At 42.0% G+C, this 264594-nt stretch overlaps 2 protein-coding genes across 13 annotated transcripts; both read left to right on the top strand.

Moving 5' to 3' along the window:
• The first annotated feature begins 22595 nt into the window (after nucleotides 1-22595).
• LOC121283974 (LIM domain only protein 7-like) lies at nucleotides 22596-245427 on the top strand. 12 transcript variants are annotated; one of them, XM_041198828.1, is made up of 31 exons: nucleotides 22597-22727; nucleotides 23325-23395; nucleotides 75815-75885; nucleotides 87583-87652; nucleotides 130089-130195; nucleotides 167463-167493; nucleotides 178671-178784; nucleotides 180788-180986; nucleotides 181540-181795; nucleotides 192148-192180; nucleotides 195802-195922; nucleotides 199842-199984; nucleotides 202987-203422; nucleotides 206252-206713; nucleotides 207222-207336; nucleotides 212163-212324; nucleotides 215265-215371; nucleotides 216046-216100; nucleotides 219637-219693; nucleotides 219862-219903; nucleotides 223207-223232; nucleotides 223528-223632; nucleotides 225223-225315; nucleotides 231603-232021; nucleotides 232627-232682; nucleotides 233976-234134; nucleotides 234915-235143; nucleotides 237793-238035; nucleotides 240370-240478; nucleotides 241816-241918; nucleotides 244614-245427. In XM_041198828.1, the coding sequence occupies exons 2-31, from the start codon at nucleotides 23327-23329 to the stop codon at nucleotides 244634-244636; spliced, it is 4215 nt and encodes a 1404-aa protein (XP_041054762.1). In that variant the 5' UTR covers nucleotides 22597-22727; nucleotides 23325-23326; the 3' UTR covers nucleotides 244637-245427. The 12 variants fall into 12 exon arrangements, with proteins under 12 accessions (XP_041054771.1, XP_041054766.1, XP_041054762.1 ...); XM_041198829.1 differs by lacking the exon at nucleotides 22597-22727 and adding an exon at nucleotides 23134-23164; XM_041198837.1 differs by lacking the exon at nucleotides 237793-238035 and having other exon boundaries at nucleotides 22596-22727.
• Nucleotides 185770-189087, top strand: LOC121283976 (LIM domain only protein 7-like). Its single transcript, XM_041198840.1, has 3 exons — nucleotides 185770-186483; nucleotides 186925-187110; nucleotides 187801-189087. Exons 1-3 carry the CDS (start codon nucleotides 186098-186100, stop codon nucleotides 188606-188608), a joined length of 1380 nt encoding a protein of 459 aa, XP_041054774.1. The 5' UTR covers nucleotides 185770-186097; the 3' UTR covers nucleotides 188609-189087.
• Nucleotides 245428-264594: the final 19167 nt, after the last annotated feature.

The following is a 264594-nucleotide window of genomic DNA, read 5'->3' as shown; positions in this document are numbered from 1 at the left end:
CGCTGTGGGAGATTTGGCGGCCCAGCGGGACCGGACAATCCCGGCCGGTGATGGGGGTGGAAAATCCCACCTTAAGTCTTTGTTGCTAATTGTGCAATGAGGGACACAACGCTTGATGCTATCAATGTCTATGAGTTGCTCTGAACCAATGTAGAATTGGGGAACCCAATTGTTGGAAAAGTTAAATACGAGTGAGGATTAACTCACTGAACGGCAACCATGTAAACTAAGCAACAATGGATGTGTAGAAATGGTGTGTATGGTGATAACATACATCCTAGAAATGTTTGTGCATATGGAGTTGGACCTCATTTATTTATGCTCCGCAATTGATTAACCATGATGTTGCTTGATAAATATTTCCTATTTTATTGTTGACAATTTTTTTTCATTCTACCTTTTCTGTGTACACAAAACCCTTGATAAATCCATATTTGTGAAAATGGACATGAAAGAAGAGATTTCAAAAGCAAAATAACAGGTGAACCCACATCAATGCTGCACAGTCCCAGATTGCTTGGGGGGGGGGGGGGGGTGGGGGGGGGCAGGGGAGGACTTTAAATAACTCTATGAAGAATAAACACTATCACAAATCCTTGATCTTACACTTCCCATTCAAACTAGAATTGGGTACTGACCAAGCTTGAGTCCATTTACTTTCAGATAAATGGGAATCAAAATATTGCATCATATCAAGGCAAGGTCAAAAGTGGAGCAATAGAACAGGGCAAGGCTGAGACCAAAAAGGTAAAAATCGACTGTGTCAACTGCACACGAGAAATGTATATGCTAAGTTTAGTAAATAGATTAACTTTAATTCATTAATTAGAGGATTGATAGGGACGGAGGTGCAGGTAACATGCGGCAACTGCAGCAAGTGAGAGCTTGTGGAGAGCATTGTGATCCTGGATAACTACGTCTATAGTAGGTGGCTGCTTCTCAAGGAATTTCGGCTCAGAGTTGGCAAGCTGGGGTCCAAGCTTCAGGAATTGCAGGAAATCAGGAAGAGGGAGAGTTACCTGGACACTTTGATCCAGGAGGCAGTCACATGCCTTAGGTTCGGAAGTGGTACAGGTGCGTTTAGTGGTCAGGGACAGGAGGGTGTGACTGCGAACTAGGAAGTCAAGCGGATCCCAGGTGTAAAGCTGAAGGAATGTTGGCCTTCACCCATGTCCAATGTGTAGAAAGTTCTTGCTGCCAGATCTTAACTCGGAAAATCAGGATATAGAATCAATCTGAGTGGAGTTACGAAACGACAAGGGGCAGGAAACACTGGTAGGAGTAATTAAGAGGCCCCACAGCAATAGTTGTACTGTCAGGCAGAGTATAAATCAGGCACTTTGAGGTGCATACAACAGGGTATCACAGCAACTATGGGGGACTTTAACCTTTGTAGAGACTGGAAAAAAAAACACATTTGCAGTCTTAGTTTGGTGGTTAAGTTCTTGGAATACATTCAAAATCGTCTTCTAGATCAGTATTTCAAGAAACCAACTGAGAAAAAGGTTATTTTAGATCTAATATTGGGCAGTGAGACAGAGTTAATAACAATCTTATAGTGAAGGAGCCTCTTGGGAAGAGTGATCAAATATGGTAGAATTTTGAGTGAGGGGGATTTGGTTAAATCTGAAACTAGAGTCTTCAATCTGCACAAATAAAATAACATAGATATGAGCGACAAGCTGACTAAGGTAAATTGGGAAACCAGATCATAAGGTACAAAAGCAACTAGTTAAAGAAATGATGAATAATTAGCAATGAATATACTTACCTTTAAGAAATTAAAAATCCCATGGAAAAAGTGTTACAACTGTGGCTAACAAAAGAAGTTAAAGATTGCATTAAATTAAAAGAAGATGCTTATAGTGTTGCCAAAATGAATAGTAAAGGCTGAGGGTTTAGAGAATTTTAGAATTCAGCAAAGGATGACCAATAAATTGATAAAGGGAAAATAGGACATGAGAGTAAACTAGCAGGATGAAGAAAAACAGACTATAACAGCTTCTATAGTTATGTCAAAAGGAAGAGATTAGCGAAAATAAACTTGGGTCTCTCACAAGAATGGATAAGTGGAGTTATAATGGGGAATAAGAAAATGGCAAAGACTCTATACAAATACTTTGTACCTGGCTTCGTGGTGGAAGACACAAAAAGACATTTCAGAAATATTGGCAAACTAAGGATCGAGTGCGAATGTGGAACTTAAAGAAATTAGTAATAGTGAATAACATAAGAACTAGGAGCAGTGGTAGGCCATCCAGCCCTTTGAGCCCACTCAGCCACTCAGTGAAATCATGGCTGATCTTCTACTTCAACATCATTTTCCTGCACGATCCCCATGTCCCTTGATGTTTTCAATATGTAGTTTTTCATTAAAGTAATAGTACTGTTGAAATTGTTGCTAATACTGTTGTAAAAGCTGACAAACTCCCTGGACCTGATGGCCTACGTCATAGGATCTTGAAGGAGGTGGCTACAGAAATAGCGGATCCATTGTTTTTGATCTTATAGAATTCACTAGATTTTAGAATGGTCCACATGGATTGGAAGGTAGCATTGGTATTCAAGAAAGGAGGGTGTGAGAAAATAAGGAACTGTAGATAAGATAGCTTGATAGTAGTAGGGAAAATGCTGGAATCTATTATTAGGGACATGGTAACTGGGCACCTAGAAAATCATGATATGGTTGGGTAGACTCAACATGGATATATGAAAGGGAAATCATGTTTGACAAATCTCTTGTGGTTTTTTGATGATGTAACTAAGGTGGAAACAGGATGTAATGTATTTGGATTTTGTTAAGGGACCACACAAGCGATTATTTCACATGATTAGGGCTCATTGAATTGAGGGTAATGTGGTAGCATAGATTCAGGATTAGCTAACGAACAGAAAACAGAAGGGAATAAAACAGGTCGTTTCAGATTGGCAGGTTGGAATCAGTGGAATACCACAAGGATCAGTGCTTGGGTGTCAGCTATTTATAAAGTATGTCAATGACCTATGTGAGGGGACGGAGCGTAATACTATATATCCAAGTTTGCTGATGATACAATGCTATTTGAGAATTAAGAAAGGAGGATGCAAAGAGGTTGTAAGTGGACAAGAATGTGGCAGATTTTTTTATATTCTTTCAGGGGATGTGGGCATTGTTGGCTAAGCCAGCATTTATTGCCCATCCCTAATTTCCCTTGAGGTGGTATTATATTGTGAGGAACTGTGAAGTTATCCACTTTGGGAGGAAAATAGAAAAGCAAAATATTTTTTAAATGGTGAGAGACTGGAAAACATGGAGGCTTATCTACCCTTTTACCTAAATCATAGAAAGTAGACCTGCAGGTAGAGCAAGCAATTAGGAAAGCAAATCACATGTTTGCCTTTACTTGTAAAGGATTGATGCATACAAAGAAATCTTACTGCAATCATATAGGGTCATGGTCGAATCACACCTGGATGGGTGTGTACAATGTTGGTCCCCTTATGTACGTAAGGGTATAGCTGCCTCAGAGAGAGTGCAATGAACGTTCATTTGATTGATAGCCAGGATGAAGTTATTGTCCTAAGAGGAGGGATTAAGTAGACTCTGTTTATATTCCCCTGAATTTAGAATAATGAGTTGTTCTCATTGAAGCATATAAAATTAAGAGGTTTGATAGGGTAGGTGACTGAAGTACATTCTCCCTGGCCAGTGGAGTCTAGAAATGGGGTCTCAGAATAAAGGGTTAGTCATTTAGGACTGGGAGGAGGGGTAATTCCTTCACTCAAAGGGTTATGAATCTTTGGAATTGTCCAACTGTGAGGGCTGTAGATGCTCAGGCTTTGAGTATATTCAAGACAGAGGCCTTGGGTACTAAAGGAATTGAGGGATATGGGGATAGTGCGGGGAGGTGTAGCTTAGGTTGAACATCGGTCATGACCTTATTGTATGGTGGAGCAGGCTCGTGGATCGAAATGGCCAACTCTTGCTCCTAATTCTTGTGTTCGTATCTGGTTGGTTATATTCCTGGAAATTGCATCTTATGATCTACAACCTCCAACCACCCAGCCAGGCCAAAAGACCTGTTTCTCTATCTCCAATTTTTTATTTTAATAACCAATAAAAATAAAAGTTCAAAGAAAATGAGGTAAAAACAAAACGTTTTCATGCCACAACCAATTTTCTCAGTTCGTTCACAGCAATGTCCAAGAGATTAATGTTTAACTCCTGAAGACTCCAGTACAATTCTGGAGCGGTAACAATCCAGATTTATGTACAAGGCATTTTAAACTTAAACAGTGAAGGTATCTACGTATAAGTGCTGTGACGTAGATACCTGTGAAAACAATATGAAAACGGAAGTTTTCTAAGGAAATCACAACAGATCAAGTAACAAAAGTGTCGCCTTGCTGCAGAGATAAGTAACTCTCAGGAGAGGGAGAGACTCATTTTCTGAAATACTTTGTTACCTTTTGTAGTTTTCTTTGTGTGTAAAGTTTAATAAAAGTATTTTACTGAATTTCATTTGCAATGAATCTTTAATAATAGAATTTTTCTTCACCTTTTCTGGTGTTGCGTGGTATGTTTTTTTTCAATTGTGAAGGAAACAAATAACCTCGGAAATCTTGACTAACAACCCTCTGCAAGAATGTCAATGGCCTTTGTGTTGGTAATTGTTAAACAGAAAGCCTTGAACAATGAATGATGGCAAAAGAGCCGGATAAAACTGCTTTGAAACAGACCACAAGAATGCAGGAATCTTTGAATGATTCATCCTATGTGAATGACCCAGAGTTTCCAGGTAAAACAGTATGCAAAGTTCTCTTTCAAAGCTCTGCAGTGCTACTCAGAAGGTTCATGTTAGCAAATCTAATGCACAGTCAGAGCTAGGAACACTGTGTTACTTGTTAAAAGGATAATATTCTATCCCCAGATGCTGCAGGCACAGTACTATGGTGAAATGTGATGAACAATGAAACTGTAAATAACTAAAAGAAATGTCGTTTTTAGGCACTGAGTTATTGTTGGCAATAAAATGAGGTAAAAATAAAATGAAAGTTTACTTGTCTACTATTTTAAAATATGTGTTAAACAGATTAACGTATTATTATAACAATGTTTAAAGCACCTTTAATGTAACAAAACACCTCAAAGGACTTTGCAGATTCCTAATCAAAAGATGGATTTTAATTAAAGAAGACAATATTATGAGTAGTCACCAAGTTATACCAGATAATTGGAGTCTGGCGGTGGGTAGCCTTAGAAGAGGAGAAAGAAATGGAGGCAGTTGGCAAGGGAATTCCAGACCATTGGGCATAAGCACCTGAAGGCACAACAATTCATGGTGGGATCAAAAGTGGAGGTGGGGAGGAGGGCAGGAATGCATGAGGCCAGAGTCATAGAAACAGAAAGGGCAAGGGACAAGATGGGAGGGAGAGAAGTTAGAGAGAAACGTGGGTTCAGAATTAGGGCTGAGTGATTAAGTGTAAATCCTGGGGGAGTTTTGGTTGCTGGACACTGCTTATTGGGCTCCCAGTAAAGAAACATCTTGATTTTAAAATTCTCAAATCCCTCCATGGCCTCACCCCTCCCTTTCTTTGTAAAGTCCTTCAGCGCCATAACCCTCCAAGATATCTGCACTCCTCCAAACCTGGCATCTTGTGCATCCCCAATTTTAACTGCTACGTCATTGGTGGGTGTGACTTCAGTTGCCTAGGCCACATGCTCTGGAATTTCCTCCCTACACCTTTCCGCCTCTCCACCTGGCTTTCCCCTTTATAGACCCAACTTCCTCTTTGACCAATCTTTTTATCGCCTGGCCGAATGTGTCATACTTTGTTTTATAAAGCTCCTGTGAAGCGGCCTTCATTAAGTTAAAAGCATTATATAAACATAAGTTGTTCTTATTTAATGGGCACTCCAGTCTGTCCTTGAGACAGTGAAAATGGGGCCCATACCAGGGAGAACAAGCAGAATGAGAAGAACTGAAGGCTTTGCTGGGAATCAAGGAATCAAAAGTGGAGGTTCAGCAAGTTGCACGTCTGTGGAAATGTATGGCAAATGAAGGACCGAATATTACGAGGTTGCAATTTGATTTCTCTGGGTAGTTGTGGAAGGAAGTGAGGTTGGAAGGAAGTAGGGGAATGGGGTTGGTGAAGGAGACAAAGAGGCAAACAAAGGGCCTTGTCAGAAATTGAAACTTTTGAACGGCTCACCGCATTTTTCCAGCCCCGCCCCCACCACGACAGGGCCATAAAACTCCACCCCTTAGAGTAGGGAGGCCGTTAGAGATAGCAAGGTTGAAGGAGGGATGGTCGGAATATGGGCAAGAGTGTTTATATATAGAGAGAGAGAGAGACAGGAAGGTAGTTGAGCAAAACAAAAACAAAAATAAAAATAGCTGAAAAAACTCAGCAGGCCTGACAGCATCTGCGGAGAGGAACACAGTTGACGTTTTGAGTCCGTATGACTCTTCATCAGAACTAAGTAAATAGAGAAATGGGGTGAAATATAAGCTGGTAGAGGGGGGTGGGACAGGTAGAGCTGGATTGAGGGCCAGTGATAGGTGGAGGCAAAGGGGAGATTGCCAAAGATGTCATAGACAAAAGGACAAAGGGATTGAGCAGATAGACATGTATATGGCAGCCATATCTCCTTTCTCAGTGACTGTCTCCGTCTCCGACTTATCCCATGTGATTTTCTACTGAAATTCCATCCTTCTTGTTTCGAACCCACCCAGGATTACAGGTATCTCCGGGACATAAAACGTTTCTCGGACTGCTGTTCCCGTCACATTCTGAGATCCACACAGTGCCATGCGCCGCCATATGAACACACTCGACCTCTCCCTCCAGCAGCACCTCTGTACCCTTTTTCAAAGCTGCGCATGCCCCCAGTTTCATTTTATTCTTCGTCTCATCCGACGCCTCAACAAGAAACTTTTTCTCTTTCTTTCAAGTGCTAAGGAACGCAAGCTCCAACAACTCATCGACACCAACACCCATCTAGGACCCTCCATCCCTGCCTGTCCCTCCGTCCCCACCCCATCTTCCAATCCCAGCCCCGGCCGTGTATTCACTATACCCCCTGACATTCCCCTCTCCAATGCTGAACGTTCAGTGCTCAGCAAAGGACTTAGTTTCATACTCTTACGCCCTCATTTCAATGAATTTTGGGCTCGGCACGATGCTGAACTCTTCTTCCACCGTCTTCGTCTCCGGGCTCACTTCTTTGGGCAGGAGTCCTCTCCCCGTTCAACGGATCCTTTTACCCATCTCCAATATTCTCCCTCCACCTGGACCCCTCCCTCTGGATTCTTACTTTCTCTTGATCTTTTCATTGAGAACTGTCAGCGCAATATTAGTCGTCTCAATTTCTCTGCTCCTCTCACCCATTCTAATCTGTCTCTCTCTGAACTTACTGCACTCTGTTCTGTCAGGTCCAACCCCAACATTGTCATCAAACCTGCTGACAAGGTGGTGCTGTTGTTGTCTGGCACACTGACCTCTACCTCACGGAGGCTGAGCATCAACTCACAGACACTTCCTCCTACCTCTCCCTGGACCATGATCCCACCACTGAGCATCAAGCCATTGTTTCCAGGACTGTCACTGACCTCATCGCCTCTGGAGTTCTTCCTCCCACAGCTTCCAACCTGATAGTTGCCCAACCTCGGATGGCCCGCTTCTACCTCCTACCCAAAATCCACAAACAGAACTGTCCCAGTAGACCAATTGTGTCAGCTTGCTCCTGCCCCACGGAACTCATTTCTCATTATCTTGACTCCCTTCTCTCTCTCCTTGTCCAGTCCCTTCCAACCTACATCCGTGATTCCTCTGACACCTTACGTCACATCAACAATTTCCAGTTCCCTGGCCCCAACCGCTTCCTCTTCACCATGGACATTCAATCCCTCTACACCTCCATCCCCCACCAGGATGGTCTGAGGGTCCTTAGCTTCTTCCTCGAACAGAGGCACGAACAATCCCGATCCACCACTACTCTCCTCCGTCTGGCTGAACTTGTTTTCACACTGAACAATTTCTCCCTAATCTCCTCTCACTTCCTCCAAATAAAAGATGTGGCTATGGGTACCCCCATGGGCCCCAGCTATGCTTGTCTCTTTATGGGGTATATGGAACATTCCTTGTTCCAGTCCTACTCCGGCCCCCTTCCACAACTTTTTCTCCGGTACATCGATGATTACTTCAGTGCTGCTTCATGCTCTCATCGGGACTTGGAAAAATTTATTAATTTTACTTCCAATCTCCACCCCTCCATGATTTTCAAGTGGTCCATCTCTGACACTTCCCTTCCCTTCCTTGACCTCTCTGTCTCAATCTCTGGTGATAGACTGTCCACCAATATCCATTACGAGCCTACCGACTCCCACGGCTACCTCGACTACAGCTCCTCACACCCCGCTTCCTGTATGGACTGCATCCCATTCTCTCAGTTCCTTTGCCTCCGTTGCATCTGTTCTGATGATGCTACCTTCAAAAACAGTTCCTCTGACATGTCCTCCTTCTTCCTTAACCGAGGTTTTCCACCCACGGTGGTTGACAGGGCCCTCAACCGTGTCTGGCCCATCTCCCACGCATCCGCCCTCACGCCTTCTCTTCCCTCCCAGAAACATGATAGGGTCCCCCTTGTCCTCACTTATCACCCCACCAGCCTCTGCATTCAAAGGATCATCCTCCGCCATTTCCGCCAACTCCAGCATGATGCCACCACCAAACACATCTTCCCTTCACCCCCCCCCCGGCTGCATTCCATAGGGATCGTTCCCTCCGGGACACCCTGATCCACTTCTCCATCATCCCCTACTCCTCAACACCTACAACCCCTGCACCTCTCCATGCCCACACAAAAGGTGCAACACCTGCTCCTTCACTTCCTCTCTCCTCACCGTCCAAGGGCCCAAACACTCCTTTCAAGTGAAGAAGCATTTCACTTGCATTTCCCCCAACTTAGTCTACTGCATTCGTTGCTCCCAATGTGGTCTCCTCTACATTGGAGAGACCAAACGTAAACTGGGCGACCGCTTTGCAGAACACCTGTGGTCTGTCTGCAAGAATGACCCAAACCTCCCTGTCGCTTGCCATTTTAACAATCCACCCTGCTCTCTTGCCCACATGTCTGTTCTTGGCTTGCTGCATTGTTCCAGTGAAGCCCAACGCAAACTGGAGGAACAGCACCTCATCTTCCGACTAGGCACTTTACAGCCTTCCGGACTGAATATTGAATTCAACAACTTTAGATCTTGAACTCCCTCCTCCATCCCCACCCCCTTTCTGTTTCTTCTCCCTTTCTTTTGTTTTTTTCCAATAATTTATATAGATTTTTCTTTTCCCACCTATTTCCATTACTTTTAAATCTTTTATGCCCCCTCCACCCCCACCAGACCTGTACCTTGAGTGCCCTACCATCCATTCTTAATTAGCACATTCGTTTAGATAATATCACCAACTTCAACACCTCTGTGTTCTTTTGTCTGTGACATCTTTTGATTATCTGCTCCTATCACTGCTTGCTTGTCCCTACAACCACACCACAACCCTCCACTTCTCTCCCCCCACCCAACACCACCCCCCCCACCCCCCACACACACACTTACACCTTAAACCAACTTATATTTCACCCCTCTCCTTGGATTCACCCAGTTCTGTTGAAGGGTCATGAGGACTCGAAAAGTCAACTCTTTTCTTCTCCACCGATGCTGCCAGATCTGCTGAGTTTTTCCAGGTAATTCTGTTTTTGTTTTGGATTTCCAGCACCCACAGTTTTTTGTTTTTATATGTATATGGCTTAATCATTTGTATGCTACTTTTGCCAGCAGCTTTATGCTTGAAACTTGGGACACAAGATAAATAACTTTGTTAGAATTACAACAGAATACCATTTGTTTTTTTTTTTATCAATGATAGTTTTCTTTTCCAGTAAAATAAATCTTGTATAGTGATTTATGTATTTGCATAGGATTATATTTAACAATCAGTGGGTGATGCTGAGGTCCCCATGTTAACTAGTAAAAGTAGTTAAGTAAAACATAGTGGGTGCCCATATAGTGGTTTCATTTTATGAACCCTAACATCAGGGACCTAAAAATAAATTTCATTATGCAACATATCTGCAATTCGTTGGCATTGCTTCATTGCTTAATTTTTTGGTAAAAACTGTAGAAGCATACAATGTACATGAAACAGAGTAGAAGTGCAACTGGTCAGTACTGTCTCCCATTGTTACAATTCAACAATAAAATCTGAGTGTGGTATAAATGATGAGTAAAGAGTCCCATTGATATTAAAACCAACCACAATTTAAGAGCAGCATAATGATTTGTTGAGCAGTTGAATTACATACTGACTAAAATTCTACTATGAATTCTTCCATTTACGCTAAGTTGTAGGCAGAGCAATGTGTTCTATTAAAAATATTATTATTCTCCCTCAAACTGTAGTGAACTCCAACGGTTCAAGAAGGCTGCTCACCATCACTTTCTCAAGGACAATTAGGGATGGGCAGCAAATGACACCCACATCCTAGGATAGAATATAAAAAACCTCTTTGATCATAATGCCGTTGGATTTCAGTTTGAGGTACTCATGCATTTAAAAGAGACCAAACAATGTTGCTCGACAAAAACATCCATTACGTTGTTCCTGGTCTCTCTCCCTGAAGATTAGAGTGGTGATAGACAGAGTTCCATTGTGTATAGTCATGGAAAATTTCACTCATCAGCTTGTCTGGGGTAACTTACTGTCAGAGTTAGTGAGTTGGTACCACACAGGGTTGTAAATTCTCCTGTTGTAGGCTACAGGTTTTATTTTGCTGGTGGTAAACCAGCCATAACCCAAAATACAGAGTTAAGTCCTCACAGTGGAATTAAAAATAAATAGCTATGATAACGTGACTAAAATAAGCATATGTTAGATTTTCTTTGGTACCTACAGAACCATATATAAAGACAGATTGTGTGGAGTTCTTGGATGATGTCATCCAGGGGAGGCTTTTCAGCACATTTATTATTTTGTAAATTATGTCCCATTGGCGATTTCATATAGAGTAGGACAAGTGGAATTTTGCTGCATTTTTTTAAAGTCTCTTCTGAGTATTAATATCCTCCAGTTAAAAAAGTCAGACAAAACATGCAGTTGGCAAAGAGTAATTCATGCCTTATGGCCCAATAATGTCAGGGAAGCTGCCTTTGGCTTAACTTTTATTCATTCTTTCATAGGATGTGGGTGTTGCTGGCAAGGCCAGCATTTGTTGCCCATCCCTAATTGCCCTTGAAGTGAGTGGCTTATTAAGCCATTTCAGAGGGCAGTTAAGAGTTAACCACGTTACTGTAGGTCTGGAGTCACATGTAGGCCAGACCAGGTAAGGACAGCAGACTTCCTTCCCTAAAGGACATGAGAGAACCAGATGGGTTTTTAGGACAATTGATGATAGTTTCATGGCCACCATCACTGAGACTAGAGCCGGGATTTTCCAGTCCCATCATGGTGGACCCGCTTCAGGAGATTCAGTGACCCAACCAAAAGTTCATTGAATTTCGGCTGGACCAGATGATCTTGGCAGCGGAAAGGACTGGAAAATCCCACCTTAGTTTTCAGTTCCAGGTTTTATTCATTGAATTTAAATTTCACCAGTTGCCATCGCTAAACGTATCTGATATCATTCAAAGAATGGTAGTAATAGCACCCTTGAGTGATATTAACCACAAAATGATTGTGTTTTGTATGATGTAGGACTGAATATGCCGATGGGCCTCTCAAGGGAAATTAGGGATGGTGATAAATACAGGCCTTGTCAGCAAGGCTTCAATCCCATGAAAAAGTTTTTTAAAAAGCTACTCTACCTCAAGTACACAATGTTAGAAAGTCTAATTCCATAGGTATGAGTGATTAACCAGTGGATTAGGGGAAGTTTCTGATTGCCTCACATAAGGATGAATGGAATGCCTTCGAAGTCATGCTGGAGGCAAGATAAATATATGCGTAGGAACAAGCATGATCTCCAATTGATAAACACTATCCAAATTGAGAACGAGAAAATGTATTTTGCAAAACATGCTTGGAGAAAGGTGAATGGATCCATGGGGAAGAATAAAGGTAGTTTCAGAAATCACAGCATCATAGAATGGTTGCAACACAGAAGGAGGCTATTCAGCCCAACAAGCCTCTGCCAGTTCTCTAAGAGCAATTCAGCAAGTCCCCTGCTCTTTTCTCAGAGCTCCACTGTCTTTTTAATTTCAAGTGTTTAAGCCAACACTCTTGCTGCCCATAACTGAACCTGGCTCCACCACAATCTTTCTCACAGTGGATTCCAGATCGTAACAACTCACTACATAAAAACCTTTCTCCTCATGTCGCCTTTGGTTCTTTTACAAATCACTTCAAACCTCTATCCTCTGGTTCTCCACCCTTCTGCCAATGGGAATGATTTCTCCCTATCTCCCACGTACAGACTCCTCACAATTCTGAACACCTCCATCAAAACTCCTTTCAACCTTCTCTCAGGAGAACAACCCCAGCTTGTCCAATCTGTCCTCATAACTGAAGTCCCTCATCCTTGGAACCATTCTTGTAAACCTTTTCTGCGGTCTCTGTAAAGCCTTCACATCCTTCCTAAGGTATGGTGCCAAGAACCGAACACATGCTCCAGTTGAGGCCAAATGAATGTTTTATAAAGGTTTATCATAAATCCCCTGCTTTTGTGCTCTATGTCTCAATTTATAAAGCTCAGGATCTCAAACGTCCTTGTAACCATTTTCTCCACCTTCAATGTTTTGTACAATTGTACCCCCAGGTCTTTCTGTTACTGCCAAAAGAAGGGTTGAAATTGCAAAGAGTGTGTACCATCTACAAGATGCACTGCAGGAACTCACCAAAGATCCTTAGATAGCATCTTCCAAACTCACAGCCACTATGACCTAGAAAGACAAGGGCAGCAGATACATGGGAACACCACCACCTGGAAGTTCTCCTCCAAGACACTTACCATCCTGATTTGCAAATATATCGCCGTTCCTTCACTGTCACTGGGTCAAAATCCTGGGACTCCCTCCCTAATAGCACCGTGGGTGCACCCATACCACATGGACTGCAGCGGTTCAAGAAAGCAATAAATGCTGGCCCAGCCAGCAACACTGACATCCCATGAATGAATAAAATAAAGAGATACCTGGAAACCGGAATACCTATAGCCAATAAGTTGCACAGCAAGTAGATCTTCCCGTACTAAACAGTAAGGAGATGGTCAGAGGAGACATAAGGAGCAGAGAGGATGTTAACATGGATGAGATGAAACTGTATCCATCCTAACCTACTAAGAGAAACAAAGGATGTGATTTGTAAACTGAAAAAGTCATTGATTGATGAAGAGGTCCTTCTAGATTGGAAACAGCTAACACATTTCGCAAAAAAAGTGACAAATTTAGTCTGGGAATCAGAGCCATTAATATTACATCAACAGCAGGTAAAATAATCAATTATACGGAAAAAACTGGAGGATCATTTGTAAAATAACAAGCGAAGGAACAGCAGCCAACACAGCTTCAGAGGGAGAGTTCCTGCTTGAAGAAAATCACTGACCTTTCCTCAGGACTTTTCATCTCATGTGGATGTGGCATGGCACATCTGAACTTCTATAAAAAAAATTGACATTCTTCATAAAATGCTGCTAATCAAGCTTTAACCAACTGGAATCCGGACTTAACATTGAGTTCAACAATTTCAGATCTCTCCTCCATCCCCACCCCCTTTCAGATTGCCCCCCCCACTTTATTCCCCGAATAATTTATATAGATTTTTCTTTTCCCACTTATTTCCATTATTTTTAAATGTATTTCCATCCAATGTTTTATCTCTACCTTTTAGTCTAATTAGATTCCTTCCCTTCACCCCACCCCCACTAGGGCTATCTGTTACTTGCTTGTCCTGCTTTCTACCCTTAATTAGCATATTCTTTAGATAATATCACCACCTTCAACACCTCTTTGTCCTTTTGTCTATGACATCTTTTGGCTATTTCCTCTATCCAGCCCTCTATCCTCTGGCCCTCTATCCAGCTCTACCCTCTCCCCTTAAACCAGCTTATTTTTCACCTCTTTTCTATTTTTACTTAGTTCTGTTGAAGTGTCATACAGACTCGAAACATTAACTGTGTTCCTCTCCGCAGATGCTGCCAGACCTGCTGAGTTTTTCCAGGTATTTTTATTTTTGTTTTGGAATTCAATCTAATTCAGTGTACAATTTGGTAATATGATAATGGATAAGGAACTATTACAGGCATGGAGACATGTTAGTGGAGTGGTACTTAGGAGGGGATTACTGATTGGAGTGGTTCAGGGTTGGGTGTTCAGAGCCTTACTGCTTGCAACTTATATTAGATTCTCAAAGCGGATGTTGTTATGGAAAGACTTTGAAGTCTTTTGCTTTTCTGGATACATGAGTTAAAATAGGTCAAATGGCTTTGTCCACCAGCACTCATCTGGTGATTTTGCATATGATAATACTTACAGAAGTATGATAATTATAGTTTTGGGAAACGTTGGACTGGAGCTTTAAGAATAATCCTGTGTTGTAAGATCACATGAGCTGTGTAAACCAATGTATTAGTAGGGCGGGGAACCTCACAAGGGAATTCTTCTTTAGTTATGGAGTTTGAGGCACATGTGTAGTTGCTGCTGCTGCCTTGTAAACAAAATTAAATGTTTCCACTAAAGAAAAGTTGTCTGAAGATCAATTCTATAACAAACTGGCAAAGAGAATAAGTCAGATTGTACCGAAACTTGCCCAGCGATTGTGAGTATCTAAGTTCGTTAAAAATAAAGGAGGTATACTCATCCAAAATGCCACAATTTGGCAGAATCAATCCCTTTGAGCCAGCCAGAGTTGATTGGTCTCAATACATAGAATGTCTTGCATTCTTCTTTCAACTGAACAAAATCATGGGGAGGAAAAAAGGAGAGCTATTCACCTGAGTATTTGTGGGAGCAAGATGTACAGTTTAATTCAAAGCTTTATGGCTGCCACTGCCCCAGATTCGAAGACTTTCAGTGAATTAGTAGACCTCATTGAGGGACGTTTACAACCTCAGTCACAATGCAGAGGATCAGGTTCAATTCATGGAATAGAGCCCTGGGGCAGACAATTGCTACCTATGTGGTGAAATTAAAACAACTAATGGAGTATTGTGATTTCGGTGAAACCCTGGATGACACGCTCAGAGATCATTTAGTACGTGGTGTGCAGGAAGACACTATTCAGCGAAGATTGCTGGCTGAAGTGAATCTTGATTTTAAGAAAGCGTTAGAAATAGCGCTGGTGACGGAAAGCGCTGTAAGGGATTCACAAACAATTCAAGGGGTGCAAAATGGCGCCGTTCTCCTAGTTGGACTGGAACAGTCAGCCAACAGGCACAAAAAGCTGGCACTCCGCTACGAAGCAGGAAACAGCCCCTGCTGACCGATAAATGAGAGGAAAGAGGTTAACAACTAATTCAAAAACTAATTTTCATCAACATGGAAACAATCAGTCTTCTAGCGATTGGCAATTTTAAAAAGTAGAATGTTATTTTTGTCACAGAAATGGACACATAATGAAACAGTGCAAAGTTAGATTTAAGCAGGCTTCCAAACAACAAATGAAGTCTATAGTGTAGAACAGCCAGAAACAACCGATTCTGACATTTAGTCATTATTCAACATAAAAGTTGGGAAGACAGAGCCAATAGTTGTTACAGTGCAAGTGAATGGTAAACCATTAAAAATGGAAGTAGACAAGAATGCTTCTACCACTGCAATGGGAGAACAATACTTACAGATATTTAAATAAAGGTGATCAACAATTAAAATTTGGAACAAACATCTGCCAAGTTGAAAACATAAACAGGAGAAGAAATCCAAGTAAAAGGTATCACCAGAGCAACTGTTCATTATATATACCAATCAGCACAGCTACCAGTGATGGTATTAGAAGGCAGAAGACCAAGCTTTCTAGGTTAAAATTGGTTGAGGGAAATTAACATTGATTGGCCAATGAGATTTCAAAAGGAAGCAGGAAGAGTTCCTGTCTTGAAAAAGGAACAGGGCAAGGTACTTCGGAAAGAGCCTGGAGAGTCCAAGGACCGCAACTGAATGAAAAAGGAGTGTGTAAGCATTCAGCAATCTGAAGAAATGAAGGTTGTCTTAACCACTAACTCGGAAGAACAGCAGAAGAAACCCAAAGAGACTCTGTTGAATGACAGAGTTCAAGATGAAGTGAGCAAACTTTGCAAAGACTGCTGAAAGACCTTCACATACTACAAGATTCCCTCAGGTCAAAGTTTGTGCCGCTGGAAAAGGACAAAGAGAAACAGGAAGAATTTAATATCTCTGAACAAACTTCAGAACCAGTTGGCAGAGTATACACAGCAATATTCAAGTTCCCAATGTTCAATGTTCATGTTCAAGGAGGAAGCCAACAGATACAAGGACGAGACAGAAGAACTGAAGAATCAGCTAAATGTAGATAAGGAGGATTTGAAAGCATGAGTTGTAGAACTTACCAAGGTGCGAGTAGATAATGGAGTCATGGGTAGATCAACTACTGAATAAGGCAAGTTGAGATTGCATCTGAGAGAAGTCTGGCTGACAATGAAGTCAAAAAGCAGGCTGTGGTAAACAGAAGACAAAGTAGGAAGAAGATGCAAAATTATTGATGAGGCACCATCTTCGGACAAGACAAAGCCTAATACTTCTCAATTTGGTGGGTAAGGTGAAGAAAAGTCAAGGGAACCAAAAAGCGCCTTAAGATTTGCATAGTCATGAGCGACAATTTATTAAAACAAAAATAAAAATACTTGGAAAAACTCAGCAGGTCTGGCAGCATCTGCAGAGAGGAACACAGTTAATGTTTTGAGTCCGTATGGCTCTTCAACAGAACTAAGTAAAAATAGAAAAGAGGTGAAATATAAGCTGGTTTTAAGGGGGGGTGGTGGTAGAGTTGGATGGAGGGCCACTGATAGGTGGAGATAGCCAAAAGATGTCATAGACAAAAGGACAAAGAGGTGTTGAAGGTGGTGATATTATCTAAGGAATGTGCTAATTAAGGGTAGAAAGCAGGACAAGTAAGGTACAGATAGCCCTAGTGGGGGTGGGATGGGGTGAAGGGATCGAAATAGGCTAAAAGGTAGAGATAAAACAATGGATGGAAATATATTTAAAAATAATGGAAATAGGTGGGAAAAGAAAAATCCATATAAATTATTGGAAAAAAAGGGGGGGGGGGGATCGGAAAGGGGGTGGGGTTTGGGGACAGAGCTTATGATTTAAAATTGTTGAACTCAATATTCAGTCCGGAAGGCTGTAAAGTGCCTAGTCGGAAGATGAGTTCTGTTCCTCCAGTTTGCGTTGAGCTTCACTGGAACAATGCAGCAGGCTAAGGACGGACATGTGGGCATGACAGCAGGGTGGAGTGTTGAAATGGCAAGCAACAGGGAGGTCTGGGTCATGCTTGCGGACAGACCGAAGGTGTTCTGCAAAGCGGTCACCCAGTCTGCATTTTGTCTCTCCAATGTAGAGGAAACCGCATTGGGAGCAACGAATGCAATAGACTAAATTGAGGGAAGTGCAAGTGAAATGCTGCTTTACTTGAAAGGAGTGTTTGGGCACTTGGACGGTGAGGAAAGGGGAAGTAAAGGGGCAGGTGTTGCACCTTCTGCGGTTGCATAGGAAGGTGCCGTGGCAGGGGGTTGAGGTGTAGGGGGTGATGGAGGAGTGGACCAGGGTGTCCCGGAGGGAACGACCCCTGTGGAATGCCACCAGAGGGAGTGAAGGGAAGATGTTTTTGGTGGTGGCATCATGCTGGAGTTGGCGGAAAAGGTCGGGGATGATCCTTTGAATGCGGAGGCTGGTGGGGTGATAAATGAGGACAAGGGAGACTCTATCATGGTTCTGGGAGGGAGAGGAAGGTGTGAGGGTGGATGAGGGGAGCGACAATTTACTGTTGGACAAGCAGAATATGGAAAGAATTTTGGTGGAGGACCAAATTGGTTATCTGGTAAAGTGAGCTCTGTGACCGGACCATTGTTGTACCATGAGGAAGTGGAGGGCCAGATTAACCGTAAGCATGTGGATCATTTAAGAAAAAGAGAGATACCCCAACAAAATTATGTTCCACCTGTAAGCATTACTGAACCTGTGGTTCCTGTTGAATTTGCCCATACAAGGACAGACATGCCCAATGCCTCTATCAGAGTGGAAGACATTGAACTGCATGTTTCTAATGAGGTACCTGATGTTAATGCAGTTCCAGAGAATGCGCTTCCTACAAAAGAATCTGAAGTCATGGAGCTGTGACATTCCACACAGATTGGGAAACGGCCTGAAAGACTGAACTTGTAATTTCATGACCTGTGTAAATATTGTAATGTCATGAGATAAATGTCCTTGTAAGTACAAACAGAAAAGTTAAAGGGGGAGAAATGTAGTAATTATAGTTTTGGGAAATGTTGGACTGCAGCTTTAAGAATAATCTTGTGTTGTAAGATCACAAGATCTGTGTAAACCAATGTATTAGTAGCACGGGGAACCTTTAGGGGAGAGTTCTTCTTTAGTTGTGGAGTTTGATGCAGATGTGTAATTATTGCTGCTGTTGTAAATAAAGTTAAATGTTTCCACTAAGAAAAGTTGTCTGAAGATCAATTCTATAGCAAGAAGCAAAAAAAAAACAAGGATATTTGGATGTTTACCGATACTAAACAAAATAACCCTGAGATGACCTACACAGAGCAAAATAAACTCAAAAATAGGTAACCATTTTCACTTCTGATTTTTCTCAACCAAATCCTAGGCCTGCATTTTCTGGCCCCATTGTGGTGGAACCCACTGCGGGAGTTTCAGCGGCCCAGCCAAAGGTCCATTGACTTTTGGCGGGACCAGACGATCCGGGTGGTGGGAGGGGCCGGAACATCCCAGTTGCTCAGAAGGTTGATCCAAAGAAGACAACAGTCATGAGAGGTTTTTGCATTGCTTAATGTTGTGCTTATAGCATGAACCAAGGAAATATAATGACTAATTTCCTGACCTGGTGAGAGTGGGGAATGGTGCTGATAGAGAATGCATCGATGGAAATCATAGTTATGCAGCTCGTGATTTTCCATTCTGGCTATGTGCAATTTTTTGAGATGCACTTGCTAGTGACAACACTGGGAGGCAGAATCACTTCTGATAATTGTCTCCATTATTTTACCGGAATTGTGGAATCATCCCTTTGTTTCAGGGAATCTGTTATCTGTAGTGCTGTAACAAATTGTACAGTATAGCACACAGACAAAAATGACGGAACCTGACATGGGACAATCAGCAATCCCTTTATTATATGTTGATATTATTCGGGGGAAAGGCGGTCCTGTTTACAGCTGTTGCAACGTTGGCTTCCTCATCAAGAGAATTCATAGGGAATGTCATAAGGAGGAAGATGTCATATTACCCATTCAGCATGCTGCACCCTCGTTTCAGCCATTTACCTCTGATCAAGACATGTCTTGGTAGCTACGGTTCCACTGAATACTATACCATTCCATTCTCTTACCTAGGCATGACATGCAGACTGGGCAAAGGGAGAAAGAACTTACCTCCCAGCACTGGGAATAGAACCAAATAAGGCTCATCACCTATCAAGAGAACAAAGGCATTCACTCAACTGTGTGAGGACAGTGGTGACAAGAAATATAGGCAAGTTGTCACTGTGGAAGTTTAAGGATGATAATGAGCATAATATCTATGGATAGTACTGCCACGGTAAAGACCTGCACCCATCAGTGTTGCACCATGTAAGTAACTGTACTATGCCCTGTGACCCACTCCAAATGACACCCAGCAAATATTAATGATAATTGTATCATTTCATGCTTTACCATGTAACAACGTAAGAATAGTAATTGCCTGAAGCTGCTTTTAAACCTATTTGATCCAACCAGAAGGTTGCCAGTAAAGAGGAACTAAGTGCCCCTTTCTGAAAAGGGCACTACTAATATACTGTAACAAAAAATAACCCCTAGAGCTTTAAAGAAATCTTATCTAACCTGATAAATATGACATTCACAGGGATGGTGATGCTCTCCAGTGCCCACCAGTCACTGAAAGCCTGAAGTGCACAGGCAGCACACCTGTTCAGGGACACTCAGGCGCAGACGTAGCTATGGAAGGGAGGCAGGCAGTTGGGCTGAGCGACACCTCTCCACTATGACTGCTCGCTGCCTGGCCCCCTTGATGGCCATCTTGACTAGGGCCAGGAATAATCCCATGAGGAGGTCCTCCGATCTGCATGCTTGCCTCTGCAGCGGGTGGCCAAAGATCAGGCGCGTGCAACTGAAGTCAGAAATTGAGGAGCAGCCCCCTCAGCTAATGGAAGAGGGGCTTTAGCATCCCACGCCCTACATAGGTGTGAAATGCAGGCTGTAGAAATTATGGCTGATGCTGCTTTTATACTAGCGCTTTGTTTGAATTAGATTACAGGAAACTAGTGCCTGATCTGGCTCCCAGTGGCAGAATGGTAGCCCCAATTTTGTCCCCCTCTTCAATCACCTCCACACTTGACTACTTATAATGGTCTGCTCCTCAGTTCTATGTTACATAAACTATGGTTTGTTCAAAACTCTATATCCTTTTCTGCACTAAGTCTCATTGCCCTATTTACCCACCCCTCACCAACCTCCAACAGTTCCTTTTGCCCAGTAAATCAAGTTCAAAATCCCTGTCTGTTCCTACATGTTGCTTAAAGGCCACACCTCTCCTACTTCTTCATCCTCCTTCTCTTATATGATCATGTACTCTCCACTTTTCCAACTTTGGTCCCCGTCATTCCACTTTTGTTCCACCTCCTCCTGCAAAGCTTTGAAAAATCTCACTGATTTTGATTCTCCATACATCGTCAAATCTCATTGAAGCAGACAAAATTCTTACAGGGCTACGGTTCTATGTTCCTTTCCATTGTCATGGCTCCTCTGTAACACTCTCCCTAAACTCTTTCAATTGGTTACCTCCTCTCCTTCAAAAACAACCTCGTGACATAAACCATTGACCCTGCCCTTTCTCAACTTCCTCAACTGTTCTCCCAGCACTACCTGGTGTCTAGTTTTGCCTCTCTGAAGCGCTGTGGGTAATATTAAGGGCATTATATAAATACAAACTGTCCTGGTTTGGAGAATATCTCCCCTTCGAAATAAATTTCAACCTCAAAACATTTTTGTGATTGTAGTTGAAACAAATATTGTCAAAGGTTGCATAAATTAAAGTTATATCTACAATTACACTCAGGCTGACAATTTTACTGTGGGCAGGTTGATTGAAAATGCTTTGGCTAGTTCTAATCTACCCCTATTCAACAACAGTAATTGTATTTCTCTTTATCTTAGATGCTTGCTCTATTCAAAAGCAGAGAAATGACAACTGGAGTACTCTACTTTCATATCAGTCACCAATGTAACCTGATGCAGTAATGGGGGAAGCACAGATCCCAAAAACCACTTCAAAGTTCTATTTACCAAGCTGACAAAAGATCAACTACTATAAAAAAAAATGCAAATAGCTGCATATGTATGAGACCTTTGCTGCTTGCTGTAATCTTTTTACTTGGTTTCCTGCCTCGTAACACTATGTCATTTCTACCCCCGCCTCCTTCCCTGGTCATTATGCAAGGAAATGGTGCAAAGGAGATCAGAAATAGCAGAGTGGGAGGGCATTTGCTGCCTCTTGGATGTTGTGAGCAAACCTCTAGTATCTTGCTAAGTGAACTTGATAGGGAGTTTTTTTAGCAGGCTATTCAGCCATGGATAGCATCACAGGAACTATGCTAATTATTGTTGTCACCTGTGATTAAATGTATTCCTGGAGGTTTCATCAAATGACTTGTCCCCACAGTTCAGCCATTTGTTGGCCAATACATCTATCCATGTGACACAGTGCCTTCCTAGGCCAATTGGAAAGCAAAAAGGCTCATTACCCAATTGGATGATACTTGATTGTCAGCCAAACAGCCTCCTCTTCCCCCGACCCCCACCATTTTCAATATTCTTATATCTGGTAAAGAGAAATGGTCAAAGCAAATTTTAAAACATCTTTTTAATGCCCCTATGGTTTCCCCCCCCCCCCCCCCAGGATTGCACACAACGGTGTCTTGGGGATTGCTCTTCAGTTTCTATGGTTCTTGGAGACTCCAGGTCAATTCTAGAGGGTTGGCAACCCTCGTGCTAATAGAAATAGCTGTGAATCGCCCCTTGAAACACGGCGCATCCGGAACATTAAATGGTGAGAACGGTCAGCGGTCTGATCCTCTGGGGTTCATGCATTGCCCAAATACTGAGCCTGTTTTGCATCTGATTCTCCGTAAACCTGTCCTCATTTCCATTAAAATACAAACAACAGAATTTCAGTTCGGACACAATGCAGCAATTTTAAAATAAGTGGGGCGGGAGCGAGTTGGTTTTCCGTGTTCTGCCCCCTGCCTATTTGATTGAGGCAGTGGAGTGTTTCTCGTTACTATACAGTGGGGGCGGGTGGAAGGTTTGAATGACGGGCTGGGCGGGTTAGCGGAACTGTTTAGCGGCTAATGGTTCTCCCCAGAGGCTCAGGTGAGATGTGACGCGACGCGACTGTAGCTGGGTGAGTGTGTGAGGAAGTGTTAACTCCCAGGACATGGGAGAAAGCCTGATAGCAGCTGAAACTACAGCAGAGCCCTCACAGGTGGAGGTGTTGCTAGACCAGGTGAGACAGACTGCAGGCTTGACAGAAGTTCCCAAAGCCTACCCACTGTAACATGCATCTTAAAGAGGGGGAATTGGCTGAATTTCTATGTGTGTGTGTATGTGTGTGTATATATATATATATATATATACAAAAATGCCTCCTTAAACTTGAGCCGACCTGGATGGTGGGGAGCAGGTGGCCGGAGTGGGATGAGTTGTACCCTGGAGAGGGGCAAAATGTGGACTCGTTGGGGTTTAATCAAGTGGACCTCGTAGTTTTTTTTGCACTTGGAAATTTCGCTCCAGTCACAGGCGGGGGGAGGGTGATTTTTTTTAAAAAAACAAAATAAAGTGGAGCTCCTCACTTCCGAGTGAAATTTGCCGTCGCTTCCACTCATTCGTGTAAAAGGTTTGCTCTGAAGCTAGTTACAGCGCCCGCTAGCTAGCCTGCTGGCTGTAAGTGCGCTACGAATGAGCTGCAAAATTCTCTTGACCTCTCTCCAACTTCATTTTTCATTGCAACTGCGTTCTTCGTCTGTTCTACCTTGTGCTTTAGCAAAGGTGTTGGTTAAAAAATAACTTTTGTGCGTGTGTTTTTTTTATATTCACTATCTAGCCATGGAGTGGAAAGTACAATCGGATCCCGATCATGTCTTAGCATTCAGTGAAGCTCAGCGATGGGTAGAGGTGAGTTCCATGAGTTTTTTTTTCAGATTTTTAAAAATAAAGCATTTGCGATTTTTTTTTTGTATCTGAAACAATTTCGTCATTTTTTTAACAAAAGTGTGATCAAATTTTGTGGATATTTCCTTCTGGCGCAGTTTTTTCCCCCAAGTGACAAGAGTTGTTTGATCCAAAGACAACCCTATAAACATAAAACTTATGAGTCTGCTACATTTTCTGTGAAGTGTTACTGTAGTTAAATCATTTATCCGTGAATGCATTTTTGAGGGTTTTAAAACTGCTACTGAAAGTTTTTTTTTACTTTTTAGTAATTATTGATTTTCCACTCAGGGAAATGATTGATGTAAGAGCAGTTCCCCCAGGGCTTAACTATTCCTGAAAGTATGCTTATCTCGTTAATCTTGCGACTTGATTTTTCTGAGAGAGAGAGAGAGGCCAAGTTTTAGTGGTTAGATGTGTTTCTTTCTGAAGCCGCCTTCTTTTTCATTGCTTGCAGTTTTGAACGCTGTAGAGTTCCACTTTGTTAGTTGGACTGGTAGATCAGTGGGATAGATTGCAATACTGTGTGACATGTGCAGTTGTTGGGGTTACAATATTGTGAACACCTAATTAAAGGAACCTTTCAAAATGTGTTTATCCCTTCGCACAACTGAAATCTCTTACAAGGGAGGAAATAACTATTTTAGAACCGTCACCATTACTCCTTGTGACTCGAATATAATACATCTAAATACACGGTTGATAAAGCTAATACAGTTCATTTCTTTGCGAGTCTTTCATTTTATTGACAGACTGTTCAAGTCAAAATTAATTGAAAGTTACAGAACTACAGGTGTGGAAACTGGATCCCGAACTGATGTCAATACCAGTTATTTTGGGAATTCTTTAATTGTGGAATTTCAAGGGAATGAGCAAAAGTGGGAATGCGGATTGTGTGGGAGCTGACTTTCTGCTGGAGGGTTGCTAACATTATATCACTATTCAAGAAAAGGGGAAGACGGATAAACCAGGAAATCTCAGGTCATTAGCTTAACATTTGATGGAGAAGTTATTGAAAACCACTTTGGGGGAAAATAAACCTTTATTTGGAAAGACATAGGTTAATCAAGGAGCGGCAGCATAGATTCGTTTATATACATTGTGTCTGACTAACTTGATTCACTTTAAGTTAATAGAGAAAGCTGATCAAGCTGGTGTGGTAAATGTATAAATGGACTTTCAGAAAACAATCAATGAAGTGGGACACAGCAACTTTCTTAAGATGAAAGCCCATGGAATTAGGGAGAAAGTTCTTGAAGGAGAACTGGTGGATGTGTTGTACTTAGATTTCCAGAAGGCATTTAATAAAGTGCCACATCAAAGGTTATTGTGGAACATAAAAGCTCATGGCATAGAGGGCAACATATTGGCCTGGATAAAACACTGGCTGGCTAACAGGAAACAGAGAGTAGGCATAAATGAGTCTTTTTCAGGTTGGCAAGATGTAATGAGTGGTGTGCCACAGGGAAGAGTGCTGGGACCTCAGCTGTTTACAATTTATATAAATGACTTGGATGAAGGGATGGATGGGGTGATTGCCAAATTTACTGATGACATAAAGATGGGTAGGAAATTAAGTTGTGAAGAGGGCATAAGGAGGCTTCAAAAAGATATAGAAAGGCTAAGTGAGTGGGCAAAGATCTGGCAAATGGAGTATAATGTGGGGAAAATGTGAAATTGTCCATTTTGACAGGAAGAATAAAAGAGAAGCATATTATCTAAATGGTGAGAAATTGAAGAGCTCTGAGATGCAGAGGGATCTGGGTGTCTTAGTACATATATCACAAAAGGCTGGTATGCAGGTACAGCAAATAATTAGGAAAGCTAGTAGAACATTATCATTTATTGTGAGGTGAATTGAATACAAAAGTAGGGAGGTTATGTTTCAGTTATACAGAGCTGGAGTGAGACTGTGTTTGGAGTACATTATTAGTCACCTTATTTAAGGAAGGTTGTAAATGCGTTGGAAGCAATTCAGGGAAGGTTTACCAAACTAATACCTGGAATGGGCAGGTTGTCCTATGAGGAAAGGTTGGACAGGCTAGGCTTGTATCTGCTGGAATTTAGAAGAGTAAGAGGCGACTTGATTGAAACATAAAGATCCTGAAGGGTCTTGACAGGGTGGTTGTGGAGAGGATGTTTCCTCCTGTGGGAGAATCTAGAACTAGGGGTCACTGTTTAAAAATAAGCGGTTGTCCATTTAAAACGGAGATGAGCCAAAATTTTTTCTGAGGATGTTGTGTCTTTGGAACTCTCTTCCTAAAAAAGCAGTGGAAGCAGAGCCTTTGAATATTTTTAAGGCAGAGGTGGATAGATTCTTGGTAAGCAAGGGGGTGAAAGATTATCAGGGGTAGGCGGGATGCAGACTTGAGGTTACTATCAAATCAGTCATGATCTTATTAAATGGCAGGGCAGGCTCGAGGGGCCAAGTGGCCTACTCCTGCTCCTCATTCGTATATTTGAATGGCTACAGAGTTGGTTCAGTGGCAGAAAGCAAAGGGTGGTGGTGGAAGTTTTCTGACTTTTATTCTCTAATAGACATGGGTGTCACTGTCTAGGTCAACGTTTTATTGCCTCTTGAGAAGGTGGTGGTGTGCTGCCTCCTTAAAGTGCTGCTATCCATATGGTGTAGGTACGGCCACAGTGCTGTCAGGGAGGGAGCTCCAGGATTTTGACCCAGTGACTGTGAAGGAACGATGAGATAGTTCAAAGTCAGGATGGTGTGTGACTTGGAGGGGAGCTTCCATGTGGTGGTGTTCCAGTCTATCTGTTGCCCTTGTCCTTCTAGATGGTGGAGGTTGGGGGACGATGCTGTAGAAGGAGCCTTGGTGAATTGCTGCAATGCACCTGGTAGACAGTACACGCTGGTAGGTGGCTTTTCCATGGGTCAGATTTGGCCCAATGAGGCTGAAACAGACTGTTTGCAAACTTGGTGTCATATTTGACCCCAAAATAAGCACCAGACCACATATCTATGCCTTTGCTGAGCCTTCCTATTTCCACCTCCATGATATTGCCTGACTCTGCCCCTAGCTGGGGTCATCAGCTGCTGAAACCCTCATCTGTGTCTTCGTTAGCTCTGGACTTGACTATTCTAACACACACCTGATCAATTTCCACGTTCTATCCTCTGTAATCTTGAAGTGATTGAAAACTCTGCTGCCCGTGTTCTAACCTGCACCAAGTCCCATTTGCCAATCCACCCTGTGCTTGTTGACCTACATTGACTCCTGATTAAGCAGTGTCACTGCATCAAAATTCTCATCTTTATTTTCAAATCCCTCCATGACCTTACCCTTCCCTATCTCTATAATATTCTCCAACCCCACAGCCCTCTGAGAAATCTGCAGTTCTGGCTTTGAGCATTGTGATTTTAATGATCCCATTGGAGGCTGTGCTTTCGCCTTAAGGCTGTAAGCTCTGTAATTCCCTCCCTGAATGTCCCTGCCTCTTTCTTTATCTTTTTTTTCCCTTCCTTTTAAGATGCTTCACCCTCTTTGACCAAGCTTTTGGTCATCTACCCTAATATCTCCTTCTATGGATCAGTGTCAATATTTTTTCGATTGCTCCTGTAAAACTCCATGGAACATTATAAAATATTAAAGGCACTCTAGAAATACAAGTTTCTGTTGTTGTTATCAGCATTGCTTTCCTGACTGGCTGCTGGAGTTGGAATTGTAGCCGGAAACTTGAGGTGGGAGGAAATGGAATGCAGAGACCGAGTGATTCCTTGTTCTCTGAGCAAACTAGATACAGTTTTTGTTCAGTAAGAGGACTGAAGGATTGAGTGTTGAATTGACGTGTTAATGCTGGGAGGTGTAATCCTAGTTGCTCAGGTGCTGCAGGAGTGAAAAAATGTACCATAAGAGTTGATCCTTGACACCCGGGTTGACCAGCAGATGCTAGTAGCAGCCAAGGCTTGGGAGCTCGGAATCCTTACAATAAAGTTTAAAACTTCACTAATTCAGTCTAACTTCATTTTGTAATGTTTTAGGTACATATCCTTCTATATGGACAATGACCTTTGCATTTTTATAGCATTTAGAAAAAAAATACCACTTGCAGTTTTTTCTGTTTAATTTAAGAGCAATTGTGGTACACTATAGTTACACATCTTAGTATTGTACAGTGTTGTATTAATACAGGCCTTTAATATTGCTGAAAAAGAGACATGCTATCGAAGCTTTTCACCTTGCACTCATCAGGACAGACACTAGAATGCCAAATTTCAAAGGGTGCAATGATTTATACTGCATGAGAAAATGAGGTGCTGCTTGCTTGGCAAGTCAACTCTGGTTGAGGTGTTGCTATGGAGAATGCTGTAGGGAAATATTGTCCCTTATGCTTTTCTTCAATTTAAAAAAAAAGGTGCAATGCCTGGGCATGTTTCTTTTGCCTGCAGAGGACAAATTCCTGCATATGAATATACGCAGCTTCTAGCAAGTGTAAGTGAGCCACATTGCAAGCTCAGCTGATACACTAACAGCCAATTTGATATTAATTCTTAGGAAACTCGGGCGGGGAGGAGTTGGGGGGGTGGGGGGGGGGGTGGGGGCGGGTGGGGATGAATGGTGTTGTTCAGCAAGTAGCAGTTTGATACTACTGAGTGCCTTGCTGGGCCCCTTCAGAGGGTACTTAAGAGTCACATGTCTCTGGATTACTAGTCCAGTAACATAATCACAGCGCTACCATTCCTGTACTTATTGTACTTACAAACAATTGTAAGGTTTTTAGCATTTAGGCATTTAAACTATAATTGTTTTATTAAATTCTAATAGTCATCTATTCCATATCTATATGCTTGATGAGGGTGCACATTTATTTTTCTTACCTAGCAGTGTTGTGTGAGGAACATGTATCCTCAGATCCACTCATATTGTGGAATGAAGTGATGAGTAAAGATGATTCAGTAATTTATGTCAGCCCTTTTGTGGGGAAAAAAAAACAACACCCATTATTTTGAAACTTGAGATGACAGTTTCTCTGTTTAATATGGAATGGTGATGCTGTTAGTCAACACACATAATCTAAATGATTATATTGTATGAGATTTAATGGATGAGTACTCTGCTACCTAACCATGTTTACTGGAACATGAAAGTTTGTCAAAAGCTTTCGAAAACCAGGTTCCAAACGTTGAGATTCAAACAGCGTCTCCTGTGAGCTCTTTAACCCTTTCCTACTCATGACTTTAGACACCTTTTACTGCTGTTGGGGTCCTCAGGTTGTCGTACTCTCCCTGGTTGCTTTGCGTTCTCCCATGTGTTTAGCTGATGTCACACTGTTGCATTGTATTGTGCTCCTATTTGCTGCTATGCTCCGAAGTCCCCACTTTTCCTTGGAGAAGCACAAAGAAAGGATTAGGAATTATTGTGCATCATGAGTTATGCAGTAATGAATACTCAGGTCTAGACATGTGAATCAGCATACCTTGACATAGTTGGGCATTATGATGCACTTGTTAAGGTGTGAAGACCTAGCCCCATGTGCCTTTGGAATTGTGGAAGGATTAGCATTCACACCAGGGCCCTTTACAACTTTCTGGACTCAAGATTGCATTCGACAATTTCGGAACATAACCGCTGCTGCCATTTTTGCTGGTAATGATGCTGCTATTGCCACTTCCAGCTCCTCTAGACCCATATTTTGTTTCTTTTACTTATCCTATTTCCCTTTACTTTGTGCTTTTTGTTTTTGTCATTGGATGGGGGCAGGAGAGATTCCAATCGCAGATCTTCTCTTTTTAAAAAAAATTCTTGGTCCCTCTGGTACCATCCGTCCCTTTCCCTGTCTCTAATTGACTAAAACCTGCTACGTCTGTAACATTCTGGTTCTGATGAAAGATCTCCAACCTGAGACATTGACCCTGCGCGTCTCTCTTTAGAGATTACCTGATTTGCTGAGTATTTCCAGCATTTTCTGTTCATATTTCATTCATACCAGTACAGCTTGCCTGGTCCATGTTGAAGGGAAGATTGGCCAGCCATCTTGCTCCCAATCTTTACTCTGTGTGCCCTACTCTGTCTGCATACAAGTAAGTGCTATCCCATATATTTGAATAGCCTGCCAATGTTCTTGAGCTCACATTGTAATAAGTAGGCACTTTGAGTGCGTTGAGGATGAATTTTGCACCTTAGTAGCAAGGCGACAATTTCAAGAAAGGAGAAAGAACCTGCCGTTGCTATCACTATTCCAAAATTTCCATATCAACTGTGTTCAGCCGGTAGCATAGTCACCTCTATTGGACGATCGTAGGTTCAAGTCCCACATCAGGACTTGAACACAAAAATCCATGTTGACGCTTCATTGCAGTACCGAAGGAGTGCTGCACTTTCAGAGCTGCCATTATTTGGATAACCTGTTAAATCGAGGCCCCATTTGCACATTCAAGCAGACATAAAAGATCCCATGACACACTTTAAAGAAGATCAGGGCGTTATCCCCATTTCCTGACCAATGTCTTTCCCTCAATCAAAATCACACAACCAGATTATCTGGTTATTATCATGTTGCTGTTTGTGGGAGCTTGCTATGTGCAAATTGGCTGCCATATTCCCTAAATAAAGTTAATGAGCTGTGAAGCATTTGGGATGTCCAGAGGTTGTGTAAGGTGCAATATAAATTCAAGTCTTTCTTTCGTAATGTTTGTTTCTAAAGCAAAGTGAAGTCAAAATAGCCCTAGGCTACTGAGTAAGTCTTGAGAGAACTTGGCATCTTAACGTTTTTCAACCTGTGATTGCTGTGTTTAAACTGGTACGCAAGTGCTTGCTAGGATTTGCAGTAAAAAAGGAAACCTAAGCATTACCAGTTGTTTGCAGCCACTTTATATTTTTGACTGCTTTAGATAGAAGAAAGTTGGATTCGACTTTATAGAGCAAAACATCACTTAACTCTTATGCAATTGAATTTAAAAAGTTGCAGTGTTTATTGCACTCCGTCTCCTGTCAACGCAACTTGGCCTCACAAAATAGCTGCCAATAACCGTCTGCACGTGCGCAGAAACCCAATGATGTCACCTCATTTCCCGTGGCAGAAATAGGCTGAATAGGAGCTGAGATGTCGCTGTTCTCACACAAGCAAAAAGGGCACAGCTTTATTGAAAGTTGGTTTTTTGTCAGGGGTCACGTTTTAACTTTTGCTTCCTTGATTTTTATTTTTGGAAAGCTTTTTTAACACCCACAACAAGCAGAAGTTGTACAATATTGCTCTGCAACTCCAATAACTATTTGATAAGCATCTCTGCTTCAGGTTGCTGCTTAACTCTGTCGCTTGCAATGATGTAGCGGAGTAAAACACCAGGACTGTGCACGCACAGCGTTGGCACCAAATGCAGCCTCCGCTATATGTTGGTATGCTGCTCTGATTATTTCCTAGTGTTACTAACCCTGACTAAATTCAGTTTAATGTAAATTGGGATTGGAACCTGAATTACTTTTTTGCAGCAGTCATAGGGGTGAAACTATTCGGGCTATCCAAATCTGTCTTTAGAGGTGATAGCTTTTTCCCCTCCCCATTGTATTCTTCTGAGTCCATGAACTTCAGCATGTTGATGCCCAAATCTAAGGGAGAATATACATACCTTGGAGGTGGTACAATGAAAGTTCACTAGATTGGTTCCTGGGATGAGAGGGTTGCTCTGCGATGTGAGGTTGAGTAAATTGGGCCTTCATTCTCTGGAGTTAGAAGAATATGAAGCAATTTCATTGAAGCATACATGATTACGGGGCTCGATAGGATAGAAACTGATGGGTTGTTTCCCCTGACTGGCAAATCCAGAACATGGGGGCACAGTCTCAGGATTAATGGCTGATCATTTAGAACGGAGATGAGAAATTTCTTCACTTAGAGAGTTAGAGTCTTTGGAATTGTCTACCCCAGAAGGTTGCAGATGTTCTAGCTTTGAATATGTTTAAGGCTGAGATAGACGAGATTTTTGATGACTCTGATTTGAGGGATATAGGGAGCAGCTGGGAAAGTGGAGTTGGAAGCTGAAGATGGGCTGTGATGGTAATAAATGGCAGAATAAGCTTGATTGAATGGTCTACTCCAGCTCCTATTTCTTATGCTCTTAAAATAGAGTGAACTTTATCTCTCTCTCCAATGAAAATATTATGACTAGATTTTGCTCCAGTTGTGCCACACATGATCAAACTTTGTAGAATCAACAATGAACGCTGCATTTTCTGGGAGTTCAAGTGTGGTTCTGCGTGAAAAGAACACAATTGTGTTGTTATACTGTTAATATATAACTTCATAAAGGTTTTTATTGGCGAAAAAGCTTAAGTGAATAGTTCAAACATTTAACTAGGCAACAAGGCGTGAATACTTTCAGAATTTAATTCGTACATTTTTAGCATTTCTAACAGAATCTTTATAGTTTGAAAACACTTGAGACTTATCAGAAGCGATGTTAAGTACAGCAGTTGAAGTGATGTTGTTATTGGACAATGTGCTGTTTGTTAAACATTTCTTTTCAAATTTTCTATTAAATTAAATTGCATTCGCAGAGTAGCGTAAAATAAAATGGCAGCAATTTTGAATTGGCAGAACAAACTGCATTTGACTTTAAATCTGAATGTTTAGAATGTCTTACCTAGAATTTCTTACCTTAATGCCATCATCAGCACCTCCTTTAGCCAGTACCACTACTATTAACACCCCTTTGTCCTTTTGTTCATGACATCTTTGTCAATCTCTCCTTTGCCTTCACCTAAAAGCTTTCTATTCAGCTTCACCTGCTCCACTCCCCTCCAAACAGTATAGATTTCATCACACTTTTACTTCTCTTTAGCTCTGAAGAAGAGTCATATGGACATGAAACGTTATCGCTGTTTTTCTCTTCACAGATGCTGTTAGACCTGTTGAGTTTTTCCAGCATTTTCTATTTTTGTTTCAGATTTCCAGCATCCACAGTATTTTGCTTTTATCTAAGTGTTTAGAATGTGATCACTTTGCAGGTTTCCTCTCTTTTTGAATATGTTTAAGCTTGGCTCCTCCATTTGACCAATGGTTGTAGTTCAAATATTGTGTGCAACAAATGTGCATCTTCAAGGAAAAATCTAACACTTCAACAGTTGAGGCATGTGGATGTTTTTGCATGACTTGGTTAAAAAAAAAACTCCTGTGTATGAATTTCCAAGCCAGACCTTGCTTAATGCTGGAACAATATTTTATCAAGGCATCCTCCCCACACTGTGCCCCAGTTAAATTTCAAACTGCCACAAACTATTATTTGCAGAATTTGTGAAGTTTTGTTGTAAGGCTGCTTTACAGACCAACTCTGTTGGATGAGACAATTAAACTGAGGCCCATCTTCTCTCTCGGGCTGATATAAAGAATCCCCCGGCGCTATTTTGAGGAGCAAGGGACTTCCTCTTGGCGTCCTGGCTCATATTTATCCCTTGATCAACATCTTTAAAGCAGATTGTCTGGTCATTATCACTTTGCTCTTTGTGGAGGCTAGTTGTGAGTTAATTTGCTGCCACGTTTTCTATATTACAACAGTGGCTTCACTTCTTCAGAAGTATTTTATTGGTTGTAAAGGGCTCCTGGGGTTGTGAAAGATGCTATAGAAATGCAACTTTTTCTTTAAATCTTCCAGTCACCTTTATTGAAGTTTCCCAGATGCGCAGTTGTAGGTGCGTTTCCTCCTCTTGATTTCTTTTGCCACTCTTGCACAACTTGTATTTGGATTGCTTATAATGGCTCTGTGCTTGAAATAAAAACACAGTACGATGTGTGATTCACGTGTCCTTGGGCATGACTGTAAAAGGATGCAGTGAGCCAACCATTCTGATGCAAGTAATTCAAAATTCTGCTAAAATATTATGATTTAAGATTCAATTGAAGTGAGCTATTGTGATCTTGAAACAGTGTTTCTTTTTGTAAAAGCTTTCCGATATTGAGTGTTTTATGATGTAACACTGTCCCTCCCAAGCACTTAAATCTCTGCCCTTTTTGTCTTGTCTCCTTCAAACAAAATTTGATACAATTCCAGCTTTTAGCAGGAGGCACAGAGCAGTCCTGACTGACTCTCCTCTTCAGGATTCCTCTATCTCATTAGCTGCGGTAGTGAGGCTGGGGGCTTCAATTGGTTGGAGGAGGAAATGCAAAATGGTGTTCTGCTTAGTAACATGGCTGAACACAAGGCAGTTGTCATTGGTTTAGCACATGGCTTAAATTAATCCATTTGTTTTTATAACAATCTTAATTCATACGAACATGGAGTAGGAGTAGGCCAGTCGGCTCCTCAAGCCTGCTCTGCCATTCAATAAGATCGTGGCTGATCTGATTGTAACCTCAACCCCATATTCCTGCTTACCCTCCGGTAAACTTTCGCCCCCTTGTTAATCAAGAATCTATCTAGTTCTGCCTTAAAAATATTCAAAAACCCTGCTCCCGTTGTCTTTTGAGGAAGAAAGTTCCAAAGACCCTCGAGAAACATTTTCTCTTCACCTTCATTTTAAATGGGGTCTCCCTTATTTTTAAACAGTGATCCCTAGTTCCAGGTTCTCCCACAGGAGCAAACCTCCTCTCCACATCCGCCCCGCCAAGACCCCTCAGGATCTTATATATTTTGATCAAGTTGCCTCTTACTCTTCTAAACTCCAGTGGATACAAGGCTAACTTGTCCAACCTTTCCTCATAAGACAACCTGCACATTCCTGGTATTAGCCTAGTAAACCTTCTTTGAACTGCTTTTACATCTTTCCTTAAATAAGGAGACCAATCCTGTACACTTCTCCAGATGTGGTCTCACCAGTGCCCCGTACAACTGAAGCATAACCCTCCTATTTTTGTATTCAATTCCCCTCACAATAAACAATAACATTATTAGCTTTCCTAATTACTTGCTGTATTTGCATACTAACCTTTTGTGATTCATGCACTAGGACACCCACATCCCTCTGAATCTGAGCCCTGCATTCTCTCACGTTTAGATAAAATGCTTCTTTTTTATTCTTCCTGCCAAAATGGGTAATTTCACAATTTCTCACGTTATATGCCATTTGCCAGCTCTTTGCCCATTCACTTAACCTATCTATGTCACTTGGTGGCCTCCTTGCGTCCTCTTCACAATTTACTTTCCTATCTAACTTTGTTCAGCTATTGAACATTCCTACATATAAAAATTTGCGTGAAGTGCTCGGAATTTTAAGCTCTCCAAAACACTACTTGGTGTCTTCAAAGAGTAGCCAGATTGTGCTAGGTTGCAGTGTGTGCTTGAGTGAATTTGGTGTTACGCGTGTGGGACCTTTTTCTGGACCATGAATCAGAGAATTTGGAGAAGAGCTTCAGTGAGGATGGACGAGCTCTTTCTATCCATATCTGCCACCCACACAGTGGAGTTGAAGTACTGCATGTAGTAACGACTAGGCATGAGTGGTTTCTGTTTTTTGGCTGGCTTGTGTAGTACCAGGACGTACAGACTTAAAACAAAAATGTCCCATGTTTGATCTGTAGTCTGTACTTGGGCTTGGGTCTTTGTTAGGACTCCAATATAGGCCCACATTGCAGCTCCTGCTTGCTATCCAGTCCCTGAAATGGAATAATTGGTTTGTTCCCACAGCTTATTGCAAGGTGGTTCAATAGATAAGTACTGCCACTGAATCCAATTGTCAGAAATGAGAAGTATGAACTATTTTTATAAGATCAGCCAGGATCAAAGCCAGGAAACAGTTGACGCTTTTCACCTAGCAACTGTATCCTGTGATCTTCGACTATCTTCCAATCAATGAACAGATTTATTACGACTATGGTATTTAGTAAGCACGTGTTAACTTCAGCTGAAGTATGATTAGCTTATGCTTTGTCAATATATTGGGTCTGTAGTATTTTATTTATAGAAAGTATTTCTTCCAGTTTCTAATGTGCAAATAAGTAAAGGTACAGTGTAAATCTGTCATTCTTAAGCGGTAAATGTCAGTGTCTCAACTGTAATTTAAGGCCAGGAAGTTGCTGTTCAAGTTTCATTGTGGTTGTGGCTTGATGTAGTCATCTTTTGTGCCATGTAATGTTGATACTAATTAATGGTTGAGGATTTGCAGACTTTGTCTGTGCGCCACTTGTAACTGACCGTCCCTCCCCACTCCCTCACACCACCTCTTTCCCCAAGCCCGAGTACTTGCTACACAAAGATTTAGAATCAACTGATTTTGCTTTCACTCTAATGTCACCTGCACAAAGGATGAAGTGCTGAAATTGTTTGAAGAAATTTTTGAAAACTTACCACTTGGTCTGGTTCAGTGTTTTGAGAGTACCATAAATTGTGGCATTTATGTTGACCTAGCATATAAGACAACTGCATTCCTGTGCAGTGCCAAGATGCATGTTTAGGCCTATACTCAGCATATAAATTGACCCCTCCACTTTGGCTCATAGATTTTCTCAGTCTGCCAATTTCGAAAGCATCAATTTAAAAAATGTTGAAATGCAGTAAGACTGAATTCAATCCTACCATGGGGAAACATCCCTGAACTTTATGTTGCAAAAGAAAAAAAAACTTCAAAAGAAATGATTTATTGAAACCAGTTCTAACTTATAACAAAATGTTTACTAATTTTTTTGTCCTGGTTATTAACCTGTTTCTTACTGTTTTTTTTAATGTGAACTGTAAAACTATCCAGTGGACAAAGCTCCATGGGTAGTTTTTGTGTATTTTATCACATTGGCACTGAGTGTTGACGGAACCTGCTGTAGTTTTGCAGGGATCTTGTTGTTCACTAAAACTCGAGGCACAAACACTGGACAGTAAAAGAGCCTTTAAAGACAACCGGAGTTTGGTTTCAGTATATGTCTAAAAAGGGTCTCTGAGTCATATTAATAAATAGTTGTTATGTTAACTGAATGTATGTGATTTTCAATAGATTTTGAAAGGGACATAAGTTTTTATCGAGTTACATTAGTCAAATACAGATTGGTCCCCGGCATTGTTTTTCATTGGTGGATTGTAATAGAGAGGAAAAAGCTTGAATTTTGTCCTAAAACTTAATTTATATTCGGCAGATCCCTCATTTCCTTTGCTGAGTGGAGTTAGATGGATGGAAAGTGATTTATTTTTTCTTGTGGTACAAAAACATAATTGCAAGGCACCAAAACGAGCCAGATTTATGAAATATTGAAAGAATTCTTCCTCAATAAGAGTAGAGTTTGGCTTTGTCATTGTCATGCGAGCAGTGTACTTTTTATTTCAGTGCCTCCCAATGGAGACAGTTCTGAGTATTTACATTCTTTGCTGCTTGTCTTGACACGTTTTATTCTCAGCATATAAACCGACCTTTGAAGCTCTGAAAAATCTTTCCTCTTCCCTTGTTTTGGAAAGGATATTTCAATGCGTCAAAGGTTGACTTATATACCACGATCTACAGCAAGTGTTGAAAGAATAATCAGAACAATTTGTTTATGTTTTCATGACAGTTAATAATATTATGAAAATTATTTTAAAATATTGTGATTTATTGTAAAGATTGGTTAATAGTGGGATTTGGATTAGTTTTTGTGCATATGTATGTGTGTGAGGGATTTAATTGAATTAGAGGCAGCCAATCTGGAGTTTTTGAGTGATCAAAAGGGAAGCTAGATTTGAAATGCTAAAGATGTAAACATGGTTGAAGTTTTAGAATGTGAGATGTGAGGAACACTTGCATTTTTAGATAAACCAGAGTAGTTTGAATTTCAAGGAGATGATGAGATGTTACGCCTAGCCATATGAAGCTAAGTCAAACAGCGTGTTTATTTTCCCCAAAGGTTACTGATAATATGAGCACTATGGAAGATTTATATTATGGAAGAAGTAAAGTTCCAAAGACGTGTTGGAGCAATGGAATCTACATTAAAAATGGAGAAACATGTATAAAGGAAATGAGGTTATGTATAAGGAAAGAAGGCATCCTAAGATCTAACATGAGTATGAAAAGCCTCCAGCCTCTATGCATCAAGTTTCTGTCAACAGGAACTAAAGTTAAGAAAACTCACTTTGAATCTCCCTGTCCAGGGTAATGTGTGCTTTGCCTGGGTCTGTTAAAATCTATGTTGTTTTACTGTTGCCTTAATGGAGGTGTAACTGGAGACAGATTAATTGGGAGATTTAAGCGTTATTGTTGTAGTGTTTTGTAGGTCTAATATATGTGCGTAAAATCTTTTCTCCTATTGATAAATGTTTAGTTTTGTAAAAAGTTCAAGCCTTGGTGGGCATATCAAAATAAAGTATAAATTGCAAAACAGCTGTGGCAGCTATTACAAGTTTCCCTCTGGGATTTGAGCAGCTGTGCTATAACAATAATATAATAGTATATGGGCTTTGAAGAAGAGTCATACGGACTTGAAACATGAGCTCTTATTTCTCTCTCCACAGATGCTGTCAGACCTGCTGAGTATTTCCAGCATTTCTGGGCAGGATTCCGCCCCCGCCCCCATCGGGGGCAAAGTTGAAGGGCAGGCGAGCTTCCGATTGGAAGTGGCGCCATTTTACGTGGGCGGGCCAATGAAGGCCCGCCTGGTGTGACATCTGCACGGAAGCGCTATGCACTCTCTGTGGGGGTGGGAATCCCAAAATTGAGAGTACGCTCTTTGCGCATGTGTATGAAAGAGCTCACTCATCTCCCTGAGGCTAAGTGCTGCCTCAGGGAGATCGGCTCTAAATGTAAAAAAGCTAAAAATAGAAAAATAAAATTTCCCTGACATGTCTCCTCATGTGACACTGTCACATGAGTTGGGACATGTCCATAATTTTTACAAAAACTGTATTAAAATTTTTAAAAATCTACATGAAACCTCATCCCAACCTTAAGATTGGGTGGGCAGATCTATTAATTAGCTTAATTACTCTCAATGGCCTCAATTGGCCATTGACAGGTCAGTGGGCGCGGTGACATCGGGAGTCCCGCCTGATGTCACCGTGTGTCATTTTACATGTCGGCAAGTGGGCTTGCCGATGGGAAAATCCTGCCCACTGTTTTTATTTCAATTTCTTTATACAGTCATTTTAATTCAAAACACAACCTCTCACCCTCTGAAGTTTTAAAAAACTTTCCAGGCCACAAGTTAGGAAATGCGATTGAAAGCATGGTCGAAAAATTGGATTTTTGAGGTTTGTAAGTGCGGAGAGACAGGAAGTTTTAGAAAAGGGGGCGGTTGAAGGTGGAAACTGAGCTTTAATATCGCGTTCCACCAATTATCGAGACTGTTGTCTACCTTCACAACACTGTCCAGCACACATCCTTCACTATCCAAGTCTATTTTCTGTGCCTGTTCACTTCTAGGTTACTTCCTTCCTGGCCACCCATCCTTTACCCACCGAAAATCAATGTCCATATTGCAGCTACGTGGGCTGAATTATACAAGATGTTGAATTTCCCATGTATCCAGCTAATAAGTTGGGAAGCCCACCCAGGCCTACACCAGCTTCCCCACAGCCATTTAAAGGTCAGTTGGCCTTTAATAGGCTGGAGGCAGAATTTCTGCCCCCTCAGGAACAGCAAGTTTTGCCTCATAACTGGTGACCGGAGGCTGGCAGCTCTCCAGTTCTTCAGGACAGAGGTGTGCGGTGTTGGATTGGCATTTGGGTTGGTGTTTGGGCGGTGAGGGGGAGGGGGGGTCTTGCTGGGTGCTAAGCTGGCAGGCCCTGGCAAAAAGTGATTGGGGGATGAGAGACAGTGGGCTGGTGGGAAATCCTTGGGCGGGCCCTCTGGTGCCCATTAAGGAAGGAATGCCCGGCCCCAGCAGCCTGCGCAGGGAAACCTGCCAGGCTGGAAGCTTGGCAAGGGGCTATCCTGCTGCTGTTTAAATCCGGTGGTAGCAGGATGAGGCTTTTTAAGTGGGAATTAATTGCCTACTTGACCTCAGCTGGCCCATTGGTGGGTGGGTCGCCCAATGCCACCCTGTCATTGGTATAATTGCAGTGGACAGGTTGCCTCATTTCATTGCGTTAGATGTTTAACGGGTTCTTATACTTGTTTTGACAACGCATAGCATATCTTTTATGTGCTATGTGACCAATTTGCCGTAATCATCCCCTGCATATATGGTTCAGAGGACGGCCTAATGGTGCAAGTGCAGTGCATATTTGGAAGAGTTGGACTTGAGATCTGGCTGCAGAATGAAATTTCCACAGATTCGAAAACCATTTCCTGTGTCTGCTTCAACAGTTTGCATTTCAGTTGAGCTTCGTCCCTTTCTATGAAAACGAAGTCGTCTTAAGAGTAAGGATATCTCAGTAAGAAACTTGGGGTGAACATAAATAGGAACAGGAGTAGACCATTCAACCCCTCGAGCATGCTCCGCCATTCAATAAGATCATGGCTCATCTCCTTGTGTTTCGATTTCCATATTCCCATCTAACCCCGATAACCTTAGATTCTTGGTAGGAAAGGGAATCAATCTACCTCTGCCTTAAAAGTATTCAATGACCCCACCTCCACCACCCTCTGAGACAGAGAATTCCTAAGTCATGCAACCCTCTGAGAGAAAAAATTTCTCCTCATCTCTGTCCTAAAAGGGTGACCCCTAATGTTAAAACAGTGCCCCCTAGTTCTGGACTCGTCCACAAGAGGAAACATCCTTTAGACGTCCACCTTGTCAAGGCTGTTCAGGATCTTGTATACTTCAATCAAGTCATCCCTCACTCTTCTAAACTTCAGTGGAAACAAGTCCAGCCTGTCCAACCTATCCTAATAAGAAAACACACTCATTCCAGGTATCCATCTAGTAAGCCACCTTTGAACCGCTTCCAACACATTTACACCCTTCCCTAAATAAGGAGACCAAAACTGCACACAGTATTCGAGGTGCAGCTTTGGGTGATAGCAGTGAACAACGTTTTTTAAGAAGAGGTGAGATTGATGGCATCTCTTGGCAACTTCTCCTTCTAACATAAGAGTTGGTGATAGAGGCCGGTTTGCCATCATTCTTTGGGCATGATAGGTGGTAGAAGGTTCAGGCAGGAAGGATAGGCTTCTCTAAGGGACAAGATGTCATCACCCTGTGAGCCAAGTTTCTTCTTTACAAGTGTGCGGAGATTCTGGAGGAAGATGTGGTGATTGTTGATATGTTAACTGTGTCCAAGGGGTGAGCAGGGTGGGAAGGAGGCTGGCAAGATTAGCCCCCAGCACGTATGCTAGGTGAGAAGATCAATGAGGGAGGAGGTTGGTGTTGCTGCTCGCTAGGCGGAAGCAAGAGTTGTCTCGAAGGGCCCTTTGGAAAATGCAAGAGGCACACAGTGAATCTGTGGAGCTAACAAAGGAGTTGTCGAGCCTGGAATGGTGCCCAAGGTTTACGTGCTGTTTGGCAGGAGACCAAGTCAGTTTAAACCCCAAGTGTTCCTAGTTAGAGTTGTAACTAGCTAATACCTTCCAACATATGAGTACAGAACTGGAAAACTTCCCAATGCTGCTTTAGCCAAGATTGCAGTAAGTGTTGAGACAACCCCTCTGTGTGATCTGGTGCCAAATGGGAAGAATACCAGCCCTAAGTGATTGGTCTAAGTCCTATTAAAGAACCACATTAACCTCTCACTGGTAATAAAACCATACATTTTAATACCTGCAGTTAATATGGAGCAATGAGAATAGTCTTTGATGAAACCAAACATTTTGAAAATGGAGCAGAGATTTAATAGTTATTCTACTGGACTGAATTCTATTCAAAGCCCTCATCATTAACATTTGTTAAATGTTCAAGCTGAATGTGAAACTGACTTTCTTCAGTGCTTATATCTTCAACTTAAGTGCTTGAAAAAGATTATGGGATGCATAATTGTACATCAAAACAAATGGCCTTTGTTTTCTACATAGTTTAGTAATATCCCTGAACTGGTAATAGTTAATTGCTTGCTTTGCAGGGGATAAAACTTAGCTGAATGCTAAACCACAAAAATAAGAAAGGAGGTTGCTGTGGACATACTGAATTATGCACACTTAATGATTGAACAAATTTGAGTTGTAGTGGTAATTTATTAATTGCAACTCATAATGGAATTAGTTATTTAAAACTGAATGAGGAGTGTGAGGGAAAGAAACAGTCTGCTTTCCTGCCTTGGCAGTGTCCAATGTACAAAGGAGCTTTTTGTATTTACTAACAGCGGCCCTCCGAGCCCCTCTCCTTTCATTTTAGTTGCAAGCCGAGGCCAGGACATATGCTAGCTTCTGTTTCCAATTGAAGTGTTTGTATTGCATATGGGGCTGCTGCTACCATTGGAATTGCCGGTGGAAAATCAGCCACTTTTTGGCGAGCTTCTGAAAGAAATCCTATAATAATAATTGACTTGGAACATGGGACAAAAATCTATTCTAAGCAAATTTGTATGAAGAAGGACTTGTATTTAAATGGCACCTTTCCTGACTGCAGGCTGTCCCAAAACGCTTTATGCAACCATTCAGTACTTTTTGATGTACAGTCAATGTTGTAGTGCTGGAAATGCAGCACTTGGCTTCTACACAACAAGGTCCCATTGTTGCAAATATCTAGATTGTGGTCCATGTGTGTTAGAATATAACTTTTATTTTTAGGGATTAAAATTTTAACTGTAGAAAATGGGGTAAATGCAATTAAAACAAGCTTGGAGTCAATTACACTCAATGTTGGAGGCATGTTGACTTAAGGGGTTAACAGCTAGAAAGGTAAGATTGTACAACAGCTGGTGGCTTAACACTTAAACAACGCATGGCCTATCTGTGGGCCTTTAGGTGGAGACATGATGTCTGCAATCATTTCTGAGATGTTTTTGTTTTGGGAGTTAGAGCGAAATTAATTTTTAAAAGCATTCAGTGAACCCTGAAGGATTGTAAAATCCATTTTTCATCAGATCAAGGAAGGAATTTTAAATAAGGGATGTTTAATCTAAAGGTCTATCCGAGGACATCCCAGAGCATGTTATGTCATCAGGGAGTTGGCTGGAGCTTAGGGAGGTTCTCTGGTTTCAATGTATCTCTGTTTGCTGAGAGTGAGTTGCAACTTGGGGCTGGTGTGTGCAGCTGGCAGCTCACTGAGAGAAGACAGTCAAAGTAAATGACAATTAGTTAGGCCTGCATTATAAGCGGAGATAAAGCTAACTTCTTCATTCACCAAGTGGAATATGAGTGTGGCTTAATCTCAAGTTTGAATTTTGAGAGAACAGAAGCTGGAAGATTGCCTATTTTGAAACTAGTACAGGAACCGACAGTGGTCTTCACAGAGTCTTGTGGCAAAAGAAAGCACTCAGCAGATTAGCTTGGAAGTATTTGAACAGCAACCAGAACAAAAGACTCTGAGACACTTACCGTCAAGAGGTAGTAAATGTAAGTCTTTACTCTGAGCATTGCTGGAACTGAAGAGTATTAGTTTCCAGAGAACTGTGGCATATTTTTCAGTGCTCTTGACAGAAGTAAACAACTCTTAAAGTATCAAAAAGTATAAGAGCATTCTTGGGGGAATTAAGTAAAGTTGAATGCATAACATACGTATTTATAAATCAGATTGTTAATAATGCTGGTTTTGTTAATTCTTTTGTATACAATAAAGTTTATTTTTGTTTAAAAACATGAAATCTTGTGATGTAGTTCTATTGGTTAAAACAAGGTGTTCGGATTTCTCTTTAAATATTAATGGTCCCTAACGAGATTGTAACACCACAAACGGTAATGTGATACTGATCAGGTAATTTGTTGCACTGACGTTGGTTGAGGGATAAATATTTGCCAGGATTTTGGAGAGAACTCCCCCACCCTTCTTCAAAGTGGTGCTATTTCCACCTGAAATTGCAGGTGGGGTTTTGATTTAACTTCTTAGCTGAAAAGCTGTATTCAGTACTGTATTGAAGTATCATCTGAGATTATGTGCTCCAGGCTCTGGAGTTTCTGAAGGAAGTTTTGTTACAAGGTCAGGTCGATGGGTAAATACAAGCGAAGAGGTCATTTTGCCCATCTTGGTACGGGTCTATAACTGTTAGACCTGTCCTTCACCATTGTGCTGACTAGATTTTTTTAAAAAATTCCATTCTTGAAAGTATGGAACTTCCAAGACTTTCATCTCCTCTATTCAGCCTGCAAGTCCAAACCATACATTGCAGACTTTTTTTTTGTGAAGAAGAATTGCTGACAGCAGTCCAAAGTTCACCTGTTTACTAGTTGGTACCTGTGCCCTTGGACTTAGAATTTAGTTTGATGCAGTATTCCAGACTTAGCTTGCCTGTATTGTTCTTTTCTTATATACCTCGCTGATCATATCTTTAAGATATTAAAGACCCTTTAAGACTGAATAGTTTGCCTTGTTCCAGCATGTCCCCAAAACTCCAGAATGTTGATGCTAGGGTCAGCTTCCTGGCTCTTGTTTGAACTGTGCCCTATTTTGTGTCTTTACGACCAGAACTGGTTACTGGGCACCGTGTAATTTAGATAGTGGGGAATTGGTTTCCGTGGACTGGCCGATAGAACATGTGTGGCTAAGTCGAGCATGTTTACTCTGGCGATAGTCTGATGGCCAAATGGAAACTGGGGACTTCAAATCTGGGGTAAGGGAGATCCTTAGCAGTGTAAAATATGAGAACTATCTTCTGATGCATCTCTTTGGTTCTAGGGAAAAACCAACTAAAAAAACATCTGATAGTTGGTGGCCTGCTGAATGACTTGTGCTTCCAGCCCTATACATAAAAACAATTTAATATTTACATGGTAACCTTAACATAGAAAACTGTGTCAGAGCTTCACAGAAATTTACTGAAGTGGTTTTCCTTATTCTGCTCTCAGACATAAGACCTGTCTGTTAACTTGCCACTAACAACCCACGTAAAAAGGTGCTATAAGTGTTGTCAGTGTTTAAAAATACAAAGTAAAATGAATTGATGACCAGTTATTGAATGTGAAGAGACTGCCTCGCTTACCATGACACCTGAGCAGATACACTCCTGAGTGCAACATTTGGTAATTCAGTGACTTATTATTGATATTGTGTTTAATAGCACAAGTGTAAAACTCCTGGTTAAGTGGGTGAGACAATTGGATGACTGTAATCATACGTCACCTGATGAGGGTGAAATCTCTTTGTGTTTATTAGCAAAACACCATTAACACGAGTTCAGCACCTGTAACAAAATGTTACGGGATGGTTGCTGTGAGTTTATTGACCAAAATTGCACAGCTATGCTACTTAAAATAAAACCCCTTGTTACCTTTGCCTGGGGAGTCTGGAACTGCTAATAACGTTTCTGCTTGGGTGATTGCATAAAGTTGCAGCAGTTTTGCATGATTAGACTGCTACCAATGACTGGAACTGTCAACAAGTAGCCATGCTGTTATAAAGTTCGCAAACACTATGTGGAAACTGAGAGCTGATCACCCTGTTGTCCTATTCGCATGTTGCAGGACTGGATACCTCCCCGGGTTTAATTGGTTGTTGTCAGGATTTCTACACGCTCCTAACTGACTTTCTCTTCAGACAATAGATTCAAATGTTGGAACAGGTTTGGCACAGCCCTCAGACATTTGTACAAATACTACCGGTCAGTGTGCTGTCTGTCAAAGATCTCTGTCTTTTTCAAGACTCATTCTGTCAATGGTTTCCTAAAATGACCATCGTAGCAGCGTAGTTATGCTCATCATCTAATATGTTTTCTGGGGTCAAGTTTCCATCGTACATTCTGACTTTTCAACTTGGGGTTGGGAGGGGTGCTTCCACCCAAGGGTTCAAACAAGGAAACTGTGCACTCGGCACTCTGTGTTTGCAGTGATCTTATAATAAAGATTTCCCCTTGTAGATCCAGAAACGGGTCACCAGTTATGATGTATTGAAGTCAAGAACTGACAGCTTGTACCACATTGTGGCTCTGTTGTGTGGGTGTAAAGGAAATGCGGGTTTGGTCTAATAATGCTGTAATGTAATGCAGTAAAGCTGTGCACCCTGTTGGCAATGTAGAATTGAAACAGGATTTGAAAATACTCAAATTGCAAAGTAAAGAACTTTTAAAGCAACAAGAGTAGCAGAATGAGTGTACACTTTGCAAAAGCAATTGTGGATGAGGGAAATTGCAAATAGAGAAAGAACATATTGGAAATAGTCAGTGGGTCAGGCAGCATCTGTGGAGAAAGAAATACAACTCTTATTTGTATCATCCTGAAGAGTGACCTGTGTATTTCCAACATTTTCTGATTTAATTTTGGAACCTGATTATCCCTGTGCTGAATTGCTGTGGTAACCAAATAGTGGCTGAATTAACTATTTTCCGATGAGACTTGTCCTGAACGTTTAAACCTTTTTGGCAATCCTTTGACACCATTATGCTATGTTACTTCTTGCTTTGTACAATTCCCTTCTTTAAAGTTGCGGGAAGTAACATCAGTTTACACAGAAATGCTAAATGTTGGCAGTTACTAAATGTTTATTATAATAGAGATTTCAAATTGAAGCCCAGGTTGACCATCAGAGAATTGGACATTAGTCCAAATCTCAAGAGTCCTTTCCAGCATTTTTCACAACCTTATAACGGCATTGTTTTTCTTCAGATGCCACCATGTAGCACAGTATTTTATTTGCAGTAGTGTTAGAGAATACGTATAGGTTTAAAAATTACCGGCTGTTCAATAGTATGTCATTTGGCTCACTAGTGGTCAGGTTTGCATTTTTACAGATTTTTGGCTTTTAAACAAATTTATATAAATCATTATCTAATAATTGGTTTGAACCTCTGCTCTGATGTCAGCCCTTACTGCCTCGGTTTATCTATGATGAAATGCCAACCATAGAATCATGGAACGTTTGTGGCATAGAAAGAGGCCATTTGGCTCATTTTGTCAGCACCAGCTGAAAAAAAATGAGCCACCCAGCCTAATCCCACTTTCCAGCATTTCCCTGTGGATATGGCACTTCAGATGCACATCCAGGCACCTGTCAAATGAGGTGAGGGTTTCCGCCATTACCACCCTTTCATGCAGTGAGTTCCTGTAATAAACTTGGATTGCAGGCTGGTTTCTTGTAAGAAACAGTAAACTCTATTTACAGACTCCTGGAGAGGCTACATGCTTGTTCCGAGACCAAGGCTAAAAAGCTCCGCCTCTAAGATTCCCCATGCTTAGGGCTGACTCGTCTATACAATCATATGATCCCCATAACAGTAAGAAATGGTTTAACTTACAATTACTACATTCCTCCCCCTTTAATTTTGTTTTACCCTCTTATTTACAAAAAAATATACAATTATCTACAGTTCATGTAATTATAAACTTAGTCTTTGAGGAAGTTTTCAGATTCGGGTAGAGGGACACAACTCTACAGCTGGATGTTCTTCCATTGGCTCGACTTACACAGGAACTGCAGGTTCAGGGCCATCCTTAGACAATGGCAGTTCAGAATTATTTACATCAACAGGCATGTCTATTCGTTGTCGATCTGTCATCTCAGGTGTCAAAGTTTCTACTTCGATTTCAGGTGGATTAACTGGTTGTTGGAGGGTTTCGCTACTTCTGAGATGATCCACATGTTTCCTAACAATCCTGTTTTCCACTTTGCCTTGATAAGATAAAGGTCCTGGGTCCAGAGACGATTGTACCAGGGACCCATCTAGGTTCAGTTGCAAAATTTCATACAAAGACTGTTTCCCCCACAGTAAACTCTCAACCTTTTACTGTGAGCATCATGATTCACTTTCTGAAGACCCTGGTTTCTCTCCACCTTCTCTAAATTAGGGAATACTAGACTTAATGAAGCACTGACTTAGTACAAGATTAACAATTCTGAAGCTGCTGCATGAGGAGTTGTGTGATCACTGAGCAAGAATCTTCAAATTCTAATATTCCATGATTTGTCATGCCTGTTTTTTAGGTTTGTACTGTTCTTTCTGCCAACCCAATGGACGAGGGATGATATGTGTTCTGACATGTTTAATCCCATTTAGGTTCACAAATCTTTAGAATTCAGTGCTAGTCAAAGCTGTACCATTATCGGACACAACTTAAGGTAAACCATGAACACAAACTCTGGCGCAGTTTTTCAATGGATGTAGAGGAAGTAGGTGATCTCACTTCAGACACGTCCAACCGTTTGGAATGTATGTCGATAATCACAAGAAACATAGTACCTAGAAATGGACCTACATAGTCTATATGTAGTCTAACCCAGGGTCGACCAGGCTACTCCCATGGATGCAGTGGAGCTGAAATGGGCAACTTCTGTTGCTAACACTGGAGACAGTGTTTCACCATTTTTTCCATATCACTGTCCATACCTAGCCACCGGATATAATTTCCTGTGAGCATCTTCATTTTCGAAATACCAGGATGGGCAATATGAAGTTCTTCCAATAATGGTTCTCTTTCTTGCACAGAGATAACGACTCTTGCTCCCCATAACAAGATACCGTCTTGACAAGTCAGTTTAGATCTACGTACAAAGAATGATTTTAATCCTTCAGGAACTTGTGCATTTGGCCATCCTTGCAATGCCTGTTCATGGGCTCTTGCTAAAATTGGATCCTGATGTGTCCAATTCTTTATCTATCTCACGCGGGCTAGTGAAGAGTCCAGGAAATTCAACACAAGTACTACCTCTTGAGGCACTGGAACAGGTGTGATACTATCTGGCAAAGGGAGATGACCGTGGGAATCTGTGTTTGCTATAATCACAACCACACATTGCATAAAAGTGGCCAATATGCTGACAAAATTAAAACCCATCTTTGAATTCTAGCAGAGGCTATCTGTGGGTTTGCCTTATTTTCACTGAACAACCCTAACAGTGGTTTGTGATCTGATTATCGTGAAGTGTCAACCGTGCAAATATTGATGTGACTTCTTTACTCCAAATACGATAGCTAAGCCCTCTTTTTCAATTTGTGAGTAACCTTTTTTGGCTGCAGAAAGGGTTCTGGATAATATCCTATCGGTCTTTCATATTCATCCTCCATCTTGTGTGACAATACTGCTCCCACTCCAAAGGAAGATGCATCACAAATGAGTATCAATTCATTAGATGGGTCACAGTCCACTAGCAGACGCAACAAGTGTTAGAGCTTCTTGACTCTAGAGAAAGCTTCCTCTTGCTGTGCCTTCCAGGACCATCTGTGGTTCTTCTCTAATAAAAAGTGTAAAGGGGCTAAAGCTGGAAATAGATTAGGCAAAGATCAACTGTAATAGTTTGCTATGCTCAAAAAAGACTTAGGCTCCATGATGTTGGTAGGAGAGGGCACTTTCTTGATTGCCCTGACTTTCTCCTCTAATGGATGCATTAGACCCTTGGGCATCCACTTGATGATCCAGATATGTAACTTCCTTTGCTTGGAAAGTGCACTTTTCTTTTTAAATGAATGCCAACGTCTTTTTTTAAAAAAAAAAATCTTTTCTTTACCTCTTGCAGGTTTGCCTCATGCTCTGCTTCTGTGGATCCTGTTATTAGGACATTGTCCAGGTACTCTATATAACTCAGGGAAGTCCTTGTAGTAAGCTTTCCATGGTTATGTGGAAAATTGCACAAGCAGATGACATACTGGAGGGTAGGCGTGTATATTGGTATAGGCCCTTGTGTTTGTTTATGGTGACCTCTTGATGTGTTGTCCAGCTCGAGCTGTTGATATGCATGACCTGTATCCAGTTTAGTGTTGAATCTTCCTCCTGTGAATTTAACACATATTCACTCTTTGGGATTGGTTATTTGTCTAATTTCACAGCCTTGTTCGCTGCTAATTTATAACCCCCACAGATGCGAATGGTTTGGTCAGGTTTCACATCAGCAGCTATGGGTGCTGTCCATTCTGAAAATTGGACGGGCTGTATTATTCCTAACTTCTCTAACTGACATAATTCCACATCTACCTTTTTTAGAGCATCAGGCACAGATCTTGCCTTAAAAAAAACCAGGTTGTTGCTTCAGAGTCCACGTATATTTTAGCTTGTAGACCTTTGATTTTCCCCAACTCATCTTGGAATACTCTGTTATACTTTTTCATTCTGGAATGAAAAGCTCTGGGATTCCTCCTGTCCTGACCTGAGAAATTTCTGACCAGTTTGGTTTGATTTCCTTCAACCAATCACGGCCCAGAAGGCTAGGTCCCTTCGCTGGTTACATCAATTTTTGGCAGCTGAGTTGTCTGTTGTCCATATGATACAGGTACAGAGGTGATGACTTTCACCTGTATTGATTCTCCTGTATATGGTTTTAACTGAGCAGCGGTTTCCTCCCAACTCAATGGCTGGGTACCTTTGTTGAGGTATTTAAAGATGTGTTCTCTCACCACGGTGGTCAATGCTCCTCTGTCAACCTCCATGACCATAGGCTTTCCATTTAGTGAAGAGTAACAGTGATTAGTTCGGTTTTGCTGGCCTTCAGATTGTGTAGGAAGTAAACATCAGACTTGGTAACTTCTGGCTTATCTATGTTGTGCACTTCATTTAACTTGACCTGCTGTCTGAATGGCTGCCTTGATCTAGTCCTGCACTATTTAACAACAGTAGTGGCATTCTGCCTCTTTAAATCTGCAGACTTCCAGTGCATGATCTCTCCCACAACGGTAACACTTTAACTTCTGGATTACTGATGAGCTGCTTCCAGCATTTATTTATATTTTTCTAGCGATAGGGACCGTGCCCCACTTCGCAGTAGCTTCCCTGATCTTTGTGTCATGCTTGGCAGTAGGCTCCCACCCTAATTGCAGAATGGCACCGTGTTGCACACTCTCCAAAGCCTGCGAGTCCCTCTCCGCACTCCATTGCTAGCGCCATCTCCATGGTGCGCTTCAGGTCCATCTCAACTTCGACAAGCAAGCGGCGCTGAATGGTGTTATTGCTTATGCCCCAAACCAAACGGTCTCCCAACATGTTTAAAGTATCACCGAAGTCACAGTGCTCCATTAATTCTTTTAGCTTTGTGATGTATGTTGCGATTGACTCACCTGGGCCCTTACTCGAGAGTTAAACTTGAATCTTTGCGTGATCACTGAGGGCTTAGGCTGAAAATGTTCTTTCACGAGGTTAAGAATCTGCAATTCGGCACGTTCAGAAACGTCAAACTACGGATTAGGTTATAGGTTTTGCTCCCACAGACACTTAAGGGAATTGCCTTCTATTTCTCCTCCACCGTAATTTTGTAGGAACCTAGTCGCTCTATTGACTCTAGTCCTTGATGGTTGAGTCATATGGGTCAGTTCTGCCAAAGAGAGGCTTTGCAGGTGAGCACATTTCTTTTCTTATACTCTAATGTCGTGAGACAAGGTGCTGCATTAGCACTATCCTATCCTTCTCGCCAGTTGTAACAAACTTGGAATGCAGGGCTGGTTTTTTTTGTAAGAAACTGTATGCTTTATTTACATACTCCTGGTGAGACTACATGCTTGTTCCAAGACCAAGGCTAAAAAGCTCCACCCCTAAGATTCCCTGTGCTTAGGGCTAAGTTGCCTGTACAGTCACATGATCCCCATAACAGTAAGAAATGGTTTAACTTGCAATTTCTACAGTTCCAGACCCCTACCACCCTCAGTGCCTCTCTAATCTTTTTACCAATCACTTTAAATCTATACCCCCCTAGTCACTGACCTCCTCTGCTAAGGTAAATAGGCCTTTCCCATCCACTCTACCCAGGCACCTCATAATCTTGCACACAGCAATCAAATCTCCCTTCAGCCACCTCTGTTCCAAGGTGAAGAACCCCAGTCTATCCAATCTTCCCTCAGCTGCAATTTTCCAGCCCTGACAGCATCTTCATAAATCTCCTCTGTACCTTCTCCAGTGCAATTACTTTCTTTTCATAATGAGGTAACCAGAACTGCACATTACAGAATCACAGAATTTTGACAGCACAGGAGGAGGCCATTCAGCCCATTGTGTGTACACCGGCCCTCCAAATGAACATTATGACCTAGTGCCATTCCCCTGCCTTTTTCCCTTACCCCTGCATGTAGTTTCTATTCAAATATTCATCTAATACCCTCATGAATGCTTCCATTGAACCTGCCTCCACCACACTTTCAGGCAGTGCTTTCCAGACCCAAACCACTCGGTGTGTGAAAGGTTTTTCTCATGTCACATTTGCTTCTTTTGCAAATCACTTTAAATCTGTGTCCTCTCGTTCTTAATCCTTTTACAAGCGGGAACAGCTTCTCCCTATCTACTCTATCCGGCCCCCTCATGATTTTAAACATCTCTATCAAATCTCCTCTTAGCCACCTTCTTTCCATGGAGAACAGTCCCAATCTCTCCAATCTATCTTTCTAACTGAAGCTTCTCATCTCTGGAACTATTCTTGTAAATCTCTTCTGTACTCTCTCCAATGTGTTCACTTCCTTCCTATAATGTAGCGCCCAGAATTGTACAGAATACTCCAGCTGAGGTCTAACAAGTGTCTTATATAAATTCAGCATTATCTCCTTGCTCTTGTACTCTATGGTGCTATTAATAAAGCCCAGGATATGCTTTATTAATTGCTCTCTACCTGTCCTGACATCTTCAATGATCTATGCACATATACATCCAAGTCTTTCTGCTCCAGCACCCCTTTCAAAATTTCACCTTTTTACTTCATGTTGTCTATCCATGTTCTTCCTGCATCACCTCACTCTTCTCCGTATTGAACTTCATCTGCCACCTATTTGCTCACTCCATCAACTTGTCTATATCCTTTTGAAATTCTACACTGTTCCCCTCAGTTCACAACGCTCCCAGGCTTCGTATCATCCGCAAACTTTGAAATTGTCCTCTGCACATCAAGATCTAGATCATTAATATATATCAGGCAAAGCTAGGGTCCCAATCCTGACCCCAGGAGGACTCCACTACAAACCTTCCTCCAGCCCGAAAAATATCCATCGACCATTACCCTCTGCTTCCTATTTTTCAGCCAATTTTGTATCCACGTTGCTATTGTCCCTTTTATTCCCTGAGCAATGACTTTTCTCAAGTCAGTTGTGTGGCATTGTACCAAAGTCCATGTACACAGCATTACCCTCATTGACCTTTTCTTTTGTCTTCAAAAAAACTCCAAGTTAGTTAAACATGATTTCCCCTTTAGAAATCCATGTTGGCTCTTCCTTATTTTTCCACATAGTACTCAAGTTATGGCCAAACTAATGTTTCATGTTGTTCCAGCATAAACTCCCTGCTCTTTCATTAGCTGAGGCATAAAATATAGGAAAGGATTCCATATGCCACCTTAACTTCCTGATCGAACTGTCCTGCTACCTTCAGGGATCTGTGGACGTTCACTCCGAGGTCCCTCACTTCCTCAGTATCCTCCCATTAATTGTGTAATCCTTTGCCTTGTTTGACCTCCCCAATTGCATCACCTCACACTTCTCTGGGTTGAATTCCATTCGCCGCTTTTCTGCCCGCCTGACCAGTCCATTGATATCTTCCTGCAGCCTACAGCGATCCTCCTCGCTGTCAACCACACGGCCAATTTTTGTGTCATCTGCAAACTTCTTGATTGCTCCCCCTACATTTATGTCCAAGTTGCTAATATATATCACAAAAAGCAGGGGACCTTGTTCTGACCCCTGCGGAACCCTGCTGGAAACGGCCTCCTAGTTGCAAAAACACCCACCAATCATTAACCTTTGTTTTGTGCCACTTAGCCAATTTTGTATCCAGTTTGTTACATTCCGCTGTATACCATAGGCTTATATTTTCAATCAGCCTGCCACGTGGGACCTTGTCAAAAACCTTGTTAAAATCCATGTAGACCACATCAACTGCACTACTTTCATCAAACCGCCTTGTTACTTCCTCAAAAAATTCAATCAAGTTAGTCAAACATGACCTTCTCTTAACAAATCCACGCTAACTATCCTTGATTAACCCGTGCCTTTCCAAGTGACAGTTCGCCCTGTGCCTCAGAATTGATTCCAATAATTTGTCCACATCTGAGGTTAGACTGACTGGCCTGTAATCATCCAGCACCAGACCTGTATCCAGTGAGGATTGGAAAATGATGGGTCAGACCTTCTGTTATTTCCTCTGGCTTCTTTTAGCAGCCTGGGATACATTTCATCCGGCCCTAGTGGTTTATCTGCTTTCAAGGATGCTTTCAATTCTGTATAACTTAGTTAATGACAAGACTGATATTTGAACATTATTGCATGAACAGAATTCAGTTTTTTCTGCTGTCAAAATATTTTTACTTAAATCAGCTATGCCCAGGATCACAATGATATTTAAAGGACCCAGAATTTTACTGGGATGTTCTTTTTAATTAATGCCCCATCTATCTTCAATAATTGGCTGCTATTCATGTTAAAATTGGATTAATTAGAAAATATAGGCTGTTTTGTATCTAAAGCTTTTTTTTATGTATTTAAAGGGGCGGACTCCTTTTTCAATTATTGCTGTTGAATCTAGTTTCTGGAGCTCTGTAGCAGACTTTTGGATTTCTCAACTAAAAGTGGGTTTAACAGCATTAACAGCAGGTCCCTGGAAGCTAACTTAGTCAGTATAAAAGAAGCCTTGCCACAGCTACTTTTTTTCTGTTTTGTATTCAAAGTGGAGTGATTCAGCATGGATTTCATTGGCTGCTGAGTGTACTGTAAGTTATCAGAGCTTTCTGTGAACTGCGGCTCCTGTGTAGACTGCTGATTTCCGGCCCTTCAGAGAAGTCTTCTGAGTTGACCACCGTTTTCCTCTGCTGTGAGATTAAAGTGTATTTTCAAATAAACTATTGGTCACCTTTTAAACAGAGGCATCAAACATCCCACACAGGAAGGATACCCATGGGTAACTGAGACTCCCCAAGAATGTGAAAAATTTGAATGCTTTGCATTTGTGCATTGACTAAAAAGATCAGTTTAGATTTCTGCCTTTTCTGATGCCTAGGGACATAAGATGGTCCCTTACTTTAAATTTCCAAATTTATGTTTTCTACATATTAAGAAGTTCCCTTGGTCAGTCTTCTCAGCCTCCTCCAACTCTCAGGCCCCTAAAATCCAAGTTTTATGTCACCTCTCTATCTTCCTTATTTACTTTAAGGTGTTCCTTAAAACATACCCCTTTAAACAGCCTTTTGTTCACCCATCCTGTTATCTCGCTATGTGGCTTGGTGCCAAATTCTGCTTCAGAACACTTCGTTTTACTACATTTAAAGGCACTATATAAATGCAACTTATTGTAAACACCCAGTTCTTGACTTATCCTGCCCTTTCTCCAGTTCTCACTGGCCATGGCCATAATTCTAAGTTTCTGAACTTTTTAAAAAGCAAAGTCACCTCCCTTTTGGAGAGGCGGATGCATCATATGATTTTGAACACCTCGAGGTAGGATTTCTTCTTTGGTCACAATCAGCAATCTGAATGCAAGTCATTGCATTAGTTTTAAGAAGTTTTTTTTAACCCCCATCAAACTCATTTATATATCATTGAATGTAACATCTGCCATGACGCAGCACAATCGGGCAGTGTTTCTGAACAATATTTTTTAAGTAAATTTGTTAAATATTCCTTGATGCATTTAACAGTTGTACTTGGTGCAATTTGATTAATACAGCTGAAAATGTTTTATCACACCCCTGCCTAGTTCAGTCTATAAGTAATCTGTTTGTTATTAATTAAAAATGACTCTCTTCAGTGGGTTACAGCTGACAGTTTCTTAGCAAATTATATAAACTCTCTCAAACATTTTTCTTAAGTGCCCTTGAATCCAAAAAATGGTTGATAGTTAAGAGCTTCTTTAAAGAACAACAAATGATTTTTTTTATTCATTCATGGGATGTGGGTGTTGCTGGCAAGGCCAGTGTTTATTGCCCATCCCTAATTGCTTGTTCAGGGGGCAGTTTAGAGTCAACCATGTTGTTGTGGGTCAGGAGCCACATGTAGGCCAGACCAGGTAAGGATGGCACATTTCCTTCCCAGATGGGTTTTTACAACAATTGACATTTTAATTCCAGATTTTTATTGAATTCAAATTTCACCATTTGCTGTGGTGGGATTTGAACCCACCAGAGCATTACCCTGGGTCTCTGGATTACAAATCCAGTGACAATACCACTACGCCACCAATTCCCCCCAAATCATTTAGTGTTAATTCCTATCATTGTTTTAATTAATGCATTATGTAATTTCGATCTGGAGGTGTGGCCAGTTTTGTGGATAGGGCCAGCTCCCAGTGCCATATTTTTTAATGTGGATTTGCCCTGAATATAATTTGTGCTTGAAATTCTGTTATCTTTTCTGCAGGCCTGGCCTCTTTAGTGGGATTTGTGCTCCAAAGCAGCATTTCCTAGCAGAAACTCCAGGCCGTACTTTTTATTCTCAATCACTAATTAAATTGGCTCGCTGGTTATGGCAGCTAAATCCCTTTTTTATTACAAAGTGTACTGAGACTGTTCCCAGTATTTTGGGCTCATTCTATTCACTTTCTATATGTGGAAAAGCTAGAAAACTTGTGCCTGCTTCTTAAAACAAGAACCAATAGTCTTTCCTCACTATGACCTGTTTATCTGAATATCTTGAAGTCTATTAGACAGTTTATGAATAGAAGAAGAATTAGAACTTCTTGGTTTAAAAGCTAGTAAATTTACACTTGGTGTATGCAAATTTGCTGCTTACCTGATCACTTGTTTCAATGGCTGATTGTGTGGGCCTGATTGATTTGATTAGAATGGACTGCTCTCTCTCTCTCTGGGAATTTATGCCCGTATCCACCAATGGAGAAGCCGTCCTTAATGGCTTAACAGCACAGGAACAGGCTGTTCGATACGCCAGCTTCATGCCAGTGTTAAAACTCCAAATGAGCACCCTCTTCACGCCCCAATTGGCACATCCTTCTATTCCTTTCTTCCCCACGTGCTTTTTCTTTAATGTATCCATGCTCTGTGCTTAAAGGACAGTGCTGGTGTGTCTCATTTTATTCTAACCATTCTCCAGATAAAGAAGTGTCTCATTCCTTATTTGATTTATTAGAGACCGTCTTACATTTAGGGCCCTCAATTCTGGTCTCGCCCACAAAAGGCAAACACAGAGATGTTTCCATATCAAAAGCTTTCATAATCCTGAAGACCCCTAACAGGTCACCCTTTAGACTTCTCTTTGCTAGAGAAAAGAGCACCAGCCTATTCAATCTTCCCCACTAAATAGAACTTATTGGTTTTGATATCAATCCAGTGAATCAATTTTCCAGTGCCTCTATATTTTTATAATGTGGAGATCAGAACTTGTTAAAAATATATTCTTTAATGGGATGTGGGTGTTATTGGCAAGGTCAGCATTTATTGCCCATACCTAATTACCCTTGAACTGAATGGCTTGTGAGGCCATTTCAGAAGGCAGTTAAGAGTCGAGCACAACTCTTTACAGTAATTCAAGTATAACTGAGGTTCTATATAAGTTTAACACCTTCTGATCTTTCAAATGAGAGAGGCATTAAAAAAAGGCATTTAGTGGTAAAGAGAGATTCTAACTGTGTATGAAGAAAATGGTCACCCAAAACTGGGACTTTGGAGACTGGAGTACAGTGCTTAGAGCTCCCACTACTTAGAACCACCCTACCCTTCAGAACATTATGTTGTAGGAGTGCTCAAATAGAGAGGGGAAGAATGCAGCACCCAGTGAGATGTCTGAGCCTGGAGGCTCCATTTGGATGCGTGGCCTGAATCACGACCAGTCAGCAGTGCTCAGGAGTACAGTGAACTGCTTCAAACAGGTACCCACAGAAGATTTTAATTTGGTACCCAGAGCTGCTCAGAAGTAAAATGTAGAATGCATTGGCACCAACACTGACATACTCCATACTGCATGGAACAGGGCCCCGCCCTCCTCCAATTCAAAGTGCAGCATTTCAACAGCAGCTGATTCACCTTGCAGCAATTTAATAGAGCGGTGGATAAATGAATGCGGGTCTCATCCCTAGTCTCCTGCATCCCTGATTTCCATTGCTCTACCATTGGCAGCCATGCATTCAGGAGCCGAGACCCTAATCTGTGGAATCCCCTCCTAAACTTCTCCATCTCTCTCTCCTCCTTTACGCTGCATCTTAAAACTTACCTCTTTGACCAAGCTTTTGATCACGTCGTCCTCATCTTATGTGGCTCGGTGTCAAGTTTTGTTCGATAATGCTCCTGTGAAGCATCTTGGGATGCTTTTCTATGTTAGACGATCTATATAGATTCAAATTGCTGTAATATATTCCAGCAGCTATCGTCTTAAGTCCAAGTTTCCTCATGAGCTATGCAGCAGGAATCTGCTTTGGCGTGCTGCAAGGACACACATAGAGCAACCTGTAAATAACAGCCACCTGAGGTTCTAAACGTCAAAGTCCAGTGCCGCGCATCCGACTTGATCGTCACAAACTTCTTAATCCCAGTTCTCATATGAAGGCCTTTGACGATGAGGTGTATCTGCTATGGAGTTGACTTTCTCCCTGCTGGGCATTCTGTGACAGGTCAGAGGATGTTGGAACTGCCGTTCGTGCAACTATGTCCCCATCTTTTAGTCACCAGTCCACCTCGGGACTTGTGTCAAAAGCAAAATACTGCAGATGCTGGAAGTCTGAAATAAAAACAGAAAATGCTAGGAAAACCCAGTGGGTTTTGGCAGCATCTTTTGTCCTCAGTCAGAACTTTTGTCAGGACTTAATCTTGCAACTGGGCTGGAAGAAGCCCTGATACTAGTTGCCAAGGAGTTCTCAACCACGAAGGAGAACTTGTACTGCAAATTAGCCTTCTTTTGTGGAGCCGGTGTCTTAGCTTTTGTCAATGACTGCAAAATACCCATTTCCATTTTTCTATTTATGATCATGTCCAAGGAGCTCCAAGGCAATGCCAAGATGGGTTCTGAAGTGTCCTGAAAAGTGAGTCTTTGTTTGGGGTACCTTAGAAGTTTGATCCCATTTCTATCCATTCAGATGCACCTACTTCCTATAAGGGGGTTTACAGTGAGTTGATTTTGCTTTGAAATTATGCGAAGTTTGGCAGTTATGTGTCTATCAGAGTTTACCTGCCTCACTGGCTTTATTGGAAGGGACAGACTGATTTTAATTTTGTGGGGCCTGCCCTAATTCTGTGGTCAGTCTTTAATTTTTCTGCATGTGTCTTTGGGATACCATCCCCTTGTTGTGAGAGAGAGGCTCTCCCTGCTAATACTGACCTTGCATACCAGTCATTGAAAAGGAAAAGCCTGGGAGGGGACGTGTTCAAAAGAAAAAGTGTTCAGGCACGTAGCAGTGAGGAAATGTCTTTCCATATGGCTATTGTTAGAAGGGCCACAAGTGAATGTTTCATTTTGAAGGGAAATGGGTGCTGATTTGCAAGAGAGATTTGTTCGGGGTGTGGCATTGGAAAACTCTAATGGTTGAGGCTGGATTGCTTTGCTAGGCTCAGCATTTTGGGTTGCACTGTTATTGCAGGACAAGCTCTTTGACACTTGTGGCATAGTTAAAATGCAATAATGAGGCGTCTAACTTGCAAATAAGTTCCAGATGTGTTCCCCTGGCCTGGTTAATAAAAGCAATGTTTGCTGAAACACTGTTGCACGTAGACTGAAAGAACTTTCCATCCAATTTCTGTTCAGTGATAAGATCCCTCATCTCCGTTAAAACATGTGAGGCACTACAGGTGGCCTCAACACAGCTGGTATAGGGTGGGGGAGATAATTGACAAGGAAGATTCCTCTTGGTCAGTAGCATACCTGTGGTTGGGAGTTGGTTAGTCATTATGGCTAAGTATAATGGGGGGCTTCACCGTTTTTATTCTTTCGTGGGATTTGGGTGTCTTTGGCAAGGCCAGCATTTGTTGTCCATCCCTAATTGCACTGGAACTAAGTGGCGTACAAGGTCATTTCAGAGGGGAGTTGAGTCAGTCATATTGCTCTGGGCATGGAGCCACATGTATGCCAGACCGAGTAAGGATGACTGATTTCCTCCCATAAAGGACATTAGTGAGCCTGATGGGTTTTTACAACAATTGATGATAGCTCTTGTGGTCTTATTACTGAGACTAGCTACATATTCCAAACTACTTAAGTGAATTTAAATTCCACCAGCAGCCGTGATGAGATTTGAACACATGTTCCCAGGGAATTAGCCTGGGTGCGTCTGGATTGCTGTCCAGTGCCGTAACCACAATGCCACAGTCTCCCAAATTCACTGCAGTTTTGGGGAGGTTCTAGGGTTTTCTGGAGTCACGCCTCTTGAATTTGGGACTGGTACAGATGACGCTCAAAAGTATGGTTAAACAGGGCATTTTAAAATTTTGCTTAAAGCTTTCTTAATCTTTTTCGACCTCAGACCACTTAGGTGTGGCCAGGGACTCTACAGAAGGTCCTAGCACACCCACTTTCGCTTGCTACCATAAAAAATTTTTCATGAGACTTAATGGCAACTTATGGAAACTAAACATTTTGCTGCTTTTGTTGCTATTAAATGTAATAAATTTTTTTATATGTATGCATATTCATGTTAGACACAAGTATAGGCACTTAAATATTATAAACATTACTACAGGACAGCGCATTTATTTGAAACATTCTAATGTTTTATAAAGTCTTAGTCTGAAAAGCTGTTACTTATCTGACATCAATATTAATAAAACAAAATCAACAGAAACATAAATCTTGTTTATAAAGTGCATTGTTGCTCATCATTCCTGATGACGTGTCATGCATGTGGATGCAGGTCTGGTTCTGTGATGTCACATGGGTGGTGGGGATGAGGATTCTGGCCTTTCCACCTGTATGGCCTCGATTGTGGCATTGCGTGTCAGTGACTTGCATTTTAGCCCAGCCTGCAGACCGCCTGGAGGACCCTCGCAGACCACCGGTGGCCCACGGATCACCCTTTGACAACCAGTGGTTTAAAGCGTGTGAGGGTTATGCTGCAATCACTAATGAGAAAATGCCAATTTTCCTTATTCTAATCTGTTAGTGTTGATTTTTAAAATTTTGTCTCTGGTGCATATCTATTTAACTTTTTTATGCTTCAGAATAAACCTTGCTTGACACAGAAATAGGTAATGCTGGAAACACATGGACACTTTTCTTTGGTTCTGTATGTAGCTAAAGAATAATTGAAGAATAATAGTAAAAGCCCTTTGCCAGGTTATAGCTTTCTGAAAGCTATGGGTTAATGTGTTGTTGACCCATTGCTCAACAGGGGTTTAAGCTTGATCCTATAATTGTGCTGAGTACTTGATTGCAGCCAGGGCTTATACTGGTCATCTCCTCATTTCTCCCTATGTTGGCAAACGCTTGTATGACTGACCTGTGGGCGAGGACAATATTGGAATCTTGCATCTTGCCACAGCGTCCTGGTCAAATAGCTTGTTTGCACTTGAAGATTGGCTGCTTGGGTAAAGTACAGAATGGGTTTCTCAAATCTCCTTGGAAATATTCCTGGAGGATGTGATATCTGATGCCAACAATTGAGCTGCTATGGTGGTGCAACATGCCCATGATGCCTTGTGCTGCTGAAACCACACTTATAATGTGAGTGGAATGATTACATGTGTTCTCGCGCTCGCGCTCTCTCTCGCGCTCGCGCTCTCTCTCGCGCTCGCGCTCTCTCTCGCGCTCGCGCTCTCTCTCGCGCTCGCGCTCTCTCTCGCGCTCGCGCTCTCTCTCGCGCTCGCGCTCTCTCTCTCGCGCTCGCGCTCTCTCTCGCGCTCGCGCTCGCGCTCTCTCTCGCGCTCGCGCTCTCTCTCGCGCTCGCGCTCTCTCTCGCGCTCGCGCTCTCTCTCGCGCTCGCGCTCTCTCTCGCGCTCTCGCGCGCACTCACACTCATTTTTGTTTGCTTGCTTGCTCATGCTCACTCTATTGCTTGCTCTTACACACGCGCGCGCGCGCTCTTGCACGCACGCGATATCCAGGTTGGCTGTTGGAGTAGCTGCACTGATTCTGGAAAGAACAAATTGCACCAAACAAGGTACCGCAGCAGCGGTCACCTGGGGAGCTTGCAAATATTTACATACTACGTAGAATTTACAGTGCAGTGACAGGCCTGCTGGCACAGCTGGTCAATGTCAGCCTTAATGTTCCAAACAAGCTGCCTCCCACTCTACTTCATCTAATGCTATCAGCATATTCTTCTATTATTATTCTCCTGAATTAGCTCACTGGAGATATACTGCAAAGTCATCTTTTGCTTGCTTTGGTTGATGTAGTTCTTGAAGTTATTTTTTTCCCCAGAAGGGCCTACATTGTCTGGAATTTAGAAGAATGAGAGGTGATCTCATTGAAACAGACAGGGTCCTGAAGGGGTTGGACATGGTAGGCATGTGGCGGGGGAATCCAGATCATTGGGGGGGAAAGCAGGAACAGGGGCTGATCATTCGGATTCAGACAGGGCAAAACTAGGGTTGTGAATGTTTGGAACTCTTTGCCCCAGAAGGTTGCGGATGCTAATTGAATGTATTTAAGGATGAGATGGACAGATTTTTGGTCTTCTAGGGGATTGAGGGATGTGGGGAGTGGGCAGCAAAGTGGAGTTGAGGCAGAATATCAACCATGATCTTATTGAATGATGGAGCAGGCTTGAGAGGGGCCACCGGTCTCCCCCTACTCCTATTTCTCCTCCTGCTGAATGTACCAGAGACCCATTTTCTTCAATATAGACTCCTCGACATCTCAGGTGTACAGTTTCTTGTACTAAGTTTTTAAAAAATGATCATTTACTGTAATTTAATAGGATGCTTAAGAGAAAAGCAGAGCTGGATCGTTTCTCTTCAATTTTTGCATAGCTGTTCAGTTAACTTTCAACCTGACAACATTTCTCAACCGTGCTGGAAAATGTTGTAAGGCAGCTTGTTGTCTCATTCCACGACAGTGTACAAGATTTGAGTAACTCTTCACTTCTGGCTCTTAGATTCGCTTGTCCTTTCCATAATTTGTGTGACAAAGTAAATTACTTTCCCTTTATGGTTTTGCTAGAATCTTAGAATTGTACACCACAGAAGGAGGCTATTCGGCCTATCGAGCCTGTGCTGGCTCTTTCGAAGAGCAGTCCAGTTAGTTTCACTCCTTGACTCTTTTCCCCCACATCCCTGCAATTCATCTCTCTCTCTCTCTCTCTCTCTCTCTCTGTCCTCCCCCACCCCCCCTACCAAACCCATGTCTGTTTATGTTGGAGTTTGCTGGCTAGAATTCATTGATACTGCTCCTGTACCAAGATTAAATTTTTTTAATTCTAGTCTGCTAAAAAACCACAAATTGAACAATTAAGTTCTTGTATTTTTAATTCAGTAAGATTTTTTTTGCACAAATTTGATGGACACCTTTTATCCCATCACTACAACTAAATCCACAATACTGCAAATTCAGGAAATCCGAAACAGAAAATATTGGGAATGCAGTCGCTGTTGGGAAGGTAGAGGAATTAACTCTTTGGGTGTGGAACCTACTGTCAAAGCTGGAAGATATTCTGAATGAACAGCATTTATACCAACAACAACTTGTGCCTATGACACAGTTTAGGTATGCTAAAATGTCTGAATGTGCTTCATGGGAATACTGAAACACCTGCTGGCAAGGTGGTCCTTACCTTTTGGTGTTGACCATCACCTTTTCCTATGACTCAACTGAGTTTCTAGTGTTTGCATCGTTTTCCCAATTTCAGTGCTTTCTTTTCTATCTGCTTTTGTCAAACATTTTCTTCAGCTAATCACACATTCTGTATTTCGCATATACCTTTTATTCCTTTTGCTTCTTTCCAGTATGCCTCCTGTTATCTTATGGTAATCCAACTTCAACCATTTAACCATCAGCTCCAGTTTTCCATTTAAGCACTTTACAGTACAGCTTTCTTTTTGTCTTTTTCGCTTCCCTTTGTTCTGTCCCTGTTTAAAATGCCATTCACTTGCAATGTCTTTGACACTATCATCTCCTTTGAACACATTATCATGTTACCTTCTCTCCACTGCCTTTCTGTCTACTGCAACTCTACCGAGCTGCATTGTGAATTGCTCCCTTGGTGTCTGCACTGAAAAACACCTAATTTTTACAACTTTAGTCTCCATCTCTGCTTCCTTTGCCAATTTCTGTCTACCACTGCCTTTTCCTCTACTACTAGCCAGTTCCTTAAACTGTGTCCACCTACCCTTCTGCCCTCACCTGTCACAGCAAATATGAAGGGCCTGTGGGCTTTTTTGCCACCAGAGTTGAGTTAATCTGTTCAGCTGGCTCTGCTGTTTTTTTGCTGGTTGTTCTCTTTAAGCATCAAATCGAACCCTCTCCCAAGACCCACTGCTGGAGCTCTGAATCCCTGCCACTTTCCCCTCCCATACCCCTCCAAGCTCCCACCCATGCGACTTAACTGGTGTTCCTTTGACAAAAACAGAAATACCTGCAAAAACTCAGCAGGTCTGGCAGCATCGGCGGAGAAGAACAAAGTTGACGTTTCGAGTCCTCATGACCCTTCACAGAACTAAGTAAAAATAGGAGATGGGTGAAATACTTTGACCTTGTTCTCACTAAACTGCTAATCTTCAAATTCCCCTCCTGGGCCGTGTTGCTAGCTGACATTGTTAATCAATCACTGTCCTCAGGTGACCAACTGCCTTCACTAAAAATAGCTTTCAGCAAAGCTTCCAGACTGATATTTTCTCCTTTGGTTTAACAGCAGCCGGACATAGTCTGGTATTCTGATGTAAAATGTTCTACCATATTGGGTCCCTTGGTAGAACTGCAGCTATGGGGCTAATAGTGCATATATGGCTAACTGTGCCAGCTCGTGGAAATGCCAAATCAATGTCGCCTTTCTGGGTTTAGTTCTAGCACAATTTCTATTTAATCTGTACATAAGTAACCATACTCACTCAATGATTTGAAACTTATGGTGAGGTACTACCTGAATAGGCATCTTCAGCCAAGTGCCACAAATGTTTGTCCTCTGTCCTACACTTGCACAATGATAGCAGCCATGAAATTATCATCCTAAATGATAAGCTTCTTAATCCTGTTTACTGGCACTTCAGCCATGATTGGTCACTAACCCACTAATATCTTCCTACTGCAAAACGCTGGGAAAGTAACAACGTGAATAACTTGATTGCCAAACTAGCTGGATTGGCCTGTGGAGCAATCATTTCCACCTCACGCTCGTTGGCTGTTTAGTTGCAGAATTTTGGGATCGTGTTTGAACTTGCTCGCAATATACTAAGCTGCTCCCTTGTCCTCTGCAACCCCACATCCTCTTGTCATAAAAAGCAACAACTTTCATTTTATACCGCGTCTTTAGCATTAATCTAGAGGACAAAATGGAGGGCAGCAGGAAGAGGGGTCCACCTAGGCGTAGTTGAATGACGGATGTCACAGAGCCATTGTAGACGAGCTACTGTGGATCTGTGAGGATGGCGCAAGAAAGATAAGCGTGACCCACCATGGCAGCGGATCTCTTGGTAAGTGCAGGTACAAGCAGATACACAGATTAATGTAGTGCAATGCCCCAAGGTGCTTCACATGACCATCATCAAACAAATTTTGACACTACACCACATAAGATACTGGGATGCATGGGAAGGGATGTAGAATTGATAACTGGGAAACTGGGACTGGAAGAGATGTTATTCTAAATGGACGGAATGATTTTCCTGTCACGAAAGCACAATATAAATGCAAACAATTGTCATCCTCGTGAGGTACAGCACAGCCAGCTGCAGAGTGAAGTTCCATTTACTTAGCCCCAATTTTAGAATAACATCTCTTCCAGTGCCAGTTTCCCAATTATCAATTCTACATCCCTTCCCATGTTTGCCCCAGTGGTAAAAAAACAGCTAGTGAAGAATTGAGGTGAGTTTGGCTGATGCCGCATGAATTAAGAACGTATCAGCCCTTTATGGCAATAGCGTTTTATATCCAGTGAGTCCTCGGTTTCACTTGGCAGAATGCCTCACTGCCAGAATTTTCAAACAAGCACCAATACGTAGCTTCACTGGTGGTGAGGAGGGCCATCCCAGTCAGATTCTTTCTGCACTCCTGTAGTCTGACCCTTGCCCTTGAGATGGCTGGTGTGCTGGGGAAGAGACCATTGTTCACCTCCTTCTGGGAGACCTGGCAAGAAATGCTGTGGTTTTTGCCTAGGTTCACCCTAAGCAGTCCTGTAACACAGGATTGTGTGCCGTGTGGGCTATTCCTCTGAGATAAAGTCAAGCACTGCTGGAAGACTATCAACTTGGTGAAAGATGTCCTTCGGTCTGCCCGAAATTTGCTGGTCTTGCGCTGCAAAGAGCTGTCAGCAACAGTTGGTGCAGAGTGGCATGTTCCAAGGTCAACACTACATGAAGAGTGTACATGCTGAGACTGTGGCTGCCACAAAGGTGCAATGGGGAAAGGCAACTGTCTAGGGCCCTTCCATCATAGTGTACTGAAGGGTTGGAAATCATGTAAAATCCCTCGGGCTGTATGTTTGACATGAAATGAATAAAGTGTAGTGAGGCATCTCAGAGTGCCACAAGAAACTGATCTCATTTGCGCAATACATGAGAAAGTTGACTTTACATAATGTACTTTTATGAATTTAATGACTGAAGTGAATCCCCTGCCTATCGCACATGAAAATTACCGCAGCCCCTGCTCCCTACCAGCTGCCAGGGAAGGATGCAAGTCTGTTTCAGATTGTCAGCTTTTGCTGCATTTCTGGGTTTTATTCTGTATGTGAGACCACGCCCTGGAGATGAAAGGGCATTGTGTTAATATTTGACACATTTCCCACTCTCCCTTCAGCTTCCTACCCCGCAGAATATCACTTGTGACAAAGAACCTTAGGGAACACCATTTTAATCACACTATCAAACCCAAATCAGGAGTCTCCTGTACTCCACTTGACTACTTGTGTTTTTGAGGAACTCTGTATGCAGGTCTTACCTGTCACTGATGTACAGGGTGAGTACTTTTACATTTGAGTTGAACGAAATAAGCCATCTTATACATTTTCTTGGCAATCCCTCTGAATCGAGGATGACTTGCTTCCCAGTCCAGTTTGAGGGCTGTGAAATGGCTGATAGTCCAATGCCTGATCTGCGGACTCTGTCAGGCAGGTGGCGCCTGATGGGTCTGGTAGGTGAGTTGTTTGCAGGTTTGTCTCCTCTCTCCAACCTTTTTCCTCTACGTGTTCCTGATGAGACCTGTATTTGGCACCTTCCTGAATGAGCCTTCTGCACATGTCGGGAACTCCCATGAGTTGGCGGGGATGTTTGATCCCTTCGGGGATGCTTTGAGGACGTTCCTAAAGCGTTTCTGCTGTCCTCCTGGGAATTTTCTGCTACGACTGAGTTCTTGAAAAATTGCTTTCGGAGTCTGGTGTCAGGCATGCGGACAACATGCCCACCCAGCGGAGCTGGTTTTGAGAGTTCACCGCCTCTGTGCTAGGCATGTTGAATTGGGAGAGGTCGCTGCAGTTGGACAGCCTTTCTTGATGCCAGCTTTTGAGGGTCTTGTGAAGGCACTGATGGTAGTGGTAGTCCAGTGCTTTGAGGTGTCTGCGTAGGTTGTCCAAGTTTCCGAAGCACTTAGGAGCCCGGGGATCACTGCTGCCTTGTAAGCCGTGACCTTAGCCTCAGACTTGATGTCCTGGTTGTCAAATTGCCTCTTCCTCAGTCAGCTGAAGGCTGAGCTGGCATATGTGAGGCGATGATGAATTTTCTCATCCTTGTCTGCCTCTATTGAGATATGGAAGATGGTCCACATTTCCCGGGACCTCGCTGTCGATCTTCACCGGGGGCTGGAGGGAAGGTGTTGTGCTGTTGCGTAGTTTTCCGGAGTGCATTCGGAATACTCACCCATTTTTGTTTTTGAATTGTACACTAAAAATAGACCAACCAATGCAATACAGCATAATAAAATAGGCCATCACCACTCCTATTCCCAAACAGTACTGATCCTTGATAGAATTGGTAAATATATATAATTCAATGTTAGCTTTCTCACTTTTATCACTCTGGTGAACTATTTCCCCTTCTTCCTCATTCTCTTATTTGATTATTCCACCTGTCTTATTGCTCATTTAATATTTTTTGCCCATTTCTCCCTTTAAAAATATTTTTGTGTGGATTTGTTTCAACCAATTCTTAATTTCCAACTCGCCCCCATTCCCATGCACCTCATATACCAATCCATTCAATTGTGATCATTACCACAACATATAAAGTTATTGTTAAAATACCCTCTAAGAGACTGAAATACCATGGGGATATAGATCGATCTCTGATTTTAAATGCAAGGTATCTAAGGATCTAAAATCTCTGCAGTCCTAAAGCTTGTTCTAAATCACCAACAAATCCATCTTTGGCACTTGGCTAAGTCTTCACCCTCACAAAATCTATTTGTCACGTCTGTTTGTCGATGTTTTGCCATTGTGTACTTATAGAAGTATTGGAATTCTCTAACGAGACAGCATTGCTACTTGTGAAACATCTTCTAGTGAATCCTGGCCTTAAGGTGGAATTTAAGTTGAAGCAGGGTTTGTGGTTTAGTTACTTGATATTAATGTTTAGTATAATTAAGACCTTTGTAATAGATCTGAAGTTGCCTTTATGGTGTAAAATGAGAACTGCTAATGGTGTGTAATTGATGTCCAGTGACAACTCTCTTAAAGTGAATTCATGGACAGAGTAATGTGAGGAAGAATGTATTGTTGTACAATCCAGCCTTCTAGTGATCAAAATTTTTTAACTGCAAAGGTTACATAATTTTTTTGAGCGCTGTTTAAATTCACCTTCCTTTCCTTCTTAATGATAAATCATGCTGATTTTAGTCTCATCAATGCTGGCTGTGATCATGTATTGTGGCAAAACATGGTCCTATTTTCATGTACGCGCTGAGGCCAGTTGTACCCCCTTGATGCCAATCTGGCTGGAGTTACTTAATTGGTACAATGAGGAATTAAATCTAGATCATTCCATGCTGGGACTCATTGTCGCATCTTATAAAATGATTCAAGGTCATAACAGTTAACAGAAGTGGCATGAAAATGACTTGTGGATACCCAATGATGAATTTTACTAATTGGCTTGTACTAAGGAGCCATCAAATCAGAGTTTCCCTGTTGACATTGGATTATACTTTATAGAAGGAGGCCATTTAACCCATTATGCCTGTATCAGCTCTTTGAAAGAGGTGCCATTTCATCCCACACCCTTACTGACTTACTGGGTAAATGCAATGCCTGGTGTGTTCCTGGACCCCAGGTTATTCTCTGGTCTATGTGCTGAAGTTGTCTGATCACTGCCGAACTGGGCTATATCCTTAGCTCAGAGATGGGGAAGAAAACAAGTGAGGGTTTGTGCTTTCGATTTTGCTATTCAGTAACACTAACCTAACACTTCTTTAAAAAATTTTTCAATGTTGTGAAATGCCCCAAGGGACTTAATAAAAGGGGTAAGATAATCAACATTGAGCAGGAAATGGAGGAAGATCATTTAAGAGAATAGGATGCAGCTAGCACCCTGGACGGGTTGATGTTTTTGTAGGGTCGAGCTTGTTAGCATGATAGAAATAGTCTTGAGGTGACAATAGCATAGATAAGGGTTCTGATTGCAGTAAGGACAAAGGGAGGGCCTAATTTTGGATGTCAAAACAGGCTGTCTTGGTGATGGAATGGATGTGAGGTTTGAAGTTCGGTTTAGGCTCAAGATGCATTTTCCAGTTACACTTTGTTTGAAATGTTAACATTTTTAAGGTTAATTTCCCATCCAAAGTCAAATCCAAATTAGTCCAAATTAAATGTCACTGATGATAAGGGTATGTGCAATCAGGGCAAGAGTAACTTCCTGCAAAACACTCTATATTAAACATTTTCACCATTTACAAATGTCTTTCAGCAAAACAGTAATTTTTCTGTGTAGTGTTGAATTTGTCTACCATTATATTAACTCTGAAGCACAAACTGTGTGTTGATGTATTTGGATGCTGTGGAAAAGCTATTTTCCACACTGGCACACCAGTTTGTAATTGTAGGTTCACCAATATGATTATCTTGTCAGGCAATTTCTATTAAACTAGAAAAATATGTATTTACTCTAAAATTGCTCTTTTATTAACTTGATCTTAGTACAGAGTGTGTGCGCGCATGTGCGTGTGTGTGCGTGTAGTCGTTCTGATGCTGACCTAATATGCCTAACGTTATAAATGGTGAGAATTTGGACCAGTTTCCAGAAGGCTGGTTCTGACTTAATCATTCTTTAACATTTCCCTTCACTTTCAAGTGAAGGGAAGTGGCTCATTATGGACAGTTGTCATTAGAATTAGTTCGATATTTAAGGAATGAATGTATGCAATGCAACAATTATACATTCCTTTCTGGCACAAAAACACAACAATAAAAGCAGCCCAACCATGGCTAACAAAAGAAATTAAGGATAGTATTAGACCCAAAGAGGAGGCACATAAAGTTGCTAGAAAAAGCAGCAAGCCTGAGGTTTGGGAGCAGTTTAGAATTCAGCAAAGGAGGATCAAGAGGTTGATTTTAAGAGGGGAGAAATAGAGTATGAGTGAACTTGCAAGGAATATAAAAGCTTCTATAAGTATGTAAAAAGAAAAAGATTAGGGAAGACAAATGTAGGTCCCTTACAGTCTGAAATGGGAGAATTTGTAATGGAGAACAAAAATGGCAGAGCAATTAAACAACTACTTTAGTTCTGTCTTCACGGAGTAAAACACAAAAAAAAAAATCCCAGAAATGCTAGGGAACTGGTGAGAAGGAGGAATTGAAGAAAATTAGTATGACTAAAAAATAATGCTGGAGAAATTAATGGGACTGCAAGCTGACAAATTCCCAGCACCTGACTACCTATATCCCAGGGTACTGAAGGAGGTGGCCATGGAAATAGTGGATGTGCTGGTTGTCATCTTCCAAAATTCTGTAGATTCTGGAACAGTTCAGGCAGGTCGGAGGGTGGAAAATGTAACCTCACTATTTTAAAAAAGAGAGGGAGGGAGAAAACGGCGAATTACAGACCAGTTAGCCTAATATCAGTAGTAGGGAAAATGCTAGAGTCTACTGTTAAAGGATGTGATAACAGGACACGTTGTCTAATCTTGTTGATATTTTCTAAGTCAACTTGGGAAGGGAAATCATGTTTGACAAACCTGTAGGAGATTTTTGAGGCCATTACTAGCAGAATAAATAAGGGGATACTAGCGGATGTGGTATATTTGGATTTTCTGAAAGCTTTTGATCAAGTCCCACATAAATTAGTATGCAAAATTAAAGCACATGGGATTGGGGGTAATATATTGGCATGGATTGAGAACTGATTAGCAGACAGGAAGCAGAGTAGGAATAAATGGATCTTTTGGAGTGGCAGGCAGTAACTGGTGGGGTACCACAGGGATCAGTGCCTGGCCCCCGCTATTTGCAATATATATCGATGATTTGGATAAGGGAGCTATTTGTAATATTTTCAAGTTTGCTGATGACATGAAATTTGATGGGAATGTGAGTGGTGAAGAGGGTGTTAAGAGGCTTTTAGGTGATTTAGATAAATTGAGCGAGTGGGCAAATACACGGCAAATGCAGTATAACATGGATAAGTGTGAAATTATCCACTTCAGTTGGAAAAACAGAATGGCAGAGTATTATTTAAATGGTGATAAATTGGGAAATGTTGTTGTGTAAAGGGACCTGGATGTCCTTGTACACCAATCACTGAATGCAAGCATACAGGTGCAGCAAGAATTTAAGGAGGCAAATGGTATGTTGGCCTTCATTGCGAGAGGACTTGAGTACAGGACTAAGGATGTCTTACTGCAGCTGTACAGGGCCTTGGTGAGACCACACCTGGGGTATTGTGTGCAGTTTTGGCCTCCTTAACCAAGGAAGGATATACTTGCCATAGAGGAAGCACTGCAAAGATTCACCAGGCTGATTCCTGGGATGGCAGGATTGTCGTATGAGGATATATTGGGTTGACCAGGCCTATATTCACTAAGGTTTAAAAGAATGAGAAGGGATCTCATTGAAATGTATAAAATTCTGACAGGGATAGACAGACTGGATGCTTGGATGATATTTCCTCCGGCTGGTTTTGGTGGGGGGGGGGTCGTCTAGAACAAGGGGTCACAGTCTCAGGGTGGGCCAATTAGGGGATGAGAAGAAACATCTTCACTCTGAGGGTAGTGAATCTGTGGAATTTTCTACCTCAGAAGGCTGTGGAGGCCAAGTCATTGAATATATTTAAGAAGGAAATGGATAGATATCTAAAGGTGTCAATGGATTTGGAGAGAGAGTGGGAGTATGATGTTGAGATAGAGGATCAGCCATTATCATATTGAATGGCGGAGCAGGCTCGAAGGACTGAATGACCTACTCCCACTCCTATTTTCTGTGTTTCTATAAGCATTCTTAGTCATGGGCCAGGTTAGTAAATTACTTGCATAAAATTCTGAATGGAATTGTAGTTGAAAAGAACAAGTGCTTGCCACAGATTGAAATATTACTGAGTGGCGTTTTCGACAAGTGAAGCCAATGTGCATAATGTCAATACAGTTCTCTCTCCAGCAGGTGGTGCTATTCCTGTAGGGGGAAATTAACAGCTATTGCCGTATTGCTGGTCCTGTACTGTAATGTGGAGGAATTGCCAGATGAAGAATGCCAACAATTGTGCAGTTAGTGGAGACACATTAGTTACAAAAGTCACTTGCTTTATATTGACTTTTGAAAGATTGTTAGGCAGTTAGCTGTTTTCACAGGGGTAGAAAGGCAGACTCTTTTAGTGTGTGTGTCTGCTAGTGATTGATTGCATCAGTGCTTACATTTTATTCAGAGCTCTTGGAAATAATCTAACTTTTTTGGCCAATACTTGAAAGGTTGAGCATTCATATTCACCTTGCACTTCTAGTTCTGGTGCAGCACTTTTGCAGTATAGCCGTAAACCAGAGGATTACATAGTGGGACATTGCCAAATTACTAACCATAGAACCAAAGGCAACTTGATTTTTTCCTCTCTCTCGAATGTAAATACGCCTGCATGTATAATTTTGGATTTGTTTTGGATTTCCAGCATCTGCAGATTTTTTGTTTTTATGCATGTATAATTTGTTGATTTTGATCTTTATGCCCTGCCTTTGCAAACAGGCTGGGAAATAGGTTATTGGAGAGATGGAAGTGTTCAAAATGAAAGAGAAAATCAGCTGGATTTTCTGTTTCCTTCCCACAACTGGTTCTCAGGCAACTTTGAGAGTTGTTCACTAATTTGTGCAGTAACAATTGATAATGTACAAAACAGCCTCGGCTGTGTTCTTTCGGTTACAGTGGAAGAAAGAATTGTAATAGTGTGCTGTGGAATGATCAGCTTTCTGGTCCCACACCTGCCCCTGGTTCCATGTATTCTGACAGGCGTCAGCCTTGATCCAATGACACCACATTCCCCTAGTGAATCAGAAGGTCATGAGTTCAGGAGATTTGAAGTCAGAATTTTGGCTGTTGCTTCATTTGAGGAATGAGAGAGTGCTGCACTGCCCAGATGAGACATCAAACCAAAACCACATTACAGCCTGGGGCGGCTATTCAAAGGGTGGGCGGGGGAGGGAAGATTGCCTGGTATCCTGACCAATAATTTATCTCTTGGTCAACATCCCTAAATCAGGTCATGTGCTCATTTATTTCATTGCTGCTCGTGGGACCTAGTTGTATACAAATTAGCTGTCATGTATCCTACCTTGCAACACAGGCTGTACTTCAAAAATCATTTCATTGGCTGAAGTGTTTTGGGATAAGCTCTTCTAATCTTCTAATACATCTTCAACCTCAGTAGATTCTGCATCTTTCAGTGGCCATTCTTCCAAGTCAACTTCCAAGAGGTGATGAGTGATTTCCTCTAGAGAACCCCATAGACAATCTAGATTCTCTACCTTCTCAATGTCCACATTTTCACTAAGGATCGCTGGATAATGCTTGGTAACTGTTGATCAAAATCAATTGTTTATTTACTTATTTGCTCTCCCTTGTTCATGAATGCCAAGTGAAAAGTATATTGAATGAGCCTTTAGCTTGATACCCTGTTAATTTTATGATGTTCCAGCCTGCTACTGCACTGTATTTTATTTAACTCAGTGCATGTTGGCTTTTCACAGCTCTGCAGCAGAGCTTGTCACACATGGTAACATTTCGAATAATGCCAGCTTCACAAAAGAGCATCTGAGCTGAGTGAATTCTCAAAGGCTGAGATACTCTGGAGGTGAAGTAGTACAATACATGTAACATTGTAAAAATATGCCTTGGAGGCTTGTAACCGCATGTTGCATGCCTGAGTGTTTTGTGGGCTAAAATATTATGCCTTTGAATAATTTTAGCTTGGATTACGTTCACATAACACACACAAAGCAGTAAAGTTACCCTGTAATTCATCATCAATAATCTTCATTCTGTGTAGTGGTTTGTCTTATTATTTCTTGTGAATATTTCCACCTCCTTTCCAAAGGCTTCCCTTTATCTTTCTTATGTTCACCACCCACCAATACCTTCCTTAAATGGCCACTATTGACTACTGCTGAGCTTTTTGGCAAGGGGAGGGTTTCAATTGCTGAATAGCAAACTCTAAGACCTGTTGGCAAATCCTGAAAGTCACTTTGGTTGCGATTAGTTAACTTGGCACAGGATGGAAATTTAAATTTCAGATTTCATAGCTGTGTTACTCACAGGGTGAAATTGTTGATTTGCACTTTTTAATTGCTTATGAGTAGAATATACAAGTAACCATGTGGGTTACAATCAAATCAACTTGTAACTATGTAGTGTAATAAAATAGTCCATGCTTCATGGGGGCATTCTGAAATAGGAGATATTAGGAAAATGATTGAGGGTTTGGTCAAAGAGGTGGATTTACGAGAAAATTGAGGTAGAGAGGAGTAGGGGTTTAGGGAGGAAATTCCAGAGTTCAGGGTCCAGGCAGTTGGAGGTATAAATGAGAGTTTCAGATGAGGTGAGGTTGGGGGGGAACAATGCGGGCATTTTGGAACTGGGTGATTTTAGCGATGTTGCAGCTATGTGGCTGGAAGCTCACTTCGGGATGAAATATGGCACCGAGATTGTGAACGGTCTGGTTTGGACCCCGGCAGTTGCCAGCAGGAGGGATGGTACTGGTGGTTAGGGAACAAAATTTATCGCGGGGAGCAACAAACTTCCAGTGGTCTTTCCTAGTGATTAGTTGGAGAGAATTTTTCTCGCACCAGATGTCAGACAAACATTCTGATAAGTTAGTGACAGCGGAGGAGTCGTGAGAGGTAGAGGGTGGGTGTTATCTGCCTAATTATCGAAACTAATACTGTTTTGGATGATGTCACCAAGGGGCAGCATGCGGGTGAGAAATAGGAAGGAGCCAAGGATGGATCCATGGGGGACACCAGTGGTGACGGTGCAGGATGTGAAGAGAAGCCACTGCAGGTGATTCTCTGACTACGGCTAGATGGATAAGAATGGAACCAGGTGCATGTAGTCCTACCCAGCTGAACGTGTTGGAGGAGTATGGCATGGTCAACCATATTAATGGCTGCAGATAGGTTGAGAAGGACGAGGAGGGCAAGTTTACCTTTGTCACAGTCATATGGGATGTCGTTTATGACTTCGATAAGTGCTGCTTTGGTACGATGGCGGGAGTGGGAACCTGACTGAAGGGATTGAAACCTGGGCATAGCTTCAGGAGACAATAAGACACTCAGAGAGACAGTACTGAAGTGAGACAACAATTAGCAATATCAGCTAACTTGGACCAGAGGGAATGTTGGATAATCATCAGTTTAGTGGAAATAGGATTGAGGGAGCAGAAGGTGCGTCTCATGGATGAAATGGGCTGAGAGAGGGCATAAGGGGAGATGGGAGAAAAATTAGAGAAAAGTGGGAGGTCAGAACCAGGACAGGGTGGGGGACAGCTTTGGAGGAAGTTCTGCCTAATGGGCCAGGGGACGAGGCAGCTGATTGGACATTCCCAGTCTTGGTGACAAAGAAGTTCATGAGCTCCTCGCACTTAAAGATGCAGGTGTGGGGGGGGGGAGACAAAGGAGAGGGGGGTTTGTGAAGATGATTTGTGGTAGAGAACAGAAGCTTGTGGCGGGGGGGGGGTGTGTTATCGTTGCATTCCAAGAAGACCTTAGGTAGTTTTAGCAGAGTGTAGGGAAAACAACATGCTTATTTTTACAATGTTCAAAATAATTGGATCCTGGTTTTTGCTTTGAGTGAAAATTGTCAGCCTTGTTTTCAAAAAGATTCGGAGCATATTTGTATGGCTGTTTATGGGTGTGTGCTGGTAATATAATGACTTTTATAATAGCCTACATGTTTTGAGCTAGCTGAAATACTGCATTGTATGCATTTTACAAAATACCCTTAAGACAGGAGTAATTCTTGATACTGAGTGTTATATTTCTCATCAAATACGCATCCGAAATTGTGAAAGTGCATGCAATTTGGCACATGATTTATTATTTATGTTATGAAATCTTTTCCTGTTATAATCTTTTGTTATTGTATCCTAGGATTGAAAGATTTGGAATGACAAATATTTAACTGATCTGAACTGTCTTTATTTCTTTTGTAGGTGGTTACTGGGAAGAGTTTTGGCAACAAAGATTTTCGATCGGCGCTGGAAGATGGAGTTTTGCTTTGCGAGTATGTAAGAGTATTGTGTGCATGCAATAATGGTTTCCATTTTGTTCCCTTGAGGGACTGCGACAGAATGAAGGGTTAAATGAGACTGTGTTTAGTTCATACTCTGGCAATGCAACATTGAACACAACTCAACATTCACTCTGGTAGAATTAACAATGATATTTCATTCAGAGAATCCATGAATATTTGAGGGCACCACTAGACCAGGAAGCCTAACCTGTTTAAGGGAACACAGGAGGTATACATTTCACTGAGAGTTGGGATGCTCCTAATATGTCTACAAATAGTTTTACAAACCAGTAATGTTGTGTAAATTGGCCCTGGCTGGACAAGTGGTCACGACCTTATCTGTATTTGTGGGCTATGTGGTTTATTTTTTAATGGGTTGATTTCCAGTATTGCTACATTGCACACTTAAAACCCCACCTCAAGCTTTGGGTCTTGCTTTCCTTTGGGCTTGTATAATTGGCTGTGTTTCTACAAATAGGAACTCTCTTTGTCTTGATTTCTTAATCCCTTAATGTGGGGGCTCAAGTTTGATAATGGGAATGTGTGTGTATCAGACACCATAATGACAAAACCAAAGTGCTTTTATTGGGGTTTGGGAGGTGGGGATGATGGAAAGAGGCAAGCATTGCAAGTTGGGCATTTGCATCATTACCCCTTGTTGCTTTGTATTGATCATGCTGGTAACACATTTATATCTCTTGTGAAAAGTGGAGAAAACATTTCTTATGATATTAAACCTAATTAACCCTGGCCTTGAAATATTCCTCAATGTAGGTTCCATGTACAATGCTAAGAAGACTTGTTTCACTAGGAATTTAATCACGTGAATTTTGTATGTCCAAATATGGGAATATTGGAATGTACAGGACTGAAAATCCTGCAGTCCATCTGTGTGGTCTCAAAAGCAAAGACCTCGGAATTACCCACTCTCCCTTCAATTTTCCCACACTGCCTGTCTCCTCTGGAAGTCCATTTAACATGCTTTGTTACCCTTGGAGGTCTTCTGGTGCATTGATAGTGCCCTTACCTCTGGGCCAGAAGCTCCAAGTTCACATCTCACTTCCAGGGCCTGATGACCATGGAAGTTTTGTGCATAATGTGGCCAAATGGGTTGATCATCAGCCTGTAAACCCTTCCAATATACCTGATGGTAAGAGCGGGAGAGTTTCCTGGTCATCCACACTGCAGAAGGCAATGGCAAACCACTGCAGCACTTTGTGAAGCATAATCATGGACCAATCCAGTGCAAGTCCATGGTTGGCAATGTCCTCTTGGGGGCGGTACCTCGAGGGAGAGGTGTTACCCTTCGCAAAAACACTTAAATCTGAACTGTGCCCCTTGCCTCTAAGCTTGACTCCAAGGTTTACCCAGGTTCTAGAATTTATGGCGATATATAAAATATTACATCTCAGTTTATTGTCTATTTATTTTTTAAATTTATTGTCCTTTCTCTTAAGTATCTTCGAACTTTGTTCAAGAGACAGAGAACCCCAAGCTCTTTAAATCTTCCTCATAGCTCGGGTGCCTCCAGTTAGATCTATTTGGTTACCTCTTTCTGCATTGGCTTCATTTGTTAAACCATCTTGTTGCAGGATGGTGACCGGAATTGTACACAGTACTTTAGATGTGATTAAGATTGTACATTATCTTCACCTCCTGAGATTTGAGCTCTTATTTGACTGGCCGAAGAGTTCAGCATCTGATTCATGCTATCCTTTCTGTTCCTGCACTCAATTCTACTGATTTTAGTGAGTCTTGCACCAATGCCTCCAAACACTCATTCTCATATCTTATGCCTTGAATCTTTGGTTTGTGCTGTCGCTGTGAGTGTCTTCATTGAACATTGTGCCATTTGTCACTCACTCAGTCACCTTACTAACCTGAGTCCCTTGATGTTTGTCTTGCATGTTTTAAAAGTTTCCCACTCTCCCTGTTTGCTGTGTCAACGAACATAAATGGCTTGTTGCGCCTCTCCACCTCATTTTTTAAAAATTGTGTATTTCTTTAAAATATATAATGATGACCCTAGCAATGATCCCGGTGGCATTCAACATGTGATTCCTTGCCACGTTGGTCACCGTTCCATCATTTTTATTTGCTTTCTGTGCTTTAGATCATTTTCAGACCACTGCAGAAGCCCCCGATTCTGCCCCTTCCTATCTTGTGGTCTGAATACTCGTGTGGCATCATTTCAGAAGGCTTCCTGGAATCTTAATGTATCACATCCAAAGAATTTATATTAACCACATGTAGATTTCCTCTTCCAGTTGCATACTTATCTGGTTGTTTCATTATCCCCTCTTTCAGGATGTCTTCTAATAATATCTATAACAGGTGTTGGACTGCCTCACGGGTCTGTAGTTTGCTGGGTCATCTTTATGTGAAGGATAAACCAAAAGAGGATTTTGATTTTTTTTTTTTGAATGTGCCAGTGTCTCTTCCTGTCCTATTTTTCAGTGTTCCTAAATTCACTAGTCCTTTGTGCAATTTTTTTTTTTAAGGGCTAGCTATTTTCTAATCTTCTGTTCCTAATGATTTCTTTGTGGCATGGCTGTAACTTTTGTTTTCAACTCTTACTCCACTCTGGAGTTTTAACAGCCCTCCAACAACTCCCTCTGCTCAATATGGGCTGCATTAGAAATGTAAAACAGAAGTGTTGCTTGACCAGGAGTCGATGTAGGTCATTGAGCACAGGGGTGAAAGGTGAATGGGACTTAGTGCGAGCATGGACACAGGCAGCAGAGTTTCGGATCACTGTGAGTTTACAGAGGGGTAGAATGTGCGAGGTTGGTCATGTCTGTATTGCAATAGTCAGGTCTAACGGTAACAAAAGCATGAATGAGGGATTCGGCAGTAGACGAGCTGAGGCAGGGGTGAAGTTCAGTGATAACCTAAGATATATAGCACAAACAGTCCATTCGGCCCAATGTCCCTAGGCCGGGGTTTAAGCTCCACTGGAGCCACCTCATGTCTTTCCTCATTTAAATCTCTCTATTGTATCCCTCTTCTCTTCTTCCTCAAATGCTTGTCTAAGTTCCCTTAAATGCATCTTCACTTCAGTTACTCCTTGTGTAAGTGAGTTCTGCATTCTCATCACTCTTTGGGTGATGCTACAGAGGTGGAAAAAGGTGGGGGTGAAGGAGAGATCCTTGAGGGACATCAGAAGTAATGGTACAGGAGCAGCTTGAGAAGCCAATGCAACTGATAGGTAAGAATGGAACCAGACAAGTGTAGGCTCACTGAGATGGGCAGTGGTGGAGAGGCATTACAGGAAGATGGCATGGGAGTGGTTGAAGTGAATGGATTCATTTGAGAGTGGTTCATATTTTCTCTGTAGGCATCTCTCTTCTGGCAACTGCCTGAGGTTAAAGCAGACTGCTCATGACCTTGGTGTCACTTTTGACCCTGATATGAACTTCCGACCACACGTCTGCACGATCTCTAAGACTGGCTACCTCCGCCTCAGTAGCATCACCCAAAGAGTGAAGAGAATGCAGAACTTGCTATGACAGGAAGTGGTTGAAGTGAATAGGATTCACTAGAGAGTGGTTCATGTTTCCTCCATAGGCATCACAGGAGACCCTTGTGCTGCCTGTCCTTCTCTCTTCCCTTCACTTTCCTAACACTCAAGTTCAGGATGCTAAGTACTATCTGTGCTGATGTCCCAATTGACCCCTGCTAATAATTATGTACTCCGTACAGTTCGTGGTGAGGTTTACAAACACCACAAGAGTTCTGGCCACGTTGTGCACTTGTTACAACCACAGCCGATGTTATTTGCTGAGCAAGCTAAATCCCAGAGGGAAACTTGTCTTACAAAAAAAGGGTTATGATCAGTATTTTGAAAATGAGGGAAAGAACTACTGATCCCAGAAGCATTGAATCCCAGTAACACTTCTGGGATTTTAAAATTAAAAGATTTATTAAGAAGGAGAAAAGAAAACTTAAGTGCATAAGATTAAAACCACACCGTTGACATCCAAGAAAATTCCCACTTGGTCAGGTCACACAAGTAAACTACTTGGCAACAGCTCCCTTTATAGATTTTTAACCATAAAAATCCAGTAATATTCTCAAAGGCAAAAAGTGTTGTCACTTTGGTAAAAGTATATCACATGACTTACCACTTGCTTCCATTCTGCTGTGGAAATCCAAAAGAATGTTTTTGAACTTGACTGCTTTCTGAAAACAAAGACTTCTCTGGCTTAAAAATGCGCTGGTACTTCAAGATCGCACCTTTCACACTTCCTCCCAGCACACATCTAGTCTCAAGACATCTCCCTCACACAGCCCCACAACTTGGCTCAACATCTTTCCTTAAAATATCCTTTTCCCCTTTCGTCCTAGATTCCATTGTCCTATTCGCCTCTTTGAACTCGAGTTTTCCGAAGTATAAAAAATATTTCATGTTTTCCTATTGCCTCCTCTTACAGGTCAAATAAAATTTAATAACCTTCCCTTGTTTACTTATAAGACCGTTGTAAGTTGTAAAAGTCCCTTTTCACTTCTAAACTCCCTTTTCAAATTTAACAGCTGAAAAGCCAAATCCCTACTTATATCGAAGGAAATTTTTAAAACCCAACCTATTTACTTGTACCTTCAACTTCACCACAGTGTCTCATTACAAAGGCACGCATCTAGCACCTTTACCTTTAATCTCTCTGTTCTCACAGACAAGCTGGCTTTACTAACCATTCCCCCACCACCACTGTTTCATTGATCATGGATGCACACTACACACTGCACACCACACGCATACCCTTCTTTACAGAATACCACTATATTCCCAAAATATTAAAATAGTAACACCCATCTTCATACATTACATTTCAGAATATATTTGAAATAAAAGAAGCACAAAGTGGATTTGTTTCATTTCTTTTTGGGGGTACAGACTGAAAAAAAATTGACCAAATTTCTTGAAGTGTTGTCGCTTCCCAAATCCCCGCCCCTCTTTCCTGACGTTCTAAGTGTGAATCTTTTGTGTTTCTGCTCCTGTCACAGCACCAAAACTGCCTGAACCAAAGTCGAAGGGTCATGAGGACTCGAAACGTCAACTCTTTTCTTCTCCGCCGTACTGCCAGACCTGCTGAGTTTTTCCAGGCAATTCTGTTTTTGTTTCGGTCTTTAGTTTGTTTCATTGTGTGGGAATTACTTTATGAAGCACAAAGCAACATTTACAAGAAAAATTCCTCCATTGCAAAATAAGTTGCTGCCTGATTCTATAAACCTACTGGTTATGAATCAGTCATGATCAGGGTTCATTAAAAACCTTTTGTAGTCATATGTTTGAATAGATACACTCCTCTATTCAGCCCAGTGACTAAGCGTTGACTGAATAGAAAATTTGATAACCTTATCAGTGGAGTTTTATATAAATCAACTTGCCTTCAAAATAAATCTGGAACTGTGTGTTTGGTTACTGGTAAGGTATAATCAGTGTACTGGTTTTGTATGGAGAATATTAATGCTAAAAACAGATCACAATTATAGGACAGCTTTTCCAACATTTAATTGTGCACTTGTTCCAATTTTTCCCACATAACTCGAGTGATTCCAAAGAAAAATGGGAGATGCCTGGCACTCATAGTGCTGAGATTTCCCAGGCTGCCATTTAGACTCTGATTTTATGTTGGGGATGGGTGAAAAGATCTGCAAGATTCTGATTATTGGAGTTCAGCTTGAACAGGTTGATAGCCTTCCGCTATCTTGGGTCACTCATTAAGCAAGATGCAGAGTCTACTAAAGAAATTTGGACTAAACTTAAGGGCCATGGTATCATGAGCTCACATAAGAGTAAGGAGTAGCCACAGCTTCTCGATTACAGTGAAAATAGGTCTTCTGAAAGCCCTTGTGTGGCCGGTGACAGTACAGAGCTGTGAAAGCTGGACCATCAAGAAGAGTGACGAATAAGAGCATTTGAAATGAAAGGACCCCGACCGATATTACCTGTCATGAAGGCCAAACGGACAAATGAGTGGGTGCTCGAGAAAGCTGGTGTTAAGAGGAACTTATTGGCAGCAGTGATATCAGGGAAGCTCACATATTTTGGACATGTGATGTGAACAGGAGGTGAGTGTTTGGGGGGGAAAAAGAGGCAATGCAAGATAAATGTGGACAAGGAAGATGCAAGATGGCTGGATGGACAATTGGAATGTGGATTGGCCTCTCTGTGGTACTGGCAGCGAGGGCAGCAGAGATAGAAATCAGCGGAGAAAGGTTGTTCATAGTGCAGCAAACCCTCGGACGTGATGAGAAGATTTTCTGCATGCTCAGCTACTCTGGACTATTCCTCCTGTTGTCAACAGCTGTGAAGTGTGTGCTTGCCTTCGCTGTCACAGTTTAATTATCTTTATACCTTCACACTATTTTTCTCCTTGGCACATAGCATGAGGTAATAAAGGATTCACAGGCTGATTAACTCTCTGACAGACTGTGACCACCCTTGTAGCTATTAGGGTAGACAATTTTGTAGAAAAGGTGGTTTTTCTGCATTCCTACGGCCCATGGAATGATGGTGGTGCACCCATGCTCTGCAGATGCTGGTTTCCCACAGGGTGCCAATCCAGAATCGAGAGCCAGGGCTGTCTGAAGTTGCTTTCGAAAGCTGTAGCTCCTGATTCAGAGGCGGGTACGTTACTGCTAAGCTGAAGTCTTGCTTCTATCTGTGTAGTGTGGTACATAAAGAAATGGTGAGCAAGGGTTTCATTAACGTTCCTTTAATGTGATTAGGTTTGATTAGTTGACCATAGAGAGTTGTAGGTGTCACCATAAGTCTTGCCATCCCCAGGACTGGGAGGATATGTGCTTCAGTTGTTGGGGCAGCACCTGTCCTCTAACATTCCTCTCCAAATTACTGTCCAATGAAAATACCCTTCCAATTTTGCACTTCCTGCACATTGCAGCCACTCGGCTTTCCAGCAACAAGACTCTTGTCGTGTCCTCATTACCCTTCAACAGAGTTCTGTTGAAGGGTCATGAGGACTCGAAACGTCAACTGTGTTCTTCTCCGCCGATGCTGCCAGACCTGCTGAGTTTTTCCAGGTAATTCTGTTTTTGTTTTGGATTTCCAGCATCCGCAGTTTTTTGTTTTTAGCCTCTTGTCGTCATTGATCATATTGGCAAGGCTTTACAATAAAGTGAATGCTTTGATGCTGAACATGCATCCAATTTCAGTCTTCCTAATTTGTTCTTAGAACTTTTGAAAATTATCTTAAGATTGTGGGAATCAGACATTATTTTTCCAAGTCAGTGTGTCAGTACCAGTACATGTAGAAAATGTCCAGTTCCAGCAGGTGTTGGGTTCAATTCCTGCTGAGTTAGCTGATCTTCCAGATGAGGTGGCTAGAAAGGCACTCTTCTCTGTTGTCCCTTCATCCGACCATTTTTTTTTTTTGAAAAATATACTTTATTTATAAAATATCTGGACGAACATTACAAAACATTTAAATCGCCATCACAAAAAGTACAATCAGATTCAACTTTTACACTCCATCCAACCATTGTTGATTTGTTGATGGATAAGGGGGTGATTAGACTTGATTGTAATGACTCTGGCATTTCCATAGACTACTTGCAGTTTCCACTTTTTATTTAGAGTGGTTGCTTGATCGGGGTGTTGAAGAACCAGTTTGTTGTAACTCTGAGGTTTATAAAGTTATTATATTTTGGGACTTAAATGTCGAGTAAATGAAGGGAGTCTTATGACTTGTTCTGGAGTTGCCCTAGAGTAAACCTGGGTGCTTTTATTGTTGAAGATCAAAGGAAGGCTTAGATTATTTTGCTGAGAAGAAGGTGCGAAGTATTTATGCTCAGAGACAATGGCAACAGTCATGAGTTTATGATGAATAGACTCTTAAGTCTCCCGAAATCTCAAAGGTGTTGAAGGTACCAGGCTGTAAACAATTGTGCTGTAAACTGTCCATTTACTTCTACAATGACAGAGTTGGTCTCTTGGGAGGCTAATTAACATTTCTACCTGGATCCAAGATTAGCATGTTTCATGTTGCCATGGGGAAAGAGGGCAGAGGAAGCCATTTCTGAGCAAAAACAAAAATACCTGGAAAAACTCAGCAGGTCTGACAGCATCTGCGGAGAGGAACACAGTTAACGTTTTGAGTCGGTATGACTCTTGAACAGAAGCCATTTTTGAGATCGGGTTATAGGTTCCCTACAAATCAGTTAATATCAGAGATACACAGCAGTTTTGTGTGGCCAGCAGAGAGAAGAGGCTGATATGGTTTTGTAAGCTACCATAACCATATGCTGGAGGGAGACGGTCTCTAGCCAAAGAAATGTATCATGCAGCTGTTTAGGCTCCAGGAGATTCATCCTGATATGACTAGGGGCAAGAAGAATCATCTGAATAGACTTTACTGCTTGTGATGGATTTAAGAAACTCTATGAAAGCACCTGGAAATGGTCACTCAAAGTTGCCACTTGTTGAAATGGAGATACAGAAATCCATTGGAATGGGAGCAACTATGGACTGTTTGCCAAAAGAGCTATAATTCCATGGGGCGTTTGAGTATAAAAGGGTATTGTGCTTGCCAGTAGCTTAAAGTGTGAGTTGCTTTCAGAAAGAAAATAGTGTTTAAAGTTAAAAGTGATTTTATTCATTTGTTACAGCTGTGAAATTTTGACGTGTCATTCTTTCAGCTATCAACTGGAAGCTTGAATCTCGAGTCATTGGTCTGTATGGAAATCATAACTCAGAAATGCTTGAAGAAGTGTGTCACAGTATGAATTGGTGCCTTAAGAGATTAAAATTAAGAGGAAAATACAGAACAAACAAACTGCTCATTATCAAAATACTTTGATTTGCAAAAGACCCTTTTTTTGGAAATAAAGAAAAGTTGTGCCCTTCAAATCTTTGCATTTCTGGATGAGTTGTGTTCTGTACAAAATTTGAACACTTGAAGGTACATACAGGTAATGATGAATTAATGTGCACCATTGAGAAATATAAATGAACTGATTTAGTTCTGCTTCTTTGTGCACGTATGAAGGGAAAGCAAACTTTAGAGTATTATAATTTTTCTTTCACCTAGCAATGTGTTTAGTCTTTATTTTGCCTCCTCAAAATTTTATGTTCTATTTTTATCCCTTTACCTTTCAGCTCTGATACCTTGGATGAATATGTCTTATTAGGATTACAATAGGATTAAACCAGCAGCATCTCCCTTTCTCCATCTTCCAAAAGGAGAAATTAAGCAGATTAGTTTTTTTGTCTCAACCCTCAGTCTGTCTGACTCTGAATTGTGAGAGGGATTTATTTTTGTATGCATTTAAAATCAGCAAATCTTTCAGTTTGGTTAATTGGTTGGAGATTCTAAAGGCTTGATTGTGAAAACTAGGTGTATATCATTGACACTCTGGTAGCCTTGAAATGCGAGGATTTGTGGTCTTTGGTACTGATTCAAATTTCTTTCCCCAAAATGTCCCAACAAATTCAGGGAACGAATATCAATGCTGCCTTGCTCACAAGTTAAATGGTTATATTTTCTCACCTGCTTTGTTGGCATGCATCCCCATTGGCACCTCTGTATTGGTCGGTCCCTCCCCTGCCCTCCACAATCAAGGGGCAACATGTTGGTCTCTTATTTCAGTTACATGCCATGAATTGTACTACTGCTGCCAGTGAAGACACATACTTCAGCTTTTCCTAGGCAAGTTTTTGGGGAAAGAAAATACTTGCATGGTGTTCATGACATTGATACTTGGGCACTACAAGGATTGATTTACTGTGTTTAATTTTTTTTTAAAGTACAGTTGCTTGAGTTGAGTTTTGGGATGCTGGTCAGAATGGCATTTGTTAGTCCCTTCGTCACATCCACCCCTGACTAATTTAGACAAATTTTGCATTTTTTACAAAAGCAAAATACTTTTTAATGTATTATTTCATGGGATGTGGGTGTCACTGACAAGGCCAGCATTTGTTCCCTAATTGGCCTTGAACTGATTAGCTTGCTCCACCATTTCAGAGAGCATTTAAAAGTTAACCACACTGCTGAGGGCCTGGAATCACATGTAGGCCAGACCAGGAAAGGATGACAGATTTCCTTCCCTAAAGGGCACTAGTGAACCAGATGAGTTTTTATGATAATCAACAATGATTTTATGGTCACCATTACTGAGACTAGCTTTTCAATTCCAGATTATTAATTGAATTTAAATTCCATCAGTTACCATGGAACTCTTGCCTCCAGAACATTAATCTGGGCCTCTGAATTACAAGTCCAGTGACAGTGTCACTACGCTGCCATCTCCCCCATAGAGTGTGCGTACTGGAAATCTGAAATAAAAGCAAAAAATGCTGGAAATACTCAACAGGTCGGGCAGCATTGTTGAAGAGAAATATTTTAGGTCAAGATGACCTTTCGTCAGAACATTCTTTAATCATTGCATTTAGTCTGCATTTTTAGCCACTGCAGCCTTTCATGGAGCAGTTATCTATATAATTGTCCTCCTACCAGTTTACAAAGTGCCCTTGAATGTTTTCACAACTGTCTACACAATTTTGACTCAACTGACCAAGTCAATGTTGGATTGCCTGATTAGGTCAATGTTGACTGGCATAAAAGGTATCAAAGAATATTTTTGTTTAATAGTGAAGCATTCAGTTCCACACAGTTCTTACCTTATCCTGTGCCAAATGCCCTTACTGTTGCTGTCCAGCATTAAATGACCTGTGTGAAGCTGAATAGAAAAGTAGAGCTCTATTTTCACTCATTGTGGTAAGCAAATGACAAGCTACCTGAAATTTATTCCTACTGCCTATATTTGGCCAAATAGATGATGCAGTTGGTGCATTGCCAGAGTTGTCTTGTAGTTGCTGGCAGGTCCTGTTAGATTGTTGTAATGCAAAGCTGCTATCATTCATAAAACAATACATCCATCATCAGGTCATCTTTCAACTAGTCTTTGGAACTATTTTTATTCTGCACATGTTGCTGTACTTTTGCCCTCCCGTCAGTCGCCTTTTGTGCCTCCTTCATAAACTGCGTCATATTATGCTCAATTCCTGGGTGAGCTTCATGCTTACACCCCGGAAACATTTTCCATTGTAAAGCGGGCTTAGCCAATTCATCTTGTCCACCTGTTTCTCCAAATGCAGTGGCATAATTGGCTTTCTTTTCTATGCCATTGTGACGTCCCACTATTGCTTCTCATTTCCATCCATGTTACTATAGCCTGTCTTAATGCTTTGCCACCTAAATTGCCACTTGTAGATAATGTCAGGTTTGGTACATAGACATTAAACAACAGTAAGCCAGACAGGTAATGAAAGTTTAGTGTTATTTAGAGGCTGTGCCTTCACCTCAAACAGGGTTTCCCCTCCCTTGAGATTATTTTAATGCTTGTTGTTACAGTTACCAAAATCAAACATCTAAAGTGAAGTTCTCTACTCAAGAGACCATTTTATTTCCATCCCTAGTCTGTGATCTTACCAATTTAATATTTCTTCAAATACTGCAAAAATAATTAGATTTTACCATCTGCAATATGAAGTGATGTTTGTTCCATCTTTAGCATAGTGGCAATTAATTGTGAATAAACTTTGGTGTCTGCTGAATCTGAGCAGTCTTATCTTTTATTACAGTAGTACAACATTGTGTTTTATTTTACTGTGTGTGTAAATAATTCTGGGTGAGTAACTCTACTTTTTTTTTTCCCCCCTCTTCCCAGGTTGGTTAACAAAATAAAGCCAGGCGTCAGTAAAAAGATCAATCGTCTGTCCACACCAATAGCTGGACTGGTAAGTTAAAAGTTGTCAAAATAATTTCTAGTACTTGCTTGGAAGATCTGATAGACATTTAAAAAAAAACAAAATTCTGTTTTCTGGTACATCCTTTTTTATTTTAAAAGCTCAAGCTTAGGGGAAAACTTCCTCTCTCCCTTTTCTTCCCTTTCTCAAAGCCTCAAGATGGTTATTACATGGAGCAACTCCCAGAGCAGATTGAATTTAGGGCTTGGTACTGACACTCTCAAAAGGAAACTAAATAGATGGCTATTGAGAAAAGGAATTGTGGGTTGTGGTGATGCAGCCTGGGAAACAATGTGAAGGAGATCAGGAGACTTACTATTATCTGATCAAATAGTTGGCGATGGTGGGGTGGGGGTGTGGGTTGGTGATGGGGTAAAAGTTGCATGATGGACTAATACGTGGAATCTATGCATGAAGGACCAAGAGCATTTTCCAGTTCCAGATTTTTATTATTTTTTTTCTGTAATTTCAACCTCCTGTTGCCGGGCTACCTTTTCATGATGTGTTTTTGTCCCTTTTACATGAAAGCAGTGCCCTTTTTGGAACTCAAATATTAAACAATATTTTTTGGGGAGTTGGAGGTTGGAGGAAGAGATTAGTAAACCCTCAAATTCCTTCACAATACATTGTGCATAATAGCTTCTGTAAGCTTGCTATTTAAAGTTTTGAGTTTATTAGTTTCATATTTAATACAACAATCAGAGCATACAGGTTCTTGTTTGGTTCATGGCTGAACTCCAGTTTATCTTAGCTAAATGTGGCAGCAACTTGGGACTTTTCACATACCTGTGGATGGAGCGTAGAAGCTATTGAAACAACAGCCCATAATTTCCTTTTTTTTGTTAGAGGTGTTTGCTATTTAACGCTTACTCTCGAACATAGCAATTGATATAAGTGCATGATTGCTCTTAGCCTACGGATGTTCTTGTTGAAAATTGTTTTCAATTCTAGGCAAGGACAAGCATTTGTGAACTTAACAGTGGAGAGCTCAACCTTTTCTGGCATGAAGAGAGTCATTTTTTTTTTTTACATTCAAGTGTTGAATTCTTGCCTAAAGTCATTTCAGAATTTCCTCACCATACCGCTTTGTGAAGCATTTGAACATTTCCCTCATTTCTTTCTGTTCTCTTGGGTATCGTTGTTTCGTGTTGCCTCCTGCCTGATTTCCTAACTGGTTGGCATTTGGCGTTTCTGGTGGAACTGGTGTACACATCACTGAAATGGTGGCCACCCTATGAACCAACTTCCAATGCTATCTGATAGACCAGCTATACTGAGGAAAGAGTACATTGGACTTCTTGTACTTGCTGGAATTTAGAAAAATGGGAGGTGATCTCATTGAAGCATGTGGGATTCTGAAGGAACTTGACAGGGTACACACTGATAGGTCCTTTCTCCTGGCTGGAGAACTTAGAACATGGAGGAGATAGTCTCGGAACGAGGGGTCAATTGTTTAGAGCTGTGATAAGAAATTTCTTCACTCAGTGTTATGAAGCTTTGAAATTCTCTACTGCACAAGGTTGTGGATGCTCCGCCGTTGAATATATTTAAGGCTGTCAGGCAGAGATTTTTGGCCTTGGAGGGAATTGAGTGATGTGGAGAGTGGGTGGAAAAGTGGAGTTGAGGTAGATGATCAGCCATGATCATGTTGAAGAGTGGAGCTGGCTCAAGGGCCAGTATGGTTTACTCCTCCTATTTCTCATGTTCTTAAGTTATTAAATATCGAGTGCAGCTCCAACAACATTCAAGAAGCTTGACACCATCCAGCCAAAGCAGCCCGCTTGATTGGCACCCCATCCACCGCCTTCAACATTCACTCCCTCCACCACTGATGCACAGTGGCTGCAGTGTGTACCATCTACAAGGTGCACTGCAGCATCATGAAGGCTCCTTTGACAGCACCTTCCAAACCCTTGACCTTTACTACCAAGAAGGACAATGGCAGCAGACGTATGGGAATGCCACCATCTGCAAGTTCCCCTTCAAGCTGCACACCATCCTGACTTGGAAATATATCGGCCGTTCCTTCACTGTCGCTGGGTCAAAATCCTGGAACTCCCTTCCCAACAGCACTGTGGGCGTACCTACACCACATGGACTGCAGCGGTTCAAGAAGGCAGCTCACCACCACCTTCTCAAGGGCAACTAGCGATGGGCAATAAATGCTGGCCCAGCCAGTGACACCCACGTCCCATGAAAGAATAAAGAAAAAAAACTTGCCTTTAGACTGAGTTTTACAGTCTTATCAAGAAAAACGATAACTTAGTCAATAATACAAAAGCTAAAGCCCTGCAGATGCTGAAAATCTGAAATAAAAACAGAATGTGCTGGAAATACGCAGCAGGTCAGGCAGAGCTTTTGGGAGAGAAATAGAGTTAACATTTCAGGTTGATGACCTTTCAGCAAAATTGGAAAAAGTTGGGGAAGTAACAGGTTTTAAGCAAGTACAGAGGGCCAGGGAAGGGGAGGAAGGACCAAAAAAGGCTTGTCTGTGATCGGGTGGAAGGCACGACTGATGAAATGAGGAAAGAAGATGATGATGATGATGCAAGATGAAAATGAGTGATAACGGGACAAGTAAAACTAACAAAAGATGGGTCCAGAGGAGGTGTAAATGGGAATATCAGAATCATTACTGGCAGCTGCTGTCTGATTTAAAATAGGGAAAATGGTTATGATTTGAAATGATTAATTCTCTACCTACCCCCCTCTCCGACCGCTCTTCCTCTTATACTGTTCCAGTGAAGCTCAAAGTAAACTCGGAAAAGCAGCTCATCTTTCAATCACAGCTTTGCAGATTCCATCTGAACTCAACGTTACGATATGAAATTGTTGAACGTAATGACTGCACACTTTTTTTGCCAATAGTAGCTGTTGGTAATGTTAAGCAACCTGCATGACTTGACGGCCCTAGACATTTTTTATTCATTCACGGGATGTGGGCTTCACTGGCTGGGCGAGCATTTATTGCCCATCCCTAGTTGCCCTGGAGAAGGTGGTGGTGAGCTGCCGCCTTGAACCACCAGTCCACATGGTGTAGGTACACCCGCAGTGCTGTCGGGTGGGAGTTCCAGGATTTTGACCGTGACAGTGAGGGAATGGCGATATATTTCCAAGTTAGGATGGTGAGTGACTTGGAGAGGACCTTCCAGCAGGTAGCGTTCCCATCTATCTGCTGCCCTTGTCCTTCTAGATGATAGTGGCCGTGGGTTTGGAAGGTGCTGTCTAAGGAGCCTTGGTGAGTTACTGCAGTGTATCTTGTAGATGGTACACACTGTTGCTACCATGCGTTGGTGGTGGAGGGAGTGAATGTTTGTGGATGTGGTGCCATCAAGCAGGCTGTTTTGGCCTGGTCAGTGTCAAGCCTCTTGAGTGTTGTGGGAGCTGCACTCCTCCAGGCAAGTGGGGAGTATTCCATCACACACCTGACTTGTGCCTTGTAGATGGTGGATAGGCATTGGAGAGTGAGGAAGTGAGTTACTTGTCGCAGGATACCGAGCCGCTGACCTCTTGTAGCCACAGTATTTATGTGGCTGGTCCAGTTCAGTTTCTGGTCAATGGTAACTCCCAGGATGTTGATAGTGGGGGATTCAGTGATGGTAATGCTGTTGAATGTCAGGACGATGGTTCGATTCTCTCTTGTTGGAGATGGTCATTGCCTGGCACTTGTGTGATATGTGATTGCACCCTGGGGAGTCACTAGCTGCATGTTGGAAGAAAATGGCATCACATCCTGTGAACTGGCATGTGCCACCATGATGACCAATGGCTTGGCAACAGGTGCCAACACTGAAAACAACAATCCGCCATAACACTTGGTAGCTTTGTGTGTGGCCATTATGACAGCACTTGCCTCTCAAGGATTGGCCTTTTCAGCCATCAGCAAAGGTGCATCATATGAAGGTACCCCATCTGAAATGGGTTTGTTTGATGTGTGTCTGGCATCTTTCGTAGCTGGAAGGTCTCTGGAAATTGACTGGGTCCTCTGCAATCTGCCCATCACAGATGCATTGTCCATGGCAATAATTGCACCAGTGACCACCACACAGCCACATCTACACTTTGAGGGCCCCCTCCCCCACCCCGGTTGTGGTCTGCGACATTACCACCGTGCTAACTGGGACAGATTCGGAGCAGATCTAATCACTAAAAACTGGGCAGCCATGAGGCATTGAGGGCCATCAGAAGTAGAATTTGAAATGTTATGGTGCGGCACATCTCTCACCCTGCCATGATGTTCAAGCCAAAGGATAAGCCCTTGTTCAATAAAAGGTGCAGGAGAGCGTGCCAGGAACAACACCAGGCATAGCCAAAAATGAAGTACAGCCCTGATGAAGCTGCAACACAGGACGAGAACCAAGCGTAGCAGCATGCTATAGCCAGAGATAAACCATACTACCACCAACAGGTCAGATCAAAGCTGTGCAGTGCTGTCACACCCAGTAATAAAAGGTAGCCAACAGTTAAACAACTAATAGGAAGAGGAGGCTCCACAAATATCCCCATCCTCAATGATGAGGGAGCCCGGTACATCAGTGCAAAAAGATAAGGCTGAAGCATTTGCAACAATCTTCAGCCAGATGTGCCGAGTGGGTGATCCATCTCCGCCTCCTCCGGAGGTCCCCAGCATCACAGATGCCAATCTTCAGCCAATTTGTTTCACTGGAAATGGCTGAACACGCTGGATAGTCCAAAGGCTATGGGCCCAGGCATCATCCCAGCTGTAGCGCTGAAGACTTGTGTTTCAAAACCAGCTGTGCCTTTACCCAACTTGTTGCAGCCTGTAACACTGAAGGTAAAAACAAAAGCGCAGGAAACACTCAGCAGGTCTGGCAGCAACTGTGGACAGAGAAAGTTAACATTTTGAGTCTAATATGAATCATCTTCAGAACTGTTCTGAAAAGTATAAACCGTGGTCGGGGATTTTTCATCGTTTAAAAGTTAAATGGGAAAACTTTTCTGTAGTTTAGAGTGCAAGTTGTCCAGTGGGCATGGAAAATCCTGTCCTTGATCTTGTGTGATCCTTTAAATTGGGTACAGGAACTTCAAACATCTTTTCAAAAGATGTCCACAGTGATCATAGCACGTCGTTGACATTTGCCAGGCAAAGTGGAAAATTGCCCAGGTATGTCCTGTCCTCAAAAAGCAGGACACATCAAATCTGGCTACTTACCGCTCCATCATTCTGCCCTCACTCATCACATAAGTGATGAATGTACCATTGACAGTGCTATTAAGTGGTTCTTACTCACCACCAACCTGCTTAGTGATGCTAAGTTTAGGTTCCACCAGGAACTTTTGACTCCTGGCCTCATTATAGCCTTAGTCCAAACATGGGCAAAAAAGCCAAATTCCAGAGATGAGGTGAGAGTGACTGCCCTTGACATCAAGGTTGCATTTGACTGAGGCATCAAAGAGCCCTAGCAAACCTGATTGGAGTCACACCTAGCGCAAAGGAAGATGGTTGTGGTTGTTGGAGGTCAATCATCTCAATCCCAGGAGTTCCTCAGAGTTGTGTCCAAGCCCTAACCATCTCAGCTGCTTTATCAATGACTTTCCCTTCATCATCATCTTCGCTGATGATTGCAATGTTCAGTTCCAATTGCAACTCCTCAGCCAATGAAGCAGTTTGTCCCTGCTTGCAGCAAGATCTTGACAACATTCAAACTTGGGCTGAAAAGTGGTAAATAACCTTTGCGCCACTCAAGTGCCAGGCAATGTCCATTTCCAACTAGATAGAATCTAACTACCTCCCTTTGATATTCAAAATAGCATTACCATCCTGGGAATCACCATTGATGAGAAACTTAACTGGACCAGCTGTTTAAATACGGTGGCTACAAGAGCAGGTCAGAGGCTGGAAATTCTTCAGTGAGTAACTGACCTCCTGATCTGCTAAAGCCTGTCCACCATCTATAAAATACAAGGCAGGAGCGTGATGGAATACTCTCTTTTTTTACCTGGATGAGTGAAAGTCCAACACCACTCGAGCTCAACACCATCCAGGGAAAAGCAGCTTGATTGGCATCCCTTCCACCACCTTAAAAATTCACCCCTTCCATCGGGGCACTCTGACTGCAGTAACGTACCATTTGCAAGAAAAACTGCAGCAACTCACCAAATCTCCTTCAACAGTAACTTTCAAATCTACGACCCCTTACCCCTGAACAAAGGCAGTAGGCATGTGGGAACACCACCACTTGCAAGTTCCCCTCCAAGTCTCACCGTCCTGACTTGGAGCTATATCACTGTCCTTTTGCTGGATCAAAAATCTGGAGCTCTCTACCTAACAGCACTGTGGGTGTACCTACAACAGATGGACTGCAGCAGTTCCAGAAGGCAGCCAACTTGAGAACAATTAGAGATTGTCACTAAATGCTGCCCTTATCAGCAACACCCAGGTTCCATGAAAAAAAATTTAAAAAGAAAAAGCATTCTTTTGCTGTTTACATCTCTTGGCACATCTTTTGCTTCATTACTTGTTCTACTGTCATTTCCTTTGCCTTGCATTATTCTCTCTGTCATTTAATCTCTCCTGTCTTCCACCCTACCACACACCTTCCCTATTGTTCTTTCCCCCTTGGTTCACCCTACCACTGCCCCACCCCACCTTCCCTGCCTCTGTACTTCCTTAAGACCTGTCACATCCCTTTACTACTCCTGGTTCTGATGAAAGATCATTGACCTGAAATCACAGAATCTCACAATGCAGAAGAGGCCCTTTGGCCCATCTGCACTTGATTTCCCACTGCACAGATTCTGCTTGACCTGCTGAGCATTTACAGCATTTTCTGCCTTTATAACTCAAGCAGGCTCTTTTGCGTTCTAGAGATGCTATTGGTGCATGAGGTAAGAAAAGTAAAATTCAAAGCAGTTCACTTTTAGGTGCAGCCTTCATTCTTTGCATTCATCACCACATTTTTACTACTCCTCCCATCTGAGCCTATTGGATTGAATTATCTCTGAGGAATGTGTGATGGTTTCACCTCCTGACAACAAGTGTTGCCAGGTGTTGGTATTTACAAACAAGAGGTTTTCTGTCTAGCAATGATTAAGATTTAATTCCTCCAAATATTAAGATGTTTATGGACCAAATGATTCTTGGTTTCAATAATATAATAAAAGCAAAATACAGCGGATGCTGGAAATCTGAAATAAAAACAGCAAATACTGGAAAAAGTCAGCAGGGCTGTGGAGAGAGAAACAGTGTTAACTTCCGAAGAAGAAACTATTTCTCTCTCTTCTGCTCCCTGATCTTTCCTGTAAAGTTAATACTGTGTGAATCAAAAATAAGTATGAAAGAATTCTGGCAAGTTCCAGAAGAAGTCTTATTGGGCTCACTCTCCATAAATGCTGCCAGAACTGTTGAGTTTTTCCAGCATTTTCTCTTTTTGTTCCTGGTTTCAATCCTGGTCTGTGTCTCATTAATTAATCTCGTCCTGGCCAGTGACTTGGGAAGTTAATATTTACTTCACTGCTGCTGACCTCTCATGATAGCTTGGTTTTCACTGGAGGAACGAGTGAGATACTGCAGCCTTACTGCTGTCTGGAACAATGCCTCGAGAGATAGGGATTGGGGAGAATATTACAGAGCCTGTGTATTCAAAAACTGGGACCCAACTAAACAAGATCACTACACACTGCTGCATCCCAGTTAGTTTCTAGTTATCTCAACATGGAGATTTTTATTGAAGTCAGCATTACAACTTGCGATGGTGGGATTTGAACTTATGACCTCCTTGGTTACTAGACCACTAAAACACACGCAGTCAGGATATGAGCCTGTGTGATAAACACAATGGATTCCTAATCCATTACTCTAATCACTTGGCCATGACTACCCTCCAAAAAATAAAAGTGTTGTTCAATCAGTTGCATCCCTGGATGGGTTGGAACCACCAGCCTTTTTGATTTTTAACAGCCAAATGCACCGAAACAATTCCTGTAATGCTTGCTCATTTTTTTTTTTGTTCTACCTCAGTAATCATAACTTTACTGTGGCACTTTTACTAATCAGATGGCTATCTCTCACTTGTATGGATTTGTGCTTGAAGTACAATTGAGCAGTATGCATATGAATCTTCCAAGCCCTTGTTAAATAAAAAGAAAAAGATTGGTATTTATGACCACTGGACGTTGAAGTACTTTTGAAGCATAGATACTGGCAAAAAGCTTCATCTGAATGAAATAGTTGCCTATTGTAGTCTTATGACTGTTAACAGCCACAAATATCTGTTCCAGCCATTAATCTTGTGAGCAAATCCTTACCCTTGCTTTTCCAGATGTTTTAAGTGCTCCAGCAACACTCATTCCTTGAGAGGGGCCAATCATAACTCTTCCAAATCTAAGATTATTGCATCCTGGCACTCATGTGACAGCCAGTATTATCCAATTTGCCTCTGCAAGTTTTAGTTTTCACTTATTCCCTGGAGATCCTGGTAGAATCCTGCACTGGTTGCACCTCATAGTTAATTCAGAAATAGCGTAGGGGTTATTGTTAATCCCTGAGGACCATTCCTTTTGTCATTTCCTGAACCATTGTCATTTGCGAGTAAGAGCTTGAGGTGAAGCACAATTTCATGATAAGTTACCATCTTCAGGGGAGGAGCGCTAAAGAAGAAAACTACCTTTCAAAATAAGAAATTTAAAATTTTTTTAAGGTGTGAATGCCAAGAACATAATTGAGATAATGTTATTGGTGCACATATGAATCTGCACAATATGTTAGCACTGAATTATTTGCAGCTGCAGCCTAAAACACCCTTTTTAATATTCGTTTAATTTAATAGTATTGTGGCAGATCTTATCAAACAGTGTGTCCCACCCACTGTTCGCAACGGGCAGCATGCAGGCCATACCTAACCAGCCGTGCTTGCATAACTCAAAACAGTGTCCAACATGAGATCCGATTGGACGACATTTACTAAATAACCCTCAGTGTGCTAAAAATTATGCTGACAGCCAATTTAAGATTCTGTCAGGCTCTCAATGTGGCGCATTTGTGTGTACTGGAAGCTACATATATTAATACTCGGGGCCCTGTTCTTTGCAGACAGAAAGAACCTGTACACAAATTGCACCTAAACAAAATAAGCGACAGCCCTTCACTGACACCAATTGGGGTCAAGCTGCCTGGTTTAAATTTCAAACAATACTTGGCAGTAAACTGCCAGTCAGCAAAACTGGTGCATTCTCCATGGCAATGCCTTTTGCCAACCAATCAGCACCGTCTTCACATACAGTATTAATAGTTGTTTTCCCCTTAAAGTGCTATTCTTGCGAGTGTCCTGATGAGACAATCCTGAGCTTTTCGTCCTGCACTCTCTTTTACCAGTAGTTTTTTTTTTGAAAAATATACCTTATTCATAAAATATCTGGAAGACCTTTACGAAACATTTCAAAGTCACCATCACAAAAGTACAATCAGATTCAACTTTTACACATGGATCATAAGGTGAATCAATACAATCAATGAATATTACAATCATTTCAATATGGTCAATGCAGACAATGGTATTGGAGTTATCAACATACATCATGTTGCACTCTGAGGTGCTTCAATACAATTATAATACAATTATTATTCAATGCATACATTCATTGTGAGCTGTACAGCCCGAGGGGTCCATACAATTACCATCACCTCAGTGCACTGTGGCAGAAAGGTCTTAGACAGCGACCTTTCCCCTTTGCGCTTTTGCGGCAGCTGCCCCAAGCTTCAGTGCGTCCCTCAGCACGTAGTCCCGGACCTTGGAATGTGCCAGTCTGCAACACTTGGTCGGGGACAACTCTTTGCGCTGGAAGACCAACATGTTTTGGGCAGAACAAAGAGCGTCTTTCACCGAATTGATGATCCTCTAGCTGCAGTTGATGTTTGTCTCAATGTCCCTGGGAACAGCCCGTAGAGCACAGAGTCCTGTGTCACAGAACTGCTCTGGATGAACCTCGACAGAAACCACTACATCTCTCTCCAGAGATAAAAACAAAAATACTGCGGATGCTGGAAATCCAAAACAAAAACAAAAACAGAATTACCTGGAAAAACTCAGCAGGTCTGGCAGCATCGGCGGAGAAGAAAAGAGTTGACGTTTCGAGCCCTTGTGACCCTTCGACAGAACTTGAGTTCGAGTCCAAACCTTCCAGACCTTCTTTGCAAAGGCACAATCCACAAGGAGGTGAACAACGGTCTAATCCCCACCACAGCCACCTCGGGGGCAACGTGCAGAGGTGGTGAGACTCCTGGCAGGTTAGAAGGATCTGACAAGGAGGGCCTTTCTCACCACCAGCCAAGCTGCATCTTGGTGCTTGTTGGAAAGTTCTGGCGATGAGGCATTCTGCCAAATGACTTTGACAGTCTACTCGGGAAACCATCCCACAGGATCCACCTTCTCCTTTTCCTGCAGGGCCTCTAAGACATTAAGTGCCGACCACTTTTTCCAGTAATACTCATGTTCTGTCCTACCAAATGACGATTAGTATCATTTCCTTAATTCGTTTGTACTGTTTGGAGTTCTCAATCCTCCAATTTACTTCTTGTTACAAGGGAAATTGTTGAAATAATATCCAAAAAGTTTATTATCCCTGATATTACTGGCACAGAACAAAGCGCTTAAACTAATCCCAATATATTTTAAGGTGTCAGGATATGAAAGTTTACCTTGTGAGTGATGTTATGCTGGGGAATGCAACACCTTGAGCTTGAGACAGACAGTGTCAACAAAGCATTCTCTGGTCAGGCAAAGCTACAACACCTTTTGAGGAGATACAATGTCAAGGTGGGTTTGAGCTCTGGCCCAACCTGTTCCCTTTGTGTACAGAGATCTCTTCGCAATGGGAGAGTAATTTGCCACTCCTGTGTACCTTTCAAAGATTCATGTTTTCTGGGTGGGGAACCTACACCAAAGAAAATGGCCAACTAAATTAATTTTTAAAAAATCACCCTGATTTCTAATATGAGCATAAGTAGAAAAGTTAATATCAACCTTTTGAATATTCACCAACAGCACCATTACAAGGCCACCTTAACCTTCACTCTGAATATTTTTTTCTTGCATTTCCTATTGGAGATCATTCTCAGTGGAAATTTCAGGATCACAAAGATTACGGGAGCAAATACCTTGAAGGCATTGGGGAAGAATGCCATTCCTAACTTGTCATGTGCTGACTTTACAGCAGAGAAGGCCAAGCCTTGTTAAAATAAACTTAATTATATCCTTGGCCAAAGTGTTTTGAGGTAATTGAGCGTTCCATGTTTTACATATTAGTCTTGCCCCTGGAAGCTGCAGGCATTTTACCAAGGATTACTGAAACAAATTTGAAGTAGGAAAATCAATGAGGTAAGTAAAATATCGAAGTAAAAGTACAATAAATGCTTGCTTTTGTTTTACTTGAGTCATTGTGGTTTTGGAACATACTCACTTGGTGATAAATAGAATTCTTTGGCATTGAGAATAAGAGTTCCAGCCTCCACTTAGCTCATGTTCATTAAATGAAGCAGTCATGTAAAGAGGATTTTATTCTTTCCCTTTCGGTAGATTACAAAGTTGTAATGTGCAGACTTGACCCTCTTGATTAGATGAGCATCGCATTAAAGGATGAAATTAAATTAATTCTGGAAAGGACTGTGTCATTGGGCTGGAGTTTGGGGGAGAATGTTTTCCAGTAGAAAGGAACAGTTTCTCTTCTGTTTCCTGTAAAATAAATGTTGCGTGAATCAAAAGTAGTATCAGTACCGCAGATTTTATTCTAGCCTATTTTTGTAGTGGATTTTTACAATTGAGTGGCCTGCTCAGGTAAGTGTCTCATGGGTCTGAAGTTACATATAGGCCAGAACTGGTAAGGGTGGCAGGTTTCCTTCTCTCGAAGATGTTAGTGACCTCGGTGGATTTTTAACTACAATCCGTTAGCGTCGTAGCTGCCATTACTGACACTTTTTGCCCCAGAGTTACCCAGTTAACTGAATTCAAGTGCTAGTGTGGGATTTGAATGCACTTTCTCATTAGTAGTCCAATAACAAAACCATTATGTTACCATATTTGTGGCAATGCTGAGATATTGAGAGCACTGCAGGAATGCCAGGTGAGTCCTAAAGTTGGGAGCAAGGGCGTAGGAATAGGAGAATTCAAAAAGGATGCACCATAACAAGGAGATCTTTATGTTGAGATGTGGGTTTGAAGAGTGGGTAAAGAGTTTTTGGGAATTTGGAGGTGTGTCATGATTGGCAATGTTGGGAAGGTGGCTAGAGTGATGGGAAGCTAGGAAGAGCACTCTGCCTTGAGTAAGACCAGGAGGCATATTGGACTAATGGAATAAGGAGGAAGAAAGGGACCTGCGTTTAGGAGAAGGTTATTGGACATGCGAGAACTAGGATGAAAATAATGGTACATGGGGCATGGTGGAGTTGGGGGGTAGGGGGTGCCCTTGGACACAGATCCTGGTGTCGAGTGGGCAGTAACACTTGGTGGGGGGGGTTGATGCTGAGAAAGTTATGGTGATGATGCGTTTGCTGGGAATGGTTTTGGAAGTGGGTGGAGGGGGAAAGTGGGAATAAGAGGAAAGCATGGCTGCTTGGTGTCAAGGGAGCTAAGTGGGAGGAGAAATTTGGTGGGAAGGATAGGAAATTTTCAAATGCTTCAGGTAGAAGAAGGTGGGTGAAGGCATGAGCTAGTGGGGCATTAAGTTGAGAGCAGTGAGAGAGTAGAACGGGAATTGATGCATTGAGAAAGCACCAAGTGCTTGACACTTTCAATGTCTTTCTGCTTATTTTTAAATCCTTCCTTCCCTTAGCTTAGTTTTGGGAATGAGATAAGGAGAAGCATGTGAACCTTGAGAGGGCAACAAGCCAAGGGTGGGCAGATGCAAGAATGGGAATGGGCAGAAAAGATTGATGGCGGTAGGATTGGGCCACCACATTTACAGCAGAAGTGGTAACATTGGGGACACTGCAAAAAGAAAAGGGTTTTTTGCTAGCTAAATTGAAGACTGGGTAGGGATCCTAAAGGCAAGCACCCCAGCAGGGCCTTAATGGTCAGCTGCGGCTTGGTTGGTAGCACTTCGCATCAGTCAGAAGGTTGTGGATTCAAGTCCTGCTTCAGAGGTTGAGTGCAAAATTGGGACTGAAACTACAGTGCTGTATTGGCAGCACCAGCGCTGCTGGTAGTGCTATCTTTCAGGTAAGGCAATAAGCCGAGGCCCAGTCTACCCCCTCGGGGATATGAAAGATCCCATGACACCGTTTCAAAGAGGTGCAGGAGCGTTCTCTCTGGTGGCCTGACCAATGTTTATCCCTTAGCCAACATCACTAAAAACCGATTACCTGGTCATTATCACATTGCTGCTTGTCGGAGCCTGCTGTGTGCAAGTTGGCTGTCACGATGCTGCCGCTAAAACTGTGACTAAAGTTGAAAAAGTACTTCACTGGCTGAAAAGTGCTTTGGGATGTCCTGAAATTGTGAAAAGCGCTATCTAAATACAAGTCTTTCCTTTCAATTGGAGATAAATAAAATCAATAAAAAAAACTGTCATACAAAATCTGTCTCAGATCGTTGCACAACAAAAATGGTTGTCGATGCAAGAATCTCTAAATATCAAACCTTTGTTAGTGATTAAAAGCAATTTTAATTGAAACTAAAGTCAGTAAGCTCTGGGCAAGAAGCTTGAATTTGCAAGCAGCCCTTTCAAACTGCCAAATTTAATATCAAGTAACAGTTAAAAACCCTAACTTGTGTTTACTTAACAGCAGTATGAAATCTGGGGTCACAACTGCACCACAGCACCATAACATATTGTGGCTACGTGGTGTATCACTGCTTTCCTTTATAAAAAGCATACATCACCTGGCATGCCACGGAAAATCCACTGGTAAATTGAGGTTTCTAAGGTCTAACTGTTGCACTTCAGATGTTACTGATGCAAATTTCCGTCAGATTACAGAGAAAGGAAACTGGGTATTTTCCACTGGGTGTCATCCTCACCAACAGACATCAAGGCCAGGATTATCTGGTACCTTCAGTGGCAGGCATCATCATGGGCAATGGCCACTCTCCATTATCTGGTCCTGCCCACGACAATGCCTGCTGCTGACGGGATGGGAAGGACACCCCCCCCCCCCCCCCCCCCCCCCCCCCCACCCCCCCCACGACCCACCCCCATTTCCATTTCTGTTTTAAGTGTAGCGCTTAAAGGATTTTATTTTTTAAAAGGTACCAGTCTAGTAGTCTGCCAGATTTGTGAAGCAGTTGGCTTCAAGCTGGCCTGAAAAACACACTGAAATTACATTTTGTAACGCTGAGGCACAGACCAACTTACATCTTGTTTAGAAACAGAATATGCATATTATTTGGTACAATGCTGTCACATTTAAAACACCAGAAACTCAGACAGCAGTGTTACAGTAAATCAGTTAATACAAGCCCAAAGGTAAAATTGTTGTTACTATTTTTTTTGTTACTGCCCTTCTCAATGGCCAGGATTTCCCATGTAAAATGACCAATTGAAGCCATTGACAAAGTCATTACACTAATTAATGGACCTGCCTGTCCAACCTTGAGGTTGGCGGGCAGGCCAGGAGCCCTGGCTGGCACTTGAAAAAGCATGAAACCTCATCCATGGGCAGGATGAGGTTTCATGTAAGTTTTTAAAAAATGTAACTAAAGTGCATTTAAAAGTTATGGACATGTCCCAACTCATGTGACAGTGTCACATGAGGGGACATGTCAGGGAAATTTTTTTCTGTTCTTAAGATTTTTTTAAATTGCAGAGCCAATCTCCCTGAGGCTGCACTTGGCCTCAGGGAGATGAGTGCACTCTTTCGTGCGCATGCGTGAAAGAGCGCACTCTTGGCTCAGGGAATCGACCCCCACCTGCAAAGGGAGCGCGTGGCGCTTCCTTGCGGACGTCACGTTGGTTGAGCCTTAATTGGCTTGCCCATGTAAAATGGTGGTCTGCCCTCCCCGATTGGGGGCGCCCAATATGTTTATCCTTTCAATCCTTGGATGTGGAAGTGGTGCCAGACAATTGGAAGGTTATAGGCGTTCAAAAAAGGAGGGAAGAATAAGCCCTGGTAACTACAAGTCAGTCAGCCTAACAGTTGGGTGAGGAAACATTTTACAAACCATAATCTTGGACAAAATTAATTTTCACTTGAAAAAAGCATGGATTAATAAATGGCAGCCAGCACAGATTTGTTAAAGGCCGACCGTGTCTACCAATCTTGACTGAAGGTAGAGTGCTTAAAGTGTAATGGTTTTCAAAAGCCGCTTTGATAAAGTATTATGTAGTAGGCTTGTTAGAATTGAAGCCCATGGGATTAAAGGGCAGTGGCAGCATGGATCTAAAATTGGTTAAAATGCAGAAAGCAGAGAATAGTGGTGAACAATTAAGTATGCTGTTGTGTCCCCCAGAACTTGGTTTTAGGGCCAATGCTCCTTTGCTATATATTAAAAGACCTGAACCTGGGTATGCAGGGCATAATTTCAAAGTTTGCAAATGACACAAAGCTCAGTGTAGTAAACAGTGAGCAGGGTAACAGCAGTCTTAAGGAGGACATAGATGGACTGGTGAAATGGGCAGATGCATGAATGATGAAATTTAATGTGTTTTGGAAGGAGCAGTGTGGAGAGGCATTATAAACAAAATGGTCCCGTTTTGCATAGGGCAATGTGCAGGAGCAGAGACACCTAGGATTGAAGTTGATAGCAGCTTTATCAAAATATTTGGGCATCTGGCCTTTATAAATAGAGGCAAAAGCAAGGAGGTTGTGCTAAACTTTTATAAGTCGCAGCTTGGGGTATGGAAGGGTGCGGAGAATTTGATGAGAGTGCATAAAAGATTTTTTTGTTTCATTTATTCGTTCATTGAATCTAGGTGTCACTAGCAATGCCCGTGTTTGTTGCCCATCCTTAATTGCCCTTCAGAGCAGCTAAGAGTCAACCATGTTGCTGTGGGCCTGGAGTCACATGTAAGCCAGACCAGGTAATGACAGCAGATTTCCTTCCCTAAAGGACATTATTGAACCAGATGGGGTTTTACAACAATCGATGATAGTTTCATGGTCACCATAATTGAAACCACCTTTCCATTACAGATATTTTTATTCCACTAGCTGTTGCAGTGGGATTTTAACTCATGTCCCCAGCACATTAGCCTGGATTATTAGCCCAGTGATACTCCCAGTATGCTACCATCTCCCTCTGGAGTGCTACTAGGGCTGAGAGGCGTCAGTTCTTTGGGAGACCAGGGATCCTTCTCCTTGGAGCAGAGAAGGCTATTAGAGATTTGGTTGAGGTTTTGATAGAGTTAATAAGGATAAACTGTTCTGCCTGGCAGCAGAGTTGATACCCAGAGATCAGAGATTGGAGGTAATTGGCAATAACCAGAGCAAAGTCGAGATTTTTTTCTAGTGAAATGCCCTGCCTGAAAGCCCGATGGAAGCACATGTAATTAAAACTAAATCTAGGATTTAGATAAATACTTTGAAGTGGAAAAAATTACAGGGTTCTGGGGAAATAGTGGGTCTCATTGCTAGCTCTTTGAAAGAGCTGCCAGAAGCATGATGGGCTGAATGGCCGCCTTGTATGTTGTATGATTCTATGAGCAGTTAGTAACCACTAATTCCTGTTTGAATTATTTGGACATTTCATCCTGAAAATGCTCTTCCCTCTCTGTATGAGACACTCTGCAGCTGTCTCTATTTGTAGATGCACATAATATGCATTGAGGGACTGAGGGGAAGATAATGTTTCTGTTTGCAAGGCTACAAATGCTAGCGAATGGCATTATGCCCAATACCCTGCAGAACATAGGAGTTGGCTTATTAAAAAAAGAAAAGGTCAAATAGTCACACAACCAAAATAAAAATGATCATACGAGTAGTTTGACTGAGTGATAAGCTGGCAGCTGCTTGATTCAGTGATATTTACTAAACCTCTCCCACATCACAGCAGGCCCATCAACCTTTTATATAAAAAAAATAAAAGACAGGTTCACTTTTTAAGTAGAGATCCTTTGTTAGAACTCTGAATTTTCTGTAAGCTTTTTCTTTTTTAACTCTATGGGCTCAATTTTATGGGCCACGGGGGTCAATCGGATTGACCGGCAGACTCTGTCATCCCAGTGCCGGACTGACAGGTAAGTCAGCCATGTCCCACCTCCAGTTTTAAGTAATCCATCAGAAAACACCAAACAGAAGCATGATAGAGATATTGTCTTCAGAGAATCCAGGGGTGAGGGGACTGGGGACTGAGTTCAAAGAGGCCAGGGTTGGTGGTGGCGGGAGAGAATGACCTTGGACGTGGGGTCCCTTTGTGCCCAGGGGGTTCCCAAAGAAATGCTCCTCCACACCCCCCTACCCCACTCTTTTCTGCCATGCGCTTGCACAGCTAAAGCTGTGGGCCTCCCTCCCCTTGACAGGGATAAAATACCGGCAAGTGATGAGATGAGGCTTTTAAGTCATTAATTGACAACTTAAGAGCCTTTTTATTTTTGTTTTATTGCCCATCCCTAATTGCCCTTGTTCAGAGGGCATTTAAGAGTCAACCACATGCTATGGGTTTGGAGTCACATGTAGGCCAGGGAAGGATGGTAGATTTCCTTCCCTAAAGGGCATTAATGAACCAGATGGGTTTTTACAACAATCGACAACGGTTTGTGGTCATTTAATTCCGGATTTTCACCATCAGCCATGGCAGGATTCAAACCCAGGTCCCCAGATCATTACCCTGGGTTTCTGGTATACCAGTCCAGTGACAATACCACTATGCCACTGCCTCAACATGCCAAAGGGCATGTGGGCATCTATCACCTCCCCCTTGCCCCAAGAAGCCCACCCACTGGATTTTATGTGCCCCTTGCCTTGAAACCCGCTGGCAGGTGAGTGTAAAATACAACCGCATGTTCCACCTCCAACTTTAAGTAACCCAATGGACAACGCCAATCAGAAGCATGTTAGAGAAATTGTCTTCACAGAATACAGCGGTAAATTGGAGCCCCAGTTTTTGGTGGTGATTAAGGGTTAACTAACCTAATTAATGTGGTTCCCCAGCTTTCTTCTCAATCTTACACTAAAGAATTATTGGTGAACTGTAGTATTTGGGTGTTTGGGACTCTAAGGTTTAATGTGGAACTCAGGAAACAGTACCGCCTACATTATGATATAGAGAGAGTTATATGGGAGTAGTAGAGTGTAGTGGTGAGCCTGGTAGAAGTCGGCATGCAGATAGCACCTGGTCAGGGCTGTATTCCGTATATAGGTATAATTTATTTTTCAACCATCCAAGCCTCTAGACCTCTTCATGAGGTGACACGTAACCTTACAACACTAACCAAGCATTTGCTTGTAGTAAAGTGGTTTTAAGTAGTTTCGCCTTTAATCACAAACTTTACCAATAGTAACTTAAGACTCCTAAAGGCAGGGAAATACTAACAAGGTGACATTCCAATAAGTTTATCTAACAGTGGCCTGAAGGGGTATAGTAGAATAGGAGAACAGAAAGGGAAATTGTGTGGTTTATAAATAACTGCATCATCCCTGGAGGGAGCAGGTCAATTTGAAGAATATTTCATTGAATTTAAACTTGCCAATGATTTAGTTTGCACACCCACCAGTAAAATCTAATTTATTTCTGCTTTTTTTAATTCATAATGGGACATGGATGTAGCTGGCTAGGCCAGCATTTTTATTGGCCATCCCTAATTGCCCTTAAGAAGGTGGTGGTGAGCTGCTGCAGGTCCATGTGTTTTAGGAACACCCACAGTGCTGTTAGGAAGGGAGTTCCAGGATCTTGACCCAGCGACAGTGAAGGAACAGTGATATAGCCCCAAATCAGGATAGGATGTGGCTTGGAGGGCAACTTGCAGGTGGTGGTGTTCCCATGCATCTGCTGCCCTTGTCCTTCTAAGGCATATGTGAACATGACTTGCAAGGACAAGATTCGATTCTGTTCTGAGACACCTGAGTTGCTAAGTAAATACTTTTAAAATAAAATGAGCCAAAATTTTCTCCAGCAGACGATTGGGAAGACTGAGTCCATTATCCTCAACCTTGGCACAAGCTTCATGTGCCTGCCATTGATTGAAATCTCTCTTCCCTGTCCAGTGTCACAGTCTGAACCAAACTATTTGCAACTTCAAGATAAAAGCAAAATACTGTGAATGCTGGAAATCTGAAACAAAAACAGAAAATGCTGGAAAAAGTCAGGTCGAACAGCATCTTTGGATAGAAAGACAGTTAACGTTTCAAGTCCACGTGACTCTTTAACTCTGAAGAAGAGTCATACGGACTTGAAGCATTAACTCTGTTTTTCTCTCCACAGATTCTGTTCGACTTGCTGAGTTTTTCCAGCATTTTCTGTTTTTGTTTCAGATTTGCAACTTCATGCCTATTTGATCTTTTGCTGAGTTTCCAAAACTGCACCCTTTCCACCCGCAGCAACACACACCTCTGCTCACTTCATCTACAACTTGAAGCGTCTCTCCACGCTTTTATTATGTTCATATATTACCTAAGCCTCTCCTGGTTGGCCATCTATCTTTCTTTCGCTATACTCTAGCTTCTTGTCACAGTGATATGTCATGTGTAATGTGGAATGTTAATCTTCAATTTCATCAGCTGGCCTTTTGCCTTGAATTGTTTTTAAAAAGGAAAGGGAAAGATAGAACTGCGGGGGAACTGTTTTAAAATGGCTGCAGAAGTCATCTGACCTGCAAATTGACCAAGTTTTGAGAAGCCTCAAAGTGGATTACCAGGGGACATGTCTGGGCAGTTCCCCTAATGGACTTCACACTTGCCATTGTCTGAACTCTCTGCAAAATATAAGGACAATAAGCCACCAGACCTCTTGACTCTAGAAACTGCCAGGAACAAAGGAGGACTAACAAAACTCATGCAAGAAGGGTGCTTAGGATCCCCTATCTGTTTTGATGGTATCTTGTTGACTTTGACAATGGAAGATTGAAGGTCCTTTGTTAATATGAATTGCCCTCCATGGTGTGCCAATAGCCATCTGTCACATGATCGAAACCCCTCTTGTGAAAAGCTATGATTATAAGTGTGTCTGTTTGTTACAGCAAAAAAGAGAGTCTGCAGAATGCACCAGTGACATCAAGAAAAAGACTGTAGAATGTAGAATCATCTCTCTCTCTCGCTCTCCCTGCTATTCTAAGGTTTGGGGCCCTATCTCTTACATTTCAGAATATATCACAGAAAATTTTAATAAGGAATCTCAAGTGTCATAGCATCTACTTTAGAAAGAGATGGAAACAGTCTCTGAACTGTAAACCAGGAGAACAACCAGCTAACATTGGCTGGAATTTCATGACCACCAAAGTGTGTTTTGTACTTTTACCTGAGTGAGTCTTAACAATATAACTAAACTCCTTACTTGAGATCTGGTTAGCTTATTTCTTCATATAGTTTTACATACAGTCAAGTACATGTTGAAAAATCTCAATTTTCTAAAAAAAAACTCAAACTCTGTTACAGCTAAGCTCTGGAGTGGACAAGAGAAGAATTTATTCACCCCTTTGGAATTGGTGTAACATCTTTCATAATTCTGCTGACTGTACCCTATCCTACTCAAGTCCTGTTCACATGTCAACCCTGTCCTTGCCTGGCCTACCTTGGCTCCTGGTCCTGCAATACCTCAGATTTACAATTCTTATTCTCGTATTTAAGTCCCTGCATTACTTCGCATACCCTCCTTTTATCTGTATTCCCTTCTAGCCCTACCACCTCTCAAATTGTTCACCTGATTTTCACCTTGTCGACCCCGCCATTGGCAGCTTTGCTTCAAGTTGTTTAGAACCAATCTATGGAATCCCCTTTATCTTTTCACTTCCGTCATCTTCCTTTACGACCCTTCTTAAAATCTGTTGCTTTTGGCAAGCTTTTGATTACTGCTGATCTTTCTTTCTCTGGCTCTGTATCCGTTATTCTTGCACGATGCGCCATATCTTGGAATGGTGTTTTATTCTAAAAGCACTGCTTAAATACAACTTGTTATCAGAATGAGTTCAGCATCTGGCTTGCTGCCTAAGGTCACGTATAATTTTTTTGGGGTTGGGGGGGGGGGGGTGGTGTGGGTGGGTGTGTGTGGAGGAGAGAGGAGGAGATGGTGCTGTAGTGGTAATGTCACTGGACTAGTAATCCGGGGGCCCAGGCCAAAGCTCTGGGGACATGAGTTCAAATCCCACCATGGCAGCTGGTGGAATTAAACCTAATTAATAAATCTGGAAGACAAAGCATTGAGAGCATGAAACTATCATCGATTGTTGTCAGAAATAAATAAACCTGGTTCACTAATATTCTTTAGGGAAGGAAATCTGCCAACCTTGTCTGGCCTACATGTGACTCCAAACCCACAGCAATGCGGTTGACTCTTAACTGCCCTCCGAAATGGCCTGGAAAGCTGGGCAATTAGGAATGGGCAACCAGTGCTGATCTTGCCAGCGGCCCCCAAACCCCATGAAAAAATAAAGGAGAAAAAGTGAAAAGCGGCTACCAAAACAAATCAAGAAGTAGTGATTTAAATGGCATCAAATTTGGGTTAATAGGGGAGAAGGGAGGCCCTGTAACTGAATTCTTGAGCGGCAATGCAGTGATTAGGAGACATTGAAATTAGGAGCAGGTGGAGGCCATTCGGCCCTTCGAGCCTGCTCTGCCATTCAATATGATCATGGTTGATCCTCTATCTCAATGCCACATTCCCACTTTTCTCCCCATACCCCTTGATGCTGCTAATATCCAAAAGTTTATCGATTCCTTTCTTGAATGTATTCAGTGACCTGGTCTCCACCGCCTTCTGTGGTAGAGAATTCCACAGGTTGACCACCCTCTTGAGTGAAGAAATTTTTCCTTATCTCAGCCCTAAATGGCCTGCCCCATATCCTGAGACTGTGACCCCTGGTTCTAGACTCCCCAACCAGGGGAAACATCCTCCCTGCATCCAGCCTGCCTAGCCCTTTTAGAATGTTATACGTTTCAATCAGATCCCTTCTCATTCTTCTAAACTCTAGTGAATACAGGGCCAGTCAAACCAATCTCTCCTCGTACGGCAATCCTCCATACCGTATCAGCCTGGTGAACCTTTGCTGCACTCCCTCTATGCAGTGCCATTCATCTTCATTTCAATAAGGTGAGGAAGGGGAGTGGAGAGTGATATACTTGGAGCCTAGCAGAAATAAGAGAGAGGAAAGCTAACTATACTTGGACTGATTTAAGTACAAATAAGGGAGGCTGGAATGAGGAACACAATGGGAATGGAGGATTCTTGGGCATTGCCCAATGAGTGTTTCCTTGCGGTCTCCTCAGGACTGAAATGCTAGCACCTCCCCAGATGCCGCCGCAGTTACAGTTACCAACTGAAAGGACTTGGGATTTGAGTGTTGAAGGGGACAAGATGCGTAAGGCTTGAAAAAGGAATCCATTTCTTCAAGGTGGTTTTAGCAATGGACAAAAAGTGGGAGTTCTCTTTCCAAGGAAGTGTTGAGCTCGAGGATGCTGTACCTTTAATCTGTTCCACCTAAAGAAGAATCAAAATTTAGAGCTATTAGTTTACTTTTGGCAAAACTTGCAAGGGATGAGAGATCCACTTTGAAGAGGGTGAAGTTCATCAAAAGGATACCGTGCCCCTCACGTTGTTGCTTACATTAGACATTGACATGATTGTGATCCCATATAGAACATGTTTCCTTATGCAAATTAACTTGCTGAGACTTGTACAAATTTATATCGATTTTGCATGGACTTAGTTTTCTAATTTGCTTTTTTCTCCCGCTGTTTTATTATTGTTTTTGTGTATTTGTCAGCTACTGTTTCTCATGAGCTTTACTTCACTTAACCTATTGCCTTATTTGATTTTTTGCCTTCAGTTGTTCCTTTTTTGATCAAATTGATTCCACGGTCTAATTGTCTTACATTCGTTTAACTGATCATTAGTGATGTGGACGTTTTAAAATTACTTGCTCTAGTGAAGGTACAGTGCTGGACAGAATAATGAATCAAAATTAATGGTGTTAGAGCATTTTAAGAATCTTGTGCAGATTAGCAAAGTTAAATGGTCGTTTGTCACTGTACATGCAGGAATGGTCTGTAATGGATTGAGGGTCATTGTCCACCTTTTTTGAAATGTAATATAAAGATATGGATGCAGAACACCTTTTTATGTCTTTGGGATGTTCCAGAGTGCATCATAGTCAATTAATTGCTTTTTTTTCCTGAAGTGCTCTGATGATTTTTTTTTTTCTATATGGTCAACGCATGTGGTTTGCAAACTTGACTGCACAATGAGGAAGTGTTTCAATTGGATGAGAACATAAGTACATTACCTTTCGTGTAAGAGGTTTTGCTTTTGTTTAGACGGTGATTAAACCACTGTATAGCCTGCAGATTTCTGATTGCCTAAGAGGAGGAGGCTGCATAGAGTCATGTAATATTATAAACCTGAGGGAAAGTAATGTCAATAAATGCTGAGAGTTTCATACAAAGGTCACCTGTACATGTGGGCGAAACTGGGTATTCTACCTGACATTGTATGTTGTATGTGGGTATGTACGCATACAAACAAGGCAACATATCAAGTTACATTTGTTTTCCATTTAAGTGAAATTCCAACTTAATTGAGAAATAAATGTGTTTTCTCTTTGATTTTCAGTTGTGATTTAGTTACAAACAGCTAAAAGGGTAGCTTTAATTAAAATTGATTTATGTTTTGATTTGTCTGTTCAAGACTGTTGCTTATAAGTTTTCAGTTTCAATCTAGAATGACTGAAGTACCAACTGGTGATTTTTATTTCTACCATTCTGGTTTTCATAAGTGAATGATGAACTGTAGGTTACCAGCCCCAGAACTCAGTAGAAACTATAGTTCGCCATATGTCAGATTTTCCTGCTGTGCGGACGGTGGTGCAACACTTGCTCATTCAGTTTATTCCACAGAAACTCTGACGGTGCTGTGTACGCTGCATATGGCAGCAGTGCTGCGTATGGTACACTGCAGTACTCTGTACACTAGTAGGGGAACCATAGAACACTACAGCACAGAAAACAGGCCATTCGGCCCTTCTAGTCAGTGCCGAAATATTATTCCGCTAGTCCCATTGACCTGCATCTAGTCCATAACCCTCCAGCCCTCTCCCATCCATGTATCTATCTAATTCACTCTTAAAACTTAAGAGTGAGCCCACATCTACCACGTCAGATGGTAGCTCGTTCCACACTCTCACCACTCTGAGTGAAGAAGTTCCCCCTAATGTTCCCCCTAAACCTTTCCCCTTTCACCCTAAAGCCATGTCCTCTCGTGTTTATTTCTCCTAACCTAAGTGGAAAGAGCCTACTCGCATTTACTCTGTCTATACCCCTCATAATTTTGCAATGATGTCATTCCCTCATGTAGATTATTGTTCCACCTTGTAGTGGAAATCAATGCTCGTTCTGTTAAGTTGCTTGGAAACCAAAGATTTCATTCTGATTAAAATTATGGCGGAAAAAGGGACTTTACCCAGTTTTGTTTAACTATTTGTTTTATTTATAAACTTCCCATCAGATGTGGTTAGTCGGAAGTTCCTGACAATGGAGTTTGGTTTATATTTGGATACATTGAAATAAATATTCATGCAGTTTTGAGCAACAAAGCAGTTCTCTCCTGGCGATCAGTGGAAAGAACAAAATTGATGTGTACTACTTCTGTTTGGTTTAGTTTATATCGGTAGTTTATTTTGGCTGCCATGTATTTGCTTATGTTCTGTTTGCAAATTCATTGAGATTTGTTTTCTCATAGTGGGAAAATCGATTTGACTGTTTACCCATACTGTATGCTACTAAAATGTATAGATTGGAAGTATTAGTGTGCAACATTATGTATAAAAGTAAGCTTGATCTAACTCTGCCTGCCAATGCCAATTATCCACATTAGTGCTTTGGGAATTGGTTTGTGTCTCCCAAATTTGTGACCAAAAATCAGCTTGGAGTTCAGGTTTGTCCTTCCCGCCCCTACACTGCTCAGGATACCTGCTTCTTGAATCGTTTTCCCCCTACAATAAGCCGAAGTGAATGAATGCAATTGCATGCTGTGAATAGGAACGCTTGATCAGAAATTCCTGGCTCGTTGGTCGCTAGCCATATTCGGTGTTTCACCTTGCAGTTGCAACCATAGGAACAACAGGGTCCTGCAAAAGTGCAAGACGTGGAGTAGAAATTGGTAATGTTGCTGGAGAAGAAAGGAAGTGGAGGGTAGAGTGTGTCATTCTGAACTAGGGTGGGCCATGATCCAAATACCTCATAAAACGCTTATAACAGTTCTGTCTGTACTTGCGCCATGTGAATTTAATTTTGATAATTTACTATATCTTTGGTAACGTTAAATGCAGCATGTTTTTATTGACTCAGCACATGAAACTTAGGCTATGCATGAGCACACAATCTAGTTTGGCACTTCGGTGCAGTACTGAGGCAGTAGTCTACTGTCGAAGGTACCAGCTTTCAGATGAAAGGGTAAACTGAGCTCGATTTTCTCTCTCAGGATGATGTGAGATTCCGTGCCATTATTCGAAGAAGAGCAGGGGATGTGCCCCCTGGAGCCCTGGCCCCTATTTCTCCTTCAACTCGCACCTGAATTAAATGGCATTTTTCCTTTATAACACAAAATGCTAGAAAAACTCAGACCCGGCAGCACCATGGAGAGAGAAACGGAGCTAAAGTTTCGAGTCCATATGACTTTTCTTAGGAACTCCACTTTGGAAACCATCTTTCTCCATAGACGCTGCCAGACCTGAGCCTTTTCCAGCATTTTCGGTTTTTATTTCAGATTTCCAGCATCCGCTGTATTTTATTTCTATTTTAGCATTTTTCCTTTTGTAACTTGGTTTATTGTAATGTCATATTTAAAAAAAAATTGTGAATGGTTTGAGTGGCCAGCACTGGACAATATCCCAAAAGGGTTACTAGGATCAAATGATGGTCACAAATGGTTTGCTCTTAGCCTGACATTCCTGCTAAGTGGTGCTAGTTTTTCCAGCACAGTTTTCCGAAAATCAAAAGGGAAAGTCTGAGGAATGAGCCCTCCTTCACTCTCTAATCCTAGATAGAGAATCACCTCTTCTCGGTCCCGCACTAATACACCTGGTGTCCGCCAAGGACCTATCCTTGACACCCTCCTATTTTTCATCTGTATGTGGTCCCTCGACAGCACCGTCTGAAGGCACAGCATTAGTTTTCACATGCACTGACGACACCCAGCTTTACCTCACCACCACCTCTCTCGACTCCTTCATTGTTGCTGAATTGTCAGACTCCTTAACCAACATCTGGCACTGGATGGGCAAACATTTGCTCCAATTACATATTGGGCAGACTGAGGCCATTGCTTCTGGTTCCCACTCCAAACTTGGTTCCCGAGCGACTTGACTCCATCCCTCTCCCTGACCATAGTCTGCAATTTAAGGCAGCTTGTTTGCAACCTTGGTGTCACATGTGATCCTGAGTCCAGCTTCCAGTCTTACTCATGCCATCAGCACGACTGCCTGAATCCACTTCAGTGATGTCGCCCAACTTCGGCCCAGCTCAGCTCATCAGCTGCTGAAACCCTCATTCAGGCTTTCATCACCTCTAGACTTGACCAATCCAATGCGCTTCTGGCTGGTCTCCCACATCCTACCCTCCGTAAACTTGCGGCCATCCAAAACCCTGCTGGCATGTCCAAACTCGCAGCAAACCTCATTCCCCTATCACCACTGTGCTCTGTGGCTTGCATTGGCTCCTGCAAGCAACATCTTGATTTTAAAATTCGCACCCTTATTTTCAGATCCCTGCATGGCCTCTTACCCACCCCCTACCCAACCCCCCAATATATGTAATCTCCTCCAGCCCCACGCCCTCTGAGATACCTGTGTTTCTCTAATTTTGGCCACATGTGCATCCCCAATTTTAATTCCTTCACTTATTGGTGGCTGTGCCTTCAGTCTCCTGGGCCCTAATTTCTAGAATTCCCTCTGTCCTTCCCTCCACTCCTCCCTCCCCTTTGAGCAAGCTTTTGGTCATCTAACCTAGTATTTCTTTATGTGGCTTGGTGTCATACTTTGTGGTGTACAGCTCCATGTGAAGCGCTTTGCATTACGTTAAACGCGCTATATGAATAGAAGTTGGATCTTCAGGCTGGAGATCATTTGCATTTGAATCGAGTTTATGATCTCCTGTGCCAGTTTAAAAAAATGTTGTGTTGGGGGCCAGCTGCGCACCCCCCCCATTAATTAATTGCCTTGCCATGTTTCTGCTAACTAGGCAGGCTTTTGAAGAGGCCTAATGCTTTTTTGACACTAATAGGCATCCTTTTAAAGTTTTAAAATATTCAGTTATTTAATTTACTAAGAAACTGACTGCAATACACCACGTACAGCTAGTAAATACGTCTGTATAGTTTTTTGAAGTTACTTAAAGTAGTTTACTGCTTGTTAGTGACAGATTAAGGATGTTTATTCTTTATGATAAGCCCCCTTTTAGCTGTATCAATAAAGTTTCACTTTATAACATAGAGGAATATTTCAAAGTGCAAGAAAAGAAATAAACAATTGCATTGTGAAACGCTGCTCAATTGTGGTGGCTCAAGGAAGATTTCAATTAGATATTCAATTGAGTTTCTGCAGAAAATTGAGCAAGAAACACTTCTTCAATTTGAAAACTAGTGCAGTTTGTGACCAGATTGCTACTTGTGCCCAAAACAGTAACCCTACCCCCTTGTGTCTGATCGGTGTTTTAAAAAAAAATCAAGTGGTAAACAGAGATTAGGTTAGTTCCAGAAAGGAAAGGTTGCTGGGTTATAATTGCACCTTTGTTCCTCAACGTGCCTTCTCACCAGTCGGGAATGCTAGCGTGTGACTGAACAGGCTGGTAAGACCACATCCAATCAAAAGATGATGACCTCAGAAGTTTTAGTTAAAGGTGGTGACCTCAAGTGTGTTCATGAATGCTTCATTTCTTAGGTAAAAGGGCGTCACTGAGGTATGGCTTAACTGAGTGACACCTAATCTCAGATTGTTGTGGCAGCTTGAGAAACATCCTTGTTGAACTCCTGACATTTGTTTTGCTCTTTGTAACAGTCCTTTTATGCTCATGCTCTATCCCACCCCTCCCCAGCACTATTTTTCCGTTTTCTCGCTTCTTATCAATGATTGTACCTCATCCAGCAGGGTGGGTCCACTTTGCCTCGGTAATGTTAATTGAACTCCCGAGTAGCTGCATTTGGCTTGTGTAAGCATAGTAGGAAGAATAATCTTAAATATTGCTGAAAAGGCCACAATTTAAACTACAGGAAGAAAGGTTGCTGATTAGCTGGAAAGTAGACTCTCTTCAAAGCATTGCCATGGAGAAAACAATGGACTCTCCAAGTTCCCCGGGTAATTCAAAACGTCTGCAGTCAGATGTGGTTCCACGATTGGGCAGCACTTACCAAACAACCCTGAGTGCGCGAGTATCTGCACTAATAACCTACTTAGGATAAACAGTCAAGCTCGTAATGTGGCTCATTTATGCTTGCTAAAAGAGGCATTCATATGCGGAGACCTGTTCGCTGCAATTAAAGGAAAAGTTTAAACTGTGCATGTTTATTTTTAAATACCTGGGAGCTTGGGGAACCTCGAGTTCCCCGTTGCTTTCTCCATGGCAATCCCTTGGCCAATCAGAGTCGACTTGCCAACCAATCAGCATCTTTTTCATTTTTAGTATAAATTATCCTGATCTTTTGAAATTTGGCGTTCCTGTGTTTGTCCTGATGAGTGCAAGACGAAAATCTTTGGCAGCATGTCTCTCTTTTCAGCAATATTCAAGTTCTGTCCTAGTAACCATTATCTTAGTCTCCCACTTCATTTGTTGACTTGGGAGTCTCATGTTGCAGCATAATTCCTGGATGCTTTATTTTCCGGTAGTCATGGTAAATAATGTTTAGATTTTTACCGGCCTGTTTGAGGCTGTCCAACTTTAACTAAGTTAGTAGAAGCTGTATGTATCAAAATGGCATTCAAGAAACAAAATAAATTTAAAAACAGAACATGCCTGAAAGATTGAGCAGGTCAGACAGCATTTACAAGGAGAGAAACGGGTAACATTTCTGGCTGATGACCTTTCATCTTCTAGTTTAGATGGAAGAGTGCAAAAATTTGATTCTAAACCTTTATAAAACACTGGTTTGGCCTCAGCTGGAGCAGTGCGTACATTTCTCGGTACCATACTTCAGGACAGATGTCAAGGGATTGCAGAAAAGCGATACAAGGGGTTGAAGAATTCAGCTAACTGAAGAGAGAGATGGTTAAGGGGAAATTTGAAAGGGGGTTCAGAGTCATGAGGGAGTTGATAGAGTAAATAAGGAGGACACTGTTATCAGTGGCCAAAGAGTCAGTAAGCAGAGGACACAGATTTAAACTTATTGTCAAAAGTGGAGAAAAAAAATGCAGAGTTATGAATTGGACGGCACTACATTGTTTGATTAGGGTGGTGGAAGTAGATTTAATGGTAACTTTGCAAGAGGAATTGGATAAATATTTGAGAAAGAAGCTTTCTGGGCTATGGAAAATGAGCAGGAGAGTGGGAATAGTTGGACAACAGTCAAAATGACTGCCTCATGTACTTTATCACTCTGCTTCTATGAAGTAAGATTGGTGGGACGATGGCTTATATGCCTTTATGCCAACATTTAGTGATTTAAGCTAGAGAAGTGCATTATCTGTGCTGGCTTCACCTCTCTGTATTTGAGAGATTACTTGCCCTGGTTATTAGTTGCACTTTAAATTGCGTGATTGTGGTACCTTGACATAAGGTGTCATAAACCTTTGTACTGTTAGTTTGTTTCATTCACGTAGTGAATAAGACATTTGAGCATATGATTGCACCCTATTGGGTGCCTACTGTATCAAAATAACATAATATTAGAGAATCTAGCACACGTCGGCACAACAGGCTTTCATTTCTCTCTGCTTAGTTTAGCGGCTTAATCTTCATATTCGGAGGATTTCTATAAGAACATGGTGCTGAGGTTTTGTTTTCAATTCAATTGAAATCTGCTGTGCAGCAGACGTATAGATGTAAAAATTTATAATTTTCTCTTCCCCCACCCCCACCCATTCCAGAAACTAGTAAGGGTCTTGTTTCCATCAGAACATAAATAGGAATAGGCCATACTGCCCCTTGAGCCTATTCCCCCATTCAATACAATCATGGCTCCTCTTCTACCTCAATTCCCCTTTTCTTGCTCTACCCCTATAATTCCTTGATTCCCTTAGTATCCAAATATCTGTCGACCTCAGATGTGAAAATAGCCAGGAACCGAGCACTTACAGTCCTGAATGGGAAAAAATGCCACTGATTCACAACTGAGTGAAGAAATTTCTTTTAGTCTCAGTCCCAAGTGGCCGACCTCATAACGAGAGACTATGACCACTAATTCTAGACTCTCCAGCCAGGAGAAACAGCCCCTCAGCATCTTCCGTGTCAAGTGCACTCAGAATCTTACATGTTGTAATGAGATCGCCTCTCATTCTTCTAAACTCCAGAGAATGAAAGCCCATTCTACTCGATCTCCCTTCATAGGAAAACCCTGTCTTCCCAGGAATTGATCTCATTTTTTTATATTGTCCAGAGTATTACTTGGCTCAGAAAATTTGTCAAGTTCAGAAAGACAGAAGTGAGCATCTCCATATCTGTGCTGTATTAGCCGATATGTTAAGGTGCTAGTATTATGCTGCAGCCTAATTCTAGAGTTATTAAATGATACAATGGGCTGAATGGTCTCTTTCTGTGCTGTACGAGGCTAGCTCTTTTGAAAGTGCTTTACAACAGGTGCCACTCCCTGCTCTTTCTGCATAGGCCTGTCATTTTCCACCCTCCACACCCCTTCAAATATTCATTGCATTAATTTAAGAAAGTTATTATTGAATCTGTCACCCTTTCAGGTACTGCATATCAGGGTGTTATCAAACCAAAAACACTGGGAATGCTTAGCAGGTCAGGCATCATCTGGAGAGAAACAGTTAACATTTCAAATCGAGATGACCTAAACTCCCCATCATAATTTGTTGCATTTTTTTTTTACCTCACGTCCCCTCTAGTTATTTTTAAATTAGTTCCCCCTGGTTACTAACCCATCTGCCACTGGAAGCGGCTTCTCCGTATTTACTCGGCCATTCACGATTTTGAGCATTGCTATCGAATCTCCACTTCTTCTCCGCTCTGCGCACAACGACCCCAGTTTGTCCAATGTATCCATGCGACTGAAGTCTTTAATTCCTGGCACCATTCTAGTAAATCTCATCTGCACCCAGGCTGAGACCTTGACATCCTTTCTAAAGCACGGTGCCCAGGTTGGCCCTAGTACACCAGCTGGCACGATGCAGTGGTTTATAAAGGTTTAGCATAACTTCCTTGTTTTCGTACTCTCGTGTCTATTTATAAAGCCAAGGATCCTGTGTATCTATTCCCAACATGTCCTGCTGCCTTCGAAGATTTGTGTGCATACACGCAAAAGGTCTTTATTGTCCCAGCACCCCTTCTAAATCGTATCCTTTAGTTTTTGCATCCAGTCAATCTTTTTACCAGTTGGGTTATTTCACACTTAAAGTGTATTAAATTGCTTCTACCATGCGTCAGTTCACTTCCAGTCTATGTTCCCCTGAGATAAAAGCAGAACGTGTTGAAAAAACTCAGCAGGCCTGGCAACTTCTGTGGAGAGAGAAAGAGTTAACGTTTCGCATCCAATATGATGACGACTCCTGTTTAAGTTCCAAAAATGAGGTTTGTCTTCTGTAAACTTTGAAATTGTGCCCTGTATACCCAAGTCCCTGGGGCATTAATATGTAACAAAAAGGCCAGTTGTCCCAACTCCAACCCTTGAAGTGCAACACTGGTTACATCCCTTCAGTGTGGAAAAATAACTTCACTGCTGCTCTCTGCTTTCTGTCCCTTTGCCAATTTTGTACCAACACAGCCGAATACAAAAGTATTGAGTAGAAATGAAAAAGGAAATAACAGTGGCAAAGAAAGTATGAGAGAATAGTTTATTAAGTCACATTAAAGGGAACTCAAAAGGACACATAAGTAGTAAATGGGATGGGTATAGGGAGATGGGACCAGTGAAGGACCAAAAAGATCTTCCTGTGGAAACAGAGGAATTGGCTGAGACACTAAATGGAGAGCGCAAAAGCAACATACCACAGATGCTGTAAATCCGGAATAAAAGCAGGAAAAGCTAGTTACACTCAGCTGGTCAGGCAGTATCCATGAAGAGAGATAGAAAGTTAACATTTCAGGTCAGTGACTCATTAGAATTGGAAAAAAATTAAATTTGCACCATCGATGCTGCCCGACCTCTGACTAAATCCAGTACTATTTAAACCAAATGCGTACTTTGCACCTACCTTCGCTGAAGGAGGGGATGCTACCAAAGTCACGGTAAAAGTAGCTAATCAAGCAATTGTATAGAATAAATATAGATATTAAGGTCAGTCAGCCTATGTCAGTGTGTGGTAATTTTTATAAACCTCAGTCTGGGGACATTAATTGACACTGGGAAAAATATGGGTTAATAAATGAATGACAGACAGTACAGATTTGTTAAAGGAAAATTGTATTTGACTAACTCAGTTATGTCTTTGATGAAGTAAGAGGGAGCTGATGAGGTACTGCAGCTGATGCTGCCTATATGAACTTTAAAAAACAAAAGTACATGATAGACTTTGCAAAATTAAAACCCACATGAATAAGGTACAAAATTGGCAAAGGGACAGAAAGCAGAGAGCGGCAGTGAAGTTATTTTTCCACACTGAAGGAATGTATCCAGTGCTACGTTAATCATGTGGGTTTTAATTTTGCAAAGTCTATCATGTACTTTTTTTTTTAAAGTTCATATAGGCAGCATCAGCTGCAGTACCTCATCAGCTCACTCTGTTACTTCATCAAAGACATAACTGAGTTAGTCAAATACAATTTTCCTTTAACAAATCTGTACTGTCTGTCATTCATTTATTAACCCATATTTTTCCCAGTGTCAATTAATGTCCCCAGACTGAGGTTTATAAAAATTACCGCACACTGACATAGGCTGACTGACCTTCTTATCTATATTTATTCTATACAATTGCTTGATTAGCTCCTTTTACTGTGACTTTGGTAGCATCCCCTCCTTCAGCGAAGGTAGATGCAAAGTACGCATTTGGTTTAAATAGTGCTGGATTTAGTCAGAGTTCGGGCAGCATCGATGCTGCATATGTAATTTTTTTCCAATTCTAATGAGTCACTGACCTGAAATGTTAACTTTCTATCTCTCTTCATAGATACTGCCTGACCAGCTGAGTGTAACTAGCTTTTCCTGCTTTTATTCTGGATTTACAGCATCTGTGGTATGTTGCTTTTGCACTCTCCATTTAGTGTCTCAGCCAATTCCTCTGTTTCCACAGGAAGATCTTTTTGGTCCTTCACTGGTCCCATCTCCCTATACCCATCCCATTTACTACTTATGTGTCCTTTTGAGTTCCCTTTAATGTAACTTGCTAAACTATTCTTTCATACTTCCTTTGCCTCTGTTATTTCCTTTTTCATTTCTACTCAATACTTTTGTATTTGGCTTGATTCTCTCCTGAACCATAAACTTGACATTTATTGTAAGAGTCCTCCTTTCTGTTCAGTTTTAATCTCGGCACCTTCAGTCATCCAGGGAGCTGAAGCTTTGCATCCCCTTCCTTTCCCCCCTCCTGTCTGTAGTCTACAACTGAATTATCTATTTGAAAGGCCCACCCTCCATTGCTCATTTATATTTTCACCCCTGCTTATTTTTGATTCCAATATGCCTGACCAGATCCTTTTCCAACTCGCTGAAACTAATCCTCATCCAATTGAGAATTTTCACATTTGATGTTTCCTTGCCCTTTTCCTGTAACTGCTCTAAACCTAATATTGTGATCACTCTTTCCCAAATCCCCTCCCTCTGTAACAAACTCCACTTGCCCATTTCATTCCCCAGCACTAGATCCAGAACTGCTTCTTTTCTCATAGGCCTGGAAAGATATTGATCAAAAAAGTTCTCTTGTACACATTTCGGGGATTTCCCTTCCCCCTTCCTTGCTAGTTTCTGAGTCTGTACTAGGAATTTCAAGTCCCCATTGTAATTGTATAAAGTTCTTGCAACCTTCCGTTTTCCTACCAATTTGTTCCTCCATCCACATTCCCCTAATAGTTATTTAGTGACCTTCAGTGCTGTTGGAATGGGTTAAGCCAGGCTGCAAAGTTGAGTAATTCTCTGTCAAGCTTTTCCCATGACTTAAGGTGAGGTACTTGCGCAAGACACTAAAGGAAACCTGGCATCTGTGGACCCACACCCACGGCCAGGAGTCAAAATTCTGTATGGGGAGCAGCAGAGGCAAGCCTAAAAAAAATCTTTTACTTGTTTCTCATAATATACTGAAAAGCAGAGTGCTAATCAGGATGACCAACCCATTGAAAATTCCATTTGTCTGACGCTGAGATTTCCATGGGCGTGCAATTTCACACTCATTACAGCAGTTTCTGTTGTCCCACTTTTATTTTGACTATAATACTGAACTTTTTTGGGATAGTGTTGTTAAAGATGGTGGATTCAAGATTGAGGGTACCCTCCATTGTGTTGTGTGGCACCACCACCATGCCAAATGGGACAGATTTCAACAGATCTAGCAACTCAAGACTGGGTATCCAGACAGCGCTGTGGGCCATCAGCAGCAGCAGAATTGTACTCAAACACAATCTGTAACCTCATGGCCCGGCATATCCCCCACTCTACCAGTACCATCAAGCCAGGTAAGGCGGGACTTTGTCCCCACAATGTGCGGTGGAGCCCTACCGATAGTCATGGACAGATGCATCTGCAGCAGCCAGGTTGGTGAGGATGAGGTCAAGTATGTTTTTCCCTCTTGTTGGTTCCCTCACCTGCCGCAGACCCAGACTAGCAGCTATGTCATTTAGGACTCTGCCAGCTCGGTCAGTAGGTGTGCTATCAAGCCACTCTTGATGATGGACATTGAAGTCCTCCACCCAGAGAACATTCTGCACCCTTGCCACCCTCAGTGCTTCCTCTAAGTGGTGTTCAACACGGAGGAGCATTGATTCATCAGCTGAGGGGGGCACGGTATGTGGTAATCAGCAGGAAGTTTTCTTGCTCAGGTTTGATCTAATAGGGGTCTGGAGTCAATGTTGAGGACTCCCCAGGCAACTCCCTCTCAACTGCGTACCACTGTGCCGCCACCTTTGCTGGGTCAGTCCTGCAGGTGGTCATACCCAGGGATGGTGATGGTGGTTTCTGGGACGTTATCTGTAAGCCATCCTCATGGAATCATATCTACGACACCTCTCCCAATTTTGGCACCAGCCCCCATAAGGAGGACTTTGTTGTTGTCATTTCTGGTGGTCGCTGCCGGGTGGCTCGTCTGGTTTCATTCCTTTTTTTTTGCAACTTTGATACAACTGAGTGGCTTGCTAGGCCATTTCCGAGGGCATTTAAGAGTGAACCACATTGCTGTGGGTCTGGAGCGCTGTACCTCTTGTTTTTCAAATGATTGCCTTGCTGCCCTCCTCAAGGAGGTGGCAGCACTGCGGGAGGTCCTTGTTCCCAGGGACGGGAGGTCCTTGTTCCCAGGGACGGGAGGTCCTTGTTCCCAGGGACGGGAGGTCCTTGTTCCCAGGGACGGGAGGTCCTTGTTCCCAGGGACGGGAGGTCCTTGTTCCCAGGGACGGGAGGTCCTTGTTCCCAGGGACGGGAGGTCCTTGTTCCCAGGGACGGGAGGAGGAGGCCCTCCTCACGTGAACAAACGTGCCTGGGAGGAGGTGGTGGGAGTGGTGAGCTCCCACGATGTGGTGCGATACACCTGGATCCAGTGCCGCAAATGTTTCGATGATCTCTTGCGCTCGGGAAGAGTGAGTACCTTGTTGGCATTGGTCACTTAACCCAGCAAGTAGGCTTTCCCCCCCCGGCCACCCTCCCACCAACTCTGAGTGTGGTTACTGCATTGATTCATTGACGGCATGTGTCCTTCGCTGGGTGGGCCAGTAGATATTGCCCATGCTGAGGTCACCCTGAGAGGGTGGTGAAGAGATGGGTTCTGCCCCCACAGCATGTGGTACACTGAGACCCACATTATTGTTTTGGCGGCAACCTGGAGGATCTGCACCTAGGCGCAGCACTGGAACTCCAGGACATGTCAAAGTCAGGGTGATGAGATGCTGGGAGAGGAGCTTCCAGGTGGTGGGGCACCCATCCACATGCTGCCCTTTGCGTTCCACGTGCTTGTACCTCCTTGCTCAGCAAAGTTAGACTGAGTGGTGCCAAATGTGATGTAGGCTGCATTTGGCCAAGTTGAGGGTAAAGCCTGGCATCCTTGTGTGAGTATGCAGCAGCTGTGGGGTGAGGAGGCACTGGAGCCCTGCAATGTCCCACTCTGGTTGGGGCGGGCCGTCTGCGAAGAGATTCCAGGTACAAGTAGCCCTAATTGATACTCTTCTCTCCTTTTCAGGAGAAGAATGCACATAATGCCGCCGAGCGGTTGAGGGCTGGCAGAGGGCCGGCCCAGTTGGCGATCATGCGGTTTGAACAAGAGGCCCTCGATCTGGAGAGGCACCATGTGCCCAAGTCCACCGATGTTGGTGAGGCTGGTTTGCTGAGCACTGAGGTCATCATTAGTGTCCCAGCAGCCATGCTAGTGCTGAATGTTCAGTGGTTGAAGTTTGCAACATGGCTTGACCATTGCTTATGGAAGGATGAGCGCATAATGATCCGGGGGACAGGAATGCACATTAACATTGTCTCCACGTTAGCTGATCCAATGTCCTTGTTCTCCCTTTCACATCAGTGGAGCAGGGCTGGGAGGAGGAGCAGCAGAGGCTCCCCTCTCACACCTGAGGGCCCTGAAGTCTCTGACCCACCAGCGTCACACCATCTCTGCCAGGCAGGCACCAGCGCAGATACTAGCACCTTGGGAATTAGATCATCGGCTAGTATCCTGGGCACAGCGGCGAGGGCACTTCACAGTCGCTGAAGGAGCTGGCGGATACAGAGTGCCCATGGCACCAGCAGTCGGAGGACTGCAGGGGACCAGGCACATACTCATTCGGTGCCTGATGATGTGCCTCTGGAGTCATCTGTGAGGCAGCAAACGATGGAAGTCCAGTAGGGTGTGTGGGAGGATCTGGGGGAGATACATGAGGCTATGCTTAGCTTGGTATCCGTGGTGGAGGAGTCCACATGGACCATTGCTGATGCAATAAGCCTCATGGCCGAGGGCCATGCTTCCTCCATGGAGAGAGTGGTGACTCTCATGGAGAGGCTTCTCCAGGAGACCAATCAGGGCTTCCTGGGGATGCACTTGGACCTGCAAGCCCTCACATTGGCATTCACCTGAGCTGGTCAGTGCCAGCGTGGGAGATGGTCTGGGCACCAAGTTTCCCAGCTTGGTGCCGAGCCATCCACGGTGAGCAGGGAGGTCTGAAGCGACCTCACGTCGGCGCAGCAGCTGCCTGTTGTCTCTGTGGGCTCCTGTCAGGGTGCTCCAGATGAGGGCAGCAGCTCCTCTGCCCCTCTGCCAGTGACCGTTGCATCCTATGAGGCTGCAGTCACTGGGGAGATGCCAGCTGTGGAACTGGCCGCTCCCTCCCAGGCGGGGTCAGCACTGCCTCCATGGGCCAGAGGGCGACCACCAAGGTGGAGGCCAACAGGACAGCAGAGTGAGCAGGCTGTCTCAGACGCCATTCCCAGCGAGGGGGGCAGCAACTATACGTAGCACCTAAAAGTGTAAACATAAGGCACCTTAGGCACACCACGGGTTTCTCACTGGTGCTTTTGTGTTGCCCCGCAATGAGGTCATGATTAGTTGGTGTGCTGTTTAACACCTTTGTCATTTTGTTTCCTTATGTTTATTTTATATTATTAAATTTAGACATGTGATCATGGCTGAAGGTGCCTCTTCCTCTGCAGGTGGATGGTTACCCATGATGTTATGAGTGAGTTGTGTCACACTGAGCTTTATTGACAAGGCCCTTAGTTAATGTTCCTATCCAGGCAGATCTAGCACTCAGGTATCAAGTAAGGAGCCTGCAGCACAGGCTTGTCCTGGAGGTCCATCTGTGTTGTGCTAGCTGAAGTTCATTGGATTGAAGCTTCCCAGGTGTCCCTGCCTCCCTGGAGTATGCCCGGGTCAGCGTCTACCCCCTCAGCATTTCCCTGTATGTGCTCATCCTCGGACTCACTGCTGGACTCATTGTGTTCAGCCGCAGCCACTGTGTCTACATCTGACACATATAGGTGACTGCCTCCCTAGAGATGGAGCCTCCTTCAACACTGCACCTCTGACATATTGAGGTAGCTGCTTTGCCGCCTGTATACCCTAGCAGGAGGATAGTGGCGTCTTCTGCAGTCCCTTCTGCCTTGGACCCTCTCTTGGCCCTAGGCCCCTTGCCGTTGCCTCTTCTCCCTAAAGGTGGGGCTCCCCTGGGGGCTGAATGTGCACTCCTGGCTTCCTCTCCCTTCTGATTCTCCCTTCCTCCTCAGAGGAGGTTCCTCCACTGGATAGCAGAACTCCCATTCCCAGGCTAAGGGAAGGCTTCCTGAAACCTGCAGGCCCCAAAAAGGATCTTCACTGTAGAGTGCTGACCTGAAGGTTGAGTCCTGTCCAAGTAGCTGGTATGAGTTTTGAAGTATTTCTGCTCACACAGGCAAGTATCAGTAACTTTCCAAATTAAATACCTGACTGAGCACATTTGCCCATTGAGCTCTTTACCCCACCTGCAGATGAGGGTTATACAAACGTGTGCCACCCATTGCACTTGTGCGGTGACCTGGAGATCGCACGGTTCCCGAAAAATCTACATCAATTGGTGCCTCAAGGGCCTTAAATGGCTCGTTAATTAATGGCAGGCATGCATCAGAGATCAGCATGTGCCCGCCCACCGAAATATCGCGATGGCGCACCGTGTTATCGGGACTCTCGCTGCATATCTTGCAGTATTTTAAAGAATTTACTTGAGAAAGAAATCTCCGCATCCCCTCGAGATGTCAGCTGTGCCTCAAAGTATAGCGCTCTTGCCTCTAAGTCTGATGGTTGTGCGTTCAATCGCACTTGAGTCTTGAGCACATAATCTAGGCTGACACTCCAGTGCAGTTTTGAGGAAGCATTACACTTTGAAGTGTTGTCTTTTGGATAAAGTGTTAAACCAGTGCACTGTTTGACCCCTCAGGGCACTGATTGGCCAAATACAATAACCTGTCCTGTTTGGTGTTGAACTTCGAGTGTTGCAGTTGCATTCAGACAAGTGGTGATTACTCCATTACACTCATGATTTGAACCTTCTAGATGGTAGAGAGGCTTGGAGGGGTCAGGAGGTGAGAGGTGACATAAGACCAAGGCTTGCTGATGGGGCCTGGCTCAGTTCTGAACCAAGATGTCCATGGCCTGGATCTCTGATTGTGACCCTGTTGGAGATCAAAGGAAGATGACAGAGCGATCTCTCTTTTTTGAAATGGTTCTTGCTTTGGAAATCCAATAGTTGAGCTTAACTGACATTTGGAATTGCATAGCTAACCAGCAAGATTTTTCTGATATCAAGTTAAATAGCCAGTATGGATAGTAGAAAACCTGGCCTCTGCTTGCCTATAATTCTGATACTAATTAAAAATTTCGCTAACATGATGTATGGCTAACAAATTACCCCTACACTTGCTGTTAAGCCTGATTTGTTTTGTTACTGTTCATTCACTCCCTTGCCTGCTAACTTCTCTTGCCTGAGCCTCACCATCTCATCTCATCTCTCTGCCCATTCATGGGCTCGATCTTACTTCTTCCCCAACCAGACAAGCCCTTTTACATAAACAAAAACAGAATTACCTGGAAAAACTCAGCAGGTCTGGCAGCATCGGCGGAGAAGAAAAGAGTTGACGTTTCGAGTCCTCATGACCCTTCAACAGAACTGATCTTTCTTTACAAGGAGAGGGAAATATAAGCTGGTTTAAAGTGGGGGTTGGGGGTGGGGGGGGTGCTGGTGGTGGTGGTGTTAGGATAGGAGCAGATAATCAAAAGATGTCACAGACAAAAGAACAAAAGAACACAGGTGTTGAAGTTGGTGATATTATCTAAACGAATGTGCTAATTAAGAATGGATGGTAGGGCACTCAAGGTATAGCTCTAGTGGGGGTGGGGGAGCATAAAAGATTTAAAAATAATGGAAATAAGTGGGAAAAGAAAAATCTATATAAATTATTGGGGGAAAAAAAAACAAAAAGAAGGGGGAAGAAACAGAAAGGAGGTGGGGATGGAGGAAGGAGCTCAAGACCTAAAGTTGTTGAATTCAATATTCAGTCCAGAAGGCTGTAAAGTGCCTAGTCGGAAGATGAGCTTCACAGTGAAGCCCAACGCAAACTGGAGGAACAGCACCTCATCTTCCAAATAGGCACTTTACAGCCTTCCGGACTGAATATTGAATTCAACAACTTTAGGTCTTGAATTCCCTCCTCCATCCCCAGCCCCTTTCTGTTTCTTCCCCCTTTTGTTTTTTTTCCAATAATTTATATAGATTTTTCTTTTCCCACCTATTTCCATTATTTTTAAATCTTTTATGCTCCCCCACCCCCACTAGAGCTATACCTTGAGTGCCCTACCATCCATTCTTAATTAGCACATTCGTTTAGATAATATCACCAACTTCAACACCTCTGTGTTCTTTTGTTCTTTTGTCTGTGACATCTTTTGATGATCTGCTCCTATCCTAACACCGCCCCCCCCTCCACTTCTTCCCCCCACCTCCCAAACCAGCTTATATTTCCCTCTCCTTGTAAAGAAAGATCAGTTCTGTTGAAGGGTTATGAGGACTTGAAACGTCAACTCTTTTCTTCGCCGCCGATGCTGCCAGACCTGCTGAGTTTTTCCAGGTAATTCTGTTTTTATTTTGGATTTCCAGCATCCGCAGTTTTTTGTTTTTAAGCCCTTTTACATATCTATCTGTTAGAATTTTCAGTTAAGCACTGAGTGTATAAACTTGGATCATTGTGGTTTAGCATCACCGGATCTAGTTCACCTTTGTGGATGAGCTGGTACATAAAGAGAGAAATTGTAAAACTTTGTTGAACCTTTTTTAATAAAAAATAAATCCCATCTATTTTGGATAGTATATATTAATCTAGCAATAGAAAGCATCTTAATCTGTCTGTAGGAAGCAGGAATATTTGGCACGTTGTTTGGCAGGCAAACAAATGGTGGTTGCTGTTGATTTTCTATAAGCTCAAAAATGAAGACCGACCTGTTTTATTCCTAATTTTGTAGTGCCAATCAAGGTTTTAAAAATAAAGTTCAATTGTGAGACTAGCCCATTTAAGCATTTGGCTTTTGTTGAAAAACTTGTACAAAGCTTTTGCTGTGTTGAGTAAATGTGACGTATCCCTCCAAATGAATGATGAACAAAAGTATATGAAAGCATGCTGTGACATGCCCAGATGTATTTTGAACAAATACTTGAATGTTTTTACTTAATTTACTTTAAATTCTTCAAAGTAGAAATACCGTAGCAACTTTGAGAAGAAGAATTAAGTATGGTGCATTGAAACAGTTGTATATCAACATACTTTGCATTACAACGCTCTGCTCTTTGGGTTTATTAGAATAGCAAGGACAAACCTCTAATCTTAAGTTTGCAAGTAATTGGAAAGACGTTTTTATTTGGATTGTTCTTGGCATACTTTTATTTCAGCCCCATATGCGCATAGACAGATATATCTGTCCTTATGAGCGTTGCTCAAACACAAGGTCAATATTAAGGTTTTCACAGGACCTTTCTAAAGACCTGATTTTGTTTTTGCTTACTGTTTCTTTAACAATTGCTAACAAGCAGGTGCAGCGAATGCTGTATCATACCACACCTTGCTTAAAAAGTTTGGGCTGCACTGTATGTTACCTTAACTGCTGCAAGAGTGCTAACCTTTGCCATCCAATCATGATTCCAGGTATATTTAAGAGTCCTGCCACAGTGGCAAACAGGAGGAAGTATTACTCCATCCTGCCCTTCTTGTGGGGCTGCAGGCAGTTTCTGGGTGGGCAAGAGGTTTTTTTTTAAAATTAGACACTAGAAGTAATTCGATGTGTCATGAGAGACTAAAAGGAGGGTGGAATGTTTATGTAATAAAGACGTCAGTAATGGTAGCTGCCCACATGCAGTGCATTCGTACTATAACAGGTAACAGACAAGTGCCAGTCAGTCCCACGGCCAGCCCACATCCATAGATTGCCAGTGCTGATTCATTGGAAGTTTGATATATCCCTCTCTCTCTCTCTCTCTCCATTGCCTTTACTCTAGCAGAGGACTTCAGTGCAAAGGACTTTAGACTGAGTTGGTTTTCCTTGTTTGGTGTGTAACTAAGCAGGGAATTCGCTTCGTTTCTTTTTTCAGGACAACATTAACGTTTTCCTGAAGGGCTGTCAGAAACTTGGTTTAAAAGAAGCCCAGCTGTTTCACCCAGGAGACCTTCAGGATTTATCCAGTCGCGTCACTGTCAAGTAAGTGCTGCTTTATTCTTAATGAACTGTTGGGATAGGTAGAGACTATTGAAAGTTCATGATGTCTACGAGCTCTTTATGACCTTATGCTGGTATTAATATATTTTGATTACATACACTGGCATTTGTACTTTTAAATATGTACAATGGTTTCTTTGTGAGGAAATGGGAGAGGAAAAAGTGTAGCTGGCAGAACTGTCTAAGCAATATTTTTTAAATGTCAGTAAAAATATGGCACCAGTGAAAGATTTGAGCAGGAGAAAGATCTGCTGTGGGCTTTGCTGACTGAAGCTCAATTATTTGAAATCATCTCCTGGCATTCACAAACATATTTAGTCACAAAAACGTTCTAACTGGCTGTTTGTGTTACGATTGTTTCTGAATCTAAAGCTGTTTAGATTTATTGGGAAAACTGGGAGCACGAGGTGGGGAATCCAATTTCAAATTCTTTCTGCCTTTATGATCTTGGGGCATGCAACAGGAGTTTTTACATTTCTTTAAAAATGTCTCAATTTGAGAATGAGATATTTAACTTGTTAAATGCAGGCTATTTTGTGGCAACTCAACACTCATGGGAATGCAGGTTTACATCCAAAATAAAATAAAGCCTGAGTTTTCCTAGCTTGTCCTGAACATACATTCCTGAAATTGTGTTTTTTTTTGTAATAAAGTATTACATGTAGCAAGTTTGGTGGGGAGGGGGGGGGGGGTGGGGGGGGGGGGGGGGGGGGGGGGGGTGGGGTGGGTGCAATCACTACAGGTAATCTATATATACAATATGCAAAAATTTGTAATATTTTGGCTTTTCATTGGCATTTGTATCTATTTGCATTGTTTAGTACACACTTGGATAATTTTTCTGTTTCTGTGTGTTGCGCAATATGCTTATAAGTGCACACAGACAATTTTAGCACTCGGTCTGGCTCCACCAATTTCCAAAGGTGTTTATGTGCCTGGTATTGGAGTGATGAGCAACTTTTTTTTTATATTGCTCGAGCTCTAGTGTTGCTGGTTCCTTACAGCACTGACCTTGTGCAGTTGACAGCAGCCCCTAAGGTAAACTTGGCTGATTTGCTAAGACTTGCTGCTGGTGTTTTTCTTTTTAATATTATCTGATCTTAACTTTTATTTTATTATCTTTTGAGTTCTTGCTGGCTGAAGGAGACCCAGTTGCAGCAACAATGTACATACATCATTTAATCCAAAATAAAAGCAAGTAAACCTGATCCAATCATTTTGGTACTTTTATTCAAATGCTTTCCCTTCCATAGATTGATTTCACTAATTACATATGCTTGTACCTGTGTACAAACATGGAATAGATTCACTCGAAGAGTTTTCTCCTTTATGTTCAAATCTTCATTCCACCATCAACCCATCTCGCCAGATGATAAAATATTCCTTGTGTTGTCAAAGTGCTGAGTATAGTTAACCTGTGAAATTTATGCTGCTGGCTCAAGTCATAACATAGCAGTAATTTTGAAGATGATTATATATTTGTTTATGGGAGGGAAATATTACCCAACAGATCTTTTAATGATACAGGCTTTGCATAAATTTGGAAAGTTGACATGGGAGCGGTTGCAATGTAGATTTGCACTGACTAGTACAAGACGAAAAAACTCTGACTAATTCTTTGAATTTCTCCGTCAGATATTCTTGCATTAGATGGTCTTTAATTAAAACTGCAGTTCAGATGTAAATGCTTGTTTTCCCAATGTAGTTGTGTAAACTGAAGGGGGAATAAAGGTCTGGGGAGAACTTTCCTACTGTTCCAAGTTTATTCATTTCTGCTTGCCCTTCTCCCACTTTATAGTAGAAAATATCAATCTTGGAAAACTGTTTATTGTGTTGCTTACCCTCTTTAAAAAAAAAATACCAATATTTTCATTGGGATGAAGATGCTGAATTTGCATTTGCCCCTGAGGTTGTTCCAACATTGCCACTGATAAGCATCTGTTGCAAAGCAAAGTGTGGAAAGTGACTAGCCTGGGTGCTGTTGTAGATCTAGCGCACAGTGTGTAGCTGGGTTCCCTGAAAAAGCCTGACTTCCAGGCTATAGAAAGTCATTGGTTTGCTCAGGCCAGCTTGACGTGTTTCCTTCGCTACTTAGTTGTTTACTATGGTTCTACTCTGGTGTTTGAGAATCACTGTCAGTGATATTGCCAGAGTGGGAAACCACACTAGGGAGGCGGATGATATTGGTTAAAAAAAAACTTCAAAAAACACGTTTTTCACAGTCACCTGAGGCTTTCTTTTATAAATGGGAGACGATTTGATCAAAAACTATTGCTTTCTTCCCCAAATTTTGAGTATTCTCATGCCTGAAACATGATTGCTTTCTTTGTTTCCTCCCACTTGTGAAGCTTCGATGTAGCTTGTGAATCTTTCCCAGGGTATAAAAAGATTGAAATCTTGTTTTTGAACATGGAGCATTGCAGGTGTTTTCAAGTTACATAACCTGCTTTTGACAGCCGCAAGTGAAGGTAGTGGAACAGGTTTGTCCAGCTGTTAGGGCTGCAATGGAAAGTGAGAAAAAGTGAGGCCGTTAACCCTTTGCCCTCGTTGGTCTTTCTCTCTTGCAAGTATATACATTGGTCGGGTGAGCTGAAGGCACTCCTTTCATCTGGTGTTTTATCAAACTGGTGTTAGCAAGTCAAACTGTTTGTAATTTATATTTGAAGTAGCTTGTACATTCGTGGGATCCAGAGTTTTGATCAGTAAATTGAACGCACAAGATGTTAAGATCAGGCACCACCTATCTCTGTGGATCATTTGGCACCATTGAAAGAAGTGCAGCAAGTTGGTTTTGGTGTCATGACCAAAGATCCTTCCCTTAACCAACAGTTGCATTTATGTATCACCTCTAGCATGGAAACTAAAAGTCCCAAACTGCTTCACAGAGGCATAATGGAAAAAAAAATTGAATTGTCTTTTTCTCCCCTTTCACCTACCCCCCCCCCCCCCCCCCCCCCCCCCACCCCCCCCACCAAACCCGGTCTGTCTTTTCCCCTCTCTCTCTCCACCACCCCCCCCCAGGCACGGTTTTTTTGCCCCCTCCCTCTGGCCCAACATTTTCACCCGTTCACCACACCCCCATCCTGCCAGCCTGGCTTTTTAGCCTCCTCCCTTCCCCGCCCGGCTTTCTTGCCCCCCCCCCCCCTCCCGAATGCAACAATAAATTCCTTTTAGTGCAACTAACACAGATGTCGTGTGTTCTCGGTTCCTAATCAGTCAATTGGTTTATAGGGTGGAGCAGCCAAATGCCACTGTCTATCAGACTGCGCAGTATTGACATGACAAGCACCGGCACTGCCTCTCCCTATTTCTCAATAGCTCATGCCGGTGATGCTTAGTCATACAATTTTATATTCCATCATATTCCTCACCCATGTTTCCTCATTGTAACAATATGTAGCAACAATTGGCATTTATGTAACGTCTTAGTGTAATAAAATGTCATTTCACTGAAATGTTATAAAGCAAAATTTGACACCAAGTCACATGAGATGTTAGGACAGATGACCAAAAGCTTGGAAGTAGGTCTCAAGTAGCCTCTTGAGAGGAAAGCAAGGTAGAGAGGTGGAGAAGTTTGGAAAAGGGAGTTTTGGAGTTTAGGGCCAAGGCAGCTGTGGCCATCAATGGTGAAACAGTTAAAACTGGGGATGCTCAAGGCCAGAATTGGAAAGTACAGACATCTCAGAGGGTTATGGAGCTGGAGAAAATTGCAAAGGAGAGAAGACAGTGGAAGGATTTAAAGGCAAGGATGACAATTTTAGTAAAAGCAAAAAACTGTGGATGTTGGAAACCTGAAATAAAAACCAAAAGTGCTGGAAAAACTCAACAGGTCTGGCAGCGTCTGTGGAGAGAACGAATTAACATTTCAAGCCCAGTATGATCCTTCTTTGGAGATGAAGAGACGTAGAAGTGAGTGGCATTGTTTAACCTGAAGCCAATGTGATTCAGTAAGCACAGTTTGATAGGTGACTGGGTTCTTGTGGAGTTAAGGACACGGGCAGTCGAGTTTTGCATGACCTCAAGTTTATAGCTGATTAGGAATGTGTTGGAAGAGCCAGGTCAAGAGTTAACAAAGGCATGGGTGAAGGCTTCAGATGAGGTAAGGCAGATGCCAATGTGGGTCACGGTACAGAGATGGAAGCAGGTGAGTTATGTGACCAGGAGCTCATTTCTGGGTCAAATATGATACCGAGGTTCTGAACATTCTGGGTCAGCCCCGACAGTTATCAAGATGAAGGGTGGAGTCAATACCCAGGGAGCAAGTTTGTAGTGGGCCCTTAGACAATGGCTTGAATTCCTGCTGATCCTGTTCTGGATGCCGGATGAGAAGTCAGAGTTGAGAGAGAGGTGAAGGTGAGGTCAAACTGGGTGTCAACAGCATACATTTGAAAACTGGCGTTGTGTTTTTAGATGATGTTACTGAGGGCAGGATGTAGTTAAGAAGTAGGAGGTGACTAAGGATAGATCCTTGATAGGCCACCAGAGATAACGGTGCAGGATGTGGGTAGAGAAACCATTGTGGTGATTCTTTCTCTGGCTATGACTGGATAAATAAGAATGGAACCAGGTAAGTGCAGTACCACCCTCAGTCTAAAGGTGGAAAGGCATTGGAGGAGAATGGTGTGCCCAACTATGTCAAAGTTTTGCAGGCAGGTCGAGAAAGATGAGTTTATCTTCATCATTGCATAGGACCTCAATTGTGACTCTAAGAGCTATTTCAGTAGTGTGGCAGGGAACACGCTGGAAGGAATCAAAATGGGGTTCTTTGAAAGATGGGCAAGATTTGGCAGGCAACAGCACGGTTTGGAAATTAAAGGAGGTTGGCGATGGTGAGGTCAAGGGTTATATATTTTTTGGGAGAGGGCTAATGACTGCAAGTTTGCTCAATATCTTCCTCAATACAATTTTAAACAGGCAAAGACTTTTAATTTTTATCAAATGTTTTAATTAGAACAAAACTGGTCTGAGCAATGTGTGATGGAAACATAATAAGAGTTTGACTTACTCAGCACTCTTACAAAATGTCAGTTTGGGTTGGCAGTTCACTTGATGACTTTTTTTTAAGGAGCTATACTCAAACAATTGGTATTTCACCAATCAGTTGTGACTAACGCACTTTCCTCCAGAGAGGTGTCCACCCTCAAAGTACGCAAATTGGAGTGGGAAAATGTTTCATTGCCCTCAGGAATGTCACTTCAATCCCTTGGGGTGTGTTGTGCAAACAATCCTTTTCTACTTACAGGTGTTAGAACATGAAGGCCTCACCCAAACTTTGGAGTTAATTTAGGCAATCAACGTAGCACTGGAAGACACAAATAGAAAACCTGTCAACTATGTAAGGTTAGAAATGAGCAAATAAAATCTTGCTTTTCCCTGTAGAATAGTGGACTAGATTACCAAAGACAGTGGTTGGCTCAAGTTCAAATTACAGCTTTAAAAGGAAACTGGATGATGCATTAAAAAGGAAAATCGAAAGTTTTTGAGGTATTGGCCCAGAATTTTGTTTGTGCAGGGAACCTGGTGCACATGCCTCATTTCTTAGGCTTTTTCCTGTACCATATATTTTTGTACCGTATGTTGCTGAAAGTGGGAGCTGATAATGGTTGGGGGGATGGTGCTTTGGCGGGGTGGGTGGTGTCTGCGAGCAATGGGCCATTGCGGACCTTGATTAATCATTAACCGACGTGACTAAGGATTGAGAAAGAAACCGAGGAACAACAGTAAAAGCAATCAAGTGAATTAGTGTCAAACCAGGTATAGAAAGGGAGATAAAGAGAGGGGAAGAACTTGAGTTCTTGAGAGAGAGGGAAAAGGGACAGAAAGGAAAAATATGGAAAGCATTTTTTAAATGTTAAATTTTGAAAAAAATCTCAAAGTACATTTGAAATGAGACTCCATTTTCTGGGCTGGAGAGGCTGAGTTGCATTACAGGAGCATAAATCGGGTCTTTAAAAGGGCCCTTACACAATTAAGTGCCAGGCCTAATAAGTTTAGTTGATAATTAACATGTAAATGGAACAATATTTTGAAATTCACAGGGAGGTTGATGGTGAGCTGCTATTCTCCATAAGGTGGAGTGATGCAAGTAGTTCAGCTTGTAGTGATACTCAATTCACAGGTTGCCACAATTACTGAATGATTTGTGTATTGATTGCAGTGTGTGCATTCTTCCGACCCATTACCAGTGCTGATTTCATTTTCTGGAAAGTGGATGAAGGAGCTTAAGTGTCTTTTAAACTAAGGGATCAATGGGTGAATCTGTGCAAGGGATGTCCATGACTGAACAATCAACTGCAGCCTCTGGAGGAGGTTTAATGTGCCAGATAATGTTTTCCTGTTCTTTTGCTATTAATTGCATGTACCACCTCTGGCAGTGAGCAGTGGTACCTCCACAGGTTTTCTGTCTGAAGTCCTAATGGAATAGAGGGGACAAAAACTTTAGTCATTACTTCAGCCCATGAATCTAACTCTGACAGAGGTGAAATACATACTCCTAAGTTCAAATGCAGGTAATGGGCTGGAAAACCAGGCCATTGGGATGTCGGTTGGGTTATAATTGGACCTGGGATTTCCCTCACTGCTTCTGAACTATTTATAATCTTTATAAGTACAGCTAATCCAACCAGTTATTCAGTCAATTTTTATCTATGGTATTTGTCACCTGCTACCCATGCCAAGCTTCACTGGAGTTCGTGTTCCTCTGCTGATGTCTCTACTGTTCTCTGACGATCATTGTAAGAGAAGAACAGAATGTGACAGAGGTTAACTTTTAGTGCTACTGAAATATTGAGTATTTTGCAATATGTTGATACTCTTCAATGTGTTAGTAACTACCTGTCCCACTCATAACTTGTCAGAATCCATGTGTAGTATTCAGTAGAATCAAATTCAGATGGTCACAGCATAAAGCAATACAAATTAGATCACAAGTATGCCTTTTTGGTACAAAGTGCCAATAACACTATAACACAGGTTCTCGAGTAGATTTTATCTTTTTCCCATTTCAAGAGTTGCTTAATGTCAAAACCTTTGATCATACTATGCAAAATGCTGTCATTAATATTACCTAATGTGAGAAGCCATTCACAGCAGAAATATCTTTTACAAATTAGATCTTTCATTTTTGCTCTGTTTGCTTGCAAACATGCACTTCAGTTAGTTTCAATGGAAAAATGATTGCTGTAAGGTACCCCCTCTAAGAGCAACATGCAATATGAGAGGTCCGTAATCAGATGACCTCTCGCACACTTGAAGCCTCATGGGCTGAGCCCGTACTCATGTTATGGTGCTTATTTAGTTTGTGGTTTCATAAGCTTTAGTCTTAGTCTGTCAGGTTTCAGATCACTTTGCTGGCAATTTATCTCATTCACTTTGTGACACTCAAAGATTTTTAAAATATCTTGCATTGTGTTGTCGAGATGATTGACTTGATTGATACTTGTTACAGTACTGAGTCCCACCTGGGTCACCAAATTTATGAATGAGCGCTCCCGACTTTAAAAGTTGGTGTTGAGCAAACCAACTTACTGTAGAGTTGTTGAGACTGAAATGACTTGTGGTTAACTAATTAGCATTCCACCCAGTTTCCTGATAGTGCAGGTAATTATGAGTGATTAACAGAACTGTTTCCTTGTAGTGTCTGGTCTTGATGATGAGTTTTGAGAGCATCTGTGACAGGTCAATTTCCACATCTCCCCTGAGCCCCGTGGAACTACAAAAAAATCTGACTTTCTCCAAAGAATGTGTTACATGTAGTAAACGATATCATGAAAAATGAACATTAACCCCTTGCAGACTGATACCAGTTCTAGCCTATGCATGTTTCAGTACCTTGTGTTTTTTGGTTCTGCATGTCTAAGTTCAGGGTGCAGCACTTTAGGAAAGATGTGAAGGCATTGGAGAGGGTGCAGAAAAGATACATGAGAATGGTTCCAGGAATGAGGAACTTCAGGTATGAAGACAGATTATAGAAGTTAGGACTGTTTTCCTTGGAGAGAAGAAGGCTGAGAGGAAAATTGATAGAGGTATTCAAAGTAATGAGGTGTCCTAATAGAGTAGATAGGGAGAAACTGTTCACACTCATGAAAGGGTTGAGAACGACAGTGCATAGATTTAAAGAAATTGGCAAGGGAAGCCAAAACTACCTGAGATAAAGCTTTTTCAAGCAACAAGTGGTTGGCATGTACTTCCTGAGTGTGCGGTGGTAAGCAGGTTTGATTGAAGCATTCAAATGTGAATTTTACTATTATCTGAAAAGGAAGAATGTGCAGGGTTACAGGGAGAAGGTGGGAGAATGGCACAAATGAATTGCTCATTTGGAGAGCCAGTGCTGACATGATGGGTTGAATGGCCTGCTGCACTGTAACAATTCTGTGATTTTACTGCTGCAAATAAATTCAACCAGATGCTTAGCCTGTGTGCATTGACCTAATGACCTGTTAATTGTTTGCCTTCTGAAGTGATGGGAAAATGTGGTGAACATCCCACATAGTCAGCAGTAAATTATTTGCTGCAGTTTGGGGTTGATTCTTAAATTTGGTTTCTGCTATTCTATACCCTTGAAGTGTAGACCGTGTATGGAAGCTCCAGTTTAGCGGGGTCCTTGAGAAAAGTCTTGGAAAAATCTTGAACTGTAGCACCTGTGATTAGGAAAGGAAATTTTGCCCTCAGGATCACTTCAGATTAAGGGTTTTGGATCAGCTTGGTCTGGGGGAGAAAAGGAGGGGTGGGGTGGGGGGATAAGCTAGGGACCTTAACAAGCAAGGGTTGGGATGACTTGGAACTCTGCATGAATAAATGCCATATATTTCTTACAAAACTTTGTCATAGGTACAAGCATTAAATCACTCCGGGGAAGGCCCTTAGTTTGGCACCAGCTGTCCAGGGATTTTGGAATTAGCAGTATTGCTAGCAAAATATAAACTAGTTGGTATTCAACTTGAGAAAGTTGTCTTCAAGAAGCCATTGTTTTTAATGATTGAGTCTCGTTTTCCATGATGTGTTACTACTTTTTGATTTGGGTTGCGTGGAGGTGGAGTTTTAATATTATTTGGTAGCCTGCAGACAGAAATATACATGGAAATTCTGAGTTTGTGTGGCAGAGAAATGCATAATTCTGAATAATTGTGCCACAACATGATGGGATGCATGCTGTGATTTCCTGGAAAGTGAGTCCAGCAATAGAAGATCTGAAAAAGTCCATTGTGCTTCTTCTTCACCTCAGTCAGGAATTGGATGTGGTGAACTAGAGGAAGCTGAGAATAGCAGAGAAAAATGTTAGGGTTGTTAATGAAAGGAGAAGAAAGCCATTGTGTTTGAAGGACTTGAGTAGCAAGGGCAGGGAAAAAATACCAAAAAAACCCCCAAAGATTCAAAAAGCAAGAAAAAAAGAATAAGAGGAAGAAACTAATTATAGGCCTGTACTCAACGTAAGATGAAAAATAAATTTATGCTAGAAATGCAGGAGATGGCTTATAGACTGTTTGTCATTTGTGACAGAATAATATGAAGTTTACTGTTTCAGATGAAACCTGTTTTGGGACATTAGAGGTAGTAGTACAGAGAGCGTGGCATTAAGAGTTTTGTACAAGTGTTTAGACTTGCAATATGGGGTAGCCAATTCACGCGATCTCCAAGCCCACATGGGAATCTACCTATTCTTGTTTTGTTTTGGAATATAATGAGGTCCATTTATTAGTGCTTGCAAAATGTTGCAACAAATAGACATTCCTCAAACAATGATAGTTATACCATGCTAGCAATGGGTGGAATGGAAAATGACGGGTGAGCAGAATGGACAGACAGGTGGCAGGCACAATTTGAACAGGTGACTGACATAATTTCCTGAAGACTGCATATGGATAAAGCCATAAAGGCCAATAGGACTTGTGTATTTTATGAGCAATTTACTGGAATACAAGAGTAATTAAAGTTGAACTTGTAGAAAACATTTGTTAGGCCCCAGTTAGAGCACTCTTTGCCATTCTGGGTGCCTTATTGTAGAAGAGACATTGAAGCTTTCAAATGCATACAGCATCAATTCATCAGGATGGTGCCAGAGATGAGTATAGTTGTGTGACTTGAGATGTTGGGACTATTGCAGCAGAAAAGGCCAGGAGGATGTGTATTAGAGCATTTTTAAAGGGGTTTGATGGTGAGTAGGGAGAATCAATTTCTTCTGCTTGATGAGTCAGTGATGGGGTCACTAAGTTAAAATCATCACAAGAAGAGTGATGACAGTTTATTTAGCCAAAGGTTTTGCTCTGGCCTGACATGTCTTGCCGCAACTGGTTGAAACTGAGACCATTGCATCTTTTAAGGGAAAATTGAATACATTTTCAAGGCAAAGGGAAATGCAAGGCTATGGGGAGAGAATAGGACATTGGGAAAGTTTTAAACTGTACTAGCAAAGATCTGGCACAGGAGGACCAAAGAGTGACCTTCTGTGCTGAACATTTCCATGGCTCTATATAGCAATCTGTAATAAGTTTCCAGTACCCACCATAATGGACTCATGTCCAGTCAAATATTGCCAATGCAATTTTGTTGCATTTGAACCTTATCCATCAATATGTTTATACACTGACATGGAGGGGATAGCTTTTAATCCTCGCTGCCTGGTACACAGCTGGTAGTGGAGTGACATGTGTTACATGGGAAGAAAAATCAGGCAGGGTGTGTAAGGGTTGGATGATCTATTATTGCGAGTTTTCTGTATGGTGGTGAAAGGCAAAATATACCCCAGGGCAACTATAACCAAGTCTGCCTCTTCACCTCTTTTATGCAAATTGCCTTTGTTTCATTCAATGTAATACTGCTGTTATCAATCCAAAAAGCATCCGATGGTGACTGCTCTTTAGATATTTAGGGAATATCTGTGGAAACAGTAGGCCACCTGGGTCAACTGCTTTCTCGTTCGATTCCTTAAAAAAAAATGAGACTTTGTTATTCTTTTGTCTGAGCTGAATTTGAGCTCATGTCCAAGACTGTGCGGGAGCAGAGGGACCCGAGGGCGCATGTGCATAGATCTTTAAATGTGCCGGAGCATTTGATTAGCTAATTACACCCTCAGTATCAGATCTTGGGCTTCATAAATAGAGGTATTCAGTGTAAAAGCAGGGAGGTTATGCTGAACCTTTGTAAAGCTCTGGTTAGGCTGCAGCTAGTCTATTGCATCCATTTCTGGTCACCATACTTTAGGAAGAATCTTTGAGGGGGGGGGTGGTGGTGGCAGAGGATATTTACTAGAATGGACTGAGGACTGGGGGATTTTAGCTACAAGGTTAGGTTGTAGAAGTTGGGGTTGCTGCCCTTGGAGCAAATGGGATTGAGCGGAGATTTGATAGAAGTGAACAAGATTATGGCAGGTTTAGATGAGGTAAACAAAGAAAAGCTGTTCCCATTCGCTGATGGTTCATGGGCTAGGAGACACAGATTTAAGATTTTGGGCAAGAGATACAGGGGTGTGGAGCTGGGGAAGAACTTTATTATTGCAGAAAAATAGAAGCATGCTGCCGAAGCTTTTTGTCTCGCACTCATCAGGATAGATGTAAGAATATCAAATTTCAAAGGGAACACCAATTTATGTTACACGAGAAATGAGCGCTGATTGGTTGAAGTATTGCCATGGCAAATGCACCAAGGAGCTATTGTCCCTCACATTTTTACTCAATTCAAAAAAATGTGCAATATGCATCATTCCTTCTGCCGGCAGAGGACAGGCCCTTGAGTATGAGTATATGTAACTTCTAATGAGTGTAAGTGAGTTATATTGCAAGCCTGACTGACAATCTTAAATTGGTTGTTAGTGAATGTACCACACTACTTATTTGTATCGTAGGCAGAGCGTCTTATTGGCTTGAGGGCATCATCCTGTTAGTGGAAAATACCACTCATTGCTACTGCATAGTAGCAGCATGAAAAGGCGAATGAGCCTAAGGCTGCCACTTTTGACCTTGAAAAGTGTCCAGTCTACCTCCAATTACCCTGGAAGGGTAATGTATCTCAAAAATTTGAGCAACATGTGAAGCTAGCCACTTCACACTGCCAATATAAATAATGTGGTATAGGAATTTCATTGCCAGGAGATGCCAGGCACGTAGGTCATACGTCCCAATGTACTGGCAGATTGTATCAAGTCGCAAGTTCCTTTTGGCCATTTGCAATCGGCAGAATACTGACAATACTTAACCAACTCGTGCTTGCAAAACTTAGGACATATTGTCTAACGTTAGATGTGATTCTGTGATTGGGCAGCATTTGTTGGACAATCCTGAATGTGCTAAGAACCATACAACCAATTTAAGATTATTAGTTGGGCTCACAGTGTGGCTCACGTAGACTTGCTGGAAGCTACATATATTCATATCTGCCATTTATCCAACACCACAACCAATCAGAACCAACTTACCAACTAATCAGCACCCTTTCCTCATGCAGTATAAATTGTTGTTCCATTTGAAATTTTGCATTTGTGCATCTCTCCTGAAATGCAAGGTGAAAACCTTTTGGTAGCATCTCTTTTTTCAGTAATACGCAAGTCCTGTGCTACCCAGTGATGTAAAAGAACTTTTTTATGCAGCTTGTATTGGCCTGGAACTCGCTGCCTACTAGTGGGGCAGAAGTGGAGACTGACCAATGATTCCAAAGGGAAATTGGATGGACACTTGAGGATAATAAACTTGCAGGGCTTAGGAGAGAGCCTGGGAATGGGACTGCCTGGATTGCTGCACAGAGGGCTGGCATTAATTCCATGGGCGGAATGGCTGCCTCCTATGCCATGATGACTCCATGTGACAAGACTGTATACAAACCTGCTGTGCCCTGAAGTTATAGTATCGAGCAATTGTAATGTTTCTTTGATAGTAACCCAGTGAAGAAGATAGATAGCCTAATGCATAGCCGATCATGGGTTCAAAGTGTTTCACCTGTGCTGTCATGAGAAATATGCAAATATACAATTTACACATTACATCTACTTTGCTTTATAGAGATCTTCCAATCCAGCTGTCTTCCCCCCAGAGTAGCTCAATTCTTTTTAATGTTAGCTGCAATTGTGGGCTTGCCTGGGGACTGATCTAGACCCATCGCATCTCTTGGGGGAAATATATCATGAGCAGGCATATCGTGCTTTTCTTTTCTCTCTCTTAAGCTTTAACTATTGTATCTTTCCTCACCCTTCCACAGCCCTTTAAATAAGACTTGAAAGCTTTAACCTTCCTGTTTCTTTCTAGCTTCTGGCCTCCGTTTTGGATTTGGAAGGATGTTGAGGAAAAATTGAGCTGATTTCCAGTTTTAAAGGAGAGATTTTCAAGTAATGAAGACGTGGGAGTTTGGGAAGTCATGCCTTCAGAGCAATTAGGGATGCACAATAAGTGTTGGCCTTGGCAGTGGCATTCACATTCCATGACTTAATAAACATTAGGCTTGCCAACCCTCCAGGAGCGCCACAGAGTCTCGAGGGCTTGAAGATTAATCTCTTAGGTGCTGTTGTGAGCAACCTGGAGAGAAATCGGTAAGGGCAGTAAAATTTATTTGAGCGCTTCTTTTTGTTTATTGGTTACAGGGATATTGGAAATGGGGATAAGAGACTGTTTGACTCATGTAGGGCTAATGGAGGCTGGGGGGTGGGGGGGGTGAGCATGCCATGAGACTTCCAGGAATGCAGCCAACCAGATTTGGCAATGTTGCGTCATATGGAGGTGGCTAGGCCCATTTCTGAATGTCAAGACCCTGATAGGCTACTGCCCTTAAATACAGCAGCAGGCATTTATGTGGAGCTGTCAATGTAGAAAAATGTTTCAAATATAGGAACAATTTTAATTCAACTCGCTGGGTACATAACCCACGGGGATTGGGTGGAATGTTAATTTTACACCCTGCCTGCTATTATTCGTTGACTTCGCTGGCGAGCAAGATCAGGTAGGGTGTAAAACAAACAGTTTTTCATTTCCATCAGTTTCCTATCAGTTAGGAGAGGTTAAGTTTGTTCTTTCATTAATTCACAGGATGTGGGCCTGGCTGGCGAGTCCAGCATTTATTGCCCATTTGTAATTGCCTTTGAGAAGGTGGTGGTGTGGTGCCTTCTTGACAACTGGCTAGGCCGTTTCAGTGGATAGTTCAGAATCAGCCATAATGCTGTACGTCTGGAGGTGCATAGAGGCCAGACAGGATGGGTTTCCTTTCCTCAAGGGCATTGTGCAACCAGGTGGGTTTTTATGACAATCTTGATAGTTCCCTGCCTACCCTCACTGGTATGAGCCATTTCATTCCACAGTTACCATCTATACTCATGTGAAAGTCGAGTTTCTAAGACTAAATTTTTAGCCAAAATGTAGGGGGTTGATTTTTTACCAATAGTGGTTTTGAGGCATTGAAATTCACCCTCTCCCAGCATCTTGCTATTGCAGAGTTGCCAGATCGGAGACTGTTCCCACCAACCTTGCCTCCAAAAGTAGCCCAAAAGAAGTCATTTATTTTACACATTGATGTGCACAGACAAGAGCTGAACAACCATCTTTAATGATGTCCTATTCTATGATTCTATCAATGAGTTGGTTTGCACCAGGGTGAATTTGACTTCAGTGGTGAGCAGGTAATAAGTGCAGGGAGTTCGGATTTCTTGGCTAAAAGTCAGAGGTCGACTTATACGCAAGATCAGCCAGTTTTGTTAACTGAATTTAAATTCTCCCAGCTTCCTTGGCGGGATTTGAACATATATCTCCAGATCATTAGTCCAGGCTTCTGCGATCACCAATCTAGTACCATAACCGCTAGACTGTCATATCTCCAGGGTGGGATGTAAAGTTATTGCCAAGTGGACACCCTGGTCCCGTGAGTTTCCCATCCAGCAAGTTAGTTCAGAATTGCCCCAATATAATAGCCCAGTGAGCCCACACAAGTAAATATATCTACAGTGCTCAAAAAGGTAAAGGTCTTACCCATGATGGAAGCAAAGCAAATGCAAAATCAAGTCTCAGGCTCTTGAGGCAAAATTAACACATTTAGTACACTTTGAATTTTAGAATGAACCTTATTCGCATCACAAATGAAGCTTACAGGGAGATTTTCTGTTTCAGTAATCTGCCTTGCGCTTGACAGCTTGCCTCAGAAAATTGTGCATCCACAATCTTTCTGATTCCTTTCAGCATTAATCCCCTGCACATTCAAACTGGAAAATGGAGGTAAAAGGGAAAATGAAACTTTCCTTTAGTGCTGTAAAAATAACTTCAGTGCAACCTTTGTTAATACTTGTGAAGGTTGTTCCATTGGCAGAAATGGCAAATTCCTATTTGAATCCTGAAATTCCTGTCTACTTACAATAAATATGTACTATTGCATGGGTATGAATGCCTTAATTGGCTTGTTTGAGCGGCTTGATTGACCCTTGAATCAAATTCCAGATGTCTTGTGAAGCTGAACTAAGTTTACCAATAAACAAATAAATCAATAACCGGTTACTGAGTTCTTCACTGGTGCAAAGATTGACTCATGCCTGGTGCTGCTTCCATTATTTTTAATATATCTCATGACTGCAACCAGTCCAAGGCCTGCTCTGCCGAGTTAGTAAAGTAAATAGTTCACGCTGTTCAAGTAAAATTTGTGAAGAACACATAGGGGTCAGGCGCCAAATGTTCTTGAAATAGTTGGCAAGGTAATGGTGGAAAACCTCCTCCATTAACCTGTCAACTATCCCTCATGGCTCCAGAGGGAATTACTTCCACCTCAGCAATAAAAATCAGTTATCGACAGGCCCATTCTTCAATGGAAATTGGAACTAGTCCAGTTGAGTCCAGGCGGCCTGTCGATATATATTTTGCTTCCAAACTTGCTTTCTGTTTCTTCTCGTCCGATACCTCGCCTGATGATCCAGAGATACGAGTTCATCCTGGCAGTGGGGGAATTTAAGTTCAATTAGTTAAATACGTCTGAAATTAAAAAGCTAGTTTCAGTTATAGTGGCCACAAAACTGCCAGAGAGTTGTAAAAGCTCATCTGATTTAATCATGTTCTTTTGGGGAGGGAAGTCTGTTTCCCATACCCTGTCTGGCGTATAAGTGGCTCCAAACATACAGCAATGTGGTTGACTCTTATCTTCCCTCCGAAATAGCCTAGCAAGCCATTTGGCTGCATTCAAGAAGGTGGCTCACTGCCATCTTCTCAAGGGCAATTAGGAGTGGGTAATAAATGCCAACCTTGCCAGTGACATCCACATCCTGTCAATGAATTTTTAAAAACAGTCACAAACGTTGTCTGGTTTATACCAAGGACCCTCTCAAATAAGCAACATAAAAGAGGAAAATGTTTGGATGTGGGAACACTGGAGAGTGGTTGCTGAGCAAGGGGAGTACCAGAAATGGGATTTCCGGGCTGAGAATGGGGACTTGCCCGGCAGCTTGAAGTGGAAGATGTAGGTGGTTAATGTTAGAGGGTAACAATGGGGAACGGCAGCAAGAGGAAAAGTGGAAGGTATGGATGATGAGAGGTGAGTGATTCATTCACAGTTGAGGGGGTGGGGGGGATAAAATTTCTTGGAGCTTCCCCCAACAATATTGTTCTTTTACATACTACAGATTTCTCCATTGCTAAGGAAACCCTTTCCCCTGCACCTATCCCCTCATCATCACGGTCAAACCTGTGTTGCTGGTCACTGCTAAGGTTGGAAGCACTGAAGGATCATTTGAACTGACCCACTGCAATGTGGCTTTTGACACTGTGGTCAGGTTGTCTGGACTTGATCTCTGACTGCCCTGTCACCCAACTGAACCAACCCCAAGACTAGAGAAATGGTTGTGCCATAGATCATTCTTCTGGTGCAGAGCTGATGCTGTGAACCCACAATGGGGTATATCTGTATGTATTTCTGAAGTGACAGGATAGAGCCTGTTGTAGATGGGACACTGCAAGGAAACCTTGCAAAATTGAAACAAATTACAACGAAGCACAGTCATTTTTCAACCTTCCACTCATCAGAGGGAGTAATTGCTCTGTGGCATCTCATCCAAGTAACTTTCATCTGTGAGTTTATGAAACTTTCGCAGACAGGCTATAGAAATGCGAAAGTTGAGGGTTCACATGATGGAGGTCTTCAAGATTATGAAAGAGTTTGATAGGGTAGATGTAGAGAAGATGTTTCCACTTGAGGATGGGAACAGAACTAGGGGTCATAAATATAAGAGCCACTAGTAAATTCAGTGGGCAATTCAGGAGCAATGTCTTTTACTCAGAGACTGGTTAGGATGTTGAACTTGCTGCCACAGGAAGTAGTTGAGGTGAGTAGCGTAATTATATTTGAGGGAAAATGAGATAAGCGCATGAGAGGGAAAGTAGAAGGATATGTTGCTAGGATAAGATAGAAGAGGGGTAAGGGGAGGCTTGTGTTGAGCATAGATGTTGACATGTATTTGATGGGCTGAATGACCTTTTTCTGTGCTGTAAATATGTTGTAAGTATAGTGCACATTGCAGCTGAGTCTGTTTCTGACATCAACCAGGAATATTTTCTGGCTGGAATTATTGGATAGTTTGACCTTTTCTCCAGCAGGAATTGGATTCTTTTGGCATTTTCCCCCATCCACCATCAACCGGGGACTCCTAAGGACAACTTGAATGCCCTCACTGCTGTTATGGGTAAGACAGGCCTATTGAGCACTAAGCAGAGATTGAATTGGGGGCTTACCTTGGCTGTGTGGCTTGTTGGCACACTCTGGTCATCCTGCAACTTCTTGTTTTGAAAAGTAAGATGGTGCTTCTGGTAGTGCCCCATTCAATACCAGGTTTATAGTTCTGCTGAACACTGAGAGCTCTATTATTCATTATTTAAAGGGGGAAAAACACTCTCATTTTTAATTTAGCCTTAATGATGTACTTACCTATGAACTCTATATGTCTTCAGTGCACTAACTATAGAGTGAGCTCTGCAAAACTTGCTTCTGTGAAACTGTCCTTCAGACAAACACCGCATTACTGAAAGTCATTAATTTAAATTGAAACCCTGAAATTTCTGTCTGGTGACATATTGAAACCATATGTGATGGAAATGCCTAGACAAAGAGAGCAGTGAGTTACAAATAGTCTGGTAAGTTCCATTTAAAAATTCAGCTGGATATCTCTGGCCCCTAGACCATGCTGGCAGATTTAATCAGCCGCCAAACATTACACTCTTGGCAAAGCACAATAATATTCATTTGCACCTGATGCTGTCACTTAATCGAAATGAAAAGTCATATTTTATTTTAGCACAGTGCATTACTCTTTATGAATCACAGTGGAAGCATGGCATTCCTAAATGGTTATGTACCAGCCTGAACAAGGTAACATTTAAGGTATTTTAAATTGAGGGCACAAAAGGAATAATAAATAGTTAATGAACTAGAGGGTAACATTGAAACTGGTACTGGGTTTTGTAGGTGAGACTGGCGCTGTTGTGCCATGGTATTCTGCAGAGATTATTTTTAAGTTTTGCATTTTCAGGAGTCAAACTACATTGTGAAGGAAAAATAATTCACCACTTTGCTGGACATGAATCAGTAAAAGCATTAAATAAATTTTTCCAACAAAAAAGCAGGGTAAAATTGCAAGGTGTAATGACTATTAAAACAGTAGCAATCCTTTTCCATGCCCTTTCTCCTACATTTTTCCTCCAAATTCTTGGAGTCTTCCTCCCCGACACATCCCAATTGTACATTGCCCTCGACGTTTATCACTCTGCCAGCAAATTTAGTGCATAAATGCTTAATCTGTGTAATAAATCACTGTCTCAACGGGAAGTGTGCTAGTTTAGCCTGACATGCTTTCTTATGGTTTATTCCATTGTTGCACAATGAGAGGGGAGGTTTTCATCCTCTGACACCTCACCTAAGCGGCCATTCTCCGCTTCCAACTGGCTGTTCACTTATGGCAGGCAGTTCAACATTGTGTGCTTCTCTTATGATACCTGGTCTCGGCATGCATACCTTTCCAGTAGGGATTGCTGACTAGAGACCTGGAATCAGGCTGAGATCAGCTACCTCTGTTTGATTTTTTCCTGATCTGGAATTTTGCTCTCTTACGATCCAGTTAGTAACTTTTTGTTTAAAGTAGACAAAATTTGAAATCCAGATGTCCTCTAGAAGAATAAAGCCACAAGATTTTCAGTTTTAAACAAATAGAATAAAATTTACTATACAGAAAAGAAAAACAATTTAGAATATCCATCTTGTATTCTAACAATCAGAATATCATGAGGGAAGTATGGATTAAGAGGAAAGCTGTGGTCGAACACACTTCTTCTGAGCCCTAACCCTCTCCAGCTTGCAACTAGCAACCTTCCGTCACCTTCTCAGCTCCTCAATACTTCTGAGCCCCAACTGCCTGGAGTCTGCTAACAGCACCATCATTTCCGTATGGAGCCTCTTTCTTTGCCATAGAACGTGCAGATAAATTGAAACCAGAGAACCTTCTTAAGACCCACCCATCACCATGGTGATGTAACCTTTCAGAATTCACTGAATACTTTTAAACTAATTTAGTTCAAACTCTCAAAACAAAGCCTCTCTGGACTGCACTTCTTTACAAGCAGTGTAGACATCATGTCTCCAGTCCTTCAACCAAGTAAGCCCACCTGCTGTTTTATGATTCCACCTCTTTTCTATTCTGACTGTATTAAACAAACATGGGGAACCTTCTGAACTGCCATTCTCTTTTATGTGTTCTGGCAATCTCTAAAGCCCAGCATTTTAGTTATCTTACCTTCACAACAATAATTTTCCCAGAACTAAACATCATCTCTAAAATACTAACATGACCCATGCACTTGATATTGGTTGCAATCCTGAGAAAAAGACAGCAGATTTAGCACACAGTTACACCTGGTAAGATGAGGAAAAGAGTGGATTTCTTTGTATAGGTTCTGTGTCCAAAATCTGGCACCCTCACGACTGACTCCATGCTGGGATTCAGATTCTCCCTGATTTTGAACAATGAAATCAGCTAGCTGATCCTAGATAATAAAACCCCATTCAGCAATTTAAAACTGAGCAAATATCAGGTCATTGGAAAAGTAAAAGCAAAAACATATGGATTTCCAACCATTTCCAACAGCACCTCATCTTCCGACTAGGCATTTTACAGCCTTCCGGACTGAATATTGAGTTCAACAATTTTAGATCATGAACTCTCTCCTCCATCCCCACCCCCTTTCCGATTTCCCCCCCCCCCCCCCCCCTTTTTTTTCCAATATTTTATATAGATTTTTCTTTTCCCACCTATTTCCATTATTTTTAAATGTATTTCCACCCATTGTTTTATCTTTACCTTTTAGCCGTTTTTGATTGCTTCCCCCCACCCCCACTAGGGCTATCTGTAACTCTTTCGAGTACAAACCCGTTTCCATCTGTTCCTATTCAGATGAAGTTACATTGTTTCATAGTTTGCCATTGTGAGATTTGAACTCTTGATTTTGGGGTTACAAACCCAGTACCATAACCACTTGGCTATTTAGGCCAAGCCTAGGGCTATCTGTAACTTGCTTGTCCTGCTATCTACCCTTAATTAGCACATTCCTTAGATAAAATCATCACCTTCAACACCTTTTTGTCCTTTTGTCTGTGACATCTTTTGGTTATCTCCACCTATCACTGGCCCTCTATCCAACTCTACTTCTTCCCCCCCTTCCTTAAACCAGCTTATATCTCACCTCTCTTCTATTTTTACTTAGTTCTGTTGAAGGGTCATTCAGACTTGAAACATTAACTGTGTTCCTCTCCGCAGATGCTGCCAGACCTGCTGAGCTTTTCCAGGTATTTTTGTTTTGGATTTCCAACCATTTGCTTACACGGGCTTCGCGGGGACAGAGAGAAATGACGACTCTCTGATCCTCTCCCCTGAAAGCGGCCGGGAATGTTGCACTCGGAAGTGCAGGGAGAATCCTCGACCGATTCCGCTGGTGGAACAGGCAGCTTTGTATCTGGAGAATAGGGAGGAACCTTGAAGCGCTGCATTGGACTCATGTCCTGTGTGTGTACAATTTTCGCTGATTCTGTGCTCTGGGTTCAGCCCGAGAATGGCCTCTTCACTCCCACCCTTGCTCTGTTTCGAGTGTGGCGCCCAGGTCTCCAGCGAGAGAAAGGAAGAAAAAACATTTTATTCTTAAGTTAGTTTACCAGCTGCAAAATTCTTCCTATAGTTATCATTAATGCATCAGGGTAGACTCCCTATTTATGAAATCAAGGATTTAACGGATTACCAAAAGCTGTCAAAAATGTCTGGTTTTCGGACTGCCAGATTTTGGACGACCAACCTTTTAAGTAAATTCTACCCCAGACCAGTGCTTTTAACACTAAACTTGATTCTCTAAAAAAACAATGGCAGGAACTGTGAGGCTGTTAATGTTCTGCTGGAATTGCAATATGATCACGACTGGACACCCTCATCTTTCTGAGGGCATTTCTAAATCTTATTGTTTCAGCTTTGATCGAGTCGGTCATGCTGGAAGATATATTTTTTAAAATTCATTCATGGGATGTGGGAATAGCTGGCTAGGTCAGCGACTATTGCCCATTCCTAATTGCCCTCATTCAGAGGGCATTTTAAGAGTCAACCACATTGCTGTGAGTTGACCAGTCTAGCGCCAATACCACTATGCCACCGCTTCCCCAACCATTAATTGAAATGCTGTTTAGTATTGATAATCTGCATGTGTGATAAGTTAACCAAAATTAGTGCCAAGCAAAATATTGTGGATGCTGGAAGTCTGAAACAAAAACAAAAATTGCTGGATAAACTCAGCAGGCTTGACAGCATCTGTGGAGAGAAAGACAGAGTTAACGTTTCGAGTCCGTATGACTCTTCTTCGGAACTAAAGAGAAGTAGAAATGTGGTGAAATATGTGCTGTTTAAGGGGACAGATGAAGCTGGATAGAGGGCCAGTGATTGGTGGAGGCAAAGGAGAGGTTGCAAAAGATGTCATAAACAGAAGGTCAAAGGGGTGTTGATGGTGGTGATACTGGCTAAAGGAGGTGCTAATGGTGACATTAAGAGTAGAAAGCAGAATGAACAAGTGACAAATGGCCCGAGTGGGGGTGGGGTGAGGGGATGGTGTGGGAGAAAAGATCAAAATAGGCTAAAGGTCGGGGGGGGAGGTGTTAAAACAATGAAATGAAATACATTAAAAAAAAATAATAGAAATAGGTGGGGAAAAAATCTATATATAAAAATTAAAAAATAAATATTTGAAAAAAGGGGGATCAAAAATAAGCACCAAGCAAACTGGTTGTGCCCTATTCAGTTTATATCAAGCTTTCGGTCCACTGTAATTACTGACTACTTTTCTATCTAGGAATTATACAATACTCTGAAATATAACAAACTATTTCTGACTTTTTATATGATTCTAGTAACTCTACCTGTAATCTTATTTTCGTAGTATTTTCTGCCTGATTTGCTGTCTCCCGTGCCCCCTCCTGAATAAAAAGAATTAAATGATAATTTGAATGAAAGCATATTGAATTAACAGGTGTAGGTTGTGCACCTCACCCAGGTTGTTTGGCTGCTTTGTTACATTTCTTTAACTGTCAAGACTCTGCCATCTCCGATTTTGTTTCATCACTTTCAAACGCTGGCAAAGTCTTAATGTGTGGTCATGTGATTCAGAGGCCCAGTGTGAAAGCAGCGCATAAGACTTAAAAAGCCCTGAGGAGATGCAGTGCTGTTGGGGAAGTGTTTTTGTTCTTGTTCCATTTTGTCTCAATCCCATCAATTTCCTCCCATTACCTGGATCTGCTGACTCTTGCTGAACTGCGCTTGCTTTAGCACCTGCAGTCCTTGGTTAAATGATTAATTCTTAATGTTTAAGCCCTGAGGATGAGGGCTGGTGGACTGACTGGGGTGAAACTGTCACTGTCAGGCTGCATCCTGTACGCAAAACTGCATATTCTAGGAAAGTTTTTAATATGGGACTGGTTAAGAGTGTGGACCCCTACTTGGCTTTACCCCTCGTTGCCCCTCCTGCAGCCGGAGCAGGGGTAGAGAACATCACAGTGGGGCCTCGTCGGTATCCAAAATGTGCTCGAGGTTTGCAGTCTTTTTGCCTTTCGAGGCCATGTCTTCTTTGCTGTAGTCCTGGGCTGGAAGCACTGAGTGTGGCTGTACTTTAAATGTGGTGCCTGGCGTGACGAAGCAGTAAGGTGATGGCGTGGCAGGTGAATCGAAGCCCACCCGCCATCGAAATGGCATGTATCCCGGGAAGGTATTATTAATGCGGCGGGTTTGGGATGATACGGCTTGAAAAGCCGCCATTGCGGCCGCCAGATAAAGCGCCATTTTTCCCACCCGCTACCGCACATCTGGGATGATCCTGCCCTTAGTATTCCCTGGCCTCAGCAAGGATATAACTAGATCCTAGAATCATTTATGACTAGTGAAGCAGAGGAATTTGATTATGGTTTCTATTTTGTTGCAGCAATCTCTATGCCCCTGATGGGAAGGAGTATACGTATTTGGAAGGGGGCAATAAGATCAGATTGGCTGTGATAGCTAGTGTGGTTTGGCACTCCACTGTCTGGCCTTGCATGAAAGATGACTACTTTGGACAAGTCCCCTAGAGAATATCTGCTGTCTGTGGAACTGCACTTCACTATGAGCTGCCACTTTCAGATGAGGGGGATAAAGGAAAACGTGTGATCATTTAAGTTCACCAAAATGGGTCTGCAAGTGAGTTAATGTTTTAAATCAGTCTGGCAGAAACTCAGTCTCTAGTTAATGTCATCTTTAAGCCATTATGGTTTCAAAGACGGCCTCTGATACCACGATAAATGGTATATGGCATGAGGTATATGGTGAGAGTTTAGATCACTTGCTGCTTTTTAACCTTCTCATTATCTCATTCATTTTACTGTGCTGCAGTGTATTTCTACGAATATCAAAGACTTGCTTGGAGAGCTTACTGGAAAGTTGTCTGCAAATTTGTGAATATAGTTAATCCTTTCTTTGCTAAACTCTCCACTGATATACAATGAACTGAATTTCTAGTGAATGTGCCAATGTTAATCCAGACTTGGCTAAAATCTTCCCTTTGAAGGAGCTATGCCACACAGGGAGCAAATGCACATTAAGTTTGACCCCTCCATGCTCTTTGAAGGGATTAAAATATCTTGCACAAATTACATAATGCTTAATGGCACCAGCCCATCAGCAATATATTCCCATAGGCCTGAACTACAAACTGTTAACCAAGGTGCAAAATTTGTCTACTGCAATTTTATAAGCTTTTCAGTCGCCTGTCTTGTTTACACTTGAAGGTTTCCCCAAGTATTGTTAAACCATTACTACAAGAAAACTGGCCTGTGGATCACACGAACAGAAATAACAAAATCTTCGAGGATTAGAGTTGCCTTTTTTCTTTCTAGAACATGAAGAAGCTAGTTCCCCGAGTTTCTATATGTTTCTGAAGCTAAATATTGTAAACTAGAATCGACATAAAGAATATTATTTCTTTGAATAAAGTGAGGGAAGCTTGTTCTTGGCCTGGTGGCCTGGCCAATGTTTATCCCTCAATCAATGATGTTAAAGCAAATGATCTGGTTATTATCACATTGCCTTGTGGAAATTTGCTGTGCAGAAATTGCCTTGTGGAAATTTGCTGTGCAGAAATTGCCTTGTGGAAATTTGCTGTGCAGAAATTGCCTTGTGGAAATTTGCTGTGCAGAAATTGCCTTGTGGAAATTTGCTGTGCAGAAATTGCCTTGTGGAAATTTGCTGTGCAGAAATTGCCTTGTGGAAATTTGCTGTGCAGAAATTGCCTTGTGGAAATTTGCTGTGCAGAAATTGCCTTGTGGAAATTTGCTGTGCAGAAATTGCCTTGTGGAAATTTGCTGTGCAGAAATTGCCTTGTGGAAATTTGCTGTGCAGAAATTGCCTTGTGGAAATTTGCTGTGCAGAAATTGCCTTGTGGAAATTTGCTGTGCAGAAATTGGCTGCCATGTTTCCCATGACGCCGACTGCACCTTAAAAATTATTGAATTGACTGAAGTGCTTTGGGACATGATGAGGCCATGAAAGGTGTGATATAATTATGCATGTTCTTGCTTTCTGTGCAAGTGTACTACCTCAGTATAGTACACACTGCACCTTTTCATATATGTAAAGTGAGGTGGACTGCTTTGAAAACAGTAAAGGGATTCAAAGGGCCAATGGTATGAATATATTTACAGTAAAGGCTTTACTTCTCTCTTTCTGTTTGACTTTATTGAACGATTTATCATGTTAAATAGGCCTTTTGTGGAATAAATGAAGCCCTGCAGGAATATTTTGTACATTTTGTGTTTCACACTTCATTGTGCTGTGCCTGCATATTAGATGTTGAAATAGTTTAATGAAAACCGATTTTGTGTTTTCTAATAGAATTAGTTCATACTTAGCTGATGTATGCCTCCACATCACAGTGCATTTAAGTTTTATGTCCTTGCTTTGAGTCTCTTTGTTTGTCTCAACTGATGGCTCCTATCCAAGGACTTTTCTGTATTGAACATCTTTCAACATTGTGCGTGGAAAATGCATGCCTTGGTGCCCACTGCTTAGGGTGAGTTTAGCACAGGTTTGTGTCTGGGTCCCAAATGCAGAGATCAGTGCTGCATCAATTGGGAATGAAAGGCGCAGGTACACTGAAAAACACTTGTCCTTTGGGGGTTCCAGATCCTCACTGGAGTAGCAGCCTTGTTCTTTCCAGATGGCTTGCATAGAATTTTGGAGAAGCTACATTGATTGAAAAGCCTGTTTTAGATGTATAATATATGATCCAAGCTTTAGGATTCTGAATGCAGAGTAGTCATCCACCTTTTTTGTTTTAAAAATGAAGTTGGCATTTATCTAAGTACCTTTCACACCTCAAAGCACTTTACAGTGAGTGAAGAATTTCTAAAGCTCGATGTTGTAATGTAGAGGAATGTAGAAGGCAATTTATTCACAGCAAAGTCCCACAGCAGTGATGAAATAAGTGATCAGATAATCTAGCATCAGTTGAAAGATAAAAGTTGGCCAAAATATCGAGGGAAAAACTCCTGTTTTTCTCAGAGTAATGATATTTTACATCTACCTGAGGAGGCACTTGGTGCCTCTGAACTTGAAAAACTGCAGTTAAGGCAACTGACACTAGCAATCCAATTTGAAATTTTTATTTTCTTAAAAAAACAAACTAGATTAAAAATGAATTTGAAGCAATGTGCAATATAGCTATGCCAAGATTAAAATACAAAAAAAGGCTTGCATTTATATAGCACCTTTTGTGACCAGAGGACATCCCAAAGTGTTTTACAGCCAATGAAGAGCTTTTGAAGTCCAGATACTGTTGCAATGCAGGAAAAATATGGATCACAAAAGGCTATTTAGCCTGCAAGCCAGCTGTTATATGTTGAGTATATACAGCTTGCCTTACTAAAGATGCTGATGACTAATTTTCAAGAAGCTAAACTTTTCAGCAAACTTCCTGTTTTCAAAGAAAACCTTGCAAAACTACAAAGAAAATCGTTAATTTTCTTGGTTGGCCGGCTACATTGTGCAACTTGAGCTGAACCATTGTACAAGATTCCCAGATGCTTTTAATCATCTGCTACTCCGGGGCAGTCAACACACTTTCTTTATAGTATTATATTTAATTTTTTTTCAAAGTCCTCCACGCTCTGAATTAGCTTTTTGGGACACTAGACAAGTGCTGGTCAGAACCTTGTCAGATGGCCAAAGCTCATTTGTAAACCTAAATCGTCATTAGCTCCCTGAGAATTAGGGGCAACAGACCTAAAGTCATTGGCCAACTGCTTCCAGCAGGGGTTAGTTTAAAGTGATGCCGAGCAGGAACTTCCAAGCTATCTTGCTTCCCTTCCATGTGTCAACTCCCCCATCAAGCACCAAGAGTGATTGTAGTGCCCTTACCACCAGCCAGCTAAGATCAGCTTTCTGAATCGCTGTTCACTTTAAACAACCGAATATTAAATGATTTGGTTGTGTACCTATTTCAGCTATTTACTACCCTCTGGTGGAATTGTTGGCGGGGGTGGGACTTCTAATTTTGTATTAATTCTGTGATCAGGGTATAGGTTTATAAACATGTTTAAGATATCCCTAACACTTTACTCTGAAGAGCAAGGAGTTTTTAAACAATGCTTTGGCCATAGCTTACCTTTCAATCAACACCATCCGAACTAATTATCTGATCACATGTTTCATTACTGAGCGTGGGACTTCATTCTGCATAAGTTGACTGCCAAATGTCCTACGTTACAACAGCAAGACACCTGGGCGGTGATGATGATGATGTTAATGAAGTAAATACCTGAACGATAATTTTTTCTAGCTCTCCAAATGACTTTGGCTTGGACACTATTGCGTTGCAGCAACTGTGTTGGGCTGCACCTTGTCCTTTGGGTGCTGTTTTTGAGTCAAAGGTTGTTCATCAAATTGCTCATCTGTAAACTTCTGAATCACCTTTTTAAAATCTAGATTTTAGCTGCTTAAACAGCATCTTTTGCTGACATTAATGGTGACTTCACTTCAAAAAAAGTATCTATTACCTGTAGGGCACTGTGGTGTTTCCTAAGGGTGTGCAAAAAGTTCCAAAGAAAAGGGAAAAAACAAAACATTTATTTTTTTTTTTTTGCTTTTTCATTAATTATCTTGCTCCCTCTTCCGAAATGATTGGAGGGAAGAAGCCAAAAGACAAAAGGAAGTTAAATGTTTTTGAACTTCAGTCATTTTATAGTCATTTATTTTATCTTTAGATTTGCATTATAAATTCCGATGTTCACTGCCTACGTAAACGTGTCACATTGTGGTTGCACCCTGTTGCCAGCAGTGATACCTGTACTGGCATGATGTCGCTTGCAGAGTGTCAAATTTAAACAGGCCAGTTTCTATTATAAATATGAACACGTGTTTTATAATGGAACATGTTCACAAGGAAGCACATGCAGATTTTCAATATATTAACGCAGACAGTTGATTTCAACATCAATTGAAAACACAGCTGGTTGATCTCTGGAGAAACTGAGTTACCCAAGGCTTCTGGAAGTATAAAGGATGAGAGGATTTTTTAATGTTATGGCTCCAGTCAAATTTACAAGGATAAAAAAACATTTTGCTGGCCTTGCTGCATGATATTGAGCGCCAGGATAAAGCTGTGCTTTGGAATTTTTTTATTTTAATTGCTTTGTAGATGTTTGCTGCCATATTATCTACTGCTTTTTGGCAGATTAGTTCAAATATTAGGCACAGACTGTAAAGATTTAACGTGCATGTATAACCGACACCCTAGTTGTTGTTTAGAATTGACCAAAAATGTTTGTAGAGCAGAAATTGTCCAGTTATTGCATAATGTGAACAGTATTTGATACAGCTTGAATGCTGCTGCACGGAGCAAAATGTTAAAACTAAGTGAGTTTTTGTTGGATTATTTTTATAAAACAAAGAGTTACGGTCAGATTATTTCTCCGCTCCTTTTTCCCGACCTTAGTCAGGAGCTGCACCTTCCTCGCCTAACCTTCCAACTCTGGCCTGGTGAGAAAAGTGCAGTGCTGCGGCTCCCAGGACTCTTCAGCGCAGGGCAGCAGCATTGGCGGAAGTGAAGCCACACCCCTTTTTTTAAAGCGCTAGCTGAGGGAAGGATAGGATGGGGGAGGAGGGGCTGAAGGGGAGGTAGGATGGGTCAGGTGGTTGGTCCGTGGTCTAGTGGGGAGTCGGGGGTGGGAGGGATGTGGGTCAGTTAGAAGTGATTTTAATTATTCTAATCTTTCCTGGGTAACTATTCTACAAAGAGTTGGAACTATTCAAAGTCTCTGATTTAAATTGGAGGATCGGATTGTTCCCAGTGCAGGGTAACTGCCCTTTGGAAGTTTGAACTTCCTGGGAAAATCCTGTGCCGTTCTTGCACTGGGACTTCAGAGGGGTGCCCCAGAGCATCTTCTGGGGTACGCTGCACCCCTCCCCCCCTGCCGGAATGGAAGTCCTGGGCCATTAACATCTTCCCTCAACTGTCACAATGCATCAAAGGCTCAACTTTTTGAAAAGTATAGTTTGCAGATGTTAGGTGCCAATTCTGTTGTTGCTTGTATGCCATTTTGACTAAATGAGAACTCCAGGATGTTGAGTGATGTCTTGTTTGTCTTTTTAAATAGAAACACTTGGGATGGGAGTGATGAGGACTTTCTAATACCTTATTAACAATGTTAAATAACTCCTCAAATTGTCTAGTGAAAATCCATTGCATAGTGACTGGAACTAGCTTTGGGTTACTCCTTAGCAACTGTTACTTATATTCCTTCCAAGCCTGAACAAGTTGTTTTTTGATTTGTGGAGTTCAAAGTAGTAACACCGCTCAGAATTGTTGTCCTAGCTCACGTCGTTGTTTGTGCTAAAGCAAGTAGAGCAATAACTGAACAACAAGCCAAACTATAGTCTGGTTTGTTTGTCGTGATAAGGATGTGGACTATGAAATTTCACTGAGCAAATCATTTACCAATTTAATCTATGAGGTTCCCATTGGAGACACTAATATGGCTAACTTATATCCATGTTTATATGAAACAGTCTCGGATATAGTCTTCAAATGCTAAAGGTTTGGACTGAAGCCTGTAGTATATTCGACTTTAGTGTACTGTCGGCGACGTGTGTTTTATAACGGGCTATACTTGCTTTATGATTCATTATGAGCTCTGAAGGGATTTTAATAAGCTGTTCTTGAGATATGGGCATCATAGACAAAGCAGCCTGCTTGATTGGCACCCCACCCACCACCTTAAACATTCATTCCCTCCACCACCAACGCACAGTGGCAGCCGTGTATACCATCTGCAAGATGCATTGCAGCAACTCTTCAACACCACCTTCCAAACCTGTGACCTCCACCACCTAGAAGGACAAGGGCAGCAGATGCATGGGGACACCACCACCTGCAAATTCCCCTCCAACCCACACAGTATTCCGACTTGGAACCATATCGCTGTCCCTTCACTGTCACTAGATCAAAATCCTGGAACTCCCTAACAGCACAGTGGGTGTACCTATATCACTTGGACTACATCAGTTCAAGAAGGCAGCTCACCACCACCTTCTCAAGGGCAATTAGGGATGGACGATAAGTGCTGGCCTTGCCAGCAATGCTCACAATAACAGATTCAATCATATTTATTCCCATTCCAAATTTGCCAGAGGTGATGATGGCAGTGAGTCTTTTCCTTGAACCAAAGCAGTCCATGTGGTAATAGAGCTCAATGATGGGAATTTCTGGATTTTGATCCAATGACAATAAGGAATGGCATTTCACAATGCAAGTCAGTGTGGTGTGTATCTTGGAAGTGATGGTGCTCTCCTGACATTACTGCTCTTGTTCCTCTTGGAGGATGAAGGGCTGAGAGATGATGACAAGGTAAGCTTGGTTTAGTAATGTAGATATTTTCTTACCTATAATAATTTTGGGAGAACCGATTGAGGGAAGAACACAGCCTATCCATTATTTTGAGGATTGCAATATTTACTGCTTTAGTCAGACCATTTTTAATTTAAGGTTCTGCCTGACAACGTTATGATTGATTGCAAGATCTCAGGTTGTAAACTAACGTAAGCATGTAATAAATATATACAAGTTACAACAAATATTTAAAGTTTAAATCTTATTATACTTGCCTCATAATGTGAAATTTTATCAGGAAATGTGATCTATCGGCAAACACTCCAAGAAGTGTTAATGTAATTCCAATCTTCAAGTGGAATTTTTTGTTTAAGGTAAATCGGATATATGTTTGTTGTCGACAATTCAAATGGTTGGTGTTTTAAATGACTAATTAAAAATATTTCTCACCAAATTCTTGCATTTTTTGTTTGTTATCAAACTTCAAAGTTTGTATTGCGGAATTCCATCTTGTGACTGGCTTTTAAAGGGAGGAGGAATTGGCATTAAAAGATTAGCATTGACCATAGAATCATTTTATAGAAGTTTGAAGGAGAATTAGCAACCACTTAAAATAAATATAGCTATGAAAAATCAAATCCTGTTGTAAGTGATATTAAAAAAAATTGCAATATTTAGTCTTAATGCAGAAAGTACTCTGGTGTTGTGGTATATTTGCTGATTAATAACTACATATTAATCCTGAGTTGAATGCACTGACATTCTAAGACCTGTGATAATATATTGTCTTTGGATTCTTTATTTATGGAAAGATCATATAGATTGCCCTAACATGATCATTATTTCAATCTGCTTTTGATATGGCTTCTAAAGACGGCACTACAATTTGCAATGCTGGAAATAGCATTTTGAGTGAAAAACCGTTTAATTAAAAAGTTAATTAGTTCACTAGTCAGCTTCTACTTCTACCTGTCCATACGCAGCCTGCATGGGCTTCTGCAAAGGCTTCTCATGCTTCCTTTAGTATGGCCTAAGGCCCCTATCCTTGGCTTTTCTCTGTCATCATTCATAGACATGATCCCACACTTGTGCGCTGATCTACCTCTTACTACCAACTCCTTGACCACTTAATCAACATCAAATGCTGGGTCAGTAATAACTTCCAACAACTTGACATGAGCAAGACCAAAGCTGTCCCATGCAGCTTCCCCAGAAAATCTCTGCACTTTAGCCCCTGGCTGCACACTTAGACTGAGCCAAACTTTCATTGGCTTCTAACCCATGAGTACAAGTACCAATAGCTTCCTCCCATGCTGGTTTCTAACGCATACCTTCTACTCTTTCAACTGTGACCTCATTTGTATCTTCCGTTCCCTTTTCTGGGCTTTCAGCTGTCTCAGCCTCATGTTTTAGAACCAGTCTTCTGCCTTGTTACCCTTCCTTAAAACCACAGATCTTTTTGATCTTGCCATTGGCCAACACCCTTTTTGCTTCTTGGAATATCTCAATGAAGCACGTGTGATGTTTTTTAACTTAGAGGAGCTTTAAAAGTACTTGTGTATTTGAAATGTTGGCTTAATTTACTTCTAGATCAGGTAAATCACTTTGATCTTCTAAGTTGCGTCACTCCTTTGTGGAAAAAGTGTTTTATTGCATGGTATAGAGTTTTGAATGATTAGATATACAAAATGATCAAATCTTCTGAACTGTTGTCTTTATGACCGATGTATTTTAATTATTTATGTTAAGTATCATTAATTTGGCCTGAGCGCACTTGTGTACAAGGAATTAACAAATTATGTTCTTATACCTAAGGCATTTAAAAATGTGTTTGAAGCAGCAACAGTTCAGAAATTTGGTAATAGCAAGGTTCAACCCTTCCCTGTTTGAAGGAAATATTAAAAGAAATGAGCTTCTATCAAAGAATTGTCAGAAGATAAAATTGCGTTGAAAATAGAATAAAATGTTAATTGACATTCATTGAAGTAGTTTTCTTTCATTCTGAAGCCTTTTCTGACAGAACAGTTCGCTCGTTATAGACTTGCTGATTTGTTTATGTGCACTGGAGTTTAAGTATTTGCAGTTCATATTACAATTTAATGATTGAGAGAAATAGCTTTTGTCTGTAAACCTAACTTGTGTGACAACATCCGCCATATGCTCAAAGAATGTTGACAGTTGCATCTGGTTATATAAAGTTCAACAAACAGAACAAGGGAAGTGGTTACCTTCTGTAAAAACACATCGTAAAAGGAGCATATTCTGGCTTCAAAATTGCGCACTTAGGAATGGTTTTTATATTGATAAGAGAAGTCCAGTTTTCTACAAGTCCAAAATTTTGATGAATATCTACATGAAACAAGTGCATTCTCAAATGTTATGCAGAATGAATGCCCAAAATTGAAAACTTATCAAAATCCAGAATATTCGTAATTTCTGAAAAATGTTGACTACAGATGAATGTCTAGTGCATGCACTGATATCGCCTGAAAACCACAATCTAATATCTGAAATGTTTGCTCCTGCTACTGGTTAGACGCAGTGGTTCCTAAACTAGAAATTTATTTTAAGGTGAAAGACACTTCTAGCTTCCTGCCAGAGGGAGACCTTCCTTTGATCAGACATTTGGTATAGGTATACCAAGCGGTCCGCAATATACCTATCGATGAACTAGGTGTTGGTACCTTAAAAGAAATTGCCTTTCATTTGTAGCAGCCAACTTGACAGTGTGAATGTCTTGCCTGCCTTCCCACGTGGAATAACTAGTTTGGGCAGCCAAAGTCCCATTCCTGACTTGCATAGGCTGACAGTCCAAAACTGCTCCCACTTTCCACCAATCGACAATTTAGGTCCGAGAGCACAGGGAAATGGAAAATGTCAATGGAAATGCTTTCTTCATGTCCAAAGGGAATTCTATCCTTCATCAAAATATGCTAAAGCCAACCTGTAGCCTTTAACATTGGTATTGATACCTGAAATGGAAATATGCGATTTCAATATACTAATGTTCCTCATCTTGTAAAATCACTAAAATGAAACTTCTTATTGCAAGTAGCATAGGAGCTGAAAAATTGGACAAGTTAAATTATGCTTTAATATCTTTAGGATAATCAATAATTAACACTTAATTCTATGGGCAAGAATTTCCATTACAGCAGTTATTCTTGGGAATGGCACCTTTCAGAAGGTCTAAAGTTGTATCTTATCAGTCGCAATTTTTTTTCTGTTATCTTTCAATTTTGTTTCCCTTCCTTTCCTGCCATGGTGATGCTGTGGTTATCGTATCCAGATTTCAACTTGGCTTTTTTGGCCCTCTGATTAAAGTCTCTTTACTAAATTATCTCCCGGCACTCTGCCCACCTAAGATCAAAGTTATCTGCAGCTGCATCTCTCTCTCTCTCTCTGATCTCTTTCAAAATCCTTGCCCCTCCCTTCTCCCAGCCTGCCCAGCCTCTACTTTTGTTGGATTTCTTTCTTTCTCTTCCATTATTGCTTGTCCCAACAATCATGTTATACACTTTCCAATGGGGCCTCCTTCATTGCCCTCATGTTGTCATGACAGTTACCCTAGTTCCTTATTGTTGGTTTACTTTTCCTGGTTGGTATGTGCTGCTTAGTGGTCTCAACTGAAAGCACCAAGTCATGAATACTGAGCATACACAGCTTGACCATTTTAGTTGCCCACTGTTTAACTGATCAATTGCCTACCTGATATCTGGTCTTGGATCAAAATCTCCTCCAGCTCAATCCAGGAAAACTTTTTTTTTTTACCTACATCAAGTGCTGCTTCTGTTAACTCCATCAGTCTTTCTGGCTGCCATCAAGGGCTAAGTCCAGTTGTGGGAATTTTTTGCATGTTGTTTGATCCAGAGCTAAATTTTCTCCCAACATCCATTCTGCAAACATGCTTTGCCTGCCTTCCACCATCAAAGAGCCTGCCCACTGTCCACTCATCTCTTCTCCCAGAACTGCTGAGATTTTAATCCATTCCTTTAGCACTTTTTAAGACTTGATCTTTTTAAGACTGTTACCTCCAAGCTGGGTGTCTTTGTTTTTAGCCTTCATAAATTGCAAATTATTCAAAACGTCGCTTCTCGTACATTGATGTTTTAAAAATTCTTTCATAGGCTGTGAGGGTTGCTGGCATGCCAACATTTATTGCTCATCCCTAATTGCCCTTGAGAAGGTAGTTGTGGGCTGCCACTTTGAATTGCTGCAATCTAAAGCCCTGATTTCCAAACTGCATTTCTGATCAAACTTCACCGTCCAATGGATCACCAGGAATCCATTTCAAAGTTCTTATCTTTGCGGTCAAATGCCACCTTAGTTTTAACCACCCTACCTCAGCAATCTCTTCCAGTCCTATGCCCCACTCTGTACCATTTACTCCTCTATTCCTTGTTCACTCTTTTCGTTGTTTCATCATTGGTTCTAGCTCTTTCAGCCATTCTCACTTCCAAAGTCCTCCTCCCTGCTTGCCATCAAAAATGTTCTCCTTAAGCCGTTCTGGCCTCACCCTCTCATTCCAGTCTTCCTGCTCTCCCATTTCACTCTGCCCATTGTCCTTCTCCACTCTCCTGTGATGGCTTTATCATGCAGAATAATCTAAAAATGCAAGTTGTGCCTTGCCACAGGACGGATTGCTTTAAAAATTGAGCTATTCGACAAGACTGATAAAATGCCCAAAAGGCATAATTCTACATGGTGAATACTGTTTGGCAAGATTCTTTTTGGGTGTGTTATTTGGACTGACAGCGGAGTGGAATTGGGTTGAGTTAACATAGCAAGTATTCTGCATTAATTCATCACCGTCAGTCCCAGAACTTACCCTAGTCAGAAACACCTTTGTTTTTGAGGCATGTTTAAAATGTCTTCCCTTTGAGTCAATGCCCAGTTGGGTGGAAGGGCATTCAAGTGGGGCGCAGACTTCGGTTAACGTTCTTGAACAGGCTGAGAAGATTGCAGTCTGCCCAGGGCGACTGTTTTCAGTTTTCTTTTGTCTCTTTATAAGGAATGTGGATATCCACCTAAGGTGCAATATTGGGCAGAACCTTCGGCTTGATTAGCGGGGATGGGGCCTGCTCGCCGAGGTGTAAAATGACGCTCGGTGACCTCGGGCGTGCATCCCGAACTCACTGCCCATCACTCAGATCTTTGGTTCGGCGGGCGCACATCCGAGTCGGCTGCGCTCCCGCCAAACTGTCAAAGGCCTATTAAGGCCAGTTAACTATTAACTAAAACAATAAACTGAACTGTCCGACCAACCTTAAGGTTGTGGGGCAGGCGAAGAGCCCAGGCGGCCTTCGCATTTTTCATGGAACCTCATCCACAAGCGGGATAAGGCTTCATGAAGATTTTTAAAGGTTTGATAAAAAATTTTAATAAAATTTATAGACATGTCACAGCTCATGTGACAGTTTCACATGAGGGGACATGTCCTAAAATTTTTTTCTTCCTTTTTATTAAAATTTTTAAAACTTGCATTAATCTCACTGAGGCAACCCTGTGCCTTGGAGATTTCTGTGCTCTTTCATGCACATGTGCAAAAGAGCGCACTCCCCGACTCAGGGAACCCATCACCACCCCCCCACCCACATGGCCCACACAGGGGAGCGCTCAGGGCTTTCTGGGTGCATGTCACAGGCCCGCCCATGTAAAATGGCGGTGCCGAGCAGATCACGGGCGGTGATCTGCTGGGCACATGCCCATGCCTGCTCCCGCACCACCCTCCCCAATGGGGAGAACATTCTCCCCAATGGGGAGAACATTCTCCCCATTGTAATCAAATGCTCTGCTCAGAGATGCAAAGAGAGAGAGTTTCACGCCAAGCTGCACAAGTTTTGGTAAGGAAGAATAGAATTGCATTAAAAGCAGTGCAAAGAATATTTACTCGACTGATTCCTGGGATGCGGGTGTTGTCTTGAGAAAAGGTTTGACAGGTTGGGCCTGTATCCTTTTGGAATTCAGAAGAACGAGAGGTGATCTTATTGAAATATATAAGATCCTGAGGGGACTTGATAGGGGGGAATGCTGAAAGGACATTTCCCCTTTTGGGAGAGACTAGAACCAGGGGACACAGTTTAAAAATAAAGGGGCTTCCCATTTAAGATGGAGATGAGACTTTTCTTTCTCTGAAGAATGTGGAATTCTCTTCCCCAGTGGAGGCAGGGTCATTGGCAGGCTGAGTTGGATAGATTCTTGACTGGCAAGGGAGCCAAAGGGTATAGGGGGTAGACAGGAAAGCAGAGGCTACAATCCGATTCGCCATCATCTTATAATATGGCAGAGGTGGTTCAGGGGGTTGAATGGCCTATGCCTCCTCAATTTGTACGTGTTTGTAGATGAGTTTTTAGCGCATATTTTTTAATGAAGACTTATTGTAATAAACGCTGGTGAGCGAGTGAATGGAATAGATTGAAGCAAAATACATCAGCACAATGTGTTGACTGGGCAAAAATTATGTTGGCTGCAAAATAAGAACCATCAGCCACCGAGATCAGCAATCTAGATAGTTATTGGTGCACACTAGTTCCGAGCAAGTGACCTGGTTAAGCAACCGCGTGTCATAATGCACACCTTGATTTAACTTCAGAGATAATCCCATCATTTTACTCAAGGAAATGAGGCGTGCACCAAGGAGCAATTCACTGATTTTTGTTTTACACTTCCCTGCCAACATTTCTTTCTGGTAAATGATTGCTGTGCTACCCTGCAAGAGCTCACAGATTCAACTAACCTTTGTAACACCAGGGTAGAGAGCACAGTTGTATTGTTGCTCCTTTGTAGATGAACGAATAGGTGATTAAAAATTGGAATAGATTTTAAGCGAAATGCATTTTGAACTAGACTTAATCCTGACTAGATTATTTTAACCTCTGCAGGCGTGAAGAAAACCAGAGGAGGCTAAAAAATGTAAGTGATTTTCTGTTTACTATTAGCTCCGGCATGCTTTCTGTCACAAATTGTATTTTACATTTATTTATTTTGAAAATACAAGATTTTTGTTCCTATTCTGATGTTTTTTAAATTTACTTCAGTGTCAGGTTGCCACTTGTCCTGATATGTGTTTAAGCTAAACCATGTTTGGAGTTCAGTGTCAGTCCAGGCCTGTGGCATTGACACGAGTTATCACTACTTGTCTGCCCACATTATTTGCTCCTGTGTTGATTTTGGAGCTACTTGTCTAATTGGAACAAACGACAATGGAGGATGATTTCTCAATCTTCAATGGCCTGTCAATTCGAAAGCAGGAATGTATTCTGTTTCAAATAGATTGTGACAAAGCAAGTGTTGAATGGAAAGTGGTTCCCATAAGGGATAGGTGTATCTTTACCTAAACAAAAACAGAATTACCTGGAAAAACTCAACAGGTCTGGCAGCATCGGCGGAGAAGAAAAGAGTTGACGTTTCGAGTCCTCATGACCCTTCAACAAAACTGAGTGAATCTTAGGAAAGGTTGTGTGGTTGTAGGGACAAGCAAGCAGTGATAGGAGCAGATCATCAAAAGATGTCACAGACAAAAGAACACAGAGGTGTTGAAGGTAGTGAAATTATCTAAACGAATGTGATCTAATGTAGAGGAGACTGCAATGTGGAGAAACCAAACGTAAACTGGGCGACCGCTTTGCAGAACACCTGAGGTCTGTCCGCAAGAATGACCCAAACCTCCCTGTCACTTGCCATTTTAACACTGCACCCTGCTCTCTTGCCCACATGTCTGTCCTTGGCTTGCTGCATTGTTCCAATGAAGCCCAACACAAACTGGAGGAACAGCACCTCATCTTCCGACTAGGCATTTTACAGCCTTCCGGACTGAATATTGAATTCAACAACTTTAGATCTTGAACTCCCTCCTCCATCCCCACCCCCTTTCTGTTTCTTCCCCCTTCCTTTTGGTTTTTCCAATAATTTATATAGATTTTTCTTTTCCCACCTATTTTCATTATTTTTAAATCTTTTATGCCCTCCTAGCCTTTCCACCCCACCCCCACTAGAGCTGTACCTTGAGTGCCCTACCATCCATTCTTAATTAGTTTAAATTATCTAAACATTTGTTTAGATAATATCACCAACTTCAACACCTCTGTGTTCTTTTGTCTGTGACATCTTTTGATTATCTGCTCCTATTGCTTGTCCCTATAACCACCACACACACACACACACACACACACACACACATCTCAAACCAGCTTATATTTCACCCCTTTCCTAAGATTCACTCAGTTCTGTTGAAGGGTCATGAGGACTCGAAACGTCAACTCTTTTCTTCTCTGCCGATGCTGCTGAGTTTTTTCAGGTAATTCTGTTTTTGTTTTGGATTTCCAGCATCCGCAGTTTTTTGTTTTTATCTTTTTTTTTTGTATCTTTACCTAATTTTGTCTAAATGGGCTATCTTATTTGTAAACTATTAACTTCTTTTAGAACTTGAAAATATTTGTATTGTGTCAAATATGAAAAGTTTACTTTTTTTCCAGATGTAAAAATTCTGTAAATTTCAGTTCAATTAATTTGCTTTGTAATATTTGAATGTTAATTTATAATGACAAACAGTAAAATCTGTCTGCAGAGATAGTTATATCTATTTTTATGTTATTGACTGAAACGTGTCAACTCCAAAATATGTCAGTTTTATTTTTGCTCATGTTGATCAGTTCATCTGCTAACACCCTCACTCATATCTTTGTTCCCTCCAAACATGATTATTCCTTGGCCTGCTGCAATGTTCCAGTAAAACTCAGTGCAAACTGGAGGAACAGCACCTTATCTTTCGATTAGGCACTTTTACAGCCTTCCGGATTTAACATTGAGTTCAACAACTTCAGATCATGAACTCTCTCCTCCAGCCCCACCCCCTTTCCAATCCCCTTTTTTCCAATAATTTTTCTTAAAATATATTTTTCTTTACCAACCTTTTTCTATTATTTTAAAATTTATTTCCATCCATTGTTTTATCTCCACATTTTAGCCTATTTCAATCCCTTCCCCGCACCCCACCTGCACTAGGGCCATCTGTCACTTGCTCATTCTGCTTTCTACCCTTAATGTCACCATTAGCACATCCTTTAGCTAATATCTCCACTGTCAACACCCTTTTGTCCTTATGTCTCTGACATCTTTGGCAATCTCTCCTTTGCCTCCACCTATCACTGGCCCTCTATCCAGCTCCACCTGTCCCATCCCCCCTTAAACAGCTTATATTTCACCTAATTTCTATTTCTTTTCAGTTCTGATGACGAGTCATACGGATTCAGAACGTTAACTGTCTTCCTCTCCGCAGATGCTCTCAGACCTGCTGAGTATTTCCAGCTATTTTTGTTTTTGTTTCAGATTTTCAGCATCCACAGTATTTTGATTTTATGGTTATTCTAATGCTGGCCTCCCAACTTGCACCCTCTAAACTTGAGCACATCTAAAACACTGCTGCCCTGATCCTAACTCTCACCAAGCCCCATTCATCCATCTGCCTGTGCCCGCTGACCTACATTAGCTTCCAGCCCACTAAAGCCTTGATGAAATTCTCTCCTTTGTGTCCAAGCCTCGATGGCCTTGCCTCTCCTTATCTCAATGACTTCCTCCAGCCCTACATCCTTTCATGATCCCTGCACTCTGCCAACTCAGGACTATAATGAATTGTGGATTTTAATTGCTCAGTCATTGGTGACCGTGCCTTCCTGGGTCCGAAGTGCTGGAATTCCCTTCCCAAATGTCTATCTCCCCCTACCCCTCTCTCCTCCTATAAGATATTCCTTAAAACCTACCTCCTTGACTAAGCTTTTGGCCATCTGCCCTAATATAAGGCCTGGCGTCAAATCTTTTTGATAACACTCTTGTGAAGCACCTTGGTACATATATTATGTTAAAGGCACTATATAAATTCAAGTTGTTGTAGCCTTGATAGCTGGTGGTGATATATAAAGGTTAGCTCCATTTTAGCAAGAGAATTTGATTTATCATGTTCCTGACATTCATTTGCATTCATAAGAACAAATAAAATAGGAGCAGGAGTAGGCCATTCGGCCCCTCAAGCCTGCCCCGCCATTCAATAAGATCTTGGCTGATCTGCCCCAGGCCTCAACTCCTCCTTTGTGCCAGCTCCTCATAACGCTCAACTCCCCGATATTTCAAGAATCTATCTATCTCCTGTTTAAATACTTTCAGTGACCTAGCCTCTGGTGTAGAGAACTCCAGACATTCACTACCCTCTGAGAGAAGAAATTCCTTTGCATCTCAGTTTTAAATGAGTGTCCCCTTATTGTGTAACTATGTCCCCTTGTTCAAGATTCCCCCACTAGTGGATATCTTCCCCACATCTACCCTGTAAAGCCTCCTCAGAATCTTGTACGTTTCAATAAGATCACCCCTCATTCTTCTAAACTCTAATGAATAAAGGCCTAATCTGTTTAGTCGTTCTTGATAAGTCAACACCTTCATCCCAGGAATCAGCCTAGTGAATCTCTTTTAAACTGCCTCCAATGCCAGTGTATCTTTTCTTAAATAGCGGGACCAAAACTGTACACAGTACTCCAGGTGTGGCCTCACCAACACCCTGTACAGTTGTAACAAGACTTCCCTATTTTTTATCTCCAACCCCCTAGCAATACAAGCCAAAATTCCATTTGCTTTCTTAATTACCAGCTGCACCTGCATGCTAACTTTTTGTGTGTCAAGAACACCCAGATCCCTGTGTGCTGCACTTTTTTTGGAGTCTCTCCCGATTTAAATAATAGTCTGCCTTTTGATTTTTCCTGCCAAGATGCATGACCCCATACTTTCCTACATTAAACTCCATCTGCCAAGCTTTTGCCCATTCACTCAACTTGTCTATATACCCTTGCAAATTCCTCTTATCCTCATCACAAATTTTCTATATCATCTAAAAACAACCTTTGCTGGTCATCAGCATAACCTTTGTTGCATCGGGTGAAGAGCATTAATTGGATAACACTTCTTGGTATAGTATTTCTGAAGGGAACCTTTAGTTCTCTGACAACTCTTAAAAGATGATGTGTATTTACATGCTCATCAAAGATGTCAGTCCAAAGCCTAACTTCCGTAACTTTGCCCCAGTAAAGTGCCTTTACTCTAGTTCAGAAATGCACTGTCCACTGCACAAGAGATTCATTAACAAGGATACTTAAATGAGCTCCAATCTACAGTTCCAATAAGCTGCATGTAGCCTCCATTGAGATGGTAGTATAACATAGAATCTGATGTTCTTAATTACGCCGTCCTCACAGAACTAATTTATCATTCCCTTGGCTCCAAACTATAACTGAATCATTAAATTGTTAGAATAATTTGCAATGACCTAAAGTTAGTTTAGACAAATAAAAGCTTAGAGTTCCTTGACTAAATGCATCATGTGGTATGGCGGTGAGCCATTAGATCGGAGAGGTTTTGGTTTGATCCTAGGTCTCTCCTGCATTACCTAATATTAACTGGATGGGTGAATAGGGTCTGGAAGTTGTATTTTTGGTCATAATATCACAGACCACCTGGCTTTAAAAAAAAATATTTGGAAAGAGACTGTTTTGGAAGATTTTTAAGGAAACCCCCTAAATTCCACAAATCGTCAAAGGTGGCAAAACAGGTTCAGAAAGTGGTTTTAAAAAAAAGGCTGATGGGATCCTGGACTTTATAAATAGAGACATGGAGTACAAGAGCAAGGAAGTTATCATTAATCTTTTATAAAACTTTAGTTTGACCACAACTCTAGTTCTGGGCACCACACTTTAGAAAGAATGTGAAGGCTTTAGATAGGGTGTAGACAAAATTTACAAGAATGATTCCAGAGATGAGGAACTTCGATTATGTGGATAGCTGGAAGAAGCTGTGGTTGTTCTCCATAGAGAAGCAAAGATTAAGAGGAGATTTGATAGACTCATGAAGGGTCTAATCGGAATAGGTAGAGGAAAAACTGTCCCATTGATGGAAGGGTTCAGAACCAAAGCTCACCAAAAGAGTCAATGCCAGTACAAGGAAAAACATTTTTTTAATGCAGTGAGTGGTTGGTTCTGGAATGCACTGCCTGAGAGTATGATGAGGGCAGATCAAATCACAGTTTTCAAAACTAAATTGCATAAGCACAAAGAATAAAAAGGTGACTTATTATTTAAATGGAGAGAAACTTCAGAATGCTTCAGTGCAGAGGGATCTGGGTGTCCTCGTGCATGAATTGCTGAAAGCTAGTTTGCAGGTACAGCAGGTAATAAGGAAGGCAAATGGAATTTTGGCATTTATTGCTAAAGGAATAGAGTATAAAAATAGGGAAGTGTTGCTGCAACTGTACAAGGCATTGGTGAAACCACACCTGGAGTACTGTGCACAGTTTTGATCCCCTTACTTGAGGAAGGATGTAGTTGCATTGGAGGCAGTTCAGAGGAAGTTCACTAGATTGATTTCAGAGATGCAGGGCTTGTCTTATGAGGAGAGATTGAGCAGTTTAGGCCTGTGCTTGTTAGACTTTAGAAGAATGAGAGGAGATCTAATTGAGGTATATAAGATGCTAAAGGAGATAGACAAAGTAGACGTGGAGTGGATGTATCCCCTTGTGGGGCATTCTAGAACGAGAGGCCATAGTTTTAGGCTAAGGGGTGGTAGATTTAAATTAGAGATGAGGAGGAATTACTTTTCTCAAAGAGTCGTGAATCTGTGGAATTCACTACTTCTGAGTGCAGTGGATGCAAGGATGCTGAATAAATTTTAAGAAGGAGATAGATTTTTAATTAGTAATGGGTTGAAATGTTATGGGAAGAGGGCGGGAAATTGGAGTTGAGGCCGAAATAAGTTCAGCCATGAACGTATTAAATGGCGGGGCAGGCTCAAGGGGCTGAATTGCCAACTCCTGCCCCGAGTTCTTATGTTCTTATTAAAGAGAAAATAAATTGCAGGGCTGTGGGGAAAAGCAGAGGAGTGGGACTACCTGACTTGCTCTTGCAGAAAGCCAACATGGACACAATGGAACAAATGACAGCCACCTCTTGTGCTGTAACTATTCTAGGATTCTATAAAAGTTCAGTGGCCTCTGAAATAGCAGATGGATTTTGATGTTGAAATGTGAACAGGAGAAGTGAAATATGGTTGCCTGTGGTGACTGGATGTTCATACCAGAGTGAGGAGGGCTCCATTGTTGGTCAGTTGATTCACTGTTATCTGTCAAATCAAGCACCGACCAGTGTGAAACTGCTGAAGGCTTATGAAATGATTGGATGTGTTTTGAGGTCATTTGACTTTAAGACTTAAGCCAGTGCTTCCCAAACTTTTTCCTAGTGGGACCCTATTTTAAAGTCCCAGACTTCATGTGACTGCCGACCAAAATTTTTATGTAACCTTACTAAACGGCCTCTTTCCAAACAGTTATTGCTATGATTTAAAATAAGACAAGTTCTGCACGCTACCTACCCATCCAGTTAATATTAAGTGAGGCAATAGAGATCTGGGATTAAACCAGAATCCTTCAGATCTAATGGTTCTCCATTATGGTGAGTGAGAGTTATTGAGTGTGGGGGAGGATGGTTGGCTTCAACTGCTGAGCAAGGGGATAGTGAGGTTGAGTGAGATGGGAAGTGTTTAAGCAACACCTACCTACTTGCAGCCTTTTTATTTGCAACAGGAGCCAGGCCTCAAAGACCTTTCCATTTGACCATGCCCACCAGTAGAAAAAAACACGAGGTTTTAAAGGGGCCTTTAAGCTGTTAGCACTCAGTCTGAGCTCCACGCCAGCCATCACTGCCTCGAGACCCGTGACCCCAAAATCTTGTCTCCCAACCCACCCCACAGTTTGGGAAGCTATATCTAACTCCTTTTTGAAAACATACAATGCTTTGGCCTTAACTACTTTCTGTGGTAACGAATTCCACAGGCTCACCACTCTCTGGGTGAAGAAATTTCTCCACATCTCAGTCCTAAATGGTCTACCCCGTATCCTCAGACTGTGACGCCTGGTTCTGGATTCCCCCACCATTGGGAACATCCTTCCTGCACAACTTAAGCAGTTGTGTTATTCAGTTATTCAAGGCAATGGCACTTGCTGAAACATGCGTTGAGTGTCAGAAGGGCTGCGGTATCTGGGTGAATCAGCATTATGAGAGTTAAGGTCTCTATTCATTATGGGCAGTGGTGTATTATATCTGAAGTCCTTGCCTGATGTCCCCGCATGTGAAGTTATCAACATGAGTCCCTGGCGAACCATCAATGGTGATGACCTTGGTAAACTCCTCCCCCTCCACACCCATGCAGAACAGGGTAGAAGCAGGAAGGATGTTCCCGATGGTTGGGGAGTCCAGAACCAAGTGATATGAAAGGGGTGCAAAACCCTAATGAACACCATTGCTTTCAAAAAGATCACTGGGATTTGGGCTCTTGACCAAAGCATAGCAAATAACCCTTGCCTAAGGCATTTCAAAAACACTATTGTAATGACTGTTCTGCATGGTTGAAGGGAGTATCTGTCATGAGAATTGACTATACCCCTTGATAGTATGATACCATACAGCATTTTTTTGGTAAACATTGTACATAATCTTTCCAAATCTTTCATATTTTCCTCTTTCATAGAAATATAGAAACTAGGAGCAGGAGTAGGCCACTCGGCCCTTTAAGCCTGTCCTGCCACCCACTATGATCATGGCTGATCATCCAACTCAATAGCCTGCTCCCGCTTTCTCCCCATATCCTTTGATCCCTTTCACCCCAAGAGCTATATCTAACTCCTTTTTGAAAACATACAATGCTTTGGCCTTAACTACTTTCTGTGGTAACGAATTCCACAGGCTCACCACTCTCTGGGTGAAGAAATTTCTCCACATCTCAGTCCTAAATGGTCTACCCCGTATCCTCAGACTGTGACGCCTGGTTCTGGATTCCCCCACCATTGGGAACATCCTTCCTGCATCTACCCTGTCTAGTCCTGTTGGTCCTGTCTGAACTCCAGCAAATATAACCCTAACCGGCTCAATCTCTCCTCATATGTCAGTCCCGCCACCCCAGGAATCAGTTTGGTAAACCTTCGCTGCACTCCCTCTATAGTAAGAACATCCTTCCTCAGGTAAGGAGACCAAAACTGCACACACTATTCCAGGTGTGGTCTCACCAAGGCCCTGTACAATTGCAACAAGACATCCCTGCTCCTGTACTCGAATCCTTTCACCATGAAGGCCACATACCATTTGCCTTCTTTACCACCTGCTGCACCTGCCTGCTTACCTTCAGTGACTGGTGTACGAGGACACCCAGGTCTCGTTGCACATTCCCCTCTCTCAATTTATAGCCATTCAGATAATCTGCCATTGTTTTACAAGTGCTCAGCTGTTAAATCTTCTATAATGGATTCTAGAATTTTCCCCACTACCGCTGTCAGGCTGACTGGTCTATAATTGCCTGTTTTATCTCTACCTCCCTTTTTAAATAGTGGAGTTACATTAGCTATCCTCCAATCTGTAGCAACTGTTCCAGAGTCTATAGAATCTCGGAAGATGACCACCAATGCGTCCATTGTTTCTACGGCTGCTTCCTTAAGTACTCTGTGATGTGGATTGTCAGGCCCTTGGGATTTATCGGCCTTCAATCCCGTCAATTTCCCCAACACCATTTCCCTACTAATACTGATTTCTTTCAATTTCTCCCTCTCACAAAACCCTGTGTTTTCCAACATTTCTGTTATGTTATTAGTGTCCTCCTTTGTGAAGACAGAACCAAAGTATTTAATTGGTCAGCCATTTCTTTGTTCCCCATTATAAATTCCCCTGTTTCTGACTGTAAGGGACTTACATTTGTCTTCACCAATCTTTTTCTCTTCACATACCTATAGAAACTTTTACAGTCAGTTTTTATGTTCCCTGCAAGCTTTCTCTCCTACTCTATTTTCCCCTTCTTAATGAATCCCTTGATCCTCCTTTGCTGAATTCTAAAGTGCTCCCAATCCTCAGGTCTGTTGTTTTTTCTGGCCAATTTATATGCCTCTTCCTTGCATCTAATACGATCTCTAATTTCCCTTGTAAGCCATGGTTTGTCCACCTTTCCTTTTTAACTTTTGCCCCAGACAGGAATAAACAATTGTTGCTGTTCCCCCATGCGCTCTTTGAATGTTTGCCATTACCTATCCACCTTTAAGTAACGTTTCCCAATCCATCATGGCCAACTCGTGCCTCATACCATCATAGTTTCCTTTATTAAGATTCAGGGCCCGAGTCTGAGAATCAACTACGTCACTCTCCATCTTGATGAAGTATTCTATCATATTATGGTCGCTCATCCCCAAGGGGCCGCGCACAACTAGATTGCCAATTATTCCTTTCTTATTACACAATACCGAGTCTAAGATGGCCTTTTCTCTAATTGGTTCCTCAACGTATTGGTCCAGAAAACCACCCTGTATACACTCCAGGAATTCCTCCTCTACGGTATTGTTACTAATTTGATTTGCCCAGTCTATATGCAGATTAAAGGCACCCATAGTTACTGATGTTCCTTTATTGCACGTGTCTCTAATTTCCTGTTTAATGCCAATCCAACATCACCACTACAGTTTGCGGCTCCTGTATACAACCCCCACTAACGTTTTTTGCCATTTAGCGTTTCTCAGCTCTACCCATACAGATTCCACATCATCGGAGCTAATATCTTTCCTCACTATTGCGTTTAATTTCCTCTTTAACCAGCAATGCAACTCCACCGCCTTTCCGTTACTATTCTTCTTTAAAACAAGCAAAGAACCTGGATGAAACAGTGGGAGAATAGAACATTATGACGAAAAATAGCTTTTATTTCTAATGACAGTTTTTGCCTCAGGAAATGGTGTCTTCTCAATAGCAGTGAAAACAACTTGCATTTACGGAGTAGCTTTCTGTGTAGAAATTGTTTGAGGTGCTTTGTTGAAGATGGAGGGAAAACCATAAGATGAAGCAATGACCACTAAATCCTGGAGGAGTTGGGTGAGGCTGCTGAAAATGGTTGAAAAGATGGGTTTTAAGAAGGTTGTTGAAATTGGTGAGATAAGTGGGAAACCAAGTAGGACTTTGGATGAGTTGACTCTAGAAGAGTTAAAGGTCTGGGTGAGGTTTGTTGAAATGGGCGGCTGAGCTGGGTGGACGGAAGCAAGTTGTAAATGAATGTTGTGATGATATAGGATGTGGGCTTAAAGCTTGACTCTGGGTGGAGCAGGGCACTCATGTTTCACATGGACTGGCTTTGCTTGAGCAAGTGGTTAGAGGACGGGGTGGAGTAAGTGGCAGAGGAGCAAAGTTTAAGGTCACGCAGATGGCGGTAACTATATGTTTGAGACCATGAGAAAAGTCAAAGGACGTTGGAGAGGATGGATAGAAGGAAGGTTTTTTTTGGTAAGTTGAGTGATGGCAGCTTCTGAGGGGAAAGAAATCATCAGCTATTCCCACTTCAACATTGGAGATGATGGTGGAAGGAAAAAGATTTCAGTTGATTAATGAAAGAAGCCTTGGGTTGACCTTGCACTTGGTGATCGTCCAGAAACAACAGGGGGATTTGGCTGGGAGTGCATACAATAATTTTAGACCTGGGCAAGCCACATGCAGTGATGATTGACCAGGCTTGGTGTATGCTAGGTGCTCTCAATTTGGTAGCCTCTGCCTTTGGAAGAGAGAAAATGGGAGACTATAGAGAGCACTGGGAACAAAAAGGTGGAGGTGAGAGAATTGGTTTGGTAGAACTTTAGCAGCACAGGTGACATAATGGCAGGGATTGAGAGGAGGGAGCGAGGAGGTTGGGCGAATTGGTGAGGTAGCTGTAGGAAAAGTATTATTTTCCCCCCACCTCCCCATCCCAGATTATTGTGTGTTTGCATCTTCATAGGTTAACAAAGCGAGATGGAAATGATCCACACTGAAAAAAATGAGGGTAGATTTTTGAAAAGCTCAGACTTGAGAAATAGTGTGCTTGTTGACCTGGCACCTATATCGCATGCAAATGAGTTTTGTTATAAAATAATCCATTTAGTGCATTTAATGGGAGTAAAGACTAGCAAGGGCTTATGATAAAAAAAAGGTCATGCTCCATAAATTTGCTTGAACAATGCTTCTTATTCATACATCTTCTTGTGTCAAATGGCACACTTACAGGTTCTGATCACAATATACTGGCTTGGTAGAAGAGCACAGCATGAACCTCACTACAATGGACCTTACCTTAACCTGCAAGCATTTGAAGGGCTACTAGGACAAACTCTGACCAAGGTGACTGACAGTGTATCAGTCTTTAAATGTTGAGTCCAAGGCAAGGTTAAAACTTAAAGAGCACAGTCAAATCTGGTGAGGCAGGTAGGACCAGACACTTGTGTGTTGCATGATGTGTAAAATAGTTTTGGAGTAGCAATCTGAGAAGGTGTCCATCCACAAACTCACAGGTTTATGGAGAGGAAACATTTGTCAGCCTGGAGGTATGTTACCCTGATTTAATTTGCAGCCCATTTTAAGAGGAATTAGGAGGTAAAGAAAAATGGATGATGGGGTGAAGATCATATCCATCTTTAAACATCTGTGTGAATTCAAATGCCAGAAATGAGGTACAGAGTACTTGAGGGATCACGGGCAATAAACTTTCCCTTTAGTTTCAGGTTGTGCAGTTTCTAATTAACAAGTGCTATCAGTGTTTAAGATTACTATCTTCTTTCAAATTTGCATGTCTTTTGGTATCTTCTTCAGGTCTGGCTGAACAAATGAGGAACATCTCAATAATATTGACCTTGGTTGGTCAATTCAAACTTGACCAGTATATATTCCATGTGTGCTATTGGGTTGGGGAGAATTGGGGGACACATACCTAGGGATGTCCTTTTTTAAGGGCAGACAGGAGGTAATCTTTTGCCCTTCTGCCAACTGCACTGAGCCATGGCTTCACTTTGAGAAACGCTTTTTGGTCTTTTTGCCACCAATGTTAATATGATTATGTTCCCTGAAGGTACAAAATACTGATGTGCAATTAATGGGGTTATGAAGATTGATAATGGGAAGTAGGACATTTGTCAGCAAGGAATATAAACAGAAAATGCTGGAAAATACTTGACATTTCTATCAGCATCTGTGGAGAGAGAAATGTAGTTAACAGAGGGCTCTTAGGCAGTCCTGGCAAATGTCACAGATGCAACAGACTTTAAATAAGTACAGAGGCAATCAAGGAGGGGAGAGGAGAGGAAGCACTAAAGGGAAGACATGAGGTAGGGTGGAAGGCAGGAGAGATTAAATGATGGGAGAGATGATGGTACAAGCTAAGGAACAAGTAAAGAAACAAAAGATGGGTCTAGAGGCGTTATGAATGGCAACAGCAGAATCATTGATAGCACCTACAGTCTGAAAAAATGGGGACGGTGGTTATGGTCAACAATTGTTGAACGTGGCCTTGAGTCCAGGAGACCCTGAAGGTGAGGGCTGCTCCAAGAGCTGCCATTGAGCTTCATTGGAAGAGTGTAGAAGGCCAAGCACAGGACAGGAACAGGGCAGAGGTTTAATATGGCAAGCAACCAGCAGTTCAGGCTCTCACTTGCAGACTGAACGGAGGTGTTTGACCAAGCACTCACCCCAATCTGCGTTTGGTCTCTCCAATGTAGAGACAATGACTTTGTGAGCAGCAAATACAGTATAAGGGAGCTGTTTCAGCTGCATGAGTAGTTTGGATCTTAAACAACTATCTTGCCATGAAGGAGGAGGTTTCTGTTGCATGTAGAAGCAACATTCGAAGTACACTTTGGTGGTTCTTCACTTTATTTTGGTACTTTTGCTACATTAATAAATGGAAAGAATATGCTGAAAGAATGGTCACTACTTCCCTGATCTGGAGAATTTCATCATCCTTTTAAAGCTTTAGTCCCTGAATTCCAATGTCTATTTTTCATCATAAAATGCTACCTTGACAGCGATGTGCATATTGGGGAAGTTCACTAATACATTAGAGCTGATCGATTTTAAACTGCTCGTGTATGCCACCCAGTGGCCAGTATATTAAAGTCACAAATCATCAGTCCACCTTCCAACAGAGAATGGTGTTGGCTATCTGATTTGGGTGGGGAGTCAACCCCAAAATAAGAAAATAGTTGACAGGAGAATGGAGAGGGTCAAAGTATGCTTGTGACATATTTTGTTTCAGATAATCGGTATTGCGCCTTATATTGAGAGGAAAGAGTCGATGTGATTAGGAATTTTCACTTTTTGTGGCAACATCTGAATTTTAAATTCTTCTTTAGGCACTTGCAGACTCTGGTAGTCTGAAACGCAGTGGACGAGATAGTGGGTACTGTGATATCTGGTGTACAGAGCGGAGTGAGTCAACATCACCACAGTTCCGGCACAGAAGAGATGACTCACTTGATAGTTTAGATTCATTTGGGTCAAAGTCTATCACAAGCCTTTCATCGGACATAACACTAAAGGGTAGTAGTGAAGGTAAGGAGAGTTTGCCGTTGGCACTTGGTCATGGATGTGTTTTGGAAGGAAGCCATAAATTCACCATTCGTTATTGTCACTTATTCTTCTGTCTAGAAAGATAATTTGGTGGTGATGCACCTTTTAGCAGTTAAAGTAAAATTAATGGTGCCGAGATGGTAGTAAATTTATAATCTGTAGTTTCACTTTTAAGTGCAGTAATGACTGAAACTCCAGGAAGATTGCACAGAACCACTGGAGTTATATGGCATTTTGTTTGTCCTTTATGGAATGTCTTGCCTGATTAAAAGAATTAAAAGCATTCATCACTTGAGTGAAAATAATTTATGTTGTAAAGATATTATCACAGTATATTAATAGGTTTCCAAAAATACCTTGATGATTACTGTCAGTGATCTGTGAGCCTCTGGATGATGTGCTCCAAAGGAAACTTATATAGGCAGCATGTGTTGGGCATTAGCAAAACACTTCTAGAAGCTGTGAGCTTCAACGGTGGAGTTTGAAGAAATATTTGTGAAGAATTATGCCTGCCTTCAACTTCTTTCTGGTTTAGGTGGCGGGAGTGACATTGAATCAGAATATTTAAGCAACAAGATGATGGATGGATCTAAGAACGACATGTCACTTCGCAGGACCTCCACTTCTGAGTATAAGCCTGTTATGCCTTACAATCAGTTCCTGCCAACGAAAAGCAAACCTGCGACATATGTCCCGGCTCCACTGAGGAAAAAGCGAGCGGAAAGAAATGAAGGTAATAGAAGAAGTTGGGCCAGCCCGATGTTTACAGAAGCCGATGGAACATTTTCAAGGTACTTAAAGCTTTTTGTATTTTATTTTGCATTAAAAAGTAATTAATTTTCTTTGCGCATCGGCAAGCTTATTGTTCAAAAAATAGAGGTACCAGCAGCTTAATATGTAAGCATTGCTTTTCCAGTTTGTACTAACTTAACTCAGTTCATCATCAAACAGCTAGGTTCTTATGAAGTATGGCTGTTTGGATGATGTCTTCATGATCTGATCATGCCCCACTTTCTATGGACCAAACATATTAATAAGTGCCCTGAGTTAAATAGTGTTTGGATGCTGTACCGTAATGAAATTAGATTGTGCTTCTCCTTTTTGGGAAAAGTCCTATTTTTCAAACTTCGTAAAGATACAACTACAAAAGTGAAGAGAGTTTGAAGCCTTCCTTCTTCCAGGTACCATGTCCTAAAAGTGTGTTGACAACCATTAGATTGGTCCATGATTATGCTTTGCAAAGCATTGTAGCCTTGGCAAAGTACTGTAGCTGTTTGCTGTTGCCTTCAGCAGTATGGCTGACTAGGAAACTCTCCCACCATCACGTGCACTGGAAGGGTTGATAGTCAACCTGTTTGGCCATGTTATGAATGCACCTTCCATGGCATCAAGTCCTGAAGTGGGCTCTCTGAAGTGGGACTTGAGCCCAGAGCTTCTGGCGCAGAGGTAAGGACACTACCCACTGCGCCACAAGACCTCCTACAGAATTTGAATATACAACAGTAAAAACTGATGAATCTGTATTCAATTTGCATCTGTTGGTAAGCACATGAATTAGTGAGGCTTCAGTACAAGCTCCAGTCGTGATTGATGTTTGCATTGAGGCTTCTGATTAGCATCTTGCTAATTCCAACTATATTGAGGGTGGAAATTTATTGGAGTGAGAAGGTCCGATACGATTCAATCGCATCATCGACTGGCTGAATGTGGTAAATTGTGAGTGAAGTTAGTACTTGAGGACTCTAAGCATTCTGCTTGATAAAGGGGATGTAAGAACAGGAATTGTGGCCATCCAGGCCCTGGAACCTGTTCTACCATTCAGTAAGATAATAGTTGATCTGCACCTCAGTTTCATTTGCCCACTTCATTTACATGAAAAAATATTTCCTGATTTCACTCTAAATGGTCTACCTCTAATGTGCCTCCTTACTCTGGATGCTGCACGCGATGAAATAATTTCACTCTGTTTTTTCAAATCCCCCAGTTATTTTAAATGCCCCGATTAGTTCTCAAACCCTTTTGAACTCCAAGAATACCAAGTCGAGTTTCTGCAACCTGTCCTCAATAGTATTGTGGAATCTGTGCTGTATCTCATCTAAGACCAGTAGACCTTTCATGAGGTTTGCTACCCAATATTCAGTGCAGTACATCAGGTGGAGTCTGACCAAGGCTAGAACCAACTGAAAAATCACATCATTACTACTGAATTCCAACACCCTTGAAATAAAAGCCAATTCCATTATCTTTTATTTTTTGTAGCAGTGTGCTAGCTTTAAGTGACTTGTACGTGTCACAGAATCACAGAATTTTAACAGCACAGAAGGAGGCCATTTGGCCCATCGTGTATGCACCAGCTCTCCAACTGAGCATTATGACCTAGTGCCATTGCTCTGCCTTGTCCCCCTACCCCTGCACATTGTTTCTATTCAAATAATCAACTAATGCCCTCCTGAATGCCTTGATTGAACCTGCCTCCACTACACTTCCAGGCAGTGCATTCCAGACCTGAACCAAACAAACACTTTGTGACACGAGCCACACCCATGATCTTTAATTGTTTCATCCCTTTTGTTTATGCTTAACCTGAATTTTAAATTAAATTACATTTGTTCAGTTTATTTAAATTAATTTCATTTAATGAGTTTTTCTTTATGAATTACTTCATAAAATGAATAGACATTTTGGTTTTTAACTTTATGGTGTATTTAAGAAACCTCACTACATTACAGGGTAAAATTCAAACCTCATTTTTAGCCTTTTCCTTCTACTGATGATAAAGAAAATGGTCTTCATGGTTGCCAAGCAAACATGAAGAGATTATCCATCAGTGCTCTATTGGACTTCCTGACAACACATTTATACTTGAATGTAAAGGACTGAATGAGGCCACTACAGTCCATCCGGCCGGCCTTAATATTTAGTATTCATCATAATATGGTAAGAATTTTAAGAAAAACAGACTTTGACTGCTTATTTGAGATGTTAAGCACACAGTCCCAAGTATAAAAGTCCATTAAAATCAATACAAATCTTGCACTGCATCACTAACTATAACATGGATTTTTTCCCCCCACAATGCCCCAGTCTTCACCTTTGATCTCATCATGTCCATGTAATTTTTGTTCCCTCCTTTGTGGAGCTGGTGCTCAGTGCACATCATAATGTCAGTCATTCATCTCCATTGAAGGTAAGGGAACGATCGACAGCAGTGGCTTTGAATTGGCAGCATTGGCAATATCAATGCAAATTAACATTGTGGCCTGAATTTTGCACTGGTTGGTTGCGCACGAGATTGGCGGCCCCAGACGCAGACCGGAAATGGGCCTCCAACCGCGATTTCACGCTGGCTGGCCGATTAACGACCAGCCAGCGTGAGACGAGCCCTGAGAAAGGGTTAGCACTGCCGGTGGGGGTGGGAAGAGAGCGGGTGCCAACGTCACCGTGGGTGCCGGTGAGCGCTTCCACCGAGCTCCCCGAAGGCAGACAGCTGCCTTGGAGCTGCAGACCTCCAAATGATAAAAGAAAGCACAAAAATCCTGTTTAAAAAAAAAAAATGTCCTTGCAGCACAATCGAGCACCTCAAAGCATACCTCATTTAAAAAAAAAACAGTCCCCAGGTATTTCTTTTTATTTTATATCCCAACGGAGGTTTCATCCACCCTTGGATGAGGAATTGATTAAAAAGGTGAATTCTGCCTACCCGTTTTGCCCATGCAACGAGCTAAAAATTGCCCGGGCAACATAAAATCGCAGCCAATAGGCCCTTTAATTACCTTAATTGGCCCTTTAATTGTCAGCGGGTGCTGCTCCGACTCCCCCACACGCTCGTCAACCTCAAAATTGCACGCATGCACGATGACGTTGGGATGCACACCTGACATCCTTCCGCTGTATTTTACACACGTTCAGAATGCAAGATTCAGGCCTGGGTGTGGGGGGTGTGTGTGCATGTGTGCGTTCAACTCGCAAAACAGGCAAAACTCTTAATTATTTGGGATTTACACTCGCACTTACTCTGGATGAATGCTTTGTTTCTTTCCTACAACCATACTATTCCCTTTTGCCTTTTGTTCCATGACATTGTTGCCATGTAATCTCTGCTGCCCTCTGCCCTATCCCAGGCATTCCCTTTTGTTCTTCCTTCCCCTCCCTCCTTCAGACAGCATAAAACCCATCACATTCCTACCTTCGTTCAGTTCCGAAGTAGTCATATTTGATTTGAAACATTAACTCTGTTTCTCTCTCCACAAATGCAGCCAGACCTGCTGAGTATTTCCAACACTTGCTATTTTTGTTTCAGATTTCCATTTTGCTTTCATTTTAGGCATAAGATTTATTTTGAGAGGAGCTGAAAGTGAGAAGAAACTGGTAGTATAATGTTATGCAGTGGTCTCTGCTGATGTTAGTACTTGAATTGCTGGTGCTGTAATGAATTCTTATTTCACTTCATGTTGTGTGTTCCTTGAATCTCATTTAGTTTGAGTATTGTCCTAGCCTTCAATCCAAATTATCTTAATTGGCTTCAGTATAAAGGAGAAATCTCTGAAGGAAGAAACGGTTGCTGGTGACGTTGGTTCATATGACACTTCCACCAAAGGTGCTGGTGGAACACCTCAGGATTTACTGCATGACTATCCTGACTCTGATTCTGGATCAGACAGTGAAGGAAGGGAGCCTGATCCCTTGTTGGATGACTTAGCACGTCGGAAATTTGGTACACCTACCAAATTTGCAAGCCATAATCTACTTCGACGGGATACAAATTTGCCTGCGCTGCCTGATCAAGATTCTTCCTTGACTGATACTGTCACACCCTTAACAGAAGAGACTGGGATATCCACCAGGTCAGAAATGCTTATGGGATGAGCTTTGAAGTGCTGCTTTTGAAGCTTCAGTGACTGCCATATTTGCTTAAAGTAGCTATACCATTTGCATTTCACTGACAAAATATTTCATACTTCCCATCCATAGTTATAATAATATTTGCTTGTGCGTTGTATATCTTAATACTCTCTACCATCAGCTGAATCAGCATATGCCTCTGCAACCACTGGAGTAGTGTTGAAAGTGATGGCTTTGAACTAACGCATACCATGACATGCTGGCTTAATTTAAGAGCTTTTGAAGATCTTAGAAGAGAGCATGCTGTGTATATATTCTGGCGGATAAACCTTATTACACTGGATGTTTCTAACAGTAGTCAAGGGCAGCTGAGTGTCCATGTGGTGAGTGGAGAGCCGGCTGAAGCTTACCAACCATTTTGCGATGAATCCTCTTCTGAGGAAGAAAAGGGTGCCGACCCGGACGTTGAAAAGGATGACTTGTTTACACGTAAACTGAACACAGTGTTACCAGGGAAAGGTGTTGCTTTTGATAGATTCCTACCAAAGAATTGGACCCCAAAGGAAGCAGAACAGTGGAGACAGATACAGTTGGGTTCTCGAAGCAGACCATGGTATAAAGAGCTTCAGTACATCAGGTTTGTCCTTTCCTGACTAAAATAGCATTTACCATGGAGACTTATCTTTGGACCAATTATCTATGAACAATTGCCCAAGGTGTCACCCATAGCTCATTAGTAACACTCCCTCTGCGTCAGAAGGTTGTGAGTTCAAATCCTGTTCCAAGGCGTTGGGCACACAATCTGGTTTCAGATATTAAAATTCATGTTCATAGTCTCATCCAATATTTTTTCACATTATGAACTTTAAAGAATGTGACTGACTGATACTTACTGACTGTGAAATTGGTAATTAGAAAAAAATAAAATTCCTTATGGTAATGCAGGAAGCTACTTAGCTTAAATTCGTTTTAATTCTGTATATCTTGTCTCTCTTAACTTGCTGGTTAGACCTGTTGATCTCTTTTTCACTTTCCTTGTGATTCCTTTTTTTTTACTGTTCTGCCGTCCCAACTGCAGAAGGAAACCATCTGAGTTGCAAGAGGATTTCACTATTAAGCAAGCTAGCACTGAAAAAAGACAGGAGCCCGACACTGAAAGTTGCTGTAGGGGTGATTCACGGCTTAACACACAAACTATAAAACCCGCAGCAGCTATGTCCCAAGAACGAGCAGGAGATGTCACTCGTACTTTAAAAGAACAAAGGTTGCTGTCTCTGCATTATTGCTAAAACCACTAACAATTAGTACTCATTGCACTGGTCTATTTTGCCTTATGTAAAAAAAAAAGTACATTCATTTAGTGTCTAGATATCAACATTTCATATTAAACCAAGACGTGTCTGACCCAGCCTAGAATTTAATCGGGAAGCATATAAAAGATCTGAAACTATTGTTGGCCAAATGGATTTTTCTTCGTGTTTAAGATATTTATATATTTTGAGCTTTTGCGCAACATTGCAATATGCTAAATTTTCAATCATGAGATAGATCACTATGGCTACATTTAATAAATTGGGCTCCCCTTTAAACTGAAAGCCTTCATGCAGTTAAGGACAAAACTCATTTGTATAGCGCCTTTAACGTAATAAAACCGAAAGTGGCTACTGTACTGAATGAACTGTGAACTCTGGCCTCAGCTAATATACTGTAGAGTATTCTGTGCACTTTATCACCATTCTGTGATCTTAACTTGCCTGGAGGCGTTGGTAATATAAGTACCTCTCACCTGCTGCTTAAATAATTAGCAAATACGTATTATGCTTTCTATCTGTCTTGCTGTCTTTTCTTATTTGACATAGATAACATGCAGACTTTATTCTCTTGATCCATTTTCCAATAAATATTTCCTTTCCTTTTCTTTCCACTTTCTTTATATAAAAAAATATATATATAGCCTATTTCCACTACGTCAAGTTCTAGATGCAAGTCCTACTTATTCCGAATTGGCAGACTTCTCGGTCTCCAGACCAAAGATCAATCCAGCTGCAGGTCCTAGAGTTCTAACACGGAAACACAATTCCTTCCTCACCCAGCAGAGCCTCTTTGCCAAGCAGGAAGAGGTGGCTGATAAGGACGTTGAACCAGATTTGGCAAACGATGATATGTTCAGCCGTAAAACTGGTGCCTTCCACGCGAATCCTGACCTGATGCCTTTGTGCAGTGAGGATCGGAGCAGTGCTGGATCTAATGATTCGGTTGAGCGGCTGGTTGCACAGGACAGAAGAGACAAAACTATAATTCCGGATCCTGAAAAAGATGATGTGATTATTAGGAAAGAACGCTTTTCACAAACAAAGCAATTATTGCCTTCGGGTGCTCCAGACGTGTACAATCCTGTCCCTTTTCCAGATCCATGGAGCTTGCCAGAGTCACTCCGCTCCAGATTCCTTTGTCCACCTGACCAAGTCTTAGAAGAAGAAGTGGAAAACTCTGACGAAGCATCGCCATGTCCAGTCAAGGATGACATGCATTCTCGGAGAATGGCCTTTTCCCAAGCTAATCAAACAGTATGCTGTAGAAACTTTGCTCCTGGCTCATGTACTGAGGAGGACACGAAGAAGTGGGAGACTATAAGGGAGGCCAGCAGATTAAGATTCAAGAAGCGGCAGTTGGTTGAGAGGTCAGGGGGTGTTGTAACTATAAATGTGCGCTCCATCAATGTTTCTGAGCCGAATGTGACAAGTCCCTGTAATACTGACTAAATCATGCATGAAGAGTGGGCGTGTGGAGTTTCTGTAATGTTGACTTGTTCTCATATGAAGTGTTTTGTATCGGTTTCTTCCACTTATCCTTTCATGACCTAATATGACGTGATACTTTATCAAACATCTAATGACCATTATTGGTCTGGGATGAATGCTTCAAACCTTAGAACACCAGGCCGCAATATTGTTGACCCTTGGTCATTGTTATGATTGGCAACAGCCAGCTCCGTAAGGAATAATAAAAAAGATAAATAAATGAAATGCTCTTTTTATGTACACTGGCACAGTGACGATTTTCCATGGTGTAGTGGGTAGTTGCAGAATTTAAATATAAGGATTCCTTTTGTCATGCCACAGTTGCAGAAACTGAATTGGGGGAAATTAACATGTGCACCTACTAAACTCATCCTTTGTGTAGAACGCAAATATTAACTAAAACGAAAGTAGGCATCTTTCGTATACTATTGAAGTGCCATACAGACTGGAAACGTTAACTGCGTTCCTCTCCGCAGATGCTGTCAGACCTGCTGAGTTTTTCCAGGTATTTTTATTTTTGTTTTTGTTTTGGACTTCCAGCATCTGCAGTTTTTTGCTTTCACCTTTCCTATACATTGGGGATGATATATGGAAGATATACCATGACATCTGAACTATTTGTAAGTCGGAGAAAATGCTTCAGTAAATGTCTCATTTTCACATATGGAGGGAAAAAGGAATATCTGGGACTGGATTCTGCACCCCCAACCAATAGGTGTATTTTCAGTGGGCGAGGGGTGGGGGGGGGGGGGGCGCACAGCCATGTAAGATACAATGGGTGGCTAGCCCACTGTCTTCCACCCATTCCCATAAAGTGGTAGACAGCCGCCGAATTCGGCAGCCTGCCAGCCATTATTAAAAAAAGATAATAGCGGGCAGTTGAGCTTGCTAAGCGATTGGCCCAAATCTTACACTGACCAAGCATAATACGGGTTGCCATGGGCAGGCAGATGGTTTTGTAGACTTTTTATTAACCGGACTGGTTAAAAGGTGGGAAGGAAGTTAGGGGTTATGTCCTTTGGGGGTGGGGGGGGGGCGGTGCCCTGTGTGCATCAGTGGCACGGCCCCTTCCACCCCCCCAAAATGGTACGTACCATACCCCCTTTGTCACTTCCTGCCTGGCTACCAAAACCTACCCCTCGCCACTTCCCTAAGCTCCCTGATCCTTCCCTGTCCAAAACCTGGGGACTTACCTGGGCCCGAATGCCATAGCTGTCTTCAACCCAGGACTTAGCTGCAGTCCCAGTAGCGCCCACATTTGAGCTCTGGTGCTCTTGGGACTGTTACAGTTGCTGGCCAATTTGATTGGCTGGCAACTCTTGAGGGCTGGTCTTCCTTGCACTGAAGGGCAAGGTTTAAGGTTGCCTGCGGGGCATTATTGCTGCACGGTGGCCTTGTTTAATTTTGGTCAGCTGGGATCTGACAAATATTCCAGTGGTGAGCAGTACACACCATCCCACCCCCCACCCCCACCCCGCTAAAATTCAACCCCTGTTATTTCATCGTGATCTCATGTTACAATATTTCTCCGCGTTCAAAGTAAAAATATTTCAGTCCAAAAGCAAAATATTGTAGATGTTGGAAACCTGGACAAAATGCTGGAAATACACAGCAGGCTAGGCAGCATCTGTGGAGAGAGAAACAGAGTTAACATTTCTGGTCAATGGCTTCTTTCAGAACTGGGAAAAGCTGGAGATGCTCCGTGTTTTAAGCAAGTACTGTACAAAGGCAGGGGAAGTGGAGGAAAGAACTAAAGGGAAGCTCTGTGATAGAGTGGAAGGCAGAAGAGACTAAATAAAGGGATGATGGAGTATGAGTAAAAGGAGTGATAATGAGTCAAATAGTGTTGAAATATAATTCACAGAAGAACACGAGGAACAATGCTCGCTGTTCCAGAGATTGTAGTTCTTTGTGAAGCAAGTACATAGTAACATCATAGCTGGCACCTGCGGTTTTTGATGACTGCATTAAGTCCAGACTTTACCACCTCCCTCATGGTTATACCACCAATAAGATGCGCTGAGGGAAGGCAGAATAATGGCATTTATCTCACTCTGCGATCTGATCCAACCTTTTTTCCCCCAAAAAACAAAAAGCAATACAGGAGTGCTGATATTTTAGTACAATTTTTAATTTTTCTTGGCAGTTTATTTCAATTTTGAGCACGAATTCCATCATCATATTGCCTAGCCCTATCTGAAATTATCAGCTTGCTTTTGATAAATTATCCATTGCTTTGAAAGGCATGGCTTAATCCACTATGATCGGTGTGATTTTTAATATGGCCGTTCCATTAGCGACCTTGTTGCTTAGGTTATGGACCTCTGAAACTTTGGCTTTGAACACATTGATGATCCATCAAAGCTTTTGAGGGTGTCAAGCAGCGACAGGATCCTAAAATAACACACACCCTGAATTTAATGAGCTGGCAATAAAGATGAGAAATCATGTCTGATCTATCTGACTACCTTGTTCAAAACAGGTTGATAAACTGAAACAATGATTGTTCTTCATTTAAGCTTTGAAAAGCAAATTTTAAACAGGGCGTCACAGTAACCGGGGGAAAAAAAAGTGAAGATTGTAAAATGAGCTTGAATTTTAAATTAGCAGCAACTTATGTCTTTATGTCTTAAATTCCTTATGATTTCACAAGCAGCTGTCAGTCAAATAGGATACTAAGTTGCATCATGACATTAGCTTTTTACCAAAAATATGATAATTATTTGTGTGAGCTGGTTTGATAGAAATTTGCATGTTTTTTGTGCATTTAACGATTTTACAAATGTTTAGTTCTTCATGATATAAGGCACTGAGTTTAATATTACAGCAACAAGTGTATTTGGAACTCAATAAATGTAACAAATGAAACAATAAATGTTAAAATGTTATTAATGTTTGAGACATTTGTGACATAAGGACTATGAGATCTGCTGTCGTCCTTCATCTGATGCTTACTTTGTTACGTTAATTATGTTAGGTTTTAAAATATGTTGCAGTGTCTAGCCTGCAAAATAGGATCCATACATACAGATTTAGCGTACAAATTTATAAATTACCATGATATGATTTTAATTTCTCTTGATATTTTGAGTAAATGCTTGAGATGGCATTTTATATATGGCCTCTTTTGAATTCTTAGCAATATTTCTGAGTTTGGGCATCAATTGTATTTCACACTTCCATTCTCTGACATTTACTTCACTCAGATGAGATGGGTTTAAAATATTTTTTTGGTGTCTTATATTTGCAAAATACCTTTTGCGCATCTAACCTTTCAGATGGTAATCATTGCATTTGTGATTGATATCATGAAATTGCCTTTTTATTCAACAGTGGATATTCAACAGATATTTAACAAACCCTGATAAAGACAGATTGTGTTGAAGAAACTTACTGTTCTATCATACACACCCAAGTTTACAACTGGAACCACCATGCATTAAGCACTTTGCAGTGTTCACAGTTACATATCTTTTTATTGATTCTGTTCAATTCTTTAGACTTCTTCAAAAGTCAGCTGATAGCGATTTAGGGTAAGTTTAATCAAGCCTAAAGTGCTTAGCTCTATGTGTGCAATGTGTGTTTTAAACTGTGCATCTGTGTGCCAAACAAACATAACTTGCTTGCAAAGTAAGACTAATGAAATAATGTGCCGATACTCCCTGAGTGCAAGTGTCTTTGGGCTGGGATTTAATTTTAGTTGTCTTGTGTGTTTCATACCCCGATGCATTCAATCCCTGAAAATGGTACAGTGAGTTTGCAGTTGTATGCTTTTGGCTGTGTGTAGCCCGCGATCTAATAAAACAGCGCATTAAAGCTAGCACTAATTTAACTGTTAACATAATCTTCATCGTTTACATACCCATTAAGGTCAGTTGTATTCTCAATTTTTAGTCCATGGGCTTGTAATTAAGATCAATGAATTCTACCATGTGCCTTAAATCTAATGACAGTCAGATTTTGGAAAACATGTGGACTTTGAGATATGCATCCTGTCTTAAAATGCTCATTTTCATACATAAAACCTGAATTGGAAAAAAAGCAGAATAGGGGTAAAGTAATTTGTGTTGAAATGATTTCAACAATCGACCAATGATTGTTGGTCACAATCCAACTTAAATATGTTTTGCTGTTCTTGGTGGTGCATGTAGCAAAGATAAATCAGTTAAGGTGGGTCTTGTGGGAGAATGATCAACTCAATCGATTTAGCCTCTGTAAATATTGAGGTGGGAGCAACTCAAACCAAGGTAATTTAACATGGATTTTTTTTAAATCAAATTTTTTAGTCCTCCTTGATTTAGTTTGCCAAATTTTTAATGAGTGTTTAATAAATCCAATTATTTCCACTTTTTTTCCACTTTTTTTTTAAACATTGAAACAATGCATGTTCCTTTGGGTGGGAAGCTGCCTCTGTGGCTGCTGCAATCTTCCATGTTTCTCTGTGTATCTGAGCACAAAGGACAGGAGAAATGTGCATGTTCATTAGTAAAATGATCTCAGTTTGTGTCTCAGAACTCTCCTCCCTATAAGGTGAGTCACATTGTTTCAATGACGGTTAACAGTAGCCATTAGACTAACCACTTTTAAGCACCTACCAGTTCTAAAATTTTGAGAGCTATACATGTAAGTGTGTCATGCTATTCTACTTTAATATCACAATGCACTGGTTTTATCTGTATGCTTCACATCATTTAAATACATTTTTAGTTTACATTCTTAACAAAACCAGTGCAAAATTAACAATGACCTAGGGACTTCTTACAGTATGACACGCAATTAACGTAGCTGGCATGCTAAGCGGTGATGGTCAAAAATAGTTGCATATGGCAGTTGGTTTGGTGGGACAGGTGCAAAGCAAATGTTTGGCTTTCTCGCAGCTTGATTTAACTTTGGCTGAAGGTATGTTGTTATTGTTAACAGATAAGTGGTCACTTTATTGTTGTACAATTGTAACATGCATCGTGAACCCCATGGTAAGCATCAAGGTTTGCACCTGGACACAATATTATGACATAAACTCAATATTTTCATGGGCTATGTGATTGTTGTCCAACGAAGTAATAGCTTTTGGTCTAGTTTTTATTTACTGTGTGACTTGAGGTCTGTCAAGCCTCACATGCCACACACTTTTTCTAATTAGAGGGATTATTCTTGGGACCCATACTGGTCAGGGAATGATCAGCCAACATTACATGACATGTCCCTTGCCCTCTATCTGATACAGAGACCAGGCACGTACTTCCACCTGGCTTGGAAGTATACCAAATAAGCGCCTTTTAAATCTCTCTGTCAGTTGATTTTTTTTTTCAATGTCCCGTCACATGTTCCAGAATTAATGACGTGTTGTTTTTTAAAATTAAGAGCATTGCAAACAAATTGAAATTACAGGGACATTCAGGTATGTTAAACCACCAAACATTTCCTGGACAGGTGCGTTCATGCTCTTGCTGAAGTTCAGCCTTTCTATTAGCTGAGTGGCCACTGTTTGTGCAGCATTTGTTGCTTCTGAATTCTGTCAAATTGCCCAGCTGAAGCATGCAAACCAACATTTACCCTGTGGGATACGCTTACAGGGATTGCAGTACTTCTGTGGGGGACTGGTATGTTTCAGCCAAGGCATTAAAACATTTGTTTTAACACCGGGAATTCCAGAACAAAGAGTCAAGCATTCGTTTGCCATATTTGTCTGATGTGGCAATGCAATTGTTTTCACTAGGTTAGATTTAAAATGTCTAAACCAGGGTTTTTCAGCCCTTTTTTCGCTTTTGAGCCTCACCTATCCATGTTATTAAAAAACCCACAGACCTCCTGAACCCTGAGTGTTATTTTCCATTTAAAAATTACTGATACATGTTTAATTACATGTTTATTATTATTTTTGTTTTACTTGTGTAATGTGTAACTTGGTGCTGTTGCTGAGCAACAATTCTCAACCTGTCAGCAGTCGCTCAGTTGGTAGCGCACTCTCAACTCTCAGTTACAAGGTTTTGGGCTCAAGTCCCACTCCAGGGTTTGAAAGCACATTTAAAAAAAAAAAATCATGCAAATGCTAACACTGCAGTTACATTCCATAATCCCACCATAACTTTTGCTGATCAGATGCATTAAATTCTCTCCGTCACCATTGCTAAACAAACTCCCCCCTCACCATGCCTGTCACCATGAGGAAGTAGCTCTTGGAAACTATCAGCTGATTGACCCCCTCATAGCTGATATCTCTGGCTCCCTCCACCCTGGCTGGCTGATCGCCAGTTGAGACGTAATTGTGTTTAACGATATTGGAACACCTTTTCATGTCATTGAAACGTTTCACAACGCTTCACTTGAGTAAATTATGTTCTGAATGCAGTGACCTTATTTAGGAAGGCAAACTCACTCAGACAAATGTCCAGGTGTTTCTTCCTGGTAGTAAGCAGTTAATTTATGGGCACGTTGTGTATTTTTTTTCTGCGCATTCTCTTGTTATTTTTGGTGGACCCCTTGAAACCCTCCTGAGACCCCCAGTTGAGAACCCCTAGCCTGAACCACACATGTGCAATACCGTGCCTGATACGTGATCAGATGGGCCATGAATTTTAATTCAGGATTGTCTTTGTGTTTTTAAATGATTTGCAATATACAAATCTATCAACCCGCATCTCGCAAGTTCACTTCACCAAAATGTTTGTTGCAAGCAGTATGGTGACCTGATGGTTTGTGAATTTGTTTTAACTGATGAATTTTGACAAAGAACATTAATGCTAATCAAAGCTTTTGTGATATTTAGTGGAATTGATTGATTGCTTTGATTGTATTAATTTGCATTGCCACTAAAACTAAATGCCTTTAAGGTTGGCACCAAATATTAAATGCAGTCATTATACTGGGAACATATTGAAGGAGGGCTGCAGTGAATCTTTTGGCTAATTGTGCATGATATTACATTTTCCAGAGAAAAGTACTGTTTAGTTGATTAGATACAGTTCATTCTTCATATAAATATATCGCGAGACATTGTCCATAATTACGTAAACAAACAGCTCGACGCTTGAGTAAAAATATCAATTACACACAATGGAACTATTTTTCTCCAAATTGGTGATTAATGCCCCTGTCTGCAATGAACCTTCATTGATTTTTTTTCCATTGGCTATTGAGTATACCTTTTAATTTAGGAGTAAGTCACTCAATGATGTGTCTGCTGAAGATTCCGTTGGAATTCCTAAGTCTCTGAGATATGAAGAGTTGCAGAACATAAAGGCTACTCTGAATGAGCAGGACCAACAATGGCAGAATGTGAGTTTGAAAACCATCTCATTTCTCCTTTCTCCACCTCGCGCCACTTTCAACACTTGGCCAAAGTGACATCTGCAAGTTTCCCAACCTGGCTTTGAGAAACGGCCCCTTAGTCAATCTCTCCAGCTTGAAACTTTTGAAATGATGTTAGTAATTTAGAATTAGGTCAGTAATAACCATGAATTGTAATTACAGCAGCCAGCGTTTTATAGTGGAAACAATTTCCTACAGCACCTTCACAGGAGGTGTGTGAGGAAATGGACATGGGGCCAGAATGGGGGAGATTAGGATGAGCGATCAAAAGTTTGAAAAGTGGTAAGTTTGCATGAGGCTGTGAAAGAGAAAAGGAAGTTGGGGATGGAGCGGATTCCAGAGAGTGCGAACCAGCTGGCTGAAGGCAAAAATTTGAGCATGTGCACATTTACGTGAAGTGAAACTGGACAAGAGCTGGAAGGAACTTTTCATAAGTCCACCTGCATATCGGCTCTTTGTACTGCCCAAAAATGTGTGACATGTGGCATGGTGTGACATCCTGATGCATGGCATCATGGGAGTGCTGAGGTGTGGTTCTGGGCTAAGTTACTAATATGAGCCATGGTGAGGCCAGGGACTTGCCCATGGGGACAAAGGTGATTTGAGGAAGAATGTACTGCCAAGAAGGCGACGCGAATGCTTTGTAGGTAAAGGCTTGTCTGAGCCATAGTTGTTGTGGTCCATGGAGGTGATGTGAAAAACCAGCGGGGGGGGGGGGGGGGGGGGGAAGGGAAGGAAGACGCCTTTCTTCAACCAAAAATAATTCTGGCCAAGGGTGCATCTTGCATTTAAGTGGTGTTATCGAATCATAGAAATGATTCTGGAATAACACAGAAGGAGGCCATTCAGCCTGCCTTGTCCATACAAGAGCAGCCCTGCAGGTCTCTCCCCTACCCTCATAGCTCAGCAATTTTTTTTTATCTCTTTAGGTGCTCATGCAATTCCTTTTTGAAAGCCATGATTGAATCCACCTCCACTACACACTCAGGCAGTGCATTCTAAATCTTACCCATTTGCTGGGTACAACAAATTGTTTTTCCACATGTCGCAGTTGTTTCTTTTGCGAATGACCTTGAATTGGGTGCCCTCTGGGTCTTGATCCTTCTGCCAATGGGAACCATTTCTCTCTATCGGCTCTGTCCAGATCCCTCATGATTTTGAATACCTCTATTAAATCTCCTCTCAATCTCTCTCAAGAGAACAACTCCACCATTTCTGATCTATCCTCGTAACTGAAGCATCTCATCCCTGGAACCATTGTTGTAAATCTTTTCTGCGCCCTCTCTTATGCCTTCAGATCCTTCCTAAAATGTGGAACCGGTCACAATGCTCTAGTTGAGTCTGAACTGGTATTTTATCAAAGTTCATCATTATAATTTCCTTGCTTTTGTACTCTATGCCTCTAACTGTAAAGCCCAGAATCCCATTTTAACCACTTTCTCAACCTGCCCTGCCACCTTCAATAATTTGTTCACAAATGCCCCTGGGTCTCTCTCTTCCTGCACCCACTTTTAAAATTGTGCCCTTTATTTTATATTGCCTCTCCACATTCTCCCTCCCCAAATGTATCACTTCACGCTTCTCTGTACTAAGTTTCATCTATGTCCTCTTGAAGTCTATCACTATCTCCGTCTCAGTTCACAATTCTTCCAAGTTCTATATCATTTGCTAATTTTGAATTTGTGCACTGTATACTCAAGTCTAGGTCATTGACGTAGATCAAGAAAAACAGTGACCCTAGCACCAGGCCCTGGGGAAAGCCCACTGTTTTACCTCCCTCTAGTCTGAAACATCAGCCACATTGCATTCATCAACTCTTGTTTCCTCATCAAAAATCTCAATCAAGTTAGTTAAACACAATTTACTTTTTACAAATTGTCCTGGCTTTCCATATTTGATCCACACTTGTCCAAACAACTGTTAATTTTGTCCTGGATTATCATTTCTAAAAGCTTTCCTACCACCAAGTCAGTTAAACAGACTGGCCTGGAGCAGCTGGGTTTATCCTTGCACCTGTTTTTGAACAAGAATGAGACATTTGTAGTTCTCCAGTCCTTTGGCACAGCCGCTGTATCTATGGTGGGTTGGAAGATTATGGACAGTGCATCTGCAATTTCTACCCTTCCTTTCCTCAGCATCTACAGATGCATCTGGTGACTTATCAACTTCAACTACAACCAACCTTTCTAATGCCTACTCACTATCAGTACTTAGCTCACCCAGTATCTCAATTAATTCCTCTTTCACTATGACTTTGGCAGTAACTTCTTCTTTGGTAAAGATAGAAGCAAAGTGCTCATTTAGAACCTCAACCATGCCCTCTGTCTCCTTGTCTAGATACCCTTTTTGGCCCCTAATTGACTCCACCCCTCTTATTACACTTGTATTATTTTTATGTTAGCTGCAAGTCTTTTCTCATGCTCTCTTTCTCTCTCTCTCTCTCTCTCTCTCTCCCCGATTTCCTGTTTCACTTTCACTCTGAACTTCCTATGTTCAGCTCAGCTGTCACATGTCTTGTGATCCTGACACCTGTCATATGCCACCTTTTTCTGCTGATCTTTCTCTCTCTCTCTCCCTCTCTCTCTCTCCCTCTCTCTCTCTACCTCTCTCTCTCTCCCTCTCTCCCTCTCCCTCTCTCTCCCTCTCTCACTCTCCCCCTCTCTCTCTCCCTCTCTCTCTCTCTGTGTCTCTCTCTCTCTCCCTCTCTCTCTCTCCTTCTCTCTCTCTCGCACTCTCTCTCTCGCACTCTCTCCCTCTTTCTCTCTTGCGTCATCCAGTGAGCCCCAGCTTTGGTTGCCCTATCTTTCCTCCTCATGGAAATGTACCTCACCTGTACCTGAACCATGTTCTCTTTAAAGGTAGCCCATTATTTGTTCACCCTTTTGCTAGATAACCTTTGACTCCAATATACAGGAGAGGAACCGATGGTGTAGTGGTATTGTCACTGGACTCGTAATCCAGAGACCCAGGGTAATGCTCTGGGAAGCCCTGCTCAGATCCTGCCCCAACACTTGGTGGAATTTGAGTTTAATAAAAACCTGAATTAAAAGCCTAATGATGATCATGAAACCATTGTCGATTGTTGTAAAAACCTATCTGGTTCACTAATGTCCTTTAGGGAAGGAAAACTGCTGTCCTTACCTGGCCTGGCCTACATGTGATTCTAGACCCACAGCAATGTGGCCGGCTCTTAAAAATGACTTCTAAATGAGGGCAATTAGGGATGGGCAATAAATGCTGGCCTAGCCAGCAACGCCCACTGTTCTCATCCCACTGAATTTAGCCCCCATCCAATTAAGTATTTTTTTTAATGCCAGATTGCTCCTTGTCCTTTTCCATAAAGAGCCTAGACCTTATGATGCTGTCCTATTGAATGTCAGAATATATCAGCTAAAAATCAAAAGCTTAGTTTTTGAAATGTTTGAAGATTTTATTTTTAATTTCAAACACTTTAACATGTCAGTTTTTCTAGTTATTGCTTAGCACCCATCAGTCTTGAAGGTGCCAATATTTATATTGATATTCTCTAAATGTAGGTGCTCAGCTGTAAACTTTAATTGCTGGCATGGCATTGGGTTGCCAATAGTTTTGTGGATGATTTTCACAAAGAGGAGCCTCTAGTCAGTTTGAACTTTGAAAATCCAGTAGCAGAAGCCTATCTATCTTTCAGCTGTGCTTAGTGTGAGCTTTAGCCCAGATGTATAATAGAATATGAATAATACATTCAGATCTTCTGTAATGGAGCACCAACATGTGCATTTGCATCCAAGTAGGATATAAAAGCTCCTTCCTCGTAATTTTGCATTTCTGCTGGTAAGGTTGGTAGAAATGTTTAGTGGTTTATTTCCATTTTTTGTGTGTTTTTCAAAAAAACATATGTGACTAGGACTTGGCAAAGTGGAAACATCGGCGTAAAAGTTATAATTCAGATTTGCAGAGGAAGAAGGATGAGAGAGAAGAAATTGAGAAAATGACAAGTGGAGAGAGTGTCAAATCCACAAAGACATTCAGGAAAATGCGGGAAGAAAGGTAACCCTGGAGTTCGCTAATGTTTTGAATTGCTCGATTAAGCCCCTATAATGGTGCAGAATATTGCCCATGGATTTTGCAGCTGGCCCACTGCCTCCTTGTTTTATATTTAAGAATATACCAAGTTATGTCTTGCATTTGTTGTTTGTAGATGTCTTTAGTCGTTTCAGCATGGAGGGTAGGGGAGCAGAAGGATAGGTCATTGATCTATATTCGACTGTTAGCATAACTGTAGCAACAATTAAGTGCACAAAAATGCCCACTTGGAATCAATATTATTGACCCAGATTTTGTGGCAGTGAGTGGTTACGTTGGGGGGTGGTGCTGTTGAGGTTGTTAATGGTGAGCTATCAACGTCTGAACTTGATTGTAACTTCAGGATGTCGGGGATCCACAGATTAGTGTGGGAATCCTGAAGTTGTAGTCTGTCACACAGGACACCGACACAGGCTGAACTATAGACCCTACCCCAGAGCTGCGAAATACTGGAATCATTGAGAACATCAACTTTTCCTCTCCCATATCACTAAATTTTGATTTTTTTTTCCTCAGAATATATCAGTTTCTATTTTTACCCCATGTATATGTCACCACCTTTAACTTGCTCTATGTAAGACAAAAAGTAAGTGATTTTTTTTTAATTACTTTTTGTTCCCTGTTTGTATGTCTGTTAAAATCCTTTAATGTGATTGGCTTCTTGGGCAGCTTTATGAACTCACCATTGCTCCACACCAGGAATCCCCAGTTTATAACATTTCAGTCAGTTGCAGTGTTGCTGCAGAGTGAAATCGATTAAATTATTGCCAGAGCGCTTGCTGGATCTCGCAGTGAAGTTTGCTTTGAAGCCAATGTCGAGTGTCATTGAGTGTAAACCCTGGACCAATGCATATGAAATATACATTTTATGTTAAAAGTTAGCATTTGTATAATTCTCACACTATCTAACTTGGAAATATGTTACTGTTCCTTCTTCATCACTCAAAGTCCTGGGACACACCCTTTAACACAAGCTTGTGGGAGCACTTTACACCACATGGATTGCAGTGGTTAAAGAAGCTGGCTCAGCACCACTGCCTTGGGAGGGGGTGGGGGGGGCGGTGTCAGCAACTCTGGCATACCATAAATGAGTTAAAAAAGATCCAAATAGAAACATATAAAGTATGCTAAATGAGGAAATCAAAAGTTAAGGTTGATGTATTCTCAGTCCCTTTTCTTGGAATAACCAAATATTTCATCTAGTAGTAGTTTACAATGAATCCATTAATTGTTATATTTTTGTGATAGTGCAATAGTAACACTTAACCAGTGACCCAAATTCTCTGGTTGATCATCTTTTCCTGGGTATCCATATGCAAGGGTTATGGTTCCTTTTCTTCAGTTTTCAAAGTTGTTTGGTAGCAGGATTTGATGTACATTTTGATTTGTAAGTGTGATTTTAGCTGTTTATTGGGCACCTGTAGATAGTAGGTTTACAGTACTAGGTTCCCTTAGGCTGCCTTAATGGAAGGATTCCTTAGAGCTTTCATTTTATCTAAAACACATAGTTAATTTTCTTGTATCAAACTTTTAGGACTAGCCTTGCTTTAATGTTTTGCAAAACTGCAATGCTGCTGGAAGATGCCCATTGTAAAGACTGCATGCCTATATGTTCAGTGAAATGCAAGGAAATTTATTTATCCCTAAACAGTTAAATTGTCTTGTTTGCTTTTGAAAGACGACTATGCATTGAACAGTTGGGCTCAGCTTTCACACCTATTAACTGCAATGACTGTGTGGTATTTCGAGGCTAGCTATCATCCAAATATTTTGGATGGATCTGTGGAATGGGCTACTAAAGGAATGTACAGGATATCCATGTGTATAATCAGCAAGAAAATGCTGGGTAACATTAAAGCAATCTGTAAACTTCCATGATCTATTAATCTTTCCAACAAAAAGTAAATCCTCCTTTCGGTTTTAAATTTGAGGTTTGCAGATCCAGATTTTCCTCTATAATTTGGGGCTTTATAGCAGCATGGGCATGTTGTAATGTAAAATCCAAAAGATTGCTCTAAAATTCTATGCGATGCCTTTGGAGGATTGTTTTTGTCTATCAACCAGTCACAGCAAAGACAAAGCCTAGTCGTGCGTAATGGCTGTTGCTGAAGTCTGACTTGTGTATAAAGTTGGAGAATCTGGAATATTTTAGCTTATTAAAAGCTCGGAGGTAAAATTGTGCTTTATAGCCATTTACATTGCCAAGCTTCTGGCCAGGGTCTATAACCTTCTGAAGTGACTGCAAACAAGCTCAATTCTCATATATTTTTCCCTCCAAGCAATTGGGACAGTTGTAGTATGTGGGACTTGGTACCTCTTTAGAAATTTTGACCCTACTGGTTGTACAAATTTGATTTTGTGAAGGAACTGATGGTGTGCATAGAATTATTTAATTCATATGTTACTAAGCAGCTTAAACTTGTCAGCCAACTGATGTAAATAAAATCGGGGCCTTTAGAGAAACGTTAGGGAAGTGACAGCAGACCATCAAGCTCAGTCTGGAGTGTTTTTATCAGTACTTAAAATACTTTGGACATCACTTATTAAAGCATAAAGCTTAACAGATGTAAGGGAAATTTGCGGTCACATTTTGTTAGGACTGGATTTTATTTTCTGTGAAAGACATCAGATGTTCAGTCCCTTATGTTTGGAATTCAGGCTGCAAGGATAGTTGGGGAAATTGTTGTTCAATGTTGCAGAACACGTAAGGCAAACAGCAAATGCTGTTCAATCTGCATTCAAGTTCCTTTTGTGGGGGTGGGGTTTGAAATATAACACTAATTATCTTGAAGCTGACTAGTTTTGCAGTTGGTAAGAACTTTTTTTTCAGTGTTACCACTGCTTACAAATTGCGACCTGACTAAATAGTTTCACAGACCGCACCTACTTATCATCTCAATTTCGCATTCATTCTAATGAGGTGTTTCTGCTCTTGTTAAAAAAAAAATTGTCCTCTTCCCTCACAGGGAGATCAGAAAGCAGGGATCGTATGGTGGTGACCACACTGACTACAGAAAGCTGAACTCCTCGGACGAAGAAGTGTTTGCTGAAGAAATTAAAGCCCCGAGACGTTTGTATGAGAGGAGTTACACTGTGGAAAGTGAGACCCCTTACACCTCCGAGAGGCGTGCGACCATTTCTTCAGCACATCCACCTCCAGCCTCAAAGAGCCAGACAGAATCAGAATTGAAAAGTACAGTCAATTATATGTCAGGAAAGCAAAGCTCTGTTCCTTCGTATATCCGCAATGCAATGGATTCCAAAACGGAACAAACTCGAGTTTCAAGTTCTCTGCCTAGGAATTACCAAGCACCTGACGTGTCCAGGATTGCACCTGTTGTCATGCCAAGACCCTACGGTACACAATCTAAAAGACTTTCCTCCCTCACTAGATCTCATCCGGTAAGTTGCTCTGGATAAATCCCATGTTCATTTAAGTAAACTGTTTCAGGGTTGTTTCTGTTTGAGTTAGGAGTATTGGATTAGAGGCGTTTCCCATCGGATATGTTCAAGGTTTCAAGTTGCAAGTGGCTTCATTGTTTATCAATAATAAACCGGTTCTCTTTGGATCTGCAACTTAGTAGCCGTATAGATTTCTCTCTACTTTTACTACGTTGACACTGGCGCAAAACGTAGGCAAACTGGACATCACTTTTTCAATTCAATTCTGCTGTTTTGGACAAGGCAGTATGAGTGTTTTCAGCTTTTGGAAGCAGGATTAATGTGGCGGAATTTAGAACATTTTTGCACACTTGATGCAGAAGGCTAAAGCTACCAAACCACTGCACCTAATTTTAATTTCCATGGTCGGCGTTATGCAAATATTTTTTTTTCCAATCGTAACTGCATATGTAAACCAACACCACATTGTGGCATTTCAGTATGTAACCCAAGAACAGAAAGTGGCAACAAGCATTCAGTTCAGGAAGCATTTGTGAAGCGAAGAGACCAGTTAACATTTTGAGTGCTGATGCTTCTTCACAGCATTTTCTGTTTTGCTTCAGATGTCCAGCATCTGCAATTTTGTTTCTTGCCTTTTTGTTTGCATTTCAATTCTTACCTTACTTTTGGGAGGAGTGAGAGACATGGGCAGTGCGTAAACTTTGAATTACACCTTTTAACATTGGTGCCTGCAGATTCCAGACAAATTAGTATCATCGTCAAGCACAGAACCATCTAATTACCCCCTCCTGCCTTGTTTCTTTTGCAGGCACCCTCCCCCCCAGAAAAACTATCCTTGACGATACAAGATCCAAGTAAGCCAGGTCACAGTTCTAATAAGGGTTTTGAGCAGTGGTGAATGTAATGTTTTCTGCTGCTTGCCAGTCTTTTCTGGCACTATATGGAGAGTGATGGCTTTAGCGTCTGTGGATGCCAGAGGCCACAGTCAGCATGCTATTTTTATACTGAATGCGCTGTGCTGTGGCATATACCAATATCAAATCTCTCATTTCTGTGTTGATATATTCTCATGGAGAAACAGGGGTGAAATTGTGCAGGCATCAAGTGAAGTGTTAAGCGTGTGCCCCACAGCGACAGCAATGGCATCTTTTTAAACATGCCATTCCATTTTCAAAGGAGCCTTTGCTCTGGCTCAATTTTAATCAACTATTAGTTGCCTTCAGTTGGGTATCTCATTTTATTTTAATGGGACGTATCAATTTAAGGCAGTTGAGTACTCATTAGAATGAAGTCCTTGCTGTTCACAGCTTTTAACTCCTGCGTTGCTATCATGTTTCTGAAAATAGCAAGTACATTGGCATGTGAACACCCAAATATGTTGCCTTAAGAAGGTGGAGCCAGATAGGACCAACTCCTCTTTCTTGTTTCATCAGATGAAATGGAGGCTTTTTGCTAAATAAAGACCTGTACAATTGTCGTTATCGTGAACCATATTAAGGCCCCTTTCTTTGCAGACTAAGTTAATTAATGTTTTTCCAGAATGACCTATTTTAATTCCCCGTGCTCAATGCTCAAGCAATTGATGGGCCTCAGTCAGATTTTAACTACGCTTGTTGCATTCAGGTAACTGTAGCCTCATGTTACACATTCACGCAATTAGAATTGAGTTAATTGGTCATTTTGCTTCAGTTGGAAATTTTCAAGCAGGTGTAGCCCCTGGCAAAGCTGGGAACAGATTGCAATGAATGCAATGATTTCTCATGGTAAGGGCTGTTTCTCACTCTGTTTGAGCTGAAGGCACTGAAACCTGGCATTAGCAGTTGCTTCTTTAGGATATGGTGGTGTGATTTGCCCTATATTTATTACAGGGAAAAGCAATTGGGAGGTACAAGAATAGCAGGGATGAAATCTTCCGAACACATTTTTTTAACATAATGATCCTTCACTTCCTGAAGATCCCAAAGATGAATGTGTATAAAATCTGAGCAAGTTGCATTTCAGATAAGGCTATTGTGTCACTCAAACGGTACTGAGACTTGGTCGCAAATACATTTGCAGGTTTTCAACTTGGACCCCTGATGTAAATTGCAAGCAATACTGTTTATCATGGTGTGACTAATACCTAGGATTTTGGAATAAGATTAGGGCTGGTTCCGTAGTTGGTACCTGATCTGACAGGTAGTCATTGTTGCGACTGTATGACGATCTGTTGCTGTTTAAAGGATCATGATCAGACTTCCTCTTTGTGTTCGATGCTTCTATAGGGAGAGCTCGGATTGACTTCATCCCTTATTAAATAGTCCAGAGATACAGTCAATCCACTCTCTGGAGAGATGAGATACAATTGAGCCTTTGGTCCTGGATTAGGGAGCAGGAGAAATCAATACAAATTGTTCCTGATCGCTCTTTAGTGAGCCCTGTCAAAAGGTGCTTCTGTGGAGGATTAGGCTTGGTTGTGAGTTTCCTACAGTTGAATAGCTTTTAGAAATGCACTGTCCCTGTTCCATGTGTGTAGATTGACCACTTTGTTGAAGGAATGAAGCTCAGTTGGTGGCATGGACTTGTAGCTCAGCATGAGTTAGGAGAAGGGAAAAATCCAACTCTGTTGTTCACGTTATTTGACTAGTGCTGTTTATCTTCTATATAATCTGGTTTATTGTATGGTTCAGTGGTTTTCTATCTCCCTTTCTGAATTCTAGTATTCCAACATATCTATTACTGCCAACAGTCAGTGCAAGGTAAGCTCTTCCATTGAGTCAGTTCTCGCAAGATGTTTTTGATAAGTGCTCGAAAACGTTTGCTAAAAGAATTTCTTCACTTTCTTTTCAGCAGCGAGATGGGCCGCCTAGATATAATGGAGATGTGAATGATTCAAAAAATTCCCAGGCAACGCCAAGTTTTTTTGCGAAGCCAGAAGCAGGAGGATCCAAGAATAGTGGTGGGCTCCTAACAAAGGAAGAGGGAACTATGTGGGTCAGTTCTTCCTTGAAAATGGAGGAAAAGAGGTCAGCACAGGTTGATCTTTCCTCAAAGCCAGAAAATGATGTGTACACGAGGAGCAACCTGTTATCAAAACCGGAAGACGATGACCAATCACAGGCCAGCTCTGTAATTAGTAGTAATGAGGAGGAGGAGGAGGAGGAAGAAGAAGAACAGGCTCCATCTCTTATTAAGAGCAGCTTCCTCCATGAGTCAAAGCCTGACACTACTTCCGGCTCGGTCACAATGAATTATTTTACAAAAACAACAAGCCTGCCCAAAGACAGCATTACCACAGCAGCCATGCAACAGGTAAGTCTGAAAAGTAGGTTACTATGTGCATTTGAAGTCTGCCTGGTAATGTGATAGTCTCCTTTGACTGCGTGTACAAGGGCACACTTTTTTTTTTGAAAAAGAAACCTCTTCGACTAATTACTGTTTGACTAATTAACCCCAAAATGATACATCAACATATTAAGACAGCTTAATACTAAACTGCATGACAAAACCTATTCTTCGTAGCAGCCTGAGTGCATACATAGAGAACCTTTTCTCCCCACTGGGTGTCTGTAACAGGGAAAATAGCTGCCAGAAACTAGGTTTTATCATTTGGGAATAGTTTTTTTTTTGCAGCCTTCGAACTGTTCGTCCTGGCTCATTTACAAAGAGTTCCCAGACATTCCAGTCATGCCTTTGGATGTTTGTGGGGTATCATAGAAAAGATCAGTCGGACTGATTTATTGGATTAGTTTTCCAGGAATCATTGATGACGTTTGTCCTGGTGTCGTGTGTTAAACTATTTTGAATGGTTTTTTTTTAGGAACAGTACAGTAACACACGGATAATTATCAATCAGAGGCCAAACAGTGATCGAGACTTTGGATTCACGGCCATTTGGAGTTCCACCGGTGCGACTGTCAAGTCAGTTGAACAAGGTAATTACACCTTTTTTTTCCAATTGCAATGTACACTTAGGCATTGTCGTATTGCCTTGGTGCTGGAGTCTGTAGCATCTGGATTTCACGTGTCTCATTCTGTGACTGTGGCAACAGTCACGCTGGCTGTAGTTAATGACCATGAATGATTTATGATGTGATGACCAGAAGGTCATTCTCCCATGTAGGATCTATTTAACAAAAATATCAGGGAAAACCAATCAAGTGGAATTGCATCCGTATTTTGTCACAAAGGAAATCATTCCACACATGCATTTATTTTAGAATGCAATGCTTGATCTCTTATTGGCTGACTGATTTAGCTCTTGTGTAGCTCGTTTACTTACGATCCTGTGGAAACATTTCCATCAACTCTCTGCAGCCTTTTTAAATATTTGCGTAACTTGTTTTGCAAAATTTATTTATTGTCACACCCTTCTGTGGTTATGTTTCCTTGTTCCCCAGACTGTGTCAGGGAGGGTTATTTAGCAGTGGAGCAGCAAGGTAATATTGGGGGCTAGAAGTGCTGGTTAATACGTTTGTGTTCTCTCTGTCTTTTTGGAAATTTAACTAGGCTGCTCTAATTGTTTGCTGAACGACTGTTGGTTTTGATATCTACTGTAATAAATGAAAAGCAAAATTTGAGTTGATTACCTGAAGATTATGACTGCTCAGAGCTGTCACACACACAATGCGAGTAGTTAAAATAGGCCAGCCTACTTTTTCAAAAGAGAGCTTTCTGGCAACCACCCATACAGTTCAGCTGAACGGGCACTTGAACTCACAGAATCATTATCAGGCCATAAGCGCCAAATGATCCTACACTTAGGGCTGGATTATATGCTGAGGGCAGGCTCCCTGCCTCCTCATTGTAAATGGCAGGGGCAAGCCCACCCCCTTCAGCCAAGTCACCCCGCTTTTATTTTTCAGCCAGTGGACCTTTAACTATTATGAGGTGTTTTATTTGGCTCTCTCCAAGAGGAAGTCCCTCCCCTCAACAGTGTGTTTCTGGCCTATCTGAGGCCAGCAGCTCTGCAGTACCAGCAACACCTCTGGGAGCAGTGACCATTGCTGGTACTGCACTGAGGACATTGAGGAGGGGTTCAGCAATGGACCAGACCTCCAGGTAAGTCCAAAATCTCACTGGGGCGGGGCTGGCAGGCCTCAGCGAGGGGGTGTGTGGAGGGTGGACACGGGGAGGGCAAGTTGTTGACATGGAGGAGTCTCCCCAATTGGCATCAGGGACCCGGAAAAGAGGCACGTCCCCCTTTCATTGGCCAGCAGCCCGGAGGGCCAAACCTGCTGGGATGCATGTTGGGTGTAGGCCTCTCCTGCCAAGCTGAACGATGGTGGCCTACTTAATGACTTCAATTGGGCTATGGGCGGGCAGCTCACCCAGTGCCTCCCTGCCAGTCTTAAAATCATGGGGAGTTGGAGGCACTGGGGGGGATGGCGTTGCTGGGAGGTGAGGGTGTGTGGCAGTGGGCAAACCCTCTTGGCACTGTGCCCTATTTCACAGGCCCGTCCACCTGCTTTCCTGCCTGTGTGTGGCCAGTGAAATCCAACCCTTGACCTCTAGCCATGAAGAAAACTGGCTGGTTGATTTTTCTTTTGAGGTGACCAAAAGAAAACAGTCCTTTCTTTTTTAGCTTGTTTATGTTTTCAAATTTTGGAAGGAAAATAGAAGCTTTTTCTCCCCTGAAAGTTTACCTGTGATGGGCTGACTGCAATGCCAATCATAGGTCTGAAGTGCCAATTGCCACCTAATGTTGCTAAATGACTTATTTTAACAATCTATTGTTGAACTAAATGTTTTGAATGACCCTGCACTTTTTTTTCATTTTCTAAGATGCTGAGGGAATTTTTCCACCATTTTCTTGAAGCGCTTTGTATTAATCTGCAAGATGAAAGAACTGTGGAAGTTCACAGTCCATTGTAACTGTTCAAGTTCTCACATGACTCCCATTGGTTTACCGTAGAACTGCATCTTTTCTCTAGGCTGAAAGGTTTATGCTCTTTTTCCATAAAAGGTGCTGCTGTTTCTGACTTAACTGGTTTAACATTTCAATATCTAACAGCTCAATATAAATGGATATCTCCTCACTCTTTCAGTGACCACTTTAAATAGATGTCTACTTATCACCGCCTCTTCAACCAGAAGAAATAGGCTTTCTCTATTCATCCGATTAGCGCTCTTCATGATTTAAAGGGAAAGCTCCATAAAATCTTCTGTAACCTTCTTTGCTCTCGTGGAAACAGTCTCAGTATCTCCGATCTTTCTTCATAACTATACATTCTCGTCTTTGGTATCATCTTGCTTCAATCTCTCGTGTAGATTCTCTAATGCCTTTTCAAGCTGTTTCAACAATAGGGCACCCAAAACTGCAGATGGTACCCTAAGTTTGGCCAGTTTTTCATTGGTAAATTGGTAACGTAGAAAACATAAATGCTACTTGCTATACTTCTGTGCTGCATTTCAGACAATTATTCTTTTTCACTTTGCTCCAACATCAGTCTTGAAACATTCAGCTACACCCTGATCTGTTCTTCTTAAAACCTTCTGCTTTGACACCTCTCTTCTGTTAATTGTTTATTAACTGTGTTTAATTAGATGGTATAGTGGTATTGTCACTGGGCTAGTAATCCAGAGACTTAGGGGACCCAGGTTCGAATCCCACCACAGCAGATGGTAGAATTTGAATTCAATAAAAATCTGGAATTAAAAGTCTAACGCTGACCATTGTCGATTGTTGTAAAAACCCATCTGGTTCACTAATGTCCTTTAGGGAAGGAAACCTGCTGTCCTTACCTGGACTGGTCTACATGTGACTCCAGATCCACAATAATGTGCTTGACTCTTAAATGCCTCTGAACAAGGGAAATTAAGGTTGGGCAACAAATGCTGGCGTAGTCAGTGTGGCCCACATCCCGTGAATGAATAATAATAATAAAAAGTTGTATGCAGATTCTCTTGTGCTCCTTTAAGTAGGAATAGACTGAAACTTTGGGGGTTAGGTTACAAGGTGAATGTTTGAAATGTATAACCCTATGAATAAAACTTTTGAAAGTCTGGAAAGATTGGCTTCAGTTCAACAGTGGGATTTCTGGAGTTGAAGATCTTCACTCCTTCAAAATGTACCTTTTTGATTATGCCTTCAGTCAACTCCCTTAACTTGTATTACCGGATGGTATGTGTTTTGTTCCTTTCGCTACCATTTTGCGCTACATAAATGCAAGTGGTGTGTTAAACTTTACAATGCGTACCAGAATAAAACATGCAGGATTATGGAATTTGGGTAATCTCCACTCTGATTTACTGCGCTCTGTTGAGCTGTGATTTTCAGCCTTCTCACGGCAAGGAATTCCCATAGGGAAGATTGAGGAAGGAAAGTTGCAACTGTAGGGCAAGTCATTGGTGCATTTGAATGACCAGTGGACCAATCAAGAGGTGTCTGGATGAGATGCATGGATGGAGGCTTCAGAGCAGATTGACTGCTGCCTCTGTTATATTTGATACTTGGAATAAAAAAAAAGGAAAATCACAAAAGCACAAATATTTTACGTCCTCAAAAAAGGAAGAAAAAACAGGCTTGAAGCAAAGACATTATGGATGCGACGAATACTAAAGGCAAATCCTGAGCTAAGGCGTTTAATTTTTCTTCGGTTTGAATTTTACACTAGGGGCAGTGGGCAGTGTCAGGCGTCTGCATGCTGGCTCCCGCCACAGCCATTAAACGGCCGATGACCCTTTAATTGGCTCAAGGTGGGACGTCCGCCCCCTCACCAAGAGGACGTCCACCTCAGAGCTGTCAGTCAGTTGGAGGGCTGGCAGCCCTCATGCCCCAGCAGCAGCACTGGGAGTGATGGCCACTGCTTGGACTGCAGCGAGGCCAAGAGGAAGGAATTCAGCGTTGGAACCGGAGCTTGGGGTCTTGCCAGGGCCAGACTGGCAGGAGCTCATGAGGGTGTGGGGTGGCAGCAAGCTTGGAAAGGGCAAGGTGGGAGACGCAGAGTGGGGTTTGCACTTTGGGAGTGAACCTCCGATGGCTTGGGATGTCCAACATGGAGGCATCCCCCTCCCACCGAACCCCAAGGCTTCACATGTGCACAATGAGTGTATACATGTAACCATAATTTATATAATGAACAATGAGGCATTGGCAAAGCCTTTAATTGGCTTTTAAGTGTCTTAATTGACCATGGGTGAGCAGGCTGCCCGGTGTCATCTCCACAGTAGGTTAAATTGTAGTGGAGCAGATGGTAGTGGGTAGGCATTGGGAGTGGCACTGCTGGCAAAGTACCCAATTTAACGCCCCCTCACCTGCCACACTCTTTACCCCACCGCCCACCCCGGCAGTGAATTCCAGCTGTGAAGTTCACAACACGATAATTTGTAATGTGGAGATTTTTACATTTGTAACAACCTATAGACCAAACGTCCTTTACCCTTTATCTTAATTTGCATTGAACACTTCAGCTTGAGATAGTTGTCTGACATTACCTGACCTAATGAGATAATGTGGGGGGGGTGTTGGCGGCAATGCTTTAGCTACCGTCATTTCCAATTCTGCATCAAGTTGTGGAAAGACTCATTAAATTGCAGTGAATGAATGAATCATGAAATTTGAATGGTGCAATTAAGGAAATTGAGTATTTTAAGCATATTTTTACAACCTGTTCCAACAAGTTACAGATTTTCATTCCGAGATAATGTACAGTAATTTCTTTAAGAAAAGCCTCTTTTCAACTTTTGTGTGGAAAGTAAAAATTTAATTTTGAAGTGGATCAGTCAATACAGAACCCATTTGTCTTTTTGTTTGGTCCAGGTGGACCAGCAGAATATTGCCATTTGGAAGTGGGTGATGAAATCATTTCTATCAATGGCCATAATGTAGCTAACATGGATCATCAGGCTTGGATAGAAGCCATGGAGGATTCAAAGAAGAGTGGAAATCTGAACATGGAAATCAGAAGATATGAAAATAGTGGTAAGTCCTTAATTCTCTTGGTTATTTTACAACTTGAGTTAACTAGTGCAAATGCAACCCTGTTTGTGCATCCTGAATAAATAGCTGTGAAAATATCCTGTCAGAAGTGGCTTTGGCTGCACTGGGGTTATGCCACAGGAAAAAAAAAAATGAAAACAACAGTCAATGCTCAGCTAACCATGAAGAGGAGAAGTGGTAGATGTTTATGACAATGGCAACATTCACTTGCCTTCATGCAATTTATTTTCCAAACGTGCTGAGCAATTAGACCATCACCCTGGACCTTGGCTCAGATGGATGTTCCAAAGCACGGGTTCCCCAACACCCTGTAGTTGACGTCCTTTTTTTAAAAAAAAATTATTCGGTAGGTTTCCTGCCCACAGACCTGATTGTTGGGTTTGAAGGCCTGTTGTGTGGGAGCTCCTACAGAATGGGGCAGCAGCTGAGCTGGGCTGAGAGCAGTTGGGCCTAGTGGGGATGGTCAGGGAGAGATTGGGGCTGGTGGCTGCTAGACTTCTGATGGTGCGGACGGGTAGGGTCTGATGTGTGAGGGATGGGCAGTTATACAGGGTGGCTTGTTGGGCCTGAAGGAAGTTTTCCTATTCCTGGCTCACAAGCAGTGCTGTAAAAGCACTTACCTTATGGATTCGGTCCTTTTCACCTCCGTTCACCTGTTGGTTTTCCAGAGGCCTGGAAAATTCAGCCAACATGGGTTAAATTTGGATGAGTCTTGAAATATTATAATATTTGAATCACCAACCTGTCTCCTGTGAGTGCAGAAGTCACCCACATCTTGTCCCACCTCCATAACAACCAGAGCAGATGGATTTAAGTGGGTTGTGTTCCTGTTTCAGATATTTTGAATGGCTAACCTCTGACTCGGCCCTGACACACCTGCTTTTGTGAGTTGGGATTTAGCCCATATTGTCTATTCAAGTAGAATGGTCCCTCATTGCAATGTGCACTTTCATAATGCCATTTCAGAAAGAAAATTGCATTTGGTAGGCTCCCACACTCCCTTTTTGTTTGATGAGCAGAGACGCAGGGTGGAACCATATTCCACCACCCCCCCAGGCGCAAGGTCAGAGGTGGTTGGGGGTGGTGGCGCTGTGCGATTGGATGGGAGGGTGTGGGGTGGAGATCCCACCACCCTCTGATCAACTCAGGGGCAGAGACTGACAGATTGACTTCCCAACACCACCCCCCACCCCACCCCTCCCACCCCACCCGAAAGCCAATTGAGGCCCATAAGTGGCAAGAGAGCCTTATCCCGCCACCACTGTTATCCAACCTGAATCCCCACTGTTGGGTTTGCCAGTGGCCTACCAGGTGAGGAGGGGAGGGCAAGGTAGGGGTGTTGGTGGGTGGGGGGGGATGCCCCTCATTCAAACACACTCTATGCCTAATTGAGGGACCTAGCATCAGGAAGTAGGGCCCTGCAGGAAGCCTACTCCCCACCCCTCAGCCCTGCCTCTGCTTCCAGCCTGATTGGAATGAAATAGTGTTGGGACCCCTGAACCCTGAAGTATTCATGGCTCCCACCACTTCTCCAACACTCACATTAAATCCGAGCCATAGTAACTGCCTGATTTATTTTCTACATGCTTTCCCCTGATGAAGGTCCAGAAATGGCAGATAGCAGAGAATTAAATCACTTGAATTCAATCACACTGTAAACTGAGATTTCTAAATCTAGTTTTGATATACCACAAGAGAAGCACCAATTGAACTACGATACCTATAGTAACTAGGATTAACAAGGAACACCTATACATTTCATAGGCAGTTGTTGCATGATGAGCCTGCCCTTTCTCACCGGTTACGCTCACTTTGATCAAGAAGACATCTTCCATACAACTTTGTGCCTGAACATACAAGTCCCATTATATAATGCCAGAGTAAACTGAATCGCTCTGTGTTCAAGTTGGATATTTTAAATAGAATTTGCATAGAGAAACGGTCCATTCAGTCCAATTGGTCCACGCTGGGAATCATGCATCCTTCCTCCCTACTTCATCTAACCATACCAACATATCTTATTCCTTTCTCCCTTAGTTACCCTCTTAGCTTCACTCACCTTAAGTGTTATTAGCTTTAGCTGCTCTCTGTAGTAGCAAGTTCCACATTCTAACCACTTCCTGGGTAAAGACGTTAAAAGCCCTTTTTATTTAAAGAAAACTTATTGAATCATTAGGAGGCAGGCAGGCGGCATGTGTACTCAGTAATGGTGTACTTGAATGTTGTATTGAGGTAATTTTGTAACACAAAATCAATTGGCTGCCCATACAACGATCTGCTCAATGCATTTATTTTTTGTCTGTTGCGGTGAGCATTGTAGTGAGAGACTGCTTTACTTTCAATGGTGCCCATACCTTTTTTTAGTGACCTCTCTTCAAAATTAGTTACAGAAAGCTTCGGGACATCCAAGTGATGTAATATGGCTGTATATAAATAAATGCAATATCTTCCTTTTCGTTCTCCTGTTTCATCTAACCTTGCTCTCTCGCCCTTTTTCTATTTGTATTTGTAATCGTTATTTAAACCTACCAGATGGTTTCCAAGGATATGGAGGTTTTCACCATAGCATTTTGAGATCCTGTGGTAAAACTGAGGAAAACTGGTTTGCGAATTCCATTTCCCAATCACCTGTCCCTTATTTAACACTTAAACCTGTTAGGGATTTTAAACTTAACTTGATGCCAAGACAATTACACGAATATGAGAAGGGGTCTATTTACCATGCACCCCCCTGCAACTAGCACACAGCCCTTTAGTTTGAATTCCTGAAGACACATTTTACTTGTCTCTGTTTTTTTGTTTCTACCTTTTGTTTTCTCCTGACTGCATTTCAGTAGTTCTCTGTGACTTGCCCTACTTGGCATTATGAAACTCATGAAGCAATCATTCTGACCTGTTTGACTCTCAAAAAAAAAATTCTAGGTACAAGTGAAACGGAACCTGCTGCCTTCATCAAACCTATTAGATGGGAAGATGCTGGACAGACCATGGTGACCAACAGGAGCCAATCCTTCAATCAATTCACAGATGTAGGATTTCATAAATTGTTATATAAATTTGTTTTATATAGTTTAAAATATGAAACAATGGATACTGTTTGTCTGCTAACTAGCTTTCCAACTAATTGATTTTTGAAACATGATTGTTCCAAACATCCGAATATAAAGTGCATGTTCAAAATTCTGAATGTTGATGACCAGGTTGCATGAAACGGTCATTCACATTTTTGCATAAGTTGCTTGGGTCCTCATCTGGCACTATTGCAACGGTTGAAAACCTTGGTAAGGAAAGGTTTCACATGGAAAGAGCATAATTGAACGGAAAGGCATCTTAGGCTGCCCGGTTGCTAGTCCTCTTGGCATTGTTGGTCAGTGGGACCAGGGAAATGGAAAAGAATGCATAGTCACCTACAACAGAAAGAAAGAGTTGGGAAGGAAACCTTCTTAGATAGATGTAGATAGCAGGTGAGTGTTTTTGTCCTTGGTGGGCCATACATTTCTTTTTGATCAAATACAAAAATCAGTCTCTCTGATGAAGAACAATAACAGGATTTGACATCGAGTGCTCCCTGCTCGTTGTATGCAATTTTAGCATTGGTCCTTTGAGCCCTTACTGTGTTACAGTTTTGTTCCTCATGACTCTTTTATTTTAATAACATTTGAGGTAATGAATTGTGATAGATCCGCTTTGTGCCAATCAACAGGTTGATAAATCGGAAGGAGACCAGGAGAAATTACTGGAGGATCCAAAACAAAAAGGTAAACTACATTTAAAAAAAAAAATTGAAATTGTTGCTTTCTGATTGGGATAGTTTTTATAACGGGTCCTTAAACTGAAGGTCAGATATTTTCCTGTAGCCTTTATCCAGTGAGCTGGTTTCCCATTCTGCAGCAGAGGTGGGTTTGCAGGTGGGCATGTCAGCAGTTTAGCTCAGTCAGCTGGCGTGACGGTCTGCCAATAAGTTCCTGCCTCCGGCAATATTCAAGGAGATGGCTCCTGGGGGATGACAGATATCTGCCTGCCAGCAGTGAGTACCCAATTGGGCCAATTAGTGCCAATTGTGAGCACTCCTCACAAGGCATCCTCATTCTCTGGAAGTGGCTGGAGTCCATAGATGGAACGTTGGCAGCTTCCCAGTAGCTTGTCATTGGAGTTGGGAGGAGGCGTGGGTGCTGGCTGCCAGAGATACATCCTGGATGGACCAACCTGGATGGATCTGCAGGGCTGAGAGTATCACAACTGAGGCCACAGTCCATCCAAACTCCTTTGTAATGATGGTTCAATAGTATCACTTTTATAACTTACAAGTCTTCATAGGGCAGTTCCATCCTGAGACACCCTCGTGATCTGACACATGCAGTGGCAGCGCCTACATCTCCTGCTGGGACTGTTGGATGCCTAGGATTGCTCCTGTTTGTGCTCCCAGTTGCTGACCTCATCCGCCATCCTTAATTGAACAGAACTCCCGGAGTCAGACTTTTAATCGGCTGCAAACCTCGAAAGTCTCCTTCAGGGTCCTGCCACAGCTACCCCTGGGTCCCCAATCTGGAATTCATCTCAGCGTCGGGATGAGGCCCTTGGAGCTAAAATTCAGTGCAGTGCCTTGGCCACGTGAGAAATGCACATATTGAGTGAAATACTGATTTATTCAACTTGCATGAGGGAAATCATAAATGCTTCAAGGTGAAGTGCGTCCAACAGCCAAGCCAGCTGTGTTCTTTGCCTTGGATCAGTTGTGGTTGATAAGATTTACGAAGAGTCATTTAGCTATTGGCATCATCGGTGTGGCAAGGATTTAAGTTAAAGGCAGGTAGACAACTCTTAGTTTCCCATCTTATCCTTGGGAAAAGGTGTCATTCATTTAAGACTGAGATGAGGAGGATTTTTTTCATTTGGAGGGTTGTGAATCTTTGGAATGCTGTACTCCAGGGGCCTGTGAATATTCAGTCATTGCATATATTCAGGACAGAGATCAGTAGTTTTTTGGTGTCTCTGGGAATTGAGGGATGTGGAGATAGGGTGAGAAAGTGGTGTTGTGGTCTAAGATCAGCCATTATTTTACCAAATGACAGAGGAGGCTCGAGGGGCCCTAATGTCTACTCTTGCTCCTGTTTGTTTTTTTATTATTCCCCTTTCTTCTCCCACTACACTCACCACCACCCCTTGCCCCTCTTCCAAAGAAAATAATTGGCAATTTTCATACCACAAAACAGTCCTCACCAGTTAGGTAGCTAGATAGTGATCATAAGAGATTCTGTGTGAATAGCCCTTTTAAAATGAGCACTAACTATTTAGCACCACATTTATGACTATACTGGAGTCATCCACAGATAATTGCATACATACTGGTAGATTCCAAAACCTGCACATTTTGTAACCGCAGCATTAGTTTGTCCTTACAAACCTGAACTCTCACTGCACAGTACATTATAGGATTTCCTTCTTGTATATAAAACCCTTGCCATGCAGCTATTTCATTAACTGAATTGCACTTACACATTTTTAAAATAAACTCTAACTTCCTTTTACTATTAACTAAGCTTAATAAGTTGGTTATTGCTTAATATTCTATCTAGGTGTTGAAGAGTGTAGTCCTTAAATGCAATTCTATTTTTGATCGTATCTAATCCATCTTATAAAGAGCCCTATGGACTTAATTACCTAACATGCAAGTAGGGCATCATTGTATAATCTCAGGATATGATTCAGGACTGGCCTCCATCTTAAAAACGTTTTTTTTTTCCACTTGGGGCAATATTTCTGTTGGTATTTTTTTTTTCTCATTTTTAAGGACTAAGATTCCACATGTGTGGCCCAAACAGATGTGTGTAAATCTCAGCTGGGAATAATACTGATGTGTGGGTGTGTTGGATAAAGGCACTTGCAGCTGTCTTCAAAAGCAGCTCTGCCATCGAATGACAAAACGTAGTCAAAACAATTCTAAAAAACATCAAACGCAGGGCTGTGTGATGTAAGGGGAATGGGCAGTAGCAGCTTGTGCTCCTGTCATCACGTAATTCTAGGGTCGTTCCTGGATTAAATTCTGTGTAGTGTAGGCTGTTAGCATTTTCACTTTGATCTCTTTTTACAACCGCAGAGGAGATTGAGCTGAAGTGATACACGATTTGATGTAAGCAGAGAGCATTGGAAATGGTTAACATGAAAGCCTGTGCATGAGAAAATAATTTTCTTTTTTATTTGAACCAAACTACAATTTCAAAAACGAAGCGCTTGATGCACACTTTTAAGAACTCAGTAAAAATTGGGTCAATTTTACTTTGAATTCAAAGACTGGAAATAGGCGTTAAAGGACATCCCAGCCCCCACCCACCCACAGCACACAGGAACATCTTCTCAGGACACTTTCATACACAAGTTCTGTTTCATATGAGGAAGCGAAATAAAATTAGTCAGAGCTCTGTGCTAGTGTTGTTGCCTTTACAGTAGTCCAGTGCTGCAAAACATGCACCAAAGGATCGATTTCAGGCCCTGTTTGTGAGGATCACTCATTATAGTTATTGATTGGGCAAAATCCAAGCCAATAATTACCTGTGGCAAAGGAACGGCTTTTGCAGTTCATCCTGCACGTAGCCGTTCAGACTTCTCACGAGCTTGACGGAGGTTTCTACTAATTCAGTATTCAATCTGGTGTGGCTCCCTCAAGAGGGGGGCATCAGTGGCATCTGGGAGCTAGGCAAGCAGCAACAAGGCTCCTCAACCAATCAGTTTGAGGATTCCTCACTGAGACATGCTGACTGCAAACCGGGAATTAAAAAAAGACAGATATAAATAATGGCGAGCACTGTTGGCCTTCCTGCTGGTATTACAGTGAAGCCTGGGCCAACATATTCCTGCTTTAATGTTTTAATAGCATTGGCTTAAAATTACACGTCAAGAGAACAGAATTTTTTGTTTTTGGAGGTTACTTATTTGCTCTTGTTCAGGGAATATTAGATACCTGGAAGGCTTTAATCCTATCCATTTGTGAGACTTCCTTAACCACAACAGAGTGTTCTAGGAATACAGATGAACTCTAAGTACCAGCTTATCGAATTTGGTGCAACTACTGGCCACCAATGTGGTTAAGGCCCCTGAGGAAAATAAAAACTAAAAACTAATTTCAACTAATTTACCAGAATGAAACTACTCGGTGATGTTAAACTGGTATTATCCAATTGTGATTATAATTTCTAATTTTGTGTTGAATGTTCATCCCTAATGTGCACATGTAATTCTTTGTTTTGTGGTTGAAGTAAACTTGATAGTTAATACATTTTGTATTTTTTTGCTTCAGCATCTGAGCCGCTTAGCCTGAGAAACTTTAAAAGGCGTTCCCAGTTTTTTGAGCAAGGTAAAACAAAAATTAATGTGCTTATTTTATATTTTGTGGGGTTATCAACTGAGCTTCCAATTATGTTGACTATCTGTTATGGTACTGGGACATATGCAGTTGGCTTTCCACCTGTTCATCTGCTTCATAAAGTCTATGATTTCATTAATGCCCCTCTTCTTTTCATAGGCTCATCAGAGTCTGGTTTCAATTCGTTGGTCTACCTTTGTGGTAATTGTTGTTCGTTGTCACACTTGCCAGATGTGCTCACTTTAAAAATGCTGAGAAGTGTTTCCAATTTATAACCATCGTTAGATACTTGGCAAACGAGTGTGTTTGTTTTTGCAATTTCGCTGTGTGTGTAGATGCCTGATGCATAATATATACAGGATGTAACAGCATCTATCATTGGAAGGCTGTACCACCATTTTAATGCATCATTTTAGGCTGTGCAATCAGAGTGCTGGAATTATAATCCAATTAATTAGACAAATTGAAATTTGTTGCATTTTGCTAAATATATTTTTCTCAAACAAAATCCCTTCCACAGACCAGGTTTGCAATAATGTGCATTCTAACTGCAAATGTTGGTACAGGTCTTGTGTTTTTAACATTACTTTTTGCTTGTTATCTGCATGTAACTTTGAATGAAACCCTTTGCACTCTTTTTTTCCACCCCCCACCATCTTGCAATCGTGTTGGATTTTGTGCATTTTTGATGACATTTTAAACCTATGTGCTAAAAGAAAGTGCGTTTGACAAATAAAACTATTAATATAAATGCAGAAAATGATTGAAATAATATGGAGCAGAACCTTCGGCGAGTGGGGGTGGGGCCTGCTCCCCGAGGTGTAAAGTGATGTCGGGCGCATGTCCCAACATCGCCGCGCGTCATTTAGGTTTTCAGTTGGGCAGGCGCGCACCCGATTCGGCTGCACGTCCGCCAAACTATCAAAGGCCTATTAAGGCCAGTTAATTAAAACAATAAACCCGTCCAACCTGGCAAAGAGCCCTGGTAGCCTTTGCATTTTTCATGGAACCTCACCCACGGGCGGTGAAGGTTCTTAAAGGCTTGAAAAAATTTTTCATAAAATTCATAAACGTGTCCCAGCTCATGTGACAGCTTCACATGGGGGGACGTGTCCTTACAAAATTTTCTTTTCCTTTAAAATTTTAAACTTAAAACTAATCTCCTTGAGGCGGCTCTGTGCCGCCAGGGAGATTTCTGTGATTGCTGCGAAAAAACGTAGGCCCCGACTCAGGCAACCCCACCCCCGCCATCACAGGGAGCGCTCAGCGCTTCCGGGCGCGCGTCACGCTGGGTGGGCCAATTAAGGCCCACCCACGTAAAATGGCAGCGCCCAGCCGATCGCGGGCGGTGATCAGCTGCACCCGTGCTCACTCCCACACAACCCCTCCGACGGAGAAAATTCTCCCCATGAAGTAGTACAATAGTCAGATATTGCCCATTGTCTCTTTTGGTAGCCATCCAGCTGTTTGCACTGTGAAAGGAATTTGATGTTACAGTTTTGGCCTTATTTCCAACACCTTTTTCATCATTTCAGCAGCTTGATGAAAGTTTTTGTAGCAGATCCAAGTCTTGACTGAAATCTGCACCTGTTATTGTCTGCTGTATTTGGGTTAGTTTAGTCCAAGCTGAACAATAACCTGAATGCTGAACTGGAGGATGTACAGGGTTCCAATCACATTTCTAATTGTCTCAGACAGCAGTGCCTTGCAGCTGAAGAACTTTGTGCAGGCTGAGATTTGTCTCCCACAATTCCTTAGAGAGAGATGGCTCAAGAAGCAAAAGCATAAGTGAGACACTAGCCAATGCAATCAACATTTTACATTGCATGTCAACTGAGTTGGACGCTTTAAGATATAAATTCTTTCTCCTAGAAAGCTCTTGTGAAAATGCAGCCTCTGATGGTATCTTGCCCTATCCTGTTCAGTGGCACAATCTATTGTAAAACTGAAGAATATAAAGTTTCTTGGGTATAGAGATCATTCGAAATTGGGACAAATTTCTAGAATGCATTCACCTTTCAACTTGATTATATTAAATAACAATTTATTGCCACATCCACAATGACACCAATCATTAATTCCAGATAACTGGGGCAATTTTAACCTATCCTCTCAGTCAGTAATGTTAGTTTAACACCCTGCCAATTTTACTCTCCATTGAATTTAATGACATATTGGGCAGGGTGTGTTACGATATGGCAGATGATGTGTGCCAGGCAGACCGCATCCACAAGGGAAACTTGGCCATGCTATCACAATGATGTTGCAATTCGTTTTTATTACGAGATCTGTGCACTGAATTTAGAAGTTATATAAGTCCACCAAGACATTTAGAGATTTAAAAAATTAAATTAAAATATTTATTAACAAATTAAAGATGCCAAGCACATATATAAGACTACAATTACTTACTACTATAATAACTCCTAAAATTCCTAATTAACCTGACTCCCAATTACACCCCCTTTAAGGCAACAGTCCAAAATAGATTTTAGATTTATAACAGAATCAGCAAGTTCACACAATACCCTGGACAGTGGAATTCCAAATGGCTTTTCCCCAACTTCAGTTTCATTTTATAGCAGACTTATGCACAAATGTTGGTAGCTTCATTAAGGCTATTTTACACACACTCCTGTTAGGTCTTACATGACCTTCTGCCACATAGCCTTTTATTCCCCTTTCATATATGTTTTCCTCTTTTTAATATGTAAATTCTATTGTTCGTTATGCCTTTGAAACTGTACCTTTCTTAAAATAAAAAACTTTCATGTTGCCAATATGTAGTCAGTAACCTTTTGGAAAAATAAACACACTCCTTAGCTTTGCTTATCTGGATAATTGTAAACAGACTAAAATCCCTTTGAAATCCAAATCTCTTCACTTATCTAAAAATGCAAAGTTCCTTCACACCTTACACGCTGATCCAGCATTTACTCATTAGCATGTCAAGCACCTAGCTTCTTCGAATGATTTCAAACTTGCAGTCCAGTTGACTGCAAATATAACTGCATCATATATAGACCCAACTATACTTACTCCCCTAAACCTACTTCACAATAAACCAGAAAAATATTATGAAAATTATTATACTTTCATCATAGGTGTAAAAACAGCATTCCACCAATGGTGTCCCACTCAGAATGGAGGTTAAAATTGTCCAAGATGACACTAAATAGTGGAACAAATACAAGAATAGAGAATCCAGCATTAATTCACAATCGCTGGATCTCCAATGCCTTTCAACATTATTGACTGCATGTTTGCAGCTGCTAAATGTCTTTGGGCCTTTGAGAAGTCATTCATTACATTTAGCCTTACACTGTGTAGGCACAACAATAATGAGATTACAATTTTTGGGACCATGATGACTTTTACCGAAGCTGTTTTGAAAGAACTTTGATCTTAGTAAAGCAGATCCAGGAAATGTGTTATGCTGTGCTGAGGAGCTGCAGTGTTTTGGTGCTGTTCATGGGTTTATAAGTTCTTTTCTTTTTTATATAGGAGGATCAGAATCAGCAATGAGTGATGTAAGTATAGTACAAATTCTACCCTTGAATTGTATATAAAAAATATATCGTTATGCAATATTAAGCTGGTCGCCCTATTTCCAACTGTGCATTTTTTGACATGGTGAACTAAAGGAATACCATTCAGCCTTTTGCATATCTCTAAAATTAGATGAAAAACAAGACTGTACTTGAAGATTGTGAACACTTTGTAAATTCAGTTGATTATTGGCAGACGTGCTTGATATTGAGGTTATGTATGTTAACAAACCGAAGTAAAGGTGTTACCTGCTTTCTTCTTGCTGTGGTATGTTAGCTACAAATTCCATCAATTAGTGTTTCAAGTCGATGGTCTTGGAATCCTGAGGAGGAGAGAAAGCGCCAGGAAATATGGCAAAAAGAACAGGACCGATTGTTACAGGTACAATGTGGCTACAGCGCTAGCCGCATGGTGTTGAGGTGGTTTTGCGGGGTTACTAATAAAAGCTTTGCATGCATTCTAGCCCCTTAATATAGAATCTTGTCAGCGAAGGCTGTCCATTCCATTATATAACTACTTAAGATCTTTGTGCAAAGGGTGGAATAAAGCAGGATGCAAACTATTAAGCATTTGCGAGTCTTCTTTAAAAAAAATTCCATCATTGAAGTGCCTCAAATTCTCAACTGTATTTCCAGCCGTGCAGAAGGTGCCTTTTAATTTTTCATTTCTCTGCTTATCGTGAGACAGTGTCTAATTTCCCCAGCTGCCTGAGTAATGCACTTGTTCATAAGCTTCTACCAATGATCATTTGAAGCCATTCAAGAGAGATTGCAAGTGGATGGCCTTTGGTCAGACTATTTCCACATGAGGAAGTTCTCCTTGCACAATATCTTCCCATGGTTCTGGAGGGAGAATAGTGAATGGGTGTGTCCCCTCACTTGCGGCTCCACCATACCATTTGTTCTGCATTTTATTTAATTAATTTTCTGATCAGGTCTGTTCCATCTCTTTCTCTCTGCCACCCCTAGCCTCTGTTGGAATGGCAGATACATCAAATCTATTATCATTCCCTTGTGCCATCAGTTGTCTGAGAATAGCTGAAGTAGACTGCATTGTTTGCAACCGGAACACTTGAATAGTAAGTTCGGTCCAGCAAATGTAAAACGGCAACCTCACTGCTTGACTTGTAACTTTAAAGCAAGAAGTGCAAACTGACAATAGAATTTCACTGAGGCCTATAGCCAACAAAATAATATATTCAGCTCATTTTGAATGGCTGATTAGTTGTGCACCGCTTAAGTGGAGCATTCGCTTTACTATTGATTTGCACAAAAATTAAAATAACTGTCTTGTTGGTAAGTGGACGTGCACGGCATTTTATATTTGAGCATGATGAGTCTCTGTTGTCCAAACCAGTTTACCATCCTTATAGCCTAGGGAGAACATAACATTGCTCTTTTCTAACTGTGTAGCCCTAATGCTGTAATGTTGTCATAGTGCTGTTGCTGTTATAGAAAGGACAATGCATGAAGCAGAGTGGTGATGGCTTATCTTTTTTTTACTGTAGTTGTGCAGTGGTAGCTCTTGTAGAAACAGCCCTTGCCAAACCTAGTCTCGAAGCAAACGTGTTCATCTGAAATAGTAGAATACGCACAACATTCATTGACTCTGAATCACTTCTACAATGCTGGTATCTGTAAAGTTTTGGGACATCAACTAATGTGCCCATTTTTAGTGTAAATCCTGTAAAAGCTGCTTATGTGTTAAATTTGATAATGTGTAGATTTTACTTCATGTTTTGAATAACTCAAGAATCCTGGCAACTCCAAACTCGAATTTTAAATATTTTATTTTTAATGTGACTGACTGACTGAAGGTTGGCTGGCAGTGTCACCCTGATTCTAGTTTTGGCATTGGTAGACACTCCTAGTAGTACAGGTAAAGGCACTGTGAAAACACAAGATATTCCTCTTTTTTTTTTGCGCAAATGCTTTCATTTACTTCATGATTTTGATCATTTCGACCTGTTAGGAAAAATATCAGCGTGAGCAGGAAAAGCTGCAAGAGGAGTGGCGAAAGGCCCAGCAAGAAGCTGAACGAGAAGGATCAAAGTACTATGAAGAGGTAATGAGATATGCAGTATAAAATTATACAGGTTGCAGGGTGATTCATGGAGATGGAGGAAAAGGCAAGTTAGCGATCTCTGAAACAGCAATACATTTTTGACGGAAAGGCAATTGATTTAGTATTAAAATATTGAAGATCTGGTATTCCGGAATTTTGCTGTTTCATGTCAAATTAATCAAAATTAACATTTCTTTAATAGCCAAAACTGAAAATATTAATTTTACCCTTGTGAAATTGCAAAAATTCATCATGAATATTCATATCACTAAAAATTAGTAATCTGGCTTTTGAATAGAGCGTATTTTTAAACTTCTGGTCCAAACATTTTTTTTTAAATGTCTAGTGACTTTTCTTACAAAAGTTGTTTATTTTTTTTTAAAAACTGAGCTGTCAGTTAATAATAACAACCATTAGGCAAAACCTTTTTTATTGCTGATAAAAGAGACATGTTGAAGCTTTTTGTCTTGCACTCATCAGGATACTTCAAGACACCCAATATAAAGGGGAAACAACAATTTAAACAAAACAACAAAATTGCTGTTTTCCCTTTATATTGGTATTCTTGCAAAGTGTCCTGATGAGTGCAAGACAACAAACTTCGACATGTCTCTTTTTTCTCAGCAATACTCAAGTTCTGTTCTGAACTACCAAAACCCTTTTTTCCTGCTAGCACTTTGGTGCTTTTTGACTTGCCAATGCAACAGAATGGGGAGCATTTTCTTTAACTGTTTATCTATAGGGGGCCAACAAAAGGTTGACTTGAGGACTTCTTAAATGTCTCTTCTTGTAACCCCCATTTAGAAATAGAATGTTTCTTTCATTTCCCGGGGCAAAACACACAAGGAGGCTGTTCTTCATAAGAAATTCATGTCTTATGTTAGCATGAAACAATAATCCTCCCCAGATCAGCTGTTTGATTATTTGCTTTCTGTTGAAAGGTGTTTGTGGCCAGAATTTTCCTGTTGGCGTAAAATGACGCGTGGTGATGTTGGGTGAGCTTGCCAATGTCACTGCGCGCCATCGCTATATTTCATTGGGCGGGCGTGCGTCGATCTCTGACGCATGCCCGCCATTAATTAATGGGCCACTTAAGGCCCTTGAGGCGCCAATCGATGGCGGTTTTTCGGTGCCCATGCAATCTTTGGGTCGGCGCACGGGCGCAACGGGCAGGTTGGTAGGACACATTTGTATAAACCTCATCCAGGGGCAGGAAAAGAGGGCTCACCATGGATGGATGGGCACCAAGGTGGGAAACTTGGTGCCCAGACCATTTCCTGCGTTGGCAATAACCAGCTGAGGTCAATGCCAATGTGAGGGCTTGCTGGTCTGAGCGCATCCCCAGGAAGCCCTGATGGGTTTCCTGGAGGAGACTCTCCATGAGAGTCGCCACTCTCTCCATGGAGGATGCATGGTGCTCGGCCATGAGGCTTGTTGCTTCGGCGATAGTCTGAGTAGACTCCTCCACCATGGAGACTGAGCGAAGCAGAGCCTCATGTATTTCCACCAGCTGCTCCCGCACACCCGGCTGCATTTCCTGCACTTGCTACGTCGCAGATGACTCCAGGCACCATCTGAGCATGTGCCTGGTCCCCTGCAGTACTCTGACTGCTGGCACCATGGGCACTCTGTCTCTGCCAGCTCCTCCAGCGACTGTGAAGTGCCCTCACCGCCGTGCCCCAGGACACTAGCCGATGTTTAAATTCCCGCTGAGGTGCTAGTATCTGCGCTGGTGCCTGCCTGACACAGATGACATGGCGTTGGCGAGTCTGTGACTTTGGGGCCCTCGGGTGTGAGAGAGGTCCCCTGCTGCTGAAAGGAAGAACAAGGACATCGGATCAGTTAATGTGGAGACAATGTCAAAGTGCATCCCTGTCCCCCGGATCGTTATGCGCCCATCCTTCCATAAGCAATGGTCAAGCCATGTTGCAAACTTCAATCACTGAACATTCAGCACTGCCATGGCTGTTGGGAGAACAATGGTGACCTCAGTGCTGGGCACACATGCCTACCCGTGGCACTCCAGCCTCACCCACACTGGTGGACTTGGGCGCGTGGCCCCTCTCCAAATCTAGGGCCTCCTGCTCGGAGCGACTGAGAATCGCCAACTGTGCTGTGCCTCTGCCAGTCCTCACCCACTCAGCGGCATTATGTACATTCTCCTCCTGAAAGGGAGAGAAGAGCATTGATTAGTGCTAATTGTACCTGGATTCTCTTCGCGCACGGCCCACCCCAACCAGAGTGGGACATTGCAGGGCTCCAGAGCCTCCTCACCCCGCTGCTGCCGAACACTCACACAAAGATGCTGGGCCTGTTCCCCCCCACCACCCCCTTGGCCAAATGCTGCCTACATCACATTAGGCATCACACGGCCTAACCTGCCATAGCGAGGAGGCGCAAGCAAGTGGAGAGCAGTCTCCTCGACGCGGGCAGTAAGACAATCATCAGTAAAACGAGGGGCACAGTTCCCGGCTGCCCTTCCCTCCTGTCCGGCCTGCTCACTAGCAGTGCTCTGGGGAGCCCTTCCACTGGCCACGATTCACAGCCTTTGAGAGGCTGCAGCAGCTTTTTAAAACAGGCCGCCCGGGTCACCATTGGACCTGGTGGTCATTGCCATCCCACCACCGCCTGCCCACTCCCATTGTCCTCGGGAGCTGTGATTCACGCTGGACGGGCCTTAATTGGGCTGCCCAGGTAAAATGACCATGCTGACCCAATCGTGTGCTACAATCAGGCCTGTGCTCGCTCTGCCTGCCCAATAGGCAGAAAATTCTGCCCCATTGTTTAACGTGCTTACCGAAAGGACTTCTCCTTCTCAGCTGCTGTCTTCTTCCATGGTGTTCTCCCCAGCAAAGTTCTCATCACATTTCACAGCACACTATACACCTGTGTCCAACCCTGATGTATCTTTTTCAGACACTATTGGGTACTAAGCAGTTGCTAATTTTCCGGTATGGATCCTTCCCAATATTATCTTCACACTCCTCCATCATTGCCTTCGTTCTGAGGTGCAAGTTCTGCTAAAACCTTAGCACAAAGCCATGACGTGACAGAATCATTCACTGGACCACGGTCCTGGCTACGGAGATGCTGATTATCTCAAAGGAGACGCCTGGGACCCATTTCCGTCCAGAACCGGTCATTGAATTCTCGATCAGCAAGTGGACTAAGAGTGGCAAGAGAAACAGAGTTAACGTTTCGAGTCCGCATGACCCGTCTTCAGAGCATACGGAATCGAAACATTCACCCTGTTTCTCTCTGCATAGATGCTGCTAGACCTGCTGGGCTTTTCCAGCATTTTGTCTTTGTTTCAGATTTCCAGCATCCATAGTATTTTGCTTTCATTTAAGAGTGGCAAGTGTTAGCAATGATGTTTGTAATGAATCTCTTTGAGCAAAAGTCATCAGTCTGTTTGAAGTAGTGTTTGTTCTCTTTTTTTGCCTCTTTTCCCACTTCTGCCTCTTGTTCCCCACCACCCCCACCCTGTGGCCCCCTCAATTATCGATTTCACCTTTGAATTTACTCACTGAACATACATAACTTTCTAGGGTAGAGGATTCCAAAGATTTACAACCTCCTGAGTGAAGAAATGTCACCTGATATCTGTTCCAAACGGCTAACCACTTATCCTGAGACTATCCCCCCCACCCCACCCACCCCGGTTCTCGGTTTTCCACCCAGGGAAATGGCCTTCCAGCATCTTCCAGTCTATTATTTGGGGCTATTCCCGAAAAGTGCCTTGATGCTGTGTCAGCAAGTAACCAGTTTGATCGGTATACTGCATGAATTACCTCCCAGTTATCAATGCAAGAAACTCATGGAGTAGACATTAATATTATCCATAATGTTCAGTACCAATTGCCAGCTGCCATGTGGAAGGGGCTGGAATAGTTTGGATGCTAAGTGGACAGTTTGAGACTGTTGGATTTTTCAGAATTCCTTCATACTTGTGAGGGATTTATGTTCACAAGCCAGCTGCTGACTTGCCCATTGGTGGGACAGTTTGGATGTTCCAGTGACTCCAGGGTCATTGCATTCCGTGAAAGAAACCTGGAATGGAGACACTGGCCTGCATGTTCAAAGCCAAAGGATAGAATCATAGGATGGTTACAGCACAGCGGAAAACCATTCGGCCCATCCTGTCGGTGCTGCCTCTCTGCAACAGCAGTTTACCTAGTGATACTGCTCCACCTTTTTCCCACAAGCCTGAAAATTTTTTCTCTTCAGATAATGATCCAACTCCCTTTTGAAAACCTTGATTGAACCTGCCTCCACCTCAGCCTCGGAAAGTGCTTTCCTGATCCTAAGTGCGTGAAAACTTTTTTTCTTTCTGTTGCCGTTGCTTTTTTTTGCCAATCACCTTAAACCTGTGCACTCTGGTTCTTGATCCTTTCACCAATGAGCACAGTTCCCCCTGTCCACCCCCTCCCCCTATTTACTCTGTCCAGAGCCTTCATGATTTTGAATATCTCTATCAAATCTCCTCTCAGCCTTATCTCAAATGGATTTGGGATGGCCATCTTGACCTTTGTCTGAAAAGTGAACCCCGCACAAAATCTACCCACCCGCATTTATTAACACAATGAGCTTGGAGGGGAGCTAACTTCCAGCACGTCTCCCTCCATTTGCGCCACTCGAACAATGGAAATAGGAGCAGTCGATGGTCAGTGGTTGGGAGCCTCTTAAGGAATAATCATGAAGGATCCTGAGCAAATGCTTTGAGAGCATGGCCATGCATAGGCCTCAGCAGCAACACAAAATAAAATTCTAACTGGAGTTCATTCCTGTAATTTTGCGGCTACATGCCTTAATTAAGGCCCTCCCAGCATGCCGCACGCCTGGTAGAGCTTGGTGCTACCCGTGCAGGTGGGGGGGAGGAGGGAGAGTCGGGTGAAAGAGCACAGAAATCTCCCCGAGTCACGGAGCTGCCTCGGAGATTAAGTTCATATTGAGAATTTTTAATAAAGAAAGTTTAAAAAAATCATTTACACATGTCCCCTCATGTGACAGTGTCACATGAGCTGGGACATGTTTATGGAATGAGCAAAATTTATTTATGAATTTAACAAAACCTTCATGAAACCTCATCCCACCCGTGGATGAGGTTTCATGAAAAATTCAAAGGCCGCGCTTGGTCGCTTCGCCTGCCCGACAACCTTAAGGTTGGACGGGCAACGCTGTTAATTAGTTTAATTGGTTTTTTAATGGCCTTAACAAGCCTTTGAGAGTTCGGCAGGCATGTAGCCGCCTCTGGTGCCCGCCTCGTGAACAAAAGACCTGAATGACGCGTGGTGACATCATTTTACGGGTCAGCATACGGGGCCCACCCCCACATGCCAATGTGAAAATTCTCCGCGTGGGGTATATATGAAAGTAATTGTGCTTTTGAGCTCCACTTTGGCCCTTTTTTGCATTGTGTATAGCTGCCTTCGTGGCCTAAATCATTAAAATATACTATTAAATTATAATACAATAATTGCCGCTGATAGTGGAAGCTGCAGTCAGATATTTTTGCCAGTACTGAGAGCATATGTATACGTAAGAACAATAAGATTCTACATCTAGGTTAATGTCAGCTAATCATAAGTTTTTTAGTTTCATATAGTTTCAGACACAGGACTTCCAAGAGAGAAGGGAGGATAGTGCATAATTAGTCTGTTTGAAATATTTGACCATACTGAAGAATTATCATAAAACAATTATTATATGAACAATGAATTGATATAAACTACCTATCCAGGGTTTTCTGTGGTAAAAAGTACATGATAAAAGAAAGATTGGAACAAAAGGGTCCTGGTTTGATCCACGTTCCAAATGGATTTCAGCGAAGAAAATGGTAGGAGAGCTATAATGGGCTTCAGTATTCCAGTGTCAGATCCAGGGCAAGCAGGAGGAGAAGCTCTTGCTTTCTGTTCCTGATTGTTATCCAGTAATCTGTACCAGAAGGAATATGTGTGGATTTCAGGTGGTGTTAAAGTCTGCTGTGATGACTGCTGAAATGACACATCTTTCCATGTGAGGAATGGCCACTTGAATGAGTTACTGGAGCACCTTCTCCACCATGACTTCAAAAGGACTGATGCAAAAATGTTGTTTTATAGTGGTGGGGGGAGAGAGAATGGGTGGTAAAGGAGAAGAGGACTGGATACATTCCTTGGGAGTAAGCAATTAATCCTAGTACACCAGCTCATTCCCTGCATTCCCCTTTCCTACTCTATATACATTTGAATAAAGTTCCATTTAGGTATCTTTTGCCCTTCTTATTAAACTGCATTTAATTTTAATAGGAGCGCAAGATACTACAAGAAACAAACACTCCGCAATCACCCTCAAATGCAGAGGATGAGCCTGTTGAGTCCAAGAACCAGTATACTTCTCGAAATTGGATTACATCTTGGGATAACCAGGAAGATTCTGAGGAAGAATTACAGGAACTGGGAGAAGAGGAGGATTGGCACCGAAGAGAAGATGACAAGGCAAGGCAGCAAGAGCAATTACGGTTACTAGAAGAAAGAAGGCGCCAAGAGGCAGAAGCAGATCGTCTTGAACAAGAGAGAAAACTGCAGGAAAAGCGAGAAAGTGAACGACGAGAACAATGGCATCTCGAACAAGAGCGACTTAAAGAGGAGAGAAGGCAGAGACAACAAGCAGAAGAGAGAGCACGGTTAGCAGAAACTGAAAGAGTTAAACAATTTCAACCCCAGTGGTAAGGTTTTGAACTATCTAGTTTCCTGAGTTAGTTTGCAGTGCCCGAAGTCTATCTCTGTTCCCACTTGCTGTGATCTGTTAAATCCATTACCACTATGAAAATCGGTAATAATTTAGTAATTGTGTTAATTTTAAGAGGGCAAGAAATGTTCTCCAAATTAAAGTGAATGAGTTAGTTTAAAAGTGACAATACTTCCCATAAAGATCGCATTCACATCCAGGATGTTTTTTTTCTTGCAGCCCATAAATGTTTGTACCTGTAAATCTCACTCATGTATATAAGAGGTTTCTAATTGTGGTGCAGTGCATTTAAGCTTCAGTGAGTTGGTACAGCAGATTTTACTATCACAGTCATATTCCTGTTGTGTTTGTGGGAGGGGGTGGGTTTTTCACTGCCCATAAAGGAGGGGCAGAAAAACCAGCCATTCCATTGGTTTTCCCTGCGAGCAAAATTGTTCCATCAAATATTTGCTTAGCGATTGGAATCATTTGGATTTGTCCTGATATGTTGGTCTTTCTGGAATCTGCTTTTAAGAAATGAGTAGTGTATCTTCACACATTTTTTGATGTAATAATCAGCCTGCAATGCCATTATGATTATAGGTCCAAGTCAAGGTCAGTCTCTGAACTTGATGAACTTGAGTCTGCGCAAGGGCATGGTAAGTTTCTCCTCTTGAGTGTTTCAACTGAGACATAAAACAGATTTGAATTCCCTTTAGCCAGCCACTTGAACCGGCCAGTGACTGAATCTTGAATGACTTGAGAATAGCATAGATCCAGTTAGTAAATATTGCTTACATGTTCAGAATCTAGCTCTGAAAAGTAATAATCATAAGATTAAAATATGGCTCCGCAAGTATTCCAAGTATGTAATTACAACAGTCACAAGGGAGCAATTATGTCTACGAATATCCCCTTGGCAACCTCAAAAGAAATTGAATGTATTGCAACTTAAATTTAAAATATTCCAATTAATAAACATAAGCTTGGTGTAAACATCACTGCTGAAGAATCTAGTCAGTGCTCATTTATTTGGGTATCAGATTCTCCTTCAGTTAAAGATACATTTGGGAAGCACAAGAGTTATGCAGCCAGGAGCCAATAACTGTTATACTGGGCAGAATTTTGCCATCGGCAAGAAGGGGGCGGGGCCCGCTCGCTGACGCGTAAAATGACGCCAGATGAGATCGGGCGGAACCACCGACGTCATCCCGCCCCATTTAAATTTTCAGGAAGGCGGGGGCGCAGCAAAATCAGCTGTGGGCCCACCGACAGGATCATTGAAACAATTTAAGGACCTGCCCATCCAACCTTAAGGTTGGCGGGTTGGCCAGGAGCCCCGGCGGCAACTAGAAAAAACATGAAACCTCATCCACTGGCTGGATGAGGTTTCATGCGGTGTTTTAAACATTTTAATAAAGTTAGTATGTATATTATGAACATGTCCCATCTCATGTCACATTGTCACATGAGGGGGACATGTTGAGAAATTTTTATTTTTAACATTTTTCAGAGTGTAAGCGATCTCCCTGAAGCTGCACTTAGCCTCAGGGAGATGTGCGCTCTTCCGTGCGCATGCACAAAAGAGCGCACTTTCACTTTTGGGGAATTCCCCTCTCTTCCCCCCCCCCCCCCCCCCCCCCACCGCCTGCACAGGAAGCGCATTGCGTTTCCCTCTGGGTGTCATGCTGGGTGGGCCTTAATTGGCCCGCCCACATAAAATGGCGGCAGGGCCCGCTTCTCTGGCAGGGATCGGGCCCACCTGCCCGACAGGCAGAAAATTCTGCCCCATGTGTGTGGCTGGAAGACGATAGATGGGAATAGGTATTTAAAACAAAATTCAAGCTTTTGTTGACTTTTGTCTTTAACCTTTTGTTTGAACACACATTGAAAGCATTATCCTTGCATGAGAGCTAATGGCCTACCATGTGCATATTTAAACGTGTGTTTAGGTGTAAATGTGAGACCAGTGGGTGGTGTGGCCCAGTGGCTGCTAGAGGAAGAAAAACTACGCAGGCATCACGGGAAGATACAGGACCAGGCACGAGTTGAATTGGAAAATGAGAGGCTGAAAATCCTAAATCAGATGAAATATGCTGACCCAGAGAGAGGTGGGGAATACGCCCTCTGATCAGCAGCCAACCTTTACCATAATTTTTCTATCATTCCAATGATCAAACTAATTAGCACATTTTCGGCTTCACTTTAAACGACCGCTTCCATTTTAAAGCATTTCTTTCTTGAAGGTTACACTGTGCTCGACTTCAAATTGGAATTGTCTCTCAAGTGAATTACCTTGGCTGCATGCTAATCCTACGCGGTTTTCCCTTAATGTGCACAGCACCTGCCGAATGTGCTGATGCAGTGCTTCGCTGATTTTTGGATGGCCAATATTTTAACATTAAATGAACTATTTGTTCATAGTAGTTGCTGATCGCTTCATGACAATCATTTGTTTCCCCCCCCTAATTTGATTGTAATCTAATAATGGAACAGACCTTTCTAAATCAATTTGGAATTTGATTATTTTTGACTACGCTGATTTGAAAATTTAAATAACTTGTGCTGAAATGTTGCTCATTAAGCCCATAATGAATGCTGTACAATGATTCATGTGATATATGCTGATGTCATAATTATGTTGAAGAAAATGTTCTGCTAATTCATATGCACAATTATTTGAATATATTTTAGTGCTGATGATGAGTTTGGGTTTGTTCATACTAATCCCTATTTCATGGAGTGTTACAATTGCCAGAACCCTAACTTAATAGAGTATTCAATTACAAACTATCAGCTGGGACAATGCAGTTTTTTTTCAATTAAGCTCTCCCAATTGGAGTGCAATGGCAACGTTCAGGTCCTTATTGGTTGTTTATGTTGGTTGTTAGGTGATATGAAGAACAAAGTTCCAGACTACTCGTGGATTAAGGGTGAGTCACAAGGGAAAACTTCAGAACAGAAAGAGCTACCGCTCTCGCGTGCTGAGCAAGAGCGTCAGAAAATCCTGCAAGAGATGCGTAGAAAGACTCAACTCCTGAATGACCAAAGCTGGATCAGACAACGTAGTGCCAGTGTTGCTAATAAGAATGGACCTAGTAATTATGGATCATTGAGAAGGTATGAGCCACATAAAGCAGCAGCGGCAGTTACACTCAATCTGCCACCCAATCTGTGTATTAACAATCCCAATCCCTTGTTTGCACACACTTCCCATCCAGAAAACATTACTTCTCATTGTCACGTTTTTGTCAATTCTTCGATTTGATAATTCCTGTACTCATACTTGTAAGGGAAGTGCCTATGTAAATTTTCACATAGCAAACATAACTACCTCCTTGTGGCAGTGCTTTGTATCCCCTAATTCCATAGCCTGTACTATGGAAAAACTCATAGTTCACAAATACCTCAAACTGTCAACTGCACTAAATTTCCTTATTTAACTGTAAATTCAAAACATTAAAAAAAAAATAAGTAAAGAATATATAGCTTTAAAATGGAGAATGTGTTAAGTTTGTGCTCACTGGTCCAATTGGTCCTTGTTCTCTAACTTGGACTTAACTCCCCACATAAAAGGCAAAGTCAGTGAGTGAATTAAGTGATTCACACCAAAGAAGTTCACAACAGAAAAAAACTTTTTAGGAAACTTCCATCCACGGGTGGGATGAGGTTTCCAACAGCAAATAAAAATAAAATAAAACATTTTATATATAATTTATAACATGTCCCTGCTCATGTGACAGAGTCGCATGAGGGGACATGTTTTATAACATTTTCAAAATCTTTTTTTTTTGGAAAACTGTAAATCTGTTTGTGCTCGCCCTCCTCCCACTCCCGCAGTGCAGCCACTCACGTTTCACGCTGGGCAAGCCTTAATTGGCCACCAGCATGAAATCACGGTCTGGCCCCGATAGCGGGCAGCGGTTGGCTTCTCGACCGCCCCTGCCAAGCCCACCCAGCAAGGGCAAAATTCTGCCCATAATTGCACTAGGAGCAATAGGTTCACCTGACTCATTCCTGGGATGAGTGGCTTATGCTATGAAGAAAGGTTGAACAGGTTGGTCCAATACCCATTGGAGTTTAGAAGACTGAGAGGTGACCTTGTTGAAGCATACAAGATCCTGAAGGGACTTAACAGGGTAGATACTGGGAGGATATTTCCACTTATGGGAGAGACTGGAACCAGGGGACACAGTTTACCAGTAAAACTGAGTTGAGGAGAAATATTTTCTCTGATGGTCATTAGTATGTGGAATTCTCTTCCCCAGAGAGCAGTAGAGGCTGTGCCATTGAAGTTATTCAAGGCAAAGTTAGAGATGTTTGATAAGACAAGAGAGTCGACGGCTATGAGGGACAGTCAGAAAAGTGGAGTTGAGACCACAACCAGATCAGCCATGATCTTATTGAATGGCTTGAGGGCTGAATGGCCTCCTCCTGCTCCTAAGTCATATGTTCCCTTTAGATGCAGGCAATTGCAATTTTTTTTGTAGCTGTTTACTGTAATAGAGCCTTCTGGTTCATTCTCTGTGCTGGTTTTGCACTAATTGCTGTTCCCATGCGATACTGCAAAAGAAATCACTCCAGTGCTTTTGCAGTTATCTCAGAACAAAGAACTTTAAAACTTTATTTCTCATAATGGAGTTTAGGCCATCAGCCCTTCAAAAACAAAACAGTGTTTACACACAAATACAGCTGCCAAATGAACATGTGCTAAAAATAGTCCCACAGGATGTTTGTAATTGGATGGAATGGCTTAAACCAACGTATCCAAACACTTTGATCTGTGAGACAGGGCCCCTACCAAGAAGCAGTGGCAACCACTAATAATTGGCAAATCAAGGTTAGTAATTTAATTCCGCACATACTCATGGACCACAAGTCATACAGAAACAAATTCAGGTGATGTCTCATAGTGCAAAATGCCCTCTTTTCTCCCCCTCCCTGCAAAGTGCACAACATTACACTTCCAAACATCTGGACATTGTTGTTCTTCGCTGCCAAAACCTTATTAGGATCTTCAGGAGAAAATGACTTCAGATGCGTTAAACACAGTTTCTTACCTTTGGGATGGACGAATATGATGTTGAATTAAAATAGATATTAAAACAACAAAGTACAAGTAAAATTTAAGGTAAAATCTGAAAAAGTGCTGGAAAAGCTCAGCAGGCCCAACAGCGTCTGTGGAGAGGAAAAGAGAGGTTACATTTCGAGTCCACACGACTCTTCTTCAGAACGGACTTGAAACATTAACCCTGTTCCTCTCTCCACAGATGTTGTTTGACCTGCTGAGATTTTCCAGCATTTTCTGTTTTTACTTCATATTTCCAGCATCCGCAGTGTTTTGCTTTTATCAAAGTATGAGTAAAGCTCTGTTTAGAAGATACAAGTAGCAAAGCTGTCTTTTGCTACGTTATTTATTTGTTGTAGATGAAAAAAAAATGCCAGTAAGTGTTCTGATGAGAGCAATTAACGTACTGCATTAATGTGAATTCTTCTTCACCAGTGTTGTACAAAATGTATATGGGAGAGGGAGATGAAAGTAGGTGATGGGACTCACCAATTGATTGTCCCAAGATTGGTGGAAATTTTCAGCGCTCTCATTCTCCTCACATTCTCCAAGGACACCTGAAATTCGGCCTTTCCTGCTTGTAGTCATGTTGATTACTGGTTTGATACAATGGAAGCTAGTTTGGTCCCAGTGTGCTCAAAAGTAACATTGTGTGACCCAGAAATATTGAGCAAGTTGTATAATTTTTACCGTTGTTTCAGGGGTGAATCCTTGGACAACTTAGATTCTCCAAAGGCAAACCACTGGGGGTCAACTTCCGAGCCACCGTATAATTCGGGAAAGGAATCCATTCACCACCCAATCTCCACTTCCAATCGATCCTACATGCGCACTCCATCATCATCCCTTCCACCTCAATCTACTGGATTATTGAGAGCAGCATCTTGGACCAAGAACCCTTCTGTTGCACCAACTACTCAGTCCCAGATAACTCAAAGCAACAGGTACTCGGATCATTTGGAAGAAAAGTTATGCACTGTGTTACTTATGTATAAGTCAGTGTGCTTTATATACTTTGTGAAACTATTTAATGGAAAATTCTCTTTCACAATAGTTCACTAATTCTTACCATATTTTACACAGTTTTGTTAAACAGCTTGGGTGCTTTCCAAATTCTCACAATTGTAAACAATTGTAGATGAAATGCATCTATATCTTTATTAGTGTCACTTGTTTCCTTGAGAGCATGTTTTCAATTTCAAACTGTAATCCAAGATTTGAATGGAAAATTATAGACTATGATCAGCACTCTACACTCTCATGATAGGAGCAGGAGTAGACCATTTAGCCCTCCAGCCTGCTCCATCATTCAATGAGATCATGACTGATCTGTGACCCAAGTCCATATACTCCCCTTTGCCCCATATCCCTTAATCTGGTCATTTAAACAAAATCTATTAATCTTCGTTCTAACATTTACAATTACCATTTGCAGAAGAAAGTTTCAAACTTCTACCACGTTTTGTGTGAAGAAGTGTTTCCTAATTTTACTCCTGAAGGGCGTGGCTGTAATTTTTTTTTTAGAAGATACCTGTTTAGTCTTAGACTCCCCAACCAGTGGAAAGTTTCTCCCAATCTACCCCATCTGTTCCCCATCATATCTTGAAAACTTGGGTCAAATCACCCCTTAATTTTCTAAATTCCAGGGAATACAATGCATGTTTGTGTAATCTTTCCTCATATTTTAAACCTTGGAGTCCAGGTTTCATTCTAATAAATCTAGTAAAAACTGTACTCCCTCCTAGGGCAGTGTATCCTTCCTAAGGGTATATAGCCCAGAACAACCCTCTATACTCCAAATGTGGTTGAGCCACAGCTTTCTTTGGCTGAAGCATAACTTCTACCCTCTTGTATTCTATTCCTCTAGGTATAAAGGCCAGCATCCCATTAACCCTTTTCATTATTTTCTGAAATTGTTCATGATATTGTAATGATCTATGTACCTGGACCCCCAAGCTTCTCTGGAGCTCCACTGTCTCTAGCTTTTCACCACTCAGGCTGGAACAGGGTAGTTTCTTTGTAGGTCCAAAGCAGATGACTTCAATGACCTACGTTGAAATCTATTTGCCACACTTAATCTATTATTATCTCCTTGTAATTTTATGCTTCTGTCCATACAGTGTACAATGCCACCCATCTTTGCATCATTGGCAAATTTGGGTATGTGGCTTTCTATTCCTTCCTCTAAGTCGTTAATAAATAAGGTGTATAGTTGGAGAACCAAGACAGGTCCTTGTGGAACACCACTAGTCACATTCCATCAATTAGAATAACTGCCCATTATCCCTACTCTGCCTCCTGCTTAGTCAATTTCCTAACCAGTAATTTGCCTTCAGTTCCATGAGCTTCAAATTTAAGCAGCCTCGTGTGAGGACTTAATCAAATGCCTTCTGTAAGTCCATATACCTAACATCCATAGGTATTCTCTTGTCCGCTACTTTAGACGCCTCTTAAAATAATTTAATCAAGTTTGTCAGACGCGACCTGCCTTTGACAAATCCACGTTGGCTGTCTCTGGTCAGAAAAAAATTCAAGGTGTTGAAGACCACTGGAGTAGAGGTTCCTCAAGCAATTGGGAATGCTGCCCAAAAATTGCCTGCTTTTAACTAAAGATTCGCATGATGTGTTAACAGGGTGACGAGAAGACACTGATAAATGTTATGCAAAGAGAAATCTGCAGCTATTTTTTAAAAACTTGCTGAAATCCAGCACTAATTAGCAGGACATTATCATGTTTATATGAAAATAAAGCCCTGGCTTGAATAGTAGAATAACTGTGTTGAAATATGAATGTATTGAAGTGCTTCTGAAATCAATCATATCAGAAAAGTTCCCAGAATCAAAATCAAATTTTCTAATCGATCTGAAAATACTCCAAAGCCGTCCATGTTTCTGCACCACCTTAAACTATCCATCTTTAAAATATGTAGAAGTAGCCATTCCGATTTTTTACTTGAGCTCCTTGTTTACGATGGTCAGATTTTCTTTGCACAGGGCCGATTGTTGGTTTGTCTTGTAGTAAAGCTTTATCCTGTACAATCGCCACGTGCAATCTTGAGGCCATCCAACGCTATTGGAAGAACGCCTACCACTTAGTAGTCACAGACTACAGGCCTGGCACAAGGATTCTATTTTCCTGCTGGGCTTATTCCTTAACTCTTTACCTGGTCACAAAGATTCAACAAATCGATGGCTTGTACATCCCACAGTGTTGGTATCATAATTCTCATGCCTGTATAGCATTTATATAGTCGGTCCCCTTTTTGTTCTGTATCCAGGTCAATAAGTGGAAAGAAGATATGTTCATTCTGTGATAACGCTCTTGGCAGAGGAGCTGCCATGATCATCGAATCTCTTGGTCTTTGTTATCATTTACATTGTTTTAAGGTGAGGCCAGGGACCAGCTATGAGAGAGGCTTAGCAATGATGAGGGATGTCTGTTAAAGACATGCATGCTTTCTTAGAACTCTAACAGTGGCCTTTTTATTAACATTTTGCGCATGAACCCATGCAGACATTTTACTCAAAGGTACAAAAAATATGAATATTACTTTGTTTTGTTTGGACTTGAATTCTGCATGGCTTCCACAGCTGGTATCGAAGCATTTTCGTGCCATACTAACACTGGGCAACTTGTCACTATTTTATAATAATTTTGATTCTGTTTCAGATTGGCGTAATTCACAACTTCCTGCTTGTGCTTCTATCTTAATTGACAGCTTTTGATTTTCAGCTAAAATGGAAGGCTTCATCACCATTTAATGTTCATATTTGCACAAACCTGTATCTTATAATTTATTTGTCATTTATTGTTTTTTTTTGCTCCTGCTAATGTCTGTATCGTCACTCCATACTAATGCTTATGATCGCACCTTCATTAACACATGGCTACCTAACTTCCCAGTGCATAGTGAGTCGAATATATAGCTTTTGTCATGTATTACTGATCTGTAGTCACCAAAGAAACAGCATGACTTTTGCAAGACCACTTTAGCTTGATATGAACAATTTAAAAAAAAAGTGATTTGTCCTATGCATGTCAAACCTCATTAAATGGCATTATATTTGGCCGAATTTTATTTTTCTCTTCTGCCTTTGTAATATTTGTAGTTTTTCTTTGGAGGACCCATTGTTCCTTAGTCAAAACTGCTAGGATGCATTACTTATTCAGAAACCTTTACTGATTCTGTTGATTCTGATCACGAGAAGAATCCCTATGTCTAATTATCCCTCCTCGGTCTTGCTGACATTCCTACTAAAATTGAGAATTTGATACCTTTTTATGTTTTTTTTGCACCTGCCACCTCTGTAAAATGAAAGGTACCTTTAAATTATTTAGATCTTGTACCATGTCTGTCAGCTGTCGCAAACCACAAATGTCCCCTGAAAAGTGGGTGGATAGGTAACTTACTCTTGGGTTTTCCCCAGACTAATTTACAACTAGCAGTTGCCTTGAAGTAACTGAGCCGTTTGATGTTCTGCTACCAGTGAGCTGCCTAGTTAGTGTTTTAATCTTATAGGGGAGAGCCTGTGACCCACTTTTCTGTTATATGCCCAATTAATGCTCCCTTGTTCTGTCCTGAAGATGTAAAGAATTGAATTCAAGCTGAGTAGACCAATGGAAAGAAATGCTGTCTCTTTATGACTTCATTCCTCGCTCTAAATTTCAACAGTTGTGCGATATCTTGAAATATCCATATAAATAGTCTTGTTTTCATGCATAGTGCATCTCATGCAACATTGACCTTGGGGGTAAAGAATCTGGAGCGGAGGTCCGAGTGCGGGATAAGAGACTCTACTGTAATGCCTGCCACATCCAGTTCAAAGGTAGGTAGAAGTTCAAAAGCAGCATCCTGGAATCTGCTGAGAGATGATCATTAAATTTGTGCATGCACAGGAAGCTAAGCAGGAAAATTGCCATTCCATAATGAACTCTGTCAGTGCAGGTCCCGTTTCCGGTAATCAGAAAAATCTTGTGTTAACATTTTTTTCTCTATCTCCCTTTTTTTTTTTGACTTCTCCTTTTGATTACTTGACCTCCCTATGCTTCCAGTTCTTACTGGCTTTCTCCTTTTTTTCCAGTACAGGTAAGGCTGTCTACACAAGCAGAAGTAGAAGGGGAAATATAGAACTAAGACAGTTAGGATTGATTTAGATGTGGCGGGTGCGGAGTAAAAAGTTAACATCAGAAGCATCTGATGCTGATGTAACTATGATATAATGACATATGTCTAAATGACAGAGGTCCTGGGGGGAGGAAAAGTCCAACTTCGTGCAGACTTCCAAAGACAAACATAGAGCTGTAAATAAGCAATGATGATTTTTACAAACTACAGTCTTGAGTAACTTAAAGAAAATGGACAAACACCGAAGAACCCCATCTGGACCCCAAACACATGACAAAACAGTGGGTATTTGAAAAAGAAAAGAGACTTTTGTTTATGTAGCACCTTTCATGACCACAGGAAACCCCAAAGTGCTTTACAGCCCATGAGTATTTGGCAAAGTCTAATCAGTTTTGTAAGATAGGAAATTTATGAAATGCAGGAAAAGGTGGGAAGAAGGGATTGGAGAGGTGAACCAGAGGTGCCTCTTATAGAGCACCTATGATGTACTGTCCATTCTTTCTCAGACCATAATTTCATTAGTGCTAACTTTCTGTAGAGGACATGGTGTGAAACAGGGTTCAATGAGAATCCATCCATAGAGAGAGTTATATAGTGTTGAGGTTTCATTTACCCAGCTCGAGCATTTAAACTGTTAGAAAAAGGTTTGTGTTGGCATCTGTATTTAAAAAGTCTTCACAATAGTTTTGAATTATTTCTCAAGTCTGACATGTTTTTTTTCTTCTATAAGTGGTTTGGTTCCCCTTTCCCTTTCTTGGGCCCCATTGTGTCATGTTGGACTCCTAAGTGTAGCTTGTTTTCTGGCCTCTGCTGCTTTTGCTCTGAAATGGGTCTCCAGGAAACGGGCAGACAGTTTGCATTCTCCAATTTCACTTCGCTGGTTGCTGGAAAAACTCAGCAGGTCCGACAGCGTCTGTGGAGAGAAAGGCAGAGTTAACGTTTCGAGCCTGTATGACGACTTCAGAGCTAAAGAGAAATAAAAATGTGGTGCCCGTATGGGCTCGAAACGTTAACTCTGTTTCTCTCTCCCCAGATGCTGTCAGACCTGCTGAGTTTTTCCAGCAATTTTTGTTTCTGTTTCAGATTTCCAGCACCTGTGGTATTTTGCTTTTATTTTTTTCACTTCACTGATGTTTGCCTTGCCACAGCTGCGTGGCAGAGGTCAGAGCTACATGCGTAGTTCACTTTTCAAATGCGGGAGCAATGTATAATATTCTGAGTTGTTTTCCTACTGTTCCTTTTTGTTTAACCTTCAAATACAAATAAGGATGAACACAAGAAATATGAGCAGGAGGAGACCATTTGGCCTGTCGAGCCTGCTCCTCTATTCAACCCGATCATGGCTGATCTTGGACTTCAAGTCCATTTTCCCACCCACTCCCCATATCCCTTAACTTCCTGGGAGACCAAAAATCTGTTTACCCCAGTCTTAAATGTACTAAACAATGGAGCATCCACGACCCTCTGGGATAGAGAATTCCAAAGGTTCACAAAGGTTCTCCTCATCTCATTTCTAAATGATTGGCCCCTTATTCTGAGACCGTGCCTTAGATTCCCCGACCAATGGAAATAATCTCTCAGCATCCACCCTATTGAGCCCGCTCAGAATTTTGTAGATTTCAATGAGATCACCCCTCCTTCTAAGCTCCAGAGAATATAAGCCCAATTTACTTAGAGTTTCATCATGGGACACCCCCCTTATCCCAGGGCCCAATCCAGTGAACCTGCGCTGTGTCGCCTCCGATGCAAGTTTATCCTTTCTTAAATGTGGAGACCAGAACTGAACATAGTATTCCAGTGACCAATGAACAATTATGTAACAGGATAAAATGCTGTCCACTTAAGCACGTGTTGCTGTTAACTTGTATAGACAATCTTTCTCCGGCATTTACAGGCCTTGTTCTGAACCCCGTTTTCAGTTTTGTTAAATAAACCAATGTCTAAGTTTGTAAAGTCTGTCATGTTTTTACCTAGAATGGCATGGGTCACAAGGTAAAACTAGAGCTTTTTTTTATATACAGTAGCTGCTAATTAGGTTCAGTTACAAAAAGTGAAGTTGAAGTTTGTATGTTTTGAATTTTCAGCTAAAAATTCAGGACGATAAAATACTTTTGTTACATCACTGATTCGAGCCAGTCTAAGCCTGAGTTGAATGCATATATTGATTTCTCTGCTATTATAGTATATTTGAATAGTACCATGAGTCTACTTCACCAAAATCTAAATACAAACCAGCACTAAAATCCTCCAGTGTAAGTTGCAAAGTTTTTTTCTGTTGCCTAATGCCCATTTTCCAAAGTGCAATGAATACTGTCTATTTCAGGACTGTACTGTTTTTTTATATCAGAAGCTAATTATTTACATTCAATGGCCTTGATCTATTTTTTTTTAAATAGCTGGACAGCCCATGCCCATTTGAGAAGACTCTGTAAGCGATGCAAAGATGTTGCTACACATAGGGAGAGGAGAATGAACTTGCTCAACGCTATAACTTAGATGCTCCACGTGAACGAGAAAATTAAATCTTTGTTTGATACGCATGGGCTATTTAAAAAAAAAGATGTGACTCGTGTAATTTTAACTTAATAATCCTTTTATCACAATGCCACTGCAAATGGGCAACTCGATTAAACAATCGTAAATTTGTTTTCTTGTGAACTTACAATACATCAGGGAATACATGGTGTATTATACAGAACATGTATTAGTGCTTTATAACTTTTTCACTTATTTATCAAGCTGCTGAGCTGTTGGTGGATGTTGCAAAGAAGCCAACTTTGCCTTTGTGTTCATATTGCTTCTCGAGCACAATTGTGATGGTTTATATAAAAGTATTCTATTCAAAACATATCTGTCTTGAAACTTTGATAGATCTGTCATGTAAGAATTTCCACACTGCAGTAAATTATCTCAGCACATTTATTTGCTATCTGCATTCCCATTGTGTTTCTGTTGGATGGGCATTTATGGAAAAAGCTTATATTTTCTAAAATGAGAGACAGATTAAATAAGAGATGGCATGCATGTATTTTAAATGTACAGGACATTAAGGAGCTTCAAAGATGTAAAATCAAAATCTGTGTGATTTACTCTTGGCTTTGTGGAACTGATGGATATCAGGTTAAATATTTTGCAAAAAAACTATAAAAGAAAAAAAATCCATTCAATTTTGTGCTGACTTATGTTTATTAATAAAATGAATAAATCTTCCAATTGTGTCCTTGATTTTAATATTCAAAATCACCAGATGCATCCACGTTATAGAAATATGTAAACTGCAAGGCTTTGTATGTGTCAAATGAGGAAACTTTGTAGCATTTTGTTTTGAAATGTGAAGTGATATTGTGACAAACTGAGAATGTTATGTCTAAGCTGGAAGCTAGTGGCTCTTGTACACAGGAGCAAAGGCTCGTGGGATTGGGGATGATATATGAGCACGGATGAGGCTTAGTTAACAGACAGAAAACAGCAGAGTCACACCCATGCAGGTGTACCTGTGGATGTATGAAAAATGACCCCTTTTCTTTAAGACAACATAGAGAATGGACAGTCTGTGTTATAACGAGGGTCAGGTGACCTCCCTCTTTCAAAGGATGTGGGCATTGCCAGCTAAGCCACCATTTATTGCTCATCCCTAATTGCCCTTGAGAAGGTGGTGGTGAGCTGCCTTCTTGAACTGCTGCAGTCCCTGTGGTGTAGGTACACCCACATTGCTGTCTGGATGGAGCCTCAGGATTTTGACCCAGCAACAGTGAAGGTGCGGCAATATAGTTCCAAGTCAGGCTTGGAGGGGATCTTCCAGATGGTGGCGTTCCCATGCATCTGTTGCCCTCGTCCTTCTAGGTGATGTAGGGGTTGTGGGTTTGGAAGGTGTTGTCAAAGGAGCCTTGATGAGTTGCTGCAGTGCATCTTGTAGATGGTGCACACTGCTGACAGTGTGCATTGCTGGTGGGTATTGAAGCTGATGGATGGGGTGCCAATCAAGTGGGCTGCTTTGTCCTGAATGGTGTTGAGCTTCTTGAATGTTGTTGGAGCTGCACTCATCCAGGCAAGTGAAGAGCATTCCATCATACTCCTGACTTGTGCCTTGTAGATGGTGGACAGGCTTTGGAAAGTCAGGAGGTGATTTGCTCTCTGCAGAATTCCCAGCCTCCGACCTGCTCTTGTAACCACAGTTTTAAATATAGCTGGTCTGGTTCAGTTTCTGATCAATGGTTACCCCCAGGATGTTGATAGTGGGGGATTCAGTGATGGTAAGATTAATGAATGTCAAGGAAATATGTTTGGATTCTCTCTTGTTGGAGATGATCATTGCCCGGTTCTTGTGTGGCTCAAATGTCACTTGCCTGCAAATACACAAGAAACTGCCCAAGGCTGTGAGTTCACCTGCTTTTTTGTCTGGTTAGGGCATTAAAATGTAAGATACCTTTTGAAATATTCCTTTGACAAGAAATTAAAAATGCACAGACCTCTCTTGTGGATTTAACAGCTACTATTGTCCAAATGCCTAAAAAAGCTGGTGCACAATGGCCAGGCAGACTTAGTGGCTGCAGAACGAAATGCCACAGAATGCATATGAGAAAAAACCATTCTATCACAAGAAGATGCAACTAGCCAAGATTCAAACCCCATTGTGTATCAATGCGAATGGTGTCACGGACCATTTGTGTGGACAATGGGGGCCCTGATACTATGGTTACCTGACAGAAACCAGCTTGTGATAGGAAACATTAATTAACGCGCGTCTTGTGAGCAGCCTCGTGTCAGTGTTGGAGACAAAGGGACTTCAAGGGGAAAGATCCTGCCCAGCAAAGAAAAAACCCTGTCTAGAATCCACTAGCAGGCAGAGGAACGGGACTCAGCTACACTTTCAACTGGAGCAAAGCCAGAAACCTACTGTTGCAAAGAGTAACAACTTCAAATTCATGGCCAGGAACTTCCAGCTTCCATTTTCGCCCATGAATCAAGAGGAAGTTGTCAGGCCTCCATTGTTTCCAACTTCCATCTCAGAAGACAAAAATAATAATGACTTTTTGGACTTTTCTAAAAACCTCAGTGCATGCTACCCCTTTTGTAATCACCTTGTGTGTGTGTGTGTGTGTTAGGGGGAGGGCCTTGGATGCTGTTGCAATTTGGGTGTTGAGAAACAAATATTTATTTTGGCCTTATTTTAAAACTTGCAAGAAAACCTGTCTTCTGTTCTTAAGGGTAACAGCACTCGAGGGGTTAAAACATTAACACACTTTGTTGTTAGTTGAGAGGTAGGGAAGAAAAGGGGGAAACACCTTACCACCTCTTTCCCCCGTCTAACAGTAGGAATAAATGGATCAATTTTGGATTGGCAAGCTGGAATAAGTTGGCACTGCAAGGATCAGTGCTTGGACCTCAGGCATTTACAATAAATATCAATGGATTAAATGAGGGGGTTGAGTGTAATGTATCCAAGTTTGTTGATGGTACTTTCCTCATCTTTGTAAGTTGTGAGGAGGACACAGGCCTGAATTGTCGCTCGCAGGTTGGGAGCACAGAGTCAAGCCAGTTTCATTCCTCCATGAACCTAACCCAGGAGAAAGTGCCCTGGAAGTTAAGTTTTTCATTCCAGGAGGGCAAGGTTTTTTTGGAGTCAGGTCGGGTAACCCCAGAAAGTGTGCAAAGGCATCTGGGTGTAAGGCCTGCCTCAGTGCCCTGGCACTGCATTAAGGTTTAAACAAAATAATAAACTCACCCTCTTCCCCCACACCATCCATGCCAATCCATGTCACCTCATGCTCCCCATCCACTCCCATGGCTCCTCATACCCTCCATGCCATCCTATGCCCATCTACCCACAGCATTGGCCCTTTATAGCCCCTATGCCAACTTAGAGTCAACTCACAGCAACTGATGAACTCCACCCACCATCCTTTGCTTTTACGCCCTCCATGCCAACTCAGCCAGTACCCACCATGGGCAGACATCAGGACTCATGCTAAGATGAAATAAAGAATGTTCTAAGTTTTCATTGCAGACTTTATTTCAAACGAAACATATTCTTTCATTAAAAACCCATTCACTATATTTACATTCTTTCAACTATATGATCCCTTATAAAACTAAACATTTTGTTCAAGTGCTTAATCCCTTATTAAAAACAAGCATTGGAATTCATAGTCCCACTTCAGTTAAGTTTTTCATTCCAGGAGGGCAAGGTTTTTTTGGAGTCAGGTCGGGTAACCCCAGAAAGTGTGCAAAGGCATCTGGGTGTAAAAAGAGTCTCAGACCACTTGGAGCTGTCAATCAAACTGTGAAATGGCAGGCACCCCACTGTTTTTTCCATTTTTTCATAGGATATGGGCATCGCTGGCTAGGCCAGCATTTTCTGCCCATCCCTAATTAGGAAGGTAGTTGTGAGCTGCCTTTTTGGACTGCAGCAGTTCAAGAAGGCAGCTCACCATCACTATCTCAAGGATAATTAGGAGGGGTAATAAATACTGGCCTAGCCACTGACACCCATATCCGATGAATGAATAAGAACAATCAATCATCCAGAATTAATCCAGTAATGGTAACCCTCGGGCCTATATCAACAGAGTAAAATAGCAAGGAATGATTTTTTAAAAACACTTCACAGTTCTTTCAAAGATTTAAAGGGCAGGGGTTTTAAATGCCTTGACAGCTTGACAGTTGCTTTTGACAGTTCTATTGGCAGCTCTCTTAACTGGTCCAATGAATTTATGCTGTATGCACATTCATGTCTAATTTTAACAATCCCAAAGATGTCCCAGGTCCATTTCTTCAAAAGGGTACCCCACCTCCCCAAAGGACTCTGCAAAGTTTAGAGCAACTACCATGTCTAATTTTTGCATGTTGTGTTTCACACACCTAGGTCACCAAAATCAGACATGAGTGGAGGCAGCTTCTGATTTAGAAGGGCACCCGGCTCTGCAAAATGCGATGCACTTCCATGCCCATCCCATGAAAATGGTAACTACCGTGTTCAGGGGCAGGATTTCTGGATTTCAGTCTCTTCCGCCATCTTTGTAAAGATGAGGATCTCTGTGGTTGCAAAAATCCAGTCCTAGGAGTCTGTAAAAGGATTTAGTCAGTTTAAGTGATTGGGCAAGAATGTGAAAAACAGGATATAGGTACAGTGTCTCAAAACCAGCAACCTAGGAACTGAGTCTGATCCAGATCTCTGACTTTCGGGGTAGGCTGAGCTGATTTGGGTGGGGTCAAGGTTCACTCAGACTACTCAATGTGGAAAAAGACCGGTGTGCGAAGCCGATAACTAATCTGGCATGCCACTGTGCCAATGCAGCACCTAGCTAAGCAAGTTGTTAAGTTAGTTGCTCGTTTAATGTAAGAATTAAAATTCATGCATGGCAGCTTAAAAAAGTTTTCTGACATCTCCGGTATCTGGGATAGTCTGATTTGAGGCACCACCTGTATAATGTGGAGAAGTGCGAAGTTATCCACTCTGGCGGGGAAAATAGAAAACAGAATAGCTTTTAAATGACGAGACACTGGGAAATGTTGGTATTCAGAGGGACCTGAGTACCCTCGTACACAAGTCATTAAGTAAACATACTGGTACTACAAGTAATTAAGAAAGCAAATGATATGTTAGCCTATATTACAAAGAAAGTGGAGTATCAGAGTTAAGGAGTTATATTGGAATCACACAGGGCCTTAGTGAGTCCATATCTGGAATACTGTGCACAGTTTTGGTCTCCCTACCTAAGGAAAGATATACTTGCCTTCGAGGGAACATGTAACTGTAAGTTTACTAAACTGATGCCTGGGATTGAGGATAGACTGAGCCGTTCAAATCTACATTCCTTAGAGTTCAGAAGAATGAAAGTTGATTTCAATAAAACATATGAAATCCTTGAGGGGGTTGATAGGATAGATGCAGGAATGATGTTTCCCCTAGCTGGAGAATAGAACTGGAGGGAATTGTTGTAATATGCCTTTATGGGATAGCAGCATGCCATCACTAGAAGGGAAACATGGCATGTGATCCAGTCTTAGTTTCATTTTGGCCTGTGAGCAGAATACAGTACACACAGCACTGCTGCTGTTGTCTTAAGTTTTCTATCTGTGTATATTCTCTTGTGCCGGGTGTAAATAAATAAACCCAAAATGTGTTTACCCAATCCCCTATGATTGGTGCTTTTATAACATTATAACAAACACAACATGAATAGTCTCATGATAAGTATTGAACCGGGGAGCAGGCTCGAGGGATTGTATGGCCCACGCCTGGTCTTATTTCTTTTGTCCTTATAAGAGAATAGCTATTTAGGAATGAGATGAGAAATTTCTTCATTCAGAAGGCTGTGAATCTTTGGAATCCTGCACATCAGAAAGCTATGGATGATCAGTTGTTGAGTGCATTCAAGACAGGTCAATAGATTTTTGTGTACTAAGGGGATTGATGGATATGGAACTAGTGCAGGAAGGTGACGTTGAGATAGAAAACCAGCCCTGATCTAATTGAATTGTAGGACAGACTCGAAGGGCTGTATGGCTCCTATTCTTCGTACTAGTGGGTGATATTTGATTTCTGAAGCAGTTTATATATTTCCTTGAACAGCCTCAGCATCGGTTAGGGAAGTCTCAGAATTGTAGTTTAATTGATTGATATACAATTAACAAAGTGTCAAGTGGCTGGTTCTCATCAACCTAATAGACTGATGTGAAGTTTTGCAAGTCCCACTTGAATTTTTAATACCAGTGTGAAGCTTTCTATGCTCTTAGCTAATTGTGACTAATATTCAATAACTGAGACTATGCATGTTTAAAAAGTGAAATTGGAGTTTTTATGAAACAGGCTATTAAAATAATGCAGGCACTGAATGGATTTTAGAATGCCACAAGCAAGTAAATAGTCATTCTCCTAAACTGGTGCATATAGGTATAGTTTATGTACTTCAATCAAATGATGCCACCTTGTGGGTTGGTTGCAACAATTATTGCACACACAAGTTAACATTTTTGGTTAGTTAACTTTGTGCAATTATCCCATTGCACGTACTATAATTTTTATTGTTAAAGCTGCATTTTAACTTTGAGACCCTTCTCTGAAAGTCATTGGCATTAAATTAAACTGAAGACACGTCAAAGTTTAAGCATCATCGTACGTAGTGTTGGCTTGCTTAGTGAGTTTTAATTTCCTGTCGAGATGTGTGCTTTATTTTTCAGTGGGTCTGTTTGAGACTCTTGTGTTATATTTTGGGACTTCATTGCAAGCAGCAGAGGATGAGTGACCCCTTGAAAGCCCTGGGGCAGGATTTTCCCATCGGTGAGCGGGGGCACGGGGCCCGCTCACTGACGCGTAAAATGAGGTGTGGTGACGTTGGGTGGAACTCCTGACATCACCGCTCCCCATTTAAATTTTCTGGCAAAATCAGCTGTGCGCCCGCCAACCAGTCAATGGCCAATTGAGGCCATTGACAGAGTAATTAAACTAATTAATGGACCTGCCCGTCCAACCTTAAGGTTAGCAGACAGGCCAGGAGCCCCGGTGGGAATTAGAAAAAACATGAAACATCATCCACGGGTGTGATGAGGTTTCATGTAGGTTTTTTAAAATTTTAATAAAGTTTTTGTAAAAATTATGGACATGTCCCAACTCATGTGACAGTGTCACATGAGGGGACATGTTAGGGAAATTATATTATTCTAATTTTAGCTTTTGTACACTTAGAGCCGATCTCCCTGAGGCAGCACTTAGCCTCAGGGAGATGAGTGAGCTCTTTCGTGCGTATGAGCAAAAGAGCACACTCGATTTTGGGATTCCTCCCACTCCCGCACAGGGAGCGCTCACAGAGCTGCCTCAGGGAGATTAGTTTGATTTTTAAAAATTTTAATAAAGAAAAATAAATTTAAGACGTCCCCTCATGTGACAGTGTCACGTGAGCTGGGACATGTCATTGGACTTTAATAAAAACTTTCATTCAATTTATAAGTACTTCGTGAAACCTCATCCCGCCGTGGATGAGGTTTCATGATAAATGCGAAGGCCACCTGGGCTCTTTGCCTGCCCGACAGCCTTAAAGGTTGGATGGCCATCTCTGTTAAATAGTTTAATTGATATTTAAATGGGGTCAATAGGCCCCTGACAGTTCGGCGGGCCTGCTGAACTGAAGATCTGAAAGACATGCGGTGATGTCAGGACGCACGCTGATGTCACCACACGTCATTTTACACGTTGGCGAGCAGGCCTCGCCCTCGCTCACCAACCCAAAAATTCTGGCCCATGTGAAACTTTCAAACGCAGATGTGCAAAAACAAAACCTGAATGAAAATAATTTTTCAATCTCACTTCAACAAATCAATAAAAGTGGCTGTGTAAATATAGCCTTCAATGCAAAGTAATTTCATTCAAAATATCTGGGGTTTTTGTGAAATGTGGAAGTTGGCAGAAGGTAATGAACTGAAGTATTAATGTCCTGAGGCAAATATTTATATTCAACAATTTCTTCTCCCTCCAGTCTATCCGGTGATAAGCAATGGTTTCAGTGCATAAGCAAGAAAGTACAAGAGGTAGGTCATTTTAAATGTAAATCAAGATTGTTTCTCAGCAGGGAATTAATTATTTCTCAATCCGCAGATAGTCTTTCCATATCATTTAGAAAGCGTATGACCAATCTACAGAGTTATAAGTATGAGGTAGCAATACATGGCCCGGGAAACAATTACCACCCCGTCAGTCTACTCGCCATCATCAGTAAAGTAATGGAAGGGGTCATCAACATTGCTATCAAGCGGCACTTGCTTAGCAATAACCTGCTCACTATGCCCAGGTTGGTTTCCGCCAGGGCCACTCAGCTCCTGACCTCATTACAGTCTTGGTTCAAACATGGACAAAAGAACTGAACGCCCGAGGTGAGGTGAGAGTGACTGCCCTTGACATCAAGGCAGCATTTGACCGAGTGTGGCATCAAGGAGCCTTAGCAAAACGAGTCAATGGAAATCAGGGGGAAAACTCTCCATTGGTTGGTGTCATACCTAGCACAAAGAAAGATGGTTGTGGTTGTTGGAGGGCAGTCATCTCAGCTCCAGGACATCACTGCAGGAGTTCCTCAGGGTAGTGTCCTTGACCTGACCATCTTCAGCTGCTTCATCAATGACCTTCCTTCCATCATAAAGTCAGAAATGGGGGTGTTCGCTGATGATTGCACAATGTTCAGCACCATTTGCGATTCCTCAAATACCGAAGCAGCCTATGTCCAAATGCAGCAAGACCTGGACAATATCCAGGCTTGGGCGGACAAGTGTCAAGTAACATACGTGCCACACAAGTGTCAGGCGATGACCATCTCCAACAAGAGAGAATCTAACCATCGCCCCTTGATGTTCAACAGCATTATCATCACTGAATCCCCAACTATCAACACCCTGTTGTTGTACCACAGTTATTGCAGCTTTGGGTAGGGGCAAATCCAAAAGCAAAATGCTGCTGATGCTGGAAATCTGAAATAAACACAGAAAATGTCGAAAACACTCAGTAGGTCTGACAACATCTGCGAAGAGGGAAACAGAGCTAATGTTTCAGGTCATGATGTTTCATCAGATGTGAACAAAGTTAGAAATTTAATAGTTTTTAGCAGGGAGGGGAGTGGCGGGTGTTGTTTAAAAAAAACAAAAGGGACAGCCTGTGATAGGGTGGAAGACAGGAGACATTAAATGATGAAAGGGTTAATAAGGCAGAGCCAAAGGGAGTAGTAATGGGACAAATAAAGAAATAGAAGCTCCAGAGGAGGTGCGAATGGCAGAATAATGAACAGCGTGCTGTCTGAAAGCAAAACGAAGAAAAAACAGATTAGGACCAACACATGCAAAGAAAAGGGAACATAATACAGGAGGAGAGATGGTGGTTTGAAATTTTTAAACTATTGTTGAGTCCAGCTGTACAGTGCCAAATCGAAAGGTGAGTTGCAGTTCCTAAAACTTGCATTGAGATAACAAACACTTAAATTCCATGCATCCCCTTTACAATGCTGGTATATTTGGTTTCTGGCAATGGCTGAAGTTTTGTCTCCCAATGCACTATAACCATGAGGAAAGGAAATGCTTTAGCCATATGTACCTTATATAAAGAATATTGTTGTACTTACCCTTTGGTTCAGTGGTTTTGGGTGTTGGGTACCCCTGACATTCATTGGGATCCCCTGGAGACATTGGAAAACTCCTTTAGATCCCAGCTGCAACTTTTAATGTCAGCTCCTCAATGGAAACAGTCTAATCACTGCAGAGACTTTTTATTAGTATTAAACAACATAAGTACTATGCTTATGAGTCAATAAGTAGAGAAGAGAGATAGACATCAGGATTGCTGAGAAACTACACTCATGGCATGCAGTATGCATGGACACAGACCGTAATGTGACATTGCAGGGCTGTTACGATCGGGATGGGAGGAGTGCACAGTTTGTCTAGCCCCACTACTATACCGGTCATACCATTACTGTAAATGTTTAATTAGCTTACCAAAATGGCCAATTATTTACCCTTGCTACTATTAGACCCAGAATAAAAGAGACTGTAACCAGGCTTCTTTCAATAAACTCAGAATGATCGATTTATTATAAAACAAAACATCTTTTTTTAAAACAAATTGTAAGAATTGGTTAACACACAATTTGTAATATGGAGGTGTAACTATCTAACCCTTTAAAAATCCCCAGCACACATACACACCACATAAATGACAAGCAAATAGAGTCTCTGCAGAGTTCGGTGGGGTTGAAGAAAAAAACCTTTTATAAAGGATAAGGTTCGCAGGCGTTTGCCACTGTTGATCTGGTGCTCCCTAGTGCAAAGACAGGTCACTAGCCCTAGTAGATGTCTGGAGGTTCTCATCAAGGGAGCCTCATTGTGGAGGAAAATAGAGCCGGATCAATCCTTCTTGCCTCAGCTTCTTGGGTTTCCAAATACAGGCAAGTTCCCCAGAGATGAGAATTCCTAGCTGGATATTGATAACCGCACTGTATTTCAAGCAAGGCAAGGAGAGCGTGAGCTGGGCATTTTTCCCCTTCTCAGTTCATTTGCAACTGAGTTCAAAACAAGTTCAAAACATAAAACTCACTTCCATCAGGTGATTTCCAGTAAATCACCAGGCTTTTGCCTTTAAAACAGTTTTTTTTTCATCAATTAAAGTAAGTGCAGTTCAAATAGATAAATAGCTCCCCTCCACAATTGCCATGCTGGTCATTTAGGTGATGTCATGTAATTTCTTCAAAAGAGCACGCTTGCTCCAGTCCAATCCAGGTCAGCTCCCAAATGTCCAAATAATGCAATGTCCTTCCGACTCTTAAAAGAAAACATAGTTCTCGTAGATATGGTTGGAACAGGGCCTTCAGTCTTCCTGACACCCCTCTTAGAGCTTGAAATGCTGTGCTTTGCCATGCTGAATGAGGGTCTCTGGTGGGTTCTGCCTGTTGTTCCTCCATGTTGGGATATGCTGCAATTATTTTACATTGCAGTCATTCAGAGGTGATTTTAATTGAAACCTTGCACTGCAAAGTATATTCAGTTCAGAAACACAGCGGGGTTTGATGCAAACATATGATCTTGGTAAAACAACATTTAATACCTTTTATGCTTCTGAGTCCACGTGACTGAATCATACTGTGAACTTTAACTGGCCAGATTCTGAATGATTTCCCCGGTAGTCTCTTGTGTACGCAAAGTAAATTTAACATTATAGCCACGGAATTGGAGCACTCTGGCTCCCGTTGGCGATGGCACCACAAAAGCCCCAGTCTGAGAAGATTCTTGGTGAAAAGTCCTCAAGCTGAAATGTCAACTGTTTTTCTCTCCAGAGATCCTGTAAGACATGCTGAGTATATCCTGTAATTTCTGTCTTTATTTCAGATTTACAGCTTTTGCAGTATTTTGCTTTTGACCTAAGTTATACTGCCAGCATCATGTAATTCTAGGGTTTGAGTCTAAGATCATGGTTTACTCAGCAGCAGTAATCCCTACACTCCAAGCGCTTTGGAGACTTGGACAATCTACAGCAGGTGTCTTTTTTCTATTCTTTCATGGGATGTGGGTGTTGTTGACAACCAGCGTTTATTGCCCATCCCTAATTGCCCTTGAGAAGGTGCTGGTGAACCGCCTTATTGAATTGCTGCAGCCCATGTGGTGTAGGTACACCCACAGTGCTGGTAGATAGGGAGTTCCAGGATTTTGACCTAGCAACAGTGAAGGAACGGCGACATAGATCCAAGTCAGGATGATGTGTGGCTTTGAGGGGAACAGGTGGTGGTGTTCTCAAGAAGCTGCTGCCCTGTCCTTCTAGGCGGAGGTCATAGGTTTGGTATCACTGGAGAAGTACCACCAGCGGTGCCTTCACAAGGTTTTCCAAATCTGAAAGCCAGTCCAAAATCAGTGTCCGTCCCAGGTCAACATGTCCAGTATCAAGGTGCTAATCACTCAAAACCAGCTCTTCTGGGTGGGACACTCATTTGTACGCTGATGCCAAACCCCCGAAGCAAGTGCTGTACTCGGTCTTGGCAGGAGACCTCCCAGGAGGACAACGAAAACACTTTAGGGACGTCCTCAAAGCATCCCTGAAGAGGTCAAACGTACCCAACAACTCATGTGACCAACCGAAATGGACAAGGCTCGTTTGGGGGGTGGTCACCAAGCACATCGAGGGGCTTCATTGGGAATGTGTCAAGGCATTGCAGGGAGCACACAAACATCCAAACAACTCACCTACCCAACTTGTCAAGCATAACCTGCACCACATGTGGCAGACTGCCCATCGAACTGGAGTGGAAGCAAGTTATCTTCAATCCCAAGTGACTGCCAAAGAAGATAAAGAAGGAATTCCAGGCAAATGCAGGCCTGAACTGCTATCTGTAGTATAATTTTCCTCATATGTTACAACAGTGTCAGTTGTGACTCAGTTGAGAGCACTCTTGTTTCTGAGTCACAAGATTAGGGGTTCAAGTTCCACTCCAGGACTTGAATGCAAAAGTCAGGACTGACAATGCAGTGTAGTTCTGAGGGATTGTGCACTGTTGGAGTTGCTGCCTTTTGGATGAGATGTTAAACTGTCCTGTCTGCCCCCTCAGGTGGACATAAACAATCCTGCGAACCAATTCAACAAAGAGCAGGGGAGTTTGGCCAGGACACCAGGGATATGTTTATCCCTCAATCAACATCACAAAATCAGTTTATCTGTTCATTATCACACTGCTGTTTGTGGGAATTTCCCGTGTGCAAATTCGCTGCTCATTTTCCAACATTACAACAGTGACTACAATTTTAAAGTACTTCATTGGCTGTGAAATGCTTTGAGGTATCTGGTATTAATGAAAAGCACTATACAAGTCTTTTTTATTGAAATCTTTCAAGTGTTAGACATTCCTTTCATATTTGATCCTACAAGTCCACTTCGTAGCTAGCCTTTTTAGACTTCAAAAATGGAATGAAATCAGGAGATATGTCTAACCCATAATTTCCACTTCTGAGGAGATCAATGTTGAATGAATAATAAAATATGTAATCAGCATCTTTTCTGATTTATTCTGATTAAAATGCATACCTTGTTGGCCTAATTCAGTTGGTATTTTGGTTATTTATGGCAGGTGTGTTTGAAGATTGAGTGCTGGTATCATTTACATCTAATTATGTTCAACTTTGATCATCTTTGCCACTTTGTGAATACTGGATGATTTGATATATTTAAAATATTCAATGTTGCAGTTTTTTAAATCTTATTCAAATTCCTAATCCCTTGAGGTACCTCTGAATTAAAAAATACCACCATCATGAATATATACATTCAAAATTAGCTCCATATAAATGCAAGTCTCTCTTTAAGAAACTTTTTTTCAATTAATTCTCATTACTATACTTATGATATTCCTTAAAATGCATCTCCTTGTTTTTATTATTTGCTAATCACAGACCATGTAAAAGGCAATTATTTTTTATTTGGTCTTGGGATGTATGCGTCACAGGCAATGCCAGCATTTATTGCCCATCTCCAGTTGCCCTTGAGAAGGTGGTGGTGAGTTGCCTCCTTGAGCCACTGCAGCCCATGTGGTGTAGATACACCCAGGGCAGAATTTTCCTGTTGGTGTGCGGGGGTGGGTCCAGCACGTCCGGTTGTAAAATGACGCGCGGTGACGTAGGGCGAGCGCCCCGACATCACCGTGCGCCATCGCGATATGTTGTTGGGTGGGCACACGATGATATTCGCTGTGTGCCCGCCATTAATTATCAGGCCACTTAAGGCCCTTGACTCATCAATCGACGCTTATTTTTCAGCACCCGTGTAATCTTCGGGTTGGCACCCGGGCGCAACGGGCAAGCGGGTAGGTCACATTTGGATAAACCTCATCCACAGGCAGGATAAGACGACTCAATGGAGTTGCATGTGTGCTGTCTCAAGTATTAATTTTTCAAAGTTACCTGTGAGATCTGCAGTACTTCAAAACGCATACCAGTTGCTTTGTCTAGACTCTTAACCCTCAGGCCAGCACTCTGCAGTGAAGAATCTTTTTTGGGCCTGTAGGTTTCTGGAAGCCTTCCCTTAGTCTGGGAATGGGAGCTGAACTCTCCACTGGAGGCACCTCCTCTGAGGAGGAAGGGAAGGCCAGAAGGGGGAGGAGACCAGGAGTGCCTCCTTTGGGAGGTCAGGTGCAGGCACAAGGGGCACAGGGCCAAGAGGTTGTCCAAGGCGGAAGGGGCCGCAGAAGACACCACTATCCTGCTGCCAGGGTATACAGGCAGTGAAGCAGCTACCTCAATATGACTGAGGTGCAGTGCCGAAGGAGGCTCCATCTCTCATATCTGCCAGATGATTGGGCCTGAGATCTCCACTAACTGTGTGGGTGGATACCCCATGCCAGTGGCTCTGAAGGTCACAGCTGTCCTCAACTTCTATGCCGCTGGCTCCTTCCAGGGGTCAGTGGGTGATCTTTGCGGTGTCTCCCAATCAGCTGTCCACACGTGTCAAGCAGGTGACAGGCACTCTATTCAGGTGTGCATTGACCTTCATCCACTTCCTTTGGGATCAGGCAAACCAGACAGAGCGAGCCAGAGGCTTCATGGCCATTGCTGGCTTCTCCCTTGTCCAGGGTGCTATAGACTGTACACATGTGGCCATCAAGGTGAGCCCGGTGCCATCGTCAACAGGAAGGGCTTCCACTCCATGAACGTGCAGATAGTGTGTGATCACAGGATGCTGATTCTACAAGTCTGTGCAAGGTACCCAGGCAGCTCCCACGACGCCTACATCCTCAGACACTCCCAGATGCCGGGGCTCTTCAGTGCTCCGGTCTGGATGGATGGATGAATACTGGGTGACAGGGGCTATCCCCTCAGAAGGTGGCTGCCATCCAAGATCAGAAGCTGAGCAGCGGTACAATAGGAGCCACTCCTCCACAAGGGCTGGGATGGAGAGAGCCATTGGTCTTCTCAAGATGTGCTTCCGTTGCCTGGACCGCTCAGGGGGCGCACTCCAGTAGCCCCTAGATCGTGTGTCGCTGATAGTGGTTGCATGCTGCGCTCTCCATAATTTTGCGCTGGAAAGGAGGGACGCAGTGAATGATGAAGATGTCGATGCAGTGGCTGTGGCTGCACACGATGAGTCCAGCAGTGAGTCCGAGGATGAACACACACAGGGAAATGCTGAGGGGGTAGACGCTGACCCGGGCATACTCCAGGGAGGCAGGGACACCTGGGAGGCTTTAATCCAACAAATCTTCAGCAAGCACACCACATATGGACCTCCAGGACAAGCCTGGGCTGTAGGCTCCATAAGCGATACCTAAGTGCCAAATCTTCCAGGATAGGAACAGTAACTAAGAGCCTTGTTAACAAAGCTGAAAGTCCCACAAAGCACCCCTAACATTTTTGGAAACCATACACATGCAGAAGAAAAGAGGCACCCTCAGCCATGGTCACATGTCTGAATTTAATATCACAGGCAAAGAAACTTAATGAAACAAAATGACAGGGGTGTTCCAATTCAAAGCAAATCATAAAGACCTCCTCTCTGGCCAACACAAAAGCACCAGTGATGAACCCATGATGTGCCTAAGGTGCCTTATGTTTACGTTTGCGGGTGCTACATCTTGGTGCTGACCCCTCGCTGAGAATGGCTTGTGAGCCAGCCTGCTGACTCTGCTGCCCTGATGGCCTCAATGACCTTGGTGGCCATCCTCTGGCACGTGGAGCCTGTGCTGGCCCCACCTGGGAGGGAGCTGCCAGTTCCACAGCTGGCATCTCCCCAGTCATCGCAGCCTCACCAGATGCAACGGTCACTGGCAGAGGGACGGAGGAGCTGCCGCCCTCATCTGGAGCGCCCTGAGAAGAGAACATATGTAAGACAGGCAGCCGCTGTGCTGACGTGAGATTGCTTCGGACCTCCCTGCTCACCGTGGATGGATGGGCACCAAGCTGGGAAGCTTGGTGCCCAGACCATCTCCCACACTGGCACTGACTAGCTGAGGTCAATGCTGATGTGAGGGCTTGCTGGTCCGAGCGCATCCCCAAGGAGCCCTGATGGGTCACCTGGAGGAGCCTCTCCGTGAGAGTCGCCACTCTCTCCATCGAGGATGCATGGCGCTCGGACATGTGGCTCATTGCTTTGGCAATTTTCCACGTAGACTCCTCCATGGAGACAAAGCCAAGCATAGCCTCATGCATCTCCTCCAGATGCTCCTGCACACCTGGCCTCATTTCATGTCCCTGATGCACGACTCCAGAGGCACATCATCTGAGCATGTGCCTGGTACCTGCAGTCCTCCGACTGCTGGCGCCATGGGCACTCTCTGTCTCTGCCAGATCCTCAAGCGACTGCAAAGTGCCCTCACTGTTGTGCCCCGGGACACTAGCCAATGTTCTAACTTCCGCTGAGGTACTAGTATCTGTGCTGGTGCCTGCCTGGTAGAGATGGTGTGACGCTGGTGAGACTTCAGGGCCCTCAGGTGTGAGACGGGGCCACTGCTGCTCCTCCTCCTGGCCCTGCTCAGCTGATGCTGAAAGGAAGAACAAGGACATTGGATCAGTTAACGTGGAGACAATGTTAATGTGCATCCCTGTCCCCCGGATCATTATGCGCTCATCCTTCCATAAGCAATGGCCAAGCCATGTTGCAAACGTCAATCACTGAACATTCAGCACTGCCATGGCTGTTGGGGGAACAATGCTGACCTCACTGTTGGACATAAGCACCTGCCTGTGGCACCCCAGCCTCACCGACACCAGTGGACCTGGGCACATGGCGCCTCTCCAAATCCAGGGCCTCCTGCTCAAACCGGCCGAGAATGGCCAACTGCGCCTGGCTGCCACCAGTCCTCACCCGCTCTGCCGTGTTATGAGCATCTGTCTCCTGAAAATGAGAGACAAGCATTGATTTGTGTAAATTGTACCTGGACTCTCTTCACGCATGGCCCACCCCAACCAGAGTGGGACATTGCAGGGCTCCAGAGCCTCCTCAACCCACTGCTGCCGAACACTCACACAAAGATGCTAGGCCTGTTCCCCACGCCCACCCCCCCTACCCTTGGACAGATGCTGCCTACATCACATTAGGCACCACACGGTATATCCTACCATAGCAAGGAGGCCAAGCACATGGAGTGCAGGGGGCAGCAGATGGTTCATTGCCACGCCACCTTGAAGCTCCCCTCCCAGCATGTCATCACCCTGACTTGGACATGTCCTACAGTTCAAGCACAGCCTATGTGCAGCTCCTCCAGGTTGCCCCCAAAACAGTAATGTGGGTCTCAGTGTAACACATACTGTGGGGGCAGAACCCATCTCATCACCACCCTCTCAGGGTGACCTCGGCATGGGCAATATCAGCTGGCCCACCCAGCGAAGGACACATACTGTCAATGATTCAATGCAGCCACTACACTCAGACTTTTTGGGGTGGGGTGGGGGGGGAAGCCGAACTATTGGGTTAAGTGACCATTGCCAACATTGTCCTCACCCTCCCCGAGCGCAACAAGTCGATGAAGCGCTTGCGACACTGGACCCAGGTGCGCCGCACCATTTCGTGGGAGCTCACTACCTCCGCCACCACCTCCCAGGCACCATTCGTCATGTGGGGGAGGGGCCTCCTCCTCCCATCCTGGGGGACCAACACCTCCTGCCGTGCTGCCACCTCCTCGAGAAGGGCAGCAAGGCAGTCATCCGAAAAACGAGGGGCCCTCCCCTCCGGCCTGGCCTGCCCCGCAGGCCTAGCCTCAGGACTCGAATAACCTCTAATCCCGCTCTGCAGAACCCCTCGCCCAGCCATTGCACGCAGCCTTTCCAAGGCTGCCAGGTCTCCCTTTATACAGGCCACCGGGTCGCCACTGGATCCGGCAGGCTGAGCGTGCCCACTGCTGCCCACCCACTCCTGCCATGCATGGGAGCCGTGAAGCACGTGCAAAATGGTGGCGATTGGGCCTGTGCCCACCCCTGCCATTCCTGCCCTGCTCTCCCCAGCCATCCAGTGCTGTTAGGGAGGAAGTTTCTGAGCTCAGTGACAGTGAAGCAATGGCACAATATTCCCAGGTCAGGATGGTGAGTGACTTGGAGGGAAACTTCCAGGTGGTGGGGTTCCCATGCATCTGCTGCCCTTGCCCTTCTAGGTGGTAGAGGTCTTGGGTTAGCAAGGTGCTGTTATAAGTGTCTTGGTGAGTTGCTGCAATGCATGTTGGAGATGGTGCACATTGCTGCCACTGTGTGTCAATGGTGGATGGAGTGAATGTTTGTGGTGGATGGGATACTGAATTAGCGGGCTGCTTTCTCCTGGATGGTGTTGAGCTTTTTGAGTGTTTTTTGAGTTGCACTCATCCAGGAAAGTGGAAAATATTCCATCACACTCCTGACTTGTGCCTTAATGGTGGACAGGCTTTGGGGAGTCCGGAGGTGTATTATTCTCCACAGAATTCCCAGTCACTGACCTGCTCTTGCAGCCACAGTACTTGTAAGTCTATTCCAGTTAAGTTTCTTGTCAATAGGAACCCCCAAGGGTTTAGGTGGTGGGAGGATTTGGTGATGGTAATTGTGGTAAAGTGGAGTACCATGTACCTTTGAGAGAATGCAAGTGGACTAACCATGTGATGGTACTGACCAATCACTGCACGACGTGGGCTACTGGTTAACTGTAAGCCTAGAGCTGGAGGTAATTGTGGGAGCACGCAAGGGATTTACTGCTCTGCCTTCTGTTGCAAATAAAAAAAATCACAGTTTGTTCGGTCTCTCTCTGTTATTGATAGCGAGCATCAACTAACAGGTGTATCTGAAGGTGTGCACTTCGAGTTTACTCGACTAGTGAGCTCGTAGACTCAAGACATAAAACGAGCAACGAGGGTGAAATTAGCAAAATTGTAAGGCCCCTGAGTGAGAATTCTCAAGGCAGGTGAGCAAAACATTAGAAAGAGAATCTGTACTTAAGTTATAAAATAGACAGCAATCAGAGCAGAAAGCAGTGCTGCAGCTTTAAATTTGAAAAGAAAGACAAGAAAAAAAATCACAGCAGAATCGCGATCACGGGGATTCCACCAAAACTCAAAAGGAGTGCAAAACGCAGCACAGAAAGGCCGAAGCTGCAGAGGTAGAGTTGAAATAAAAAATGGCGACTGCTCTTAAAGCAGCAATACATTTAAAAAAGTATATGCAAGGAAAATGGCTACTGACAGACAATTATAAGAGACCCCCCAGAGAGAGAGGGCATCCCTGCGGAAGGCAAAACACAAATCGATCGATGATAGTCAAGAAAGCCACGGTAAGCCAAACACCTGAGTTCATCATTAACAAGCCCCCGGAAGGGCAGCCCCCTTGCAAGTTGTTCGCATTTCGGGCATGTCATCCATTTGACCCCATTTCACATGACCGGTCTCAGTATGTCGGACGCCTAGCGTTTTTTTTTATCGTTAACAACATCGTGGAGGAGGAAAAGAAGAGGGCGATTCTTTTGTCCTCATGCGGGAGCAAAACATGTGGGCTGATTCGCAGCCTCATGTCACCTAACACCCCTGACTCGAAGACTTTCGGCAAGTTAATAAAAATTATACAAACCCTCAGTTACCATTCAGCGCTTCAAGTTCAATTCAAGGAATAGGGTTCCGGGGAGACAATAGCTGACTATGTTGCCGTTTTAAAGGCATTAACTGAGCATTGCAAATGAGGAATGTCCATTAGTGATATGTTGAGAGACCGGCTGACATGCGGGATTGAAGGTGATACTATTCAGAGGCATTTGCTAGCCAAAGCTAATCTAGACTTCAATAAGGCTTTGGAATTAGCCACAGCCATGGATAATACTGTTAGAAATTCGGAAGCTATAAGAGATACACAAAATGGCGCTGTCCAGCTGGTAGGGTGGGGCAGACTGGCAACAAAAGATGTGAAAACTTTGGACCCCACAGT

This window comes from Carcharodon carcharias, chromosome 11 (genome assembly GCF_017639515.1).
Source record: "Carcharodon carcharias isolate sCarCar2 chromosome 11, sCarCar2.pri, whole genome shotgun sequence".
NCBI classification, from domain to species: Eukaryota; Metazoa; Chordata; class Chondrichthyes; order Lamniformes; family Lamnidae; genus Carcharodon; species Carcharodon carcharias.
Note: the sequence above shows the minus strand (reverse complement) of the source record. Positions and strands in the feature narration are given on the sequence as shown.

Bases quoted from the DNA above. Each gene is read 5' to 3' on its own strand.
- LOC121283974 (XM_041198828.1), top strand. From the start codon at position 23,327: ATGGAGTGGAAAGTACAATCGGATCCCGATCATGTCTTAGCATTCAGT. The intron at 195,923-199,841 runs GTGAGTTTGAAA...ATATGTGACTAG, and splicing joins AGGACCAACAATGGCAGAAT to GACTTGGCAAAGTGGAAACA. The intron at 219,694-219,861 runs GTAAAACAAAAA...TTCTTTTCATAG, and splicing joins TTCCCAGTTTTTTGAGCAAG to GCTCATCAGAGTCTGGTTTC.
- LOC121283976 (XM_041198840.1), top strand. From the start codon at position 186,098: ATGACATGCTGGCTTAATTTAAGAGCTTTTGAAGATCTTAGAAGAGAG. The intron at 186,484-186,924 runs GTTTGTCCTTTC...TCCCAACTGCAG, and splicing joins AAAGAGCTTCAGTACATCAG to AAGGAAACCATCTGAGTTGC. The intron at 187,111-187,800 runs GTTGCTGTCTCT...ATATATATATAG, and splicing joins CGTACTTTAAAAGAACAAAG to CCTATTTCCACTACGTCAAG.